This window comes from Astyanax mexicanus, chromosome 14 (genome assembly GCF_023375975.1).
Source record: "Astyanax mexicanus isolate ESR-SI-001 chromosome 14, AstMex3_surface, whole genome shotgun sequence".
In the NCBI taxonomy this organism is placed as follows: Eukaryota; Metazoa; Chordata; class Actinopteri; order Characiformes; family Acestrorhamphidae; genus Astyanax; species Astyanax mexicanus.
In genome coordinates this window covers 48,651,812-48,876,208 of record NC_064421.1, presented here as the reverse complement: position 1 = coordinate 48,876,208, position 224,397 = coordinate 48,651,812, and the positions used below count along the sequence as shown (strand labels likewise).

General features: G+C 37.4%; 4 protein-coding genes and 1 long non-coding RNA gene across 11 annotated transcripts; 2 read left to right on the top strand and 3 right to left on the bottom strand.

The window, feature by feature from the left end:
* Positions 1–21,739: 21,739 nt before the first annotated feature.
* On the bottom strand, positions 21,740–67,245 carry bahd1 (bromo adjacent homology domain containing 1). 3 transcript variants are annotated; one of them, XM_022672540.2, is made up of 7 exons: positions 66,991–67,245; positions 37,320–39,029; positions 31,304–31,656; positions 30,513–30,672; positions 27,760–27,839; positions 27,411–27,502; positions 21,740–26,284 (listed from the first exon to the last, which is right to left on the bottom strand). In XM_022672540.2, exons 2-7 carry the CDS (start codon positions 39,007–39,009, stop codon positions 26,098–26,100), a joined length of 2,562 nt encoding a protein of 853 aa, XP_022528261.2. In that variant the 5' UTR covers positions 39,010–39,029; positions 66,991–67,245; the 3' UTR covers positions 21,740–26,097. The 3 variants fall into 3 exon arrangements, with proteins under 3 accessions (XP_022528261.2, XP_022528263.2, XP_022528262.2); XM_022672542.2 differs by lacking the exon at positions 66,991–67,245 and adding an exon at positions 45,446–45,495; XM_022672541.2 differs by lacking the exon at positions 66,991–67,245 and adding an exon at positions 44,891–45,115.
* ltk (leukocyte receptor tyrosine kinase) lies at positions 41,739–180,374 on the bottom strand. Of its 2 annotated transcripts, XR_007424003.1 has the most exons (30): positions 179,940–180,374; positions 156,682–156,771; positions 152,564–152,710; positions 151,054–151,279; positions 148,385–148,524; positions 147,383–147,517; positions 146,077–146,226; positions 143,788–143,888; positions 143,382–143,542; positions 143,012–143,106; positions 140,784–140,873; positions 139,722–139,896; positions 136,030–136,180; positions 134,896–135,027; positions 134,403–134,559; positions 132,767–132,949; positions 131,370–131,468; positions 129,109–129,261; positions 128,520–128,630; positions 122,171–122,357; positions 121,389–121,479; positions 120,656–120,720; positions 119,821–119,950; positions 117,706–117,803; positions 117,526–117,618; positions 116,844–116,945; positions 116,111–116,245; positions 115,916–116,006; positions 112,612–114,994; positions 41,739–42,186 (listed from the first exon to the last, which is right to left on the bottom strand). XR_007424003.1 is itself a non-coding variant. In XM_049463424.1 (29 exons), exons 1-29 carry the CDS (start codon positions 179,992–179,994, stop codon positions 113,912–113,914), a joined length of 4,626 nt encoding a protein of 1,541 aa, XP_049319381.1. In that variant the 5' UTR covers positions 179,995–180,374; the 3' UTR covers positions 111,153–113,911. The 2 variants fall into 2 exon arrangements, 1 of the variants encoding a protein (XP_049319381.1); XM_049463424.1 differs by lacking the exon at positions 41,739–42,186 and having other exon boundaries at positions 111,153–114,994.
* On the bottom strand, positions 69,069–78,876 carry ivd (isovaleryl-CoA dehydrogenase). Its single transcript, XM_022672544.2, has 12 exons — positions 78,592–78,876; positions 77,025–77,114; positions 76,266–76,317; positions 75,917–76,086; positions 74,438–74,531; positions 73,600–73,730; positions 73,382–73,478; positions 73,120–73,213; positions 72,928–73,009; positions 72,464–72,568; positions 72,234–72,306; positions 69,069–70,645 (listed from the first exon to the last, which is right to left on the bottom strand). The coding sequence occupies exons 1-12, from the start codon at positions 78,721–78,723 to the stop codon at positions 70,512–70,514; spliced, it is 1,254 nt and encodes a 417-aa protein (XP_022528265.1). The 5' UTR covers positions 78,724–78,876; the 3' UTR covers positions 69,069–70,511.
* On the top strand, positions 81,462–110,705 carry itpka (inositol-trisphosphate 3-kinase A). Of its 4 annotated transcripts, none has more exons than XM_049463447.1 (8): positions 81,462–81,693; positions 82,890–83,399; positions 93,493–93,589; positions 93,673–93,886; positions 99,653–99,857; positions 102,709–102,810; positions 103,864–103,935; positions 105,226–110,705. In XM_049463447.1, the coding sequence occupies exons 2-8, from the start codon at positions 82,968–82,970 to the stop codon at positions 105,463–105,465; spliced, it is 1,362 nt and encodes a 453-aa protein (XP_049319404.1). In that variant the 5' UTR covers positions 81,462–81,693; positions 82,890–82,967; the 3' UTR covers positions 105,466–110,705. The 4 variants fall into 4 exon arrangements, with proteins under 4 accessions (XP_049319404.1, XP_022528266.2, XP_049319402.1 ...); XM_022672545.2 differs by having other exon boundaries at positions 82,881–83,399; XM_049463445.1 differs by having other exon boundaries at positions 81,788–83,399.
* LOC125780969 (uncharacterized) lies at positions 127,991–128,488 on the top strand. Its single transcript, XR_007424007.1, has 4 exons — positions 127,991–128,075; positions 128,158–128,249; positions 128,291–128,382; positions 128,414–128,488. It is a non-coding gene; the product is annotated as an uncharacterized LOC125780969 (long non-coding RNA).
* Positions 180,375–224,397: the final 44,023 nt, after the last annotated feature.

The window sequence follows — 224,397 nt, the reverse complement described above, 5'->3', positions numbered from 1 at the left end:
CTGTATCACTGCCTGTATCACTACCTGTATCATCATCTGTATCACTGCCTGTATCACTGCCTGTATCACTGCCTGTATCATCACCTGTATCATCACCTGTATCACTGCCTGTATCATCACCTGTATCACTGCCCATATCATCACCTGTATCATCACCTGTATCACTGCCCATATCATCACCTGTATCATCACCTGTATCATCACCTGTATCATCACCTGTATCATCACCTGTATCACTGCCCGTATCATCACCTGTATCATCACCTGTATCACTGCCTGTATTATCATCTGTATCATCACCTGTATCACTACCTGTATCATCATCTGTATCACTGCCTGTATTATCATCACCTGTATCACTGCCTGTATCACTACCTGTATCACTACCTGTATCACTGCCTGTATCATCACCTGTATCATCGCCTGTATCACTGCCTGTATCATCACCTGTATCACTGCCCATATCATCACCTGTATCATCACCTGTATCACTGCCCATATCATCACCTGTATCATCACCTGTATCATCACCTGTATCACTACCTGTATCATCATCTGTATCACTGCCTGTATCACTGCCTGTATCACTGCCTGTATCATCATCTGTATCATCACCTGTATCACTACCTGTATCATCATCTGTATCACTGCCTGTATCACTGCCTGTATCATCATCTGTATCACTGCCTGTATCATCATCTGTATCACTGCCTGTATCACTGCCTGTATCACTGCCTGTATCATCACCAGTATCATCACCTGTATCACTGCCTGTATTATCATCACCTGTATCACTGCCTGTATCACTACCTGTATCACTACCTGTATCACTGCCTGTATCATCACCTGTATCATCGCCTGTATCACTGCCTGTATCATCACCTGTATCACTGCCCGTATCATCACCTGTATCATCACCTGTATCATCACCTGTATCACTGCCCGTATCATCACCTGTATCATCACCTGTATCACTGCCTGTATCACTGCCCGTATCATCACCTGTATTATCATCACCTATTTCATAGCCTGTATCACTGCCTGTATCACTGCCTGTATCACTGCCTGTATCATGATTTCTGCTGTTGTCGTGCTCTCTGAACACAGACCAGTGTGAAATATCTCCTCTTGAAGCTCAGCTCCATCCTGGTGTCGACTGCACTGCAATTTAGCACATCACATATTCATTCAAACAAAGCTGCTTCTCTCCTTCCTGCTGAGCTCCTCCCACACGCTCATCCTCCGCTGACACTTCCCATTTCCACAATGAGCAGGAAATCAATGTCATCTCGGCTGCGTTTTCAGATGTATGTTGACAGGCTGCGGTCTCCCGGCCGGCTCTGTCTCGCTGCCCGTCTCACCGATTTCTCCCATCCCCCCTGTAAACCACATGATTTTTGTGTGTTTTTTTCAGGCCTGTTTTTCTGTAATGATTTTTCTCTCATACCAATTACACACAGAGCCGGCCTGACGACGCCGAGTCCCCCCGGTCCTGAGCGCCGGGTCCTGTAATCACGCTGAGCGCAGATCCTCTGGAACAGGCAATGAGCTCTGTGACTAACACCTGTAGCCGGACTCTGTAAGCGTACCTGCCGGGGGGCTGCGGTAATGAACAGCTGACCGCGGGGGGACGGAGGAGGGAGAACCTGCTGAGAGACGCCACTCCTCATTAATCTGCCCTGGTTTTTATTACTCACTGAATACTGAATCTGAACTCTAATGCTGAACAGTGAAAGATTACAGGTTTAAACCACGTCCAGAATCATTTCTGCTCCAGCAGGTTCTGGAGTCGCCCTCTCACACGTATTATTGTGTTTTCCTGCTCTAATACACCCACATCAGCTCAGGAGGGGACGGGTAATTAGCTGATAAGTTGATTCTGGTGTGTTCCAGCAAGAACACACCACAGTGTGCACCACGGAGCACGAGGGGAGTGAGGAAATTATAGAATTATGCTGATTTTATTACTTTATTCATATTCATATTATTCCATTACTTACATTTCTAAACAAATACAATCTATTTTTGTCTTCCTAACATTTGTACTAAACCAGGGGTGTCAAACTCATCAAACTAATGGCTGTCCTCAAACGTCCAGAAAGTAAAAATCCACCGGAGATCCTATATCAAAGGTGTCAAACTCTTTTTCACCAAGGACCACATCGGCATAATGGACGTCCTCAAAGGGCCAGATGTAACTTATAAATGTAACAAAATGTAACCAAATGTATTATAAAATGACAAATGTTAAATAACTCTAAATGTATCACTTACTCAATTAAAACATTACAGTTGCATGAAAAAAAAAAAACGTTATAACATAAATCTTTTTAAATTGTCATGTTATGAAATCCACCAATTATGAAACTCTATCAATCAAGGATCAAACTATTCAAGTGATTAAACAATAACATCAAATACAAGTTATAAAACTAACTAATTAGTAAAAAAAAAAAATTGGAACAGCCTTGCATCAAACTAATGAAATGCTTTGCTTGCAAGAAACATTTGTCTGTAAAAATATGGCAGCGTTTCCACATCAAGTGTAGTTAGTGGTGGTAAGCCGTAACTTCGAAATGCATTGTGGGAAATGTAGTTTTGGGTCAAAGCACACTTCCGACCTATTTATTTTTAGACACTAAGACCTTTCTAGCTCTCGCGGGTCACATAAAAGGACGTGGCGGGCTACATTTGGCACGCAGGCCTTGAGTTTGACGCATATGTACTAGATTAATATTTAAATGCAAGCTATAAATACACACATAAGCTATAAATATACATATAAGTAAACAAGACAGCTTTGTTTGTTTTGATTCCCTACCATAAGAAAAAGACACTGCTGAAAGTGACAGGAGTGCAAATATAACAACCTACCCCACTGGGTAATTGCATCAGGCTATTCAATATACACTCATTCACACAAAAAAAAAGAAATAAAGAAATAACACACGGCAGATTGATGCGAAACCCGGCAAACAGCTTTGTCTCAGGCAGATACGAAGAGCATATAGTTACAGGTGTGGTCTGATTAGTATAGTTACAAGGGGGTTCATATAACATATAAAGAGAACTAACAATAAACAAAGGGCTTGGCGAAAGAGTGGTCAAAAAGAACAAACAAACAACAAACAAAAGGATTGGCAACGAAAAAACAAAGTATAAAAGAAACGCGAGGAAGAAGAGCTATACAAAATAGATTTAATACTGGGTAATGATGGAGTGAAAGCAAGGGCTATTTATACTACAGAGACCAGGTGACAGCAATCACAGTAACAAGGTGAACTGGAACACTGATGCGTCAGATGATCTGGCAAGGCCAGAGGACTGAGTGCAGGTGCATTCTGGGAACTGGAGTCTTTCTAGAGAAGATCTAAAGTCAATGGCAAGCAGAAAGGCAGTGACAGGACCTTCAACAACCTTTTATTAAAGAAGATTTTTCTCCACTGTGGTCAGGATTCTGATTGGATAACAGACCTCCAGATACGCCTCCAGCTGTAACGCTTAAAGCACTTCTGTACAGAATGGATTAGGAGTTTTTCTGGTCGTCCGGTTTTTATAAGCAGGAACAGCCAAGTGTTAAATTGAGCTCCTGAACCTCTGCTTCATCTGAGAGCAAAACCGTGCATTACATTTCCCATACAGACTCTGCAAAATCTGTTTCAATATTTTATATGATAAAACACGCTGATAGCCTTATATATATAAAAAAAGAAAGCACCTAAAATGCTGAGTTTCTTTGATTTTACCAAATTGAAAACCTCTGGAATATAATCAAGAGGAAGATAAATGATCACAAACCATCAAACCCACCAAACTGAACTGCTTGAATTTTTGCACCAGGAGTAAAGCAGCATAAAGTTATCCAAAAGCAGTGTGTAAGACTGGTGGAGGAGAACATGATGCCAAGATGCATGAAAAAAACTGTGATTAAAAACCAACCAGGGTTATTCCACCAAATATTGATTTCTGAACTCTTAAAACTTAAAACTTTATGAATATGAACTTCTGAAAGGTCTGAAAACTGCATCTTTTTTTTTGTTATTTGAGCCATTTCTCATTTTCTGTAAATAAATGCTCTAAATGAGAATATTTTTATTTGGAATTTGGGAGAAATGTTGTCTGTAGTTTATAGAATAAAACAACAATGTTCATTTTACTCAAACATAAACCTATAAATAGCAAAATCAGAGAAACTGATTCAGAAACTGAAGTGATCTCTTCATCTTTTACAGAGCTGTATATATATATAGAGCTGTATTTGGTCCAGAGCTGCTTTTTAACCTTTAAAAATGGTAAGAGGCGTATTCAGTGCTGATCACATAGAAAGTGCATCATTAGTACTGTCAAATATTTGTTTTCTTAAAATAAACCTAATTACTCTACTAAGATGTTGATGCAGAAGAACACGCTCATTAAAATTAAAATATTTTCGTGAGCTAAGTATCTGTGAATCTTTTTGCGGTGAGTAAACACATGATTCTCAGCGCTTCATTAATAAATAAATGCTGTAATTCAGCTCTCAGTGCGCGAGTGTAAGTGTGACAGCGGCTGTAGAGAGCTGTAAAAATCACAGTGTGAAATGTTTAAAGACGTGTTAGAGTCTCTTTTAGCTCCTCAGCAGGATCAGAAATGTAAAAATCATCATTGGTTTCCAGCATCTCCAACACAAAAGGCATAAATGATAAAAATGATATGATGACCTTTCACTCCAGCCAGATCCATTACTGGATGAAATTGCTTTCTTAGTTCAGACAAACTGAGAAAAACACTCCCCAGTCATTTCATCAAACAGGCTTTTAGATAAGTAAATGCAAATATATTCAAAAATAGGTTTTCTATATGATTCTGTATTTACTAGAATATATATCGTATAATAAACAATGCAATCAAGGTAAACAGTGTTTTGACAGCAGAGTCTCCTAAAGAATAATAAACAAACAGAAAAAAATTAAACTAATTAAAACGTGCCTTCAGATTAATTTGTTTATAATTATAATTTCTGGTGACGTTCAACCATCTGCAGCTCACCACTATCAGAGTTTCACTTTTAGTTAACTAAAGGTAGCTTACTAACTTTACTCCGTTGCACAATCACGTCATTACACATGGCATCACCTGGAAGTAAATCACCTGAATATTGATTACACCTGCTCACACCCATTTATATACAGCTCTGGAAAAAACACCTACCTATCTCAGTTGTACTTGGCTGGTGGTGTTTTTCCTCCATAGACTAATTCTAATCATTTGTTTCTTAGCTCTGAATTACTGGGTAAAGTATATAAACACTGATGTGTTATTCGCACAAATAACACAGGAATGAACTGCATGCTGTTCCTAGCGCCGTTAGTTATCTCATATCTGACGAGACGGTGTCGCTGCCCGGCTTTAGCTCTGCCTGTGGGCGGTCCCGAGCCGAGGTGGGTGGGGCCATGAATACTAATGAACTCACGGGTTGATGTAGACACGGTGCTTTTCCTGATCGACTCGTTTGTGTTTTTCTGAATATTTTCTTTTACTTGCTGCTGCAGAACAATGAGGAAGAGGTTGAGGAAGAGTTTCATCATGTGCAGCATCATAAGAACAAAAGAACAAGAAGAACAAAGAACAAGAACAAGAAAAAGTGGATTTTTTTAAACAGAAGGAGACCTTTAAAGATTAGAAAAGGTTTATAAAATGTTTCACAACTTTACAGGAACACATGTCAGCTATATATAAATGAAAATAATATATATATATATATGGTTTAGGGTTTAGTGTGTATTTAAGGATTTGCAATCAGAGAATTCAAGTAACTATTAGCATCAGTTGATTGCATTCTAAAAGTGTGAGACGCCCCTTTAATTTACATACACAGTTGATTTGTTTTCTATAAAAATAAAAACGTCAGCAGATCATCGATTAGACCCTGCTTCATAATTTCAGACCACAAGCCAGAATTCATGAGTGATGTTTAATGGTTTCAGCGGTGTACTCGCAATGAGCCCATTAGGGCTAAAATGAGTAATCCTGTTCTGGTTGTGTTTGAGGCCTTGATATTTTAATGGCAGGGAGTGAAAACAGCCGCCTCAACACCCCGACCACAGTGAATCATTCACCACTTCATCAGCGCCACCAACGCTGCCCCCACATCACTTCAGAACAGTGTGAACTGATTGCCCACAATCTGCCAGAAACAAGGTCTTTCAATTATTCCCGTGTGCTTGTGTAACCGGCCCCAACTCTGCATTTTAATGAGAATTAATACGACTCCCATTCAGAACAATAATTCCCAGAACTTCACCTCTGATGAGGTTTATTGTCGTGTCAGGAGTGCGGAGAAAAGCTCGGGTTTACAGTGTATTTTTTTCACGGACTGAAGCAGATAAATGTCGTTTATAATGAAGATTTTAATGGTCCGGTCTCCAGTTATACTCGCCGTGGCTCCAGTGCTTTAAAAGGACATGGCTTTTACTCCACTGACATTTCAATTCAGCCCCTCCCACTGAACTTTATGTTTGATACAGACACAAGAAAAAATCAGTGAAGCTTTTAGAAATATACATATCTTTGCACTGAATTAAAAAATTAGTACTTCTTTTTTTTTTACTATTTTATTCCTTATTATTTTTTAATTTATGATTAAATGTTTTATATTCCTATTAATGTTATAAATGCTCAGCAGCATTGTAAATGAGGGTCACTAGATTGCTTTGGTTTAAATCCGTTGATAAGTTTGTTTAATAGTTTTAGAGTTCCCTCTTTTTGTTTATACAGTGAAATGTTAGAATGCATTAAACCAAAATCTAATATTTGTCTACATTTCTGTCTAATAGATCGTTTACACACCCAGGTTTGTGTCTTTCTTACATTTTGTACATTTAATCCAGTTAGTTTTGGTTTCACACTGCTTTAGTGAGTATAGTGAGCAGACTAAATAACTTTACTACTGTATTTTTGGACTGTAAGGCATACAAGATTATAATCATCAATTATCTATCTATAAAAATCTATTTTCTGGTCTATTTATTTACTTGTTGCTCCTTTGTCTTCTTCACTCTGTGCTCCAGCTCACCCCAAACCTGGATCTGGATTGGGTTCAGGTCCGGTGACTGTGGAGGTTCAGCTCATTTTTTATTAAGTACATAAAACTCCACATGTGTTCATTCATAGTTTTGATGCTTCAGTGAGAATCTACAATGTAAATAATCATGAAGATAAAGAAAACGCACTGAAAAAGAGAAGCTGTGTCTAATTTATTTTTCCTGTACTGTATCTATACAGTGACAGTATCTCACCACAGCATTACCAAGTTCAGATAAATAACCGAGTTCTGGTTAAACAGAGTTGAATTCTTCATGAGCGAGGTCTTGAGTCTGAGACACGGCGTCTCGTCTCTCTGCAGCGTTTTTCTTCATATCTGTGGTTTAATTTGGGCTTCGGAGGGAAACTCTGAGCGGAAACGCTATCACAGTCTCTGCAGGTGTGCTGTTGGAAAGCACTCCATTAACTGAAGCTCATACTCAACCCTGAGTGCCACCAGACTGCGAACGTCCTCAGCAGCTGCACCGTAACCGAAAGAGGAACCCGGGAAAAAAATACACAAGATTATAATACTGTATTTAAAATACATTATTCTAAAGAACTGGACTGAAAAAATATTAAAAAATAAAGAATTAAAGGTATAGTTTGTCACTACAAAAAATATATATTTATTATTTTACATGGAAATGCTTGTTTAACCTGTTTAATGCATTTTTTCGATGTTTTTGAGATTGTGTTGCAGTATTTAGTTGCTAAAATAAAAAAGAGGTGAGGTGGTGTTAATTTATACTGTGAGGGAAATTAAAACAATGAATCACATTTGCAACATTTTAAACAATTAGATTTTAGATTGCAATTTTATTACATTTAACTGTGTTTAAACCAAAATATGTCTCTCTGTAAACACAAGGGTTTTCCAAAAGTAAACACCTCTTGCTTAGACAATATCTTTGCACATCTTGCCATTTTCTCAGTTCTGGGTTCTTTTGGGACCTCCTGGATGAGTTCTTCATGCCCTTTTGGAGTAATTTTGTTCGTTCGGCCGGTCACTCCTGGGAAGGTTCACCAGTGCTCCATGTTCTCTTTTTCTCTATTAGTGAATAATAGTGAATCACTGTGGTTCTCTGGAGTCTCATAGCTTTAGAAATGACTTTGTAACCTTTTATATCCAGACTGATTGATGATCAATAACTTTGTTTTCTTATCTGTTTTAAGATCTTTTATCTGCTTCATGTTGTCATAGTTTTCTTTTTCCCTTAATAAACAAAAAAAATAAATCTACTCAGGTTATCTTTGTCTGATATTAAAGTTTGCTTAATAATCAGAAAAATGTAAGTATGATAAAAATTCACAAATCATTGAAAAACAACTTCTAGCTACAGTTCTTATTATTATAATTATTGTTTTAGTTCACCAACAAACAAAAAAAAAGATGTAGAACACATGAAAAACATCTGATAAACATCACTATATGACACATAAAGCCTTTTTTCTGACGGTGAAGGTAGTAATGAATGATAAATCATCACCATCAGTCTCACATAGTCATGTATACTATTAGCAAACATCAGAGTGCTTTAGCTGTGCTACACAGGAATGACACATTAAACACAGATAAAGAGAAAAATCCTCCTTCAATCACGTTTAGCTGAGCGCTTCACTGCTTCATCGTTTAGCTCCGTATCTTCTCTCCAGGAATGATCGCATTTTTAGTTGGCCTGGGCCGAGGGGCACGAGGGACAGAGGCTATTACCACAAAGACAGCAGATTAAATATTCATGCCTCTGCTCATGGTTTCAATCTTCTCTGCTTCCACTTTTCATGACTTGAAATAACATTTCATAATTTAAAATAAACAAGTCGAGGGATTCAGACCCAGTGCCTCCAATACTGAACACAGGCGATGCAGCCGGGTCCTGGCTTTATTACAGTAAGTGTTAAAGGACTCTCAGTATCTTTGGATATTTTTATTCTTTTCCCTAAAGTCCACTTATAACATTAATGTGAGTTAATGCCACCAAAACAGCTGCTCTTCATCACTTAGAATTAAACTGTTTTTTTATTATTGGTCACGCTGTGTTTAAACCTGATGTACAGTGCCATGAAAAAGTATTTTTCCCCTTTTAGATTCATTTTTTTGCATTTTCAGACAAAGACAACCTGAGTAAATATAAAACACAGTTTTTAAACGATGATTTCATTTATTAAAGGTCTCATTCCATCGTTTTTTCATTCATTTTAAAACATGCAAACATATCACCAGTTAGAAATGTTTTAAAATAAAGACATTTTTACAGTAATAACAGTGTCACTTTGCAATGTTATATGTTACTTTACAACATGTGTAATAAGTGCAGTTCAGCCACTGACCTAGTCTTAGAGTCTCTGCTGTAAAACTCCAAATCCACCGGAGATCCTATTTAAACCTATAGTTACTTACACACAGAGGTGGGTAGAGTCCAGGTCCAGAAGGTAAAAATCCACCCAGGTTGAGTTTTTTTGGCTGAGCTGCAGCAGAGCCACCCAGGCAGTTGGAACAAACAAAACTCCGGGGTGGATTTTTACTTTTAACTAGTGTAAACAGAACTGTTGTAAACATCTAAACAACTATCTATCTCAATTGTACTTGGCTGCTGGTGTTTTTCCTCCATAGACTAATTCTAACCATTTGTTTCTTAGCTCTGAATTACTGGGTAAAGTATATAAACACTGATGTGTTATTCGCACAAATAACACAGGAATGAACTACATGCTGTTCCTAGCGCTGTTAGCTCTAGAGACTGACATCTATCAATATGGAAAATGTCATTTCTAAAGTAATTTCTAAAGCTTTGAGACTCCAGAGAACCACAGCAGTGAGAGCTATTATATATTTACAAATAAAGATAACATGATGAAATAACAGTGATGAACCTTTCCAGGAGTGACCAAACCACCTGAAATTACTCAAAAAGGGCATGGACCACTCATCCAGGAGATCCAAAAAGAACCTAAAACAACATTTAAAGAACTGCAGGCCTCATTTGTATTAATGATTCAAAAATAAGAAAGAAATCTGGCAAATATGGTCTTCATGGGATAGTTCCAAACTTTAACACATAATTAGAGAAAAAAAGAACCCCATACTGAGAGTTAAACATGGTGGTGGTAGTGTGATGTTCTGGGGCTGCTTTGCTGCTTTGGGATCCACACAATTTTGTGATTATATTTGTGATTTTTGATTAGAAAATGATTAGATTTATCATGTCCACACAGCCTGGTAAAAATCCGTTCTTTGCCACACTTTAATGTGAATGCGAAGTAGATTTTAATAAGATTTTAATTTTCTTTTAAAGCACTGCAGAAAGTACAGTAGTTCATGGGCTTTCTCCAATAGTAAATTCATTCCATACAACTTTCCATTACAAGATGTTTAATCTTAAAGCCTTAAAGCCAATCTGTTATAGTAAAGTCAGCTAACGAGCTTTTAATGAGCTTTATGACTCAAAAATACAGAAGGAAAAAAATAACAATATTCAGCGAGAAAAGATTCATAGGGTGAACATCTCGTCGCTACAGCTGAACACTTGCTGAGCAATAATCAAATAAAAGAGAATAAAGACAAATGGAAAGAGACAAACAGAAACAGAAGCGCTCCATTCATAATTTCCTTATCGAGCGTACACACGCCGCATCGCATTCAAACTGTTTCCATGGCATTTAAATGCCAGTTAGCTGATTGAGTGGAAGGAGCCTTATAAATATTCATGAGGAGCCTGATTAATCATGACGCCTGTTGAGTCCTTAACAGAGCAGCTTTGGCTCAGTCAGAGCTCCGAAATGAGAAGAATGGCTTGGAAATGGAAGCAGAGGGAAAAGAAACATGAATTGGCAGCATCAGAGTCGGGTTTGGAATCAGCACGGGCAGAAAATGAAGTCATCGGCGAGCGCTCGTCTCCCTGTAATTCATTCTGTCCTCTGCTCCGCTGACTGTCCTCAATAAACCAGAGTAATAGAAATTCATGCACTTCTCTGCTGCTGCTTTACAACACTGTGCACACGAAGCTTGACTTTTTTACACGTCAGTCAAAAAAAAATAAAAAATACATGCACAGCCATCGATTCAGATTTTAAGAAGATATGATGAAGAAAAATGCATGAATGCATTGTGTATGAAGATTGGTAGAGTGGACTGATTGATTTACGTTGAATATATTCAGTCTAAAAACTGGGGAGTCGGGTCGCTTTTCAATTCTGCGTGAGTTCTTCTTCTTCTTCTGGTCACGTCACGAATCGTCTTTATGTCTTTACGTACTTACGTCACACGTAGAGCCTCTAAAAGAGGATCCGTCTCAGTTTTACTGAACGCGAGCGGCTGGTGGAGCAATGGAGACTTCAGAAGAGGAAACTCAGAGCTCAGTAGCTCATTCACTCATAGTAAAACCAAAGAAACGAAGGAGTGAAGCAAACTCCGAAGCCAAGAAGGAACGAGTCCGAACTAAAACCAGGATTAATATCAGATTGGTGTTTGAACGGAGGTTTAAAAGTTATGCTTTTAAGAATTGGCTTCTGTCGTGCTGGACAAGAGAACGAGACAAGAGCTATTTCAGTTTTTTGGCTTTTACTACTAACTAGCTTCTAAATCCATTTTGTTTTCAGAAAAAGAGCTTTCAGACCTCAAATAATGCATTCATAATAGACTGTATAATATGTGGTGGAATAACACTGGTTGGTTTTTAATCACAGTTTTTATGCATCTTGGCATCATGTTCTCCACCACCAGTCTTACACACTGCTTTTGGATAACTTTATGCTGCTTTACTCCTGGTGCAAAAATTCAAGCAGTTTGGTTGGACTGCTTGTGATCATTCGTAGAAACTCATAAAACTCATAAAAAGCAACAAGATAATGACCTAGTCAATACTTAAACTCGATACTTCAACTCTATAAAGCATTTACCAAAGAGTTTTACCTGCTAAAGAGGAGACTGCAGGGAGTATCCCCCCCCCCAAAATAAACACTAACGTAAAGAAGCTGCAGTAAAAGCCTGGAAAAGCATCACAAAAGAAGAATGCAAGTGTTTACTGATGACCATAGATATTAGTCTTTTCCTTTTATAGATAAACGTCAGTAAGCATAGTGAAGGCAGTTTGTTTCAGTAAGCAGAAAGAGTCAGAAGGAGTCAATGCAAAAGTAAAATGAGGCATTTTATAACATGCTTTTTTTCCTGATAATTACAGTCTGAAGTGGTTATGCAGTCCAGCGAAATTCATTCACACACAATCACCAGGCTCAGGAGGGCTTTTATATACGGCACCTTCTGAAAGCCAACAAAAAAGATGCATTATTCAAAAGCCCTTAAAAAGCAAATGAAACAAACATTAAGTTTTAAAGCAGGAGCAAAAGGACGTGAGGGAGTTCTGCTCTGTAAGCTGTGCTCCTCGCTCATGCCTGGTGCTTTTGTTTTAAACAGAAGGACCCAAAGAGATCTGTGGATTTTTAGTTTTTTTGGGTTGATCTCTGCAGCCCCATGATGCTGTCAGTAATGCTTCCATTACACTTAAAATATAATATATATAAAATATCGCTTTCAGGCCAAATGAGCCTTTTTGATACATATGAAAAAATATAAAAAGCAATATCCAGTATGTCACATGGGCTGTTTCTCAATATGAAGAAATCTATCTGTCTTTTTTTAGCTTTCAGCTTTTATTTCCAGGTATCTAAATTTGGATCTGATGCACATTTATCTGAACCTTTTTTTCCTTTCTTCTGAAAGGGGGACAAAAATGGTCAAAATCTGAATATCTGTGAAGACAGGAGGCGATACAGGGCTGCTGAGGGTTTTCTGGGTGTATTAAGTATTATGTAGGTCTGTGTTTGATTGACATCAGCTGAAGTTCAGGAGGAGAGTTGGATGATAGGTGTGATTAATAGGCTGGCGTCTGAGTTTCGCTGGAGGAGTGACATTTAGATAAAATTTACTCTTCATACCAGGGAAGAATCTGTCATGAATAAAAACACTGCTATATGAAGGCCTGACACCTTCTCTCTAAAGTGGCAAGATATGATGAATTCATTCTCACTCTCCGTACATGTTTATATGAATATTTTATATTTTTATAAAATGAGATTTTGTGATTTTGGCCTCGACATAAAAATACTCTTTTAGACTGAGCTGTTTCACTGAATCTTAAGTTTCTCTTTACTCCCTATATAGCAAACAAGGCATAAAGCATAAAAGTTCTACAGGAATATGTCAGATTTTGACTTTTGAATAAATATATATTACAAATTGTCTATTACAAATGTATAATGCTCTATTTAGATTTTGAATCTGTAATTTTGTGACTTGCATAGTACAAATGTCTGCGACCAAACTCCGAACCCAACTGATGCTCAGCCCAAAACCCAACCGATGCCTGACCTGAACCCAACCAATGACAAACTCAGAACCAACCGATGCTCAACCCCAAACTCAACCGATGCTCAACCCTGAACCCAACCCAACCAAACTGATGCCCAACCTGATGCCCAAACCCAGTGCTCAACCCCAAACCCAACCGATGATCGACCCTAAACTTAACCGATGCCTGACCAAACTCAACCAATACCCAAACCCAACCAATGGCTAACCTGATGCCCAAACCCAATGCCCAACCCCAAACCCTAAACTCTAAACTCATCCGATGCCCAACCACAAACCTAACCTGATGCCCAACCCAAACCGAACCAATGCTCGCCCCCGAACTCAACCAATGCCCAACCCTGAACCCAAATGATGCCCAACCCCAAACCCAACCGATGCCCTGTTCAGTACTCTATATAAACTCCAGTCAAACCACAAATTCCCATCGCACCTTCGTAGAGGGGAGGGATGACCGGAAACAGAGGGGAAAAGAAAAGTAGATCTTAAAAGAAAGCAAAAAAACAAGATCTCAAAAAAGCAAAGAGCTGAAAGGAAGCCGAACAAAAGAAAATAGAAGATCACCAAAGAAACCAAAGACAAGGCTAAAGCTAAGGGAGAGTTTATAAGAAGTCACCTGTGTAATTTATTTCCTTTAAGTTAAAGCAAAGTGAAGAAAGAAAGGGGAGATTGGGCTGTGCTCTGCCTGTTTTGAGTTGTGTTTTAACTTTGGTTTCTTGTTGAGTTGTTCTTTTTAATGGTTACTAATTAGGTTGTAAATGTCTTAAAAATCATTAATAATCAGTTATAACACATACGTAGAAAGGGCAACAAAGACCCAATAGTGAAACCACAGCTGTCTATATTGTTGCTCTTTCTATGTATGTGTTATAACTGATTATTAAGGCATTTACAACCTAATGAGTAACCATTAATAAACTAATTGTAAACCAGTTATAAACCCTTATTTTAAAGTGGTACTGATATAGATATAGTTCTTTATTCTCTTGTTGCTGTTGCATTTTGTTTTATTTTCATCAGCTTTTTCTAATTCTGAGTTTATGCAGATTTTTGGTGCACTAATGCAGTAAAAAGTGAACTCTGGTAGTGAGCAGTGTAGTGATGATGGAGTTGGCCTGTTTTTCTGTTCTGTTCTTGTTCTGCTGGGTTTCGTTTGAGGGAGGATATAAGAGTGTTGTTTTTTTTGAAGTAAGTCAGTTCAATGCACTCATTAATGTTTTACCCATAATTCAAATACTCATTATTCTACTGCTACTGCCAAGAAAAACACATTCTGGCATCCTGAAGTCCCTTTTAAAACTCACATATGCATTTTCTGATAGAGTTTAATCTGTGTTTACCAGACGCACAATAAAAGCTACACAAAGCGAAGCGGTTTAAGAGAAGCATACTGTACATGTTTGTTTTTTATTTCTCATTTCTGCTTAGATTTTCCGTGGCCTACTTTATAGTGTTCAACAGCTTCTTCACACAATAGAAACCATCACATATCACAAATGATTGAACCAAAATTACCCATTATTTTGTAGGGAATTGACATTTAAATCTATATTCTAAATGTTAATAAAGTGCTCTGTGCAGAAAAAAACACCTTTTTTCTATAAAACGCTGCATTAAATATAAAAAGAAAGATTTTTAGACGCATTTTAAGCCATTGTTCAGAGCACAGGGCATTAACTACCCGTCCAAATTACTCTCAATCGCTTCTAATAAGAACGTACGTTCGGGAAACACATGAATGGATGTGTAATGTGGAGAATCTGAACAGTTTGTAATGTGCTGGTTGTTTTACAGCTTTAGACATTTTTCCACAATCAAATATGCCCTTATTGACCACTGCTGGATCTTCTACTGCAGAACATTAATACACCCATTATTCAGCACTACAGACCAACATTTTGCATTCATTTATTTTGCATTAGGTGAAAACAGAGCTGGGTGATTAATTGAATTAGACTAAAAAATAATTGAAACCAACTTTCAAAACTTTAAGTGTTGTTATGAAATAACTACTGTATGTTTTGTAAGGCTATTTTTATTTGTCCATTTTTTATTTTCTCATGTTATAAATGATTATTCTCTGCTGAAACTGAGACTCAGTCCTTAATCATGTTAATCTAAAGAGCTAAAGGCTAAAGCTGCTGTTTCCATGTGGGTCAGCCAGACGTCTTCCTGTAGCAGTTTTTAACTCCAGTTTCTAAGAGTCTTTATTTGAAGGTGTAGGAAACAGTACTCACCGCTCTCTGACTTCATCTGTAATTTCTCTAAAGAAAAGAAAGAACTTCTACTTTTAATAGTTACAGAGTTCTCTGTGTTTTATCTGGGTCTTTTTTCTAGATTCAAGAGCGCTTCAGCTTCTGAATCAGTTTCTCTGATTTTGCTATTTATAGGTTTATGTTTGAGTAAAATGAACATTGTTGTTTTATTCTATAAACTACAGACAACATTTCTCCCAAATTACAAATAAAAATATTCTCATTTAGAGCATTTATTTACAGAAAATGAGAAATGACTGAAATAACAAAAAAGATGCAGAGCTTTCAGACCTCAAATAATGCAAAGAAAACAAGTTCATATTCATAAAGTTTTAAGAGTTCAGAAATAATCAATATTTGGTGGAATAACCCTGGTTTTTAATCACAGTTTTTTTTTTTCATGCATCTTGGCATCATGTTCTCCTCCACCAGTCTTACACACTGCTTTTGGATAACTTTATGCTGCTTTACTCCTGGTGTAAAAATTCAAGCAGTTCAGTTTGGTGGTTTGATGGTTTGTGATCATCCATCTTCCTCTTGATTATATTCCAGAGGTTTTTAATTTGGTAAAATCAAAGAAACTCATCATTTTTAAATGCTCTCTTTTTTCAGAGCTGTATTTATTATTCTTTTCCAGTTTTTAGTTAATTTAGGTAGTTTCTGCTTCTTGACTGGAACTGAAGATTTCAAATGGTAAAAATAAAGTAAAAAACATATAGGGGTGTTCTAAAACATTTGACTAAGAGTGTAATTGTGACTGTAATAATTAATAATCATATTTTATAAGTAATCAATGTAGAAAGTTAGCCTTAGTTTAATCTTTTAATCCATTTATTCCACATTTATCCCTGTTTTAAAGGATCAGAAGAACAGGTGTCGTGGCTGATCTGTAAATCCTAAACTACTGGAGACTTCCTGACATCTCTAATCCACAGAAATCAGCAGAAACAGTAGATTTTTCTTGTCGTTTCTCTGGTAAGTCAGTCTTTTTCAGTTCAGGGCTCTTTCTTCTCTGAGTGAAACATCTGCTCAGTGGTGTTCTGCTCTGGATCATTGATTCACCCGCAGCAGGACATTCCTCTGTTCGGCTCAGAAAAACGTCTTTGTTGCTTTTGTGTTCAGATCAATGTTCTGCTGAAATCTATAACCTCTATTCGGAGGTGTCGGGCTGATCTGAGCGGATAAGAAGCTTCTGGATGCTTCGCAATTCATCCTGCGCCCCTCCAAAGCAACAACATCAATACACACAGGTTAGCCAGTTTAACCTCTTAAACTCTGATGTTTGAAATAACTCACTTTTTTGGTGCTAAATCTAAATAACCGTGCATCATACATTCGGTTGTTGATTTACTTCTGTTTAGTTTTGGGTCGTTGTCCTGTTGCATCATCCATCCTCTGTTGAGCTCAAGTTTTGATCTTTCTGCATGTGCTGTGCTCTTACAGTCATCTTTACAGGACTTTACCACGCCTATAAAGAGTAGCAGCAGCAGCAGTGTTGAACTTTCTCCATTTGTAGAGCGTCTGTCTCACCGTGGACACGTGAACATTGAGGCTTTTATAGATAAAATAGACTTTTGTAACCCTTTCCAGCTTCATGCAAGTCAACAATTCTTGAACGTAGGTCGTCTAAGAGCTCTTTTGTTGTGAGAGGCATGATTCACATCAAGCGATGCTTCTTAAGAACAGCTCAAACAACTCAAAACTGGTGTGTTTTTTATTTTTTATAGAGCAGGACAGCTTTAACCAACACATCCAATCACATCTCATCACATTCTGCCTCCAATTAGTGCATTAGCTCTTAGAAAAGATTATCTTTAGTCTAGAGGGGTGCGCATACTTTTATTTACCCTTTCACTGAGAATGTTAGCATGTTGTGTTCAAGAAAATCATGCAGACATATAATGTTTTGTGTGGTTTTAGTTTAAGCAGACTGTGTTTGTCTATTGTTGTGAATGCTGAGTAGCAGTCTTTTATCCAAAATTACAACTTTACTGTGTGTGATGCTCATTCTACACTGTAAAAAATATTCATTGCTTCAAACTGATCTCAGTCAAGTCATCATTTAGCTTTGACTAGAATTTAAAGTTTATTCAACTTAACTGAGTTTTGTTTACACAACAATAATTTAATTAACTCAACAGTTTTTTTTCCAGGTTCTGTGGGCTTAAATAATTTAGTTTATTTAATATATATATATATAAATATTTACAGGTATATATTATTATTCAACAACACTGAGGCCTGGCAATCAACACATATATTACATTACTGCACGCCCAGGATAGATGGTGAGTAGGGTAGAGGCCACACCCAGTATGCAAATATATGGTGCCAGGAGCCTATGGGAAAGCTGTTTGAAGCAACACTGTGGAAAGAGCATTGGCACGTGTAAAACTAAAAGTTTTCAGGTTGAATTTCTCTGAACTCATTTTATTGAGTTGTTCTGGTCAATAAGTTCACTCAACTTAATCATATTAGTTATTCTGACTAAAACACAGAATTACTTTTTAGAGTGTATCATTTAAATATTGTATTTAAGCTAAGATGCTTTCAGAACCCACAGCTTTTCTAAGAGTAATCTGAAATTCAACTGATATGCAGAGATGAACTACAGCACTACCATTATTACTATCATTATTATTATCATTATTATTATCATTATCATTTTACACATTTTGAGACAGACGCATTTTTGTTCAGGCTGTTCTGCTGTGGTTTTGTTCCAGGAGAGACGATACGAATCCTCTAACGTCTCAGATACTCAGTTACAATATTCCCCAGCGGAGCAAAGAAACAGACTATTATCAGTCCTTTTTTCCTCTCGCCAGTCTTATCATCCCTTCATCTATTACTCTCTGATTGCCGTATGAGCCTGGAGAAGGAAACACACGAGCAGCAGAGAGAAGAACACGTCTGGATCTTTTATAAACTGCATTTCTGACACTGTGAGCTGAATGCTGGGAATCTGTTTAAATGACAGGTTCTCCTCTCGTTATTGAACTCCCTGTTGATATACTGGATCAATTTGGATGAAAAACCCGTATTTACCAAACGTTAACGTCTCTGAAGGTACAGATATGATTGTTGATGTAACACAAGCCTGGAATCCACATGATCCACATGATTATTGTGTATAAATGTGATTTTCTGACTGGGATTTCAGGGCTGCAGCTGGTCTGGCTTTATTTGTAGTAGTGATGTGAGTGTGTGTGTGTGTGTAAAGTGTGTGTGTGTGTAAGGAGTGTGTTATGCAGCTGTTCTGGTCAGTGTGTGTGGTGTGGTGGTTCAGTATGACACCATGTGGTAACTCTGCTTCAGTGCAGCTTATGTGTTTTAAGCTCTATATATAGTATGAGATCCTGATGAGTCCTGATCATTTTTAATGATTTTCCTTTTAAATCATCAATTAGTTGTTTGGATCAGCAATTTAATTTATATTCAGCTCTGGAAAAAAATAAGAGAGCACTTAAGAGTTAAAGAGTTTCTTTCAATTTACCAAATAGAAAAATTCTGCTATATAATAATTTATAATAATAATAATAATAATAATAATAATAATATATTTTTTCGCTATTTATAGGTTTATGTTTGAGTAAAATGAACATTGTTGTTTTATTCTATAAACTACAGACAACATTTCTCCCAAATTCCAAATAAAAATATTCTCATTTAGAGCATTTATTTACAGAAAATGAGAAATGACTGAAATAACAAAAAAGATGCAGAGCTTTCAGACCTCAAATAATGCAAAGAAAACAAGTTCATATTCATAAAGTTTTAAGAGTTCAGAAATAATCAATATTTGGTGGAATAATAATCCTGGTTTTTAATCACAGTTTTTTTCATGTATCTTGGCATCATGTTCTCCTCCACCAGTCTTACACACTGCTTTTGGATAACTTTATGCTGCTTTACTCCTGGTGTAAAAATTCAAGCAGTTCAGTTTGGTGGTTTGATGGTTTGTGATCATCCATCTTCCTCTTGATTATATTCCAGAGGTTTTTAATTTGGTAAAATTTAAGAAACTCATCATTTTTAAGTGCTCTCTTATGTTTTCAGAGCTGTTAATATTTATATATATTATAATGTATATAATTTGTGTAATTTAACCATCAGCGCTGCCTGTTCTGACAGCTATTAAATTTTTGATGTCATAACTAATAATACATTAATACAATACCGTACATGTGCAGTAAATGATCACCAATATTAATTATTTACCTGTGGTGTAAAATCTGTGAGAACAGAGTGATTGGTTATGGTATAGTATAATAACAGTGTTACATGACTGAACAGGAAATATCTTGTCACATTAGAGCACAGCGCTGTTTTATTACACTCCTGTGAGCAGCAGGAGCAACGAAGCAGAGAAATAAAACAGCACAAGCAGGTGAAACTCATATATTATTTATTCCATTTAAATATTCTCCTCTTATAATATACATTTCTATCTTAAATAATACAAACGCGCTGTGCTAGGACTGCAGGTTTCCCAAGAATGCCCAGTACTTCCATGCTGCATTCAAATATATATATATGTATCTGTATACACACACACACACACACATACACTCACACGCACACACACACTCACATCATTGGAGGAGCAAAGCGCTTGGAATTGATAGTGAGTTTTTTGTACACCACTCGGAATGAACCTCCCACCTCCTCGCTGACCAATCAGAACAGAATATATGGTACACTCAATTTCATTCACAATGCTGAAGGATTAAAGATTTAGTTTACACTTTAGGTGAATAAATTAAAACATGATATAAAGTTGTTATCTGTGTTGAATATCTCTCCTCCGCTCTCCTGCAGTTTTCTAACATCCAGTATTTTCTGCTCTTTACCCAAACAGGCTTTAGAATGAGTGATATGGGGCATATTTTACCCTGCAGATAAATCACTTTTTACACCGTTATTCAGCACAAAGTAGCTCCACACTTCACTGGTAGAATCCAGAGAGTCCTGATATTTAAAACCAGACATTTAGAGCTTTAAAACTGAACAAAAATTTATTAAAAAACACTGTTTACATCCCATAGTGTAGATAAATCTCCGGCGCCGCCATCTTTAATTTAATCACAATAAAATCAGCACTAGATGAAATAGTAGGATATATATATTTTTTTCAGATTGCAAAATATATTTAATTTCTTGGAAATGCATGAATACCAGGTGTTGCTAAAAAAGAGTAATCGATTTCTGTCGATATTAGAATGTAAATAACCAGCAACAAATTACATCAATCAATCAATTAATCAACCTTTATTTTGACTCGGATGTACATTGTGGGCAACCCTCATTTTTAATGTAGTCGAGCATTTACAAAAACAGGGACTGAAATGACAAAGAAAATAATAGCTAAATTTAACTATAGCTGTGAATAAAATATAAAAATAAATAAATAAAAATAGAATTATAATAAAATAAAAAATAATAATTATAATGAAGCTTGGTTTAATTGATAAAAAATTAAGATCAAAAGAAGATATGATTAATACAACAAAAATTAGTTAAAATGAGCTAAAACTAACTTTTACATAATACAATAAAAACACAAATAAATGAATTAAAAAATCAATAGTATTAATAATAATAAAAATAATAGTAATAATAATAAAAGAAAATCAAAATAAGTTACAAAGCAATAATACAAAACTATTAATTGCTCAAAAAGTTTTACTATTTGTTCTCGTGCTCGACGGTTGATTTATTGTGATTCAATTTAAGGAGGTTTATCTACATTATGGGATGTAAACAGTGTTTTTAATAATCTTGTTGTTCAGTTTTAAAGCTCTAAATGTCTGGTTTTAAATATCAGGACTCTCTGGATTCTACCAGTGAAGTGTGGAGCTACTTTGAGCTGAATAACGGTGTAAAAAGTGATTTATCTGCAGGGTAAAATATGCCCCATATCACTCATTCTAAAGCCTGTTTGGGTAAAGAGCAGAAAATACTGGATGTTAGAAAACTGCAGGAGAGCGGAGGAGAGATATTCAACACAGATAACAACTTTATATCATGTTTTAATAAATACAACCAAAGTCAATTTCACACCAGAGTTCTCCTTTAATTCAATGTCATTATTTCTGTAGTGTGAGGTTAGGGATCATCCTGTGCAACATGAAATATGATGCAGCACATAAAATAAATGTATAATTTTAATTAATGGTGATTTAAAGTTTCAGGCCTGTGTTAAGCAGATGCTGATCCTGCTGCTCATTAGATGCTTAATGAACAGCATCATTTTCAGCAGTTAGCGCTGTGATGCTACTCGGTAATGCTACAGCATCAGCAGCAGCTCAAGAAGAGGCGGAGTCTGACTTCACATGTACCAGAGGAGGCGTGTGCTGGTCCTCTTAACCCTCCTGGTTGGGAGAAAATAGAAAACGTTTAATTCTGGGTCATTTATAAAAGCAATTGTCTCCTGATACTGATCAAATAAATCATTTTTATGAATGTGCAGTAAGCTTATCCAGGCTTTACACTTCATCACTACCAAAATCAATAAATCAATCAGTCAATCAATCAATCAACCAATCTACCACTTCAACTCTCACAGCTGTAAAGTGGAGAAAAAACATTTATAATCTAAAAGTGCTTTATGGATTATGATTAGAGCTTTAACACAGGATGATCCCTCAACTCAAACAGCAATACAGACATTTCCAAGCAAACAATGATTTGTTCAAATAAATCAAACAACAAAAGAGAAATAATACTTCCTGATTCTCGATGTGAAGGAAATCATGTCTTAATCAGATAAAAACAGAACAGAACAGTAAATGAAAAGCTCGTCGTGATCAGACTGGAATTAATGCGATAATGCGATGCACATTTTGGCCAAAACCAGCGAATCGTGGGCATCATACACCCAGAAGGGAGTCGGTTTTACTAAACTAGTACAGAAATCACGCGTCTAGCTCTAGCACAACAACACAAGTTCGACTGATAGATGCTCTTCAAGTTCTTTGAATAGAAAGTGGAACGGGGCGTCGATGAAACAAAACACGCCGCTCGATTTGACATGTTCAGTAGTTACTGAGTTACTGAATAAAAGCCGTGAGGAGATCGAACTCCTGCGCTGAGTAAAAAAGGCTGAAGACAGGGAGGAAAGAAGAAAGAAGGCATGCTGCTGCTCTCGCTTCCACAGCGCCGGCGGCTGGATATGGAGCGAGGTCACGGCGGAGCTCAGCCAATGAGGGAATCTCAGTTCGAAAAGGCGTAAAAAGAGAGAGAGAGAGAGAGAGAGAGAGTGAGCGCAATCCTGCTTCGCCACACATCTCTTTAGTTAGAACAGAAAAGAAAAATTAAAAATAAAATCTCAACCCTCTTCTATTTTCACTTCTCAACAAAATGAAAAGGCTACCGTATTTCTCGCACTATAAGGCGCATTTAAAATTCTTTTATTTTCCTAAAAATCGAGAGTATATATGAATTCTACCAGTCAGGTATTAAGAAGTACAGAGTTAAACAGGAGTTTCAGTTTAGTTCTCCAGCACTGAGACTCGAGACTGGAGCAGCATTAGCATTAGCTGCTAACCACAGAGCTAAGTTCTAGCTCTTTCGCTGTTCAGAGGTGATTATATCGGACTGCAGCCAACATGTTTACTGTGTTAAAACAAGCTACGTGGGACTCAACGGTAGCTATTATCTGTCGGGCGGCATTAGCCGCTAACTGCGGCTAACACTAGTGCTTAGCTCTTAATGCTAATGCTGCTGCACCCAGCCTTAGTGGAAATCTGGAAAGCTTACTGTAAATAAACAGAAGTGCTTTACTCACCCAAATAAACAGTTTGTATAGATTATTATCCAGCACTTGTTTGACTTTAAAAGAAAGTTGTTTTTTTTTTTTTACAATTTTTACAGTTTTGTTTACTTAACTTAGCTTAGCTTTACAGGTCTTACAGGCCACCACTCAGGTGCAAAACCTGCTTAGAATTAGAAGGAAAACGTGACAATACCCCTGTTCCTTACTAAAGTTGCATAATGCGCATTAAAATATAATCTGCTGCACTTTATAGTGCGAAAAATACGGTAATTCTTGTCCAGTGGCGCCACCTGTCCAGGTGATGCTGCAGCCTGGAGAAAAAACAAACAAACAAACAAACAAAAAAACTAAAAAAAAAAAAAGAAAAATGTTTGAGTTCAACTCGAGGCCATTTTTACTCTTTTATTCCTTAAAATTTTCAGGGTTTTTGAACTATTTCAGCGAGAGAAAAGTGGAAGAATGGGGGGGGGGGTCACTGTAGTGCAATGAGAGCCATAAAGAAATGGCTTTTAGCACAAACTGCTGCGTGAAACGAAATGAGCAGGGCAACGGAAGCAAAGAGCCACGAGAGGGGGGTAAAAATATAAAATAAATATAAATAAAAGTAAAAAACCTCTGATGCTGTTGATTCTTCTCAGAGCAGACTATCTATTTCTATCTAACTATTAAAGGCACAAAAAGACCATAAGAAACAGCTTTTTCATATCAATCTCACGCACAGAGCGGCGATCAGGTCAAAAGGGATTTATATATTTCATATATATTTCCAGCAGGGTCCGGGGGGTCGGAGAGGGTTCGAACAGGGTTGCGATGGCACATACTGAAAGCAGGAGAGTTTATTTAATTCATTTTTTTCCCATTCACTCGCATTTAGAAAAATAAATAGAAGAAAAAGAAAAAGAAGAATAAGAAGAGTGTAACAGAGTGCCTCCCTCAGTTGGTGAAACTAGAGATGTTAAATTCTCTCTGTTCTTTATTTACACTCACAACAAATACACAGTATTTTTCCTCCGTTTATAAAGATCAGTAGCAGGTGAAAGAAGAGGTTTAAGAGTAGGATAAGAGTAGTGCAAACTAATGACGGCCGGAGGGAAAGAGAGAGAGAGGGAGAGGGAGAGAGAGAGAGAGGGATCACATGTAGCGTGGCGGTGTGTAAAGCTTTGGTTTGCTGGGAAAAGGCAGGACGTGAGGCGGGCGAGGAAGCGGGACACACTCTTCTGAAGGGTGTAAGGCAAGTCCTCATGAGTTACAGTAAGATGAGAGAGAGTTCAACAGTTAAACACACCTCCTTTCATTGGTCGATCGACAGAGGAATTAGCCGAATGCTAGCTGAGGAACCCTGGGACATATTTGGTCCACCAGAATATATATATATATATATATATAAATATACAGCTCTGAAAAAAATGAGAGAGCACTTAAAATGATTAGTTTCTCTGATTCTGTTATTTATAGGTTTATGTTTGAGTAAAATGAACATTGTTGTTTTATTCTATAAACTACAGACAACATTTATCCCAAATTCCAAATAAAAATATTCTCATTTAGAGCATTTATTTACAGAAAATGAGAAATGACTGAAATAATAAAAAAGATGCAGAACTTTCAGACCTCAAATAATGCAAAGAAAACAAGTTCATATTCATAAAGTTTTAAGAGTTCAGAAATCAATATTTGGTGGAATAATCCTGGTTGGTTTTTAATCACAGTTTTAATTTCATGCATCTTGGCATCATGTTCTCCTCCACCAGTCTTACACACTGCTTTTGGATAACTTTATGCTGCTTTACTCCTGGTGTAAAAATTCAAGCAGTTCAGTTTGGTGGTTTGATGGTTTGTGATCATCCATCTTCCTCTTGATTATATTCCAGAGGTTTTTAATTTGCTAAAATCAAAGAAAATCATCATTTTTAAGTGATTTCTTATTTTTTTCCAGAGCTGTATATGAGAGTATATGTTTATGGTCCACAACAGTCCGGTTTACTCGATAGATTGACAGGATCTGATTCAGGAAAGAGGAAACACTCCTGGTCTCGTCTACGTCACATAGGGAACTCGTTTTTTTTTTTCTTTTTTTCTTTCAAATTGCTCTAAAAAATAAATATAATTTCATATTTTCCACCTCATATCTATAAATAAATAGCTCTACAGCCAAGAAGGGCACATTTACAATCAAGGAAAGAATATTCAACCTTAAACTAATTTATAATTCAAGGTACTGCTGTTGTTCCAAACACTTTGATATATTTGTTTTTTCACACACATTCCCACCCGCACACACGCACACACACACACACACACACACACACACAGCAAGTATAAAAGATAACTATTAACAAATCAAATAATAAATAGAAATGAGACAGAAGCAACTTCATTGAGTGACAGATCACATCTCGGCCATCGTTTCTCACTTGTGCTGAAAACGCTGAGTTACGCTAAAACCTCAGAGGGACTGACCCGCGGATCTCACTCAGCTCCTACAGGAACGCAGGACTCGCGCTCCAGGGTCCCGTCAGCGCCGGTCAGTCCTGCGGCCGCTCTACATTTCCCTCGGTAAGGTGGTTGATTGTGTCGTCAGCTTTTGGACTGTGGTTCAGTGTATGGCTCGGTGTGTCGGCCCCGCCCCCCCGCCGCTACTGCAGGTTCTTCAGCAGGCGGCCGTAGCGGAAGTCGTAAACGTGGCGGCAGACGAACACCAGGTCCGGGTCCACGTCCGCCGGCACGCGCCGGTGAGCTGGAATGGTGTAGCTGAGGGCGGGGGGGACCGGGGGGGCACTTTTGGGAAGACCCTCCTCACGACGCTTCACCAAGGCACAAAATCTACAACACCAAGATCAAACACATCAACACGAGGACGAGATCTCTGACCTGAACACATGATTTTATTCATTTTATGATTCTTAGTGTATTACACCTTTAAGCCCTGTTTAAATAGGGTTTGTTTAATGTAGGGAGTAGAGCTGCAACTAATGATTATTTTGGTAGTCGACTGATCTGATGATTATTTTTTCGATTAGTCGATTAGTCTCCTCCATCTCTAAAAACAATAGAAAAACAGCTAAACATGAGGTTTAAAAGGCATTTAAATGTCTAGATGTTGTTTAAATGTGAATAGTACTGATATTTAGTGATATTTAGATTAAATATGTAATCTGTTGTAATCAGTAGTATACTGGTCATGTTTTTTTATATATATATTTAATATACTATTAATACAATTTACCATATTTTTCACACCAGAAGCTGCACTTAAAATTCTTTAATTTCCCCCAAAATCATCAGAGCTCCTTATAATCCGGTGCTCCTTATGTATGAATTCTATCAGTCAGGTATTAAGGAGCAGTACATTGCACTGTAAGCTATGTGGGAAGAAAGGCTAACTGATATCACCCCTGAATTAGAAGGGAAACATGGCGACACCCCTGATCCCTTTTGACATAAAATGCACCTTATAATTATGAATGAATATGGACAAGAAAATAGACGTTTATTGATAGTGCACTTTATAATCCAGTGTGCCTTATAGTCCTCAAAATACGATATATATATATATATGCTGCCCTACAGTGTTCTGATAACCCAGAGTAATGTTAGCTAGCGGTTCGTCCCACAAAGCTTATTTTAACACAGTAAACACGCAGACTACAGTCTGATATACACGTCTATAAAACCGTGGAAGAGCAAGTGCTGCAGTTAGCGGCTAATGCTAATGCTAATGCTGCTCCAGTCTTGGTGCTGGAGAAACTTCACTGAAACTCCTGTATAACTCTGTACTTCAGTGGAGTGTCTTTACTGCTCCTTAATACCTGACTGATAGAATTCATACATAAGGAGCATTTTTGGGAAAATTAAAGGATTTTAGATGCTTCTTATAGTGTGAAAAATACAGTAATATAATACTCAGTCACTCACAGCTTCAGTGTCACTCCAAATCCACGGGACTTACCTACAATATTGTGCTAATGTCAGGACGTAGCACTTATCCTCGATGCAGGCCACGCTGTTCTCGTCCTGATGCCGCGATGCGAAGATCTCGTTCTGAAATCCCAGAGCACAGACAGGAAGCAATGATGCTCAAATATTCACCAGATCAACCGCAGCAGATACACAGCGCCGGTTTCAGAAGCTCATTGTGACTCCACTGTTTATGGGCTTACTGAGCACAGAGACCAGCGCTGCTACTTCCTCTCTAAACTCATAATCAGAGGAAGTCAAATGTTTACACTACTGTCCCGTGGAGAACCACGCTGGGATTTACCACACGCTTTTTATCTTTCTCTTCTTTGCCAACTCACCTCACAGTGCATGCTGGGAACGCGGCCCCCCTGAGTGTGCTCTGGACGGTAGTACCAAAACAGACTCATCATCAATTCCCCTACGGAGAAACACAGAATAGAACAATATATCAGACCAGCACAGACATCACTATATATTCTACAGCCCACAATAAATAGGAGCTTCACTGTTACACAAATACAGTCTGTAATGATGAGTTTCTATGATTTTACCAAATTAAAATCCTCTGGAATATAATCAAGAGGAAGATGGATGATCACAAACCATCAAACCACCAAACTGAACTGCTTGAATTTTTACACCAGGAGTAAAGCAGCATAAAGTTATCCAAAAGCAGTGTGTAAGACTGGTGGAGGAGAACATGATGCCAAGATGCATGAAATTAAAACTGTGATTAAAAACCAACCAGGGTTATTCCACCAAATATTGATTATTTCTGAACTCTTAAAACTTTATAAAAATATAATTTTTTTGTTTGCACTATTTGAGGTCTGAAAGCTTCGGAGACAGTGCTCAACGGTTGATTTATTGTAATTAAATTAAAGATGGCGGCACCGGAGATTTATCTAAACAGTGTTTTTTAACAAGTTTCTTGTTCAGTTTTAAAGCTCTAAATGTCTGGTTTTAAATATCAGGACTCTCTGGATTCTACCAGTGAAGTGTGGAGCTACTTTGAGCTGAATAACGGTGTAAAAAGTGATTTATCTGCAGGGTAAAATATGCCCCATATCACTCATTCTAAAGCTAAAGTTTGGGTAAAGAGCAGAAAATACTAGATGTCAGAAAACTGCAAATATAAGAACTTTTTATCACATTTTAATTTATTTTAATACACCCAAAGTCCATTTCACACCGGAGTTCTCCTTTAACAGGGTGAACAGTGTGGTAACGGATGGACTTAATTCCTGTTTGTAAATGTACGCAAGCTCTCTAATTTTAACCCAGTGCTGCACATATCAAAGCTCAGAATTTAAATAATGTAAGTTAGCAGGTTTAAAATGCTCAGAAACACTGAAACATCATCACTACTCTCACCATCGTTTCACCCTCCCCCTCTACATCGTACTCGTGCACGATCTTCCCCCTCGATTCCTCAGCAGAGTGGTGATTCTGCTTCTCCTCACTACGCTATAATTACCTGCAACTGCTCCCCTCATTTACACTGCCTCCCTCACCTGTTCAGACTGGAGACAAAGGGCTGTAATCATCCCGCTGGAGTGAGGAGAGGAGCGCGGGGTGATGATAGTGATGATAGTGCAGTCTGTCCTGAATTGGCTTTTTTATGTTGTATTTGTGCACTTCACCAGAATGCACTTAAAATCACGAGTGGATCAAAACGTAGGAGGGGCAATATTTATGTACGTATATCTGTCACAATAATTACATCATTATCAGATTACAATATACTGAAATATCCTCAGTCAATAGGGTTTTCTTAGCATGGAGATTCAAATGTGAAATGTGAATGCGTTGGATTTTTTTATATTACAATTCCATTTTTTATATTCTTAAAATGTAAAAGTTCATTAATATTGCAAGTAGAGGTGTGCCAAATCATATCATACGCAATAATAGCAACATTTTTGAATATGGTGAACGATATTAGACTGAAATATTGAAATATGGTGCCATATTACCCACCCCTAACTATCACATCAGGGTTCTACTTGTATACTGTTTTTATCAAAAGAGCGGTAACGGGATTTAAAAAAGCTATATTTGATGGGAGCGGGCGGTAACGGAACTAAAACAAGATATATTTGATGGGAGCGGGCGGTAACAGGATTAAAACAAGATATATTTGACGGGAGCAGGCGGTAACGGGACTAAAATAAGCTGTATTTGATGGGAGCGGGCGGTAACAGGATTAAAACAATCTATATTTGATGGGAGCGGGCGGTAACGGAACTAAAACAAGCTATATTTGATGGGAGCGGGTGGTAACTGGATTTAAAAAAGATATATTTGATGGGAGCGGGCGGTAACGGAACTAAAACAAGCTATATTTGACGGGAGCGGGCGGTAACGGAACTAAAACAAGCTATATTTGACGGGAGCGGGCGGTAACGGGACTAAAATAAGCTATATTTGATGGGAGCGGGCGGTAACAGGATTAAAACAAGCTATATTTGATGGGAGCGGGCGGTAACGGAACTAAAACAAGCTATATTTGATGGGAGCGGGCGGTAACAGGATTAAAACAAGCTATATTTGATGGGAGCGGGCGGTAACGGAACTAAAACAAGCTATATTTGACGGGAGCGGGCGGTAACGGAACTAAAACAAGCTATATTTGACAGGAGCGGGCGGTAACGGGACTAAAATAAGCTATATTTGATGGGAGCGGGCGGTAACAGGATTAAAACAAGATATATTTGATGGGAGCGGGCGGTAACAGGATTAAAACAAGATATATTTGACGGGAGCGGGCGGTAACGGGACTAAAATAAGCTATATTTGATGGGAGCGGGCGGTAACGGAACTAAAACAAGCTATATTTGACGGGAGCGGGCGGTAACGGAACTAAAACAAGCTATATTTGACGGGAGCGGGCGGTAACGGGACTAAAATAAGCTATATTTGATGGGAGCGGACGGTAACGGGACTAAATCAAGTGATTATTGGCAGGAGCAGGTGGAAACGGGATTAAAGAAACTCTTAGGAATTATTTATTTCATATTCTGTGAAGTTACAATTATATATAAGGTAATAACAGCAATGATAAGTTATTAATATTTAGTTGTTTTGGTACCTGACTCGGGGTCCTCCCAGAAGGCGGAGACTTTAGCCACATATGGGAGGGACTTCTTGCGGGGGCCGGAGCGCAGCAGGACAGTGTCTCGTACCCTGATCACCTCTTCGTCTCGCTGCACACCTTCATAACACCTACGCAGTGCTGGTGCTTCCTCACCCTGTCAATCATCAGCATCATCATCATCATCATCATTATATATATTAACATTATATATTATACGTTATTATATATAGATGTTATTAATATATATATATATATATATATATACATGTCTTGCATTTTACCTGCATTTATTACTTTACTTTTTGTACTCAAACGGCATAAAATAACTTTATAACATTGCTACACATACTACAGCAATAAACTTGTATCTCCGTTTTTAAAGTAATGTGAATCTGGCAGTTGGTACGTTTTGTCATTGTGACAAAATTTCATTCTAAATGGACCAATAGAAATACCTGAAATTGGCATAAAATGACCTGAATTAAATTTTTAAAACTGGTGTCCACTGTCAAACACAAATCAACCTCATCTCTGTTCGTCATCAAGTTTATTTGGAGATATAAGATTTTTTTGTATTGATGTTTTGTATATTAACAGATTCAAAAACATGCATGCATATAATTGCATTATAAGTGAATTTTAATTCTATTTAACTCTGTTTTTTCCCTCTCTTCTGCAGTTCTGCTGATCCAGGCTCTGCTGCATTGTGTATTCTGCACTGCAGTCTCTGAGACCCGGCGGCGGCGGCGGTGGTGTTGGTGTTGGTGGTGGAGACGGGTACGTACCAGGATGAATACCTCCTTTTCAGCGGCCGAGCCGACGGGCAGCCAGCCGTTCGTGGCGCGCCGCCGGCTGATCTTGGGCTGCTTGGTGGCGGCGCCGCCGTGGCCGGATCCCAGCTGGCCGTCCTTCCTGTGGGGGCAGGGGGCGGAGTCCCGGGCGCCGGAGCGAGAGCTGCCGGGAGCCTTGGCACTCTGAGGGCACTCTCTGCCCACTCGCAGCTGCACCTGCGGGCGCCCGGCGTCGGGCAGCGGCTGGACGGACGGGGGGACGCCGGGGATGGGACAGACGGACAGGGGCAGGGCGGGGGACATGGGGATGGAGGGACTGTGCTTGTCCAGAGGGTAGGGGTAATCCTCTACAGGAACAGAGAACAGAAAGTTTGAAGTTAGCATGATAATGCTAATTTATAATTAATTACATTTATTATATATCATCACTTTTTAATGAAAAACAAGTATCTCCGTTTTTTGTAAATTTTTAGTTTCCTATTATTTAAACAGATAAACTCTCGCTTACACTGTGCCAAAATTACTTGATGAACGGACCAATAGAATTCCATTGAATGGAATTGACTTCCATTAAAAGTTTAAAAAGATTTAAAATGTTTTTTCTCTCTCCTTTCAAGTTTTATCAACACCAGGAGGGTTAAGAAGACCAGCACATGCCTCCTCCGATACATGTGAAGTCAGGCTCCGCCTCTTTTTGAACTTTTTGAACCGAGTAGCATCACAGCGCTAACGCTCGGAGGAAAACGCAGCGACTCGGTTCTGATACATCAGCTCACAGACGCAGCCTTGTGCTGATCCACATCACCCTAGGAGTGATGAATAGGGGAAAGAGAGCGCGCCATCTACTGTACTGTACCCACCCAGAGAGAGCAAGACCAACTGTGGTCTCTCAGGGCTCCAGCAGCTGATGGCAAGCTGCATGACTGGGATTCGAGCCAGCGATCTCCCGCTCATATCGCCGATTTAGTCCGCGTTTTTTTTTTTTTTTAACTATGTGAAGATTTAACCCTTTGTTCTCCACACCATCATAACATGGTGTAGAGTGGTGCGCTTTTCTACACCGGCAGGCTTTTTTTAGTTTAGTTTATTTTGTAATTTTGGAACTGTAAAGTGTATAACTGTCCAAACATGGAGTATTCTGACAGTGACAGACGGAGCTTCAAATCAACAGGAGCCAAATTAAGACTGAACATTTGCTGCAACACAGTCAACCTTGCAACAGGTGGACGCTGTGAATCATCATCATCATCACATGTGCTTCAAATACATGAACAGATAAATAAAATGTGATAAACAGGCAGAGAATCAGGAGATCACTGATTGTTGGCCTCAACAGCTCTTTACTTTATTTCTTATTCTTCTTTATAAAAGTAGAAACCCGTGTCTGTTTGACACTTGAATGGAAGAGAAATGATCCAAATGGTAATTGGATGAATCAGCGTCTGAAATCAGCGTGTGGAGCGTGTGATGACCGTGGGAGCACTAACAGGAGGAGGAGAGTGATCACAGCAGCGGTGCTGTAATCAGTGAGGAGAGCAGGGACTCCTTTTACTCGCTCTTTAAATAGCTGAGTGTTATAAAGCAGCTGAGGGCTGACTTAACACTTAATACAGCTCTCAGAATGTGAGTGTGAGCCCGGCGATGATCCACAGACGCTCGCACGCCGTGGAAATTACACTTTCTTAACCTCCAGAGATCCTCTGGCCCTCTGCCAGCGTACGTCAACCTCGTGCACGTCCAATCTCGGCGTCCGTGAATGAAACCCCCGGCTCGCTCTCCGGCAGAGAATTCAAGGAGATCTGACATAATACTGCTGGGCGGTATGGGGGACAAAAATGCATATCACTGTATTTTTCACGATTCTGACGGTTTCACGGTATATCACGTTTTTTTATTATTATTTTTTGCATGACTGGGCTTTAATATAGGTTTGTAATATACTGTACTGTTAGGAGTTTTATATATATATATATATATATATATATATATATATATATATATATATATATATAAAACACTAAGGCTTTAATTAAAAGCTTTGATTAGTTTTGGGTTTACTTTGTGCCACAAAATATATACACAATATATGAAGAAATTAGACTTTATTATTATATAAAAAAATTTAACACGGCTCGCTTTACAAAATTTTATGTTTTAATAAATAGTTCCATAAACACTATAAACAAACATGAAATACTCAATTTAAGTTTAACTATTCAATTTCTTTCTTTCTCCAGTTAACAAATACATTTAAATCATCCTTCAAGTTTCAGTATTATTATATATTTAAAGGGCTGTAGTTACTGCTGTATTTTACTGGGATAAAAACACTCATACCGTAGAAACAGCAGCAGGAGCTGTTCTGGTTTAGACCAGCGTTTTACTCTTTTCTCCACAGCGCCCTCTAGTGGTATGGAGGTGTGTGAGAAACATATACCGGTTCAAGTTAACCCCACGGTATACAGTATAAACCGTATGAACCGGTATACCACCCAGCACTAAGACAGAGACTGTGGAATGACAAAAATATCATGTATCACAATATTTTTGGGGCAATATATCGTCCACAAAAAATTCTTATTGTGACAGGTCTACTTAACGCTTATTCACCTCCTTTTAAAGAGCCCCTCGCACAGAGCCAAAGCACTGATACCCCGATTCACTCCATAATCACACTCGTGTACGGAGTTCACCGGGGCGAGGGGCCGACACAAATAAGAGCTAACGACCAACGAGCTGCAGATCAATCCCCTCAGAACTGAAACGACCCCGCCTCGCTCGCCCCGGACTCTCGGGGAGGAGGAGACCGGCCGAGCTCACGAGGGAAAGTGCAGCTACTGCACGATCACCCAGCCGTGAACTCTCCGTGTTTTAGTACAAGAGACTCTCGCACGCCTACAAACGAGAGGAAAGCACCGCGAGAGACGAACATGCAGGATAACTACTGTACCGGACTGCACTGACTGATGATCTGGATCAGTATAATGAGCAAAAACAGGCAAAAACAGATGCAAAGATGCAAAGGAATGACCTCAAAACATGAAAAAAATCTTGGCTCTGTCAGTCATTTCTTTTAATGGAGGCCTTTATATATAATGTAATAGTAATGGAAAATATATTAAAAAAATATTTAGGTAAATCTGCTGATGTCAAAATAGAATGAATAAAATCATAAAATTGTTATATACGTTTTGTTTGTCTAGTTTTTCTGTCTTTATTTTCAAACCTGCAGAATTTGGGTTGATTCCTGATTTTTGTTACTGATCTGAATTATTATTAAGTAGAGTAGAGAGAAAACTGGCAGCTTCTCCTGTAAGAGTCCTGTAGGAGATTTCAAACCCTCGCATTTTCTTCAGAATATAAATTTAAAGTTTTTTACTGCAGAAAAATAAGGGTTTTGTATCACCTACACCTGCAGCCTGTATACAAGACTAGGCTGCAACGATTAGTCGATATAATCGATAATGTCAATTGTTTAAATTTGTCGACTACAAATTTCATTGTCGATTAATCGATTAACTGGTAACAATGGCGCATTACACACAGTGCTGGAGACAGAAGAAACTTGATCTGTGTTTCCAAAAGTGCCCAAACACAACAGACTACTTATTTAATCACTAAATATCAGTACTCTCCACGGTTAAACAACATTTAGGCATTTAAATGCCATTTAAATCATACATTTAGCTGTTTTTATGTTGTTTTTAGAGATGGGGGACATGGCAGAAATAACCGTTGACTAATCGACTAATCGAAACAATTATCATCCGATTAGTTGATTCATTAGTCGAGACATTTTAAGTAAGTTTTTTCTCCCAGAGCTGTATTTCTCATTCTGAAGCTGAATTCTGAATTCAATATACTGAAATTATAAATTGAGAATCTCCTCAGGCAGGAATACTGCTCTCATTATCTGACGTACTCCATCATTAAGAGTTTGATTCAGATTCAGAGATTTTACAGAAAGTACAGAAAGTTCTGCTCAGAGAAATGATCTAAAGTTTTCTCTTTTTTTGCGCCGCATCGTTCGGATCATCTCATCAGTGTAAAGCTATATGTCTCTGCCTCCTACTGGGAGCGCATTCTTCCTCCGTTATCATTCAGATACAGGGAGTCGCTCCTGTTTTAGCGCTGAAACAGCCCCCGGTGTGTAGGCAGCTGCGCTTTCTACCTTCATGTGAAAAGAGGAGCTGCATCAGTGCTGTGCTGCTGTGATGAGGAAAAGTCTGCTTAATAACTGTAGAAGAAATTCCTGCAGAAAGCTTCAGTGTGTGTAGGCCGTAAACAGTTTATTTTACCTCAGAACTGAGGACGGCACCTTATTCAGCTATGGACAAACTTGCAACACTGGCAACGAATGGAACTAAAAACTGTATTTTTTGCACTAAAAATGCACTTAAAATAATTTAATTTCCCCCAAAAAATGCTCCTTATGTATGAATTGTATCAGTCAGGTATTAAGGAGCAGTAAAGCCACTCCACTGAAGTACAGAGTTATACAGGAGTTTCAGTTTAGTTCTCCAGTACAGAGACAGGAGCAGCATTAGCATTAGCATTAGCTGCTAACCACAGCGCTAAGCGCTAGCTCTTTCACTCCTTCAGAGGAGAATATATCTGACTCTAGTCTGCATGTTTACTGTGTTAAAATAAGCTACGTGTGACAAACCGCTAGCTAACATCGCCCTGGCTTACTGGAACACTCAGGGTTCCTCAGTAGTAGTGCTGTTTGGTGGCAATAGTGGTTAGCGGCTAATGCTAATGCTTCAGCTGTAGTGCTGGTGAAATTTTGAAATCTAAGTTTACTGAAAATAAACAGAAGCACTTTACTGGAATTTGTTTTATGCTTGTTTGACTTTGAAAGAAAAGTTTTTTTTTAAGAATTACAGTTTTTTTTACTTAACTAAGCTTAGCTTATTTTAGCTATGGCATGGCAATACCCCTGTTCCTTACTGGTGTTGCTTAAAATGCGTCTTATAATCTGCACCTTATGAAAATAGACCAGAAAACTTATACAAAATTATATAAGTGCACCTTATAGTGCAAAAAATACGTTAAAGTAAGCACTGTAACCATCGAGAAAGCCTCCAGACATCCGATTCTCAGCTGATTAACGAAGATTAACAGAAAGTAAAATGTTGAGTTGGACGAACCCGCAGCTCTGCTGCTTAAAAAGCAATAAGTCCTGAGAGGCTTTCTCCGGCTGCAGTGAGGTCGCTGAAGCTGCTGAGAGACCACAGCTGCCATCTTACAATGAACAGCCAGTTCAAGTCTCCTGCCAACAGAAATAACCGGCGTTATCCCGTCCACCTGTGGCAATTATTCACATTCAACCCAGCCGTAAAGAGACAGCAGCGAACAGACAGGCGCGGTGGAGCGGCTGCTGCTGCTGCTTAAAGGGAGGGGGGGAGTGGTTTATTTCATCATTAGGCCACAAATCATTACTTTCTTTACTCTGTAACATGGGCAGATCTACCGGGGTGGCATAGGGTGGCAGCTGCCACCCTTAAAGAAAGCCTTGCCACTTCTGCTGCCACTCCAGAATTAAAAGAAAAGTTATTATGGCCAATTTGACATTTACGATGTCTGCTGTATGTTGCCACACTTTAAAAACCCCGGCATCCCCCTTGCCACCCCATAAATATTTTTCTAGATCCGCCCCTAGATCTGCTCTGTAAGTTTATGAAAACCTCTCAATTGCTTTTTTTATTTTCTTATTTTTAGCTTTCTGTGCTGGAGTAGGTTAGGGACATGTCAGACTTAAGGTATATCTGAGAAAACCCCCTCAGAAATGCAGCATTATCATCATCATCATGATACTAATTAATGGTGCGTTCGATTCAATTCGTGTTAATGTTACGGTGGGTTTATTGTACAGCTCAAGCTGCGGACTGGAAAATGTATCGCCCCATATCAGATTCGTTAAATTTAATCAATATTGGCCCGATACCAATACTGATATTGTATCGGATCGGTCCAATCTCTAATTTTAAGCCATTGGTCATTGTCTTACCCATCTTGATCTTGTGGCTGCAGCTGGAGCATCCCCCGCTGAACGAGCAGCTCCTGCTGGCGATGGGCTGCGACGGTCTGTAGGCGTAGCTGCTGATCCGGCAGGGTTCCCCGTAACACGTTCCTACAGAGCTGCAGTACGCCGGGTGAGGGATGCCCGAGGGAGGGTGGGAAACTGGCGAGGGCAGTGGCGAGGGCAGTAGTTTGGGTCTCTGGATGCCGGTGGGGCACAGTTTAATGGGGGGAACGGATGAGGGAACGTGGGGTCCGGGACTCGTGCTCACGGGGAGGGTGGAGGCTCCATGGTGGGCGATGTGGACGTAGTATCCTGGGTAGCAGGAGTACGGGTGGGTTCCTAGGGTCAAGGCGGGATGCGTCAGTGCGTGGTGAGGGGACGGGAGGAAACCCTTCACAGGAGGCATTGAATGTTCTTCCGATTCGGGAAAGGCCTTCTGTCCGAGGTAGAGGGCGAGCCGGTGGCAATATTCCACAGATCTCTCCTGGGAACAGCAGTAGCAGGAATTTACATCAGCCTCAGTTTTCTCCTCTTTTACAGGCTTCAAGGAGTATCCGAGCATGGACCTGCACTGGTAACCCGGCCTGATGAAGCCGTGGCCCCCAGCGGTGCCTTCCCACATCACCTCAGACTGGAGGGCTTCCTTCTTGCAGAGGTTACAGCATGGTTGCGATACCTGCAACTTGGTGGACTGGCATGGCGGACTGTGCTGCTGCTGTAGCTGTTGCTGCTGTTTCTTTAACTTCACTTGGGTTTGTTTGGTTCTGACTCCTCCACTTCCCGGCTTACAGTCCGTTTTCACTCGACGCTTGGCTCCAGCGGAAGTGCTGGTCAGTTTCAGAAGCGCGGCCGCATTCAAACCCGCTAAACGTCTGGGAGCCGGACTGTTTAGACTCAGTTGGTCCACTGGTTCAGATTCAGGATTCGTCTTTTTGGCTTTTTTTTTGGAACTCTTATTTACCAGCTCCGTCTCTAAGGGATGGGCACGTTTTCTGTCCTTTCTCGTTTCTTGTCCTTTCTTCAAACCATCGGCTTCTTCTTTTTCTTTTTCCTTCTCCTTTTCACAATCAGGCTTCGGAGGATTCGCCTGCTTTCTGGAGAGTTTTGAAGCCTGCTGAGGGTCCTCTCGAAACAACAGAAGGCTGTTTACCGCCTCCGCGTTCAGAGAGGCCAGCCGTCTCTTGCGAGGTTCCAGGAGAAGTTCTGTAAGTAAGGCAGCTTTATCGGGTTTCCTGTTGCTTTTTGGTCCGGGTGCTGAACGACAAGCTTTGCAGGTCTTCTTGCGACACTTGCAAGAAGGTTTGATCTTCTCCTTCTTCGTCTTCATCTTTAGTTTCCCTTCGCTTTTGGACAAAGGCTTCTTGCTGCTTTTGCAAGTCCCGCCTTCCTCCAAACGGGTCAGAACCACGGAGCAGTTCAGGGTGCCCACCTCGCTCATTCCCAGCCTCCCCCTGAGGGGATAAAGCTTCCGGTCCCGGTCCGCACTCTGCTCCTTTACCTCCGTATGTCCTCCTCTTCTGGAGATACGTCTCTTCTTCGCCCTCTTTCGCTCGGGGCACTCTGGCCGGGCTCGGCCCATGGTTTCAGCATGTGTCTGGCGGCTCACCTGCTGCCTGGATTCACTCTGATATTTCTGATATCTGCGTAAAGACTCCCTCTGCCGAGCACGGGTCATCCGAGTCTTCCATGCAGATTCTGCAAAAAGAAAAACAATGAAAAGTTACAAACTCATAGGCATGAGAACACAATGGTGAGCCGGTTAGTCAAATGAAGTGTACTGTTATAGCTCTGGATACTGGAGTCTACAGCTGATAAAGCTCAATATGCAAATTAAGAATGGATGTTGTAACCTGATCTCATTTTTCGTTAAATTAAGGACACAAATTAAGTTAGTACAAGTACAATCCTTGAGTAATGTTAAATTACATTTTTTAAAAACACTTTTTTGCTGCATACAAATATTGACTATTAAGTACACCAAACACCATTTGGTTTCCTATTATTATAGGTACACTGATTGCATCATTAACGTTATGACGTTGGACGATTGACTGTATGTTTATATCTAAATATATATCGCAGAACAACAAATCAATATCACAATATCACAATGGCATTTTTCCCAACATTGTTCAGTCCCAACATGCAACATGCAAGGCGCAGTTTAATCTGATATATCAGCCAGAAAACCCCAATTACCACAGGTATGAACAAACACTGTCTCTGCTGCTGCTCCATGCTGTTTACACACTGAGCACGCAGTATGTGCTGTGTTCACTGCTCGCAGCCACGCGACTCCGTTTACATCTGCACTGCTGCACATCCCATTAAAAACATTGTGTTTAAAAAGCTGATTTTTTTATTCTATGGTAAAGAAGCTTCACACTGCACAGATATACAGATAAACACACTGAAACACAGAATCTTCTCACTGTATTCACTTTCTTACTCCCGAACAGACAGCTCCGACCAATCAGAGGACACGATGTGCTCACAGGGTTTATAGGTTTATGCCTGTGTGAAACCAAACCAAACAGAGGGAGAAACTGAAGCTCCAAATAAACAAACTCATCACCTGATCCGGATCATAGAAACTTTCTCACACGTGAGGAAACCTTGTGAAAATGCTCAAAAAACTTTCACAACATAAGTTCATATTAAACGAAGATGGCATACCTGCTTTACTGAGCAATACTGATTATACTGTCTTGAATAAATAACTCACTATGAGTGAAATTAAGTACATATCAAATATAAATTCAAATAAATATTCTATGCATTTATAATTTAAATATAAAATACATGATATTCCGCTCAGCAGAATGAACTCAGGATACGGGTTTGTTTGGTTTATGGTAACGCAGTTTATTACCTGAGCATGACTCTGCTACTGGGAGCCACTTGTCACCAGTAGAGCGCTGTAATCATAAAATACTAAAACTACAGCGGAGGAATCATACTTCCATATATTCTACATTTACTGCACAATACTGTACATAACTTTAAAAAACTGATTCATAAAAATGTTTCAATTTGCATTAAACTGTTTAAGACATTCAGAAATGTCATCTAAACCTTCTTCAGTCGCCTTTAATGCTTTTAACGTGTAAAAACACACAGAAATGCACAAATGAAACATTAACTCACAGTGTTTACGACCTACAGCTAAATATCCTCAATGTGCTTCCAGAAAAAAGCACTAATACCATTAATATATTTAATTTAGATGTAGAAATTAAAGGTCGTTCACATCAGAGTGACCCTTTTAAATCCTGCACTTACTGCACAAACAGATGCTACTTTCAATACCTGCACCTAACAGCATTCAGAGGCGCAGGCACTTAAAAAATCATTTAAAAATCATTAAAATCCAAATCTTATTGGACAAGGGGCGCAGGTCAGAGCTGGATTTCCTTCCAATTCGAGCGCGAGTGCACTGAACGCTGCAGAGAACACGTACGCTACTTTAACTAACGTTAAATCCTTGAAGAGGTTGTCTTATTATACCTGGGGATTTATCGATTCATTTAAGGACACGCCGGGAGTGAGGAAAAGCACCTGAGACATTTCAGACTAATTCAGCTCCGTATGAAACGTAAAACTCCCTCATTTGACCTATTGACATGTTCCTAACACCAGCAGCCCTTCAATTCTATTAAGGGAATTCATGTCCTTCAGCTTCTTCTCCAGGGTAACTTTCTGTCTGGATGCAGCAGCCGGTGACTTTAATCATCCTCTAGATTAGATTAGGGCTGTAACGATTAGTCGATATAATCGACAATGTCTGTTATAAAAATTTGCGACTCCAAATATTAACTGTCGACTATTCATTAGTTTGCAGCGATGCACAAATTACTGGAGACACTCAAACGGTTTACACTCTAAAAGGTCTTTAAAAGTGCCCAAACACAACAGATTACACATTTCCCCACTAAATATCAGTAATTTCCACATTTAACAGATGATATTGTGGATATTTAAAGGGCATTTAAATACCTTGTTTAGCTGTTTCTATCTATCTAGCCGTAGCCACAGCAAGCAGAGATGAAGGACATGGCAAAAATAATCGTTGACTCATCATCATGAATCATTACTCGACTAATCGTAAAAATAACCGCCAATTTCAAACAGGAAACAATACTAGACGACTTCAATTTTTGAACGAAAAACGCAGCTGAGACATTTAACAAGTGGGCATTTTGTAAATTTTCTGCTTGATATTAATCACCTATATATGAGGATTTATATTTAAGCATTATAGAAAAAGATTTAATATTATATAAGAAACATTACTGACAATTCTAACTGTAATTGTTATAAAAATTATATTTTTTTTACTTAAGTAAATCTGTAAAATTGACAAAACATACTGAATAAAAACCATAAAATCTTCCCTTTCCTGAACTTCATTTTAAAACTTCCAAAATGTTCCTGAATACAAATCAAAACATTTTGTCCTCCTACTATTAATTATCTGTGCATCCACAAAAAGGCTGTCACCAAAAACAACTTCTCTGCTGCTCAAATTTTTTTAAGTATGCAATTTATCATTAGCATTTGAGATGTAACTTAGCGAATTTTCACACCAGCACTATTTGGTTTGAAAGCCTAAAAACTCACTAGTCCTCCTTTTTGTTCAACTGCAATTGATTGTTTTTTGGCTTTTTTCTCGGTCACATGACATCATCGCAGCATTCAGTAGCTCCTCCATTTTCATTTTGGCACGCCCGAAGTGTAATTACGGTGCGCGGCAGTGGACAAATAGCTATTTTATTAAAGGCGAGGAGACGAAACTCAGAGACAGTAGATAATTCAGCCTGTAATTTTCTCAGAGGACGTCTGAGAAAAACACCTACATGATCGTTCTGGACGAGAATAAAATCACAAAGAACCCCCTGAGAAACTACTCCCATCCAGACAGAGCTTTAGACAACTTTAAATTCAGTTGAAATGTCGTCTTTTAAGCCCATTAATAAGGAAAAACCCACCAGAGACATTATAATATGGATTACAATTGGCGTTTAGGAATTTTCAGTCTAAAATAAAACACTGCAGTAAGAAAGCTAAACACGGACAGGAAACGGCTTCCAAAGAAATGATCACTGTGGCATTTCTCCATTCAGATTTCAGCCATTATTTTTCAGTTGTCCTCATGCGTACTGCTATTTCTGTTCACTCAGCCGTGATGACAAATAATGAGGAGGAAGAAATCCACGCTCAGAAGAAAAACGGCCTGTACTTCACCAGGTTATTAGACAAGTGATTTAATCTACACTTGACATTAATGTATCGGAACAAATCCCTCAGCTGTCTGATTTATTATAGAGACAGACGTAACGCTTACTGAAATAAGACCCTTCACTCGATTAGTAACTGAGAAAAACCCCACAAAACACGAATAAAGCTTACAGTAGATAACTTACAAAAACTAAAAACGAACCGTTTCAATAGGTATAGAGAATGAAATTAAACAAATGGAAAAATATATATATTAATTAATAAATATATACAGTTTTAACCCTCCTGTTACGTTTATTTGTCAGGAATAGCAATGTTTTGGGTCACATTGTCCATGTCTACAGATGTTTTAAAGATTGTATGGTCATGATAATTTGCTGTGAAGGCATGGAAAAAAGTCATAAAAGTCATGGAAATGTATAGTTTAAAAAGTGTTTTAAAAAAGTGTCACAACTGGTGGAATTTCACATTACAAAAGACAACCAATATTATATAATCTCCAATATTCACACTATAGACCATTCTTTTGGAACTCACAATCCTTTTGTTGAATGCAATTAAGAATAGTTGCCAAAGTGAAAATGTAGTCAGCCCACTGGCTATTAAAACCCAGTTCTTTTGAGGGGTATCTGTATATATATGGAAGCTCTTATCCAGAAGTGGATGTTTGAATGAATCCAGTCTGAATCCAGAGTGTTATGTCTGGGAATACTGGGAATACGACTCCAGAGACAAAGCAGCCTAGTTGTTGTGACCTCTGTGCAAATTGGAATTAACTTTAAAGTGAAGTAATCTACTGACGTCCCCCCTTTCCCCCTCTTCAGTCTCTGCTGAACACAAGAGAAATGCCTGGATCTGACTGAGAAGAGAGAAGAAGGAGGAGAAGAGGAGGAAGTGCTGATGCTGGACGGCTTTGATTAAAAAAAATAATCATGGTTGGGTTTTAAAAACCCACGTTTTTAGACCTGAGGAGAAGAGGAGCTGGAGCAGATCACACAGAGCACAGCACTGAACTCAGAACATGAGCTTTAAATAGGATACAATCAAATCTGGACTTTAGCACACAGCCATCTCCAACCAAACACCAGAACCAAAGACCAGTATAGCCTATATATCCAACCAAACACCAGAACCAAAGACCAGTATAGCCTATATATCCAACCAAACACCAGAACCAAAGACCAGTATAGCCTACATCTACAATCAAACCCCAGAACAAACACCACCAGCATAGCCTACATATATCCAACCAAACACCAGTACCAACACCACCAGTATAGCCTAATACCACCAGTATAGCCTATATATCCAACCAAACACCAGTACCAAAATTACAAGTATGGCTTATATATCCAACCAAACACCAGTACCAACACCACCAGTATAGCCTACATCTCTAATCAAACCCCAGAACCAACACCACCAGTACCAACCCCAGAACCTACACCACAAATATAGCCTAATACCACCAGTATAGCCTGTATATCCAACCAAACACCAGTACCAAAATTACAAGTATAGCTTATATATCCAACCAAATGCCAGAACCAACACCATTAGTGCAGCCTAATACCACCAGTATAGCGTATATATATATTCAACCATACACCAGTACCAACCAGTATAGCCTCATACCACAAGTATATCTTATATATCCAACCAAACCCCAGTACCAACACCACCAGTATAGCCAACAGAAGCAGCAGAAGGAGGAGGTCCGTGAACCAAACGAGAACAAATCCCATCCATCCAGTCCTGTTTTCACAATTCCTGCTCCACCACCACCTCCACCACCATCTCCACCTCCACCACCAGCAGCAGCACGAGAGTCGTGGACCGAGCTGAGGAGGCTGTCTGTCGGCTCTCAGCCGCTCATAAACCCGCGACTCTGGAGTCCAAACACCAAACACCAAGCACGAGCCGATCAGAGACTTTACAAACCCAACAAAGCCACAGGCTTCTGATTATATATACTATATATCACACTGTTTCAAACATCTAAAGAGAGAGAGATACAACATAGATATACACAAGATCAAACACACATTTATAAATATATATATATACCCGACTATCTCTCTCTCTCTTTATATATATATATATATATATATATATGTCTTTCTTTCTCTTTTTCTCTCTCTCTCTCTCTATCTATCTGTCTGTCTTTCCAACCACCCCTTCTTCTTCCTCCTCTTTCCTCTCCTTTCCTTTCCTCCCCCTCTTCTTCTCCTCCTCCTCCTCCTCTCTCGACACAGAAACAGCAAAGCAAACGCGCATATAAACCCGTATAAACCGGATTACCGGAGCTCCGGCTTTACCTCCGGTTTCTCCGCGCGGGCGAGGCGTCGCGCTCCCGGGAAGTTGCTCTTCTCCTCGCGGCGGGTGAAACGGCAGCGATGCTCGGCGGAGGAGCGGAGAGAAACGAGGGGGATGGGGGGGGGGGGAGCAGCGGAGAGACCGGCTGAAGCGCTGACCTACTTCCGAACTAGCTCCGCTCCGCTCGCGGTAACGTTCAGCAAACCTGCGTAGCGCCCGCGCGCCGACAACCGTTTAACGCCGCCAAACCGCCGACCGCCGGATTAAATCCTGCGCGCGCGCGTGAACACGGTGAACACGCCAGCAGAACCCGGAGCGGAACCGAGCGGATCCCGTCAGTTCCTAACAGTCTGTACGTAGCTAACGGAAGGGTCGTACGCGGAGCCGCGCTGTTACGTAATGAACCGCCAATTCAGCCTCTCCCAAACCCCCGGAGACCCGCGAGCCTCCGCCGGAGATCCGCGGATCGATGACGGGAAACGGACTAAAAGTTTGGGGTCGCGCGCTTATCGACAATAAACCCAAATCAACCGGAATAAAGAGAGAAAAAGCCTCACCAGCAGCACCGCCCAACTTCACCACTGAACACCCAGTTCAACACCAGCTTCAGACCAGTTACTGCTGCTTTTACTGGCCCACAACTGGTTTTAGATGGTTTAAACTGGTCTCGGATGGTCAAGCTGGTTGAAAAGCCGATGATCCTGCAGAAAACATATATTTACATACATGCTAATACATACTATGCTGGCAAACTTGCTATATCTAGCTTAGTTTAGGTTGACTGGTCTAGTGAAGCCTATATACTGAATTTCAAAATGTTCAGAAATAATTTTAGAAGATTATAGACTCAATTTATGTTATATTATGTTTAGAATACATTTATATATTAAGTTTGGTTGAAAATCTGTGATATATCCAGTATCGATCTACAAGTGTATAATGAATTTCATAATTTTACAGACAAAATTTATATTATACTATATTTATAATATATTTATATATTAAATTTGAAAAAAATATAATTCCAGTAATGGTTTTCAACCCACAAAGTACAAAAGTACAGCAACAGCGGATGTCTGCACCTACAAAGTTCTAAATATGAATTTGCCAATTCATGTAATGTGACCTGTAATAAATTCCAGTCCCTGATAGTTGCTGTAAATGTATATTGAAATGTGGAAATGTGTTAAAATAAAATCTACTTTTGGTCAACCAGCTTGGTCTATACTGGTTATCTGGAATGTGATAAATCCAATTTTTAGCATTACACCAGATAACACCATAAGTTTTCATGATAAACTTATCCAAATAATTTTAAGAACTCCTTGATTAACAGCAAATTTAAACTGCATTACCTGCACCCAGCAACAGAGGGCGCCTCTGACATTGCAGACTGTACCCATGTGACAAATAACCAGGCTGGAGGCAAAGCGAGGCAGAGGTAGAGGAAAACAATTTTTTAGTCTAATTCATACTATTTAAACTGTGTCCAACTGAGAAAATTTACTGCAGCCAATACAAGCATTGAAAAATGTACTATCTTATTTCATTGTGTTTCGATACAGTATAGAACTATCGAACTCTACTGCACATTTCATATAATCTCCATTTTTGTCAATTTTTAGTTTACGACATAATCTCAACACACAAACAGTTCCTTACACTGTCTCAAAATTTCTTGATGAATGGGCCAATAGATGTTGTCCAAAATTACCTGAAATAAAGTATTTTTCCATGAACTTTTATTGAAAGTTACGAAGGTTTTATCTCAATTCTGTAAAGTTGCTGTTTTGGAGATACTTGTTTCTCATTGGGCAGCAACAATATATTGTCCATATCATAACTCTATTTTGGTTTGTATACCAACTAAACCGTCAATCTCTAATGAAAACATATATAGCTGATATGCTGGTCAAAATAAAAAAAAGGTAATCAACCAGTTTAACTTTTTTAGCTGTTTTTATTGCAGTAGTGCTTCCCTTTCTTTTGTTCAGAGTTTATCCTGGAATAAATATGCCTGAACTGTCTGGAAGATGCTTTTAAACTTGCTTTATCATGATTCAGCCTGGTAAACGTCTCTATTTTACTCCCTTCATCCACTCTCTCTCTCTCTCCACTCCCTCCTCTCTTATATACAGTAGCTATAATAACCCCATTCATCTGCATTACTGCTCTTATCACAGTATCACACTTGTGCAGCTGAAAGCCAGTCTGTTCTTCTAAAAATACACACCATCAACTTTTCCAAATAGGTGGCCTCTAATGTGTGGGGAGCGTAAGCATGGAGCACACACTATACAACAAAAGAGTTATTCACCAATTTATCAAACAAAATATACTGGAAAGCCAAATGTCATGTGGAACAGGGAAATAGTATCTTGTCCCATGACTTTTGCCATGTCCAATTAACTATTTTAATCCAACCAGATACCAATGGTCCTGATCTACAGCACACACTGCAGGAATGTTAAAGTTCTATCCAGATGGGATTATTTTCTCAGGGGTTCGTCTGTGTAAAATATTTCACTCTTCTACTCTTTAGTGATAAAACTCCTGCATCCGGACTGTAATTGTAAAAACAGGAGGATCAGTGAGTTTTAAGGCTTTAGTTTTTCTCGGTCACATGACATCATCGTGGTGTTCAGTAGGTCCTCCATTTCCACTCACTGTTGTTTTTTTTTTACATGGATCTCCGTGGAAACGTGGTGCGCCCAAAGTGTACAGTAACTACGGTGCGCGGCAGTGGACAAATATCTATTTTATTATTTTATTAAAGGCGAGGAGACGAAACTCAGAGATGTGCGTCCGGACAGGACTAAAATTAGCGGAGGAGCACGGAGTTCAGAGAAAAACAGTAGATAATTCAGCCTGTAATTTTCTCAGAGGACGTCTGAGAAATAAAACACCTACATGATCGTTCTGGACGGGAATAAAATCACAGAGGATAAAAAACCCTCATAAAAGAGAAAATTATCCAGAACCCCCTGAGAAACTAATCCCATCCGGATATGGCTATAGAAGGTTTGATCACTCTTAGTGGACAGGTAAGTGGGCTTTAATGATTGGGACCGGTGGCATCTGGCTAGAATTGTCCATGCAAACAGACAATTGACTTTGGCAATCACATCCACAATCACATTCAATATAGAATGCCACACATGGATATCCCATAGGTCAACAGCTACAATTAGCATGCCATTGTACATCTTTACACATATTTAATGAAATTAACATGCTGAAAAAAGAAACATAACATTTAATGCAATGTACTAAAGGTGCAATGTGTTAAACCAAGTGAAAAAAACTGTAGTTGTATTTTAATATGTGTAGAAAGGTTTGTTCTGTAAAAGATAAACTTATTTACAGAAACACAGAAAAAGCAACACCACATGAGAAGAGGTGCTTTAACCTTTTAGGCAGAACATAAGACGTGATTTCGGTGGTTCAGTCCATCAGTGCTGCACTGAAATCTTATAAGCTGATCTCTGGTTTGATATTATTGCAAAGGCAGCAAAAGCCATTAGGCCCAGTCTACAAGCACTCTCGGGCCATTAGCTATAAATGTTTGTATGCAGACCAGTGGATCTTAATGTTCCAAAAAATATGACACAATAAAAACAAAAGGAAGCTCCAGAAGAACAGAGAGAGAAGTTCACCGCCTCATGCTGGAGGAGAACACACTGTCTTATACACTCTGTTCTGGTCATCCACAGATCTAACAATCAATCTGATCAGACTATTTATTGAATATGGCTGCATTAGTGAAAATTATAATCTATACAATATATATATATATATATATATATATATATATATATATATATATGTATATACTGCATTCTTAACTGATTAAAGTCAGCAATTAGGTAAGATCCTCAATTGGGAAAATAATTACTGCCTGTGTGATTATGTTTCATCTGGCAACAAATTATCTAACCCTAACTGATGCAGGGAGTAGCCTCTCATATTTTACAAAAAACAACCATATGGAATGACACTCTGATCCTGTGATTGTGGAAAAGATATTAATGTATTTCATAATAGTCAAATTAATAGAATGCATCAATGAGGGAAAACATCTGAGGATATAAATGCTAAAACTACTAAAATTGAGTTAAGACCCATACAACGAATTATTAAAAAGTAGAAGGATACTAGGGACCCATCATCAAGGAAGGATATTGTTGTAAGAAATCTGCAATGACGTAAACACTAACATAACACTAGAACTCAGGGATATGTTTAATAGTGAAAGTAAGAGCTTTCCCACTTGCACACAGTGTGAAGGGATTAGGCTTAAAAAAAACACTTATCTGTGAAGCTAACCAGCGAAAACAGCTTAAAACATGTATGTATTCGCACGTGTGTGTCAGCAATGAGTCCAAGAAGATAAATGCATTGTGCTGAAATTTAGCTCCTCCTTTCATGCACACAAAATATTACACTTGTGATTTCTGTATCTACTGTAACTGTAGAATGGTTAATCCTTATATTTATAAGCAGAAATAAAATCAATCTGAAAGTTTATTATTTACATTCATTCTTGTGCAGAACAAGCCCTTAACAAAAGGCAATAAACTTAATTCAACACTCGGCAGAGAACAGAGAAAACTGAGGGGTATTTATACTGGATAGGCCAGGTGAAAACAGTCAGTAACTGAGGGAGTGGGGACATTGAAGCGTCCGGTGTGAGTGCATGCTGGGAATTAGAGTCTTTAAGTAATTCAGAATCCAGAGCAGGCAGACTGACAGTGCCAGGACTGACAGTGAATCACGTTTGTCTTATTTGTTTAATAATTTTTTTTTTCATTTAACAAATAAGTAACAATGCAAATTTCTACATCCTGTCAAACAATAACAGGATGTTCAGATACTGTAAGCCTGTATTTTAAACACTATAAAGGATTTTAACTCTGAGTTCAGCAAGTTAAATATCAGGCCAGAGGAGCGTTTATCTCAGGAACTGCTGGGTGTGGTTTTGAACATTAACGGCCTCTAGAAGAAGGACCTTAGCAACGGAGTGGGCGGCATTAGTCATCTGATTTACCATAACATACTGCGCTCTTATCAACCACCTATCAAGACCCATTAGCGCTGAGAGGGGAAAGGGCTCTGCTTCAGCTGCTCGTCTTCCTCCTTCCATCTGACAGCAGAACAGAGACGGTAAAACTGAGTGAATGAAGTGAATTTTTCACTGAGGAGAAAATATGAAGTTTTGCTGATGAAGGTGGAGCCTTGTTAGATTCACTCCATTATATATCAAGTAAAATGCAGAAAAGCTAGTAAAGAGTCCAGGGAACTAAGACACTGGTATGAATCCCTGTCATGCAGCTTGCCATCAGCTGCCGGAGCCCTGAGAGAGCCCAGTTGTCCTCGCTCTCTCTGGGTGGGTACAGTATATAGATGGCGCTCTTTCCCTTCATCACTCCTAGGGTGATGTGGATCAGCACAAGGCTGCGTCTGTGAGCTGATGTATCAGAACCAAGTTGCTGCACTTTCCTCCGAGCGTTAGCGCTGTGATGCTACTCCATTCAAAAAGTTCAAAAAGAGGCAGAGTCTGACTTTACATGTGTCGGAGGAGGCGTGTGCTGGTCTTCTTAACCCTCCTGGTGTTGGAGCATCACTAGTGATAGGGGGAATATACAGCTGATTTATTTGTATTTTTTGGTCAAAAATCGATTTTTTTTTGTGAAAAAATTAAAGAATTTATTTTTTGCCATAATCGCCCCGTAATAATTAGTGCCTTATGCCTTTTGTGCGTTTCGAGCTGCGCAAGGTGTACTTTTCCCTTCGTTACGATAGCAAAGACAAACTGACACTCATAAATCAAGGTGCATGGTGCACGTTTGATGACTCGCTCATAGATCAATAAAATAGGGCTCTTTATTTCTTAGGTTAAATTTAAATAATATAAGACAAATGAGAGAAATCTTGATTGCCCAACTAGTAGTAAGATTAATTGTGATTTAATATTTTAATAGTTTAACAGCTTTAATCTAATTACCACCCTGTTACTCTCACATTACAGCAACTTTTTATAACCTTCGCTTGTATTCTCAGAAGAACAGGCTGGTTTGACACGTGCGAGTGAACTGTGATAGTGATAGTGGTAGCAGTAGCAAAGGTGATGCAGGTGATTGAGGCTAAGCTAGTGCTGTTATTCTACAGGGGTTGGACATTGAAACTGAAACACCTGGTTTTAGAGCACAATAATTGATTGTGGTGACGGACAGTTCTGGTGGAAACAGGAGAGTTGAGGTGAACATTGAATTCTGCGTGATTTGATCAGCCGTGGTTTTATGTTTTTTGGATACAATCCGGGTTAGCACCCGAACATCCCTTTCAGACAGCTTCCTCTTACAGCGTCCACAGTTAATCCTGTTGGATGTGGTTGGTTCTTCTTGGTGGTGTGCTGACGTTACCCTGGATACCGTGGCTCTTGATGCATCACAAAGACTTGCTGTCTTGGTCACAGATGCTCCAGCAAGACGTGCACCAACAATTTGTCCTCTTTTGAACTCTGGTATGTCCCCCATAATGTTGTGTGTATTGTAATATTTAGAGCAGAACTGTGCTCTTACCCTGCTAATTGAACCTTCACACTCTGCTCTTACTGGTGCAATGTGCAATTAATGAAGATTGAACACCAGGCTGCTCCAATTTAGCCATGAAACCTAAAATCCCACACTAAAATGATGACAGGTGTTTCAGTTTCATTGTTTAAACTCTGTACAGCAGAGTGAAATAAGTGAGAGGAGACTCTGATATGTATTTCAGGAAGGAGTAATTATGAAGTTAATGCTGAGTGTGCTGAGATGACAGACAGGAACATCGGCTGGTTCTATTATCCGGCATGTCGACCTAATAACATCTCACGCGCTGACGATCTGCTTCTGCAATTAGGATTCATTAGCTCTGTCAGCGCGTGAGAACCGTCAGCGTGACGCTCTGTCCATCTGAACAGCAGAGCCGTCACTAAACCTGCCACTCAGGAGGTGCGAAGGTTAATGCAGTCAGTCAACCTGCCACCCCACCCTAACCCACCCCGACACACCTCCAACATCTGTCACCAAACGCATCTCATTACCAGCAATTATACTAGCGCATCTCTATATATATTATATATATTAAGGCTGCATGATATATCGTTTAAGCATCGTCATCACGATGTGCGCATGCGCAATATTCACATCGCAGTGTGATGCCACTTGAGGCAGTAAAATCAAACACGTCATGTTGCAAAGTTTTAATTCTTGACGCAAGAAGTAGATACACAGCGCTGTCTCTGTGTCTGTGTGAGTGACAGGCAGCTGCTGCCTGAGAAGCGCTAGGGGGAGGGGCAGGAGTAAACACGGGGTAACCACATGCATGGCCTCCATCCACATGGTTGGGCACGTGCTCGTAAACGTGAGCACATGTGGAAAGCTGTGCTCCTCAGTCCAGCACAGTTTAGCAGTGCAGATATCTCCAGTTACAGCTGAATTCACACTTTTAATCCCAGAAAAACTTATTCTTAATCTGATTTACCTTTTAAAAAGACATTTAAAGCCTGATTAAAGCCCTTTTCCAATATCGTGCAGCCCTACTGTAGATGTATTACACACTGAGTGATCCATTTTAAGCGTTTTTTTAAGTCTTTTATTGTTGATGATTATGAAGCTTATAGCCAATGAAAACCCAAAAATCAGTCTCTCAGAAAATGTAAATATTATATATAAGACCAGTTGGTACTTTTGGCACTTTTGTACTTCAACAAAATAAACATTACAGTTTTATGCACTTAATAGAAATCTATATTATCTAGACATATATAATAAAAATCTATCATTTTAAATCATGTTTATACATTATTTTACATAATAATAATAAATTATGTATATTCATAACTAGAACTTTATCACAGATTTTCTTATAGGAAAAATATTTTTTAATAGTGTCACACAATAAAAAACTTAATAAACATAAATAACCAACGAAAATCAACCACAAAACTAAAGCATGGCAGATTTAGTGCCTGCATTTAACTGCACACATAAACAATTACAAGTAAATAGAGTAAATAGCAGCACAAATATAAAATATAAAAAGGCCGCCAATAATAACTCTATTATCACAATATGGAGTTTTTATAGAGTTAAAAATGTTTATGTGAAATTAAAAAAATGTTTATGTGATATTATTGGGTAAGATAATAGCATAATAATGCAATCTAACACTCATTTTAAACCATTAACTTCTATTTATTAATACTGAATACATTTTAATTAAGTCTTTAATGGGAAAGAAAAACCTAATCAACGATATCAGGGTCAGTATATATGGTTAAGATCATGTCTATATATCGTACAATCAGTCAATACTGTAATTATCATAACAGGTCTACTCACAAGCCCATAACATCTGCTACACGTCTCAGGCTCTGAGTTTCTGGGTGTGATTAGTTCTGTCTGGATGTGAGTGATGATCTTTAGGGGAGTTAAATTCTCACAAGCACTTCTTTAAACTGCTGTCTGTAGAGCCGTGAGCTCTGCTGCTGAAACTCTGCTTTAAAAAAACACTGCAGAACACGTTCCTACAGCGCGGGTTTATCCTGAGAACAGGTTACAATAATTATTTACCTGTAAAAGATTAATATATCAAATAAAAATAAATAAATCTGTTTTCTTTTTCTACATGAAAAAACACAACAACATAATATAAAGATACAGATCTCAATGTTAGACAGTATTTAAAAAAAAATCATTTGACCACTTTTTGCAAACAGTGTTGACTTTAGGTGTACATCATTGAAATGGTCAATAAATAAATAAATGAATTAAATACTGTTTAAGTGCTGTTTAAATATTTTTGCCACTTTTTGTCAGAGTCAAGGGTTGAATTGCAGAAAAACACTATTATTTTTTACATCTATTATATTACATCATGTCTCTAATTATATACATAATACAAAATATACATAAAATAAAGCCTTTTACAACATAACCGTGTGTGTGTGTGTGTGTGTGTGTGTGTGTGAATATGAAGATGCTTCCAGACTGCAGTGAAAAACACATGAAAAGGCTACGTTTACATGCAGCACAATCAGAATAGAGAAGTCTGATTGAGGCCATTCCAAATACAATTTCTATCTGATCACGATACATCAACCTGTGAATTATTATTCATGGCCCCGCCCACCGCGGCTCGGGACCGCCCACAGGCAAAGCTGAAGCCGGGCGGCGACACCGTCTCGTCAGATAGGAGATAACTAACAGCGCTAGAAACAGCATGCAGTTCATTCCTGTGTTATTTGTGTGAATAACCCATCAGTGTTTATATACTTTACCCAGTAATTCAGAGCTAAGAAACAAATGGTTAGAATTAGTCTATGGAGGAAAAACACCACCAGCCAAGTACAATTGAGATAGGTAGGTGTTTAGATGTTTAGAACAGTTCTGTTTTTACACTACTTCAAAGCAAAACTCCAACAAAACCCGGGGTGGATTTTTACTTTCTGGACCTGGACTCTACCCACCTCTGTGTGTGAGTAACTATAGGTTTAAATAGGATCTCCAGTGGATTTGGTGTTTTACAGAGACTCTAAGATGATAGAATTTCATAGAATATTCATACATGCAAACATATTGCCTCTGATTGGCTAACAGCACTGCGAGTAGTGCTGGGCGATAAAACGATATCGATAGTTATCGAGGAAACTATATATCGCGATAAGTCGGGGCGAGAAATTCGATAAACTAAATTTTCTATTTCCCGTTTAAGTAGCGTTGTGAACAGGCGCAGCACGAGATCAGGCAGCACGCTGAACTGCTGCTTAGCCCAGTACAACCCCTCCCCTCCCTCTCCACCATCCCCCTCTCCACCATCCCCCTCTCCACCATCCCCCTCCGCCCCACCCCCCGAGCCCCTCCACTCTGAACTCCTCACACAGCGGCTCCTTCTCTCCCATTTACTGGATAAACTTCATTTATACTATTCAGCGGCGCTACACTGGAAAACTCACCTTTTAAATATGAGGCATGCGTCTCCAAGATATTTAGAGAGGTGAGCTTGTTCAGATTTCTGAAGGCAGGTAAACGCTGCTCTGTTTGCTGCTAGTTAGATTAGCTTGTCTCCAGTTTAAAGTTAGCGATGTTTACGGTGTAAAAGGGATCTGTGCAATCTGTCATCATTAGCTAAGATGCTTTCACTGCTTTTTACATTCTAATAAACTAATAGGTAACGCACGTTAGCCGTGTTAATCCACGTTTCGTGTAAATTAAGGTTAACTTCAGCACGAGTGAGGGGTTAGTATATAAACACACAGAAAGGAAGCACTTTCCATCTTTTTTCCTAACTCTCACTGTTTCTGTTAGAAAACCCTGAGGGCAGAATTCTCCTCTGTCTTTGTGTTTTATAGTTTTTAACAGATAGAGAGTCTGTTATGCTGGATATTTTACTAAATACAGAAGATTATATAATCTGTCTAGTTGTATTTGAACTGAGCTAAACATTGCTGTTACTGAACTGGAGTTTTAAATACACTTAAGTAATGTAAGTCTAGTCTACTGAAAGCCAGTAATGTTAGTATAAATCTGTACTGCAGTAGAAGTGGATCATTTCAGAAACTTGACTTTATTCCTCCCACCTCCATTATAGGTCACTTACTTTAAAATATTTAAATGTTAGCTTAATTTAAATGTAAAAAAAACCTAAAGGCTCTTATTAAAAAAAAACATAAGCAGTAAATTATCTAAAATTACAACAAATAGAAAATAGAAAAACAGTAAAACATATGTAATACATACTTTTTATATGACCAAAATTAAACTAGACTGAAATGTGACTAAAACTAATAATATCCGATAGACTAAAATGTAACTAAAACTATTATACATTTTAGTGAAAAGACTAAGACTGTATCAAAATCACCTGTCAAAATGAACACTGTGATATACTCTTGTATTTTGCTTTATGTAGTTGCCTGCATTCAGGGAGGGGAATGATCTTTTGATTAAATATAATTTTATTAAAAAAAAATAAAGTGCTATTGCAATTTAAATTAAACAGACATATAATGTAAAGGGTCTTACATATTTTTTAGTTTATATATTTGTCCCCTTTTTAAAATTAATTTAAAAGCTGTACCCACCTGGCAAGATGTTAACATCCTAGTGTCTGTCCACAAGGCTCTGAGCCTGCTAGTGATTTTGGCCATAACTCCCTTATTCTGTCACTTCTGAGTAAAAAAGAAACCTTTAAGTGTAACAGAAAGTGATTTGATTTATATCGTGATACATATCGATATCGGCTGATATGAAAAACTATATCGTAATAAGATTTTTTTCCATATCGCCCAGCCCTAACTGCGAGGCAGCGAGACGGACACCAGTTAGAAACTATTTAAAATAAAGACATTTTACAGTAATAACAGTGTAACTTTGCAATGTCATATGTTACTTTACAACATGTGTAATAATGCTAAACCTGCTAAGTGCAGTATAGGCTGTATAGGCAGCACGCAGTGCTGTTAGCCAATCAGAGGCAATATGTTTGCATGTATGAATATTCTATGAAATTCTATCATCTTCATTCCCTGCAATTATTAAAATCAGCCCTACTATCGCACTTCTTTTTCTCCTGATTTTCAGTGGAAGCCTGAAGCACTGCGTGAGCATTTCCACTTGTTTGGCTGTGTTGGTTCAGACTCGAGGATGACAGTTTGCCACCTCTGATCTGACAGGACATGACACAGGAAGCCTTGTTAGCTGTTAAGCAGCCTGTCTTCAAAGAGACGATAGATGAGAGGCAGCGTGGCTGGGAAAAATGACAGGGATGACTCTGAGCGTATTAACAGATCCTGAGAAGATTAGAGTAAAGGAGAGCATAAAGTCCTGTTTATTTAACAGTTTTCTACACTCCTGCTAACAGAAAAGCTCTGCCAGTGAATATTGGATGCTCCTGGCGATCAGAGTCAGACAAGAAAACACCTAAAAATGATGAGTATCTTTGATTTTATCAAATTAAAAACCTCTGGAATATAATCAAGAGGAAGATGGATGATCACAAACCATCAAACCACCAAACTGAACTGCTTGAATTTTTGCACCAGGAGTAAAGCAGCATAAAGTTATCCAAAAGCAGTGTGTAAGACTGGTGGAGGGGAACATGATGCCAAGATGCATGAAATTTAATCTGTGATTAAAAACCAATCAGGGTTATTCCTCCAAATATTGATTATTTCTGAACTCTTAAAACTTTATGAATATGAACTTGTTTTCTTTGCATTATTTGAGGTCTGAAAGTTCTGCATCTTTTTTGTTATTTCAGTCATTTCTCATTTTCTGTAAATAAATGCTCTAAATGAGAATATTTTTATTTGGAATTTGGGAGAAATGTTGTCTGTAGTTTATAGAATAAAACAACAATGTTCATTTTACTCAAACATAAACCTATAAATAGCAAAATCAGAGAAACTGAATCAGAAACTGAAGTGCTCTCTTCATTTAAGTGCTTTTTGCAATCACTATTACAATCTGTACAGCAGGCAGGACTTTCATTGTTTTTTTTACCAGTCACTTTTACCAGGCATGCATATACTTTAGAGTAGTCAGATTTGAAATGAGTATTAATGGGAGCCATGATGCTCCTGAATGCATGCAGTCTAAGAGGGGAAAACACTGCCCGCCAACACTAAACACTGATTGGCTGATTCCCAGACTCGCTTTCTCTTTTCTCTTTTGCGATTGGGTAATAAAGTCTGTGTCGTCTGCATGCACGTTTGTGTTCACTCTTGGGTCACTCGTTCCAGGTTCCGGGAGATTTTATCGGACTTGCGGGCATCAGTTACTGATATGTGCTAAACTCCGCATAGCTCCGGTAGATTTGAGCCGTCTGCAGTGTGGGCAGCTGATTGAAAACGGAAGCTAGAACTGTCTTTTTTTGAACAGGATGTTGAAAAATAAAGTGTAAGGCTGTAAAAGCCATGTGCTCTGAGGTCTGCAGTACGAGGCTGCGGTTCCTCGGCTGCTTGGAAAGTGTTTTGCGCGGCTCATAAACAGGATTTACCCGTCTCACAGTGTAAACACTGCAGGGGTGATAACAGACTGAAGTGATCCTCCTCGCCATCCTTCCCTCCACCTCAGCTCTACGCCTGCAAACAGCTGAGTCTGGTTTCAGTGACCACCCCATCACCCCCCCCCCCCTATACACACACACACACTCACACACTTATACACACACACACACACACCAATGCCACTTCCTCTTCTTTCTCCTAACTCAATACTACAATTCACAGCTGTATCTCTGGAGCAGGACCAGGTTAAGCCTGATGGTTTTCGCAATTAGCCATATGAAACAAATTACCAATCTACAAAACATATGCGAGATCTGGAAACCTTCAAGAATTAAACCAAAAAAAAGAGAGAGAAACTCTTCCAGGTAATGAAAAGCATTCCTCAGCGGCGCTAACCTCGCGGAAATATTAGCGTAGCGTAATGGAACGGCCTCGGATGCAGCCTAAGGAATTTCTTGCCCTGGAGGATTTCAGCTGGGATAAAAGCTAAAGAGCTAATGCTAAAGTCAGCGGCTACAGGCAGCACAGACACAGCGGGGGATCACATCACCTGGGGATGGGGATATAAAGAGAGAAACGTACGTAAGCGGTAAACGTAACTGTTTAAAAACATTTCTAAGAGCAATAAGTGTTTAGCGGTTGTAAAAAAAAACACCATTAGCATAAATTCAAACACATATAATTTCAGTGACTGTAATAGAGGAGTTGATCTTTGGAGAAAGTCAGAAGAACTCAGATATGATTTCAGGTTTGTCCTAGATTCATTCAATCACTGCATACATTTATTTTTGATGTTTCATCTGATTAAAGTTTATAGGTAGGCAGGTTGGCTGACTGGTTAATGGGAAGGTAAGTAGGTTGTTTAGTAGATTGGCTGTTATAGCAGTAGCAGGCTGTAGAATGTTGTTAGGTGCTAGGGATGTTGGCCGGTCTAGCAGGTTGGTTGGTTGATAAGTAAGTAGGAAAAATGGTCAATAGGTTGGTTGGTTTTTGGCTGGTTTGTTGGATGGTTTAGTAATATTAGTTGGTAGGAAGGTTTGGTGCTTGCTTGGTCAGTTGACTGGCTCGTTTAAGGAGGTTGGCTGGTTTAGTAAGGTAAGTTGCTTTAGTAAGGTTGGTTGATTTAGTAAGGTTGGTTGGTAGAAAGATTGGTTGGTAGTAAGGCTGGTTACTTAATTGGTTGGTTGATAGGAAAGGGTGGTTGGCTGGTAGGAAGATTGGTTGGCTGGTTTAATAAGATTGGTTGGTTGAAAGGTTGGTTGGCTAGCTGGTTTAGTAAGATTGGTTGGCAGAAAGATTGGTTGGTTGCTTGGTAGGAAGTTTGGTTGGTAAGAAGGTTGGTTGGTTGATAGGAAGGTTGGTTGGCTGGCTGGTTTAGTAAGATTGGTTGGTAGGAAGGTTGGTTGGTTGCTTGGTAGGAAGGTTGGTTGCTTGGTTGGTTGATTGGCTGGTTTAGTAAGGTTGGTTGGGAGGAAGGTTGGTTGCTTGGTTTAGTAAGGTAGGATGGTAGGAAATTTGGTTGGTTAGCGGGTTTAGTAAGATTGGTTGGAAGGAATGTTGGTTGCGTGGTTGTTTGGTTGGTAGGAAGGTTGATGGTTGGCTGGTTTAGTAAGATTGGTTGGAAGGTTGGTTGGTTGGTAGAAAGTTTGGTTGGTTGGCTGGTTGCTTGGTTGGTTGGTAGGAAGGTTGGTTGGTTGGCTGGTTGCTTGGTTGGTTGGTAGGAAGGTTGGTTGATTGGCTGGTTTAAAAAGGTTTTCAAATTCTGTCAAAAATCTCTTTAAAAGGTAAAGTTTACATACCCTTATTAAACATGATTATTCATTTCTTTCCTCCAGATTTACGTTATTACCCTGTTAATGAACACAAACTGTAATCTTATGACTACACTGTAAATCGAGAAGCCAATTAGAAGTCTGCACTAAACTCTTAAAGACATTAAGCTAATTATTATTGGGAACTAATAGGAACTGAACAGCCAGGAATTTTCCCTAAATCACAGAAACGCCCGTTTCGTACTGTGAATAAATAGAATCTTGGGAGCCACTGGCGTAATTACAGTAGATAACTGCCTTAGTTTAGAGATGACAAACATGAATCAAACCCCAGAAATAGACCCACTTATCCTAAATACTCTAATGTATACAGTACCTCCACAGCACCACCGCTGAAATACTCATAAAGAGCCGGAATCATTTAGCCTAATTCTGTCAAATGCACCGTGGAAAGAAGCACCAGAGCACAGGGAGAGATGTAGTGCGCTGGTACATTCGGCGTTGTGTAAATTTGAGGCGGTTATGGACCATTAGTCCAGAAGTCAATTTGCTGCACATAAGCTGCCTGTTAGAGGAGATCACTGACGATTTGCTCAGCTCTTTATCTGCTCGCTCATACATGTTTGATTGACTGTTTTCCCAGAGGGTGGTAATCCACCTTAAACAGGACTTATGTGGAGTCAGCGGCTCGCGAGGTTTGATCAGCAGAACGACTCTTGATGAAGTCAATAAAAGCGTCTGTGGGTTTTTCTTTCTTCCAATGATTTTCTTTTAATGTGATGTTAATTAGCTTCACTTTATGCCAAATCGACAATACCGCCTTAAAAAAGCATCGAAAGCACTGAACAAAAAAATTTCTTTTTAATTTCTTGAAATGTTTCTTCTAATTACTGACCTTCGTTTTACTCTTAAAGTATATATTATTTCTTTACTTAGTTGAGTAGTTGTTGCTTCTCATAATCTGGATTCGAACATTACTCAAATATTCACTATTCACTGTATACCTGTAACTCTACCTCTTCACTACTTTACTTTAACTGATGCTCTCAAACACTTTATTAAGAGACAAGAAATTCAAGTAATTAACTCTTGATGAGTTCAGCACAGCTGTTAACTGAAAGCCTGAATTCCAGGTGACTCTACCTCATAAAACTGACTGAGAAAATCCAGCAGAGATGTTCAGAACTGATCATCTAAATAAGATATGCCCACTGTAAAGAATAATAGTTCATCAGAGTTACACTTTAAGTTACTACATGATTCCTTACGTGTTCCTTCATATTCTGATAGATCACTTTATTATTCACTATTTACTATGTAGGAAAAAAATGAAGCTCCTCCTCCTGCCCTGCCCCTAAACCCATACATCACCCTGTGCCCATCCAAAACTACCCCTCCCATTTTTTAGCTCTGGACGGAGTCAGCTAAAATAAGAGTATTTATTTACCCTTAAAAATCCCTAAAAACTTTTACTAAGCAGAGTTTGTGGAATAGAAGTTTCCTGAACGGCTGGATAGAATACAGATATTACTGAACACAGCAGGAACAGCCATTATTATTATTATATAATTCATAGTATAATATAAGTGTGCTACCATTTAACAGTTTATACTGACCATTACTCTATATAAGTGTCCATAAAAGGGTCAATTAAGTGCAGGAACAGAACATTTTCTAACTGTAATGGAAGGTCTTTATCTCTACTTACATAAAAAATATCTTCTTACAAAATTCTATATTCTTTTTCTTCACTAAATGTCTCATTTCTCACTCTTTATTCTCCTTATTCTCCACAGAAGACCTTGAAGATACACCTGATGCCGTATTTCCCAGAACAGAGCTTTCAGACCTCAAATAATGCAAAGAAAAAACATAAAGTTCATATTCCTAATAATCAAGCTTTAAGAGTTCAGAAATCAATATTTGGTGGAATAACCCTGGTGGTTTTTAATCACAGTTTTTTTTTCATGCATCTTGGCATCATGTTCTCCTCCACCAGTCTTACACACTGCTTTTGGATAACTTTATGCTGCTTTACTCCTGGTGTAAAAATTCAAGCAGTTCAGTTTGGTGGTTTGATGGTTTGTGATCATCCATCTTCCTCTTGATTATATTCCAGAGGTTTTTAATTTGGTAAAATCAAAGAAAGTCATTTTTTAAGTGGCTCTGCATCTATGCGAACTCATCCTTTGAGCTTAAGCTCGTTCTCCAGTGGAAGCAGAGGAACGGATTGCATCTTTTTAAAGACGTTTTTAATATAATTGCAAAACTAAACGTATTGCTGAAAATGGGCTTTACGCTCCAGTGATCACCTTCTTATATATATATATATATTTATATAATCCCTGACGCTGCAGGAAGCACAGAGGGGATGTTTCTCAGAAGTTGAACTAGTGCTCTTTATTTAAACTGGGTCTGGCTGCAGTGAGAGCTCACAATGAGCGCCGCGGTTTAACCAATCCTAATATTTACAGGGGAAGCAATACTCCAGAGTACTCCGGAGTACTCAGAACACTAGCAGCTCTTTATACCGCACTCTCTATAGAGAAATACGCACAGAAAATACAAGTTTTTATAATCTTTGTTCAGCTACTCGTTTCATTTCCTCCTGCCATCAAATTCAAGGCTGCATCTTCCTAACGCCACCATTACTGCCACCTTTCATTCAGTGATCTGTGATCTGCATCATTTCCTCCTGTTCTGCTCACTTTTATCTTCATCTACACGAGTCTTTGTTTTAGAGAAAGTTCGAGGATTTACAATATAAACATATAAATGCAATGCTCGCTTCAAGTTATTGAACATGATGTGATGATGGTTTGAGTAAAAGTAACAGGACTGAAACGATTAGTCGATATAATCAATGATTGTATGACAATTATAAAAATAAATTGTTGACTTTAAATGACAGTGTTTACTAATCATTAATCTGTAATACATTCTCCCTGATCCCACCAAACCCACTCCATAAACTGTAACTGTAATGAGCCTTAGGCTGATTTAAACCCCACATTTTTTAGTAAGCAGATCATTAAAACTGAGTTTAAATGAGCAAAATCTGTTCTGTTCTAATCGGATGTTAATTAACATTGCAACACTGAAGAAGCACAGACCTATCATTTAAAAATAAAAATGTTTATTAACAACAGCTACACACAGCACTGCAAGTGAAGTGTGTAATACAGACAAGTGGAGGAGCTCACGTGTGCGTGAGACACAGAGCTGCATGATTATAACATTCAAATTTTTTTAAAACACAGTTTGATTTGTTAATTAGCGATATTGTGATTATCACGCCATAACCTTATATAAAATAAAAATAGCAATAAAAAACAGACACCTCTGGTTTGAATGCTGTTCATGCAGCTTGCCATCAGCTGCTGGAGTCCTGAGAGAGCACAGTTGGTTGGTCTTGCTCTCTCTGGGTGGGTACAGTACAGTAGATGGCGCTCTCTCTTTCCCCTCATCACTCCTAGGGTGATGTGGATCAGCACAGGGCTGCGTCTGTGAGCTGATGTATCAGAACCGAGTCGCTGCGCTTTTTTGTGATGCTTCAGAACCCCTTCACACCACTGCTCTAATATTAGGCTCCTAATTCTACATTTATGCCAATATAATTACATCACATGTGCTGCTGTGCATACGTAGTGTAATTTGGAAAGAATCGTATTCGTATATCGTAAGTTTCCTTTTATTTTTTTCTGTTTTTGGTTTTTATAGATTTTCATCCCACTTTTAATTTTTGATATGGATGAATTGATGTGGCTGAGCTGCAGTCTGAACTCTATATTCAGAGCTCCTGAGATTCTGATTCTGAAGGATTAAAGTGAAACTTAACGTGAAGCATCACTCTTTTGGTCTGTACAGAGTCACATTATACAGGCTGTGTGAACAAAAACTAAACTAAATATTGTATTTGTTCAGAAAATCAGATTTAGGTTAAAATGTTCTTGTTTCTCTGCTCCATGTGACTTTATCTCCACACCTGTAGGACACCTGAACCAGGCGAGACACCTGAAGACTGAGAACATGTTTAAAAGCAGAAGAGAAAGCTGCACTCGCCGGCTTTTACACGACACCCAGAACAACAGGCTTACAGAACTCTAAACACTAAATGCCAGTTTAGCGACGCGGCGTCCACGAGCGACGGCAAAGAGTAGTCATCAAAATGTCACGGGTGACGCAGGAGTAGTGCCCACTGGGAACCAGAGAGAGAAAAACCCATTCTTACAATAAAAAACAAGAGAAAAAGGAGCTTTTAGTAAATGTACCAGCTTTTATAGTGCAGTAAAATGTGTACGTTCTGTGTAAAATGTATTGACACCTGTAAAAAATATAGTACATGTTTATTTTCCCGATGATGCACTGATATTGGAACATATACAGTTAATATAAACTCTCAGCAACGACAGTGTTTTGGCCTAAAAAAAAACAACAACACATATTATTACATTATTATAACACATGTAAATGGCTCATTTCACTGAATGGATGCCATTTGCTTGTTGTAAATCTTTATAAACTCTTCAATAAACATATATATATATTTTTACTTTCTGAATCTAATAACACATATATTTAACTATGTAAAACATGCACTGGTCAAACTCAGGCATCTTTACTTTATTTTTTACAAGGTTTATAAGCTGAAGATGTTCACAAAACTCATGTGAAACTCATTTAAAACGTTGGTTTAAAAGCAAGAACACTAATTCCTTTCATTTTCTCTCAAATAAAGAATTTATTTTAAAGAAATAGTTATAGACTGCATGTTCAAATAATTGATATTTATGACAAAAAAAATCATTCCCATCATTCCTGTTACTGAAACTCACTACTGTTACTTTTTATGTTTTTGAGTAACAGGGCTGAAAGTAAATTAAATGTGGTATATCATGATATATATCGTTATCGCGATATCAATTTGTGATATATCGTGATATATGATTTTTCTCATATCGTCCAGCACTATACGCTTTGCTACCCTATACTACTCTACTCTACATTATACTGTTTTTACAAGCAAAACTGACTTATTTAGGCAGCAGGAACTGGAAGTCCAGCACTGTAAAGCCCAGAGGAACCTGTGAAAAAATGTGAAATTCTCTCTTTTTAACACACAGACGGCTTTGAAAGGTTTAATCCGGGGCCGTATCTGAAACAGCCACATTTTCCTCCTCAGACTGACTCAGGAGAAGCAGAAGATGAAGCAGTTTTGGGGGGGCTGAAGCCATAATGTAGAAAATTTAGCAACGTACCTTCAAATGAGTGTTTGACATGAGCCGACACATTCCACCCACACTGTTTACCAGCCTGCTGCACAGCTTCAGCACAGACTCAACACAGAGCGCACAACAACCACTAACACATAAAACATACAAAACTCTACAATACTGTAGCAATTTAGAAAAATATACACCTGAACAAATGATCCTCTGATCTTAAAAGCAGGTGTGATGATCTGCAGCCTTTTGTTCCTCAAAGAACAATGTTAATAATAGAAATATGAAAGGAATGTGAAGAATGAAGAACCTTTAGATCAAAAACAGCTCTGGAAAAAATTTAAAGAATTAACTTCAGTTTCAGTTCCTGAATCAGTTTCTCTGGTTTTGCTATTTACAGGTTTATGTTTGAGTAAAATGAACATTGTTGTTTTATTCTATAAACTACAGACAACATTTCTCCCAAATTACAAATAAAAATATTCTCATTTAGAGCATTTATTTACAGAAAATGAGAAATGACTGAAATAACAAAAAAAGGTGCAGAGCTTTCAGACCTCAAATAATGCAAAGAAAACAAGTTCATATTCATAAAGATTTAAGAGTTCAGAAATAATCAATATTTGGTGGAATAATCCTGGTTGGTTTTTAATCACAGTTTTTTAATGCATCTTGGCATCATGTTCTCCTCCACCAGTCTTACACACTGCTTTTGGCTAACTTTATGCTGCTTTACTCCTGGTGCAAAAATTCAAGCAGTTAATTTGAACCATAAAACAGTGTTTCTGAGACTGAGAGACAGACAGATGGACCATATAACACCAAGACATAAACCAGTCTTTATAAGACTGAAAGACAAGTTGATCATAAAACACAAATTTTACAAAGGTTGGGAGACAGACAGCTCTACCTTATCTAAATTTTAGAGACAGACAGATGATCCATATAACAGCCTTTAAGACAGAGAGAGAGACATCTAGACCATAGTGTGCCAAGTCCTGCTAGAAAATGAAATCCACATCTATATAAAAGTTGTCAGCAGTCAGACAAACTAAAGAGCCAGTAATTATTTATTCCACAGAAAATAAATAACTACAACTTCAGCGGCGCTCCAGACTAAAGCTAGAAAATCCAACAGAGAAAACAAAGAGAGGAAATAAAATAAGTAGAGGAAATAAAACTACAGAAGAAATAAAGAGAGAAAATATAACTACTGCAGAGGAAATAAAATGAGAGATATAAGAGAGGAAATAAAACAACAAAGGAAATAAAGAGAAGAAATAAAAGTGAAAATAAAAACAAGAAATAAAGATAGGAAATAAAATTACAGAGGAAATAATGAGAGGAAATAAAACAACAGAGAAATAAAGAGAGGAAATAAAATTAGAGATATAAGAGAGAAAATAAAGAGAGGAAAAAATATATAGGAAATAAAACTACAGAGGAAATAAAAGTGAAAATAAAGAAAGGAAATAAAGATAGGAAATAAACCTACAGATAAAATAAAGAGAAGAATTAAAACTACAGAGGAAATAAAAAGAGGAAATAAAACTACAGAGGAAATAAAAGAGGAAATAAAGAGAGGAAATAAGAAATAACATAAAATAAGAGGATATAAGAGAGGAAATGACGAGAGGAAATAAGAAAAGAAATAAAATAAGAGAGGAAATAAAGCTAAATAAAAAATGAAGAGAGGAAATAAAGCTCCAGAGGAAATAAGAGAGGAAATAAGAAATAACATAAAATAAGAGGATATAAGAGAGGAAATGACGAGAGGAAATAAGAAAAGAAATAAAATAAGAGAGGAAATAAAGCTAAATAAAAAATGAAGAGAGGAAATAAAGCTCCAGAGGAAATAAGAGAGGAAATAAGAGAGGAAATAAAGCTCCAGAGGAAATAAGAGAGGAAATAAGAGAGGAAATAAGAGAGGAAATAAAGCTCCAGAGGAAATAAGCGAGGAAATAAAGAGAGGAAATAAGAGAGGAAATAAAGCTCCAGAGGAACTAAGAGAGGAAATAAAGCTGAGAGCCCGCAGCTGTCAGTCTCTCTCTTACCGGGCGGGTGTCGGTGTGTGTCGGTGTGTCGGAGCGCGTGCAGCGGGAGCTCCGGTCGGGGTTTCGGTTTATCCGGTTTTCTCTCGGTCTCCGGGCCGCCGCGCGGACACGCCGTCAGTTACCGGGTTATCTCTCCTCCATCAGCCCGCGCGCAGTCCCGCGCCCCGCGGACCGACACTCTAACCGAGCGCGAGCTCATTTATTATTCTGTATTTTATATAACAGCTCCGCTCCTCCGCTACCGACTCATCACATGCTCCTCCCGCTCAATATGGAGTTTCTTAAAGAGACACAGACCATCAATATACACCCCTCTACCACAGCCTCCATCACCTCTACTATCACTACTACTCACTACTAACTCTATTACTCACTATTACTCACTACTAACTCTATTACTCACTACTACTCACTATTAACTCTATTACTCACTATTACTCACTACTAACTCTATTACTCACTATTACTCACTACTAACTCTATTACTCACTACTACTCACTATTAACTCTATTACTCACTATTACTCACTATTAACTCTATTACTCACTATTACTCACTACTAACTCTATTACTCACTATTACTCACTACTAACTCTATTACTCACTATTACTCACTACTAACTCTATTACTCACTATTACTCACTACTAACTCTATTACTCACTACTAACTCTATTACTCACTACTACTCACCACTAACTCTATTACTCACTATTACTCACTACTACTCACCACTAACTCTATTACTCACTATTACTCACTACTAACTCTATTACTCACTATTACTCACTACTAACTCTATTACTCACTATTAATACTATTAACTCTATTACTCACTATTAATACTATTAACTCTATTACTATTACTCACTACTAACTCTATTACTCACTACTATCACTATTACTCACTATTACTCACTATTAATACTATTAACTCTACTACTCACTACTAACTCTATTACTCACTATTAATACTATTAACTCTATTACTCACTACTAACTCTATTGCTCACTATTAACTCTATTACTCACTATTACTCACTATTAACTCTATTACTCACTATTAACTCTATTACTCACTATTAACTCTATTACTCACTATTAACTCTATTACTCACTATTACTCACTATTAATACTACTAACTCTATTACTCACTATTAATACTATTAACTCTATTACTCACTATTACTCACTATTAAATCTATTACTCACTATTACCTCTATTACTCACTATTAATTCTATTAACTCTATTACTGACTATTAGCACTATTACTGACTATTTACACTATTACTCACTACTATCACTATTACTCACTATTAACTCTATTACTGACTATTAACACTATTACTCACTATTAACTCTATTATCACTATTACTGACTAATAACTCTTATTACTCACTACTGAAATAAACTTGACGCAAAAGTATAAACCAGACTTTAGTGTTGTAGGGTGTAAGAGAAAGCTGAGTATACAAAGACTGAATAACTGAATGAATCTATTTCAGTTCATTTGACAGTCAATAAATACAGCTCTAGAAAAAAAGTTATCCAAAAGCAGTGTGTAAGACTGGTGGAGGAGAACATGATGCCAAGATGCATGAAAAAAAACTGTGATTAAAAACGAGGGTTATTCCACCAAATATTGATTTCTGAACTCTTTAAATGATATGAACTGTATATGAACTTGTTTTCTTTGCATTATTTGAGGTCTGAAAGCTCTTTTATTTTTATTTTATTTTATTAAAAGATACTGTTTACATCCCATCCCTACACTATGGGATGTAAACAGTGGTTTTTAATAAGCATCTTGTTCAGTTTTAAAGCTCTAAATGTCTGGTTTTAAATATCAGGACTCTCCAGATTCTACCAGTGAAGTGTGGAGCTACTTTGAGCTGAATAACGGTGTAAAAAGTGATTTATCTGCAGGGTAAAATATGCCCCATATCACTCATTCTAGAGAGATATTTAACAAAGATAAGTACTTTTTATCATGTTTTAATAAATACACCAAGTCCATTTTAGACTGGAGTTCTCCTTTAAGAATTGCAATAATACAACACTAAAGACACGCTGCTGAAGACAAAGAAAGCATTTTTTATTCTACACAAAAGATTAATATGTTAAATATGCAACCGACGTGACTTCAAACTATTTTTTCAGATTTAGCTACATAAAATACATTAAATGTGTGATATTATACAAAATTGTTTACAACTAACAATCATATTACGGTAAATACACCACTGAATGGTCATTATTCCCCGTATGCATGATTTCCTACTACAGAAACTCCCAAGACGAGAAAAAAAGAGGACAAAACGTAACTTCAACCTATTTTGAGGAGAATTTTAAACAAATGGTTATTTTTTGTATTTATTTTTACAGAATAGAGCTTATTGTCTTTATTAAGTGGGAACTCAGTAATTCAGAGCATTTCCCAGCATGTACGGAAGACAAGAAATAGATGAGTCGTCACCAAATCCTCCAAACTGAATCAAACACACTTCATTTAGATCATTAAGGACTTCAAAAATAAAATATTAGACGGATCAAATGTGAATCGATCAGGTTTACAGTAAAAATCTGCAGGAACAAAGGCTGGTGATCACTGCAATAGAAAACACAGAAACGTGTCAGAAAAAGGCTGGAAATCTGTGAAATAAATGAATGTTTTAATGATTTTCAACCTAATCTCTATCTACTATATCCTCAATTATCACTGGCAAAGTTTTAATGCATTTAAATGTAGTTAAAAAGGAACACACCCCATTGGCCAGTTGCAGTTTTCCATCAGTAGCCATATTTTATAAAAATATAAAACAGATATAAATAGATTTACAGCTTAATGAAGAGAAAATCGAGCTGTAAATGTGTTTAATTATTGTATTTAACTTATTTTAGAGATGTAAATACATTTCCCGATGGAGGAATTGGTGGTGGAACCTGTACTGTAGCCTTTTTTCGTGCAATCTTTTAATAAATGACTATAATAATCATAGGTGCAATAATAATAATAATAGGCGTGTTTTTTTTTGTACATAAAAGGGTGCAACTGTAACAACTGCAATTTCCCTCTGGGATTAATATTATATATTTTGATTCTGATTCTGATCCTCAATAATGTAGTGTTGCAAAAAAAAAAATCTGAATAGTGTGAACCAGCCTCAAAATCATAAAAATCATCATCTCATGGAACAATAATGCTCAAAAAATACTTTAATAAATAAAATGACTTATTCTTATTAGTTTTTTTTTTTTAAGTTAATGCTTCCTTTCCTACTATAAAGGAAAATGCATTAAAAGTATGATCTGTGAGAATCGACGATACAGTTGTGATACAGATTAGGTTGAAAATAAAATAAATAAAAACCTCCTTTTTACCCATTCATTTCTTAAATTTTAATTGAGTTCTAAAACACCCATCAGACAGATTCACGCACTGTTAAATCTCATTTTTATCAGATTATTAGAGTAGTATCCTGTATTTAAGGCATTGAGGAGCAGCTTGGTTGAGGTTTTATTTGAACATGGAGTTGAAAGCTCTGCCGATGACCATCCTCCGGACCTCGCTGGTGCCGGCGCCGATCTCGTACAGCTTAGCGTCTCTGAGGAATCGGCCCATTGGGTAATCATTAATATAACCGTTTCCACCTGTAGATACAAACAAACACAGAAACACAGAAACACTGAATAAAGAACGAATCCAGCACAATCAGCACTGTTTCAGTACAGCAGATCAGAAATCAGGTGGTAGATTTTATATGGCTGAACCTGATAAACACACTGCAGAAATCCTAACATGGTCTAAAGACCATCATTAAAATGATCTTTATATTATTACCTTTTATCTTTTTCTAAATGATGCTTCTGTGTTATATTGAATTTTCCATATGATTACCATGGTTTATTTTTCACTACTACTTGTAATTTCTTTTACTGTAAAAGTCCCGTATTTTTTACACTATAAGCTGCACTTAAAATCCTTTAATTTTGCCAAAAATCATCAGAGCTGCTTATAATCCGGTGCTCCTTATGTATGAATTCTATCAGTCAGGTAATAAGGAGCAGTAAAGTCACTCCACTGAAGTACAGAGTTACACAGGAGTTTCAGTTTAGTTCTCCAGCACCCAGACTGGAGCAGTATTAGCATTAGCCGCTAACAGTTAGCTACTAATGCTAATGCTCCAGCCTTGGTGCTGGAGTAATTTGGGAACGTAAGCTCACTGTAAATAAACAGAAGTTCTTTACTCACCCAAATAAACAAATAAACAGGTTTCAGGAGATAAATCTGTGTAGATTAACATCCAGCACTCGTTTAATTTTAACAGAAGGTCTTTTATTTTTAGTTTTGTTTACTTAGCTTCTCTTTTACTCGTTTTACCCGTCAGGGCGGCAGTACAGTCATTAAGGTGTACTGCAGGAGTCTGTTAATAAATAAGTAAAAGAGGAAACACTGATGCAGCTCATTCCATATTTATTCATATATACAGTAAATCTTAACCAAGACTGCATTTACTGTAGTATTCCCTACTGAACCCTAACGCTTAAATAACAGCTACTGTCTGCAGAAAAGAGAGAGAGAGAGAGAGAGAGAGAGAGATAGAGAGAGAGACAAAGAGAGAGAGAAAGACAGAGATAAATATATATATATATAGAGAGAAAGAGAAAAAATAGAGACGAGAGAGAGACATATATATAAAGAGAAAGAGTGTGAAATAGAGAGAAATAGAGATAGAGAGAGATGCACATTGAATTCTGTGTGATTTGATCAGTCGTGGTTTTATGTTTTTTGGATACAATCCGGGTTAGCACCCGAACATCCCTTTCAGACAGCTTCCTCTTACAGCATCCACAGTTAATCCTGTTGGATGTGGTTGGTCCTTCTTGGTGGTATGCTGACGTTACCCTGGATACTGTGGCTCTTGATGCATCACAAAGACTTGCTGTCTTGGTCACAGATGCTCCAGCAAGACGTGCACCAACAATTTGTCCTCTTTTGAACTCTGGTATGTCCCCCATAATGTTGTGTGCATTGTAATATTTAGAGCAGAACTGTGCTCTTACCCTGCTAATTGAACCTTCACACTCTGCTCTTACTGGTGCAATGTGCAACTAATGAAGATTGAACACCAGGCTGCTCCAATTTAGACATGAAACCTAAAATCCCACACTAACATGATGACAGGTGTTTCAGTTATATTGTCCAACTCCTGTATATAGCACACAGTCAGATACTCACCCAGGCACTGAATTCCGTCCAGGGCTACTTGAGTGGCGTTTTCAGCACAATAAAGGATTACTCCAGCACAGTCCTACAATCACAACACAAATCAATACCAACGCTACACAACCCCACTACCCAACACACAACCCAACACGCTAATGCTGCTGCTGCATGCTTCACTCTCAGCACTGAAATAAATGATTAGTAAAGTAAAGAAAGAGGGAAACTGTTTTAAATAAACTCACCTTGGCGCTGAAGTGGCCTTTGTCACAAGCGCGTGCGACGTTGTACACATACTGCCGGCAGGAGCTCAGCCGGGTGTACATATCAGCCATTTTTGCCTGCATCAGCTACAGGGGGTACAGAGAGGATAAGCATTATTATCCCAGTCCTGAGGGATCCTCACTCTGCACCACGTTCTTCACCAAGTCTTTTTTTTATTGCAGTTTTGTTTACTAAGCTTAACGTTACTTAAATTAACTTAGTTAGCTACCTGCGCAAAACAACACCCAGCAGCGAGACCTGCTGAAGTAGAAGTTCCTTATAGTGTCTCTTAAAATGCGCTTTATAATCCGGTGCACCTTATAATGCAAAGAATACAGTAGTTTTTTTACAGTGCATTTCAGAGCTTGTTATGTGATTTATCTTACAACTAAATATTATTGATAATAATAACAAATCAAATTCAACGAACGCTTCAACAGCCCACCTGGAACAGGCCGATCTTCTGCCCGAACGCTTCTCGAACGTGCAGGTAGGGAATAGCGTGGTCCAGCACAGCCTGCATAATACTGCAGAAAAAAACAAACAGAAATCCCAGAGTAATAATCATAATTCATCAAGATTCTACTCAACAGAACAGAAGAGTCTGTTCTAAAGTCAACATTAAACACATTATTACCCTATTGGTCCAGCTGAGAGCACCAGCCTCTCCAGGTCTAATCCACTCATCAGCACGTACACCCCCTTATTCAGCGGCCCCAACACGTTCTCCGCTGAAATTACAGCAATGAGTTTTATTTAGTTAGTTATTTATTATTTTATGCAGCAGAAGAAGAAGAAGAACTGAACAAGGCTCACAGGAGCAAATCCACTTTACTGAAAGCACTTCACTAGAATCATATGCACAAACACACACATTATACACACACACACACACACACCTGGAACCTTGCAGTCCTCAAAGACCAGCTCACAAGTATTTGATCCCCTCATTCCCAACTTATCCAGCTTCTGCGCTGTGCTAAATCCCGGCGTCCCCTTAGAGAAACAAAGCGTTCAACAAGATAAACACTCAAAAACAGACATCACCGCCGAGCGTTAAACACTACAGGCTCCAATCAGCCGGAGCCGGGCCGGTTCAGAGCTGTATCTCACTAACCTTTTCCACGATGAAGGCAGAGATGCCTCGGGCTGCCGCCTCGGGGCTCGTCTTCGCATAAACGATGAGCACGTCGGCATCTGGACCGTTCGTGATCCAGAACTTATTACCATTCAGCACATAGTGGTCACCTGAAAGGGCAGAGCAGATCAAAGCTGCAGGAGGGAAGCAGGATGTAGGATGTGAAGCCCATCATACGCACAAAAGGAGGAAGTGGTTTCTGTAAAAGCTACATTTATAAGATACGTTCCTGAAAGGTCATGAATTCATAATCATGATCTGAGCAGAAATATGCAGGATTTAAACCAGACAAGCTGGTGTTTTAATGCTGAATTAAAGCTGATGTTATGGTTGATTTAGAAAAGTGAATCAATGATGATGTTGAAACGTATTTACAAGGCCAATTACCCCACTCACTCATTAGTAGAGCTTAGATCGGGACCGAATAAATCCAATCCGTCTTTGTAAGCCCGAGCCCGGTTTAAACCCGATATTTTTTTGTAAGTAGAGAGTTAAAACTGAGCTTTTTATCATTTCCAGGCTGTTTAAATGAGCGAAATCTGTTCCGAATTATGTTAATTAACATTGCAACACTGAAGAAGCATAGACCTATTATTTAATAAAAATGTTTATTAAGTTATTATTAGTTAACAATTTCTAAGAATATAATACACTTTTAGAACAAATCAATAAACACAATAGATAAAAAAATATCACGATTATCAAAAATCATTGAGGCCATGTTCATTTATTGTACGATAAATCGTTATTGCAATTATTGCGACAGGCCTACTTAAAGCCTAAGCGCAGGACCAAAAACAGCAATAAGGATATTTACCCTCGTTCCTCGCCGTGAGCTTCATGGACACGACATCAGATCCAGAGTTGGGTTCACTCATGGCCAAAGCACCGACGTGTTCTCCTGTAATCAACTATAAAACACACAATAAACCATCATCAGATCCTCTCCTGCTCTCAGCTTTAATATAAACGTCTGGGAAACCCGTCTAACAGGTGTTAAATAATAATAAATAATAACATCCTGCCTTTCTGTTCACACTGATTCTGTATTATTCTTATGAAGACGGGCAGATGGAGCTGATCTCAACAGCTGTTCACATTAACAAGAGATATTAAGATAAATCACAAACCTCAACTTAATCTTCCTGAAACATCACAGATCACACGCAGCTTCACATCTAAATAAACCTGCATTCTGCATTACGCTTAATCTACTAAAATAATAAATAAATGATCAAAAATGTTCTGTGGTTCTGAAGCTCTATTGCTAAGCTAGCCTGTAGTAACTACAGATACACCGTATCAGACAGCTCAGTACAGCTGTTTTTGAGTAAATAAGATGATAAAAACTAGTTTCCGAGAAAGTAAAGTCTAAGTTAGTTAATGTTAGCTAACAGGCTAACCGCTATCAGTTAAAAGGCTTACTGATATAAGGTTAGCCACTAACAGGCCAAGCGCTAGAAGGCTAGCCGCTAACATGCTTACAGCTGAAAGTCAAACCATGAACAAAGTAACTGCTAACAGGCTAACCGCTTGAAGGGTAGCCGTTACATTACAGCAGGCTTACCGCTAAAAGGCTAGCTGCAAATGCTAATCGCTAGAAGGCTAGCCACTAGAGGGCTAACTGCCAACAGGATAAATTCTAGAAGGCTACCAGCCAGCAGGCTAGAACATCAACTTTTATGGAGATGCGGATTTCATTTTTCAGCAGGATTTTCCAGCTGCTAAAGTACCAATTGGTCTTACTATATAATACTCAAATTTTCTGAGACAACGATTTTTGTTTTTTTTCATTGGCTGTAATCCATAATCAATAATTAACAATAATAATTTAAAGAAATAAATGCTTAAAATAGATCACTCTGTGTTTAATACATCTATATAATATATATCATGAGTTTACATTATGAAACGAATTATTGAAATAAAGTAACCTTTCTCTCATATTCTGATTTCTAAAGCATTTGATGCACTAGTATCATTCAATTAATTCACTAAAAATATATAAATAAGAAAAAAACAGACAGCTCTAGAATAATATACATTTGGTTTTGCAGGGATGGTTGCAGACGCACATTAATGACGTTTATAATATATATTATATAGAATAAATTGCTCTTTAAAAAAAAGTAACATGTTACTGCATAAATATGACATGGTATTATCCTTATATCAGTGTCATGAAATGGTCTTTATATCACAATAACAATAATAACAATACTATTTAGTGCAATGATTTCTGGACCAATATATTATCCAATAAAACTGGTTCCTATTACAGTGTGTAAACTGGTACCTTGGGCATGTACTTCTCTTTCTGTTTCGTGTTTCCGTGTCGCACCAGCTGATTAATACAGAGATTAGAATGAGCTCCATAACTGAGAGCAATCGCCGCAGACGCCCGAGACATCTCCTCCATCACGATCACATGATCCAGATAGCCCAATCCCGTGCCTCCGTACTCCACTGTGATCAGAAAACATGAACAAAGAGAGCACAGATCAATCAGAACTCATGAACTCAGATCACATGATTACAGCAGAGAATCTGTAATAAAGAGAACTTTAATGTTAAATTTTGAAAATATTGATATTTGTTGGATGTTCTACAAAAGTTGACCAAAACAGCAGAAATAAAGCTCTTGCCTGGAGCTGTGATTCCAAGCAGTCCCAGTTCACCTGCCTCCTTCCAAAACTCCTGAAAGAAGAAGAAAATTAAAATAAATAAAAACAATCAGGGGCACAGTTTTTACTCTAAAAATAAAAAAAGAATATCATAAAAAATAGTTACTTTATTTAAGATGTGAAACTCCTATATTATATAGATGTATTAAACACAGAGTGATCTGTTTTAAGCCTTTATTTATTTTATTGTTGATTATTGATTATGGCTCACAGCCAATGAAAAACCCAAAAATCAGTGTCTCCGAAAAATATTATAGAGAATATTATATAAGACCTAATTTTGGTACTTTTGATACTCGGTCAATGTGGGCAGTGTGCCAAGTCCTGCTGGAAAATGAAATCAGCATCTCCGTTTTTAAACTGAATTACTGAAATAAAGTAACTTTGCTGTTCTCATTTTTTGAGATTCACTAGTGTGTATATATATATATATAAAACACTCAGAAAAGTTTAGATTTTTACTTTCATTACTTTTATTACATCTATACACCTTTAAAATAGTCATTTATGATGTCTTTAGTAAGATCAATAATTTATACAGAACCATGAGAATTTAAACTCCTATTCTTAAATCCTGAAATGTTTGTTTTCTGTTGCCTGTATAAATGTTTCTTTAAGGAACTGAAGGAACAGCTTTTATTGATGACCCTTTTCCATCCTGATAGTCTACTGTTAATATTTACTCTTTAATATTTACAGGGTTCTTGTGTGGTAACTTACCCTCATTCGTGGAAAATCATTTGTCTTGTCAATTTCATCAGCGAAGGGGGCGAGCTTTTCCGAACAGAACCTCTGAACTGTCTGTCTGAGCTGGAGAAAAGAAATAAAGAACATTAGTTAGTGTTGTTTGAGCAGATCCATCACAAACTCTCTATAACATCAAACCCAATGCTGCATTAAAACTGTTAATAATACTTAATAATGTAATATTATCTAACCAGTAACCATTAAAGTGATCAGAGAACAAAAGCTATTCAGTTTTAGATTTTTTTTTTAATATCTCTCAACAAACTACTTTTAGTCAAAACAACAGCTATAGTTACTTGTTATTTTAAATTCCACCTTAAATTCAAATTCAAAGCCAATTGTATATTTACATTACATCTACTGTTGTTGGGCTATTATATTTGGTGGAATAACCCTGATTTTTAATCAGTTTTTTTCTTCATGCATCTTGGCATCATGTTCTCCTCCACCAGTCTTACACACTGCTTTTGGATAACTTTATGCTGCTTTACTCCTGGTGCAAAAATTCAAGCAGTTCAGTTTGGTGGTTTGATGGTTTGTGATCATCCATCTTCCTCTTGATTATATTCCAGAGGTTTTTAATTTGGTAAAATCAAAGAAACTCATTATAATTTTTTTATTCTGTCTATGCTGCTTCATGCTGTTTACACTGAGTGCGGTATGTGCAGAGTTCACTGCTCGCAGCCATGCAACTCCACTGACACCACTAATATTAAATAAAAAATATAAAAAAACTGATTGATAGAATATTATTCTACATAATTTAACCTTTAAATGAATGAAAAGGGATTTCAACCAATCAAAACCAGCCGTGCGAGCACGCCCCCGCCCCCTCCCCCACAGAACTACCTACAACTTGGCTATAACTACAGTTAGCTGAATTTAACAGACATGAAGAAAGGTATATATATATATATATATATTTATAAAATGATGTTTTATTTTAGCTTCATTAGCTAGTAGCTAGCTTATTATCAGCTGGTGTAGCTACAAGGTCACGTGTGACCTCACAGGTAGGAGATAACCTATACCTTAGCTAACAGGAGCTGCAGTTCAGCCTGCAGAGTTTATTCATATTATTAAAGCTTTATAAGCTTTATAGCTAAATTAACTAGATAGGACACTGTCTAGCATAACATATGATATCATTACTAGCTGAACACGTATAAAACAAATAGGAAAATATATAATATACAGGATAATAGCAGCCAGTTAGCTGTAAGTTAGCTAGCCCTACATGCCTGCAGGAATATAACTTAAGGGTTTGTAGTTAGATATTCAGTTTAATGGACTGAAGAGAGAATACGTTATCTAATACCTAAACAAGCTACGTTTTCCTCAATTTAAACGTATTATCTAAGTTATATCTTATTATTATTATTAGCTAACTTATATGTTGAGAGAAGGTTCTCTTTCCACAGACAGGTGTTGAACCCCACAGCTAGCGTTACAGGACACGTATACAGGACATTTTAACAGACTGACACTCTACCCTGTGTGTAAACAAAGCTTTATTTAGTTTATTTATGTTTATTTGTACCTGGATCTGCTCCTCTGTGAGCCCGTTAACGATATCATCCACCGGAACCGCTCCAGCACAGCCCCGCCGCGGAGCGCAGCCCGCCGACAGCCTGCTAACAGCGAGTCCTAAAGCCCGTCTGGCGGAGAGCATGGTGGTGGAGGAGCTGCAGCTATTATATAATAATTATTATTATTATTAAATTAAATACAGTGTTTAAATAATAAAGAGCTGCAGGGTTACTTATACAACAGCCCTGCTGATAACACACACAGAGACTTCTCTTCTTCACCCAGCTCTGATATAAACCCCGCTCAGCGCTACTGCCGCCTACTGCCGCCTACTGACCAAGAGAGACACTGCACTATTCCCTACTGGAGGAAGGAGATTATGGAGGGAATTTAGTGCCAAAAAAATCAAAGTTGCAATCAAAATTATATAAGAATGAAAAGGATAAAAAAATATATAAAATTGATGTTTAAAAAATACAAAAGAGAAAAAAAATATATAGCAAATATATACAGCTCTGGGGAAAAAAATAAGAGAGCACTCAAACAAAGCTGAGTTTCTTTGATTTTACCAAATTGAAAACCTCTGGAATAAAATGAATATAATCAAGAGGAAGATGGACGATCACAAGCCATTAAACCACCGAACTGAACTGCTTGATTTTTTTTTTCACCAGGAGTAAAGCAGCATAAAGTTATCCAAAAGCAGTGTGTAAGAATGGTGGAGGAGAACATGATGCCAAGATGCATGAACAAAAAACAACTGTGATAAAAAACAGGGTTATTCCACCAAATATTGATTTCTGAACATACCAGTGCAACAGTAAATAGACAGACATGTATGCATTTATGTGTCTTCAAAATCAAAGTAGATGTAAAAGGCAAGGTGCTGTGTGACCTGTGGGAGGTGCTGTTGTTTTATCCCTGCTTTGTCTCTTTGGCTGCTATACTGAATTCACTTTTCTAGAGTTAACTCCCTCTATTGACTCCTGCAGCGGGAGTGAATTATTCAACTCTTGTATTGTATTTATTGTATTTCTTTGGATGTTCTGTTTTTTTCTGTTTTCACAAGTCTAAAGTTGACTTATTTGTCTGGAGTTTAAATTGCCTGATTCACCTTAAATTGTGCCATAGTTACCTGTATTTAATTAAGGTGGACGGAAACATACCTGAAGAAGAAGCTGCTAAAATAAGACCATCCATAATATTCTGTAAAAAAATGGTTTATTTCTTTTTTTTAATGCTTAAACCATTTCTAGCTTCTTCAAAAATCAAGCTCAAGATCAGCTTTTGCTTGTAACTGGTTTTGGATGGTCTAAGAACGTATTTCTCGGCGTTGCCGAGTAGCATCACAGTGCTAACACTCGGAGGAAAGCGCAGTGACTCGGTTCTGATACATCAGCTCACAGACGCAGCCTTGTGCTGATCCACATCACCCTAGGAGTGATGAGGGGAACGAGCGCCATCTACTGTACTGTACCCACCCAGAGAGAGCAAGGCCAACTGTGATGGCAAGCTGCATGACCGACTCTATGGCCAGTGGTGGTCAATCAGCAAAAATAAATCCTGCTATTTACATGCTAGTCAACCAGTTAGCTTACTGATACACAGGCTATGTTTTCATCTGGATGACCAGCTTTTTAAAATGTCATGTCGGCCACACTGCTTATTCATCCTAGTCATGCAGCTTAGTTTTCCTGTTCAAGCGTATTTTGTTTTTTCATGCATGTACACCACCAGCTAAACCATCAAGCTCAAATAAATAGCATACCATATATATCAGCTATGCTATAGTCAATAGCTAAGCTGGTCAACCAGTTCAACCAGCTTGAACAGCTGGAGCTTCAGGTTACCATGATGACTGTACAATGTTTGTAGTGATAATAAGCTTCATAGAGTTCAGGTCTACTGGTTAAACCTGATTTTTCTTCCATTGTTAGATCATTAATTGGAGCTGAACACTAAGTGCCAATCATAATATTTATGTCTGTCTGTTCTTTAACCTGTGGATGGAGATACAGAAATGATTTAGATGAGCTAATAGCTGAGAAGACTAACCAGGTTCAAGCAAAAGTTCTACAAACATTAGTGGTCACTAAAGACACATCTATTTCATAATTACTCCTATTTAATTTCAGCTTGCTTTAATTTTTTAGGAAAATGTGTTTTTGGAAGAGGGTGTAGTGCACTATAGGACTCTGTGGTACATTACTCTATGGTACATTTCTCTGTACATTACTTTTACTTGTATAATGTATGTAGTTTTGTAGTTCTTTTACTTAAAGAGTAAAAAGCTTGAGTTGATACTTTTTTTTCTAAGAAGTACTTTATTAAACACTAGTATATACAGGTGCGGCTGAAAAAAAATGATATTATTGAAAGTTATTTTATTTCTTTATATGTTTGTAGAGCCATGTCATCTGCTGGTGTTGATCCACTGTATTATTATTCCGAAGTACAAAGTCAGTGCAGTTTTGTTTTCCCACAAAATCTTACAGCACTTCATGCTTCCCTTTGCTGAAAACAACTTTTATGGAGATGCGGATTTCATTTTCTAGCAGGACTTGGCACACTGCCCGCACTGCCAAAAGTACCGATTGGTCTTATATAATATTCTAATTTTCTGAGACACTGATTTTTGGGTTTTCATTGGCTGTAAACCATAATCATCAACAATAAAATAAATAAACGCCCGAAATAGATCACTCTGTGTTTAATACATCTATATAATATGAGTTTCACATTTGAACGAAGTAAATTATTTAAAAAATATATACTTTTCAATGATTATTCTAATTTTTTGAGCTCGTGCTGCTGCTGACGGTGAGGAAATGAGCGCGCGGGTTTGAGTTGAGTAAAGGCAGTAGAGCTGCAGCAGCTGCAGAGCTTCAGTCAGGAAGCAGCAGCTCGTGCGCAGCACGAACACGGAAGATCCTCCCGGAGAGCGCGCGGCGCGGGGCTGAGCTGAGCTCGAGCCGCGCGGAGCTTCACTCACTGCAGCCTCGTCTGAACGGAGCAGCGCGTGCGGGGGACCGGCGGGAGACACGCGCACATATACCCGCACCAGAGTGCGGGACCGCCGGGAGCGCGCGTGCGGGGAGACGCGGAGCTGCGGGTTAGTTTATTATGTTGGTTTTTAAAAACAAACTTACTGTTCTTCTTCTTACTGTCATCACGCGCTCAAATCTTAACCACATCTCCTTCCGCAGCTTTTATCCTACAAACACGGGATTCCGCGGGATTATCGGATCTATACCGGATTTGGCGTCCTGTGATTTTTGGAGCGAAACTGCGTTCGATTTTCGTACAGTGGACGTGTTTATGCGTGGACGTTTCCCCATAGGAATACATTCAAAACTGTCCGTAAACTTTTGGACACTTTAGAGGAGGAGAGGCAGCAGATAAAAGAGAAGAAGAGGCAGCAGATAAAGTTAAAGGAAAAAGAGAGAGGCAGCAGATAGAGAGGTAGGGTTGGAGAGAGGGATCAGATAGAGGAGGAGAGGCAGCAGATAGGAGAGGCAGCAGATAGAGTTAAAGGAGAGAGAGAGAGAGGCAGCAGATAGAGGGGTAGGGTTGGAGAGAGGCAGAAGATAGAGGAGGAGAGGCAGCATATAGAGGTAAAGAAGAGGCAGATAGAAAGGTAGAGGAGAGGCAGCAGATAGAGGGGAGGGAGAAGGAGAGGCAGCAGATAGAGAAGAAGGTGTTTAATCATCTACATTATTGCAAGATTATTATTATTATTATTATTTATCTGGATCCAAATGAGCCCCTGGATCCAGAAGTGGAGAGGCAGCAGATAGAGGGGAAGCAGAGGCAGCAGACAACACCTTAACAACCACTTGATAAACCATAGCAACAGCACATCACCCTCTTAGCAAGGGAAGGAGAGGCAGCAGATAGAAGAGAAGGAGAGGCAGCAGATAGAGGTGAAGAGAAAACAGCAGAGGGCAAGGACAGGCAACAGATCGAGAATTTACACCTTAACAACCACTCTGTAAACCATAGCAACAGGAAAGAAAACACCCACTTAGCAACGACCTGGGATTCCATAGCAACCATGTATCCAAATGTATTTGCACTGTAGCATTTTGCCAGAAGTTAAAAACATAGCAACAATTTGAACTTTTTGAAAGGTTATTAATGAGCTTTTTTCAAGCCAGCTTAAAGTTTGTTCAGAAAAATGAACTTTTTAGATTTCTTTTTTGTATTTTAATGAGTTAGATTAGTGTGAGGAGTTTGTGAGGAGATTGAGACTCTCTGACTCTACTAATACAACTATTAATACTGCTATTAATACTACAGGAGCAGGAGGTGGAGGAGGTGGAGGCAGGAGGCAGAAGGGGTGTCCTGAGGCTGGTTCCTCTGCGGTTCCTCTCCTGAGGCAGACAGATGCCCAAAGAGAGGCGGAGGTCTCTGAGGGAGGCCGCGGTGAGCAGGGCTTCTCCTCTGGGGGACGGCGGCGGGGCGGGGAAAGAGCGCCGCTTCTCCACCGATCAGCAGCAGCAGCAGGAGGAGCATCAGTCATCCATGGAGGAGGAGGAGCAGCAGGAGCTCCAGCGGAGCTCCGAGCACAGCGGGCCGGGCAGGGGCGGCCCCGTGCCGCAGGTCACCATCACCGCGGCCGCCGCGGATGGGCTGGCGGAGCTGGAGGAGAACATGGACGAGGTGAACGGACCCCTCCGCCGCAAGCTCTCCAACTCCTCCATCTCCTCCAACGGGTCCTCCGCCGCGATGGAGGAATCGGAGGACGATATTCTGAGCGACAACGAGACCAAGAGCAAAGGTATCGTTACTCTGGAGCACCTGGGGGACTCAGGAGAGGTGAGTGCTCCAATTTAACTACTTAATTAGTTCAATTATTACATCTTTTTATTATCTTTTTCACTATTCGTTTTCCAATGTTTTTTCTTTTAATCCATTCTTTATATCAAATATACAGTACAGGCCTTCTTCTTTTTTAGTGCGTTTTATTTATTTTCATGACTATTTACATTGTAGATTCTCACTGAAGCATCAAAACTATGAATGAACACATGTGGAGTTTTATGTACTTAACAAAAAAACAACATGTTTAATATTCTAGTTTCTTTAAAATAGCCCCCCTTTGCTCTGATTACTGCTTTGCACACTCTTGGCATCATTATCTCAATGAGCTTCATTTAAGAGGTGGCCACCTGAAATGAAAAGTTTTCCAACAGTCTTGAAGGAAGGAAGGAGTTCCCAGAGGTGTTTATTAGCACTTGTTGCTCCTTTGTCTTCTTCACTCTGTGCTCCAGCTCACCCCAAACCTGGATCTGGATTGGGTTCAGGTCCGGTGACTGTGGAGGTTCAGCTCATTTTTTGTTAAGAACATAAAACTCCACATGTGTTCATTCATAGTTTTGATGCTTCAGTGAGAATCTACAATGTAAATATCAGTCATGAAGATAAAGAAAATGCATTGAATTCACTGTTCCCACTGTTCACCATCCCTGTCACAGCTCTGTATTCTGTATCTCAGTGTTTTGCAGTTTTTCATAAAGTGTGAATTCTCCTTAATCACAGTTTAAACAGCTTTGACTTTGATCTCACACACTTTTAAGCTGTTTTAACAACTTCAGGACAAAATAGATCAAATAAACTGTTAAGTAATATCAGAAAAACTACTTGGCTTTACTTGACTTAATTAACTAATTAACCAATTAACGGACTAATTGACTAATTAACATACTAATCCCATCACTGAGCTGCTCTGGTCTGTTGAGGAGCTTTATGAAAGTTACTTTCATGGTTTGACTGTAAGAGAGGATGTGAGAAACTGACTGACTAACTGTGTTTACGAAAAGTGATGATCAGAGCAGACTCATCTTCTGCACTTCAGTTTCAGCTACTTTTAAATATTTTTAATGTCGCCAACATTTTTGAATATGGTGAACGATATTGATATTATATCCTGAAATATGTTTCCATATCACCCACCCCTAATTATCACATCAGGGTTCTACTTTTATACTGTTTTTATCAAAAGAAAAATTCACACTGTTCTCATTTCCCATTATATATCTACTAGAGACTGATTATATCTGTACAGTATCATTTATTTTACTTTAATCCTGGATATATGGAGATATTTGGAGTGTAGCATTATTATTATTAGTATCATAATATTCTGGATCATTGACGTCTGTTACAGATCTTATAAAATTCTTGTGTTTTTTAAATATCTCAGTTAGCTTTAATAAAAACTGCAATCTTTGTGTGAAAAACTAAAAATACTGAGATACAGAAAACAGAACAGTGATAGGTATGGAGGGATGGTGGAAACAAGATTATGTGTAAAGCAGTGAAAAAAAGAGAAATCTATAGATTGATGAAAAATTATATATTTATCATCAGAACAGTGTAAAAAAATCATAGATTGAATAATTGAGGATAATATAAGGGACTTTCTTAAGAAAAGTGTACAAAGAAATGAGAAATATTACCACTGATATATTAAAAAAGGAAGAGGGCAAAGACATGAAAGACTTAACCATTGTGAAAAGATAGGGAACATTCAGATCAATATAAAAAATAATGGAATAAAAATAAATAGAAAAAAGAATAAATAGTGCATTAATATATAAGGAACATTAAGAACAATGTAAAAAGCATAATGGATTTAATAATTTAAAAGAGAGTAAAAATATGGTAAATCTTCAGATAAAAAGTGTACAGAAAAATAAGAAACAGTGCAAACAGATGACAAAGCTAATCATTGTGAAAAGTTTAGGAACATTCAGATCAGTGTATAAACATCATTGATTTAATAATTGAGGAAAATATAAGTAAATTAAAGAAGAGTGTAAAAATATGGGCAATCTTCAGAACAGTGTACAAATAAATTGGAAACATTACTACTGTAAAAAAGAATAGATGATGAATTTAATGTGGAAAAAGATGGAGAACCTTAGGATCACTTTAAAAAACGTGTTGGTGAACCTTCAGTGCATTTAAGATGAAAACACTAAAATTATTAAACATATGGATCACGTGTGCAGAGCTGACAAAACCTAAACATTGTGAAAAAAGGGACTTTTAGAACAAAATACGCTATAGAAAGAGTAAACATTGCGATAATTGTGGGGACATTGTGTAAAAGCAGGCAAAGCTGCAGACAGTAAGATCAGAGTGGTGAGATGAGGACATTTAGAACAGTGAGCAAAGTTAGAAAAACCTATTTGCAATAGCATGACATTAACTGTGGAAAAGCTCATCAGTATGACGGGCTCATGTTTGTCAGAAAACACCCCGTCTTTCTGATTAAACAGAGCCTGTTTGCAGTGATGGGAAACACCCATAAGATATACCTGCTGAGCCTCGTGACGCAAGAGCCTCATCCGTAATTAGCATTATTAGCTCTGAGCTAAAGGTGGAGCGACACCTGCGTTTACACTGCTGACCTATGAATCATATTAAACCGACACAGGCTGGGCTGTTTCTCATCTATTCCATATTCAGCAGATGCTTAAAATCAGACTATGCTGTTGAAGAATATACAGATCTGTAAAAAAATAAAAATAAACTATTTAAAAATTGATGATTTTCTTTAATTTTACTAAATTAAAAACCTCTGGAATATAATCAAGAGGAAGATGGATGATCACAAGCCATCAAACCACCAAACTGAACTGCTTGAATTGATTTTGCACCAGGAGTAAAGCAGCATAAAGTTATCCAAAAGCAGTGTGTAAGACTGGTGGAGGAAGAGAACATGATGCCAAGATGCATAATGCATGATTTTCTTTATATTATTTGAGTTGTCTGAAAGCTCTGCATCGTTTTTGTTATTTTAGCCATTGATCTTTTTTTTTTGGAATTTGGGAGAAATATTGTCTGTAGTTTATAGAATAAAACAACAATGTTCATTTTACTCAAACATAAACCTATAAATAGCTAAATCAATAGTATTGGAATTTAATCTTAAGGTTATTATTCAGTATCCAGCACCTCATTGGTGGAGACCTGTACTTTAGGAACGTAGTTGGCCGGTGGACCCTGTTTAAAGATTTTGAGCAGCGTTTAATGCATCCTAATGGAAATCCTAATATCATAAAACTTATGATAAGTAATTTATTTGGAGCTGGTCCTACTGTGCAGTCTCTCCTCTGCTGAGCTTCGCCTGTCGTTCTGGATAAACGCCGCTCTGAGCTTTAGCTGCTGTTGCTTCCATCACATCCATAAAAGGTCTGAGCTGTCGTTCTGAGATCTTTAAACACACGGTCGAGCGCTCGCTGCCTCTTCAGGTCTGGAAGGAGCGTCTGCACAATGTCGACACCGAGGCTTCGGAGAAGTTCCACGCCTTCTGCTGAATGAACTGGTGTGTGTGTGCTGATCCCTGAGTCATGCTGAAACATTCCACCCATGGGAGGAAAGACGGCGTGCAGGGTTTCTGTTTAAAGAGCACTCGAGTCTGCAGGTATCTCAGCCAGGCCTGGGCTTCCGGGGCTTTAGCCCCGAATGATTTTCCAGTAGCCCCGAAACGTTTCATTAGTAAGGAGACAGGCCACTGAGTGCTGTGTTTGAATATAAAATCTCTCAACGGCAATCACAGAGCTAGTTCAAAGAATAAAGTTCCGGCTTTCAGGAGAAACAGCCAATCAGCTTGCTGGTTTTGCGGAGTGCTGTGGGCTAGTAGGGAAGCCCCGCCCCCTCCTCGTCTCGCTGGGGAGGATTTTTGAGGGTTTTTGAGTTCTTGCAGCGGGTGCAGCGCTGATGTTACAACTCATCTGGATATACAGCGATTTTTCTACAAAAAGAAATGAAAGATAACAAAGCTAACCATGTAAACTGTGATGAGATTCCGAGATTGTTTCTGATAGCTGGTTAAAAAGACTCGTCTCTGAATCAAAACACACAGATCAAACCCACTGTGTGCTTAATAAATTACAGTTAGATTGAATAAACTTTAGATTTAGCTATAGCTTAGGTAGATAGTCAAGGTTTGAGAACAAAAACTACATATGTTTAACTTGCCCTGATGTACCTAATAATTTCATTTTTAAATTGTTTTTATTAATTTAGGACTACAGGACTTATCTATGTTGTGGAGAGCCAGAATTTAGTGCTATACTTATAGTTTAAATGAGTTTATTAACCCTGCTCTCTGCCCTAAAACTGCTTTATATGTTTTCCACCGGATCTGAACTGATCAGCTAATAAACTACACGTTATAGTCTTAAACATTATATATCAGGATATTTACTGTAATGTATATATATATATATTTACATGCGTAATAAGGAACCCCTGACAGTATGGTGGCGTATCTGCTGCAAACAAACCTTCAGCCTTGTGACATTTAAGTGGAAGCCACATCATGCAGCAAACAAACATTTTCACTACCTCTAAAAAGGGGAAGAGCTGGAGGCCTGTTGAAATGCCGCTCGGCTGATAATCGTACTGATTAAGAGCTGCTACCTCAGATAAGTTCCACACTCCACTGAACAATTCATTCAGCACTTTCCCCTGAATTAAACACCTCCATCCTTTCTGCTGAACCCTTTAAAATTATTATTATTATTTTTATGATATACAGAATTTAATATGATCTGCAGGCTTTAAAAATGATTCTTCAAGGGTTCTTCTTCAGCGAAGGCTTACATTATAGCATTTTCTCTATGATAGGAAACCTCCTGAATATGGTTTTTGCTTAAACAGCAGCGATTCCAACATCTACACTAAATACAGCTCTGAAAAAAAAACATAAAGAGAGCACTTCTGAATCAGTTTCTCTGATTCTGCTATTTATAGGTTTATATTTGAGTAAAATGAACATTGTTGTTTTATTCTATAAACTAAAGACAACATTTCTCCCAAATTCCAAATAAAAATATTCTCATTCAGAGCATTTATTATATATTATTGCAGAAAATGAGAAATGGCTGAAATAACAAAAAAAAAAGATGCAGAGCTTTCAGACCTCAAATAATGCAAAAAGAAAAGAAAATCATGCATCATGCATCTTGGCATCATGTTCTCCTCCACCAGTCTTACACACTGCTTTTGGATAACTTTATGCTGCTTTACTCCTGGTGTAAAAATTCAAGCAGTTCAGTTTGGTGGTTTGATGGTTTGTGATCATCCATCTTCCTCTTGATTATATTCCAGAGGTTTTTAATTGGGTAAAATCAAAGAAACTCATCATTTTTAGGGAACACAAAATACTGATTAATTGTTTATTAAAGTTTTCTTATCAACTCAGAGAAGAGGACTTATCTCAAGCCTATCTTAGCCAAAGTAAAACACATACTTTAGTAAAAGAGTTGTACTCATAGTTACGTATAAATCAATGAGTCACTTAAAAAACATGAGAGAGCTCACTCCTTCGTTTCTTTGGTTTTACTATGATTGAATGAGCTACTGAGCTCTGAGTTTCCTCTTCTGAAGCCTCCATTGCTCCACCAGCCGCTCGCGTTCAGTAAAACTGAGCCAGAACGTAAAGACACAAAGACGTTGCGTGACGTGGCCAAAAGAAGAAGAACTCCCGCAGAACTGAAAAGCAACCCGACGCCCCAGTTTTTAGAATGAATAAATTATAATATATTAGGATAAGCAGGGATGGTGGTTCAGCACACTGGTATCTAGGCCTGTCACGATAAAAAATGTTTTTAGACAATATGTTGTCCCAAAAATTATTGCGATACACAATATTTTTGTCGTTTTAAGACTATGAAATGCCACTGACACACTGATAGCATAATAGAACAACAGAATAGCATTAACCTTAATTATACACTTTATAATTTATTATAATTAGTTTGGCAATTATATAATACTTATTTCTTCACCTACTTTAGTCCACACTGTGTGTTTATATTATGGATTATTGTTCACTGTTATATACAGTATATGTGTGAACAAACATACCAAAATAAACACAATAACTGAAAAAAAATATCATGATTATCAACATTTTTGAGGTCATGTTTATTTATTGTACGATAAATTGATATTTAAATTATTGTGACAGACCTACTGCCTACTAAAGAAGGCTTCTGATTTCAGTTTAGAAACTAAATAATACAGACTGACACTTTAAAATAATTTGATTTTAATGTTCGTGTTATTTAGGGGTTAAATTCAGTTAAATTTCTTGTAATGCACTGATAGTAGAGTTGGTAGTATGAACCCTTGCTGCAGTTTTCTCTGTATTGTGGGGTAAATGAAGCGGAGGTGTGAGACGTGCCGTGCTGGAGTGTGTTTTCAGTGAGGTGAGAACTTCAGCCGGCCTCTTCAGCAGTTTCACACTTCACTCGTCCATAGCTAAGAGTTCTGATGATAATAATCCCTCAGGGGTTTAGAGAGATAGAGTATATGGACTTCACACCTCCACTGCTCTCGCGTGTGTTTACTGATAAACATTAGCTTTACTGAAACAACAGAGATTTTTCTGAGGAAAGGCATTTCCTGCAGTGCTGCCTGCAGTGTTTACTGCTCTCAAACCTTTCTGTTGTTTTATTACGGGTTTGCTGAAGCTTTTTTCTCCTCCCTCGCAAGATTTATAGCAGCTCAAGACTCGCTAATGTTTGCTTATGAAGTCAGATACGGCCGCGCGGTTCAATATTTGATCATGGGTGTGTTTCTCCTCTCAGTCTTTACTGTTGTACAAGGTTCAGGTTTAAGGTTGCGTAAGATTTGGCTTCAAATATAAGAACGTCTCTGTGGATTCTGTCCAAATCTCTAAATATCCACCTACAGCCGTGTGTTCATGAGGAGCAGAGCTCACCTGAAGAGCTGGAAGGTGTCTGACTGCATAAAAAACACTTACAGGAAAAACATAGAGCATCATTTTCTTTCAAAAACAGTAAAAAAAATATATTGATCTAACAGAACTTTACAGAACTCATGGCGTCTCTCAGCAAGTGAAAATGGCCTAAATCTGATCTCTTACAAAGGCTTGAAAAAGTATTTTTTAGATGCTTAAAAGAGATGTTTTAACTTCCATAAAACTAGTTTTGAAATGCTTTGTAGAACAAGTTATGATATTGTTATTGTGCTATTGTGTTATTTAACTGCAGCATATTTACAGTCATGTGCCCTGTTTATCACAATGAAAAAAAAAAAATATATATATATATAAGCTGCTCCCTTAATTAAACTAAATATGATTTCTTTTTTTTGTTTGTTTAATTAAAATATACTTTTTCTACCTATACATACATTTTTAACTGCTTAATCTGTATCTCAGTATCTCAAAACTGTGCTGATGTTAAAAATGTACTTTAAAAGTTGACTTTAGATGTTAAATCTATATTTTAATCACACTTTTAATATGTTTTAATGATCAGTTGGGCAGCTCACACAAATATACTTAGATTTGATTAAATAATGGGGAAAATAACATACGACTGGTATACTCAGTATATGTTTATGCAAATTTCTGTTATTTTATCTACAAAGTACAGACCTAATTCAGCATAATGTAAGTATACTTTTTTCCACAAGGGCAGCAGATAATGACTTAAACAGTTTAAATACAGTTTATCTGCTGGTTTTCTAGTCGTTTCTACTAAAAACATCATGATCTGCTGCTGTTTTAGCGCCGGCGTTGAAAGAGGAGAAACAGTGCACTCAGCACTTCAGCCGTGGCCTTTTGCTGTAAACACTGCTGTTTGTCGGTGTGTGTGTGTGCTGAGTGTGTGTGTGGGGTGTGTGTGTGGGAGTGTGTGGAGGAGTTTGTGCGTGTGAAAGAAAAATGGCATCAGGAGGATATTCTGGTGTTTTTAAAGCCGCCTGCAGTGTTTTTGGACATTAAAAAATAAGCGATTAACACCAAAAAACAGCACTTTAAACAGGTTTATATTTCTTTATGCTGGAGTTAACACACACACACACACACACTCCAGATATCATCACTGACATTTCAGAGCTACAGGCGGTTGTTTGATTTGCTCTTTAGTGTAATTGAACGCTGGTTAATGAGCTCATGTGTGAACAGGCTGCAGAATCGCTCACTGGAACATCTAGGGGTTTCCTGTTCAAATGTAATCAGCCTTATCAGTTTTATGCAAATGTTTTGGTCAGAATATATATGTTGTTGCTTTTATAGAGCAAAAAAGTTAACACAGATTTTTATGGATATTTTATTGCATATTTACTTACTTAATATATATTTGTTTTTTTATTTTATCCCATTTTCTCCCCAATTTACAAGCATTTTCTTTTTTTAAATCCCCTGAATATAATATAAATGTCAATTAAACATTTGTTTGGATATTTGATAGTTCTATATGGAGCCAACCCACTCATTAGGACTCTATCTATCTATCTATCTATCTAACTATCTATCTATCTATCTATCTATCTATCTATCTATCTATCTAACTATCTATCTATCTATCTATCTATCTATCTATCTATCTATCTATCTGTCTATCTGTCTGTCTGTCTGTCTGTCTGTCTGTCTGTCTGTCTGTCTGTTGTTTATCTTACTAACTTATCTATCTATCTATCTATCTATCTATCTATCTATCTATCTATCTATCTATCTGTCTGTCTGTCTGTCTGTCTGTCTGTCTGTCTAACTATCTGTCTGTTGTTTATCTAACTAACTTATCTATCTATCTATCTGTCTGTCTGTCTGTCTGTCTGTCTGTTGTTTATCTTACTAACTTATCTATCTATCTATCTATCTATCTATCTATCTATCTATCTATCTATCTATCTATCTATCTATCTATCTATCTGTCTGTCTGTCTGTCTGTCTGTCTGTTGTTTATCTTACTAACTTTGTTTCTTTGTTTTCTGGTTTGTAGTTTATTCAGTGTTAGTTCTAATAGTCCTCTCTGTTTCTGTATTTTGTGTATCTTGACTTTAGTTTTGGTTTATGTCTTCCCTGCTGCAGTCCCTGACACTTAACATAATAATAGAGCTGTGTAAAGTAAATGGTAACTTGCTCTTATAACCTACAACATAATGGCCTGGCAGTGAAACACTATATAAAATGCTACTGAATACACAGGGAAAGGAAGCATACATATGATAAGCGGAATGATGAGGGTTTTTAACAGTGATCACAATTGTGTTTAAAGAGGTAAATAATCAGAAACACACAGTTTGAGATCAGCAATAGCAAACGAATAACAGAGCATGAGAACAGAAGTATAAAACACACTGGAGGATTAGGGATGTAGGCTGTATTTATGAGTCTGTATCAGAGCTGGGGAATGTACCTGCATTATCTCACAGGGTTTTACTACAAGATGAACATCTGATAAACTCAAGACCTGAAAAACACGGTTACAGAGTGATAATAACAGTGAGACAGAAAGCCGGTGGAGGTCTGGGTTAAAGGTTTATGGGCAGATGAGATGAAGATGAACAAGTAGCAGAGTTAAGTGAAGTTTAAGAGTGAAGTGAATGAGGGATATGTGGAGAAGAAATGCAGGACTATTATAATATTTTTATAGTTTTATCGTATTCTGCACTTCGAGTTTATTTATCATACACTGTTTACATCTTTGTAAATTTGCACAAAAAATTATTATATACCTGTGTAACCTGCATCTTTATAATATGAACAGAAACTGGTCTATCTATCTATCTATCTATCTATCTATCTATCTATCTATCTATCTATCTATCTATCTATCTATCTATCTATCTATCTATCTATCTATCTATCTATCTATCTATCTATCTATCTCTGTACCCACCCAGAGAGAACAAGACCAACTGTGCTCTCTCGGGGCTCCATCAGCTGATGTCAAGCTGCATGACCAGGATTCAAAACCGATTGCCCGATCATAGTGGCAACACTTTAGGCCACTGGAACCACTTAGAGCCCTCTTGCTATCATAACCATGACTTTGAAGAATAGTTTGTCTCAGTAAGATTAATAAACTGTTGCTTTAAATAGAATTTAAAATGGTTTATTTTGTGTTTTTTTTATCAGGCTAAAGCCTGGTGGAAGCTGAAGACTGTTGTACATTGGCCTCTCGTAGCTTCACATAGGAAGAGACTGTCCTGGGTCCAACTTGCGGGTCATAAAGGTATTATTAATTCATTATAAAAAAATAATTGATGTAAATGGTGTGATAAAGTGCTGATATATTACGTGTTGGTTTTGCTGCAGGAAGTTTTAAAGCAGCTGAAGAGGGCACGATCCTGAAGAAATACTCGGAGAATGAGAAGCGGTGTTTTGAGAGTCTGAGAGATGACGCTCTCCAGCGTTTTGTTCCAGCGTATCACGGCGTGGTGGAGCGAGACGGAGATCTCTTCCTGCAGATGAACGACCTGCTGGTGAACTTCGATGGGCCGAATGTCATGGACTGCAAAATGGGAGTGAGGTAGGGGCTTTAGAATCAACTTATGAGGGCGGTTTCATATCTGAAAGGGTTTGTGAAATTTGGTATTTCACATTTAGTTTGGTTTCACACTGCAGAATAGTAAGAGCATTAACATACATTCTGTCATCATCACATATAGAGCTGGCTATCATTTTAAAATGTACACAAACATACTGATACATAAAACAATACTTTTTTTGATTCCTTTTTCTAAATTGCCAGGCACGGTGGATTAGTGGTTAGCACATTCACCTCCCAGCGCTTTGGGTCTTGGGTTTAAGTCCCTATCTGTGTGGGTTTACTCCGGGCTCAATACAGTCCTCCAGGTGGACGGTTGTTTCCGGTTGAGAGTATGCTGTGTGTGATTGGCTGCCGATTCTCACCAGTGTGTGTTGAGTTGAGTTGTGTGAAATGTTGAATAGCTCACCTCCGCTCTCCTGCAGCTTTTTTGAGATCCAGTAATTTTGTGCTTTTTGCCCAACAGTCTTTACAACAATCCCAGCAAAAATCACTTTTTACATCGTTTTTCAGGCTCAGAGTAGCTCCACACCTCATTGGTAGAATCCGGAGAGTCCTGATATTTAAAACGAGGCATTTAGAGCTTTCAAACTGAACAAGAAGCTTATTAAAAAACACTGTTTACATCCCATAGCATTAGCTACAGCTCTGGACTCCGCCATCACTGTACTGATTATGACTTTACTTTAATGCCTTGTTTTAAGTGTTAACGGTGTAAAAAGCGATTTATCTGCAGGGGTAAAAAAGTTAAGTGAGAAAATTGAGTTTCTTGCATTGGTCTGAAATTTGTACCACCTAGAAAAGTGTTTTCACACCGCAGACGTAGCAGATCACGGTTCAGTAGATCCGGACTGAGAACACCACTTTTGGTTGGAACAGAGTTTGGTCTGGACAATGGTTCCAGACCACAGTCCCTCACAGACCAGGGCAGGTGTGAAAGTGCTCTAAGATTATAATCTATATGCATGATGCCTCCACAACGTATTTCAGATCTACTGAACAAACAACATCCTGGTGTTCAAACATGCAACATGCTTCAAAATGTGGGGCCTAAATGTTCAGCCGTCCTCATCAGTAGGAAGTTCAAATAGAGGGCATGACAAAAAATAATCACGACTAATCGACTAATCGAACAAATAATCACCAGATTAGTCGACTACTAAAACAGTCACTAGTTGCAGCTCTAGTAGACGTGTAAAATTGTGATCTGTGATCTGTGAAGTGAATGTAGTGAAACTCTTCTTGTTGTTATCTACTTTTAAAACTATGTACTACAGATCTTAAAATAGCTTTACAGTGAAAAACACATCTTCATTCATTAAATGGTGCGAAGCGCCTCGCTCACTACCTGCTGCACGAGCTTATCTCACTAGTGCCACTCCTCATTCCAGCACAATCTCTATTGATCTAAACAATACACTTCCATAGAATCAAACTCCAATTAGTATACCTGAGAAACCTGTAGAGTAAACTGCTCCCCACCACACACCTGAATCACCATAGTATTGTCTATGTTAGCTATTAGCAATATCTGATTACACTATTATTATCAGTTCTGACGCTGTCAGTCTGTCTGCTCTGGACTCTGAACTTTACAACAAAGACTCCAATTCCCAGCATGCTCTCTCACCAGACTTCTCTGACTACAGCATTCAAGCTCTCCGAGCTTCTAATTGCTCACACCTGAGCCATGAGAGTATTGTCTATGTTAGCTATTAGCAATATCTGATTACACTATTATTGTCAATCCTGCCGCTGTCAGTCTGTCTGCTATGTACTCCAATTCCCAGCATGCTCTCTCACTCCTTGACTCTGCTGATCACGTGGCGCTATGGCGTTCACGCTCCCCGAACTTCTGATTGCACACACCTGATCTGTCTTGTATAAATATCCCCCTGTTTCTGTTGTTTCTCGCCCGTTTATTAAATCTAGCTTGCTAGCTCTTTTACTAAGCATCTTTTTTGTCTGTTTTCATTTGTTACGAAGCCATTTTTAGAGTGTCTTTTTGACTACTCTCTTGCCTTGCCCCTTTTATTGTTTGATTCCGTTGCTGACCTATTTTTCTGTTATTGACTACTCTTTAGCCTTGCCCCTAATCATCTGCATTCACTGTGTAAGAACTCCTGTTTGCTCTGGTAGGTTGTTGTTTATATTTGCTGTCATACTATTACTGACCCTTCCTGTCCTTTACTACTCCTGTAAGCCTTAACTCTTTATTATTAAACTGTGAGTTTGTTATCTGCATGTGTCCTTGGTTTGGCCCGCGTGACAATTATAACCATATAACCATATAAGCAATAATACCAACAATTTCTTTTTTATATTTTTTATCGCAAAGAAGTTAGGGTTATTAGGATACCCTGAAATAATGTAATGTAATGTAATATTTAGGGTCTGTGGGGTCGATCAGTCTTCGTCCTCATTGAATACAGATATACTGATTAGCAATAAACTATAGATTATAATTTGTGTGATCATCAATAGACAGAGAGAGAGAGAGAACATCAGTAAGAAAGAAGAGAGGGTGGAGGAGGAGGAGGTGATTACATAAATGTCTGTGGCGTAAACCATCATGATTACAGTATTCAAACAATAGATATTAATAATGGGGCAGATGGAGCTGCACAGGCTGTTCCATTATTACCCTGCTGAAGCTGAGCTCTGAATACTGATGGATCTGTAGCTGTTAGAGACTGTGTGATTAAGACGTCTTCAGTTTGTTCAGGGAAAAACCTGTTTGAGAAGCTGCACTAACCCATTAAACTGTTTCCAGGCTGTACAAAAGTATTATATTCTGTAATAAGTGTGTAATAAATGTGTAATACCTGTTTAGAGCCATATTAGAGCTAAATCCCAGCAGTAATACAGGCTTATACTGTAGAAATGGTGTGAAAATGTTTAAAACGCACTGGATGTTTCTGGGTCTGATTTTATATATATATATATATATCATGAATATTCATACATGCAAACAGGTCGCCTTCACAGTTAGAAACATTTTAAAATAAAGAGATTTTTACACTAATAACAGTCTTTGCAATGTCATATGTTACTTTACAACATGTGTAATAATGCCCTGCTAAGTGCAGTTCAGCCTATACTGATCTAGTCTTAGAGTCTCTGTAAAACACCAAATCCACCGGATTATAGACACAGAGGTGGGTAGAGTCCAGATCCAGAAAGTTAAAATCCACCTGCGGGTTTAGTTGGATTTTTACCTTTAACTAGTGTAAAAACAGAACTGTTCTAAACATCTAAACACCTACCTATCTCAATTGTACTTGGCTGGTGGTGTTTTTCCTCCATAGACTAATTCTAACCATTTGTTTCTTAGCTCTGAATTACTGGGTAAAGTATATAAACACTGATGTGTTATTCGCACAAATAACACAGGAATGAACTGCATGCTGTTCCTAGCGCTGTTAGTTATCTCCTATCTGACGAGACGGTGTCGCCGCCCGGCTTCAGCTCTGCCTGTGGGCGTTCCCGAGCCGAGGTGGGCGGGGCCATGAATACTCATTGATGGGTTGATGTAGACACAGTGCTTTTCCTGCAGCATCATAAGCAATTCAGAGAGACCTACTGTATTTCACAAACAACAAGAACAAAGAGGATTTTAGTGGAAGGAGAGATTTAAAGGAAGAGATCAAAAAATAGATCTTATTTTTTGTTATATTTGAATATGAATTTGTAAAGCCAACTGTAAATGTTCGATGAGTCAGACTGGAGTGTATATCTGTGTGTGTGTGTGTGTGTGTGTGTGTGTGGCGGGTTTCTTATGCCTGCTAAACACCTGTTCAGACTCTGGGTCTGCTTCCTGTCAGGGCAGAGGGCGGGGCCACAGCTGAAGAATAGAGAGGCCCTTCAGAGCCGACTACTGAACCACATGTTTCCTGTGTAACACACATTCTCTGTTTTCACCAACACACACACACACAAACACACACACACACACACACACACACACACACTCTCACACAAGCGTGTGTGTGGGGCGTCCCTGAGGGCTTCCTTTTCACACACTTCACACATCTCCGAGACAAACACATAAACACACACACTCATGTACGTTCAGACGCTTTGTCTGAGGAGTCCCGAGCTGACTTCCTCTTTTCAGACAGGAAGTCGAGAAAAGTTCAAGAGTGAAACAGAAAGCCGCACAAGGATACAGCAAAAATCAAGAACCACAGAAATAACTCAAAATCATTAAAGTCTTCAACTTTAATCTACAACCCCCCTCTATAATCAGTGTGTGCTTTTTTAAAACTGAAATCTCAGACTTATCTATTAATAAGTGTAATCTATTATTTAGGCTTCGTACTGTACAATGCATTTTTTTATTTAAAGACTTTTTGAGGGAGTGCAGTGATTTTTTTGTATCTGTTGGCTTCTTCTTACTTGTTTACTTCTTATTGAATACATCCTGAGAAGATCCTGAGATCATAAAAGTTATACCATCCCAGCTAGATTTAAAGTGTTAAATTAACTCTAAAGAGTTTGTATATGGCTCCACTCGCTATAGTGTAAAAACATATAAAGTTATTTATAAACTAAAGTTTTTTAGAACTCTAAAAACTAGCACTGTGTCACACCAGTGATCTCCCAGCTCCCGGCTAGCATAAAGACTCCATTTCCAATAATGCACCACACTGACATCACTCACTCACTCCCTCACATAGAACACAGTGCCTGAATGATCACCTGACACCTGTTCACCTGACTATATAAACCCCTTCATTTTATTCAGTCCCTGCCGAGTATTAGTTCTGGTTCTGTCTTACTATACGGTATTTTTGTGCTATTTGTGAACGTCTGTTTTCTGGTCTATTTTCATACATGAGGCGCACCGAATTATAATGAGCATTTTAAGAGACACTATAAAGAACTTCTAATTCAGCCGGTCTTGCCACTGGGTGGGGTGTTGGGGGTGGGATCTAACTAAGTTAAGTAAAACTAAGCTAAGTAAACAAAACTGTAATAAAAAAGACTTTCTTCATTAGTGAAATTCAAGCGAGAGCTGGATGTTAATCTACACAGATTTCTCTCCTGAAAACTGTTTATTTGGGCGAGTAATGTGCTTCTGTTTATTAACAGTAAGCTTATATTTCCAAATTTCTCCAGCACTAATGCTGGAGCATTAGCATTAGCGGCTAACCGCTAGCGGACAGCGACAGAGTGATACTGCAAATGTGCATAATTTTTGATTGGATTATTTGTAGCATGAATGTAAACAGGGAGTTTACTCAGACTATTGGGGAAAGTGTTCATATCCAGCTCTGCAAAAAATGAAGAAATCACTTCAGTTTCTGAATCAGTTTCTCAGATTTTGCTATTTATAGGTTTATGTTTGAGTAAAATGAACATTGTTGTTTTATTCTATAAACTACAGACAACATTTCTCCCAAATTACAAATAAAAATATTCTCATTTAGAGCATTTATTTACAGAAAATGAGAAATGACTGAAATAACAAAAAAGATGCAGAGCTTTCAGACCTCAAATAATGCAAAGAAAACAAGTTCATATTCATAAAGTTTTAAGAGTTCAGAAATAATCAATATTTGGTGGAATAACCCTGGTTGGTTTTTAATCAGTTTTTTTCATGCATCTTGGCATCATGTTCTCCTCCACCAGTCTTACACACTGCTTTTGGATAACTTTATGCTGCTTTACTCCTGGTGCAAAAATTCAAGCAGTTCAGTTTGGTGGTTTGATGGCTTGTGATCATCCATCTTGCTCTCTCTTCAGGACGTATCAGGAGGAGGAGCTGGAGCGAGCTCGGGAGAAGCCGAAGTTGAGGAGGGACCTGTATAATAAGATGTTGGAGGTGGACAGTGAAGCTCCTACAGCCGAGGAGCAGAAGCAGCAGGCCATCACCAAACCCAGATACATGCAGTGGAGGGAAAGCCTCAGCTCCACCAACACTCTGGGGTTCCGCATCGAGGGCGTCAAGGTACCTCCTAAACATGGTTTCAGACACTGATCCTGTTTATCAGGATTATCTCTCTTCTTTATCCAGGTTTTTTTTCGTTATGCATGAATATTGTCCTATAATTAAGAAATGATACACAGAGGAGGTGCTATAATGTAGGATATTTGCACTGCTGTGCTGCGATCGTACCACAGTTACACCACTGTTCCATTATCTCTGTTTATTGAAAGATTTTAAAGAGTTAAAGAGGAGGAGAAAATAGGATTTGATTGGTTATAAAAACTCCGCCAGTTAAAATAGTTCCATAGCTGCTCTGTTTGTAGCTGCGGTGCGCTGCATCGTTGCTAGGTTACCTGTATGTGCGGAGTAATACAGTAATACATGGAAAGCTTTGGTTACAGTGCATTACCGGCTGATAACGGTACTCATAGAACGCCTCTCAGCCAATCACATTGCAGGGTCGGAACTAACTGCGGTATAACTTTGGGAATTTAAGCTGTTGTTTGATGTAAAAATAGTGAGAATTAGACTTTTTATGAGGTAAAAATGCTTGGATAGTGTTTTACAAGCCTATTTACAACCCAGTTGTTTTGATTCTACATATAAAACATATACATTTTATAGTTTATACATACAGCCATGTCATTTCTTTTCTCTTGAAAGTAAATTATACTGCGTTTGTAGACTTGATGATCCAGTTCTTTAGGGAATTTTTTGCACTAGCACTGTTTGGTCCAGTTAAAACAGACTCTGTTTTTTGTACGGTTTTGGTGCGGCTCCTTTTAGCTGAGGCGAAATCAGTAATCACACTTGGGTTTGGCCCAAAACTAATGCCCGAGACCTGGAAAAAGGAGGTGGTCTAATTCTGATTTGACAGCAAAAGAGCTAGTGTTTAGTGCGATTAGCGGCTAATGCTAATGCTGCTGCTCCAGCTTTAGTGCTGGAGAAACTTTACTGAAAACTCACCTGTATAACTCTGTACTTCAGTGGAGTGGCTTTACTGCTCCTTAATACCTGACTGATAGAATTCATACATAAGGAGCACCAGATTATAAGGAGCTCTGATGATTTTTGGGAAAATTACAGGATTTATTCTGGGTGCACTAGACTTTACACTGTTCTCTTTACGTCCTTCACTGACCGGAAACAAAGCATCAGATGAGGTGCTGTCCCTGCAGGGGAGCATAGTGAAAACGGGATGCAGCGGTATGAATTATTCACAGCACGTAGGCTTAAATGTCAACATACGGTAAAGGTTGCGCTGCAAATATTGACTTGTAATAATTGCATGTACTGTATGTCATTTCCTTTATAGAGCAGAAAACTGCAAGTACTGAGAGTAATCTGCACAGATAGACTACAGTTTAAGACAGTTTAAGTTATGAATTAATGTTTACAGTAAAATATAAAACCCATTTAGCAGCTGATTAATATCAGATACAGAGCTTCTGATGTGCTCAGACCCACCGCCTTCACAGAGTCATATAATCAGCTGATAAATATACAGAATAAAGAATAAAAGAAATACAGAATATAAGAATATATATATATGGTGGTTATAACCTGTATAAAAGTACATATTGTCCCTAGGGGTGTGCCATATCGTATCGTACACAATAGTATTGCCAACATTTTTTTATATGGTGATTATTGATATTATACCCTGAAATATGGTGCTAATTATCACATCAGGGTAGGATTTTTTTTTTACTGTTTTTATCAAAAGAAAAATTCACACTGTTCTCATTTCCCATTATATATCTACTAGAGACTGATTATATCTGTACAGTATCATTTATTTTACTTTAATCCTGGATATATGGAGATATTTGGAGTGCATTATTATTAGTATTATCATGACTAATATTTCTGGATCATTGACTTCTGTTACAAATCTGATAAAATACTTGTATTTTTTTAATATCTCAGACAGTTAGGTTTGTGACATATCATATAATATCGTATGCAATAATAAAATGTAATTTTCTTTTTGCTGCAGTATTTTTTAACAATTTTTTTTAAATTCAGTGTATTGTCATAATGCCAAGAGTGTTATAATCGCAAAAATACCATGATATATCGTGATATTATTTTAGGGCCATAACGCCCACTAGGGGTGGGCAATATATTATCGTATACAATATATCGTGACACAGAAATATCATGATATTAAAAATCCATATGGTGATAATAGGGCTGTTCTGTCTTAAAAGTAGTCTATTATTTACTGTGAAGCTTTAGGTGTATTTATTGTATAATTGTTTTAGTTTGCAGTTTATATGCATGCACTAAATATTCTGCAATATTATTATTATTTGCTGCATTATATTATTTTATGCTATATTATTTATTTTGCCACATTATGATTATTCTGTTATACTCTTATACTATATTCCTGAAATTAATGAATTATTTTAGTTTTTCTATATCGCCAAGTATATCGTTATCACAAAAATACCCTGAAATATCGTGATATTATTTTAGAGCCATATCGCCCACCGCTAATCGTACCTCCAAGTATCTCCAAAACAGCAACTCTCATTACATGTAAATATAGTAGAGTTATGGAAAGTGAAAGTTTATAAAGTTTACAGAACTTTACAAATTTTCTCTATTTCTTTTTCTGTAGAAAGATTCACTATGTGTACCGTGATCTCTTTATCACCATGTTTAACGTGCAATATTTTCTCACCTTTTCATCTACTGTTTATTTGCTATTGATTCACTGTGTTAGTCCTTAGACATTACATAATTCTGAATTATCATTAGCAGACTATGGGTCAGTTTTCCGGGCAGGGATTAAGCCTAGTTGCAGACTTGTATGTGTCTTTTCTCTGATTAAACTCGATCAAATTTGTGATTAATCTTCCAGAAAGCAGATGGAACGTGTCACACAGACTTTAAGAAGACTCGGTCGAGGGAGGACGTAACGCAGGTCTTCAGGGACTTCGTCAGCGAGAACGGAAACATAATTGTACGTATTTATTATACGACCAATCGAACAATCCACACAACACATCTATTTAAATAAACAGCCCTTTCTTTTTACCCCCTAAAACATCACATTCAGATCTGAACTGGTCTTGCCTGAGAAGATCACATAAATCAGTCGATTTTTAAAATTTAAACTCATAAAAATCACTTTACTCGAGCTCTTTTAACCCTTTCAGACCTGAATTATGTGCCAGTGTTGAAAAAAAAGATGAATAATAATTATTATCATTATTAGAAGAAGAAGAATGCATTTCACACAAAGGAAGACTTGAATATTATAATATAAAATCTATATTAACATTAAATCCATTCAACTAAAATAGATAACTTTTTACGTTTAACATTTTATTTTAGATTTGATATCAGCGTTTTTGTTCACGAGCCGTCCCTAAACAGTAAAATACACATGAAAGAGTTTTCTAAATTACACTTTTACAATTAATACAATTAATAAAAATGAGCTTTTTAATTCGCCTCTTTAATTCGGCTCAAGTGCTGTTATATATATATATATATATATTTTCAATGCAGTGGGCGGGGCTAAGATTTTAATTAATTTATTGGCTTATAAACGTTTTCATTGGCCCGTTTATAGTCTATTCTTGTTAAAAAAAACAGGTCTCAATTAGTGTCAGGGTCTGAAAGGGTTAAATAATGTAGAGTTTTACTGAAACAATGGGTGTTTATATCTGATCAGGCTGTAATAATAGAATAATAAAGAATGTTGGACAGGAGCTGATATATTGATTTTATTTATTGTGAACAGGTTAGTGGGGACAGGAAATAGAAATAGGACAGGAAGCCAGATAAAGACAAACATTCAGACCAACACTGACCATAAACTGGTGAAACATGTAAAATGAGGACAGTTTGTTACAGGATAGTATTATTATCAGCTCACACCAGCAGAAAAACACTGATTCTAATGCGAGTACGATAGATGAGTGTAGTGTTTGTGAGCAGTGAATTTATTCTGTTTGATTTAAAGTTACTGTTTCATTCTATGTTTCTGTCTGAACTCTGTGTGTTTCAGAGCTCCTACATTAGGAGGCTGGAGGAAATCAGACAGGCTCTAAAGGCTTCAGAGTTCTTCATGAAACACGAGGTAAATTAGATTATAAATATTTGAACACCAAAATTATTTGGATAAAGGATAAAAGACCAAATATTTATTATTACTATTATTATTTATTATTTTAATATATGTTTAATTGATTTTTAATCATTCAGCACTGCTGTATACTAAGAAACTGCAGGTTTAAGTTCATGTTTGGTATTTGCTTGGTACCAGTTTACCATCCTTTTGTAAACTGTCTTAACATTTCTATGTTTACCAAATATCCGACTGTGTAAATTGTGCTCACATGTAACTTGAGAAGCACTACTGAGGTACAGACATTCATTACTGGAGTAGCACTACTGAGGGATGTGTATAGTTAGAATAGCTCTATGAGGCACCTTTATGATTACAGTATTTTTCGCGCTATAAAGCACACTATTAATAAACGTCTATTTTCTGGTCTATGTTTTTATACATAAGTGACAATAGTTAAAACAGGGGTTTACAGTAAGCTTAGATTTCCAATATTTTAGCACGGTTAGCAGCAGCGCTAGTCGCGGTGAGCTAGCACTTAGCGCTGTGGTTAGCAGCAATTGCTAATACTGCTACAGCCTTAGTGCTGGAGAAACTTCACTGAAAACTCACCCTTATAACACTTTACTTTTACTTTTCTCAGAGTGACTTTACTGCTTCTTAATATCTGACTGGTAGAATTTATACATAAGGAGCACCGGGTTATAAGGAGCTCTGATGATTTTTGGGGAAAATTACAGGATTTTAAGTGCAGCTTATAGTGCAAAAAATACAGCCTCCCTAGCCGAGGGACATTCATAATTACAGTGGCACTACTGAGGTACACTTAGGATTAGAATAGCACTATTAATTCACTCATGTATTACTGTAATAGCACTGCTAACTAAGTCTATGGTTCAAGTAACCCTGCTAAAGTAAACCCATGATTAAAATTACACTTCTAGGGTAATGATAATACCTTAGAATGATGAAAGAGCTAGTGCTTAGTGTACTTAGCGGCTAATGGTAATACTGCTGGAGAATTCCTTAATACCTGACTGATAGATAAGACGCAATAAGCATTTTGGGAGAATTAAAGTATTTTAACTGCACCTTTTAGTGCAAAAAATACAATACTATGTCTTCGACCAAATGTTTCAGTATGTTTTTTCAGTTTTTGCATGTTTAGTGTATTTCTACTCCAGTTTTGACAATGTAATCTGAAACCAAATATGTAGTAAAACCTGTAAAACACTAGAACTGAGACTTAAAAATGACACACGTCTTAAAAATAAAGGAAAATCACTTTTTGTTATTTTTAAGGTCATCGGGAGTTCGCTGCTGTTCATCCACAATCAAGCGGAGCGCGCAGAGGTCTGGCTGATCGACTTCGGGAAGACCACGCCGCTTCCAGACGGACAGACGGTGGACCACTGGAGCCCCTGGCAGGAGGGGAACCGAGAGGACGGATATTTATGGGGTCTGGAGAACCTCCTCCATACCCTCACCTCACTAAACACAGAGTGCTCACCACAGCGTGTTCACACTCAGCGTTCACTATGATAACTCTCCATCTGATCTCCAGACGAGGAGGAAACGGAGACAGGGACTCTTTCACAGCGTGCCGCGGACACAAGTGACGTCACCATCTCCTTATTTACAGGATTCAGCCGAAAAATCTCTCGTTTCTGACTCATCCGTCGAGTTCGTCTCGAGTTTTCTCTTTATACGAGTCACTGATCAGCAGAGCTGCTTCTAAACTTCACCTGGTGCTTCTTATTTTTCTCTAGATATGATCAAACCCCACAGCAATGCATTTAAAATAATCCAACAGCCATAATCAACACTATAAACACATACAGCTCGGTAAAAAATGAGGACATTGGTTTTAGCAGAAATAAGGTACTATACATATATTTTACATTCTAGTTTTTAGACAAAAATGAAAAAACAACATGACCAAATGCTAATGCTAAGTAAAAAATGGTAAAATGATGACAAGCTGTTGGCTGTTGGTGTTCAATAGACCAATATACAGCTCTGAAAAAAAAATATTTCAGTTTTTCTGATTTTGCAATATGTTTGAGTGGAATAACCCTGGTTGGTTTTTCATGCATCTTGGCATCATGTTCTCCTCCACCAGTCTTACACACTGCTTTTGGATAACTTTCTCAAGCAGTTCAGTTTGGTGGTTTGATGGCTTGAGATGATACATCTTGCTCTTGATTATATTCCAGAGGTTTTCTGTTTGGTAAAATCAAAGAAACTCAGCATTTTTAGATGCTATCTTTTTTTTCAGAGCTTTGTATTCTCAGGCACTTTTATTTTATTTTATTTTTTAGCACAGATTAGCTTTAAATGGTTATTTAATTTACATTGTTTGATATTGTCATTTTTCTTCTTCTTCTCGTAGATAAAGACCGAGCCTAAGCCAGAGTTACTGGTTATGGCATGTTTTTGGCTGCAAAATGATTTCCAACCTCAGGTCTATTAATAAACGCCCAATCCCTTTAACATGAGCGGGCACGCTGGGTTACGCTGGGTTGCGTTGCTAACGTTTTCATGAGTCTTACAGGTTTTTAACATGGACATGAACCGGGATGTTCTCGTAAAATAAGAAAATCGCCTACAGAAAAAAAACAGGGAGCACAAAGTAACAGCGCTTTCACGTAAAAATCAAACCCAATCCTAACGTCTAGACTCTACAGCACATAAAAGATAAATCCATTACATCAGCTAGTGTAGCACTTATATACCACACAATAACCTTTATACTCATAAATAATATATTATACAGCAAAATCCACAGTTAATCCTGCAAAAACACAAAAATTTGCACAATGCTATTGGCTGCTATCTTTCATCAGCTTTCTCGCCATTATATTTTAATTCATATTCTACAGAATCTCTCTCACAGGAATCATTTGCTATTTAATTCTAAATAAATAGAAAATAACAATGTAAATGAAAATCCCTGTAGATAAATAAGCATTTAAGGCGTAAGCATGTAAGGCCCCCCCCCAATACCCCCATATAATTCGCACCCTGGGTCAGACTGTAACGTTAAAAAAGCAATGTTGCGAGAACATTATAAAAATGTGTGATATATAATAATAGTTTGCATCAAAGCATCAGATTAAATAAATAAAAATACATGTTTCTCATACAACCTTCCCAGCTAGACGAATACTAGACAAAACAACATTAAGGAAAAGTAAAAGTAACATTCTCAAAACTAAAAATTAAAACTTTGACACAAGTGCTGTTGTTAATGTTTAAAACCATTCAATTAAAACATTCTGAGAACGTTACCTCTCCATCTTCAGCTCAACAACAGCTCTGTGTTCATGCTTTGTTTTTGTGTTTCTCAGCTCTGGGTGTTGTGAAATGAATCACTTGTTTGTGTGGGCCTGGTGATGATGGTGACTGTATAAAAGTGTAAAAGTCTGTTAGAGGGTGAGCACTGGCTGAACGCTGGATATGACTCACCAGCGAAGTCCCTACCATGAAGTTTTGCTGGTAATAAGAACACATGACACACTGTTTCCAGAAATGTAGTGTAGAATTATATATACAGTATGTGTGCTGTAAGACTACAAATATAACAGCTCAATTTCTGGGTCACTAGAGAACTAGAGATGTTGGGCTTCCTAAATACACCCCATTATTAAAGCTCACCTTATTATTATTATTATTATTATTATTATTATTATTGTTTCATGAGTCCAATCCAGTGTCCAACTCAGAGGAAGCCCATGTCAAACCCATCCTGCTCCCAGAGGTAAGCTATTGGTTACCTAGTGCGCATGATTAGCATTATTAGCATTATTAGCATTTGCCTGACATTACTTTCACCATGTTTCATATTTGACTGGCCGTGCTAACAAACCCTGACGATCTTTACAACTTAAATTAATTGGCTGTTCCCAGCTGGAATTTCAACACTGAATCACTGTTGGATTTGATGTTAATTTTGAACAGACCACTGAAGTCATGGCGTCATTTTGTAGTCTGCGCCATGTTGTTTATGCCCATATTTGGGTTCCATGTCTAAGTGGTGTCTGTCACATTCTGTGCTGTACGTTTTATTCTGTGTACATTTACCTCCTAAATATCACTGGATCTGTTTCCTTTTTTGGAGCGGCCCGCGAGGTATTTTAGAAGTAGACTGAAAGTTGGCCCGCTGTTAAGCACGTTTTTATAATGTGAGATTAAACGCTAGGTGTTGTTTGAACGCTAGGTGTTAGAAACGGGCCAAAGAGTCTAAAAGCAGAGAGAGTGCGCAGTTGTAACACAGAAAAACGGGCCAAAGAGTCTAAAAGCAGAGAGAGTGCGCATTTCTAGAGCAGAAAAACAGGCCAGAGTCTAAAAGCGGAGAGAGTGTGCATTTCTAGCACAGAAAAAGGGCCACAGAGTCTAAAAGCGGAGAGAGTGTTCAGTTGTAGCACAGAAAACAGGCCAAAGAGTCTAAAAGTGGAGAGAGTGCTCATTTCTAGCACAGAAAAAATGGGCCAAAGAGTCTAAAAGTGGAGAGAGTGCGCATTTCTAGCACAGAAAAAATGGGCCAAAGAGTCTAAAAGCGGAGAGAGTGTTCAGTTGTAGCACAGAAAACAGGCCAAAGAGTCTAAAAGCGGAGAGAGTGCGCATTTCTAGCTCAGAAAAACGGGCCAAAGAATCTAAAAGCGGAGAGAGTGCGCATTTCTAGCTCAGAAAAACGGGACAAAAGAGTCTAAAAGCGGAGAGGGTGCGCATTTCTAGCACAGAAAAACGGGCCAAAGAGTCTAAAAGTTGCCGTAATTAAGGAGTTTAATATTAAGAGACATCATGAAATCATCAATTTGAAAAATCTTAGTTTACACAACACTGTCAAAGATAGATAAAGATAATAAGTCAAGTAAAATGGTGTGTAAATGAAAATATAATAATGTATTATTTAAATAATGTATTATTTAAAGTGGTATATTTCATTATTTGTTTTATTACAGTTAAAATATATTTCTCCTTCTGGCCCCCAACAAAAAAAGTTTGGACACCCCTGCATTAGATAAACGCTGGCACTTTTCTCATTACAACTCTTAATCGATCTGGTAATTCAGAGGATCCAGTGATATTTAGGAGGTAAATAAAACGTACAGGGTTCTGAACATATTTACAGAAAAGTTAATCAATGATAATTTGCTAACGTTGTTTTAACATCGTACGTTCATCTTTTAATAAACCGTAACTCACATTCAGGATGATCAAATTGCTTTAATTACTACAAGTAGCTTAAAAATCCTATGGTTGAGGACATGATGTTGATTCATCGTGAAAAATTTCAACAGTTGCACAATCATTTAAGATTTAATATTGTTTTAAAGTTGTTTCAGTGTTGTTGGTTGGTTGTTTTCCAGCTGGGATGGCTCATAGCTTTATCCCCAACACACAGGATTTACTAGTATAAAGAAACAGGATGAGAAAAATAAGTTCAGTTATTGAGATAAAAAAATCTAACCAGACAAACACTGCCCTCCTCTGACAGAACCCGGTATTGAACTGTTGTTGAACTGAATCAGGTGTGAACACACACTCAGATACACTTACTCCCCCTCTGTGCTGAACTCCTGTGCTGAAACGTCACATAGATGATATTTAATTTTGCATGTATGTAAATGTGTGTGGGTTTACACAGGGTTGTGGGATTTGAGACCACTTACCCTACTGTTTATATTTCTTTATTTTCTACTTGAAGATCAAACTCGTATGCAATGAATCAGCCTGTGAACAGGAAATAGAAATATACTTCTGATGATTATTTTTTAGAGATTGTTGTAAAGAAAGGTACCTGTGAGTAATGAATGATTACTGATTGATTAAGGCTTTACTAAGACCCTGTTTACACCTGATCACTTTATGTGACTTAAGTATTAGGATTATATCAAATATCAAAATGCAAGTGTAAACACCCACTGTGTTTGTCTATTTATAGGTTTATGTTTGAGTAAAATGAACATTGTTGTTTTATTCTATAAACTACAGACAACATTTCTCCCAAATTAAAAAAATAAATAAAAAATTAAGAGCATTTATTTGCAGAAAATCTAATTAGAAATCAATATTTGGTGGAATAACCCTGGTTGGCATCATGTTCTCCTCCACCAGTCTTACACACTGCTTTTGGATAACTTTATGCTGCTTTACTCCTGGTGTAAACATTCAAGCAGTTCAGTTTGGTGGTTTGATGGCTTGTGATCATCCATCAATCAAAGAAACTCATAACAGTCAGATTTCAGTCTGATTAATATTTGATGTAAATGCATGTGGTTTAAATCTTACTATACAATCCAGATACTTATCAAATGAAATAAAGTCCAGGTGTGAACAGGGTCTGAGTTTCTGTGGTGTTCAGCATTAAGTGTAAGGCTATGTTCAGATTTGTTTCTTAAATCAGATCAGATGAGATGAGTGTACACACTGTAATTTGGTAGTAATTGATCAGATTGGATTTGTTTGGCTTTTCTGTACAATCTTATTTTTGATAATCTGTATATTTACTGATTATAATCTCATTTCAAACCACTTCCAAATCTGGTTTAGATCAAAAATCAGTACAGATACAGTTGAGATTTGGGCCGACAGTCTGAACATAGCCGAAGGTTCTGGGAAGAGATTTTTATATTTATCTGTATTTCTATCAAAGTATTTTTCAAATCGGACAAATTTTGAATGTTGAAACACTATGATTTCAGGGATCTGGTGAAAGTATTTCTTGTCACAGAATGTAAATATTTTAAACTTTCTCATAAAAATCATGAAAAATGAAACATTGCTTTCTGTTTTATAGAAGATAGAGCTCATCACTCTATCTAATGTTTATTAATGTACTGTGGGATGATGGGATAGATAGATAGATAGATGGATGGATGTGAAAAAAGGTAGATAAATAGTTAAATAGACAGACAGAGATAGATAGATAGACAGACAGACAGACATATGTTAGACAGACAGACAGATAGATGGACAGAAATAGATAGATAAGTTAGTTAGACAGACAGACAGACATCTGATAGATAGAAAGACAGACAGATAGACAGACAGATGGATAGAAAGACAGACAGATAGACAGACAGATGGATAGATAGGTAAGTTAGACAGACAGAATAATATGCATCAGTTATGATAGATAGATAGATAGATAGATAGATAGATAGATAGATAGATAGATAGATAGATAGATAGATAGATAGATAGATAGATTACGCTCAGAATCATTTAATCTTTAATAAAAAACAGTGTTTATTTCAGGTCTAGGATTACACAGTGGAGAATCCTAGAGAACGCTTCCTGTGGAACAAAAAACAAACTTTGTAAAATAATAATTTTTCCTCTTATTTTACTGAAGATGCTGCAAATCCCCTCAGAAACTCTGGGTTTTCTGCAGCTCGCTGGCAGTGATAAGACACAATAATCAAATAAACAGTGAATAAACATATTAACGTAAGTAAAGCTACATACTGTAATCGTTAGTTTAAATGTACAGCATTCATTTACCTGGTTAAGAGAAACTAATTCTATATATAATCCCATTAAAGGCTCGCTGTAAGTGTAGCTGTAAGAGAGAGAAATAAAGACGCAAACGATACAAACATTAAACATAATTAGAACCTTACAAAAAAATTAGCTTTAACATATAATCTGAAAAAGTATACGTCAAATATCAGCTCAAAAAAAACATAAAAGAAAGAATAATTATTAGAAATAATCAACTTTAGGAACATTCACATTCTTAAATTAACGTCTTGAACTGGTATAAAGATGGCTTCTCAATAATCCCTGACCTTAACAATCAAGAGCATCGTTTCACAAACGTATTTCCAAAATATATAAATCTTAAAACTAAAATCACACCAGTTTAAATGTTAAATCTTTCTTTTTTTACATTTTTTGTTAGAAATAAAAAAGATAGTGTTATTACAATACCTGCATCCTTCAATCAATTCTAATGTGATTTCACCTCATTTTCATAAGTTTTGAAAAAAAAAATCTGGACACTAACAAAAATATGTTTTATCAGAATGTTTTGAGAAATTTAGCAAATTACCATAATTATAACACAAGAAAACCATTGGTAGTCGTGTTCAAAAAAGAAACAAGGAATAATCAAAAGTATTTATGATATCATTGCCACCCATTGAAAAACAGGTATCTCCAAAAAAGCAACTTTACAGGAGATAAAAAAACTTTTTTAAAAGAGTAAATTTCTGGTCATTTTTAAGAATTTCTATTGGTTCATTCATTATAAAATTTAGACGCAGTGCCCTATCAGGACGGAATTAGTTTCTCAGTGGATTTTTCTCTTTTATGTTATAATTATCTACTGTTTTTCTCTGAACTCCGTGCTCCTCCGGTAATTTTAGTCCTGTCCGGACGCACATCTCTGAGTTTCGTCTCCTCGCCTTTAATAAAATAGATATTTGTCCACTGCCGCGCACCGTAATTACACTTTGGGCGTGCCACGGTTTCCACGGAGATCCACGTTAAAAACACAACAGTGAGTGGAAATGGAGGAGCTACTGAACACTTTGATGTCATGTGACCAAGAAAAACTAAAGCCTAAAAATTCACTGATCCTCCTGTTTTTACAATTGCAGTCTGGATGCGGGAATTTTCAAAAACAGTAGATAATTCAGCCTGTGATTTTCTCAGAGGACGTCTGAGAAATAAAAACACCTACATGATCGTTCTGGACGGGAATAAAATCACAGAGGATAAAAAAAAAACATAAAAGAGAAAATTACCCAGAACCCCCTGAGAAACTAATCCCATCTGGATAGAGCTTAAGGGACAGTTTATGTAATAACCTAAAAATGGACAAAAATGGAGATACTTGTGTTTCATTGGACAGCAACAATATATTTATGGAAATTAGCAGTAAGCCAGTTCACCTTTCATTTTAGAGTGCTTCTAATATTCCTCCCAAAATCAGCCTGAACAATCCCAACCCACCTTAAACAGTGAAACACCACCACTGTGTTTAATATCAAAATTAAAACCAGATAAAACAAAAGAACTAAAAGAAACACAGAACTTTTAACCAAACATGTGGAGGGTTTTACTCCCATTAACCTCTATTAGCCTCAACAATCTGAAATATCATCAGGTCTGCACGCTTCCCTCGGTGCTTCTCGTTCTCCAAAATCAAAAATATCTCTCTATTAAACTCAAATTCAATTTAAGAAAAGCTGAATTTTGCATTTTAAATTTGTGGGTATTAACAGTGACTCCTAATCTTGTGTATTACAGGTTTACAGGAACATCTCAAAAAATTATAATTGAAAAGTTTCTTTATTTTAGTAATTCAGTTGAAAAAGTACCAATTGGTCTTATTTAATATTCTAATTTTCTGAGACACTGATTTTTGGGTTTTCATTGGTTGTGAGTGATAATCATCAATAATAAAGGAAATAAACATTTAAAATAGATCACTCTGTGTTTAATACATCTATATAATATATGAGTTTCACCTTTTCAGCTGAATTACTGTAATAAAGTTTCTTCAAACTTTTCAATGATATTTTTTTTTTTATGAGATGCACCTGTAAAAAATGCAAACAAACCAAACAAATAAAAAAATATATCCCACTTTGGATCCTAATGTGTTTCTTGTCCAAATCTTGAAGCGGATCATTGTCTAAACATTGATCATGACCATGAAACATGGGAATCCAGTGTATATATTGGTTAGCCTCACAGCAACCAGCCAGTGGAATATATTTATCGTTCTACAATAACAGGACCTGTTAATCAGCCTCCTTCTCTGCAGTAGCTGATGCTCAGTATCGTATGTCTGTTCTTCAGCAGGATCTCAGGAAGTCTCCAGTGTAGCGTATACAAAAAACATCACAGGAAAACAATACCTATGGATTCACGGGGGAACCTGAAGTGGGTTAGATGAGGTTCTGCTGGGTGTTCTTCAGTGGTTCTTCAGTGTAGTGCGGTGCTTCAGTCAGTGCAAGGTTTGGAGAAGATGCTACACGGGGGTGACGCTCAGGTCTTCGGACAGCGAGAAGCCGGAGTCTCTGTCTCGGGTGGGTTTCTCAGGCTTGGTGTGTCTCCTGACGTCCTCGTGTCCGTAGCTGGCGTGGCGTTTGACTAGCGGTTTGTGGATGCCGGAGGAGGAAGCCAGGCCTAGAGCTGCTAGACCGAGTGAAGAACGAGCTGCAGAGCTGTAGCTAGTGCTAACGCTAGCGCTGAAGTTAACGCTAGAGTTAGCGCCAAAGCTAATACTCGGCTCTGGAGACCTGGCGACTACTAAAGGCAAGCTCTCAGCTTCGTAACTCTGCTCATCGTACGCGTAATTTACATTCCCGCAGGGGAAGCTCTGAAGCTTCGCCAGATCCATGACCGCGGCGAGCGGACCCCCAGCAGCTCCGGCGGGACCCTTCCGCGACGTAATTCCAGAAGATCCTGGAGAACTAGCGATGATGGTGGTCGTCTGAGAAGGTGCAGGAGATCCGGTCGAGCACGGGGAAGTATTAGCTTCAGTTCCAGAGTCGTTGTGCTCTGAGGTAGAGGTAGACGTAGGCAGGGTGGTGGAGGAGATGGAGGAGGTGGTGGAGGTGGAGGACGACAGAGGCATGGACTGGGTGTGAGACAGCGCCGTCTTCCCCCGCCCAAAGCTCTCCAGAACCCAGGAACCGTAGGTGGGGTTCCACAGGTTCTTGGTTTTGTTTTTCAGTTTCTGGCTGCCCGAGGAAGAGCTGGATCTCGAACACGGCCGGTGATCCGGAACCTGCAGCCAGGAGCCGGAGCAGGATCCAGATCCGGATCCGGACGCAGGAACCAGCTCCGCCCAGCACGGATCCAGAGCTTCACGGTAGGTGGTCACCTCCTGAGCCGGCTGGGTCGGTCGCTGTAGCAGCAGGCGGGGTTTGTGGACCTGAGGGACCGGGTTGGAGATGCCAGGCTGCAGAGGAGCGTCCTGAGAGACGGAATGAGTCACCAGGAGAGGCGTCATGCTGCCGGATCCTTCCGGACGAATCACAGTGCTGCCTTCCTCCTCCACCGCCGGACCGTACTCCACTGGGAGAGGCGTGTTGATGACGTCCGGGTCCTGAACCAGAGGAGAAAAGGGTGGAAAGAGTTTGATATTTAGAGAGATTTAGAGTTTCAAGGCTTTTGCTTTAAATGTCAGGACTCTCCAGATTCTAACAATGAAGTGTGGAGCTACTTTGAGCTGAATAACGGTGTAAAAAGTGATTTATCTAAAGGGGCAAAATATGCCCCATTTAAACCCATTCTAGCCTGTTCAGACAAACAATGGTTTCTTGTGAAATTAGATCCATACAAGGAATTAAAGGAGACTTTACAGTTCCAGACATGTGGAACATGAGGTGGAACGAAATTGTAATCTCACGGTCCAGTTCCACCCAAGAGCTATTGTTATGTAGCTAAAATAAAATAAGAATAAGATAAGAATAAAATGAATCTTTATAAAAAAAAATAATTGCACCTTTAAAAGCAGTCCAAAAAGTATGGACATTATTTAGCAACTAATTAAAAATGCCTGCCCTGAATATTAGAGAGAGTGCTTGATTTAGGGCGTGTCAGTGTGTCGTTGCTATTGTAACGTCAGGAAAGGTACAGGTTGTGAGCCTCAAAATGCACAAAAAGCATGTACTAATTCTCTTAATTAATTATGGGTGTGGTTAATTTTGGACGTAGCGTGAAATAAACCAATCAGAGTGACTCTTGCTCATCATTCTCTTTAAGAGTAGATCAGGTGAGCTCTGACTTTGGTGGATTGCTATTTTAACAGTGCAGCTACCTGGACGTGTCCAACAAACTCTTCTATTTAATTCATGCAGACGCAAGGTGTGAAAATAGACTGTTGGCGGGGTGTAAAATAGCAATGAACGCAAATATGCATCGCAACACACCTTGTGCAGAAAAAAATATGAATGAGCATGTGTCCTAATACTTTTGGGCATGTAGTGTAACTTGTACATAAGTAGAGAAAACTAGAAGTTTATACCTGAGTGCAATAATTGATCCTCTCTAGAATAGTGGAGAAGTTTGGCCGATGTTCTGGGCAGTGCTGCCAACACTGCGTCATGATCCGATACCTACAACAGAACAACAATAAAATAAAAAACAAATAATCAAAAGAAATACAATACATGCAGACAGTAAAGCAAAATTAGAAATGATAAATGCTGTAAATACTCACACAGGCCCTGGACAACTCTTAGGAGGATCCATACGTCCTCCACTGGTCACAAACTCCAGAACCTCTTGGTTAGTTTTACAGGGATACGGCATATAACCCAACGAGAAAATCTCCCACAGCAGTACCCCGAACGACCTGCAGAGGGAGACACATCACACACAATACACACACACATATCTCCTAATCAATACAGAGCAGAGAAGAAGAAATAAAAACATATACAGCTCTAAAAAATAAGAGAGCACTTAAAAATGATGAGTTTCTTTGATTTTACCAAATTAAAAACCTCTGGAATATAATCAAGAGGAAGATTAGAGTAAAGCAGCATAAAGTTATCCAAAAGCAGTGTGTAAGACTGGTGGAGGAGAACATGATGCCAAGATGCATGAAAACAAAAACTGTGATTAAAAACCAACCAGGGTTATTCCACCAAATATTGATTATTTCTGAACTCTTAAAACTTTATGAATATGAACTTGTTTTCTTTGCATTATTTGAGGTCTGAAAGCTCTGCATCTTTTTTGTTATTTCAGTCATTTCTCATTTTCTGTAAATAAATGCTCTAAATGAGAATATTTTTATTTGGAATTTGGGAGAAATGTTGTCTGTAGTTTATAGAATAAAACAACAATGTTCATTTTACTCAAACATAAACCTATAAATAGTAAAATCAGAGAAACTGATTCAGAAACTGAAGTGCTCTCTTCATTTATTTTTCCAAAAATTAAATTACCAGGTGTCAGTCTTGCAGGTAAAAATGCCCTCCAGGAAAGCTTCAGGTGGCATCCATTTGACTGGCAGCATGGCACGACCACCTTTCCTGTAATAACTGGCCCTATAGGGAGATCATGAAGTAACACTGATTATTCATTTTCCCTTTAAATGTATTTATTTTTTATATAATGCACATACATTTAATTTAGCAAAAGTTTGAATAGAAAACAGTATTTGTCTTGGCATGGCTAAAAAATAAATATACTGAACATAAAATTATTATAATGTAAATCCCACATAAGCAAAAGCAGAACTTTAAAATGTTGCACAATACGAGACAAAACGAGACAGTTTAAAGTCTTGGCTTATTTAATTTATTCCCCCAAAAATAAAATCGTACCATACATAGTACTGCTAGCTATAACCAGAAATGATTAACAGCTTAACAACATGGCGACTCCCTTATTCCTTACTAGTGTCACTTAAAATGCACCTAATAAACCAGTGCCTGGTCTATGAAAATAGACCAGAAAATAGACATTTATTATGACAGTGCACCTTATAATACAGCATGCACCTTATAGTACATAAAATATGGTAAACAATGATATTTTTTAACATTTTTCCTTAAAGTTTCTAATAAATGTATTTATGTATATTAGGTGTTAGGTGTTGCTGAAAACAATATTAATTCGTATTACCTGTAAATGTCTCGAGCCATTCCAAAATCTCCTATTTTGGCCACTCTTTCAGGACCAGGACATGTTAACAGGCAGTTCCGTGCAGCGATATCTCTGAAAAACACATTTTATAACATTTTATAACATCTGCTGTAGTGGTTTTTTTGCTATATATCATAGCCGTCTTATTTATTCGAGTACCTGTGAATGAAGTGATTCTCTTCGAGGTACTGGCAACCGAACGCAATGTCTCTGGCCATGTGCAGCAGCTCCAGCATCGTCAGAGAGGAGGACTGGTTCTGTAGGAGCAGAAATCAGACGCTGTCAGATTAGCTTTTATACTGTAAACCTGTTAATCCCAATCCCACAGCACAGCACACTCTCTATAACACAGTCTTTCACGACTAAACACCAAACTCCATTCCTGAAGTATAGATTCCTTCCAGTGCTGGGCGATAATCTGGTTAAAATCTGGTTTAAATGGTTTAAAGTTCCCCTCTGTATGCATTTGTCACAAACCACAACACCGCTAGCAGCAGAGCACCGCCAAAGAAGCATACTGATACAGCTTTCTAGCTAATGCTAGCTACTTAGCATAACAAGCTAACACACTGTTGAGTCAACGCTCATTTTGCTCTCTCCTATTTGAAGAACAATAAGAACAGCACTTTATCTAAGGAGCTCCTGCTGCCGTTCCTCCTGTTACTGTATGAGTGTTTTTATCTGAGTAAAATAGAAAAAAATACGGCAAACAACGATTATTCACTTAGAAAAGAGATTAATGGAATTGCACAACTGATCCACAGCCCAGGCGAGCACAAAATCGGTCATTTATTCAGTGATAAAACTCCCTAAAACTTTGTTTTTGATATTATACTTGTGCAATTGAACATTTGAGACATAGCTCTTTGAATATTTTGAGAAAACACTGAGTATTTTAGGTCCATTTATAGCATTTATAGTGTTTATGGAACTATTTAAAATATTTAGTTTTGTCATTTTAATTCTTCAGTTGTTTTACTGATTAAAAAGTCTGATTTCTTCATAAATTGCGTAAAGTTCTGTGGGACAAAGTGAACCCAATACTAATCAAAGCCTTAATTTTAAACCTTATCATATTATTCCTATTATAATTTAAAAGCAACGACTGGGTCTCAAGAGATTAAAGCCCAGTCAATGCAAAAATATATAAATACATAATAATAATAATAATAATAATACAGTAAACCATCAGAATGCTATTATATTCCAGCGCATGAATTAAAATGCTAAAAGCTGACCTCTATTTTATAAATAATTATGGAAAAAGAGGGAAAGATCAGAGCAGTTTATAATTCAGGTCTGAATAACAGCAGGGAGCAGTGAGTGATGCTCCAATAGGAAGGAGTGATGAACTGATTTCTACATTTAGAGATGGAGGAAAGACATCAGTAATTAGAGATGATATTAGAGTTGAAAGTGAACAGAGAGAGATGAAGATTCCACTTCAGAGAGATGTGGACTCCACAGATCTGCTCAGATGAGTCATCCACCATTATTTTCTCCTCAGGTGGACAAGAGCATAAGTGGTGTGCACCACAAGAACAGCACGGGTTTACAGGCTTGATCTCTGCGGGGATGAGGTGGAGGTGGAGAAGCTCTGGTTTGTTGTATGATATATTTATATAACATGTTTTAGGTCGACTTAAAGGACGAATAAGGATTATATTTTCAGCAGTAAATGAAAATTGATCAGGATGTATCATCAGATGTTAACGGGTAACTCCACTGGTGCTGCAGCATGGAATCTAGCAAGCAGACTGGTTCAGCTGTAACCTTAGCTGCCGCTAGGGGTGTCACGATTCTCTAAATCCTCGATTCGATTATATTTCTGATTTTAGGGTCACGATTTGATTCGATTCTCGATTTTATTTTTTTATTTTTTTATTTTTTACAGCAGAGAGGCCTATGCCAGTTTTAGATTAGTCTATGGTCAGTCGTTCGTTTGATTCATCAAATTTACAATATCTTATTTCAAAAGGTGGGCTCGATATAAGTGATGCAAAGTGATACAAGTGATCTGTAATACACCACATTAGGCACTAATGGTCAAATTTAAATAATTTAATAAAGATATATATATATAATGCCATAATTTGTGTAGTGTAGTATAAAACACCCCTAGCTGCTACACAGGCCTAAAAAGGTTGAATAGACATTCGTCAGTCGTCAGTGTATTAAATACTTATTTTCCCTACTGTATGCATAGGGATATAAATATAAATATAAATATAAAACAAATAATAAATAATAAATCAGAAATAATAAATCACTCACAGCTTTGGGGCGGTTCTGTCTCAGGAAGCTCTTCAGGTCTCCTCCAGTCATGAGCTCCAGAAGAATAAACCTGGGCAGGATCTGCAGACTGACTCCAATACAGCGCACTATATTCTGGTGATTAAACTTACTGCAAATACAACACAAAACATACAATGTTCTCAAAATTATGATTACTAACAAACTGATTTTTTGGCAGATTTTGGAACTTTCTATTAATGGCTTATAAAGGTGAGGCTTGTACAGCTCTGGAAAAAATGGCTAGTTCATATTTATGAAGTAGTTTCAAGAGACACCCCTGTTCCTTACTAGTGTTGCTATTGTGCCTTATAATCCGGTGCATCTTATAGTGCAAAAATATGGTTCTTTCCAATTCCTTGTTTTTCTGTGTTCCTCAGAAAAGCTCAAAAAGCTCTTTTTCTGTAAAAAAATGACTGACCAGTTCCATCCAAACAGAACTCCAGAAGAACACCGGATGAGTCACAGAATGTAAAAGCAAGCAGGTAAAAGAGTTTATGTGGATAAATGACCGTCCAATGTTCTTTTACATCGGTAGTAATTTTAAAAGGCCGGAGCCGAAGCTGGCGTCATCAGCGACGCTCACAGCGCTCTTCATAAATATCTGGATGGAGGGAACGGAAGAACAGCTGCTGTCTAATTGAAGAGGATGCATTAACCTCAATAACAAGCAACATCTGGGAGCAGAGTAACCAAAACAAACACACAGAAAACACGACGTTTCAGCCCCTCAGGTGGTTCTAGATAATCATAAACTCAAAGAACTCATTATTTTTTTACCTCTGTCCTGCACATGTGCGACCACAGTGGAACATACCTCATAATCAGAGCCTCCATGAGGAAATCCATCTCGTCTTGTTCAGAACAGATTTCCGGAAGAGTCTATCATCATTCAGGCAGTGAGGAGGAGAGAACAGAAGGTCACTAGTTGCTCTATCACTACTGTAAAATCAACTACAGCTGTGAAAGACCACTCACAAGTGATTCACACGTACAAACTAGTGATTAAAGCTCTTTAAAACACTAAGCTTAACTCTTTAAAGTTAAAATAAAGAGAATAAACTAAAGGCTGATTCTAACTCCTGATTCCTGAAAGCCAAATTTCACATAACACCTGGCTACAAAAAACACAGGTGCGCCACTGACCGATTAAAACCCTGATAACAGTCAACTGTTAAATGTTCATTACTTTCTTGGTAACACCTAGTGCATGTATACCCCCAAAAATGTATACATCATAATAAACTAAATATAATACTAAATAAAGTGCAGAAGTGCTGCGCTGTTAAAATACCAGACTGCCAACGGCATTTCTGTCAGGTAAGCAACAGTGAGTAATAATTGAATAAAATAATGACAATTAAAATAAATAAAAATAACAATGTTTTAAATGCCTTTTGGAGCAAGCAATGACCAAATAGAGGGTGAATATAAGATCATCATACTGCAAAATAAAAGGCATTCATTCTGTTTTGGCTTCATTTTGTCCGTGTTTATCTACACTTCCTGGGACACATAAACATGTGTAAGTGTAATAGTGTGATACTGACCTTGATAGCGACCTGCATGGCTGTGTTTTCTCCATTCATACCCAGAACCTGGCCTTCATACACTTCTCCAAAAGCACCGTGTCCCAAAGCCCTACAATCAGAGATATGAATAAGTTTGTAGGCCAACGTATAACACAAAATCTCTAAAATATGTGAAAAATTAATAACTGTAATAAAATTAACAGCTCTTTGACAGTTGCTTCACCCATGTGCTCTACTTGCGATCTCCAGTCTCTACGAACTATGTTACCCAGAATGCACCTTAATTCTTCTTAGTTCCTTCCCGTTCTTGGGCTCCCTATCTCCTTATGAGGGCTATACATTTTTTTTCCCGGCTGTGTCCCAATTCACTAGCCGGGGCAGCGGTAGTGTATTGGAGTGCAACCCTTACGACACGGGTTGGATCCTACTTAAAGGATTTCTTCTTGGGTTTACCTGCTTTGAGATCAGCTGTTCTGCAATGGGGTTCAACAACCCACTGGGCTGGAGAGCTACTAGTCTGTAGCACTGCATCCTCCATCCGATTACACTTCATTTTACAAAATGATTTTACAATCATTTCTTTTTTTTTTTGTAAAATGGCCGCAACGTAATGGCTTGGAAAATATCTTAATTGCAGACCCCTGGTTTATGGTATGTGTTTTCTATCTTGCTGCTGTTTACCGTTACTGACCCTGCTCATTTTAACAAACCTATTGTGTTCTGCTTTACGTAATAAAATATTTGTACAGTCATAAACTAGGCTAAACTATATTATCAAGCTGAAATAAGAGCAGGATCACCTGAGCAGAGTGATGTTCTTGCGGGGAACCTCCTTCAGCTCGCTCAGAGACGCCGCCTTGCCGGCGAAGCAGTAGTTTGGGTTGTAGTCGGTCATGATGGTGGAGGAGCGGATCTTGCTCAGCTTGTATTCGGGGCTCTGCAGCCGAACTCGTACTGCATGCAGGTGGTTCTTCTTGCGGTAATACACTGCAGAAACACACAGCACAGAGCCAGAGTCAACAAAGAGGGGTCCAAGACCCACATTCCTCCCGGTCTGCAGTTAAAACTGGATTAAAATAAAATTTAGAAGGTCCACAGTTTGAAACGTGGACAAACACTAACACTGTATTAAAAAAATACTGCGTCAAACTGTCAGTGGAAACACATTGAAACCTTAAGAAACTACTAAAAGTAATAACTACTGTTCTAAAAAAAAAAAAAAATTATGTGTAATGTGTGTTTTTTTAGGAATCTTTTTCATAAATAAAAAAAAAGCAAAAAAGCAAATCTGCTTAAGATCTGAATAGAAGTCTTCCAGAACCAAATGCTCTTTCAAGAGCATTATTATTAATTATTTCAAGCTAAACAATAACAAAAAAGCAATGGAATTCAAAATATATAGTTTTATTCTATAAACTACAGACAGCATTTATCTCAAAGTACAATTCTCAATTTGGTGGAATAATCCTGGTTTTTAATCAGATTGTTTGGTTTTCATGCATCTTGGCATCATGTTCTCCTCCACCAGTCTTACACACTGCTTTTGGATAACTTTTTAAGGTTTTCAATTTGGTAAAATAAAAAAATCTCATAATTTTTACGTGGTTGAAGTGGATATTTTTTATACATCAAAGAGACATAAAGATATTTTCTAAGAGTTCTTAGAATGTTAAAATGCCCATTGAAAGTAATTCCAATGCAAAACTAAAGCGGTAAAGTTTAGAAAAACATTGTTTTTCAGTGTTTTTAGTTGTAATTTTAGTTTTTCTGGGTTTGGTGAAGCGCTCTCTCGCTCTTTCGCTCTCTCTCTCCGCTGGCGGCCGGGCAGGTAAGCACTCACCCTCGGCTGTGGTCGCCCACGTCCCCGATGCAGGTTGGTAGTCTGCCTGGGGAGGGCGCTGCGTGCAGGTGAGAGGTCCCCTGTGCCGTCGGGCTGCTGGCGCAGTGGCGCGAAGCGAAGCCGGCAGGAAGTTGGTGGAGGGTGGGGGATTGTGGGTAAGAGAGGAGGAGGGGGGGATGCCCGAGCACAGACTACCAACCTGCATTGGGGAGAGCTCAGGGGAAAAGACAAGAGTTACCCAACAACCATCTCTGCAGAGTCAGGACCCTGAGAGGAGCTACTCTTACATAGAATTATGTAGAATTTACAAACAGCTTAAAAAACAAAGCTACTTAAGCAGTAATAAACTCGAGGTTCCTGCTATAAGGTGTAATATTGGCACTGCTGTGCTGCGGTCGTAGGCACGAGGCATCAGGCCTTTGTGACCACTAGGAAGCACATAAACTATTGGACAATGAAACTGAAACACCTGGTTTTAGAGCACAGTAATTGATTGTGGTGACGGACAGTTCTGGTGGAAACAGGAGAGTTGAGGTGCACATTGAATTCTGTGTGATTTGATCAGCCGTGGTTTTAAGTTTTTTGGATACAATCCGTGTTAGCACCCGAACATCCCTTTCAGACAGCTTCCTCTTACAGCGTCCACAGTTAATCCTGTTGGATATGGTTGGTTCTTCTTGGTGGTATGCTGACATTACCCTGGATACCGTGGCTCTTGATGCATCACAAAGACTTGCTGTCTTGGTCACAGATGCTCCAGCAAGACGTGCACCAACAATTTGTCCTCTTTTGAACTCTGGTATGTCTCCCATAATGTTGTGTGCATTGTAATATTTAGAGCAGAACTGTGCTCTTACCCTGCTAATTGAACCTTCACACTCTGCTCTTACTGGTGCAATGTGCAATTAATGAAGATTGAACACCAGGCTGCTCCAATTTAGACATGAAACCTAAAATCCCACACTAACATGATGACAGGTGTTTCAGTTACATTGTCCAATCCTTGTATGTAAATGTGTTTATTTTCATCTTAGCTGCATGTCCACTGTGAGAGACATAATCTAAAATAAAAAAATCCGTAAATCACAACATATGATTTTTTAAAATAATTTATTTGTGGGTTACTGCTGCAAATAAATATTTGAACACCTGCCAATCAGCAAAAATTCCAGCCCTCAGGAGGCTGAAGAATGATAAGTATCATCCCAAAAACACCATCCCTACTGTGAAGCATGGGGGTGGAAGCATCATGCTTTGGGGGTGTTTTTCTGCACTGTATTAAGGAGAGGATGACCGGGGTCATGTATTGTGAGATTTTTGGGAACAACCTCCTTCCCTCAGTTAGAGCACTGAAGATGGGTCGTGGCTGGATCTTCCAACATGACAATGACCCAAAGCACACAGCCAGGATAACCAAGGAGATTTATTACATTGAAATCCTTTGATCTTTTCTGTAAGGGCATGTTATAGAAATTATTTATTTATCTTTAAAAGACGTAAAACTATACAGCATAGAACATCATTAAACAGTTAGTGCACAAGTTACACTAAGGATATATTTATATATATATATATATATATATATATATATATATATATATATATATATATATATATATATATATATATATTTATATATATATAAGCAACAGTCCAACAGTCACAGAGAAATAACTCATATACAGCTCTGAAAAAATAAAATAAGAGAGCACCTAAAAATGATGAGTTTCTTTGATTTTACCAAATTGAAAATTTAATTTTCACCAATTGAATTTTTGCACCAGGAGTGGATAACAAAGTTATCCAAAAGCAGTGTGTAAGACTGGTGGAGGAGAACATGATGGCAAGATGCATAACAACTGTGATATGACACCAAATATTGATTATTTCTGAACTCTTAAAACTTTATGAATATGAACTTGTTTTCTTTGCATTATTTGAGGTCTGAAAGCTCTGCATCTTTTTTGTTATTTCAGTCATTTCTCATTTTCTGTAAATAAATGCTCTAAATGAGAATATTTTTATTTGTAATTTGGGAGAAATGTTGTCTGTAGTTTATAGAATAAAACAACAATGTTCATTTTACTCAAATATAAACCTATAAATAGCAAAATCAGAGAAACTGATTCAGAAACTAAAGTGCTCTCTTCAGTTTTTACAGAGCTGTATATATTATATATACATATACATCACATTCAGCAATAAAGCACTTATTATATTGATTATCATTTATCCTCCTCCTAGAGTGAGGAGTTGAGGTCACGTCAAGTACATTTAATCAAGAGCACCCTGATAATCCATCAATTTAAGGCACATATTTCACAATAACTCACATTTAAAGGATTCGGATGGTGATATTGTTTGGTTTTCCTGCTTTACTGCAACATGCTGACGGAGGTCAAACCACAAGGTCAGATTCGAAAGGTCAGGAAATGGAAAGTCAAATTTACAACTTTTAAAAAGGATTTTTAATGGTTCTTTAGCAAAAGCAGTGATATAAAAACTAAAACCGTGGTGGATTTATTACTTGGTTAAATAGCTCTTTATATACAAAGACAACTTTTTGTAGATGTTTAGAGTTATAGAACATTTTAGAAATGGGTCCAAAACAGGTTCCACTATTGGTACAAGTCAAAAATTTAGATGTTTTAAACCGTACGTAAGCAAAATCCCACGCACACCTTCCTAGTGCATCGCAATTAACTTCATATTAAACGCACATGCACGAGCACAACAATCTGCAGATCATAATATGCTAATTAGTATAAATACCTTGGAATACTCTTCTAGGAAAATGGCAAAGAAGGACAAACATTTTTTTTACGCTATTTGGTTCTCTGTCCTCCAGACTCAGGAGATCATTTGTCCCCAGAGCCATCAGACTCTTCAACTCCTCCCAATGGATCCAGAGAAAAGTAAAATAAATGATACTGGACAGATATAATCTGTCTCTAGTAGACCTATATTAGTGGTGATTTTGTACCCTGAAATATGGAGCCATATCACCCACCCCTAATTATCACATCAGGGTTCTACTTATTTACTGTTTTTATCAAAAGAAAAATTCACACTGTTCTCATTTCCTATTATATATCTACTAGATACAGATTATATCTGTCCAGTATCATTTATTTTACTTTAATCCTGGATATATGGAGAGATTTGGAGTGCATTATTATTAGTATTATCATGACTGATCATTCTGGATCATTGACTCCTGTTACTGTAAATCTGATAAAATTCTTGTATGTTTTAATATCTTAATTATAGGGGTGAGCCATATCATATCATATGCAATAATACAATTTAATTTTCATTTTTTTTATCGCCAAGAGTATTGAAATATTGTGATATTATTTTATGGCCATATCGCCCACCCCTAGTTGCATGCCTCTATTTAGAACTCTTCCCCTTACTAAAGAACCTTTAAAATGAGTAAATTTAAACAAATTTCCACAAACACTGCAATCAGAGAGTGAATTAACTGGAGTTAAAGCACTCTGATGCTCACATTCGTGGGGACAAATACTACATTATTCCCTCACCATCCTTTACTGGAAATGATTTTCTTTAAAGCCCTTGAATAACATTCGATTTAAGTAAAAAAGGTTATTTATTAAATAGCAGCAATAATAATATTATTATTATTATTAATAAAAATAATAAGGATATTGTTCAGCCAACATTAATACAGTAGCTCTTAGATAAAACTGTAGAAAGTCTGGACATAATCTGTCTCTCTTTTTCATTCACACTTAAAGCGTTTAATCAAAAAATAAGTGTTTAAGGTTAATAGCAGTCACATTTTTAATTCCCTAATAATTCCTTTTATCAGTAATGTGCAATGCTGCCCCATAAGGGGTACGTTATGAGTTATGAGTTATGAGTTATGAGAGTTATGGTGTTAGTATTAAGCGCATCTCTGCATCAGATAAGAGATGAAGCTCCACTGTTTTAACAGCTTTCTCATAACTGAATAAAAACAGATTTTATTTTTCTCAAATATAATAAAAACGTAATAAAAAAGAATAAGAGTTTTTTTTTAAAGAGAAGAGATATGTTTCAGCTGGTAGAAGAGAAAACTTGTCATTAGTATTTAATTATCATGGATTAAATGTTAGTTTTGTGGTCAGCTTTAAGCTATAAAATTTACATTATGTCTTTTAGATGAAAAACATCAATCAATACTCTCACCATTTCAGCCAGACTGTGTTCACGGCCACGTTTATTCATTTATTTATTTATTTATTTTATGCTCTTTTACTCCACTAGAGTAAAAAGGTTGCAGTTTTTTTATGTTTAGTTTGAAAAAGTTTCTCTATTTTCTGCAGCTTAATTCTATTTTATTCTAGGTTATTATTTTGTTGTGGAATTCTGCTTTATCTTCATGTGAATGCTTTTTTAGTTTACGTCACAGTTTATATTTTATTACAGTTTTAATTTTCTGCATTGTTTTTTTGAAGCACTGATTAAAAAGCTTAAATACATAAAAAAGATTTTCTTGTTTTTCAAGATTAGCATTAGAATTTTTTCATCATTTTTAGTTTTTGTTTTAATCTTAAATTAATTTGTTCATATTGAAATAAAACATTCATTTGGCACGTCCATCTGTGGTGCATTTTAACCACTGTCAGATAACGAACCACAAAAATATAGAATTAAAAGATAAGGTCACTTGTTTTTAAAGTTAATACTTCAGCCATTCTTTAAATTTCCCACCAAAAATTTAAAAAATATCCATAAAAAAAATTAGGATCTCATCTGTATCTGACAGCACTCAGTCCTTCAGAAGAGTCAGTGTATAAGGTGTACAGGTGTGTACAGGTCTCTATAGGTGTGTACCGGATGTGTACAGGTGTGTACAGGTGGGCAAAGGTGTGTACAGGTGTATATGGGTGTATACCTGATTGTGTTCAGGTGTGTTCAGGTGTGTTCTGGTGTTTACAGGTGTATATGGGTGTATACCCGATTGTGTTCAGGTGTGTACAGGTGTGTTCAGGTGTGTTCAGGTGTGTACAGGTGAGTACTGGTCTTTATGGGTGTGTACAATATGTGTACAGGTGTGTGCTGGTCTCTATAGGTGTGTACAGGTGAGTACAGATGTGCACAGGTGTGTACAGGTGTATATGGGTGTGTACCCGATTGTGTTCAGGTGTGTTCAGGTGTGTACAGGTGTGTACCGGATGTGTACAGGTGTGTACAGGTGTGTACAGGTGTGTACCGGATGTGTACATGTGTGTACAGGTGTGTACAGGTGTGTCAGAGGCGGTGGAAGGTGGAGTTGACACAGAGCTGTAAGAGTCTCTTACTGAGGGTGAGGCTGGCACAGGTGAGCACGATGCCCGTCACCACGGTGGACGCCACCACCGCCAGAATCAGAGAGAGAGACGGGTGTCCCCCCGCCACTGGACGCTCCACTTCTGAGAGAGAGACAGATACAGAGAGAGGATTACTAATTAATTATTTATTTTTTATTAATATATTTATGTGTGTTATGTGAGTTAGTTAGATTTGGATGGAGTTGGATGGATGGATAGACGGATAGACAGTGCTCTCTCGCTCAGACTCTGGCTGCTGATGGATGGATTCCGGAGATCTTCTGATCATCTCTGAGAAATGTTTTTTTATCATATTTATGCTTTTGTATTTTATGTGTTAAACATAAAAAAGTGTATTTAGAACTATCTCTTAGAATTATATATAAAAAAAAAATTATATATATATATATATATATATATGTATATATATATATCATAGTTAAACAATAGCAAATAAAGAAATTGATTTCAAGGAAGTGCAGGTTTATTTAGTACTAAAACCTATTCTCGATCGATTAGTCTGAAATAAAATAAGCTGTTAAATTCTAATATCAGGATGTGTTAATATAAGATGAGTTACCTCTGCAGGTGACGTTGTCTGCAGCGAGCTCCTCCTCATCGTGACACAGACAGAGGATGAGTTTACTGTCCTCATCTCTCCTACAGCTCTGAGTCTGACAGTGGCTGCAGTTCAGGTGAATCTCTATCTCCGCCTCCCCGTGACTCTCCATCGCTGGAAAACAGCACAAAAAACACAAACTCATCAACTTCACATCATTACACAATTAAACACTTTTAACTTTTATTATTCTGAGTAATAATGATTATACTACAGTCTGATTTTTACACACAGGGATCTCAGGGAAGAACAGGACTGTTATAAATGAAGTTCTGGATCATTCTGATATTTCTATAACATTTCTATAACATACACACAGAGAGAGCTGAGCAGATTCACGGCAAAGTGAGATTAATGAGAGTGTGAGAGAGGAAAAACAGCTGCTGTGTGTGTGTGTGTGTGTGTGAGTGTGTGTGTGTGCACAGTATATTTACAGGAAACTAATAAATAAAAATACATCATAAATAAAAAGTCATTTTGCACATTTGGGAAATTTCTGTTCTCCCATTCATCATTAAATTAAATTTACATAAAATCTAAAGGAAAACTGCCAGATTCACATCATGTCAAAAAAGCACAAACAGAATAAAAGTCCTGATAGTTGTGTCCCATTTTCCCGTCTCTGCTGCACAACACGACGCATGACTCACGCTTTTGTCTTCTTTCTCCTCGTTTATTACAGTAAATGTCATATTTAACAGATTACTGACAGACAGCAGAGCTCTAATCTATCACAGTGCTCATATATTACATTTTTTTTTACAGTTGTAAGTGTTTAAATATCGTATTTTTCACACTATAAGGTAAGAAACAGGGGTGTCTCCATGTTTACCTTCTAATTCAGCAGGTCTCACCACTGGGTAAAACTAGAGAACTGTAAAGCTATGCTAATTTAAGTAAACAAAACTGTTATTCTTAAACAAATATATATTTTTAAAGTCAATCTACACAGATATTTCGTCTAAAAACTGTTTTTTTTTTTAATTTACAGATTTACACTAAGGCAAGGTGCAGCAGCATTAGCATCAGTGGCTAACCGCTAAAAACTGCTAAAACACGATGTTAAGATACGAAAGCGCCAAAGTCAGATCTCCTGGTTCTTAAAGAGAATGACAACTGACACACTGATTGGTTTATTATTGAACTAGGACATGACTTTTGTGCGTTTTGAGCTGGGCAAGGTGTACTTTTCCCATCGTTACGATAGCAAAGACACACTGACACACCCTAAATCAAGCTTCACGATTGGACAATTTGACCCTCTGTTTTTTTTCTACATAGTAAATGAATAGTGAAGTGATCTATCAGATTATAAAGGAACACATAAGAAGTCATCATGTAGTAACTTATTTTGTTATTAAATAAAATAAAACAGTCAAAATTATCTGGGGTGCTAATAACTTGTGGTTTCTGATTTTGTACATTCTGTGTGGTCCTGATGAGTGCCAGTTTCATCATTATACCGTTTTTGAAGGTCTTTTTTGCGATGGTCTGCAATTCTTCTTTTCAGATTGACTGACCTTCATTTCATCTCAAAGTATTTTTTAATTCTTTATTTAGTTGAGTAGTTGTTTCTTCTCATAATCTGGATTCGAACATTACTGAAATATTCACTATTCACTGTATACCTGTAACTCTACCTCTTCACTACTTTACTTTAACTGATGCTCTCAAACTTTACATTAAGAGACAAGAAATTCAAGTAATTAACTCTTGATGAGTTCAGCACAGCTGTTAACTGAAAGCCTGAATTCCAGGAGACTCTACCTCATAAAACTACCATATAAAACTGCAAAGCTGTTGTCTATATTTTAAAATAATGTAAAATATCAAAAGTATTCTGGTTGGTTTAACACTTTTTTGTTAAGTAAATAATAGAATATGATTTTGGGTGAGTTTAGTATTAATGTACAATAAAGAAAATGTTAAAATAACAAATAAAAACACTGAATTTAAGTTGTTTAAACTGCAGTTGGTGGCTCAAAATCCTCCAGAAGCTCTGCTGATAATCAGATGTGGCATCAGTGTGAATGTGTTCACCATGTGGTTAATTAAATCAGTGAGGGTGCACTGTGTGTGTGTGTGTGTGTGTGTGAGACTGTTCATGTGGTGTATTCCTGTTTACCTGTGAGGTAAAAACAACTAACTAAGCAGAAAAACGAGTCACTAATGTAAATTGAAATAAAATAATGTAGAATTATATCACTATAATAATCTCACACCTGCCAGCGGCTGCAGGAAGATCTCTCCGGAGGGATGAATAAAAGAAATGCCGTTCTGACCGTCCGCTGTGATGTCATCAATGTCAGACACGTCCCCGCCTAAACAGAAACGAGAAAGTAAGTCATGATAATTCAGACTGTCATGTAGAAACACTGTAAAGGTGCATGCATAAACTAAATACACATTTAATACTGCTATCTGCTATCAGGCTCCTCCTGCTTCACCTAGTGCTCTCAAGTAGAGGTAGAGCCCTAAAATAATATCACGATACTGCATGATATTTTTGTGGTAACGATACTCTTGGCGATATTAAATGTATTATTTGAGGAATACACTACTGCAAAAAAATGAAAATAACATTTTATTAATGCATATGACGATATGATATTGGACACCCCTATAACTGAGATATAAAAAAAAAACAAGAATTTTATCAGATTTACAGTAACAAAAGTTAATGATCTAGAATATCATGATAATAATAATAATAATGCTACACTCCAGATATCTCCATATATCCAGGATTAAAGGAAAATAAATGATACTGGACAGATATAATCTGTATCTAGTAGATATATTTAAGACTTTTTAATATCCAGAGGCTAGGCTAACTCCTGTGTACATTAGAACTGCAACTAATGATTATTTGATCAGTCCACTAATCTGCTGATTAATGTTTTTGATTGATCAATTAATCACTGATTATTCCCATAGTCACACGCTTTATCTCTGCTTAAATTCTAGTAACTCAAATATGTCTTAATTTAAACTTATTTAATAAAAAAATAATAAAAACTTCTAAATTCTTTATTGTTGATGATTATGGATTAAACCCAAACATCAATGTCTTAGAAAATTAGAATATTAAATAAAACCAACTGGTACTTTTAGCAGTGAGATGGCAAAAGGAAGTTAGTGTGGGTAAATGTCTTTTCACTAATGAATAAGTCAGATAACTAGTCCACCAACAGCATCAATAAAAAAAAATAATAAAACAAAAAAGAAGCCACTCTGTTTTTTTATTAAAAACCTCTGGAATATAATCAAGAGGAAGATGGATGATCACAAACCATCAAACCACCAAACTGAACTGCTTGAATTTTTGCACCAGGAGTAAAGCAGCATAAAGTTATCCAAAAGCAGTGTGTAAGACTGGTGGAGGAGAACATGATGCAAAGATGCATGAAAAAAAAACTGTGATTAAAAACCAACCAGGGTTATTCCACCAAATATTGATTATTTCTGAACTCTTAAAACTTTATGAATATGAACTTGTTTTCTTTGCATTATTTGAGGTCTGAAAGCTCAGAAAATGAAATGTTGTCTGTATTTTATAGAATAAAACATATAAATGTACTAAAGATGTATAATATGGTGAGAGAATAATCACACAGACCCCTGTATCCTCCTCCACCTCCTCCAGCAGTACAGGCTCCTCCTCCTCCCCCAAATCCTCCGAACGTTGCCCAGCCGAGTTTAGATAAAGCCTGAGGGCACGAAGATCCTCCTTCAGCCCCTTCAACCAGAGACTTTCCTGCCCAAACCAGAGCAGTAGAGTCCCTCCATCCTCCTCCTCCTCCTGCAGAGACCATACACAAGTTCAGCAGCATTTATACAGATCTGATCATCATCCCCCTCCAGAACCTTCTCCTCCTCCTAACCTCCTATAACTACCCGACAAATTCTCTCAACCCCACTAAATAAACAGCAGCATGCGTCCAGAAATCTCCTCAAACTTCCTCCAATCTCTCCTCATTCTCTCGCTTCTTCTCACTGACAGCCGGTTCTGACGCACAAAAAGAGCTTTCATGTTATTAAAACCATAAAATCATCTGCTGGACTCTTTATCCAGCGAACATCTTTCATTATTGAGTGAACTGTCATGAGATCCCGAGGCCAAAACCACAGAAAAGAGCTCAGTAAAAGGAAAATCGCTGCTTAGCAGTAAATGGAGTGTTTCAGAAAACGCAACCAAAACAGCTTCGGGAGACGTCTGTGGATTTTGGCACGAAAAAGTAAGAAAAAGTAAAACAATCCCTGAACAATCATTTTTCTGTGTGGCTTAGAAATACAACACAGCTCAGAAATCTGCAGTACGGGCTAACTGGAACTGCTTCACAATGTTTTTAAATCCATTTTTATTAATCCTCCTGTTATGTTCGTTCATCAGGAACAGCAATGATGCATGTTTAATTATCCAAAAGATAAAAAAAGATAAAAATAAATACCAAATATAAAATACAATAGTTTTATATAACAATAAAACATAACATTTAGTTTTTGTTTTTGCAGGGGGAGCTTTTGCAAATGTGTGAGACGAGACATTTTTTTTTTTACAATTCTTATGTATTCTTGCACTTGACACAAATTGAGACCTGTTGCCCTTTAGAATAGACATGTATCAATCAATCAATCAATCAATCAATCAATCAATCAATCAAACAGCATCTTAGCCCCGCCCACTGCAGTGGAAAGATACAACTCTGAACACTGAAGTAGAGCAACACAGATGCATTTTTTATTCGCTTTGAACTGAACGGGCCCTATTTCAGTGATCTCTATCTATCTGTCTGTCTGTCTTTCTGTCTATCTGTCTATCTAGCTATCTATCTATCTGTCTGCCTGTCTGTCTGTCTAGCTATGTATCCATCAATCGATCCATCCAATAAAATCTTCTACTTTTAAGTGAATTCTAAGTTGAAAGTTATAAGTCTGTCTTTCTGTCTGTCTTTCTGTCTATCTATCTATCTATCTATCTATCTATCTATCTATCTATCTATCTATCTATCTATCTATCTATCTATCTATCTATCTATCCCTCCATCCATCCTACCTACCTAGAACGCCTCTCAGCCAATCACATTGCAGGGTCCGAACTATCTTTTGGTATGATTATAACTTTACATCCTTTTTAAATCACTTTTTACATCCTTCTTATTTTTCAAATCTGCAACATAATCATGAGTGTAATCCAGAGAGAGGTGGTTTAGCAGGTGTATGACGGTGGTGTCGGAGGTGTTGTAGATAAAGACCTGCTGTTGCAGATCTTCCGTTGACTCCGTTGGTCAGCGTGTCGTTCTCGTACTGTTCCAGAGGGATCTGATCCAGACTGGTCTCAGGTTCCTCCAGGTACGCCTTCCCACCTCCACCTGCTGCTATCAGCAGAGGCACCGGCTCCCCGTTCTCCATCTGCACCCCAGCATCCCATAAAAAAGAGAGAGAGAGATAGAGAAAGAGAGAGAGAATGAAAGAGAGAAAGAGGGAAAGAAAAAAGGAAAAAAACAAGTTGCCTTCCCTCAAAGAAGAGCTGAAACCACTGTTATCATCCCAGACCATCCCCACTTCCATCTGTTCACCAGTTCAGACGACTGCAAATCCTTTCAGCATGTCTCAAAAATGCTCGTCTACAGAGAGACAAAGCTGCTGCCGTCCACATGCTCCCCTCCAGGCGCTGTCTCTGAGCGAGGGATGCGTTTAAGACGAGAGAAAAGACGAGAGAAAAGAGGAAGGAAGAGAAAAGTTTACCCGAAAAATGAATGTAGCTCCCCCGCCGCCGCCGCCGCCCCCGGCCCATTCCAGAGCCGAACCGTCCCCCACAAACCCGTCCTCGATGACGGACGACTCGCCCAGACAGATCTTGTGGGTCAGAGGGTTTCTCTGAAAGAGAGAAACAGAAGAGAAAAAGCTGAGAACGATGTGTTTTACAGGGAGTTTTTAAGAGGTGATCATTCTTAAACCTTCCTGACTCAAATTCTGATGTAGAACAAAAGGAAACACCTTGAGAAACAGTGTTTTTTTCAGTCCTGGAGGCATCTTAAAATTTTAGTTCACATTTTATAGGAGTCCCTACTTTTAACACACCTAGTCATCTCTAAACAAGTTTAATAATGAGCTGATTATTTTAATCGGGTGTGTTTTGAGAAGGAAAAGCATGTAAAGTGAATAAAATTCCAAAGTCTAGGCTGCTGTCGAGGTAGGACCACTTCACAAATAGACTTTATGTTAAGTTTCAGATACATAGATGTATTAAACACACAGAGTGATCTATTTTAAGTGTCTATTACTTTCATTGTTGATGATGATTATGGTTTACAGCCAATTAAAATCCCAAAAGTTGTGTCTCAGAAAATTAGAATATTATATAAGACCAATTGGTACTTTTGGTACTCAGTCAGTGTGGGCAGTGTGCCAAGTCCTGCTGGAAAATGAAATCTGTATCACCATAAATGCTGTTATCAGCAGAGAGAAGCATGACCCTTTTAATTTCCTATTTATTTACAAAAACAAATCTGCGATAGAATTTAATTATAACAAATTATAATCTTTTTATTTAGATTCTGAACCGACTATGAATGAATGATTAAACAATATCAGTGTTAATTGTTTAACCTTGTTTTTTATCTATTTACTTAATCATTTATACCACTCATAATATTCTCATACTGATTTACTGCATTTGTGATAGTGCCTTTACTGAAAAAACATTCTAAACATATTGTAATGAATTAGGATTTAGCAGTCAGTCTAAACCATTCACTCAATGTTAAAAACAGCTGATTTGCTTCACATGCTGCAGGAATCCTTCAGGTGTTATTGTACCTGTCAGGTACAGTAGAAGTTTACTGTTGTTCTGTAGCTGTGAATGAAAGTCAGGCTCACCCCTGGACAGGCATCTTCTCCTTGGTGACCAATAAGCAGATAGAGCAGATCTCCTTTCTCCAGAGTAAAGATGGCGGAGATGAAGACGCCGTGCGAGCGCTTGTTGTGATTTTTAGCTCCTTTACCTCCAGCAGCTCCGTACGCCGAGATCCTACAAGACAAGCGGAAACAGCAGTCAGCATCATAACAGAATTACAGTCTGATTGTTGTTTATTTAAGTTGAAGTTACTTAAATTTATCTGAAATTAAATTTACTTAAAAAAAGCAAATGCAGAAAGTTGCGAAACTTTTTAAAGTGAATTTTACGCATCATTTTTTTTCAGTGTAGTGCCGCCGGTACGCTTACTGATGTGACGTTTTGACGGTTCCACTAAAACGCAGGCTGATTCGCTGAAAAGCACCGCCGTTCTTATGAGTCCGAACGGAACCGGTTCACGAACCAGAATTATTTATGTGGAAAAGCTCTATCTGTCTAATGGTTGGGGAGGAGGAGGGGCTTAAAAGCTTTACATCTAGTAAGAGAAAGCAGTGAAGAAGTGGCCATGTGTCGTCTTCTTTTTCTTCTTCTTCCGCTTCTTCAGCTACTTCTTCTTCTTCTTCTTCTTCTTCCGCTTCTTCTTCTTCTTCTTCTTCTTCCGCTTCTTCTTCTTCTTCTTCCGCTTCTTCTTCTTCTTCTTCTTCTTCTTCTTCTTCTTCTTCCGCTTCTTCTTCTTCTTCTTCTTCTTCTTCCGCTTCTTCTTCTTCTTCTTCTTCAGCTACTTCTTCTTCTTCTTCTTCCGCTTCTTCTTCTTCTTCTTCTTCCGCTTCTTCTTCTTCTTCCGCTTCTTCTTCTTCTTTTTCTTCTTCTTCCGCTTCTTCAGTTACTTCTTCTTCTTCTTCTTCCGCTTCTTCTTCTTCTTCCGCTTCTTCTTCTTCCGCTTCTTCTTCTTCTTCCGCTTCTTCTTCTTCCGCTTCTTCTTCTTCTTCTTCAGCTACTTCTTCTTCTTCTTCTTCTTCTTCTTCCGCTTCTTCTTCTTCTTCCGCTTCTTCTTCTTCTTCTTCAGCTACTTCTTCTTTTTCTTCTTCTTCCGCTTCTTCTTCTTCTTCTTCTTCAGCTACTTCTTCTTCTTCTTCTACTTCTTCCACTTCTTCTTCTTCTTCTTTTTCTTCTTCTACTTCTTCTTCTTCTTCTTCCGCTTCTTCTTCTCCAGCTACTTCTTCTTCTTCTTCTTCTTCTTCTTCTTCTTCTTCTTCTTCAGCTACTTCTTCTTCTTCTTCAGCTACTTCTTTTTATTCTTCTCCAGCTACTTCTTCTTCTACTTCTACTTCTTCTTCTTCTTCTTCTTCTTCTTCTTCCCGTTCTTCTACTTCTCCTCTCCTGCCTGTCGGCACATGTTAGCAGCCTCTAATGATCTCTCAGGACCAGCCCGGGGATCACAGTAAATCGGTTCATAGTCTTCTGTGTGAAGAAGCTCAGATTAAGTCGAGAGCTGAAACAGATTAATCTATTCCTTCAACCGGTGACTCACAGCTCCAGCTCCAGGCTGTGTTTAACAGAGTGTGTGTCGTGTGGAGAGAGAGAGAGGAGAGAGATGTGTGTGTGGGGTGAAAGCTCGTCTAATCAATCCTGACACTTCTTAAACAATAAGCCCCGACTCTCCTACTCAAAGGTGCACTTTCCATAATTGTACCCTCAAAAGTATCTTTCCTAATCTCTTTTAACAGCAAGAAATACAGATTTAACCAGCCAAAATGTACATTTGGTAGCCTGTATCATTGAGCTAATAAATACAATATACAGTACTGGACAAAAAATTTTTAAGAGCACTTAAAAATGATGAGCTTCTTTGATTTTACCAAATTGAAAACCTCTGGAATATAATCAAGAGGAAGATGGATGATCACAAACCATCAAACCACCAAACTGAACTGCTTGAATTTTTGCACCAGGAGTAAAGCAGCATAAAGTTATCCAAAAGCAGTGTGTAAGACTGGTGGAGGAGGAGAACATGATGCCAAGATGCATGAAAAAAAAAACTGTGATTAAAAACCAATCAGGGTTATTCCACCAAATATTGATTATTTCTGAACTCTTAAAACTTTATGAATATGAACTTGTTTTCTTTGCATTATTTGAGGTCTGAAAGTTCTGCATCTTTTTTGTTATTTCAGTCATTTCTCATTTTCTGGCAATAAATGCTCTAAATGAGAATATTTTTACTCAAACATAAACCTATAAATAGCAAAATCAGAGAAACTGATTCAGAAACAGAAGTGCTCTCTTCATTTTCTCCATGGACATATATAGTATTAAAATGCTCTTAATGCTATTATATACTTAGGGGAACTGGGACTCCATAAGACCTCTAAAACTGTCCTTTGGTTTCTTTAGACACAACACAATGCCTGATTCTGATTCACCAGGAGCACTTTTAGTCAGCACTCTCCATTGTATACAGATGTTAAGTGCTGGTGGTATTTTTTTTTTTTTTGTCTCGTTCTTTCTCTTTCTGTGCTTTATTCTCTACAGGTCGTGTTGACCGAAGAAACACTGCATTGAGGTTTGGCTGAGAATACCGTCTATTCAATCAATACGACCTGTAGAGAATAAATCAGAGAGAAAGAAAGAGAGAGAGAGAGAACCATACAAAAAACACAATAACAGAGAACTCCCCTGAAGAATTGCTTCATATTTTAGAGATTATAACCTCTTCGCTGCAGAGCACTGTTGTTCCATGTTGCACCGTGGTGGTTCAGGAGGTACGTAGTGTGGTTACTCAGATTTAATGACAATAAAAGCCTCTTAACTTGACTCGACTTGCAAAACTAAAGCAGAAAACCAATGACCTAAACTAACTTAAATACTGCGCTTCTGTCCTCTGTTTGTTGTCTTGTGTTTCCAGCACTCTTTAAGCACAGGGCCTTGTTTTGTTATTTTCCTGTCTCCTATCTTTCCTAGCACCTCCTGACCCATTAGTGTTGTCACCTTGTGTCTTGTTTGTGACTCCGCCCCTTCGTTACCGGTCCCAGGTGTTCCTCACCCTCCTCGTGTATTTAAGCCCCTCTGTTTCAGTGTTTTTTTTCAGAGTCTTTTGTGTGCTTTACATGCTGTGGATCGTTTTTTGTATTGGCCTAGTCAGGTTTATGTGTTTTTGTGCTCAGTTTAGGCTTATTAAGTATTATTAAGTATTGTTTAATTAATCTAGTTTTGTCAGTTTAGTTTGCTCAGTCTTGTCACACAAAAGACTCCACGAGGAAACACTGAAACAGAGGGGCTTTTATACACGAGGAGGGTGAGGAACACCTGGGGAAGGAAACAAGGAGGCGGGGTTACAAACAAGACACAAGGTGACAACACTAATGGCTAGGGTGAAGACAGAACAATAACAAAACAAGGCCATGTGCTTAAAGAGCACAGGTTTGGGAGACGTATGCAGTGAACTAATGGTTAGATGTTCTGGTGGGTAGGACAGTATATTATATTGTGATCTGCAGGTTATTCAAGCGATTGATAATTTTTGGAAACAGCAGATAGCTGTATGAAATAATTTGCTGTTTGTATAAAAAATAATTAAGAAATGGCTTCTGTGATGATAGAGCAAATGGTTTTGAGAAATTCAATTCTGATGTGAGAAATGCTCCAAAGCGACCAAGAGAAAATGAAAACTTCTCACAGTTATTTCACTTTATATTGGTAAAAAAGTTCTGCTTACTTGTATCTGTTAGTAGCCGGAACTCTCCAGATCTGGACGCCGCGGAGAGGACCCTCTTTACCCACCGTCACGCTCACGTTAGTGTTACGATAGGCGCTGTCGCACTGAGCCTGGGTGGGACCTCGTGGTCCACTCGCCCCACAGGAAGTGAACCACCACGACATCTGAGACTCCTCTGAAAAATAACGCTATAAATCATGATTCATGTGCACTGTAGAAAAATACTATGATGTGAAAACATTAAAACTATAAAACTATAGTAAATTACTATACAGTAAATTATCAGTAAATGATTTACGTCACCAAGTTTTACCCTATCTAGCAGTTCGTTCTCATGTGGTGGGAACGTGATCCGGTCTCGATCAGACCCAGATTACAAATATACTCAATTTCTCTGAGATAAACTTCTGATAAGCTGCAGTTTAATCTGATATATTATTTAGAAAAGTATAATTACCACAGCTATGAACAAACGCTGTCTCTGCTGCTACATGCTGATAATGGCACTCAAAAAACTCCTCTCAGCCAATCACATTGCAGGGTCGGAACTAACTGTGGTATAATATCTAATCTATTAAAAATATATATAAAAAATGTTAAAGAGTTAAAGAAAAAGTGCAGTGTACTTTAACTTATTGTCTTTTTTTCTATATATTTTTTATATATAACGTGTGAATATGTATGCATTTATACACATTTAGATATGTGTGTATTGTAATGGGTATATGGAGAGAGAGAGGGGGGTATTAACTATAATATATTATTATTGTAAGGCGGGGTATTAATGCTGCCTTGGGGAGGGTTTTAAAGGGTTAAAGGCATTTTAAGTTATAAGTTTGTGTTTTTTGAGAAGAAAAAAAATATAAAAAATTTACATAAGGGTTTACCAGTAAGCTTTCAATAAAGAATTGTTTACAAAAAAAATTAAAATAAAAAAACGCCCTGTAAGTGGTGTGTTTTTCCTTTTAATGACCCAGTAAGAGCTGCAGAAATGTGCTTACATAACTTCATTATAAAGGTATTTATTTTATCATTTCATTCCATCAGGCTGATTTACTGTACCTGATACAGAGGGCTCAGAGAGGGGGCTCATGAAGTCCAGCTTCCCCATGGAGTCTAAATCATGATGCTCAAAAAGCAGCGCCTTCAAATCTGATCAAACCATGAAAGAAAGAGAGAGAGAGAAAGAGAGAGAGAGAGAAAGAAAGAGAGAGAGAGAGAAATGAAAGGATTATGGCATTAGTGTTAAAAATCCTGTTCCAGTCGTTTGCTGATGCTCTTCTGTTCCTGTGCAGAGAAGAAGATCCATCAAACAAAAAAGAAATAAAAAAGGGCTGCTCGATATATATCGTTTAAGCATTGTCATGGCGATGTGTGCATGCACAATACTCACATCACAGGTCGTTAAGGCAATTAAATCAATGCAACAAGTCATGTTGCAACATTTTGAATCTTGACACAAGATATAAGTAGATACACAGCACTGTCTCTGTGTCTGTGTGAGTGAAAGGCTGCTGCTGCCTGAGAAGCGTGAGGGGGAGGGGTATAGGAGTAAACACGAGGTAACCACACGCATGGCCTCCATCATCCACATGGTTGGGCACGTGCTCGTAAACGTGAGCATGTGTGAAAGCTGTGCACCTCAGTGCAGCACAGTTTAGCAGCGCAGATATTTCCAGTTACAGCTGAATTCACACTTTTAATCCCAGAAAAATGTATTCTTAATCTTATTTACCTTTTAAAAAGCTCAAATTTAAATGCCTGATTATTTTGCTGTTTTCCTCGGGTTTGGTTTTGAGGGCTCTGCGCTGACTCAGCTCTCGATTGTTTAATATCGTTATTGGTATATATCGTCGAAAAAAAAGAACATTTGCAATGTAAAATTTTTCAAATATCCCAAATATCATGCAGCTCTAATAGAAAAGCAGGAGATCAGAGAGAAGAATGGGATTCGTGGGATGTTTTGTGGGACACTTTAAATATATACAGGCCTGAGTTATTAAAATGCTATAAAAGCTCGGAAAAAGAAAGAGGTCTATAAAAGAAAATGAAGACGGATGTAAGATGAGATGATGATCAGATAATGAGGTCAAAAGGAAAGCAGAGGATGAGCTATGATTTAAAAGACATTAGCTGATAATCAGATATCTCAGGAATTTTTTTAACAAAGGCTCTAAATTACAAACAGCAACACATAATAAAGCTGAACTGGAAATCCGCAGGACCACCGGAGAGTGCGGCCGACCGCAGGACACAAAGCACTTCTTCACTACGAGACCATGCCAACCACCTTCAGCCCCTCGCGAACGCTAAACCGCAGCGCTGAGGGAAACGCGCAGACGCGGCGCACATCACGTCGCCAACCGTAGCTCATTTCGCAACGTTCCACCTCAAGAACGACAGTAATGCGCTGGTGATGCATTACTCACGTCCTTACAAGAATTCCTGCGCTGAAAGACGAGAACGAGAGAAGAGGAAAAATTTCTATCTCTTTCCCCACCTTTCACAACCAATCAAGAAGTAGCTGCATCACACGATTAACAGGAGACACCTCCCACAGCTAGCCCAAACCCAAAACTGCAAACGCCAGCCTCCCCCTTCAGAACTGATTTAGCTCCCGGATTTGAAGCGTCACAGAGACGTTCTGACTTTCTGAGAGCTCTGTTAGTCTGAGAGATCCACGACGTTCAACAACCTTGATTATTAATCTGTTAAATACTAAATACTGCAACCTTAAGATCACTAAATATCACTAAATGTTTAGTTTTTTACTGTGTTTCTACCGTAGTGTTTGTTGGAGTGTTCAATGCACGCAAATTCAATACTCAACAAAAAAGCATTAACGAAAAACAGCATTTCAGCTGATAACGTGTACAACAGAGGAAACTCTAGCTCTTCTATCCTTTCCTGAGGCGGTCCTGATGAGTGCCAGTTTCACCATCGTAATGTGTTGAATAGTGTTTGTGGTGACTGTATTTTTCTTTATTTAGTTGAGTAGTTGTGTCTTCTCATAATCTGGATTCGAACATTACTCAAATATTCACTATTCACTGTATACCTGTAACTCTACCTCTTCACTACTTTACTTTAACTGATGCTCTCAAACACTTTATTAAGAGACAAGAAATTCAAGTAATTAACTCTTGATGAGTTCAGCACAGCTGTTAACTGAAAGCCTGAATTCCAGGTGACTCTACCTCATAAAACTGACTGAGAAAATCCAGCAGAGATGTTCAAAACTGATCAATATTCAGTGATCCACAAGATAGTGTTCTAGAATAGAGAGTTACCTGCATCAAAACATGTAGCACTTAAAGAAATATCATCCAGAGCAATATCAGCTTTAGAACCAGCCGCCCACAGAGCTCGAACCTTCAGCCGGAACCTGCAGACAAAACACAGCAAACACACAGAATAAATATAAAGAATATTATAAATACTATCATCTTCTATTTCAGTCATTTCTCATTTTCTGTAAATAAATGCTCTAAATGAGAATATTTTTATTTGTAATTTGGGAGAAATGTTGTCTGTAGTTTATAGAATAAAACAACAATGTTCATTTTACTCAAACATAAACCTATAAATAGTAAAATAAGTCAAGTTCATTTGATTAATTTTGGATTTTTAGTGTAAAATAAGTTCCAGTGTCTTCTTTACCCTTTCAGGAGATCACTGATCTGCAGAGTGACGTCCTGCCAGTTATCCTTCATCTGTCCGGTTCTTTCCCACACTAAAGGAGTCTCACTTGTCCCGTTTTCCTCCACAGAGAGCAGCACCGTGCCGTTAAAATCCCCGAACAGATACAGAGAGAAGTGCAACTGCATCACAGAAAACAACCAGATTAAAACATCAGATTTAGTTTTTCCTGATAACTTAAAAACTGCACAAGAAGCTTATTTAAAACCACTCTTTACATCCCGTAACGCTAGCTTTATTTATCTAAAATTCAGCTAAAAAAACAAAACAAAAAAATGTTGATAATTCTATTTTCTTTAATCTATTCTTCTAAGAGAGATATAAATGTATGAATGTAGTTTTTGTAATTATTTGCGTCTCTTCTCACCTGACAGTCACTGCGGGACACGGTTAAAGGAAGAGCAGGGCTCTGAATAAACGCCTCGCTGTCTTTAGCATGACCTCTGACCTTTAGGAACAGGAAGTGACCTTAGGAAAAAAACAAAAAAAACAAAGAGCTTAAAGAAAAGAGTTGAGTAGAAGCTCATTCATTAGAAAAGGTATTTTTTAAGAGTTACAATAAAACCATTGTGTTTAATATTATTATTAGCATTTCTTACTTCTTACTTTTAGCGGGTAATTAAAAAAAATCTGGTTCTAAATGTGTAATACGGTTCTGTGAAAAGGTTTTTGCCTTCTTCACGATTTCTTTCTTCGGTAACCCTCATTTTCAATGCAGCTGAGCATTTACAAAATTAAAGGGACTGAAAAATAAGTTCAAATGTTAAAAACAAGCAAAAATATAAGATTTAATTTAGAAGAAATAAAATAATTCCAAATAAAAGGATATTATTGCAGACGGGCTAAAATGTAAAGCAATAAAAAAATAAATAAATAAAGTAGAATAATAAAATATAAATAAAATTTACAAATAAAAAATAAAGGCCTACAATAACCACAGTTATAAAAAAAGTAAACGATGGAAGCTAAATAAATAACAATAATAATTATTATAATAATAAATAAAAAAGTAATATTGTGTTTATTATGTGTTGTACCTGCTTACAAATGGATTATAACCTAATTAATAACATTAATAATAATACTCCTTTATGAACTATTTATAAACCCTTTATTTATAAATGTAGTCTTATTTTAAAGTGTTTTTTAGACGTATTCCTAAAGGACCACTAGTCTTCAGATCCAGACAAGTTTAAAGGCAGAAGCAGAAGAAGTTCTATTCTATCTTTTCTGCATCTTTTCTTGTGAAGAAAGACAAGATCTGACATGTTTCCTCTCTGAAGATCTCTGCTGGATCCGAGCTGCTGTTTATAAACTGATCCACTAAACCCTCATCAGACCCGCCGGGATCACGCCGAGCGCAGGAACACTGCAGAGCTCTCAGTCGGCTCCTAAATCACCACCATTTTCCTTTAAAAAACTATATTTCATTAAGAGAAAATTCCTCCTGGAATTCGCAGAACGAGCCAGAACTTCTCCCGTCAGAAATTTGGGAAAAATCCCTTTAGTGAGTAAAATCAGAACTAAAAGCGCAGGTTTTTATTCAGCCTGAAATCAGAGAATCATGGGAATCAGCGCGAGATCTTATATCTCCTCCTGAGTGAGGAAGAGGAGAAACTGACCTTCCTCTTTTACAACAGAAAAGGAGAAATGGATCCATCCAAGAGAAATGATACTAAAACTGTCCTAATATTAGTTCTAGATTTAATCCTTAACATTTATCTTCCTGTATTACTCAAACTTTCACTGCAGAGATAATAAAAACTAAAGTGATTCAGATACAAAAAATAGCAACTTAAGAGCAGGACTAAATTATTATGCAGATTTTATTTCACATCTATTTAGAGCAATTATATTGGTTAATCTATCTTGATATATGAGAAACAATGTAAAAGATGGGTAAGATATTTAATCTATATCAAAAAGTAAAAGAAATATACATATATATATAATATATATAAGTTTTTCTATTACTAATTCTAATATAGAAATAAAGTAAAAGTAGATTATAATGCTTCAACTACACACTCTAAACTCTACAACCCATCAGTAAACGCTTTCACAGGTCTGTCCATTATGTTAGGACAGGACAGAATACAATAGAATAGAATAGAATAGAATAGAATAGAATAGAATAGAATAGAATAGATGTTAACAAAGTAAAAAAGACAAAAAAACACCAAATACTGAGAATTCTGGTAACACTTCACAACAAAGGTTAAGTTATCTCTCAACTAATTATTAATTGACTTTATTATTATTATTAATAAACACTAGTTAATGCTTAAAATATATAAATGCTTAAGCATGATGTATATACTAATGAACTGAGTCTGTAGTTAAAGTTGTTGTAAGGATTAATAATGTATTTAATAGTGGAGGCATTCTCTGGTAAATAATGCTAATTTATGTACCGTTGTAAAGTTTTACCAAAATTCATGTAAAATGTCAGCAGTTCATGTTCATCTTATGTTAAAAATATAATTGAAAAATTGAACTAAAGTAGAATATATGCAAATCAGAATCAGTTTAACCATTTTATATAAATGTAATGTAGGTTTTAAATCTTGTTACAAGTAAAAATGTAGAAGGTTATTAAAACTTTACAATGTAAAACTGAAGTACACTCATCAGTGTATGTTTTATATATATTTACCTTGTGTGTTTTGGAGTGTTGTTCCCAGAAGATCTGAGCTTTCAGACAATTCTTCTCCACTGATCAGCTTCCAGGAAGACTGTTTATCAGACGCCGACCATCCACAAGACCCCGACTCAAAGGAACAGTACGAACCCAACGGCAAAGTTCCTGCAAATATAAATTACATATAAATATATACACAGCTGAAGAGAGCACTTCAGTTTCTGAATCAGTTTCTCTGATTTAGCTATTTATAGGTTTATGTTTGAGTAAAATGAACATTGTTGTTTTATTCTATAAACTACAGACAACATTTCTCCCAAATTCCAAATAAAAAATTTATTCGCAGAAAATGAGCAGTCGTGACGTGAGTCGTTCTGTACTGAGTCTCGCTGACACGGTGCAGGAGAAGCACTTTCAGGTTGGCTGATCCGCCGCCTCTGCTTCTGGAGAAAGGATTAACAATTCATCACCGCCTAAAACTTTAATACAGCTAATGTGTTCCTACAGCCTGCCAGTGATGATGCAGCCTCCTCTCACGCTGCCCTGCGCACTACTGCTCACTACTGCTCACTACTGCTCACTACTGCTCACACTTACTGCTCACTACTCCTCACTACTGCTCACTACTGCGCACTACTGCTCACTACTGCTCACTACTGCACACTACTGCTCACTACTGCTCACACTTACTGCTCACTACTGCTCACTACTGCTCACTACTGCGCACTACTGCTCACTACTGCGCACTACTGCGAACTACTGCTCACTACTGCTCACTACTGCGCACACTTACTGCTCACTACTGCACACTACTGCTCACTACTGCGCACTACTGCTCACTACTGCACACTACTGCTCACTACTGCTCACTACTGCTCACTACTGCGCACTACTGCTCACTACTGCTCACTACTGCGCACACTTACTGCTCACTACTCCTCACTACTGCTCACTACTGCTCACTACTGCTCACTACTGCTCACTCTTACTGTGCACTACTGCTCACTCTTACTGTGCACTACTGCTCCCTACTGCTCACTCTTACTGTGCACTACTGCTCCCTACTGCTCACTCTTACTGCTCACTACTGCTCACTACTGCTCACTACTGCTCACTCTTACTGTGCACTACTGCTCACTACTGCTCACTCTTACTCTTACTATAATTCCAGAACTGAGTGTATTTCCTTTACTTTTAGTTTAGTAAAACGGTTTAAAATCTGGTAACTTTCTTCACTCATTAACTCGCCTCACCTCAGGTCTGATTAACAGACGCTACACACAACATGATGCTGCCTGAGATCCTGCAGTATTAAACTCACCGCAGATAAATCCCTCATCCTCCCCCAGAGGACAGTCAGTATGGAAATCACACACTCGGCTTTTCTCCACACAGCCACCCAGATCACACTGAAACCCTGACTGATCCTCACAGTCCGGACCCAGATCTCCACTCTCTGACCCGACCCAGAGAAAAAACGAGAGATTCAGAACAGAAATCAAACATATTCATCAAAAAACAGAGAATTCAGACACATTATAAACAGGGAATACATTTAAAAAAGTTCATATGCTGCTAAATATCAATTCTAAACCAAACAACAATCATAACAGCTTCACTTATATTTGGCTCAATAAAACACTCAGCCTATTGGAATATGTAAAAATCAATGCTGTAAAAAAGAAAGTCCTGCTGGAAAATGAAATCTGCATCTCTATTAAAGTTGTCAGCAAACCATCACTGATTGTGGAAACTTCACACTAGGAAGGAAGGAAGGAAAGGAAGGAAAAAAGAAAGAAAGAACGTAAAGAAGAAAGGAAGAAAGAAAGCAAGCAAGGAATGAAGAAAGGAAGAAGGGATAAAAGGGAAAAAGGAATGAAGAAAGAAGGAATAAAGAAAGAAAGAAAGAAAGAAAGAAAAAAAGGAAGGAAGGAAGGAAGGAAGAAGGAAGCAAGGAAGGAAGGAAAGAAGGAAGCAAGGAAGGAAGCAAGGAATGAAGAAAGGAAGGAAGGAAGCAAGGAAGGAAGAAAGGAAGGAAGGAAGGAAGGAAGGAAGGAAGCAAGGAAGGAAGGAAGAAAAGAAGAAAGAAAAGAAGGAATTAAGAAACAAGAAAGAAAGGAAGGAAAGGAAGGAAGGAAGGAAGGAAGGAAAGAAGGAAGGAAGGAAGAAAGGAAGAAAGAAAAGAAGGAATTAAGAAACAAGAAAGAAAGGAAGGAAAGGAATTAAGGAAGGAAGGAAGGAAGGAAAGAAGGAAGGAAGGAAGGAAGAAAGGAAGAAAGTAAGGAAGGAAGGAAGAGAGAGAGAGAGAGAGAGAGAGATTCACCGGAGTCACAGTCCTGTAGCTGCAGTGAGTCGATGGCGAGTATTCCCACATCAGCAGCGCTGCAGGACGAGTACTGAACCGTTAGCTGGAAGGGTTCGTCCAGTTTACCCACCGCAGCCTCCAGCACCTTCCACCCCGTCCTGATACAACAATAACAGATTTATACCAGTAAATAAATCAGATTTAGATACTTAAAATTAACAATCTGTGTTAATCTATTTCTGATTCACCAGAAATAAACTTTAACTCCTGCAGAGAAATTCAGCAGATAACCTTTCAGATTCTTTACGCTGATTTTATTCACCCTCACAAAATGTTACTCTGACATTTCCTAAAGCTGACGCCTCACTTCCACATTTCTACCACTAATTTAAAGTCTGAGAACTGGAAGAAATGCTGAGTGAGAGGAAGAACTTACAGAACATCACACAACTCAACTCCAAATCCCTTAATACCTAAACCCCCCCGAATTAAAGACCCGTCATATAAGAAACTCAGGAAAAAAAAAAAATCAGAAAAATCAAACTCTGCCTTTGCTTTTTCTGTTCTAGTTTATATTATAGTGAATGTGTTGGATATTTGCTTATGTTTTCTTAAATAAACAAATAAATATAAAAAATATATACGTTATTAGGTAGATATACATCACCTTTTCTCATTTAATGTGTTTTCCTTTTCTTTTTATGATTTGAAGACATTTTAAAAGCTATGCACAGAAACACAAGCAGAATTTTGCAATATGTTCTCAACAAAAATTGATAAACAAACCAGAATGTGCTTATTTTTATTTTTTTTATTTTCTGTTTAGAGTAAAATATAAAGTAGTTGATAATACAGCAATGCTGACTATATTATTATGTTAATTAAGAGATTAAGAGAACCTTTTAAAGAGTTTAAAATATTTTACTGTTGAATATAATATAAAAAGTTCTGAATATTAACCATCTTTGGCATAATGTTGCCTTCGGGAACACGGAAGACAAAACTATATGAACCATTTTTATAAAAAAAAAAACAATAATAGGGGGAAAATATCCAAAAGAACAATACTTTTTATAATAACTGTACATCATATAGAGTTTTTCCGCATTTTATAACTTTAACTTTGGTCTATTAAGTCATTCTGGGTTAAATATAAGCTTAACCTTTACCTTCATATACAGGATTCCACTCTGTGCTTCAGGTAAATCAGGTAAATTTGATTTATATGATACAGAACTCCACGACTAAACCTCAGACCTGATCCTCCGTCCCTCATCTTAAACACTCTGCTTAAGTGCTCCGCCTCCATTATGTTCCCTCGGCTCCGTTCCAAATTGCATTGCATCACAACCCATTTCTAGCCCTGTCTGAACCAATTATACACAAAGAAACATCGGCCTCTACTTTTAGAAACTGAACGCTCTCATCCATCTCTGAGCAGCTTCACCCAACATCAGAAAATCAATACTGCGGACATTTCCATAACAAAACGCTGCCAGACCACATTCATCCTCCTCTTCTTCTTCTTTACAGAGCGTATATCAGTCTACTCCTCCCTGCTTACATCCACAAACTCCCTTTATCACACATCAATTTAGCTTTTCTCACAGACACAAAGCTAAATCCAACACAGAAGTCACTGAGAAAATAAAGAGATCACTTCAGTTTCTGAATCAGTTTCTCTGATTTAGCTATTTATAGGTTTATGTTTGAGTAAAATGAACATTGTTGTTTTATTCTATAAACTACAGACAACAACAACTTTGTATTCATAAAGTTTTAAGAGTTCAGAAATAATCAATATTTGGTGGAATAATCCTGGTGGTTTTTAATCACAGTTTTTTTTTCATGCATCTTGGCATCATGTTCTCCTCCACCAGTCTTACACACTGCTTTTGGATAACTTTATGCTGCTTTACTCCTGGTGCAAAAATTAATATAAGCAGTTCAGTTTGGTGGTTTGATGGTTTGTGATCATCCATCTTCCTCTTGATTATATTCCAGAGTTTTTTTAAAGTGGAAAAATCTAAGAAACTCATCATTTTTAAGTGCTATCTTATTTTTTTTTCTTATTTTTTTGCTGGTAAAGGCTGCGTTTTCTAAAAGCACTGGTGTTTAACCTTAAAAATGCCTAAATAAGGTTACTGCTTGTGTTCTATGAAACAAATAGTGGCCAAAAACAAAAAAAAAACACATTTATCAACCTTTGAACAAATAACTAAAATAACTTAAATAGAATTTTTCTTATGTTTGTCAAATAAAACGTGATTACAAAACTGCAATTTAATAATATTAAGCAAAACCCTAACATTTCCCACCAGAAACACCAACAAAAGACAATACATTTACCTCAGCACTGATACTCTAATCATGCATGTCAGCAGCCTTTCTAATCCTAAATCTACCTCAGCAGTGTAATTTTAATCATAAATATAGCTAATTATTGTCATTGTCATAAATACTGAGCTAAATAAGTAAAAAGTACATCAACAATCATACCTTTAGTTTAGTAGTACTACAGTAATCACACATTAAACTCATTAGTAATACAGTAATCATACATTTAGGTTAGTAGTACCCTGCAGTGTTTCTACACTACACTTTCTACACTTTTTGTAAACCGCCTCCATTTAGAAGATTATAAATCTCTAAACTAAAGTCAGAAGGAAGTCATTAGAAGATGCTACCTGGCTCCATCCTGGTCCTTGCTGGTGAAGGTCAGTGATTGGATGACGGCGGACTCTGTGAGTTTTAGGGACACTGACAGGTTTCCCTTCCTCGGCTCCGGCTGGAACAGCGCCAGGTGAAGCTGACAGAGCGCACCACTGCTCACAATCACCGGACTGGTGATGTGGAACGTGCAGCTCCCAGAAGCCCTCAGGCCTGAGTCACGCTTCAGAACCAGGAAATGACCTGCGACATAGAAAAACTGTTTACTGTAGGAAAAACTTACATTGAGATTTTAGAGCAGTATTTTAGTTTTCGAACATAAAAGTGGACGTTTATACATTTTTTTACACAAGTTAAAACAGGCCTTTGATCTATACAAAACATGTTCAGGAAGTTCTTTGCATTTCAGTCTCTTTCAGAATGAGCCGTTTAAGAGCTCTGTCACTTTTATGCAAATAAGCTGTGGCTTGCCACTTTATGTATACACTTAGAGTTCACACATGTAAGCATTAGCAGATCAAGTTAGTTATGCTTAACTGTAATAGAAGCACAAAATTCATTTAAAATAATGAATTACCGCAGATCCCTCCCTCAGAAGAAGTCTGATAGTAAAATGGCGGGTTTTCAACTGATCTAGACTAAATAGGGTTTCCTTTTTGTGATTGTTAGGAGGTGAACTTTCGTAATGTGAACTAACGAAGAACGCTCGCTGAGCCGTCGCCGAGTGATTGTTAACCAGTCGCAGAAGCCTGGCAAATATTTGGCATGCTAGATATCTAGATATCTGACCCAGTCGGCGACTGGGAGTCAGGAGCAGCAGCTACTCAAAACTTTAAATTTAAAAAATATATAATTAACTACTTGTTTTGAATATGTTTTTTTACCTAAAAAGCAAAGAAAGTGTGTCTGTATATTTCAGTTTATCTACAGTAAACATGTTTTACACTGTAAAGCACCAATCCTGGAGATACAAGTAGAGCTTAAAAAAAAAGAGTTAAAAAGTTTTATAACTGGAGTTTAATACAAAAAAAATTATGTCTGCGGTGCAGAAATATTTGATGTAGTTCTGTGTTGAGGACATAAGTACAGATTTTAGTATAAAACTGATCAGACATTTATAAACTGAAAAACTGATTTTACTCAGTTGCTTCATGTGAACTCATTCATGCTGGACTCACTTTAAGTGCGTATTCTCCTCTATAGAGATTCTCTGCATGGCATTGTTAGTTCTCGCGTGTTTAGTTCTGGAACGACTGACGTTTTAAAAAGTGGTGTAGTGTGAACCTGGCATTAGTGAACACTGAAATTTAGAGTCAATAATTTTTTTATAATTGACGTTGTCGATTATGTCGACTAATCGTTCTACAGTCTTCTGGCGATGAGCAGTTTTTACAGGTTGGGAGGTGGATTGAATTCCCATCTTAAATGCAAAAGCTTAGATAAAACATAAGAGTCATAAAAGCCTCTAATTACAGCAGAAATAAAAGCTTAGAAAAGCTCTATAAAAAGCATCCATCTGTACACTACCTTTAGAGTCTCCAGCAGAGTGATCCGTGATTGGCTGGGTGCCTCGTCTACCGGGTCGGTGTTGCTGTGGCGATGTGACATACCAGTCTCCGCTGCTGCTGTGATTGGATACGCTCCAGGAACATGCAGATTCAAAATCACAGGTAACTGCAGGAGAGGAAGAAGAGCTACGTTACTGAGAAAAACAACCTCAACTCCTCACCTCAACATCTCACATAGTGTTAAAAACATCAAATCAACATTATTAAAACCTTTACTATCACAACATACAATAATACACATTATTATAAATATGTAATAAACTACCATCCAATAGTTTAATAGATGAAGTTTGTTGTATCCTAATAGAAAAATAAAAATGTGCCTCAAACATTAAATAAAAAATGTTTCTTAAAAATAAAATAAAATCTACCCAAGTATTGTAACAGGGGCTTTGAGTGGTCCTGCAGAAAAAAGCACTGCCACTATGATCCTGACTATGATCGGGAGATCACTCGTTCGAGTCCCACTCATGCAGCTTTCCATCAGCTGCCGGAGCCCCGAGAGAGCACAGTTGTCCTTGCTCTCTCTGGGTGGGTACAGTACAGTAGATGGTGCTCTCTCTTTCCTCTCATCACTCCTAGGGTGATGTGGATCAGCAAAAGGCTGCATCTGTGAGCTGATGTATATATTTGTATGTCATATTTATTTGTCAGAGCAGAAACATCAATAACAAAGCATTTTTTTGGAAAAACATCTGGCCGTCTGTGTGTAGACTGTAGTGGGACTATACTGTATAAATATAACAATATTTTATAATTTTTATGTGATAAATTCTTTATGTATCAGAGTTTTACATATCATATACTGCCAATTAGTAAAAATTCGTATCGCCCAGCCGTATATATTACTGATAAAAAATTCAGTATTTATGTGCAGCACCAAAAACACAACATGCTACAAATTTAAATACTAAATATCTATCTATCTAAATCTATTTATTTTTTATAACAACCAAAAGCCAACTGCACTTATTGTGGAAATCTCTTGCACTTTGCTTTCTCTATTTTTTCTCTATATTATTATTAGTAAAAATGATGTTTAAAGTGTTTTGTTTCAGTATATTTTCTTCACGTATTAATACTCAAACATCTGTTTTACTGGTTCATTAAACAATGCAAAAAAAAGAATATTTCAATAAGCTTTTTTCTTTAAGGTCCATCTGTCTTAATTCTTCTCCTGGTGTTGGAGCATCACTAGTGACAGGGGGAGGAGTCCTAATAAGTGGGTCGAGTAATTAAAGGTGTAAATAAGGGAGAAAATAGGATAAAAAAATAAAAATAAAAAATGTTATGTACCCAAGCATTGTGATGTATGTATAATTATAAAAACTCCATATGATGAACACACTATGGCATGTTTTAAATTCTTTTAAAGCACAGTAAAGCCTGTTTATTGGAGCTCAGTACAGTTTATTTCAGACGCAGTAGGAGTATAAAGCATGTGGGGAAAAATAAAACTGCTTTTATTTAGCTGTTGTTCTTTTGACAGGCAAAAGCAGCACAGCCAGTAAACATTCTGCAAATGTCATGAAACTAATTAGTGGCTGGACTTATCTGACCGAGGACATTCAGGAGAGTAAAAACACATTCCACATTTCTGGCCTGTTAATCACATTTCAGAGAGTCTCCAGTGTGTGTTTTTAGTAAAGCAGCGCTAACGAAAAGCCGTGAAAAAAACACATTCTTATTCTATTATCATCCACTCACTCATGTTTAACATCTGAAGAAAAATGCATATACTAGATGAACTTAAAATCCTTTAATTTTCCCAAAATCTTACCATCATCTTATGTATTGTATATGAATTCTATCAGTCAGGTATTAAGGAGCAGTAAAGCCACTCTACTGAAGTACAGAGTTATACAGGAGTTTCAGTTTAGTTCTCCAGCACCCAGACTGGAGCAGTATTAGCATTAGCATTAGCTGCTAACCACAGCGCTAAGCGCTAACTCTTTCACCATTCAGAGGTGAGCATATCAGACTGTAATCTGCAGCAACAAATTGAAAATCTCTGGAATATAATCAAGAGGAAGATGGATGATCACAAACCATCAAACCACCAAACTGAACTGCTTGAATTTTTACACCAGGAGTAAAGCAGCATAAAGTTATCCAAAAGCAGTGTGTAAGACTGGTGGAGGAGAACATGATGCCAAGATGCATGAAATTAAAACTGTGATTAAAAAACCAGACAGGGTTATTCCACCAAATATTGATTATTTCTGAACTCTTAAAACTTTATGAATATGAACTTGTTTTCTTTGCATTATTTGAGGTCTGAAAGCTCTGCGTCTTTTTTGTTATTTCAGTCATTTCTCATTTTCTGTAAATAAATGCTCTAAATGAGAATATTTTTATTTGGAATTTGGGAGAAATGTTGTCTGTAGTTTATGTCTGTGATTCAGAAACTGAAGTGCTCTCTTCATTTTATACAGAGCTGGATATACCTATGTATTTTTTCCAGTTAAATCTGTCTTTTAATAACAACCACAATAACAACTTACACATTGCTTTCTTTATTGTTTCTGCTATTATTTTTTTTTCAGGATTTTTTTTTCTTCACATATTAATACTCAAACATCTGTTTTTCTGATTCATTAAACAAAACCAAAAAAAAGACTGAATATTTCATTAAGCTCTTTTTCTTCAAGGTCCATCTGTCTTAATTCTTCAGCATAAAAACTGAAACGGAATGAAAGAAATCTTTTGAAAGCATGTTAATAATAAAAGCCGCAGGGCAGCGATTCTGTTCTTCTTCATGGTTTTACAGAGAGAGTTCATACACTTTTCAACCAATACATTTTCAAGACTTTTCCATGCCTTTAAGGGAAGTTTTCATGACCATACACTTTTTAAAACATCAATAAAACCAAAAATCAACTAAAACTATAATCAAAATTGATTATAGTCGGCCTAAAATGATCCTAATAGCTCCATTATGTAGAGGCCAAATTACTGAATAAACTCTGAGCTGACGTATTTGTTACCTAAAAATAGATTTTCGTCATCAATAAACAGACATAAAAGATTTGTAGACCAAATCTCCATGACTTTTCCAAAACTTTCTGGGTATTTTTATGTTTCCAAAACTTATCCAGGCCTGGAAATTGCTATTTTCAAATTCCATGACTTTTCCAGGTTTTTTATGAGCGTATGAACCCTGAACAGAACTGATTACGCCTGAGCGTCTGAACGAGGAGAGACTGGGAGGAGTAAGTTTAGAGTTTAGAGTGGAGAAGATCTGTAAGGAAGAGGAGGAGGAGGAGGAGGAGGAGGAAGAGGAGGAGGAGGAAGAGGAAGAGGAAGAGGAGGAGGAAGAGGAGGAGGAGGAAGAGGAAGAGCAGGAGGAGGAAGAGGAGGAGGAGGAGGAGGAGGAGGAGGAAGAGGAGGAGGAGGAGGAAGAGGAGGAGGAGGAGGAGGAGGAGGAAGAGGAGGAGGAGGAGGAAGAGGAGGAGGAGGAAGAGGAGGAGGAAGAGGAGGAGGAGGAGGAAGAGGAGGAGGAGGAAGAGGAGGAGGAGGAAGAGGAGGAGGAGGAGGAGGAGGAAGAGGAGGAAGAGGAGAAGGAGGAAGAGGAGGAGGAGGAGGAAGAGGAGGAGGAGGAAGAGGAGGAGGAGGAGGAAGAGGAGGAGTAGGAGGAGGAGGAAGAGGAGGAGGAGCAGGAAGAGGAGGAGTCTGTGGTCACTGTGGGTGAAGATGATGGAAAGGCCGTGGAGTCGAGCTGTCTTACTCTCTGTTTAGAGTCATGTGAGAATATTGATGAAGAAACGCCACAGAGAAACCGCAGAGCATGATGGGAAATACTGGATCTCTAAATCAATTTAACCGCTTGCTTTAGTGGGTTATTTACATGACAAACTACATCAGACAGAAGAAAATCAGGGTGGTTAAAATGTTCTAGTGTGGCCTGAGAGTGAGTCAGAGACAGAGTGAAAGAGAGACAGAGCGAGAAAAGAGAGAGAGACAGAGAGAGAGAGTGAGTCAGAGACAGAGTGAAAGAGAGACAGAGCGAGTCAGAGCGAGAGAGAGAGTGAGATAATAAAGATAAAAATTTTTAGAGATAATAAAGCTGAGTTTTACCTTCTTCTGGACTGGAGTGATGAGGAAATAACCGAGCTGGAAATCTCTCCTCCGCTGATCTGTCCAACAGAGTGTAACTGCTCCTGATCACTAAACACAAACAAATACAGAAATAAATACACAAATAAATATAAATAAATATCACTCTACTTCTTTAAAAAGAAATAAATCACAGAAATCCTACCTAGTGCTGATTTAATTATGACGTGTGATTTATATTTATGTGTGAGATGTTAGTTGGACCTCAGGAAGAATAGCTGCTATTACAAAAGCAGCTAATGAGGATCCAAATAAATAATAATTAAAACAATAATAAATAAAACAATAAACAATAAATGATGCAGTCGTGTGATTGGATTAGAGACATCTCTAAAATGTTTTAGGCTGGAATTCTGGTTAAAAGCTGGATTTCAATTGTCAGGAATTAATTTACCACAATCTATGGTAGTTAAATATGTTCAGAAATTATATAGTTTTATTGTTTTTACTTTATGTACTGAATTATCTGAATTACAAGGTTTGTTTAGACTCCTTCATTTTTCCTCTTCAGTGAAAAAAAAAAGTGTTGTGTTTTTAAAGGTAAGGGAAAAATCATATATCACGATATGGAATTTTTTATATCAAGATAACGATATATATCATGATATACCACATTTGAGTCTGTTTTCATTTATTATTTGAAAAATATGACAAAAAATATCATTGCTTACTTTTTTTCCAACTTTATTTCAAAGTGACATTAAACCAAACTTTCATAAATGAGAATTACTACCTTTTAGTGCAGCAATATATACATATATATATACATATATATATATATAAATATGTATCAAATGAAAACAGATGAGGTAGATGCAGTAGCTAATTTTTTCCAAATTATACAGGTATTTAAATTAAGGTATCATAATAAAGTATCCGTCAAATAACGTAAAGCAGCGTCACGTCACACACGTGCAAAGTGACCACACCCATACATTTCATCATAGCCTACTTTATATATTTGCATGAATAATTGATGCAATTACTGTAGAAACGATATTTATCTTCATATCGCACAGCACTAGTCAGTTTACTTGAGAAAAGTTAATATTAAAAATAAAAATCATCACATCATCTCCTCATCTCCTTTTTTCTGCTGCTTCTTTATCTGAATGACAGTCGATCTATTTCTGATTCTTTTTAAGGTCTCAGCGGATCTCCTGGCCGTCTGCCCTTTCTCAGCGGGAGGCTAAAGACCCCGTCCTGTTTTCTGGCAGAAGATTAAATTTCTCTGTTTTATATGGAAGCAGTTTAAACTCCGTCCCTGCGGCTCCTGATCCTCCGCTATTCTTCATCTATAAAACCTGCCCTGAGTTTCAGTAAGTTCAGCTGCTGGTGATTAGTGCTGTAGAGGGCGGGGTTTACACTGTAAATACACGTCAGTCAGTTTTAGAAATGTAACTCAGTCTGGTACTGCCCGGTTTTTTATGTAAAAGAGCATAAAGACAAACTTTTAGACAGAAATGAAGAAAAGACAAATGTGTAAAAGTCAAAAATCCAAAGATATGACATTTTCAGGGATATTTGTACATTCTATAGTTGAGCGAAATATTGCGATTTAAAAAAATATTGATTTTTTTTATATAAGAGATATAAGATGAGTTTATATACAATATAGTTTATATCAATATAGAATATACTGTGCTCCAATCAGGTCTGTCAATTCTCTCCCCCTTACTAATCCTACCCCCCCTCCCAACTGTGTAATATATTTCCTCATATATATACATATATATATATATAGCTCTGAAAGAAATGAAGAACTTCAGTTTCTGAATCAGTTTCTCTGATTTTGCTATTTATAGGTTTATGTTTGAGTAAAATGAACATTGTTGTTTTATTCTATAAACTACAGACAACATTTCTCCCAAATTCCAAATAAAAATATTCTCATTTAGAGCATTTATTTACAGAAAATGAGAAATGACTGAAATAACAAAAAAGATGCAGAGCTTTCAGACCTCAAATAATGCAAAGAAAACAAGTTCATATTTATAAAGTTTTAAGAGTTCAGAAATAATCAATATTTGGTGGAATAATCCTGGTTTTTAATCACAGTTTTAATTTCATGCATCTTGGCATCATGTTCTCCTCCACCAGTCTTACACACTGCTTTTGGATAACTTTATGCTGCTTTACTCCTGGTGCAAAAATTCAAGCAGTTCAGTTTGGTGGTTGGATGGTTAGATTAAAGGAACTCATACTTTTTAAGTGAAATCTTATTTTTCCAGAGCTGTATATATTCTTATTGCATTTTTAGTTGGTTTGATGGCTTTTCCATTTGTAAGCTGACCTAAAAACCCCTCTGCAGGCTCTAAACAACAGGAATAAACAGAATAAGTTTGTTATTTTCATTCCAGTCATAAAAATACTTCTGACAACAAATTTCCAAAAGCAGGAAAACAGTCATTACAAGCTTATTTCCATTGGTCTTTAGTATTTACATATGGTAGTACTTTGTGTTTGGATGGTTCAGATGACGAATGTGGAAATGCTGTGATCTTTTCTTTGGCAGAAGATGAACATCTAAATCCTGTTGACACTGTCAAACCCAATGTCCCGTCTAAAATACAGTCAGAGACTCGGGATCTATTCCCTGTAAATCATCAAAATCTGCTGCCAGAGAGCAGAGCAGATCCACACCGGGCATAACGGCTGCAGATCACTGAAATATATATATATTAAAACTTACACAATAAAACTTAAAATACTAAAGAATTTCAATATTTATTATCATATAAAAATATATATTTTAACCAGATTTCTTCACAACATATAAGAAGATGTCAATGATCCAGAATGTACTGGTTTTAATAATGCACAGCATTTCCAAGATTGGTGTAAAATATATGATAAATACATAAAAAGTTGTAATCTGCATTTAGTAGATATATTAGGGAAAATATATCAGAGAAAACTGTATATATTTCAGGGTATTTCTACTGATAATAGATTGAATTCACACATAATAAAATAAAATTCACATTTATGTTAAATTACGTTTTATTACAAAAATAAAAAGCAAAGTGTGCTTTAAAATGTGCAAAAAATTAATATACTTCATTTTTCTTGTATAGGATTTGTTCACTAATTTTTAATTAAATAAAACATAAAAAATAGACACTATGAGAGAGACATAGAAATATGTGTGATAAAAAAGAAATTGGTGACGTCCACCATTGAGAAACAATTACGAAATTAATATTAAAAATTAAAATTCAATTCAATTATTCTTCTATTTTTTATTACTTAAATCTAACCCCCCTGGTTCCATTGCAGCTCCATTCTCAGCTCAGTATTTAAAAAATGCAAAAAAAAAATGGGAGAGGTATTTTAGGAGGAGCACTACAGTTCAGTGATGTATGGGTTTAGGGGCGGGGCAGGAGGGAGAGCTGATTGGGCAGAAATGACCACAATAAAAGTGTTTTTTCAAAAGAAGTTTAGGAAATTTCTATAATTCCTTTAATCAAGACTGGAATATTTTATTTACACATTTCAGATATTAAAGAAAAAGTTATGTTTTACAGTTTTAGTGGTTTTAATTGTGTAAAAATGCAGGTTCTTTTAAGATTTGGTCACATTAGTTACACATGGCATTATTTAGTATTACTTTTAGATGGTTTAAAGAGGATCACAGAAATGCTGTGATGTTTTCTTTAGATGAAGAAACGTCTATTTTTGAGTCACATAATCAAATGAATGTACATTACTGCAGACCAATCAGAAAGCAGAACTCTGAAGTGGAGAACACAGTTATTTAAGAGGAGAACGTACTGTCCAGAGAAAAGGATCATATCATATGTAAGTGATATTCATTATAAAACAGAAAATGTGGTGTTATGCAAGGATAATTATGCGTGATTGACTGCGTAAGTGATTTTTACGTACGTTACCCGCCGCTCTGCTCGGCTCGGTTCGGCTCAGTGAGCGGTATGATGTCATTTGCTTATAAAAACACTGATAGATTGCTTTCCTTCTTTCCAGATGTGGAGAAAAACTCTCATATTTACAGTGAAAAATGTGTCTATTAAAATTTTTCTTCCCACAATACTGGAGAAAAAAAATAATAAAACTGACACGACAAAACAAAAAAAGCAATAACATTTTCTGCAATATTTATTATCATATAAAAAAATTGATTTTTACAAGATTTCTCCAAAACACGTGACAAGATGTCAATGATCCAGCATGTAATGGTTTTAATAATGAACAGCGTTTCCAAGATTTGTGTAAAATAAATGATGAAAATGATTAACATATGATCTGCATTTGGTAGATATATCAGGGAAAATGAGAAGACTAAAGTAATATCACAATATTTCAGGGCATTTCTGCAATAACAATATTTTTAAATATAAGAGTTTAAAGAACATACTGTGCATTTTCTCCCAATTTATCTGATCAATTATCCCATTTAGCATTCAGCTGCTACATTCAGCTGTATATCCCCCTATCACTAGTGATGCTTCATTAACACCAGGAGGGTTAAGAAGACCAGCACACGCCTCCTCCGACACATCTGAACTCAGACTCCTCCTCTTTTTGAACTTTTTGAACCGTCAAAGTAGCATCACAGCGCTAACACTCGCAGGAAAGCACCTACAGCGACTCTGGTGGTTCTGATACATCAGCTCACAGATGCAGCCTTCTTCTGATCCACATCACCCTAGGAGTGATGAGGGGAAAGAGCAAAAGAGCGCCATCTACTGTACTGTACCCACCCAGAGAGAAACAGCAAGCAAAGCCAACTGTGCTCTCTCTCAGGACTCCGGCAGCTGAGAAGGGCAAGCTGCATGACCGGGATTTGAACCAGTGATCTCCCGATCATAGTCGATATCACCCTAAGAGTGATGAGGGGAAAGAGCACCATATACCCACCCAGAGAGAGTGAGACCAACTGTGCTCAGTTGGACAGCTTACACAAATATACTTAAAGTGTATTAAATATTGGTGAAAAAAACATATGACTAGTATCCTCAGTAAAAAATTGTGTGCATATTTATATCATTTTAATTATAAACAAGTTGCAATTAAGTAGAAATTAGGGGTTCCAAAATAAGTACAGACCAAATTCAGCATATTTTAAGTATTTAAGAATGAAATTTTGTTTTCTTTTTTCAACTCTGAATGTAATAACACATATATATTTAACTATTTAAAACAAGTACTTCATTTTTTACAAGGTTTCAAATCTGAAGATGTTTAAATTTTTATCTCAGTCTTGTTATGAAAACTCACTGAACATTTTAAAGGCATGTTTATAAGGAAATCCACTAATTCCTTTGATTTCCTGTCTTTCTCTCCTTATTTTAAATAAATGGTTTACTGCACACTTAAATAATTTATGAGATTTATGACAAAGCAAACAACAATGCAAAACAAATACATCTCTGAAGGATTTTAATAATAATTATATATTTTATGGTAAAGTTTATAGTTAAAAAGTGGGGAAAATGGGTAACAAATGCTATTTTCTTTTAGTGTTCTGAATAGTTTTTATTATTAATGTTTTAAATTACTTTTAATTTACTTTTGTAATTAGGTCAATGTACAAAACACTGTGATTAATAATAACATTTATTTTAAAGTTATTTTGTGTGCACATTTGTACATTTATACATGTATCATACATCTCCTGGGAACAGAACTAACACAGATTAGTCAGAATATGCTATTTATTACTAAAGAACTAAAGAAATGACATTTCTAAACTCAAATATTCAAGCACATCGTTCATGTTTTCACATCCAGCTCAATCCCAAACATCAGCTCAGTCTCTGCAGCCAAACTCTACTGAATAACTCACACAAACACAGCAGTATTTAACGCTAAGTTTATGGCATGATAAGCGATGTCATGAGAGGAGAATTATCTCAGTTTATTAGCTCGGGTCAGAAGAGTTAGGTCACCCCAGCCCTGAAGAGTCAGATAATAACAGCCAGTATTTCACAGTTTCCTTTAATTCAGAGCTTCAGGGGAGAGAAAGGAGGATCGTAAATCTGTCGCCTGATGAAAGGAAGTGGATAAAAATGATAAAAATAGACAGCAGGAAAATTTGGAAACAACAGTCAGCAATTATATCCAGCGCAGTTAAAAAGTGTGAACTGAAACGGGAAATAAACCAGAATAGACCGATCCACACTAATACTAATACTACAAGACTTTAACCCTCGGGCTGCGTCATGTGACCACAACACCATGTGATCCACCCTTAACAACACAATGATACACTACAACACAAAAATAAACTACTATAATAGCTGAATAGCTGACCGTCATTTTAGACAAGATAAAATTCACTTTACCCCCAACCCCCCCCCCCCCCAAAACCCCCCCTCCACCCAAAAACAGACTGTCATCAAATAACAAAAACATCTGTATTACAGGCTGATGATGACACATGATCGCACTGCTGACATTTATTTAGAGAGCTGAGAGTAGACACTATATATTTCACTAATAATATTCCTATTGATGTGTTCGCTTATAAAAATTATAAAAATGTACGTTTCTCTTTAGACAACACACTTCCTTACATCTCTAAAGCAACTACTGATAAAGAATTTAAATTACATATATTAAAATGTAAAAACAAATGTGTGAAACAAACATAGCACATTTATGCCAAGTTATGTTTAATTAAAAAAAAAACACACAAACAAATTGTGCTTTAAAATGTAAAAAAATACACTTAATTTGTTTTCCTGTATAGAATTTGTTCACTTATTTTTGTTTTTTATAAAATAACAAAAAAACATGTTTAAACATGAACACACAACTATATATACGCATCTGTGATAGACACGATGACAGAGACGTATACATATGTGTGATGAAAATAATTTGTATGATTATTGTAAATTAATAATAATAATTAAATAAAATTCTCAATTTTTTATTTTTTATCAAAGTGTCAGTTTTATCTAAAGCCTCGGATTTGATCTGACTCCATCCTGAGCTTAAATTTAAAAATGCTAAAAAAAAATAGGAGGTCTAGTTTGCAGTGATGTATGGGTTTAGAGGCGGGCGGGGCAGGAAGGAGAGCTAATTGGACTGAGCAGTGTGACTCTGATAGTTTCAGTCCATTATTGCAGAATTATTTCTGTAAATCCTATAAACTTCATTTTACTTTTCAAATATCACTTTGTTCATCGCATATATGATATATTTGAACTGATTTAATTGCTGTTCCCAACAACTAATGATTTATAAAGGAAAATAATCAAAGAAAATGATCAGGGGTGCCCAAACGTTTTAATAGCACTGTAAGAATAGCACTGTAAATACTGAATTTAAGTACAATCTTGACCCTGGATTGTACTATTGGTGCAAAAAAATTGTCTATAATTCATCCTTCAGCAGATTAAAGCTGAATAATTTCACCCGACGCTCAGCTCTGAATACTCCTCTAACTTTACTCTGCCAAGACAGAACGATCCGCTTCATTAGCATGTAGGACGAGGTCTGACTGGTGTCCAGGAGACATGGCGTCAGGCCCATCACCTCCTCTTCCTCCTCTATGGTCATGTTTCTGAGAAAAACACAGCTGGACTCGGTTATCCATCCGACTGATCAGCCAGCGAGCCTCACTGAAGATCTGTCCCTGCTGCTCTCTGAACCTCCAGAGGATCATCTGCTCCATAAACTCATCTGTTCAGAGAGCGTCAGACCCTGAAGATGACAGACTGGATCAATAACCCAGCACCACACTTCTAAAATAATTCTAATAATCGTTCATCCCTGTCATGCAGCTTGCCATCAGCTGCCGGAGCCCCGAGAGAGCACAGTTGTCCTTGCTCTCTCTGGGTGGGTACAGTACAGTAGATGGCGCTCTCTCTTTCCCCTGTTCATCACTCCTAGGGTGATGTGGATCAGCACAAGGCTGCTTCTGTGAGCTGGTGTATCAGAACCACCAGAGTCGCTGTAGGCGCTTTTCTCCGAGTGTTAGCGCCTCTGTGATGCTACTCGGCAATGCTACAGCAACAGCTGCAGCTCAAAAAAAGAGGCGGAGTCTGACTTCACATGTATCGGAGGAGGCGTGTGCTGGTTTTCTTCACCCTCCTGGTGTTGGAGCATCACTAGTGATAGGGGGAGGAGTCCTAATGAGTGGGTTGGGTTATTGGCCGTGTAAATTTGAGAGAAAATGGGATAACAGTATTGCAAAATAATCATTTTCTAAAAAATATGTTTATGTCTATTACTTTTGTTTTGTGCTCAAAACTGTAACCTATTTTAAGAAAAAACTGAAAATATATCCGCTTTCCTGCGCTTTCCACACTGTTTAACATTGTTAGTGCTTCATGTCCTGTATTGTTTTTTGTCCTTAGTTTATAATACTAACATTTTTATTATAATATTGTGTAATATTTGTTTACATTGTTCTGTATAATGACTTAATTTATTTCTTATATTCTCATTTTATTAATATTTAATAATTAATAATTATGTTAGAAAAGTCTCTAGCAGTAATGGCACTATTATTCTAATTAATTTTGTTAATTTTCCTTCTTTTAAATATATGATTTTTAACATGTTTTATTCTTATTTTATTTCCATTTGTATTGTTATTCTCTTACGTGTTTTTTTTATTTATTTGACTTCTCTTTGTATTTTCTAGTTTGTAAAGCACTTTAAGTGACTTCACTCATCCCATAATTATACTCTTCCAGAGGATCTCATCCAATCAGAAGCTGTTCTCACTGTCTTTGTTGCCTGAATAATAAACATTAATCTGTAATCGTTGTATAAATACCCATAAGGTTGACCACATACATAACACACTAATAAATCTTTGGTGGAGACCCTTATCCACCATCCAACCCAACACCACAACAAAAGGGTGAATAACACTCTTTAATTCTCTTTAAACTAAATAATATCTACCTACAAATACACACACATGTATATAATAAACCTAAATAAGGAATAATGGTGACTGCAGAGCATGCTGACAGTGAAGCAGAATCAAGACATTTAAAATGATGTGTGTATTGCTATCTTTGCAAAGGAAAACACAGGTGCTCCACTGACTGATTCTAATCTAGATAATTGTCAACCATCAGATGTTCATTGCTATTTTGGCAACACAGGTCGACCGCCCTCTCATTATGCACACAAAAGGGCATGCAGCCCATGTAGTGCACAACTCAAAGCTTTTAAAGCTGAGCAAGGCATACTTTTCCCATCGTTATGATAGCAAAATATATATCTCATATTTCACACTTCTATTCTTTATTGATATGAACTACTGCATCCGCAATTGTAAAAACAGGAGGACCAGTGAGTTGTTAGGCTTTAGTTTTTTCTCGATCACATGACATCATCGCGGCTTTCAGTAGCTCCTCCATTTCCACTCGCTGTTATGTTTTTTTTATGTGGATCTCCGTGAAAACCGTGGCGCGTCCAAAGTGTGCAGTAACTACGGAAACTCAGAGATGTGCGTCCGGACGGGACTAAAATTACCGGAGGAGCACGGAGTTCAGAGAAAAACAGTAGATAATTCAGCCTGTAATTTTCTCAGAGGACGTCTGAGAAAAACACCTACATGATCGTTCTGGACGGGAATAAAATCACAGAGGATAAAAAAATTAAAAAATTTAAAGGAGAAAATTACCCCACAAGAGGACCCCCCGAGAAACTAATCCTGTCCGGACAGTGCACGGTTCACAGTTCGCCTATAGATCACTAAAATAAGACTCTTAGTTTACCAAGCCTGGTAAAAAACAATCTAAAACATCCCCTGTTCTTTTCGTTAGCTCACTCTCTGAAACATATCCCCCCCGAATGGGAATACTATTCCATTCCTTACACTCTCAGATACATGTCAGTGTTGTTTCTGGATTGACAGTTTCAGAGCTTGGCCTGCTACTTAACCACATCGTCGAAGTTTCAAAAACATTCCAATATTATAACATAGCATAACATAACATAGCATAGCATAGCATAGCATAGTATAGCATAGCTGCTGCTGAAGCCAAGTCCTCAGACCTGATGAGGATCCTGTGTTGTAAAAAACACACGTCTAACCCATTTCCTATGTTATTTGTACATCTTGGTCTGTCTGACACAAATTGTCAACTGTCCCAAACTGTTAGATAAGTGTTACAGTAAAGCTCTGGACAATATCGTCCAAACAAAAGTGCATATTACCTTGTTAATGGTGAAGTTTAGAGATTTTAATGAATAATATTGGAGTTTTATTTATTTCCTTATTCATGCTGAATAGACGTTTCATCAGGAATGCTCCAAAATGAAATAATGAAATAAAAATAGGAATTTTATCACTAAAGAGTAGAAGAGTGGAATATTTTACACAGACAAACCCTGAGAAAATAATCCCGTCCGGATTATTTGAAGTGCAAAAACCTTATCTTATCTATAAATATCTTATGCATTACTGCTGATCTAAAGTGAAGTCAGTGATGGACTCGCTTTCAGTGGTTAACTCCAGACAGTATTCTTCATCTCTAAGGTGAGAGGATCAAATATAACAGGTATAACACCTGTATCTCCACGTCTTATTACAGTCCACGCCGCCTGTCTCTCTGCAGGGGAACCACAGCGGTTATTTCTGTCCACATCATTCAAAATTGATTTTTTTTTCCCGTGACTACAGAGCTTTAGTTCAGCTAAGGCTAATCCTGCTACAGAGAGCCGGTGATCGGACCGGGTCGAGTGGAGACGAGGAGAGCACAGATCAGGGCTTTGTTTTAGTCTGAAAGACTGAAGAGTCTTTTAGAGACGAGGACGTTTTACAGCACTAGAGGAAAGAAACTGTCCTGAGGGCAAAATTCAGCAGTTCAGCCTTCAGTTCTGTTCTGTTTAAAGTGTGACTGCAGTCAAAACCTCACAGTTCAGATCTGTGTCTCTGGATCACTGTGTTTATAAGCTGTGGTGCTGCTCTGTATAACAGTAGGCCTGTCACGATAACAAAATATTCAGGACGATATATTGTCTCAGAAATTATTGCGATAAACGATAATATTGTCCTTTTAAAGCACCACTATAGAAAAAGCTTTTTCCTGCTTCTGGGTTTCCAAAGGAGCTTTAAGACAATGTACCACACTAATAATATACTAGCATAATACTATTACACTATTTTACAGTTAAACTAACTTTATATTATCAAGAGCAGACATTGGGCTCCCAATATAAAAATATTTTAATACTCTAAATAACTAAAACAAATAAAGTACACCCACCCTGAGTTCTGAAAAACTGCACTAAATATTAAACATTTTATTTATTTTCAAAAAATAAAGTAACAACAAATAGATTAAAGTAACATTTACATTATTTTTAAAACCTCTGAACACATGGGGACTTGCAGATTCCTTCCTTTCTGATCATATATGTATAATATGCTGTAAAACACACATTTGCTTAATTTATATGATCAAAGACACACAGATAGCTCAGCAGGCCAGGGCTCTTGCTATAAATGTATTTTTTATGTATATGTCATATATCTATATAACAGTACTGTTAAAATTGATGAGGTTCAAAAACTGGGGGAAAAAATGGTCACTGTCCAATCAAAAACACTTATGTCCAAAACAACAAACAGGTATATGCATGTGTAATGTATTATATACTATACCTGAGCTCAGCCAATCAGCTCTCCCTTCTGCCCCACTCCTAAACCCATACTTCACCCAATGCCCCTCTCAAACATTTTTTCCCATTTTTAAGCATTTTTGAACTTTGAGCTGAGGGTGGAGCCTACCCTACAATACCTGAGCGTTAAAGGTAGACTCCAACCTCAGCTCAAATTTGAAAAATGCTTAAATATGGGAAAAATAGGTTGAGAGGGCACTGGGTGATGTATGGGTTTAGGGGTGGGGCAAAGGGGAGAGCTGTATGGCTGAAATGCATTTGCATCCACCATGCTCACAGCCTCACAGTATATTGTGATATATTTAATTGTAGCCCTTAAATCGTGAAATGAATTGTTTTGCTGAAAGTATTGCATAAATTCTTGCTAATACACAGCCCTATAAATACACAGTGTCCACTGCATTCAACAGCAGTATATTTATTCGCTCTTATATCGTGTTGCCATAATGCAATATTTATATTTTATCATTTTCCACTGTATTAAATGATACGCTCACTTTGAGAAACACCAGCAGCCAGGTCTTTAAAAAGAGCCAATCAGGCTACAAAAGAATAAGAAGGATATAATCTGAAATAAATTACACCTTTTTAGAAATAAAGTGTGAGAGTGCAATTGAAAAGACCTAGCTGTTCATACTGAGGCAATTTTTGCAAGTCACTAAAGGTAAAATCTGCAGAAAATAACCTGTAAATCAAGAGTTTACAAGCTAATTAAGATTTTAAAGAGCTTTTCAATCAGCATGAGGCTTTACACAAAACCCCTATTCTGAGGGAAAACATATCTATGTAATGTTTAATGGCTTTAAGAAAATGTGCAAATATGTGGGCTTGGCTCTGGAGCGCAAAATTCCACATGAAAAATGAGAACGCTCATAAAAACTAAAACACACATGTGCAGCACATTAGCCGAGGTTATTAATTACCCCAAAAACAAGCTCACACCCAGCAGCAGCGTTCACCATCCGTCAGCACACTGAATACAAACTCGGCTGTGTGAACAGACCAGCGAAACCACACTGTCAACATCAATACACTTACATCTGCAGACTGGGTTTACTGGAACATCACAGAACAGGACATCACGTCCTCATAACATCACATCCTCATAACATCACGTCCTCATAACATCACGTCCTCATAACATCACGTCCTCATAACATCACGTCCTCATAACATCACGTCCTCATAACATCACGTCCTCATAATATCACATCCGCATAACATCACATCCTCATAACATCACATCCTCATAACATCACATCCTCATAACATCATGTCCTTATATATAGATTTATTGGTGTATTGTCAGGCAGAAAATTGACCTGTTGAAGGGTTAATGTCACATTCTCGTCCTGTTTTGCGTCTCTCTCTAGTCTGTCTCTGTGTTTATTTATCTTCCTCCACACATACCTCTACCCTGTCTTCTGTGTACTTAGTTTGTAGCCCCGCCCCCTTGTTACCAGCCCCAGATGATCCCTGTTTCTGTCCTGTGTATATAAAGTCCCCTTGTACCGTGGTTGTACGTTGTTACATTGTCAGTTAGGTTTCGTGTTTCTGTGTTTTCGATGTTATCTGTGTTTCTTTTTGTTTCAGTTTTTTCATTGTTTGTTTGTTTATTCCTGTGTTTTTTTAATAAATACTCGCAAGTGCGTCCACTCTCCACGTCTTCTTCCTGCTAAAGCAGTGTAATACACAGTAACGACAACTGATGTAACAATGTAAAACCACGGACAGGGGGGACAGGTACAAGGGGAATATTTATTCACACGGACAAGGACAGGAAACAGGAAACACCTGGGACCAGGTAACAAGGGGGCGGGACTACAAAAGAACATGTAAGCACACAGAAAACAGGGGCAGAGACCAGAGATAAAGACAGAGCACGTGCAGAGGTGGGTAAATAAACACAGGGAAAGACCAGAGGAAACCAAAACAGGACGAGAACATGACACAAAATTGTTTGTAATTAAAATTATATAAATTTGCACTGAATTCATACTGTTTTAAAACATTACATATTTTAAACATTAACTTGAGCCAAAACAACGTCTCAAAAAAGTCCATCATCAGCCAGCCTGTGACAGAAATCCTTTAGAAGAAGTGTTTAAAGAGAGCGTTCACTAGAGGAGCTCACACTTAATCACTCCCACATCCTTCTGACCTCCTTTATCTCCCTGCTCTCAACAGATAAACCCATAAACTCATCATATCACTCACTGACGAGAGAGAGAGAGAGAGAGAGAGAGAGAGAGAGAGAGAAAGAGAAATGAAAACGTCAATACTGCTGCGTTCAGGCAGAGTGTTTAGAGGAACTATCATTAGAGAGCAGCGCTGTGACGGACTGATGGAAGTAAAAGAAAAAGAGAAGCTCGTTCTTCTGTTTGTTTATCAATATGATGATTTTTATAGACCCTTTATAAAGGAACACTTTACTTTAAAAGAGAAAAAGACTTAAAGTTGGTTAAAACTAAAAAAGTAAAAAGTAAAACATTTAATTTGAACAATCTGGTACAATCTAAAACAGACAAAATGTTATAAATATTATATATGTACACATGTGTAACATAGCATATCACAATGGCCCAGAATTCATCAGTGCATCCCTAAAGAAAACCCAAAAGCTTCAAAAAGCAAAGAATTAAGCCGTCACAATAACCACATATCGACTTATCCTTCAATAAATGGACATGACAGCTCTAGTTGCTTAACTCTAGCGTCTCTTAGGTTCGTGTTGCCTCAGTTTTCCTCTCAATATCAGCGTACTGTATCTCTCGAATGAAGGCTGAAGCAGGGTCTGGTCTTTATGCCGGTTCAACGTGTGCCAGCTGGGACAGACCGGGGCTGCTGCACATCATGGTGTGGGGTGTGCCTCCGAACTTCGCCAAATTAGGTGCGGTTACAAAATTAGATGTGTAAACAGGAATGGAAAGTTTATTGTCTTTAAAAGGGTTAATTCCTTTGTTATGATATTATGTTCTCATTTTATTAGTGCCAAATTAGTGGTCTAAAAATGCCGACAATATCGTTTATGGCAATCATTTCTGAGACAAAATATTGTTCACAAAAAAATTTTATTGTAATAGGCAGTAACCTGACCTTAGAACGACCCACAAAACAAGCAGCAACTAATGTCAGCTGCAGTAAATACTGTAAAAAAACACCTTTTTGCCTCGATATAAATAATGAAACATGCAGTTAGTGGGTGTTCTTTGAGCTCTGGCTCCACTGTTAGAAGCTTTTGTCGAGTGATTTTGTGATTCCTGAAATGCAGCTCAAATGCAGGAAACTTTAAAATATCAAATGCCAACATAAGTAAGTCTGGTCTGTGTCAGTCCAATCGCCAAGGAGCAAATAAGCATACGTTTATTCTGGCTGCTCTGGTGTGAACTGATTATACAGAGAGCTTTTGTTCAAAATCCTGAATAACTGTAGAGAGAGCAGGACTGGAGTCTGAAACCACATTTATTAAACATCTAAATCTCTAAATTGGTCTTGGTCTTACTTTTCATTTCACTTCTACAGCAGCTACAGTACTTTATTTTATATCTTAATACCTAACTAAGCCCTGAAAGGATTAGTATCTCAGGGGGTTCTGGGTAATTTTCTCCATACAGGTAACTTAGCAACAATACAGCGCTTACAAACCAAACAGAGCAGCAATGGAACTAATTTAACTGACCAGATTATTAAGCTCTATCTGGATACGATTCGTATCTCAGGGGGTTCTGGGTAATTTTCTTTTATGTTTTTTTTTTATCCTCTGTGATTTTATTCCTGTCCAGAACGATCATGTAGGTGTTTTATTTCTCAGACGTCCTCTGAGAAAATTACAGGCTGAATTATCTACTGTTTTTCTCTGAACTCTGAACTGGCAATTTTAGTCCCGTCCGGACTCACATCTCTGAGTTTCGTCTCCTCGTCTTTAATAAAATAATAAAATAGCTATTTGTCCACTGCTGCGCACCGTAATTACTGTACACTTTGGGCATGCCACGGTTTCCACGGAGATCCACGTAAAAAAAAACACAACAGCGAGTGGAAATGGAGGAGCTACTGAACGCCGCGATGATGACATGTGACTGAGAAAAACTAAAACTAAAAAACTAAAACTCACTGGTCCTCCTGTTTTTACAATTGCAGTGAAATATCATATTGTGTGCAATAATAAAAATTTGTTTTCATTGCAGTAGTGTATTAATAATGTTTTTTGTCATATCACCAAGAGTAACATTATCACAAAAATACCATAAAATATTGTGATATTATTTTAGGTCTATATCGCCCACCCATAGTAGATATATAATGGGAAATGAGAACAGTGTGATTTTTTTCTTTCAATAAAAACAGTATAAAAGTAGATCCCTGATGTGATAGTTAGGGGTGGGTGATATGGCTCCATATTTCAGTGTATAATATCAATAATCACCATATTCAATAATGTTGGATATTATTGCGTACGATACGATATGGCACGGCCCTAGTCTTCAGTAAAGCAGCTGTAGCTCAGTGGGTGTTTAGGACAGTCTGCTGCTTTCTCTTCTCTCCAGCAGAGTTTGGTAAAGATCAGATCAGAATATCTGATAAAGTAGAGTTGTGGTTCGGGGGAGGGGAGTTTGCGAATGCGTGGCGACAGTTCTGAAGAGCCATTCATGAGCCATGAATCAGGCTTCTGGCATTTCCCAAAAAAAATTAGGTCACGTAATGAGATTTGAGCTGTAATTGGTTGGAGGTAGTTTTGAGTTAGCAGAAGCAGAGTACGTCTAGAACCTTCTGTACATTAAAAAGTTCTCGCACAGAGACTGTGTGTCCTTGCATTCGTACTGTGCACGTATATATACACACACACATATATATATATATATATATGGAGCATGGCATTCATACCCTGAACCCATTATTAAGAGTAGTTTACAACATAAATAAAAGACCATGGAATGTAGACAACCAGCGAAGCCATAAATAAGCTATAACAGGGAGAGCTAAAGTCAGATATATCACATACTCAGAAAAAAATAAAGAATAATGCATTGTTCAAATATCAGATATCTTAATGATATATTTCTTAGATTTTTCAACATTAAAAAAACTCTGAAATATATAATCAAGAGGAAGATGGATGATCACAAGCCATCAAACCACCAAACTGAACTGCTTGAATTTTTACACCAGGAGTAAAGCAGCATAAAGTTATCCAAAAGCAGTGTGTAAGACTGGTGGAGGAGAACATGATGCCAAGATGCATGAAATTAAAACTGTGATTAAAAACCAACCAGGGTTATTCCACCAAATATTGATTATTTCTGAACTCTTAAAACTTTATGAATATGAACTTGTTTTCTTTGCATTATTTGAGGTCTGAAAGTTCTGCATCTTTTTTGTTATTTCAGTCATTTCTCATTTTCTGTAAATAAATGCTCTAAATGAGAATATTTTTATTTGTAATTTGGGAGAAATGTTGTCTGTAGTTTATAGAATAAAACAACAATGTTCATTTTACTCAAACATAAACCTATAAATAGCAAAATCAGAGAAAGTGATTCAGAAACTGAAGTGCTCTCTTTTTTTTTTTACAGAGCTGTATGTGCGATACACAGGTAATACAGACACTATTCTGAGTTTTTATCAGCTAAAGATGATCAGTATCACGGTTGGTTTTCACTCTGTGCTGCGATAAAGTTCAGCGGCATGCTTCCAATAAAGTGAGTTTTGGCAAAACTGTTGTGTTAAGTTGGCATTAACTTAAAATGATCTTAGTCACTTTTAAAATCAAGTAGTTCATAAAGTAACTAAGCTACTTTTTAAATGAGTAATCAGATTACTTTTTCTTAAAGTAACTAGACCATTATTAATTGCCATTAATCTATAAAGTTTTTATGAATTCTGTTGTATTCTGTCTGGGACACATAAACATGTGTTTTTAAAGACGTTAAACATGATAAAGCAAGATTTTACTACGTGTTTTTGTATTTTTCATGGTGTTTCTGGAACTCTTCCTCATAACGTAATGATAAGAGCTTTGGAGGAAATAAATCTATCCCAGTTTTTTATTGATCTGATTAAGAATCTTCATGAAAGTTTATTTTATTCGGGTCATTTGTGAAGGAAAACTTACAGACCTGATCTCTGTAAGACTGGCCATACGCTGTATAGAGCAGTGTGCTCCAGCCAGATGTAATTTTCCCCAAACCCGCTCCAGGTTTTTGCAGATATTTTGGTGTTTTTATCATGTCGGGTCAAGAGTGTAATACAGGATATGCTAAGAGGGACCAGTGTTTTTCTCCAGAGGTCCAAATTACATGTGAAAAAAGGTACATTTGCAGTTTTCTATGAGAAAAGAAGTGGGGGAAACTGTGGGCACCATTCAGAATCTGATCGAAAATACACTTTAGCAAAAACTGTATATAGATAAACATATTTAATGTTGCGGGAGAGTGGAAGGATCAGGTAGAGGAGATGATATCTGAATATATGAATATCTGGCCGGGTGATGATGAAGGTAGAGGCCATCACACAGATTACTCTTTCTAAAGTGCAGCATCTCTTGAACATATATGTGTATATATTTCTCTGAAGATTCTACCTGACCTGAATAAAGAACAGAACTCTACAGGCTGGGAGAAGCAGGTTTGGCTTTAATAAGACATTTTTATACATGTTGATTATGAACTGATCATGTACTGTATAACACGCTGCAACATCCCCCACCTGATTTTATTCTTACACTAGAAATTTGTATGGTTTGGTTTAAGACCATTACATTATATTTGAACTGAAGGTCACATGAAATAGAATTAAACTGAAGACAAAATTTCAATTTAATCTACAATTTGAGCTAATCTAATTTAATCTACAACTGAAAACTTAAGTTATCAAAGGTTTTGCTTAAGTCCAAGAAAGAACACAAGTGGTCCTAAGGTAGGATTTTTTGGCAGGAGCGTGCAGTAACAGGACTAAAACAAGCGGAAGCGGGCGGTACCAGGACTAAAACAAACGATTTTTGGCTGGCTGGAGTGGGCATTAACTGGTCTAAAATAAGCGATTTTTGGCAGGAGCGGGCAGTAACGGGATTAAAACAAATTATTTTTTGGTGGGAGCGGGCAGTAATGGGACTAAAACAAGCTATTTTTGGCAGGAGCGGGCAGTAACGGGATTAAAACAAGCAATTTTTGGCAGGAGCGGGCAGTAGCGGGATTAAAACAAGCAATTTTTGGCAGTAGTGGGCAGTTACGGGATTAAAACAAGTGATGTTTTGTGGGAGCGGGCGGTAATGGGACTAAAACAAGTGATTTTTGGCTGGAGTGGGCAGTAACGGGACTAAAACAAGCATTTTATTGTGGGAGCGTGCAGTAATAGGACTAAAACAAGTGATTTTTGGTGGGAGCGCAGACCTCTAGCTCAAGTTAAAGCAAGAAAATGTAAATGTATAAATTCTAAAAAACTCTTATTCTATAAAAAACAGCTTCAGCGGTGCTTGTGTGCAGAACCCTGTGAGGCTTTGGTTTTGATTAGGCCTCATAACCCCGAGTCCTTATCAGATTCATTACCAGAGAGGTAATATCATTTAACATAGAGGGATTCTATCTGATTTTATCTGAAAACAAATCTGATCTCCCGAATGTTGTTTTTACATCAGAATGTGTTCTAAGATGACCCTTCATTACCTGCATGACTTAGAAAAGTAAAAAAAGAACATAGTAAAAGAAAAAAGTAGAAGGACATGGATGATTGTTGGAAAACTTCACTATAGCTTGTTTTATCTGTTTTTTAAGTAGAATAAATATTTACAGCTCTGGAAAAAATGAAGAGATCACTTCAGTTCCTGAATCAGTTTCTCTGATTTTGCTATTTATAGGTTTATATTTGAGTAAAATAAACATTGTTGTTTTATTCTATAAACTACAGACAACATTTCTCCCAAATTACAAATAAAAATATTCTCATTTAGAGCATTTATTTACAGAAAGTTTTAAGAGTTCAGAAATCAATATTTGGTGGAATAATCCTGGTTGGTTTTTAATCACAGTATTTTTTATGCATCTTGGCATCATGTTCTCCTCCACCAGTCTTACACACTGCTTTTGGATAACTTTATGCTGCTTTACTCCTGGTGCAAAAATTCAAGCAGTTCAGTTTATTACATTACCATAACATATTTTTTTCACTATACGTCACACTTAAAACCCTTTAATTTTCTTAAAAATCATCAGAGCTCCTTATAATCCGGTGCTCCTTATCTATAAATTCTATCAGTCAGGTATTAGGGAGCAGTAAAGCCACTCCACTGAAGTACAGAGTTATACAGGTGAGTTTTCAGTGAAGTTTCTCCACACTAAGGCTGGGGCAGCATTAGCATTAGCCGCTAACCGCAGCGTCACTCCTATATTGCACTATTGTCTTGTATTGTCTTGTGTCTCTTGTCTCATGTACGTCAATATCTGTGACCTTGTTGTATTGTGCATTTAGTGTCTCTCATTCTTTTATTATTTATACTGTATTATTACTATTATTATTACCATTATAAGACTCTTTATGCAACACTATTAAGGAACAGGGGTGTCGCCATGTTTTCTTTGTAATTTAGCAGACATTATTCATCTCTCTCTTTCTCTCTTGCTCATATATTGTCATTCTGTTGGACTGTACGAGGTACGAATGTTTTTTTAACATGTACCGTTGTTATAATATATATATATATAACTATAGTTTATAAGCGGCTGGATCAGCTATAAGCTTATAGCTGTTCAGTGTGAACAGCATGGAAGCTTATATAAGTTCCTTACTGCTCTAAACTCTAGATCTCCAGTGTATTATAAACTCCCCAACATCCAGGAAAACATCTCAATAAGAACATTTTCACATCACTATTTAAACACGAACACTAATATTCTCCCAAGTAACATCAAATCAGATTTCACTCCTCCCACGGTTTCCACATCTGCTTATCCAATCACACTAAAAGCACCAGGTCAAACCCAAACAAAGCACTGCTGAACCACCGAACACATCCGAAACAAGGCCACGACTGTCTTCAGGCGCTTTCTGTGGAGAAAATATCTCAGCAATGTGGAGAACAACACGATCTGACACATCTGCTGAATCCTCCTTTTATTAGGAATCTCTACTAAAGAAATACAAATAATACGGCTAATAATACGGCTAATAATACGGCTAATATGGATAAAAATCTTTCATCCTCCATCTAAGTTTGTTTTGCTTTTAGATAAGTTTTACAGTTGAAAAACAATAAACTATTTTGCTAAAAGATGTGCTATTTTGCAGCTATTTTGTTTAAGAGCAGATAAATGCACTCGAAACATTAATTTCAAACACAAAAATTTAATAAATCAGGGCTCTGAATCAGGGCTCTGGTTCGAATCCCGGTCATGCAGCTTGCCATCAGCTGTCGGAGACCTGAAAGAGCACAGTTGGTCTTGCTCTCTCTGGGTGGGTACAGTACAGTAGATGGCGCTCTCTTTTTTCCCTATTCATCACTCCTATGGTGATGTGGATCAGCACAAGGCATTTGTAAGCTTATAATTATTATAACAAACTTCATTCATAAAGCACCTTTCATACATTACAATACAGCTTAAAGAGGAATAAAAAATATCAGAATAAAAAGGAAAATGGAAAAGGAAAAAACAGAGTAAAAGTAAAGTAAAAGTATTATCTGGCTCTTCTACGAACGTGGTTCCTTTGTTTATTGCCTTTGTTAGTGACTTGTTTGGGACTTTCTACTACCGATTATTAACCTTCCCCAGTTTATTGTTTGTTTCTGTTGCCAAACCATATTTATATTTTTGACTACTCTTTTGCCTTTGCCCCATACCTGCTGGGTGATCCTGTTTTTGCCTGACTACTCTCTGGCATGTTGTTTATATTTGCTGCCATACTGTTACAGACCCTGCCTGTCCCAGACTACTCTTGTAAGCCTAGAACCTTTATTAATAAACTGTGTGATTGGTATCCACATGTGTCTGGCCAGTGTGACACACATCCTATTATTATCAATAGCTACTTCAAAAAGCACCAAATAAACTTTTTTACACTTCTGTCAGAACTTCAGGTTTTTATTTAATATTATTTTTTTAACAAATACTAGTTTAATAACCCCATGTTCCCTTTAGACGTGGTGTGCTAAGTGTTCTGAGCCAAACAAAAGCTGTGTTATTCCTTAATAAAGACTCAAAAAAATAAGAACACTTTTACACGTCTCTGGCTCCAGCCCCACTACCTCCACTGACACATTATTATTTTAGTTGATGTATTTATTGTTCACTTGAGATCCGACTCTATAAAGACCCTTTTCTAACCAGCATGTAAAAAAACTCAAAAACATTTTTACGGCCATGTTTTTGGAGCAGTGATTCGGTGGACAGATGTCTCACTGTTCTCCACCCTTCTGTGAAAATCTGAGAAGAGAATGAGATGTTTTGTGGGAGACGGACGTCAGAAGACATCCTCTCACAGTCTTCCAATGAGCTACACCAGTAAAATACTTCAGCCAGGAGGTTTATAGCCACTCGTTTTGGGTCATTTTCATGTCATGAATAGATTTAAAGGGTTATTAAGACCAATTACATGTTCTAATCAGACAAAATGTTAGCTGGACTGACTGTGTGGCATATATATATATATATATTGTTTAGAGAAAAGTTATACTTAGGGGTGGTTGATATATAGATATATAGAATGAAACAATATTCAATGTTCAAATGTTCAATTCCCTTTCATTAAATAGATATTATTACATAAGGACCTTTTTTTCACTGGATATCCAGTTTTAACAGTAAACAGTGTTTCCACTGTATACAGTATGATTAAAAAAATCATTGTTTATAATTATTACTGTAACAGTTTGACAAGTTGGCCAGATACAGAGAACTTTTTAGCATATTATGAATATAATAGAGTAATTAAAATCACTTAAAACACATACAGATCAACCAGGTTTTACTATAAAAAGAGAATAACTAGAATTTTCCATGTTTTTCTTCATAGGTTGGATAAGTGTATAATTAGTCTACAATGCATGTATATTGTGCTAGAAATAAATGTGATAAACTGCATTGTACCACATAATTTACAGACTATTTTTCATATAATTATTAATAAATAAGTAGCGTTATAACACATGAACATGTTGGTAAACATACTGCTAAAGTATAAAACAGTTAATGTGAGCTATGGTTTAGGATGAACCTACCACTCTGAACTACTGAAACCAAATCAACACCAAAACTAACGTTGATTGAACATTAAAATGCAAGCTTTGAAAAAGAATGTTTGTGTTTTGCTGAAACATGTTTAGATTATCTTGGCTCAATAAAATCAGACACTTAACCTACAGCTCTAACCGGCACGCGCTCAAATAACCAGGACTGATTCAAATACCGCCGCGCGCGCGCGATACACACTAAAATATACAAGATATCCGATATCAAATTTACAACAAAATAACTTTAAACAATCAATACAACCAGAAAACACACAGCAATCTCACTAATTACACACCTTTACCCCACTTTTAATCTTTTTCTACACCTGTAGCCGAAAAAAAGCCCGCTCGCGCAGCTCCGCGTGCAGCAGGTTAATCAGCTCACCTGTTAAAACCAGCAGCACCAGTTTAACCGGAGCCGGTCGGGTCCAGTAATCCATCTCTCCCTGCGGACCGGATCCTGAGCTCTGTTCACTACTGATCACCAGCGCGTGAAAACCCAACCCCAAAACACCCCGAGATCCTCCAGCATCCGGGTCCCCAGCCGCTCTCCGCCGCTCCGCGGGTTTACTCGCAGATCCCACAACTGAACTCAGATCAGATCAGCGCTGCTGCTGCATGGTGCTGCTGATGCTGCAGCGCGCGAGCTCTGACTCCTACTGCTCTCCTCACACACACACACACACACACTCTCACACACACACACACACACACACACACACACACACACACACACACACACACTCTCTCACACACACACACACACACACACACTCTCACACACACACACACACACACACACACACACACACACACACACTCTCTCTCCTCACACACACAAACACACACTCTCTCTCTCTCTCTCTCTCTCACACACACACACACTCTTAATCTCGCTTTCTTTCTCAAGATTCAAAGTAGCATTAATAGCATGTCTGTAATGACATCAGTATTGCGAAAGCATTTCTCTCTCTCTCTCTCTTTCTCAAACACACACACACTCTTTTTCTCTCTCGCAATTCATTTCAAATGAATTAAAGTTGGCTTTATTAGCATGAGTGTTTTGAAAACAATGTTTCTGAAGCACACAAATGTCAAAAACTGAACACATAGTGAGATATAAATGAAAACATTAACAGAAACATTAATAAAAATAAACAATGGCAATAATAATAACAACAATAATAACAATAGTAATAATATCAATGATGATAACAATATTAATAATTGGTATAATTAGAGTAATTAGTATAGTCAAGTATAATAATGAACTTTGGTTTAATGGTGAGTTACTCACTGTCCTTCAGGCAGTTGCCACATATTTGGCAATTCTCTCTCTCTCTCTCTCTCTCTCTCTCTCTCTCTCTCTCTCTCAATCACTCATTCTCTCTCTGTTTTCGCTGGCCAACCCCTCTCAATACTACTGCCAGCCAATGCAGCTCTGGCCAAACCACAGTTCTGAGAGAATACCACACCAGCAGATTTAGCTACCTGGACAGAGCAGAGGAATTTTAGATTAAATTAAACATGAGCTAAAAAAATTAAACAAAATATTTTTCTATTTTGCTAGTTTGTGCTGGAACAACTGGAACAACCAGTCTAGATAAGTCAAATTTCACACCCTTTATTTTAGCTTGTTCCGCTGTATATGCATTAATAAATGTGTAATAAATATTTAACAACAGCAGCAATAGCAGCACACTGACCACCAGCCTTGACTTCATAATGTGTGATAGTAATGTCCTGCACCGAGTATCACTACTGCAGCATTAGCATCAATATTGCATTGTTACTCCTGATATCATGCTGTTAACATCGCAACTGAATCACCATCATCCCTCTGAAAATTAGTAACCAAAATCAGGATAAAAAGGTATTAAAACAAGGTCTGAACACAGGCAAATAATAAACGCTTTGTAGAGTGGAAAACCAACAATGTTTGGTGAGGAGTGAGTGAAATGTGCGAGTGAATATAGGAGATAAAAGAGGTGTGTTCAATATTCAGGTGATGAGCTTCCTGTTAGAGCCGTATGCAGTGTTATGTGATCGTGTAAGGGAGTGATGTCAGTGTGTGCTGCATTCACAAAACAAGAAATTAGAATGATCAATAGTCCAACAGTCTAAAGCGCTGCCACTATGATCAGAAGATTGCTGGTTCCAATCCCAGTCATGCAGCTTGCTATCAGCTGCCCGAGCCCTGAAAGAGCACAACTGGTTGGTCTTGCTGTTTTTCTCTGGGTGGGTACAGTACAGTAGATGGCGCTCTCTCTTTCCCCTCATCACTCCTAGGGTGATGTGGGTAACCACAAGGCTGCGTCTGTGAGCTGATGTATCAGAACCGAGTCGCTGCGCTTTCCTTTGAGCGTTAGCGCTGTGATGCTACTCGGCAATGCTACAACATCAGCAGCAGTTCAAAAAAGAGGCGGAGTCTGACTTCACATGTGTTGGAGGAGGCGTGTGCTGGTCTTCTTCACCCTCCTGCTGTCGAGGTTCATCACTAGTGATAGGGGGATTCTCAATGAATGGGTTGGGTAATTATTGGGATAAAAATTAGAAATACATTGACTGTATGGATTGGAGAGTAAATGGTATGTTTTGAAACCATTTCAACATATACATATATACATAATTCCAATTTATCTATTTTTTTTGCATGTTGCACACATCTCTCAATCAGAAGAAGGGTAAAAGTTTTCCAGCTGTCTTTTAAACCAGCAAAAGTCGATTTCTAAAAACTGAAAAGAGCTTTTAGCTTCGTCAGACCTCCTGAGTGAGGGAGGCTGATTCTTTTTTGTGAGCTGATAGAAGCTGCACAACAGGAGCTCCAATATACAGAAGCGTCATCCAGTAACTGCAGTAATCTGCTCTGCAGTAATTCCTGTGAGGTAAAAACCTCCTTCAGACTCTTACTTTCCCGACTATTGATAGTTTAAAGTCTATCAGTGTGAAAGTGCTCCTGGGAACTCGGCCGGTTACATCATAAAGCTGTTCACAGTTCACAGATGAGTGAATCCCCCATTCATAAAAACTAAACATACACATATACTAAACTGCTGAATACATTCCTGCTGACTGTATTCACATATATAATAACTCAAATCCAAATAAAAAATAAATGAATAAATAAAAATGTAAGTAAATCACTCAATAAAGTAATATGGTAACCAAAACGAAAAAAAAAAAATATATATATATATAAACATATATACATAAAAATACATATCTTAATAAATTGCTATTTATGTTTTTTTATTAACATTGTTTAATTTTTCTTTTAATTCATTTGTTTATTTATTTACATAACTATTTATTTATTTATCTTTTTTCTTGTCCTTATATTATAATGAAGGAGCAGTCTAGCAATGATGTCACAGTGTTTTAGCATTCCTATTGGTTGATCGATGTCAGATACCCTAGATTTATTGTACATGTCTTGCCAGTTAGGCGCTGCTAACTGCGGCTAATGCTGACGCTAACCATGCCATTGAAAATATTGGAAATCTAAGCTTACTACCGTAAATAATCGTAAGTGCTTTACTCACCCAAATAAACAGATTTCTGCTTGATTAGAAGGAAAACAAGGCGACACCCTTGTTTCTTACTATTGTCGCTTAGAATGTGCTTTATAATCTGGTTTTCTTTACTGTAAAATCTGTAAAATACAGTAAATGGTATTTAATTTGTCTGGCTAAACATGTATAGTAAAATCTCAATGCTGGGTGTAATCGTCTCTGAAAGAACTATTATTATTATTATTATTATTATTATTATTATTATTAGTAGTAGTAGTAGTAGTAGTATTATATTTTTTACTGTTCAAGCACATGCTTTGGCATTAATGTAAACCTTATGACCGCTCACATCTATACATCTGAACTTCGCTGGCCTTTGCTGAGCCTGAGGCAGAATTTCATGCAGCAGGAGAGACATTTAGAAGAAGATACCTTTGATCTACAGACAGCGATGTTTGACGCATCAAAGGCAGGAAGCTGACTATTAAGTGAAAGGTTAAAGGACCGCCATGCCACAAATATTGAGACAGAAGACAAAACACATCAGTTCTCCAGACGTTTCTCCTGTTTTTGCACTAAAGCATCACTGTAGAAAAGACTATAGCAGAATGACGTCATTTAACTCAGCTTATTCTAAAAGCACGGTCAGAACAGGTTCACTGGGTTTAGTACAAAAGGATGATAAAGGTAAAAAATGTGATTAAAAAACTCTAGAATATAATCAAGAGGAAGATGGATGATCACAAGCCATCAAACCACCAAACTGAACTGCTTGAATTTTTGCACCAGGAGTAAAGCAGCATAAAGTTATCCAAAAGCAGTGTGTAAGACTGGTGGAGGAGAACATGATGCCAAGATGCATGAAAAAAAACTGTGATTAAAAACCAGGGTTATTCCACCAAATATTGATTATTTCTGAACTCTTAAAACTTTATGAATATGAACTTGTTTTCTTTGCATCATTTGAGGTCTGAAAGCTCTGCATCTTTTTTGTCATTTCAGACATTTCTCATTTTCCTCAGGAAAGGCTTTCTAGGAGATTTTAGTCTGCCCTACGTGGATTTTAGGGGAAAAAAAACTTGAGGATTGACACAGATGTTGGGCAAACATAACTGTTCATCCAAAAATAAAGTAGAGGCCAGGTTTCTCTGCAGGCCACTGGATTTCCTCCACACCAAACTCATCAAACCATATCTTTATGAACGTCATACTGCGCACAGGAGCGTAGTCATGCTACAACTGTTAAAGAGCCTTCTGTGAACCTTTCCCACAAAGTCATTCCCACAAGAAAACATTCATACAATGTCTCTGTTTGCTGTGGCACTAATATGACCCTGGAAAAGAGCTGAAGAACATTAACAGTTCATCACGTTTCATTGCGGACACTATATAACCTGGATGATTTTATCCACTAAAAGCAGAGAACAATTCCATGTTTCCAGAGTCTCATAGCAGTGCTATTCCTCGCTCTAGATGATGGCTGGAATGGTACACAATGATCTTATAAATGTGTGCAGCTGCTTAGCCGTAGAAAATATATCAACGCAAAGTTATTGCACCAAATTGGCCTCCAAAGGCAATTCGCAACTAATCACAAGCCTGAGTACGCAAGTTCTACCTCCCTTCTGTGAGTTTGCATAGTCTATCAGTACATAAAATGCAGCTGAAAATATACAACTCTGGAAAAATGGATGAGTTTCTTTGATTTTACCAAATTGAAAACCTCTGGAATATAATCAAGAGGAAGATGGATGATCACAAACCATCAAACCACCAAACTGAACTGCTTGAATTTTTACACCAGGAGTAAAGCAGCATAAAGTTATCCAAAAGCAGTGTGTAAGACTGGTGGAGGAGAACATGATGCCAAGATGCATGAAAACAACTGTGATTTAAGTTACTTAACTAAACTTAATGTTAAGTATCTGCACGTGTCCACCACCTCACATCTGGCCCACATGTTCACACTCTCCGAACTTCTGACTGCTTACACCTGTCTGCGTTAGTATAAATACCCCCTCTTAGCTCTTTTGCTAAGCGATTTTCTGGTTTGTTTTCCTTGTTACCCACACATTTTTGTGTTTCCTACTGCCCTTTTGATATTAACCATGTCTATCCCATTTAGCTCTGTAAATAAATTTTACGATAAGTATCTGCATGGGTCCACTACCTCACGTCTGGTTCGCATGACAGATAATCTGAAACATTTAAGAGTGACAAACATGCCAAAAATTAGAAATCATGAAGGGGCAAACACCTTCTCACACCACCTTACCTGGTGAAACATGTACACGGAAGTAATGCACTGGGAAATAAACCTGAACCTGATTGGTCGAGTCGTGACAGGTCTATGGAGGGTTCCTTAACACTCAACATCAGGATCTGACCTCCACTTGACTGTCCATGTCCATCTGTCCATCTCTCAGGAGGGCTGCAAACTCAATAAACAAATTGAATTAGTGCAATGTCATTACATTAAATGATCCAAGACTTAAAGCTTTGTTTTGAGCCTCGTTAAACACAAACTGCACCCCTTCAACTCCCCTTTATATTAAACAGGAGAAAGGGTTCGTGCTCTTTCAGGAACTCAGGCTGAAGCTGCTCCGCTCTTCCTGTTTAAAGGTTAAACGCCGTAATTAAAACAGCGTGATTCATCTGCAAGATACCAACAAAGGAAAGTCCTCCTCTGGATATAGTTTAATATGAGGGATTTACGAGGAAGTGCAAGACCATAATCACCATTTCTGATTCAGATTAGATTAATAACAGGAAAATATTACTTTATATGACTCAAATCCCTGCATGATATAATAAATATAAACAGATATTCTTACATTTAGGATGATCTACTGAACACTTACTGTCAGAACTGTAGAAGACTAAGATCACTTAAATACCACCTTTATTTTTAAATAATAAAAAACTGGGTTCTATATGGGTTCTAGGATGAACCATCATGTATTTTTTCTTTATTTGAAATGAGTTGCAGGACTGAAATATATTAATAAAATGAATTTGACCAGACAAAACCTAGCAACACCTTAGTAACCACCACTGACACCATAGCAACACATCAGCAACCACCTAGCAATACCTTAGCAACTCCCTAGCAACTGCTTAGCAACACCATAGTAACCAACATGGATACCATAGCAACACCCTAGCAACCACCTAGCAACCACTTAGCAACATCAGAGCAACCACCCCTGACACCATGGCAAAACATTAGCAACCACCTAGCAACGGCTTAGTAACACTATAGCAACCACCACAGATACCCTAGCAACGCCTTAGCAACCACCTAGCGATGGCTTAGCAACACCATAGTAACAAAGGATACCACAGCAATGTCTTAGCAACCACCTAGCAATACCTTAGCAACTACCTATCAACTGCTTGGCAACACCATAGTAACCACCATGGATACCATAGCAACACCTTAGCAACCACCTGGACATGGCTTAGCAACACCACAATCACCATGGATACCATAGCAACACCTTAGCCATAAACTAGCAACCTTAGCAACTGCTTAGCAACACCATAGTAACCACCATGGATACCATAGCAATGCCTTAGCAACCACCTAGCAACACCTTAGCAACCAACTTAGCAACTGCTTAGCAACACATTAACAACCACCACAGGCAACATAGCAACAACTTAGAAACCACCTAGCAACAATTTAGCAGCACTTCAGAAACCACCAGAGATGCCATAGCAACTCCTTAGCATCCACCTAGTCACGGCTTAGCAACACCATAGCAACCACCCACGACACCATAGCAACACCTTAGCAACCACCAAGCAACAGATTAGCAACCACCACAGCAACCACCACAGCCACCATAGCAATTTTAGGAAAGCCTGTCTGTCTCAGTATAACAATTTATTGTACAATTACTGTGTATATGAATTAATTGAATGAATTTGACGAGACAAAACATGAAATATTAATCAAATTTAAGTGGAAATATCAGATATTTATATATATCTTAATGCATCATAATTAGCATTTTTCATATCATCTTAACTTTTTTTATGATTTGAATTGTATTTATGCTTTACGCTTCGCACATACGCAGGTACTTAAAGTGTACCTAAATACATGATCACTGTTCTTTTATCAGTATGCAGCTCAGTGATTGGCTGGTGAACCGTCTCCTTCTGTTCTTCCATCAGATTGAAATCTGATTACAGTGCAGATTAAAGCTGAGTGAGAGGAAGAAGAAGCGGAGCTCCGTAATCAGAATTAAACAGCATTAAGCTGATGATCACAGCTCCCACCTGCTGAGCATCTTTCATATAATAAGCAGCTCCTGCCTGCTGCTGATATTCAGCAATCACTCCATCCGTCTCCAGACTGCAGCTCTACACAGATCTGAAGTGGAGGAGCCGCCGGAGCTCAGCGTGGAGCCGCAGCGTGAGGCAGGAAATTAACCAGCAGAACAGGTGAAGCACTTGTTCTGTATCACAGGTATTACAGACTGTCAGCTCTGCTGTCTCTCCATACATCACCACACGTCTGCGTATTTCTATAGACAGAAAACCTATAAAGCTCTATATACATATAGATATCTATCTGCTATCTACAGGGCTGTGACAAAGTGTTCCCCCCCTTTTCTTATTTCTTATATATTTTTTTGCATGTTTTTTATCAGTCTTAAATAAGGGTGGACAATACTGGCACTAAAATAATATCACGATATTTCATGGTATTTTTTTTGTGATAACGATACTCGATATTGGCATTATTACAGAAACACACTACTGCAACAAAATGATAATAAAATGTTATTATTGCATACGATATGATAGTGCACACCCCCTAAATAAGATATTAAAAAATAGATAAAAAGAATTTTATCAGATCTGTAACAGAAATCAATAATCCAGAAAGTGATAATAATAATAATAATAATAATAATAATAATAATAATAATAATAATAATGCACTCCAAATATCTCCATATATCCAGGATTAAAGTAAAATAAATGATACTGGACAGATATAATCTGTATCTAGTAGGTATATAATGGGAAATGAGAACAGTGTGAATTTTTCTTTTGATAAAAACAGTATAAAAGTAGAACCCTGATGTGATAATTAGGGGTGGGTGATATGGCTCCATATTTCAGGATATAATATCGATATAGTTCACCATATTCGAAAATGTTGGCAATATTATTGCATATGATATGATATAGCACACCACTAATCGTAAATGTATTCCCGATCATCAAACTAATTTAAGTATTAGTCAAAGACAACACAAGTAAACACAAAATGCAGTTTTTAATTAAAGGAAAATGCTGGATCTGCTCGTTCACAATGAGAAGATACACCAGCAGCTCATTTATAAGGGAAGTCTTTAGGACTTTAACTGGATCATACCGGTTGGTAAGTTGTTGTAAAAATATATACGCTGTTTTCAGTGGGATGTGTTTTCCGTGGCCGTGGGCTGCATTGATTGGCACGGCGTTTGACCGCGTGTGGTTCGACCGCCTTCGTGTTCGAGGCTCAGGGGCTGAATCTGATCTGAATCAATTCAGTTTAATGACTTTCTGACCTGAACGGATGTTATTTTAAATGAACCAATGACTTTTAACCTGATATTGAACTTTGAGCTGTACTGTGTATTTTACACTGTATTCAACAGCTTCATAATCTGCAAAATAAGCAAATAAGTTAATTTACTCTCAACAGTCTTAGCAAATACTTATGGCTTTACTTTAAATACTTTAATACATTTTAACCCCCAGTCAGCAAGAACCACACTGGGCAACAGAGGAACAGCAGTAACTTGCTCTTATAGCCAACAATTACAACCAGGCTGTGTGTGATGAAAATGAACTAAATTTTAAGTTTTACACCATAGTTGCTCCAAACATGGCATTCAACACATACAGTGGTGTGAAAAAGTGCTTAGATTAAGTGCTGAAGCATCAAAACAGCCCCAGAACATCACACTACCACCACCATGTTTTACTTTTGGTTCTTTCGTTCTTTATCTGAAATGTGTTTTTACTTTTACCCAGATGTAACATGGGACACGCACATACCTTCCACAAACTTAAATGAAACAAAGTCTCGTCAGTACACAGAGTATTTTTACAAAAGTCTTGGATTTCATCAAGATTTTAGCCACTAATGCTAATGCTAAAGCTAATGCTGCTGCACCCAGCCATAGTGAAAATCTGGAAATCTAATCTTACTGTAAATAAAGTAAAGTGGAAGCACTTTACTCACCCAAATAAACAGTTTTCAGAAGGGAAATCTGTGTAGATTAACATCCAGCACTTGTTTGATTTTAAAACATATGGTTTTAAGAATTACAGTTTGTTTACTTAGCTTAGCTGCTGAATTAAAAGGAAAACATGGCGACACCCCTGTTCCTTACTAGTGTTGCATAAAATGCGCCTTTTATAATCTAGTGCACCTTATAGTGCGTAAAAAATACGTATTCTAAACTGTTTTTTGCATCATTTTATCTACTAATAATACGTATTTATTGGATTCATTGGCTGGTTTAGTATGGATGGCTGGATATCAGTAGTCAGAAGAGTAAAAACTGAACACTAATAATGATCTGCAGCAGCAGAGGGTCATCAGTTCTGCTCCTGCAGGTCCAGAGTTCAGCACAGCTCGCAGAATTCCTGCTCAAACACGGCTTTATTTACAGAATCAGCAAAAGTTCAGGATTAGCTTATGTAAAGTAGAGAAACTGACCTCCAGAACCAGAATCCGTGACCTCTGGAGTTCAGATTAACATCGCTTACAGCCAGTAAAACCTTTATAAAGGTTTATTAATGGTTTATAAAGGAGTTATAAACTAATAGTTAATGATTAGGTTGTAAATACTTTAAAACCAGTTGATAATTATATTAAACACATAAATAGAAATGGCAACAGTGAGTTGAAAATTTGCAAAATATTAATTCCACACTCATTTTTAAATGTCAAACCTCAGATCTTTCTAGAAACTGATATTTATTTGTGTTTTCCATCACTCAGCATTAAACCTGTGATAGTTATATATGTCTAAGTATGTTTATTTATAGTATTTATTATAAATGAAATGACTACATTGAATTAAATTACTAAGCAAACAATAGATCACTGTGGCCTTTTTTTATTGATGTGTTGTTGATAACTGCTTATCAATGTTTTTGCTTATTAAAGGCATTTACAACGTAATCAATGATAATTAATAATCGAATTTATAAGCCATTTATAAACACCTTCATAAGGATAGTCTTATTTTAAAGTGGTACCCACTTATCTTATTCAAAATAAAAACAGAACCAGTATAATTACCATTAAAATAACCTGCTGGAAAAGAGCACTCGTACACACACTTCCACACACACACTTCCACACACACACTTCCACAGTGTGATTAATCAGAGACGGCGCTCTATTAAAGACTAGCCTGCAGAGCCAACACTGATTTACAGCCAAACACATGGAGTTCAGCTCTTTAGATCAGACACCAGCTCTAACGCTGCCGAGACAGAAATCAGAGCGAGTGTCCAGCGGCTCGGCTGATTATGCAGAGCATGATTTCAGGAGATTTAGCTTCTCCAAAGACTAAACAATGAGCCGTGATTAAGATGTAGAAGGTGCCGTAATGTCCACAAGGCATTCATTCACGTCAAATTCGTTTAAGGAGAGGACTGTGCTGTTTTTGCAAAGAGAGAAAATGTGCAGATTTGTGTTTTAGTATAACTGGAGTCTTGTGTTGTTCATTCTGAGATAAGAGACGGAGGAGCTGTTAGCAGGAAAAGAGTCAAATATGATTAAAAATTACGAGTTTCTTTGATTTGACCAAATTAAAAACCTCTTAAAACCTCTGGAATATAATCAAGAGGAAGATGGATGATCACAAACCATTAAATTTTCAAGATAAACTGCTTGAATTTTTGCACCAGGAGTGAAATAACAAATCCAAAGTTATACAAAACCAGTGTGTAAGACTGGTGGAGGAGAACATGATGCCAAGATGCATGAAAACATGAAAACTGTGATTAAAACAAGAGTTATTCCACGTCCCACGTAGCTTGTTTTAATACGGTAAACACGCAGATTACAGGTCGATAATACTCACCTCTGAACAGCAAAAGAGCTAGTGCTTAGCGTGATCAGTGGCTAATGCTAATACTGCTCCAGCAGTGCTAGCTGTGTTAGCAGCAGACTACAGGCCAATAATATTTACAAATTAGGTAGCACTTAGTGTAGTTAGCGGCTAATGCTAATTCTGCTTCAGTCTCAGTGCTGGAGAACTAAACTGAATCTCCTGTATAACTCTGTACTTCAGTGGAGTGTCTTTACTGCTCCTTAATACCTGACTGATAGAATTTATACATAAGGAGCACCGGATTATAAAGAGCTCTGAGGATTTTTGGGAAAATTAGGTTTAAGTATTTTAAGTGCAGCTTATAGTGTGAAAAATACGGTTCTTTTGTTGAATAGCCCATCTCCATTCACTCCTCAGCATTCTTAAACCACAGTCCTCACAGTCACAACATTTTTTATTGATATATTGGTCTTATCTGTACATAAAACCAGTAGATCAGTTTCCTGTTTGACACTGGGCCCAATCACATTGTTAAACACCAAAAAAGTCTTTCCAGTTTAATGAATTTGGCCAAAAACTGCAGTGCAAGTTTTTTTTTTCCTAAGCACTAACCCTTTAAACATGCTGTTCTGCAGCCCATTGGTTATTTTCTTTACTGACATGAGGCTGGACCAATCAGATCATGTCCACCAGTGGGCTGATCAGATCCATCCCAGTTGAACCCTAATATCATCCAATAATTAAACAAACCTAATGTAAATTTGAATATATCAAACAGTGCTTAAATGTTGGTGTGTTTCTGAATTTTTTAAGGAAAGCTCTCTGCTATTTTAGCTCTGTGTTAGGTTACTCCTCGGTTGCGTTATTTTACTGCAAGTGCTGCCAAAATATAAAGCATTTGTAATATTAGATCCCGTACTGATGCAGAGTCTCTGAAGGCTGAAGTCTGAAGAGCTGGTGGCCAGAATCTGACGTCACTGCGGCATTCTGCCCGGATGATGCCAACATCCCCATCTCCATTTCCATCAGAGAGAAACGGCTGAGCTTTGGCTCAGAGTAGCAGCAGGCAGTAAAAAGCCATCCATCACTCAGTAAACAGCCTCCAGGCTCAGACAAGGGGTCAACTATTATGTTAATTGGGCAAAAAGCCACGGAATAGGTCCCAGTCTTCCATTTATAAACTATGATGTCATTGTAGTTTAGCATTTCAATCTTCTTTTTCCCCCTAAATAAATAAATATATATATATATATATATATACATATACATATATATATGTATATATATGTATATTGTATTGTTTTTAATACAGTACAAGTCAAACGTTCGGACACCTCACTGATTCTTTTTATTTTTTATTTTTTTCCTTCAGTTCTTTAAATGTTGTTCTGGGTTCTTTTGGGATCTCCTGGATGAGTTGTTCATGTCCTTTTGGAGTAATTTCAGTAGGTCAGCCGGTCACTCCTGGGAAGGTTCACCAGTGCTCCATGTTCTCTTTTTCTCTATTAGTGAATAATAGTGAATCACTGTGGTTCTCTGGAGTCTCATAGCTTTAGAAATAAATGACTTTATAACCTTTTATAACCAGACTGATAGATGATCGATAACTCAATGATCATTTTCTCATCTGTTGTTGAGTTTCTTCAGATGGCTTGGTTTTGGTTTGTAGTAACATTAAACTCAGCTTTTCAACAAATGTGATTAATCACAGTTAAGTTATTGGGCGGTAAACACTTTTTCACATAGGGCTAGATTGGTTTGGATAGTTTTTTTTTCCTTAATAAATAAAATCATATTGAAAAAACCTGAATTAATTTTTTATCTAAAAGCCCGTGACAAATAGACGCAAATCGCTCTGGAGTAGACCTACATCAGTTCAGGAGGGACTGTGAAGTGTGTTATAGAGTGACTCACTGACAGGAACTCTGTGCATCCATATAAAACACTGGACTCGTGTCTGAAATTGAATTTCAGGTTCAGACATGTAGAGCCGTAACAAACCGAAGCTCACGGCTAACCTACTTTAAAGCGCTGACATATCCCCCGAGTGATCGCCTCAACAATAACACACTCTTATTAGCTGCCCTGCGTTCATACAGCTCTTCCTCTACAGCTTTCTTTTAGCCACTGATGGAAAAGAAAAGAAAAGAGAAAAAGAAATTAAAATGTAGGAGATGGATTAGCTTTCCTAAAAGCATTAGCTTTTAGTGAACTTATTAGCATGCTACACCAGACCCCTCTCTCTTGCTCTCTCTCTCTATCTCTCTTCACTTACTGACTCTGTATCTGGTAGCTTTATATGATGAAAGAAAGAAGAGAGATGTTTTACAGATAAAAAAAAAACCCAAATGCATACTTTAAATGGAGTAAAGGCCAAAAGCCGTGACACTTTATTGAGCGTATAAAATCCATGATGCTAATGGTCAATTAGCCTCCAAACACGCTTCAGTTTTTCCACCTTTCCCTCCTTTAGCCCGGCGTGGAACATTTTCCCGTCAATAAAAAGTGATTACTGTGATTAGAGCATGCTGTGTAGTGCTGTGACCTGTTAAAACAATGTTTAATGAAGAAAAGCATTAATCGAACCCTATCTAACATCACGCTTCATTTAGCAGCGAAGCTTCAGCTGCCAGAGGGAGTAAAGATCAGGGAGACTGAACAGCTCGCCAAACGAGTCCACTGAGAGTAAAGAGAGTAATGCAGTGATGCAGGGAGTAAACGGATGCTGTTTTCTGTTATCATAGGATTCATTTACTACTTATTCTCATTCTCCCATTATGTGAGGAGCAGGAAAGCTGTTGTAGTTATAATATACACACAACATTCTCAGTGTCTGGGGGCGTGTACTGTAATATTTGATTTTAAATACGCACTCAATCTCACACTGAATAGCTTTATCTCTGGTACTGGTATTGACTGGTAGAAGGGGGTTAAGGCTGATGGTGTATACAGGAAGGAAATGTTATCTATTGTATATGTATACCATATTTTTTGCACTATAAGGTGCACCGGATTATACATTAAAAACCTTCAAAAAGCTTCTCTGGTGAGCTTTTGTTTACATCCCTCCCCTGTCTCTCTCTGTCGCGCTTGGCGGGACTTTAGTTTTTGCCCGTTCTTGGGTTCCCTATCTCCTTATAAGGGCGTTTTTTTTCCCGGCTGTGTTCCAATTCACTTGCCGGGGCAGCAGTAGTGTATTGGACCACAACCTTGACAAGACGGGTTTGAGTATTTATATATTTTTGAATCCTTTCCTCTTGAGTTTACCTGCTTTGAGACAAACTGTTCTGCAATTGGGTTCAACAACCCTCTGGGCTGGAGAGGGCTAGTCTGTAGCATCACTCAATCATCCCTTTACACTTCATTTTACAAAACACATTTTTTTAATGGCTTGGAAAATATCTTTCCCACGGCAAAACTTGATTTCCGACCACTGTTTTAGATTATATTCATGCAGAAATACAGGAAAAAGGAAATACAGGAAAATACAGGAAAAGGTTTTAGCACCACAAACGCTCAAGCACCCCTGTAAAGACTTGGATTTCAGTGTTCTTACAATTTAAAGATTATTCTATGACTACAGTTAATAATTTAATTTATTTTTCCAGAGTCAAGACCCTCGTGAGTGGACTATAATCACTGCAGTTTAAGAATTTAAGAACACAGGATCTGGTTTAAGGACGTGATGGTTGAGGAAACTGGTCGCTGCTTAATATGAATCTGTATTTTTATTGGCGAAGTCAAATCTAGGGCAGTTGCAGAGGGGAGGCTGAGAATTATGTTTATCAATGTTCTGGACGTGAAGCTAATAACTCCAGCGCATTGACTGGATGAGTGTGGAATGTGCCGGAGCTATATCCAGCTCTGGATTTCTTTTACTGGGAGTATGGGACTGCTTGTGGCAGCCATCTGGAAGAGGAAGCAGGTGTGTCTGGTCATTTAGCTGGTGAATACAGAGCTTTAACTGCCCACTGAGACCTGCAGGACCTGCACTCGTGCTCAGTTATGAGTTATTTATGTGCTGTTGAGTCTCTGTTGTGTTCAGTGTGTTGCACAATTAAAGGGGGAAAAGCCAATGTGAAATTTCCCCAGCTGCGAAGTTACACGAGTTCCTGGAGTTCCTGACAAGCTTCTGTATAGCTGGAGTGAAGGAGACTGAAGGATCACTACATTTATTCCAGGGTATAGTGTGGTGTCCCTCAGGGTTCCTCTGCGCTTCCAATTCTAGACTGGAGACATTCGAATCGGAGATGGACTGAGAAAGAAAAATAATAGGCTAAATAAACATTTATTTATAGATATTTATATATACAGCTCTGTAAAAAAAAGAGAGCACAAAAATGCTGAGTTTCTTCGATTTTACCAAATTAAAAACCTCTGGAGTATAATCAAGAGGAAGATGGATGATCACAAACCATCAAACCACCAAACTGAACTGCTTGAATTTTTACACCAGGAGTAAAGCAGCATAAAGTTATCCAAAAGCAGTGTGTAAGACTGGTGGAGGAGAACATGATGCCAAGATGATTGATTTTCTGTCTTTTATTACTGAATTTCTCTAAATCTGCTTTGGAAACATCATAAGTTATAATAAGCTCTACACAATTTGAGGTGATTTGATTTGATATGAGGGAGCTTCTCACTTCAGTCTCGTTTACAGAAGGGGAAGTTCACGCTCATTTACAGCGATTTGGTCTGATGATTTATTTGGCCGGTTTAAAACGCTCCACTTCCTTCCCTCTGATTAAGTTCTTTCCTGTGCTGAGGGATCGCTTGGACGTTCTTCCTGATTAGACTGGATTCATTTCTCTGTAAATGTTTCTGTATGTCCTAATCATTTATCTGTTAACATCGTGAACTTCGCCATGAACTACTTACTGTACCTTCATCCTGCTCGGCTGATGAGCTGGTGTGTTTTGAGTCGTGAGTGCACGCTTTCTTTTAGCTTTGTTTGAGGTTAATTTTGGTCTTATTAATCTACACTGCAAAAAAGAAATATCTTAACAAATGAAATGATCTCATTTCAAGGCAATAAATCAAATAAAAAAAGTTTAAGATATAAAACCAGGGATTTTTTAAAAAGTCTAACATTTTGAGATTTCTTATTTTAAGAAAAAACAAAAACTTACCTTATTAAAATATGCAAAAAGTATTAAAACAGTAAAACCAATCCCTTTATTTTTGCTGTAGACTGAAAGCATTTGGATTGGACATTTACAATTGGAATATGAGACTATGATAATATTTTATAATATTTCAGCTTTTATTTCCAGCTGGATCTGATCCACAGTTCAGACGATTTTGTCCAGTTTTCTTCTGAGGAAAAGTACTAAAAAAACACATAAACCTAAAATTGGTTTAAGTAAAATAAGACTTAGTTTCAAACTTTAAATTCACAGACAAAATGTTTCTGTAAAATTTTGAGTTCATTAAACGTCAGTAAAGATTAATGAACCTCTTCTAGAATAAGCAATGCAAGCTTAAGCCATGATGCTACCTCCACCATGTTTCACAGATGAGCTGATATGTTTGAGATCATGAGTAGATTCTTTGTTTTTTCTTTCTTTTCCCAAAATCTATCCTTTCATCACACAGGTAAAGGTTTTTCGTTGTTTCATCAGTGACTTCTTAATAGTGTTTTTTATCTTCTGTTGAAGCCTGTTTGATATTTGTTAACTAGTACACCAGTGACAACTTTCTTCTTTATCTTATCTTATCTGTGCTGTTAACCTGTGGTTTCTAAGGCTGGTAACTCTAAACTGATGAACTTATCTTGTGCAGCAGAGGAATCTCTAGCTCTTCTATCCTTTCTTGGAGCGGTCCTGATGAGTGCCAGTTTCATCATCATGCATCATGCACTTCTTTACCAATGAATTTCTTTTTAAAGTATTTTATTTTTTACTTAGTTGAGTAGTTGTTGCTTCTCATAATCTGGATTAGAACATTACTCAAATATTCCCTATTCACTGTATACCTGTAACTCTACCTCTTCACTACTTTACTTTAACTGATGCTCTCAAACTTTACATTAAGAGACAAGAAATTCAAGTAATTAACTCTTGATGAGTTCAGCACAGCTGTTAACTGAAAGCCTGAATTCCAGGTGACTCTACCTCATAAAACTGACTGAGAAAATCCAGCAGAGATGTTCAAAACTGATCATCTAAACAAGAGGAGCTACTTTATTCTGTTTCTTTCTTGTTTAACACTTTTTAACACTGTTGTTTAATTAATAGTATTAATCTACAACACAGAATAAAAATGTAATTGATGGCAATTGAAGGGCATTAAATATCAGTTGAAAATGGCTTTTTTTGTAGATGCTGACATGCTGCACAAGTCCTTAAAATGTTTTATTTATTATTTGTTTTATTGCTTTTAATACTCATATACAGTATCAGGGATTCAAGTCGTCTACACCAAGTCCTCAGAAGCTCGTCCAAATGGGCTGTTTTAACTTTAAACTAGAGTAAACAGCCCTGAGGGATTTAAAGCAGTTCTTTCATCCACGTTTCTATATTTCATCCATTCTTAATCACGGATGCCCTGCGGAAAATTCACATTCAAGCGTGATCAAACACTGGTCGCTTTTCACACTGCCTGCCCTCGTGAAAAAAAGTAGATTAAAGTACACTAGGCATTATTATACTATAGTGCACTAAAGTGTTCTTGTAGCCATGTTATTATTAATCAGTATATTTAAAGAGGAATATCTAAAATAGAACAACTTTGTTTTAGTACTTATTTAACTTTAATTGTATAAAAATAGTATAAAAGTCTTACTTAAATTGTGCTTAAAGTGTACTTAACTGTACTAAAAAGGAACTATTTAAATATACAGTACTTAAGTAACATTTAAACATTTAAAAATACTATTTCATGTATGTAACCCCATATATTTTAAATATGCTTACAGTAAAGTTATAATACATTTAATAATGAGTATTACAACTCAAGCATCACTATTTATTATACACTGAGTATTTTAGAAATGTGCTGGAAATCAATGTTAAATATATGTGATCTATATTTACATTAGATTAGTACAAATATACTGTACATGCTTCTTGTTTATGTCTCTCTTTTGTAAGAAGCACACTTCTAGTGTCCTTTGTTGGGTATAAAAATATATTTTAATATACTCTACTACAATTTTTAGCGTGTTACAAATTTACTTGTAATATATATTTTTTAATTAGTAGTTGTAATTATTTTACTTTCTGATACATTTAAGTAATTAAGTACTTTAAGTGAACTACTGTAACAGTTGTTTTTAAAAATGCACCAAAGTATATTTTGAAATAAGTATTTTAGAAGTATATTGAATTACATTAAACCAAAAGTGTTGTACTTCATAGTAGTCTATTTTTTTTAAATACACTATATTGTACTTTTAAAAAAGTATGATCAAAGTTTACTTTCAAACATTTGATGAAAGCATGATATTAATATACTTTTAATATATTTTGAGTAAGTACATTTATCTGTTATTATATTTACAGCATAATTGCACATTTCTCAATATGTTTTAAGGAAAAAATAAGTATTTATATATTTTTTCACCAGGGTATACCTATGTATTTCATCTTCCATAACAAGGCCATTTAGGCTGCTGTGAGGGAAAATGGGTTCAGAGGCATCATGGGATACTGCACAACTGGAATGTCAGGTGAAATATAGATAAAGAAAGAGTTAGCTACCTGTCATTTTACACCTGCATGCACCATTGCTCAGACTCGTCAAAGAATAAAACACTGGACCCGTAACACTCAGCGCTGGAAGATCCCGCATTGCTGCTGAGGGCTGGAAATGGATTGAGGTCTTGTTTCTGCTGCTCTTCTAACGGATGAGTTTCAACACCTGAGTAAACAACCGTGATTCTTCCTGGATTCATATAGTATAGTCTTTATCTTTCAGACACCAGTAACTCTACACATTAATTTCCATTTTTAACAAAGAATCTTTTAACCAACATGTCTATACATGAGCGTTCAGTTCTGAATTCATCATTAACAGTAGCTCATTTTTGTTTTAGATATTTTAAACATACTGTATTTTTGCAATATAAGGCACACTGGATTATAAGGTGCATTATGCGACACTAATTAGGAACAGGGGTCTCCCCATGTTTTCCTTCTTATTAAGCTAATTAAGTTAAGTAAACAAAACTGTAATTCTTAAAACATCCTTTTTTAAAAGTCAAACGAGCGCTGGATGTTAATTTACACAGATTTCTCTCCTGAAACCTGTTTATTTCGGTGAGTAAAGTACTTCCATTTATTTACAGAAATCGAAGATTTCCAGATTTCCTCTAAGGCTGGATGCAGCAGCATTAGCTTTAGCATTAGCGCTACACTGAGTGTTTTGGTAAGCCAGGGCGGTATTAGCTAGCAGTTCCTCCCACGTAGCTTGTTTTATCTCAGTAAACACACAGACTACAGACTACGATATACTCACCTCTAAACAGCGAAAGACATAGCTACCGTTCAGCAAAGTTAGCAGCTGATGCTAATGCTGCTCCAGCAGTGCTAGCCAGGGTTAGCTGCAGGCTACAGGCTGATAATACTCACCTCTGAATGGCGAAAGAGCTAGCGCTTAGCGTTGTAAGCGGCTAAGAGAGAAAGCGGCTAAGAGAGAGACCTCTTTCAGTTTTTTGTGCTTCTAAAATGTGGAATTAATTTCTAGATTTTATTAGCCAGTTAAGATTATTGATCTTTAAAGCAATACAATAAAAACAATCGTGTTTTATTGTTTTAGTGTATTAATAGTAACTGTAAAGCTGTTGGAGTACAGGGTCTACACGCAGGGTACAGAGTTCATCACAGTGCAGGAGCCCGAGCGCTTATGTAACGGACACTTCAGCTGAAGTGGAGAATCTGAGTAAAATAAAAACACCACGCTGAAGAGCTGCTGGAGGATCTGCAGTGCTGGTGGAGGTGGAGAGCGTCCGGCCTGCTCACTGAGCTCTGATTAGCCCAGGCGTTCGGGAGGTCAGGCCGAGAGCGGCCGGGCAGCGCCGCTAATTGGAAGCCTGAGTTCGCTAACTCCGAAAGCGTGATCTCGCCAGCAGCCTCCCTAATCAGCGTTAAGCCCTGTGCTGGGATCGATTGCTGTTGCCTAGGGGAAGATCCGGCGAGCCCAGAGCCCTCCGTGTTGTGTCCCCCCAACCCCAACCCCTCCGATGCCATTTTTCCTATTCATTAGGCTGCATTAACCCCCCGCCTGAAGGCAGGACCTAACAGACAGCTGAGGGTCACAGAGCGGAAAATCATGTTAAACAATTATCCAATTAACAGCCTCTCATCTCAAAACCATCGCCTGAGTGCCACAGAACGGGCAGATAAAGCATTATCGATTCAGTAGAGAAGAATATTTGTTTACACCACTTAAAAACGATGAGTTTCTTTGATTTTACCAAATTAAAAACCTCTGGAATATAATCAAGAGAAGAGGAAGTTATCCAAAAGCAGTGTGTAAGACTGGTGGAGGAGAACATGATGCCAAAATGCATGAAAAAACTGTGATTAAAAACAGGGTTATTCCACCAAATATTGATTTCTAAAAATGTTTTTCTCCAGTAAAAAAAAAAAAAAATACACACTATACAGTGGTGAGAAAAAGTGTTTGACCTTTCATTATTTCTTTTTTGTTTTGTTTTGTTTTTTTTGTTTTTGCTTGTTAGTTTCTCACTCCTTAATGGGGCATATATACATATATATATATATATATATATATATATACAACTTTGGAACAAAACAAGAGATCACTTAAAAATGATGAGTTTCTTTGATAAAATAAAAAAACCTCTGGAATATAATCAAGAGGAAGATGGATGATCACAAACCATCAAACCACCAAACTGAACTGCTTGAATTTTTGCACCAGGAGTAAAGCAGCATTAAGTTATCCAAAAGCAGTGTGTAAGACTGGTGGAGGAGAATATGATGCCAAGATGCAAAAAAACAGGGTTATTCCACCAAATATTGATTTCTGAAACCTTAATTTCAGACATTTCTCATTTTCTGTAAATAAATGCTCTAAATGAGAATATTTTTATTTGGAATTTGGGAGAAATGTTGTCTGTAGTTTATAGAATAAAACAACAATGTTCATTTGGATAGATAGATAGATAGATAGATAGATAGATAGATAGATAGATAGATAGATAGATAGATAGATAGATAGATAGATAGATAGATAGATAGATAGATAGATAGATAGATAGAATGACATCGATTACAAAAGTGACTGATGTGACATAGAAATATAATATAATATAAGTATGCATACGTTACAAGACAGTTCTAAAAAGAGAATGTGAAAATGTGAATACCCAATCATGAGTAAGGTATACTTTAATGTAAGCGAGGTTGGGGAAGTGTTAATATAAATAATTAAGTTGTTGAATAATGTCCAAGTGGTGTGCCTGGATTAAACTCAGTCGTCAGCAGCATCCCGTCCCCGATGGGAGGAGTTAAAGAGTCTGATGGCTCTGGGGATGAAGGATTTTCTGAGTCTGTCTGTTGTGAAGTGGGTGACTATCATTGTTCATGATAGAAAGCAGTTTATCCAAAGTCCTTCTCTCAGCTATTGTAACCAGAGAGTCCAGCTCCATTCCAACCACTGCCCCGGCCCTCCTGACCAGCTTGTCCAGCCGTGATGCATCTCTCCTCTTCATGTTGCCTCCCCAGCACACCACAGCGTAGAAGAGAATGCTGGCCATGATTGATTGGTAGAACATCTGCAGAAGCTTCTTACAGATGTTAAAGGACCGCAGTCTCCTCAAGAAATAGAGCCGGCTCTGTCCCTTCCTGTACAGGGTGTCTGTATTTGTTGACCAATCCAGTTTGTTGTCAGCTGCAGACCAAGGTACTTGTAGGTCTTTACTGTCTCCACATCAACCCCCTCGATGGAGACTGGCTGCAAGGGTGGTCCAGACCTACGGAAGTCCACCACCATCTCCTTGGTCTTGGATATGTTTAACTGCAGTTGGTTCAGTCGGCACCAAGCAACAAAGTCATCCACCTGTCTCTTGTACTCCTCCTCCTGACCACCCTTCACACACCCAACGATGGCAGTGTCATCCGAGAATTTCTGCAGGTGGCACATCTCAGAGTTGTACTGGAAGTCTGATGTGTAGAGAGTGAAGAGGAAGGGGGAGAGCACAGTCCCCTGTGGTGCTCCAGTGCTACTGACCACAGTCTCCGATGTGCCGTCAGTGAGCCTCACGTACTGTGGTCTGCAGGTGAGGTAGTCTGTGATCCAGGACACCAGGTGAGGATCCACATTCATCTTCACCAGCTTGTCTCTGAGAAGTGGAGGCTGGATGGTGTTAAAAGCACTGGAGAAATCAAAAAACATGATTCTCACAGCACTACTCCCCTTGTCAAGATGAGAGTAGGTTCGGTGGAGGAGGTAGATGACTGCATCCTCAACACCAATCTTCTCCCGATATGCAAACTGGAGAGGGTCCAGTGCATGCTGTACCTGGGGTCTGAGGAGTGGGAGAAGCAGTCGTTCCATGGTCATTGTCATGGCCATTTTACTCAAACATAAACCTATAAATAGCAAAATCAGAGAAACTGATTCAGAAACTGAAGTGGTCTCTTCATTTTTTCCAGAGCTGTATTTCATCCGTGAACCTTCGATCCCTCAGGCGACACCGCATTAAAAACCCACATTATTAATAAGGGATATTAATCACCACATGAGCTCAGGAACACTTCAGAAAACCACTGTGAGTGAACACAGTTCCTCCTCCATCTACAAGAGCAGGTTAAAACTCTGCCATGCAAAGAGAAAATCAGATATCAACACCACTCAGAAATGTTGTCTTTATTGAAGTCCTTGAAGACCCTTTTTATAAAAAGAACGATAAAGAATCGACAATAGCAGTGAAAAAGCTGCAGTGGTGTTAGCAAGAAGCTAACAGTGAGCTGTGTGTGTATATGTGTGTATATATATATATATTTATATATATGTGTATAAGAGAGAGTGTTGGGGGGGGTGATGCATTTACGTGAGCGCGAGGTTTCCTACAGCTAATGCAGTCTGGATTTTAAAACGTACTCTGTGAGACTGTGGATGTGCTGATGACTCACGATCGCTATACTCTGAGTTTCTCAGTCGTCTCCTGAATACAGACCGGTGTTTTCCTGCGATCCGCCGCAGAACGCCCATTCAAAACGGACATTAAATTATTATAAATATTTATTTATTTATTCACTTATCGATTGAAGTGCATGTTTGCAGTGTTTTTATAGAATTTAATTCACTCCTGCGCTTCTGTTCGGAGCTTCAATTGGCCGAGATTAAAGCGCTTCTACAGCGCTTGCATCGGCCTTGCATCACTGAGTCAGTGACCCACGTCAGAGTGTAACTGTTTACTGGATATAGCGGCGAACTCACAGAAACGAGAGGAATTTCCAGAAGACTCTGAGGCTCTGAGGGTAGATGTCCTATTTAGAGTCATTTAAAGTGAGGGAGAAAATAGGCTTAAAAGAAAAAAGAAAAAAGTAATCTGGTAAATCCGTAAATCAGGATGTTACCATGTTAAAACCTTTGTTTCAAAGATGAGCCTCTCTTATAAATCCCCCAACTCTGAAAAAACTTAGGACTCAAACACCCATTTTTTTCTCAATCTTTACGTCTAGACTTACTAAAAAAACCTACTTGTTTAGTTTACCATTTGGTACTCTTGTGAAAAAGTATAATTAAATTATGTTAAAATAGGTCTGTACTTTAAGTTACGTCATTTTGGGACCGCTAATTTGTACTTAGTTACTATGTGTTTGTACTAAATTATATAGATTTGTGCTAAATATATACTGAATATACTAGTCGTTTGTTATTTTCGCCACTATTTAATACAGTTTAAGTATATTTGTGTGAACTGTCCAACTGAGCATATTAAAAAACATATTAAAATGTAATATGACAGTTATTTTGAGGAGTGACATTCATAAACATAAAAGTAAATAAACTGGTAAAAACAAAAGCAGGACATCTCATTACTGCAAGGACCAGCTGTTAAAAATGACTAAAGTACTTTTAACACATAAAACAATTCATAAAACAACTTTTTCAAAGTATACTGAAATTAAGAGATTAAGCAGGTAAAAATAAATTTGTAAGTAGTAATTATTCTACATATAATTTAAGTACACTATTATTATTATTATTAATTAATTATTAATTAATGTTTCCCTTTAGATAAAGGCTAAAGGATTTATGAAAATAGAGAATTGTGGGTAAACTGAGATGCTGGTGTTGTTGTTCACCCACTGCACACGCTCACTCAGGTCACCACAGGTTTGTGGAGGGTGGAGTGGGTGGATGCCGGTGTTTCAGGTTGTCTCCGTGTCTGGCTCTCTCCCTTTAGTCAGACTGTTTTATTCAGATCTGCCGGGAATAAATAAATAAAATCACAGAGGACCCCAATTTACACGGCCAGTTACCCAACCCACTCATCACTACTCATCACTCATCACTCCCCCTATCACTAGTAATGCCCCAACACACCAGGAGGGTGAAGACTAACACATGCTTCCTCTGATACATGTGAAGTCAGACACCACTTCTTTTAGAGCTGCTGCTGATGCAGCATTACCGAGCAGCATCACAGCGCTAACACTCGGAGGAAAGCAGTGCAGCGACTCGGTTCTGATACATCAGCTCACAGACGCCCTGTGCTGCAGACATCACCCTAGGAGTGATGTGGGGAGAGAGCGCCATCTACCCACCTGGAGGGAGAAGGGCCAATTGTGCTCCCTCTTAGCACCGGCAGTTTGATGGTAAAGCTGCATGAGCGGGATTCGAACCTGTGACCTCCTGCTCATAGTGTCAGCGCTTTAGACCGCTGGACCACTTGGTGCCAACTGACATTTTCATTTCTAAATAGCAAAGAAACAGACATGTTTGTAGAACAGCGGCCTTTAGAGGTTAAACCCTTCAGATCTCTGAATGTTCTCAGCCTGTTCTTTTCCACGTGTTCTACCTCAGGTCAACCTGCTTGTTCATGCAGATTAAATCCTGGATGCTTAAAGGGTTCAATCACTCTCTCTTGTTTGTTCCACAGTTACTGGGTGTGAAAAGCTAATCCAACAATCAGATCTCTTTCATGCTGAACCCACAGGCCTTCAGACGTCTCTGTAGACCACGGTTAAAAGAGCACTACACTCATTATAGCCAGCTGATAAATAATAAAAACGCCTCAAACCACAGAAAGAGAGGAAGAGAGAGAGAGAGAGAGAGAGAGAGAGAGAGAGAGAGAAAGCACACTCAATAAACCTCCACAATTCTAGAGATCTTCATGCTTTTATCAGGACTGGGTCACTACTTCTGATTTCCTGCTGTTGGTGCAGTTCAGACAGCAGGATTTGCATAAGTGCGTCAGTCTGCACCAATGGGAGCGAGCCGTTCCTCACCAGACTATAAAAAATACATATGCAGAAAAGCGTAACGTCATTGGCCAAGATCATCATTATGCACTATGGAGATGTGAGTCATGTAGGCTACAGCCCAAATTAAAAGCAGACCCAAATAAGTCGAAACTAGTATTTAAACAAGTGTTTGATTAGGGAAATGGTTTAATCCAGTAAATATATATATATATATACACTATACAGTGGTGTAAAAAAGTTGCATGATTTTGCATGTTAGTTACTCACTCCTAAATGGGGAATGGTGTGTTCTTGTAATGTATTTTTTTTAATATATATATACAGCTTTGGAACAAAAGCACTTAAAAATGTTGGGTTTCTTCAATTTTACCAAATTATATTTCAAACACCTCTGGAATATAATCGAGAGGAAGATTGCACCAGGAGTAAAGACATAAAGTTATCCAAAAGCAGTGTGTAAGACTGGTGGAGGAGAACATGATGCCTAAAATCATGAAAATGATTTTGAACTTATTAATTTAGCTCTGCATCTTTTTTGTTATTTTTCAGCCATTTCTCATTTTCTGCAAATAAATGCTCTAAATGAATATTTTTATTTGGAATTTGGGAGAAATTTTGTCTGTCGTTTATAAATTATGGATATGTATATGGATCTGAACTGTATCAAAACTTTTTTTTTTTACTGTACCTTTAATTGCAAACTTTATGCTTTATTTTTTCATGCATTTCTACTATTTCTTCTCTCGTCCCCCAAAAAACAATCAGCAGAAGCATCGGAGCAAAGCATCACCTTTAAGAAAAGTCAAATAGAGTTCACTGTTCAGCTCAGGAGACTTGGGTTAAAACAGGGCAGCAAATGTTTTGAAACACCGTCAGCGTAAATTAGCGTAAAGGAAGGAGACCTTTGCATCTGCTGGGTTTACCCGTCCACTTGTGTTCTATATGAAGCTGTCAGAGAGCTGCTCTCTCAGTAGGGCTCTCCTCTGGCCTTCCTCCTTAAATGTCACGTACCTGCTCTTATATAATCAGTGGCCTTTAGAGCGGCTCCTTTAATTACAGCCGTATCGGTCTTGATCCTCGACGTTCTGAGGTTCAGGACGACAGCTGGATCCATCTGAGAGCGAGGGAAGAGGGTCTGATTGGAAGCAGATGAGAACATTTTAACAGAGTGAGATAAATCCCACTATTTGCACATTTACTGTACATTCTGCACACACTGCGTTTTACACTGAAGTGTTAACTGACCTTTACATGCTCAGAGTTAAAGCCCATTTCACACCTTAGCCTTACTACTTACCCCTAGAACAGAGTTAGAAGGAGAAGTGGTGAAATAATTCAATTAAAAATTGAGAAATCCTTCATACATCACCACCAAAGTTCATTAATCTAGCTGCTGCTGCTGCTGCTGGTGGTTAACTAGTTAACTTTATTACGTGGTTTATTTTATTGTATGTCTTCAGAAAGGGGAGAGATTTGTGCAGAAATCAATTATTATTGTCCATTACTATTGTCCTTAATTCCTCTGTGATGGGGAGCTGAAATTAGCCTTTATTAGCTTTTATTTTGTTTTATTTTATTTTATTTTTCCGTTCCCATTCCCTTAAATGCTGCAGCCCCTGCCATCTGTTGCACTATTTAAGGTGGAACGGGAAAGTTAGCTAGCTAAGCTAGCTACTGAGACAAACTACTAGCGATCTTTTTTATGCTCGTAATGAAGAATTCGGCCATAAAACACTGAAACTACACAATAAAATATGGTAATACAGTTGCTATGCTAATCGTCACTTTTAACAGGAAGGTAAAATACTGAAATTTGAAATTTACTGAAACTCCTTATGTATGAATTCTATCAGTCAGGTATTAAGGAGCAGTAAAGTCACTTCACTGAAGTACAGAGTTATACAGGAGTTTCAGTGAAGTTTCTCCAGCACTAAGACTGGAGCAGTATTAGCATTACCCTGGCATAATGCATGGTAATCATGGTGACACCCCTGTTCCTTACTAGTGTTGCATAATGCACCTTATAGTGCGAAAAATACAGTAGTTCTGCAGGTTTTGCTGGTATTAGCATTAGCTTTTCAAGCTGGCTTTGCACGAAGGTCCTACCCCCTGCTTTTTTGAGTGTAACCCTTACCCTCGGAACAGAGTTATATATGTTAAGGGTTCATGGTTCTGGTCACGCCATATAAATCTAGTGAATCTAGTGAATAGTCAGTCTGCTTGAACAAGACTATCTGAAACACGGCCTTAATATCAGCACTGATAGCAACAGCATGCTCTCTAAATCTAAGGAGGACACCAGTAGGAGTGGAACTGAGTATTTGTATGAGAAGGAAATATTGAACATGATGAATGGTAGAAATCATGTTGTCTTGTTTAAGAGGCAAAACAGATATATACTCATGTGAATGCGAGGGAGATGAATGGAGATGATGGAGGCTATCTCCTTAAAAAATAGCATCCTTTCATTTCTGAAATCTTTAAGGGAAGGTTTTACTACACAGTAGGTGTGTAGATGTGATTTGTGGAGACCAGGAGCTATACAACCTCCAGGATTTACCTGTGGTGAAAGAAGAAGTGGTTGGGAGAAACAGTTAGCTGGTTAGCTAGTTAGCTAATACTGGTTCGGGCTGAAATTGATAGGGATCAAACTGAGGAGCCACCTGGGTCTGGGAACCATAAAGGCCAGAAGGTAGAAAAGGTTGATGTTGAAACCAATCTTGCCTACATGGAGCATCAGGACCTTGTGCCTTGTGTACACTAGAAAGGAACACAGGCTGGGGAAAGAGAACCAGGAGAGCAGGAAAAGGATGTGGTCCTTGAAAGGTGGGCAGAGCATTAACAAGAGGTTTTGGTCCCTGAAAGCTAGGAAGGGATACAGGCTAAGGTTGGTGACTCTGTATGCTAGGCAAGGCAAGGCTAAGGCATACTTAAATCCTTTAATTTTCCTAAAAAAAATCATCAGAGCTCCTTATAATCCGGTGCTCCTTATGTATGAATTCTATCAGTCAGGTATTAAGGAGCAGTAAAGTCTCTTTACTGAAGTACAGCATTATATAGGCGTTTCCGTGAAATTTCTCCAGCACCCAGACTGAAGCACTACTAGTGTTAGCTGATATCCACACTACTGCTGCTAACCCCGACTAGCACTGCTGAAGCAGCATTAGCATTAGCCACTAACCGTGCTAATCGCTTTCGCTGTTTAGAGGTGAGCATATTGGACTGTAGTCTGCATGTTTACCGTGTTAAAACAAGCTACGTGGGATGAACCGCTAGCTAATATCACCCTGGCTTACTGTAACACTCAGGATTCCTCAGTGTAGCACTTTTGGGTGACTTTAGCTGCTAACCACTATCGAAATTTACTGTAAAAAAAAGAAGCACTTTATTTACCCAAATAAAGAGTTTTCAGGAGACAAATCTGTTTAGATTAACATCCAGCTCTCATTTTACTTTAATTTTTTTTTTTTTTTTTAAGAATTACAGTTTTGTTTACTTAGCTTAGCTTAGCTTAGCTTTACAGGTCTCGCCACCCAGCAGCAAAACCTGTTGAATTAGCAGGAAAACATGGCAACATCCCTGTTCCTTACTAGTTTCGCATAATGTGTCAGCAGGACTATTGGAGTTGGAGTTTTTGGACTCTGATCTAAAGACAAAACAATTAATGTACTATTTAAAAATAGTACAAGAATTTGATGACTTAAAGCAGCATTTAAGGATTTAAAGCAGCCTGATTGCTCCGATTCTCTGCACTGCACTCAGTACAGTCGGGAAGTTTAATTTATGGCTTTCAGCCTTCACTAATAGCAGGACAAGCTTTTCACATGCATGTCTGGACAAGCTGAAATGACATGAAATGACCTGACATCTGAACTGTAAGAAACTGTAGCCTTAAGTACAAGTAATAGTACATTTTATTTATTTTTTTATTAGTGTCTTACCATATTAAACATCAAGTTAAATAAATATTTGCAATATCAGTCCTCATTGAAAATATGCTCATGCTAAAGCATGCAAAAACTAAAAACCCAGAACCCCCTATTCACTAAACCTTTAACAGCAATCAGTTTATACCTTTCTGTGATTAGGACTGATTAGAACCGCATGGACTGATGAGCCCTAATCTCAGATCAGTATTCTGACTCTCAGATGCTTGAGAAATCAAGGCCGTGATGTAGCTGTATCCTAACAGTGAGTCCTTTCATACGCATACAAAATAAATATCATTCGAAATTAACAGTAACCTCTTCGTTTTCATACAGGCAGGATCAGGGCTGTGAGCTACTGGATCTTATTAGGTTGAATTCTGCTTTGGATTTTTGCCTCAGTTCTCTAAAGCTTCTTCAGTTTTACAGCATTTATTGATATGAATGATCGTTTGGTAATTTTCACACTCGTAATTTAAACACGGCTGATTTATTTAGTCCTGCATTTCTCAGCTTCTCTATTCGCTGCATTCGTATCATTCCACTGATAATCAATTTCAACAATTTCCCCAAGATCCTTATACTGCCTATTGGCTTCTATAATAAGTGTGTTTTTAGATAATGGCTTCTAAATGCAGAGAAACACATCAGAATCACTCTTCAGTAATTTAATCAGCCACTCCAGGTGAATGAATCAGAGATAAAATGGGAAAATCTGTTTTTCACCAGCATTTCAATTTAATTTGAACAGTGGCAATAAAACGGAAGAAACAAAGCAACTAAAGGACCGAACAGATTAGTGCTGTGCGGTATGGGAAAAATCATATATCACGATATGGGATTATTTATATCACGATAATGATATATATCATGATATACCACATTTAAGTATGTTTTCAGTTATTCTTCGAAAAATATGACGGCGTTTCATCCTAGCCTACTTTATATATCTGCATGAATAATTGATGTTTTCATGTATTAATCATTAATTTTCATTTAATTCATTTGTAGAATTAGAATTACTAATTTGACTTTTTATCACGTTTTAATAAATACACCCAAAGTGCATTTCATACTGGAGTTCTCCTTTAACTACGTTAAAGAGCATTTACACGTCTCTAACATGCAGGCATGCATTACCCCTTTCATTTTTAAGTATTAATATTAATTTTATTTATTTATTTCTTATTTCTTATTTATTTATTTCATGAAAAAATAGGTCATCAATGAATACTTTTTTTTTGTACAAAATTAGCACTGCAACAAAAGGCTTAATATATATATATATATATATACAGTACTGTGCAAAAGTTTTAGGCACCAAAGCAAATTACACTATTTATCTCTTTATCTCAGCAATTTGAGTGCTTTTACCTGCTAAGAAAAAGCAACACATGTGATTTGAACAGATGCAAATAAACATAGTTAATACAGTAAAACGTAAGAAGGAATAATTCTCATTTTTAACAAAGTGTAGAGATTCCAGATTTCTCCTGGATGCTCCTCAGTCAGCATGTGTATATTATTATGTTCAGTTCCATCAGCAGCTCACCTGATTTACCATATTTACCAATTTAACAATTTACCAAACCAGCTGTTGTTTTAAGGAAAACTTTTTGCTTTTTGTAAAATTGCTGTTCGTATTTATTGTAATGCTGTAATGTGTTTTACTGAGATAATAAAAACTTACTGCACAGATAAGAAGCTTTTTCTTTACTGAAATTTTAACACAGGTGCCTAAAATTTTGCTCAGTACTGTATATATATATATATATATATATATATATATATTGTTTTTTTAAATATCTGTTGTGCCTTGTTCATGATGTGCATATGCATATTTATGGGTGCATTTGTTGCACAGTTGGATGTCATTAGCTTGTTGCATTTCGTCATGCTTTCCTCCTTAAAATGAATTAAAAAATGAACAAATTAATGCATTAATAGTACAGTCTGAGCTCAGTTCAGTGCTCTAAAAGTACTGCAGTGTCCCTAATGAACTCTCAGCTTTAAAAGCGCATTTATTTCTGCAGCACAGCGCTGCATGAGCCTGCGCTGAACGCGTGAGCACCATCTAAACTGAACTGCGTCCAGAGTTCCACTCAGCTTTTAGATTTATGGCATCAGCGGGTAATATTCAGATCTCAGGGGAGGACTTGGGAGAACAAGCTTTTCCCTGACATAATTCTTTTCTGACAGAGCAAATAAATCAATACGGCGCAACAGAAGCACAAAGCAGAACCTCTGCAGTGATTATTGAAAGACTGTTCACACAAACACAGCAGCAGCAGCAGCAGCAGCAGCAGCAGCAGCAGCAGCGCAAAGAAAAATGCAAAGAAAAACACAGTATAATTAAGCTTCCATTTTTTTCAAAATTCATAGTAATTATAATGTTTAACATTTTATCACATTATAAGGAGTCAGGCTTGGAAGTTATGTTAGGTTGGAAGTGATTGAATAGAAACGTTGATCTCTACAGCTAACAAACTAATTCCATGTGTATTTTGATTTAGACCTTATCAACACTCCGCTAGGCCAAAACACACACCATCCGTCATCTCGGGGAGAAAAAACACAGTTTCAGGCGTTTTAGGAGATTTAGGAGTTTCAGGAGTTTCAGGCACAGACTGTGAGCCCAGATAAGTTAAATTTACCTAAAAAAAATGAGGAAACCTTAAAAAAGTAAGTTAAGTTAAGTAATGGGGAATGAAAACTTGAGTTAGCATAAATTAAATCATCAAGTTATTGCAATTAAAGGGAAAGTTGATTTATTTTATTTTTATTTTTTTTAAACTGTAAGACCGGATAAGTTGAGTTTACTTAACTTAACTTTTTTAAGGCAGCCAGTTTGCTAATTTTTTTTAAGTAATGGGGAATGAAAACTTGAGTTAGCAAAAATTAAAACATCAAGTAAAGGGGAAGTTGAGTTAACTTTTTTTATTTTTGTTATACTGTAAGACCGGATAAGTTGAGTTTACTTAAAAACTATTTGAGGAAACCGGTTGCCTTAAAAAAGTTAAGTAATGGGGAATAAAATCTCAAGTTAGCATAACTTAGATCATCAAGTTATTACAACTAAAGGGGAAGTTGATTTAACTTTTTTTTATTTTTGTTTTACTGTAAGACCGGATAAGTTGAGTTTACTTAACTTTTTTCTGTAAAGGGGAATGAAAACTTGAGTTAGCATAACTTAGATCATCAAGTTATTACAACTAAAGGGGAAATTGATTTAACTTTTTTGTAATTTTTGTTATACTGTAAGACCGGATAAGTTGAGTTTACTTAACTTTCTTAAGGCAGCCGGTTTGCTCAACATTTTTATTTACTTAAGTTATATACTTAAAACATCAAGTTTTTACAACTAAAGGGGAAGTTGATTTATTTGTAAGGGAGCCCAGGGGGGGAATCACTACACACTGATGGTGAGTGTTGGAAACACAGGAACTGTTGGACACGCCCAGTATGCAAATAGATTGTGACAGAAGCCAATAGAAAAGAAGCTGTTAATGACAAAAACAGACTAAACTCAGTTATTATTATAAGTTGGTTCAACTCAAAGATCTCAGTTTGAATAGTACAGTATCTGTGCTCACAAATTCAGTTCAACTAACTCTAAATATAGTTGAGTATTGGGTATAATACACTTTATAATAACTTATAACATGAATATATTTTTAACTAATGATCAGTAGATGTGAACAAAGCAGTAGTTCATCAGAATTTGAATATTAACAAATGCACAACAAATTACGCTTATTTATCATCATTAATATTCATATTAAAAATGTTAGCAAATTATTCATTAGCTCATCAGAATTTGAACATTAATAAACCGCTAGGAAATATGATTTTTAAACACGGGCAAATGTTTATCAATTGCAGATCAATGTGCCAATGCGTTCATTAGTATTTACAAATGTGATAGCAATTTTTTGTTTCTTAAAATGTGAAAAATAACAGTTATTAATCATTAGTTAATGATATATTAATGATAATAAAGTTATTATAAAGTGTTGCCGAGTATTGTTTAGAAATATCCAATTTTATGTAAAACAGACTTAAATAATTTAAGTTGAAACAGCTTATAGGTTTACAGTGTATGATTATCGCTATGCTAACAGGACAGAATGATGACAACAGTAGATTACATCAACACCTATTTGTGTATGTTAGTAATCATGCACAGCTTTGAGAGTAATACGTTTCAGACTCTGGATGTTGGCGGATGTTTGTTGACGAGACAAAGAGGCTTTTGACTGGTTTCAGATCAGCAGGTTTGAGTTTTTTACAGGATGATGGATATAACTGTTGATGGATTACGATCCGTCTCTCAGCCAGAAGGTGTTAAAAGTGCTTCACAGCTAAAGATTGATCCGATTATTCCTCTAAACTCCAGCTCAGAAAGCTGGAACTATACTGTGTTCTTCAGCTCGGCTCAGGATACAACCTACTTACCTAAAATGATAAATTCTTGTTACTTTTTACTGTATTTATGTTTACTTTCCTCTATTTAAAACATATGTGGTGCTTTTTTAGGCAAGTTGCTGAGATAAATGAATTAATTTCTTGTAATTTGCTTAGGTGCCCAAAACTTTTGCACAGTACTGTATATATATTTTTTAAATATCATAGGCACATGATTATCACTATGCTAACAGGACAGAATGATGACAACAGTAGATTACATCAACACCTATTTGTGTATGTTAGTAATCATGTACAACTACAAGAGTAATACGTTTCAGACTCTGGATGTTGGTTAAATATACAGAAGTTGGACAATGAAACTGTGGTAGTGTGGGATTTTAGGTTTCATGGCTAAATTGGAGCAGCCTGGTGATCAATCTTCATTAATTGCACATTATTGCACCAGTAAGAGCAGAGTGTGAAGGTTCAATTATCAGGGTAAGAGCACAGTTCTGCTCTAAATACTGCAATGCACACAACATTATGGGGGACATACCAGAGTTCAAAAGAGGACAAATTGTTGGTGCACGTCTTGCTGGAGCATCTGTGACCAAGACAGCAAGTCTTTGTGATGCATCAAGAGCCACGGTATCCAGGGTAACGTCAGCATACCACCAAGAAGAACCAACCACATCCAACAGGATTAACTGTGGACGCTGTAAGAGGAAGCTGTCTGAAAGGGATGTTCGGGTGCTAACCCGGATTGTATCCAACAAACATAAAACCACGGCTGATCAAATCACGCAGAATTCAATGTGCACCTCAACTCTCCTGTTTCCACCAGAACTGTCCGTCACCACAATCAATTATTGTGCTCTAAAACCAGGAGTTTCAGTTTCATTCTCCAACACCTGTATTTCACAGCTGAAGATTGATCCAATAACGCCTCTAAACTTCTCTAAAGACCATAAAGCCGTGGATACTCGCTCTAATAACCAGCAGAACAGAACAGCTCCTCTCTCTCTGACTCATTCTCTCTCGTCCTGCAGTTAGAATCGCATTGCGTGACCAGACAACTCGACCCTCAAGTTCTGAGCTCTTATTGAATCTGTGTTTTTGGCCTGAGTTAATTCACTGGATGGAGAAACACAGTCAACAACAAAATGTCTGCCTGCTCCTCAGACATGCTCTTCTACCGACCAGCTCCAAAAACAGATATTTTGGACAAGTAGTTCCTCCTTAAGTAAATAAAATTATTTTTTATTTCTTTATATTTTATATAAAGCTATGGCGAGACAATTACAATAACGCAAAGTTGTCTTCCTCTTCACCCTTCTAGTTAAATTGTGGAGAAAAGAAGGATAAAAGTGAATTAAAATGTTCTTAATTTAGTGGTCCAGCGATCTAAAGTGCTGCCACTATGATCGGGAGATTGCTGGTTTGAATCCCGGTCATGCAGCTTGCCATCAGCGCAGTTTTTTTTTTCATGCTAAGACTCATGAAAACATGAACACTGTGAATAGGAGTATTGATTATTTCTGAACTCCTAAAACTTTATGAATATGAACTTGTTTTCTTTGCATTATTTGAGGTCTGAAAGTTCTGCATCTTTTTTTTTATTTCAGCCATTTCTCTTTTTCTTTTTTTTTTAGTTTATCTTTTTATTTTTTGATTTATTTTGTTTATGTTATGTATTTATATATTATTACTTTTATTTTTGTATTCTAATGTTTTATATTTTCATTTTTGTTCTTAGTTATATTATTCATTTAATCATTTCTTATCATTCTTAACATTTGACTTTACTTTTACTATTATATTTTTACTTATCTTATACTTTATACATTTCTTACTTTTTATGTGTCAAATCTGTTTTTTATGGTATTTTAGAATTTTCTGTTTTACATATATATTTTATATATATATATATATATATATATATATATATATATATATATATATATATTAAATGTTGATTTAAAATTAGTACTTTTTTTCCTGAGTAAAAAATAGGTTGGTTGATTGACTGAAATGCTCTAATTGACTCTAATATTTTTATTTGTAATTTGGGAGAAATGTTGTCTGTAGTTTATAGAATAAAACAACAATGTTCATTTTACTCAAACATAAACCTATAAATAGCAGAATCAGAGAAACTGATTCAGTCCCCACATCTACGGTACGTGTTATCTGGAAGCTGATTGGTGGATAGTTGGTATAGTACAGGTGTGTACTGTATAGGTATATCAGGCTTGTTTTTGGTCTTTTCTGCCTGGAGTTGAATGTGGTCATTGTAAAAGCACCATGAAGTCTCCGGAGCACCACGTCCTTCCTAATATAATAAGTCGCACTAAATTACTACTAGCTAATGACATTACGACCTGCTGACACCAATTTACTCTGCTTACGCCAGGCCTTCTTCTTTTATACCCCTCACTCTCTACACACACAGAGCACAGCACCCCCCGCTGTTTAACAAAGGAAATGCATATTAGAGGGTCCGGGTGGTCAGAAGGTCTGTATAGAGTGGGCACAACAAACAAAACTAACTGTTCTTAACAAAATCATCAATAAAACACTTAAAATTAAAGCATAGTATTAAAAAAATGCACTTTTTCAATGTGATTTTCAGACAGTTTGGGGCGAGTTTTGGTTCAGCAGGGCATGACACACCCCCTCATTTATATTTTTTAAATTTTTTCTGTCTACATATCTTGTGCGCATTACATATGCCATTAAAAAGCAGTTTGTTCATGCTAATTTGCATATTAACTTGCTACATGTTTATAGCATATTTGCACTATTGTCTTACATTTGTCTATTTGTGTATTATACATATAGTGTCTTCCATTCTTTATATTTTATATTTTATGTTCACCTCCAATCACTATTGCACTATTGTCTTCTGTCTCACGTATGTCTATATCTGTGTCCTTATTGTATTGTACATATAGTGTCTCCCATTCTTTTATAATTATAGTATATTTTCTGTACTTGCTATAAAATATGCAGTATTGACAATAAAACTACTTGATATTTATAGCGTTTTAGTTTTATAGTTTTTCCCCCATAAAGGCCATTTCTGTTCTGTAACAAAAGGAATAAAATAAGCTTAAAAGAAATAACATTTAGTGGTTGAGTAGCTGCACATCTGAAGAGTTATAAGAAATAAAAAAGTAGTAACGTGTAATATAATAAAACATAATAAACTCACACTGCTGTAGTGGGGGTGGATTTTTACTTTCTGGACCTGGACTACCCACCTCTGTGTGTAACTATAGGTTTAAATAGGATCTCCGGTGGATTTGGCGTTTTTTTACAGAGACCCTAAGACTAGGTCAGTATAGGCTGAACTGCACTTCCACTGGATTAGCATTATTACACATGTTGTAAAGTAACATATGCAAACATTGCAAAGACTGTTATTAGTGTAAAAAAAACCCTTAAAATTAGCCAATAAAACATTTAAAATGAAAGTATAGTATTTAGAATTCCATATGAAGGGAATGCTCAGAGGTCAGGACTGATCTTTCCTTTTCGTAGAGGAATTCTGGGACGAGTTTAAAGGGAGTTTAAGCTGATTTACTGATGAGGTCATCCAAATGACAAGCGAAAGGAAAATGTGACAAATGGGAGAAAGGGAGGGAAAGAAAGATGAAAGGAGTAAAAGGGAGTGCAAACCAAAAACACATTTGTGTCTAAGTCAAGGCCACAAGTTGAGCATCATATGGAACAGCTTTTTCTAAGCTAGTTTTTAGGGACAGTCCATTTATGCACACACACACACACACACACACACACTTCACTATGAACTGCCTGAGCATCTGGTGTTTGCATCTACAGCGACCAAAAGAGAATCACACAATACTGAAGCTCAATCATGCACCACTTTTGCTGTCCGTCAAGCTCTTGTTACTATCCAGTCCTGCTTCAAAAAGACAGGCTGGTTTTGCATTAAATGCAACAAAAAACTGTGTGAGAAGCCATATAAATTCTGTAATAATCAACACAAGAAAGTACAATCAATCCTTCTCAAGCGGGTCCATCCAACTAGTTACTCACAGGAGTAGAATACAACCAGACTGGCACATGTTCAGCAGTATCCATGTACAAAAAACTACCTACTGACCTTAGTTTTACTTTCAAATCATGAAAACATAACAACACCAAAACCTCAGCTTATTCTTTATATTTGATAATATTTGATTAACTTTGCCTTTAAGTGTTTACCTCATCATAAGTTTATTTAAGTTTTATAGAGTTTTTTTTTACAGTTATATTTGCAGCCGCTGCAAAAGAGACGAGGCGTAGGGCACTTTTCCTCGACAATATAAAATTTCAGTAAACTCTGTGGTTTTATTGTATTTTTATACCATTGCTTTGCTGTTTGATCTACCGCTACACTTGATCTGACATTATTTATTATAATGTTATTACATTTTTGACCAAGTCAGATGCGCAATGCAGCGAGCGGCATTTTAAAACACTGGATTAAAAAAAGTAATGAATTAATATATTTTACTTTTACTTACTTAAACGTGCTATCCCAGCAATAAAAACACATCTACACATCTACAACAGGAAGTGACATCAGCTGGTTCTTCTGAAGATCATGGGAAGACCAAAATTCCCTCAAAGTTCCCTCATTAGTTTTTCTGTATATTTGATCTTATTGTAACGATGACTGAGGAGCTCAATCTCAACACTCAGTCCTGTTACCTACATTAATTCTTACATCTTATTGTTTTATTTAAAAAAAAAAATAACTAATTAAAATTATTAGCATAGCCACTATTTAGCTATTTGTCATGCTTTTTTGCTAACTCTAAGCTAAAAACTCATTTCTGTTACTTTTAGTCCTGTTACTTAAAACATAAAAAGAGTTCCAGTAACAGAAGTGTTTTTTTTTTTTTTTGTCATAAATACTGTATTAATTATTTGAACATGCAGTCTATAACCATTTCTTTAAAATAAAGACTGGTTTTCTTGAGGGAAAATTAAAGGAATCAGTGGATTTCCTTTTAAACATGCTTTTTAAATGAGTTTCACATGAGTTTTATAAACTTATAATCTTCAGATTAGAAACCTTGTAAAAAATAAATAAATAAAAAGTAAAGCTGCCTGAGATTAACCAGTGCATGTTTTAAATTAAATATTAAATATATGTGTTATTAGATGCAAAGTTGAAAAAAGATTTCCAAAATAAGTTTAATTTAGAGTTACAACAAGCAAATGGCTCACAAATATACAACTTTTTAATGTGTTTTAACGACCAGTGACTTTTCCAAAGTTCTCCTTCATACCATCATAGACATCTGATCCCCTCAAATAGCATAAAACACACAAAGGCAGACTCACGCACATTAAATAATGTAATTTAGACAGACATTTAGCTTTTTTATGAGACCCCAGCCGTGCAGCCTCCCCTCGTACCGATACGGACTGGAAGAGCTGTTTGATTAGATCATCTAATGAGTGAGAGAGAAATACTGAGAAATACATAAAGCCACGCTCTTAAAGACCAAATCCAACTTCCTGCGGAGGATAACTGTGTTTTCAACAAGCGTCCGGGGAAATAACTCCTCGCATGTTGTTTAGTCATGTGATGCAGATACAGGCCCTGGAGCACTGAAATGTGTTTGCTGATTGTCGGGCTGCTGTTTGAGTTGCGGGTGAGATAAGGTCTCGTTTTCCGCGGAGCGGAAAGAAGAAGAAGAAGAAGAAGAAGGAAGAATAAAGCGTGGTGAGGATCTGAGAAATCATAACTCTTCAAAAATAATAAGCAGCTCAACACTGTTTTTTCACCCTCGCCTTATTTATTGTTAATGCATATCCACGGTTCGGGGCACTACAGTTGGAATTCATGTTTTTAATTTGCCAGAGAAGCTCTTTTAGTGGACTCTTGAGGGGAAAAGGAAAAGTAAGTAAGTGAGAAAGCTGGATTCGAATCTCGCTTACGTAACATTAACAATATGGTGACTAATGGCCGAATACACTTCAGTGGATTTGATGGCATGATGGCGTGATCATCCTCTACCAGCAACAGTATAATCATAAATTTGTTGAGACTAAAATATTATTATTAAAGAGGAGACCAGCCACTGAATGCTTTATGAATGGGAATTCTTGTAATGCAGATAATCCGTTTCTCTGATTTTGCTATTTATAGGTTTATGTTTGAGTAAAATGAACATTGTTGTTTTATTCTATAAACTACAGACAACATTTCTCCCAAATTACAAATAAAAATATTCTCATTTAGAGCATTTATTTACAGAAAATGAGAAATGGCTGAAAAAACAAAAAAGATGCAGAGCTTTCAGACCTCAAATAATGCAAAGAAAACAACAAGTTCATATTCATAAAGTTTTAAGAGTTCAGAAATAATCAATATTTGGTGGAATAACCCTGGTTGGTTTTTAATCACAGGTTTTTTTTTTCATGCATCTTAGCATCATGTTCTCCTCCACCAGTCTTACACACTGCTTTTGGATAACTTTATGCTGCTTTACTCCTGGTGCAGAAATTCAAGCAGTTCAGTTTGGTGGTTTGATGGTTTGTGATCATCCATCTTCCTCTTGATTATATTCCAGATGTTTTTAATTTGGTAAAATCAATTAAATTCATAAAAGTGCTCTCATTTTTTTCCAGAGCTGAAAAAACATGGAAAAGAGCTGAAATCGACTCAGTGGGCGTTAATTTAACCCTTTACTTTTTGCAACTCGGTGTTGGTGAAGCTCTCATGATTTTTTCTGAGTAGAAAATCCAAGTTGTTGGCCGTTTCTAGTTGAAAAATTCTATTGAAACACTCAGAACTCTTCCAATCTCCCAGTTCAACACAGCCTGTGCAGAGAAACGTATCATAGTAAGAACATAATTTCAGCTTTTCTTAAAAATTGTCTTGAAATTTTAATTATTTTACTTGACTTAGTTCTTTTTAAACCATAGAAAACTTTTTTACTTCTCTTGGACTCGTCATACAGCGCTAACGCTAACGCCAGGGCCGCCGCTCTGCATACGCAGACAACGCAGCCAGCGTTAGGCCTCAACCATTTTGCAGTTGCAGGGAGCCAAATTGACTGAGAATGAAATGTGTTGAAATTATGACATTATTAAATTTAAAACCCAATGTGAATTGTTTATGATACGCTCATCTTTTTTGTCTTTAAACATTGCATGGGGCACCTACTCTACTACTTAAAAGCGGCACGTTATTATTTTTGTGCATAATATAATGCCCCCACCCCTATTGCCTGAAATGGCACGGCTCGGTTTGCTCTGTTGGTTGTTGCCAGATGTGACATTTTCCAGTCAAATAAATAATCAAAAAATGCATGAAGGCGCTAAATCTTGCGCATGTTTAACCATTTTTAAAGTGTATGTGGCCATTCTATACAAAAACTTGTCCAGTGCAATATTTGTGTAAGTTAAAAACTTAAAATAAAATAAACAAATAGGATGAAAAATCGTAACTTATCTGGCAACCTTAGTCCTAACTAAAGTAGCAACGCTACTTGAGTTTGGCAGGAGACAAGTTCACCGCGCGAAGTTGCTACTAAATGGTAATTCAACTATGAAGCGACGGTTTGAGTCTGGAGCTGAGAAGAAGAAAAAGAAGCAGAAAGATGAGGCCCATGCATCCCTTTCTGGTGAGTAACTTCGATGATAAAGGTTTAAATAGTTTTGATTACTTCATGTTCAGTGGTGTTGCCTGAGCTAGTTACGTTGGCTTTGCTGATTTGGTAGCTTTAAACGCTTAACTAGAAACTAATCTGGGTATTGCAAGGCACGTGGCACGTTTGCAAATAGTAGTAGTGTAGTTTGAAGATTTTTAGTGACTTTAATAAAAAATTAATAAACAGAGTAGCCTACCTATTGACTAATGCCGTCAGTGCACTATCCAAATGGTCTGTATGACAGCAGGATCAGACAGCTCTATAGATTTTGACAGGCTGATATAAATACACCACGAATATAAACGATAATTTCATAACCTTTAAGGCTGGCTTGTGTAAATGACGTGTCCACTGCTTAAAATAGACATGCATCGTTTCATTTATTATTTATACATTATAAATAGTACTCTTGTGCTGTTCTTCACTGTTATTGGCCTTACTTATAACGTTGTAAATATTCACAGTTACATGTGTAATTTTAATAAATAGTAAAATTTTGCGTAAACCTTTTGTGTTTGTGTGTGTGTGTTTTTTTTTTTTGGTTTTTTTTTTTGGGGGGGGGCCTCCCTGACCAGTTATGCTTAGGGCCTCCAAAACCTTAGCAGCGGCCCTGGCTAACGCTAAGCTATCGATGCTTCCGGTGTGATTGTTAGCGCTGATTCAGGAGTGATCTGGAGGGAGGTGTATCTCTCTGGAGCTGTGAGGGTAATGGATTCAGGATGGTTCAGGACGTGAGGAATGTCTGTCAGGAGGTCTGAGCAGATTACAGGACTGTGCTGCTCTTAAACTGATGGATTGTAAGATAAACGGAAATGAACAGAAACAGTGCTGCCGTTTACAGCTATTTGCAGTTCAATAAAACATCACTAAAGGGGTTTATAAATGTACTTCAGTGCCTCAACCCTCATTTACAGAAGTAGAAGAGAATAAGCAGAAGAGTGTTGATTTATTTTAGTATAAAGCTGCTTCTAAATCTATAGTTATATTCAAAATTATTCAACCACACTGCAAAAAAAAAATCAGTTTATTATTATTTTAACCAGCTTTTAGTTGTTTGACAAAAACAATTAAAACACAAAAAAAAAAAAATTACAGTATTTTTTTTCACAATAAGGCGCACCGGAATTATAAAGCACATCATGTGACACTAGTAAGGAACAGGGGTGTCGCCATGTTTTTCTTTAAGATAACTAAAGCTAAGCTAAGTAAACAAAACTGTAATTCTTAAAAAAAAAATTCTTTTAAAGTCAAACGAGTGCTGGATGTTAATCTACATAGATTTTTCTCCTGGAAACAGTTTATTTGGCTGAGTAAAGCGCTTCCATTTATTTACAGTAAAATAAGATTCCCAAATTTCTTCAGCACTAAGGCTGGAGCATTAGCATTAGCAGCTAACTGTTAGCTATGCTGCACCAGCAGTGCTAGCTGGGATTAACAGCAGGCTACAGGTCGATAATACTCACCTCTGAACAGCGAAAGAGCTAGGGCTTTAGCATGCTATGCCCAAAACCAAGCACAACCTGAGTTTATCAGTTTGCACATTTTATTATCTCTTTATTTTAATTTGAATAGCCATAGAAAATGGTTAAGTATTTAACATTATTAGTAGTGAAGTATTGGATTTCAGTTTGCAAGAAACTTAAAACTAAAAATTATGTTAGAACGAAATCAGCTAAATATCTTAAAATATTGTTACAATATTGATTAGAGGATTTAAATGCAATTCTTTTAAATTCTTTTCTTTATTTAACCCTGTAATTGTTTTTAAATCAGTTTATAAATTGTTTTATTTATTCTTATTTAGTTATTTTTTCTTCATTTTACTTTTTACGTGTCAATTCTTGTATGGTCTTTTTAGACTTTACTATTTTACATCTGTTTAAAATTTGTATTTCTTTTATTTATTGAGGGACACCTTTAATGTACTCCAGATTGAAAATAAAGATTGGCTGATTAATTGATTGATTAATTAATTGATATATTCATATTCAAATAAAATGCGTAAAAGCTCATTCTTATTGGTTGTATTATAGAGATCACTTGTTTTTTACGAGTGTTTCCCGAGTGGAAGTCCTGCTAGGTCAGCTGACCTTGTCTAAGTCTGATGTGCTGCATATTGTTCAGAACTCCAGCAGTGATTGGTCTGTTCGGGTCTGAGCGGCGCTCGTCTCGAGGCTCTTTACTGAACGATCAGCGTCTCGCTGGTTTAAGAAGGCATCAGACGACGAAGTGGAAATCTCGATCAATTCCTGGAGCTTCCTCCTGGAGAAAGTCTGATCACGCACAATAGTTCATCTCCACTCTGAAAGCCGAAACGCTCGAGACAAGTCTACAAAATCAATTTCACAGCAGTTTGTAGCGAGGCAGCATTTGACTTCAATTAGGCTGGTAATGGTTTTGTTCTCGGCGGCCCTTAAATTGATTTACAAACCGAATCAAGAATTTAACGGGCCATTAAACTCCTAACCAATAGTTGGAGAGGAGTACGAACGACGACGCGAAGCGGGAAAGGTTGCTCCAGGTTTGCTAGAGGGTTACTCCACCGGAGAAATGTGCATGTGGTGCACAGAGGCCAGCGTGAAACTTTTTACTTCCTCGCTGAGAGACAATGTAGAGCAGATGTCAGCTGAGCAGTGTGACTAGCATTAGCACGGCGGCGCACTGGATAGCATAAAAAAAATCAGCATTCCTGAGGGGCTGAAACAGTAAAACAAAGACAAGCACTTTTATTATGGTAAAAAAAAAAAACTCAATCGAGCTCTGCTGTATTCTCGATACTTGTGTAAATAGTACAGTGCAAACAACAAAGAACTTTAATGTGTCATTCCATAATTTTTTCATT

Bases quoted from the DNA above. Each gene is read 5' to 3' on its own strand.
- bahd1 (XM_022672540.2), bottom strand. From the start codon at position 39,009: ATGACCCGTGCTCGGCAGAGGGAGTCTTTACGCAGATATCAGAAATAT. The intron at 31,657-37,319 runs GTAAGACAATGA...CTGTTCCTGTAG, and splicing joins CAGCCACAAGATCAAGATGG to AGGATTACCCCTACCCTCTG. The intron at 26,285-27,410 runs GTAAGTCCCGTG...TTGGTGTTGTAG, and splicing joins ACATTAGCACAATATTGTAG to ATTTTGTGCCTTGGTGAAGC.
- ivd (XM_022672544.2), bottom strand. From the start codon at position 78,723: ATGCTCTCCGCCAGACGGGCTTTAGGACTCGCTGTTAGCAGGCTGTCG. The intron at 76,087-76,265 runs GCAAGAGCTTTA...TTCTGATCACAG, and splicing joins GCTTGGAATCACAGCTCCAG to TGGAGTACGGAGGCACGGGA. The intron at 72,307-72,463 runs GTGAGTTTATTT...TTGTGATTGTAG, and splicing joins AAGGCCACTTCAGCGCCAAG to GACTGTGCTGGAGTAATCCT.
- itpka (XM_049463447.1), top strand. From the start codon at position 82,968: ATGCCCAAAGAGAGGCGGAGGTCTCTGAGGGAGGCCGCGGTGAGCAGG. The intron at 83,400-93,492 runs GTGAGTGCTCCA...TTTTTTTATCAG, and splicing joins ACCTGGGGGACTCAGGAGAG to GCTAAAGCCTGGTGGAAGCT. The intron at 99,858-102,708 runs GTACCTCCTAAA...TTAATCTTCCAG, and splicing joins TCCGCATCGAGGGCGTCAAG to AAAGCAGATGGAACGTGTCA.
- ltk (XM_049463424.1), bottom strand. From the start codon at position 179,994: ATGGATTACTGGACCCGACCGGCTCCGGTTAAACTGGTGCTGCTGGTT. The intron at 121,480-122,170 runs GTGATCCTGCTC...CTCTGATTGTAG, and splicing joins AAGAACATCACTCTGCTCAG to GGCTTTGGGACACGGTGCTT. The intron at 117,804-119,820 runs GTGAGTGATTTA...CTGCTCCTACAG, and splicing joins GACAGAACCGCCCCAAAGCT to AACCAGTCCTCCTCTCTGAC.